At 38.9% G+C, this 254,813-nt stretch overlaps 4 protein-coding genes across 8 annotated transcripts; 2 read left to right on the top strand and 2 right to left on the bottom strand.

Moving 5' to 3' along the window:
• The first annotated feature begins 23,067 nt into the window (after positions 1–23,067).
• On the top strand, positions 23,068–81,283 carry TMC1 (transmembrane channel like 1). Its single transcript, XM_087954225.1, has 20 exons — positions 23,068–23,088; positions 31,692–31,776; positions 32,857–33,172; positions 34,820–34,957; positions 36,272–36,362; positions 38,986–39,067; positions 39,967–40,073; positions 42,393–42,491; positions 53,071–53,213; positions 54,345–54,489; positions 55,568–55,762; positions 64,578–64,757; positions 66,664–66,816; positions 67,470–67,598; positions 71,138–71,205; positions 76,101–76,340; positions 78,440–78,565; positions 79,357–79,435; positions 79,527–79,629; positions 81,072–81,283. The coding sequence occupies exons 1-20, from the start codon at positions 23,068–23,070 to the stop codon at positions 81,281–81,283; spliced, it is 2,712 nt and encodes a 903-aa protein (XP_087810351.1).
• A 21,200-nt stretch (positions 81,284–102,483) lies between these two features.
• On the bottom strand, positions 102,484–190,751 carry ALDH1A1 (aldehyde dehydrogenase 1 family member A1). 4 transcript variants are annotated; one of them, XM_087957815.1, is made up of 14 exons: positions 190,724–190,751; positions 146,275–146,348; positions 129,762–129,866; positions 125,903–126,043; positions 124,134–124,263; positions 121,350–121,411; positions 118,969–119,097; positions 115,050–115,163; positions 113,615–113,717; positions 113,347–113,531; positions 109,578–109,742; positions 105,087–105,244; positions 103,750–103,824; positions 102,484–102,958 (listed from the first exon to the last, which is right to left on the bottom strand). In XM_087957815.1, exons 2-14 carry the CDS (start codon positions 146,332–146,334, stop codon positions 102,886–102,888), a joined length of 1,500 nt encoding a protein of 499 aa, XP_087813941.1. In that variant the 5' UTR covers positions 146,335–146,348; positions 190,724–190,751; the 3' UTR covers positions 102,484–102,885. The 4 variants fall into 4 exon arrangements, with proteins under 4 accessions (XP_087813941.1, XP_087813939.1, XP_026531025.1 ...); XM_087957813.1 differs by lacking the exon at positions 190,724–190,751 and adding an exon at positions 158,823–158,856; XM_026675240.2 differs by lacking the exon at positions 190,724–190,751 and adding an exon at positions 158,476–158,547.
• A 1,413-nt stretch (positions 190,752–192,164) lies between these two features.
• LOC148132471 (cytochrome P450 1A1-like) lies at positions 192,165–222,179 on the top strand. 2 transcript variants are annotated; one of them, XM_087957817.1, is made up of 4 exons: positions 194,330–195,073; positions 197,143–197,266; positions 202,038–202,127; positions 202,475–202,740. In XM_087957817.1, the coding sequence occupies exons 1-4, from the start codon at positions 194,342–194,344 to the stop codon at positions 202,597–202,599; spliced, it is 1,071 nt and encodes a 356-aa protein (XP_087813943.1). In that variant the 5' UTR covers positions 194,330–194,341; the 3' UTR covers positions 202,600–202,740. The 2 variants fall into 2 exon arrangements, 1 of the variants encoding a protein (XP_087813943.1); XR_015748041.1 differs by lacking the exons at positions 194,330–195,073; positions 197,143–197,266; positions 202,475–202,740 and adding exons at positions 192,165–192,578; positions 222,159–222,179.
• Positions 222,180–223,731: 1,552 nt separating this feature from the next.
• LOC113414342 (uncharacterized) lies at positions 223,732–247,859 on the bottom strand. The gene is made up of 12 exons (XM_087954226.1): positions 247,769–247,859; positions 246,848–246,949; positions 240,204–240,422; positions 238,880–238,981; positions 237,721–237,833; positions 236,595–236,675; positions 231,029–231,151; positions 228,516–228,608; positions 228,110–228,170; positions 227,077–227,129; positions 226,442–226,525; positions 223,732–226,030 (listed from the first exon to the last, which is right to left on the bottom strand). The coding sequence occupies exons 1-12, from the start codon at positions 247,857–247,859 to the stop codon at positions 225,854–225,856; spliced, it is 1,299 nt and encodes a 432-aa protein (XP_087810352.1). The 3' UTR covers positions 223,732–225,853.
• Positions 247,860–254,813: the final 6,954 nt, after the last annotated feature.

Genomic DNA, 254,813 nt, shown 5'->3' on the forward strand with positions numbered 1-254,813 from the left:
TTTCATAGATGAGATTAGAGTTGAGCAGCAACAGGATGATTATGCCAGGTCCTCCATGGATGGATTATTCACCTTTTACTTTGGAGGTAGGTCAAATGTCCCCACCTCCTTTACAGGAAGAAGTGTTACAACTCTGCCTTGGAAAGAGTGTTTTAAAACCTGTATTGGGTTGATAGACAGCTCTGGTGACCAAAGCTGAGGGAAGATGTCAGGGACTAAATTTCATCCTGTCATTTTGTTGCCAAGCAGAGGCTATGCCCAGAAAGCCAGCTGGCTTGCTCTAGCTTCTGAATCCCCCATCTCTGGGACTGTGTATCAATGGATCTTATTACTATTCTCCTCCCTGTATTAGCATTCTAGTAATTGTGGATTAGTTTACAAAGATGGCTTGTTTCATTCCTTGCAAGGGCCTCCTATAAGCTCAGGAAACAGCATAACTTTTGTAGATCATATTTTTAGGTACATAAACCTAGGGAACCATCTCTGTGATCACTGTTGTCAATTTATTTCCAAGGATTGGGAGGCTCTCTTACACTTATTAAACACCGAAGTCTATCTGTCATATTCTCAACATGTGGCTCTTAATGTCAGAATGAACATGTAAGCCAGATTCTGTGATGACATCCATGGTGTTCTGTTAATTATTAACAAGACATTGGACTGAACTGTTGCCTCATGCAAAATTTGCTTACAAGAACTCATCAGCATGTCTCCTTTTTAGGCAACATGGTTTCTCCTCCCACATTTTGCATTCCTCCATCTGCAATTTCTTATGCCCGAGACTTCCTGCAGGAGAGGCAGGCTAGTCAGCACTTGTAAAAGTTTTGGCCAAAAGCGGTACATAAGTGACCGCAAGAATGTGGCCAAAGTTGAAGAAATTTAGTGCGACCTTCAAGAAATAATAGACTTTCAACAAAGTTTTGGACTTCTCACTAATCCTCTAAAAAGCTGGACTCAAAGTTCACTACAGTAAACACCATTCCAGTGGTTGAGCAAATAAATCCAGTGGCCTTTCATCTGCAGCTGCCTGCACCAATGAAGTTTCGTCCTGTTTTCCATCAATCATTATTTGTGTGGAGGACATCTCCCCCACCAACCTAGCATAGGCTTTAAGACAGCTTCACCTTGCCCTCTGCTGGCTGGAGAAGAAGAATATAGACTGGAAACTCTTCTGGATTCTAGTCTCAAGGAGGAATTACTGGAGTATCTGAGTCACTGGAAAAGGCCATATAGCATCAGAGAAATCATGGGAAAATGTAACAGATTTGCGCACTCCATCCACGTACAACAATTCTACAATTTTGAGGCAAATTCCATGTATGTAATCTGCTACAAGTTGACTGTGGTTCCAAGATGAAGATGTCAGTCCCACTTGGTAGGGGAGACCAATAAATCTTCTCCCTAGTAAGGCTGAAACTATTTTTTGAGACTTTTTTTTTGTAATAACAGAATCTTGCAGTTCTGATTATGTTATACTTCTTCTTTGCTTCTTATAATTCATTGAACTAGGGAGGTGTCTGTCTGAGCTACTTCCAAACATTATCTGGACATTCTGGACTCAGAAAATGTTTGACTTCTTATTGCCTTGGCAATGTGGAGCTGGTTTATCTCCATCAGATGCCGTCTTCCTTACTCTTTACAGAAGATGAGTCTATGTTTCCCAGCATGATTGGTTCCCATGAGCAGACAAGGGTACAGGCTGGGTAGAAGGAAGGGTCCCCAACTCCATCTACTTCTGGAATGCAGGACTTGCCAGGTATGATGGAGGGAATGAGGAGCTGTGGAACATGTAGCTGTGTCTTTTGCCTCTGCAACCCAGGACTTGTCTAGCGATCTTGTCTAGGAACAGCTAACTGGGGAGGAAAGGAGTGGATTTGCAGTCCATGACTCTGACCTAGGTTTTTCTTTGCACAGAGGAGGAAGCACTGGGTCAAAGTTGGTACAGAGCACTGGTGGGATTCACCATTTTTTTACCACCGGTTCTGTGGGCGTGGCTTCGTGGGCATGCTTTGCACGTACACGTGTGCAGAAGGTTTGACACTGACCTCCTGCAATCCTGCACACTCCCTATATGTTCTGATCAAGGCTTCCTGAGACAGTAACAATCACACGCTGTTCTCCAAAACCTTGTTTTTATTTCGAGGGCTGTGAATTATATGCAAATATATGCCAATATATTTTTTTAAGCAAAACTTTTGTTGCAAGTCATGATTGTTATAATTGCTAGCATTATTACAGCTTAAAAATTGGTTTCCGGGCTCCGTGTTCTTTAAAAGAACAGAATAAAGCTGTCTAGTTTAATAAACCAAGGGCCAACAGCTATGTATAGTGGTGTCAATTTTTCCGGTGAGTTGGGAAAACTTTTGAGCAAACTACAAGCCACACAGGTAGTCCTTGACTTGTGACCACAATTGAGCCCAAAATTTCTGTTGTTAAGTGAGATGCTTGTTAAGTGAATTTTGCCCCATTTATTACCTTTCTTGCCACAGTTGTTAAGTGAATCACAGCAGTTGATAAGTTAGTGACCTGGTTGTTAAGTGAATATGGCGTCCTCATTGATTTTACTTGTCAGAAGGTCACAAAAAGTGATCTAGATCCCATGATCCCATGACACTGCAACGGTCATAAATATGAGTCAGTTGCCAAGCACCTGAATTTTGATCAAGCAACCATGGAGATGTTGCAACAGTCATAAGTGTGAAAAACGTTCATAAGTCGCTTTTTTTCAGTGCCGTTGTAACTTAAAACAGTCAGCAAATAAACTGTTGTAAGTCGAGGATTTTCCCACACTCTTCATTGAGCAAGGATTTGCTTATCAACTTAATATCAGTCCTGCTTCAACTTTGCCATGTTAAGGTTCTTGGGCGAGTGGCCTTGAAGCTTGCATCTAACACACAGATATGGTCCTTCTCCCAGAAACGTTTGATAGATTTGTTTTGTGAAAAAATTACTGGTTTTAACTCCAATTGTAAGAATTATAGACTTTTGGGCCTTGTTTTCAGGGATTCCTGTTGCAGGTAAAAAGGAGCTTCTTGTTTCACAGCAGATCCATTGACAGCTGCGTTATGAAAGGTGTGTCTCAGATTGAGACAGAAACTTTGGTGAGGCATGAAAATGACTTATCAACATTTGGCTTGATGAGGTCCTTCCCGAAAGGGGTGTGGCTATGTTAGCTGATGATGTAAAAGAACAAGCCAAACCAATAGGAGGCAAAGACTCTTCTCTTTGAAACCGACGCTTATTTGAATATTCTAAACTTTTTTCTAATCATCAGTAGGCCTATTGAATTTGATTCTTCCTTGTCCCAAAGAAGGGTGCATAACACCAGGTCTTTCTGCGAAGCAGGCTTTAAGCAACTGTTATTTGAAAGACTGCTTCACCTTGAGTGGGATATGTAAATCAAGAGCAAACCCCACTCCCAACTAGCACTGATGATGTTACCTAGTTTGGGTAATGAAACTTCTGCAAGAAAACCAGAGGTGGTATTCAGCAGGTTCTGAACAGTTCTGGAGAACTGGTAGTGGAAATTTTGAGTCATTTGGAGAACCGGCAAATGCCACCTCTGACTGGAGAGTTTACAGTATCCTTCCCCTGCCACGCCCACCAAGCCATGCCCACAGAACTGGCAGTAATTTTTTTTTTGAATCCCACCACTGAAGAAAACCACCAAGATCAGAGACCACCCTTGCTTCATCTTTCTCTGTGAAGATCTGATGGTGTTTGTCTACAACCCGGGTGTCAAACTCCCCGCGTCACCTTGATGTCACGTGATGTATCACAACGTTTTTCCCTTCGTGGAGGTGGGGTGCGCGTGGCCTGCGCGTGATGCATCCAGCCTGCAGGCCGCCATTGTAGACCCCTGGTCTACAATGAACAACTATTAGGGTGTTGAAGTCCCTAGTGTTGCGTGGAGGGAAAGGCGAGGTTCTAATTATGGAGGGAATATCGTGAGCTGCAGTCCTGACACAGCAGAAAGCCAATCAGTTGTGGAGGGGAAAAAAGTAGCCCTACCAGGTCAGCTAAGGTCGCTCCTCTGGCTTTTTTTAAAATCAGAGAGGAGGTGTTTTGGGAAGCCCCAGGGTCAGGTGCATTTAGAAATAGGAGTATCAACCACTATCCGGTTGCTTCCTTTACTCCCCCTCCCTCTTCTGCTGCAAACCTGGCTGTTCCTAATTGCTACCTTCATTAGGTAATCCCCTTTGATTCATGGCTTTTTAGAAAAGGAGAGCTTGTTCCTGGATTTGCTGCCACGCAGTGAATCATGTGCACCTCAGCTCAAGGCTATATTTATCAAAAAACTGGAGAGACAGTTGTGAGTCAGTGTGTGTAAACACTTTCGAGTTGCCTTCTCCTTGGATGGGTGTCATGTTGCAATGAATAAAGTTCCCACCATTTTTCATAGCGCTCATAGGAACCACCCCATTCACCTCTCATAAACCCTGAAGAAGGATTACACAGTAAACTTCTATTAATGGCACCTCTTCTCTTCTCCCTAACGCTTCCTGCAAGCGAGGAGCAAGTGATTTTGAAGTTTCTGAAACTTTTACAAGTGAGATTTTGTTTATTTTTTAATATTAAATAGATGGCGGCAGATAATCCATTTAACATGCAGATTAAAAGGGTGAGATACTTTTAAATTGCAAAAAAAAAAAAAAAAAGCCAAAGCAACATGTGTGTGTGTGTGTGTGTGTGTGTGTGCAATTAAAAGTTTCTCACCCTTTTAATCTGCATGTTAAATGGATTATCTGCTGCCATCTATGTAATATTTAAATATATATTCAATATATCTATTAAATATTAAGATTAAAAATAAATAAAATCTCTCTCTCTCTCACACACACACAGAGTCTAACATACATATGTTCCAGTTAAACACCTGTCTGTTGAAATCTGGGATATTGTATTTCTAGCTACAGAGTTCTATAAAATTAGGACTGCAATTGATAAGGTTGTGTCTCATGGATATTATCACAAATGTTGAATATTAATCTTGCGGTCTGATAAGTTACTTGCAGAAAAGATATCCACCACTTTCTTCACATATTCCCTATATGAAGGATCAGGCAGACTGGGCACACTTTAGGTCCTGCTGATTAGACAGTGGCCTTTTGTGGCATCCAGAAAACTTGCTTTCTGGAATACAGGTCATTTAACAGTTACTTATTTAGTAACTGAAGTTACAACAGTGCTGAATGAAAAGCACCTATATATCTATGGAGATTCTCAGTCACCCAGTAGACTTTTGTCCCAAAGGTGCTTTTTCAAAAGGCAACTGGACTTTCTTTGTTTTTCCTCTCTCAATAGAGGAGGAAGGATACAACACCCATCTACCTCCTGTTTACAACACAGTCCTTTCGGCACTTCCAAGATGGTTCCACACCCATCGTGGAATTGCATTATTCAGGTGACTCCGAGAGTACAGATCAACCTCCAAGTGGCCTCAATGACTCTCAGAGAGAGAAGTAAAGACCAGGTTTATCTGTACCTGAAGGAATATTAATTGTAGTTACAGACGTTGCAGTGTTCTCAAAAATCACATTATCGCTATTAGAATGCCAAACAACTGGCTAACAATTATGATGTTGCAGAGTCCCATGGTCACATGATTGCCATTTACAGCCTTCATTGCTAGCTTTTGTCAAGTAAAGCCAGTGGAGACATCAGCAACAGATCACAAGTGGCGATTATGTGACCGCGGGACGCTGCAGTTGTGCAGGATCTGGAAGTGCCATTGTAAGTCAGTGCTATTCTGTGGTGTTGAACTTTACAACCACATCACTTAGCAACAGAATTCCCAATCCAAAATTACCATCAGTATGCAAGGACTACCTGTAATGATGTCCGGGAAACTATTAAAGACAATTATGATTATTAAAGATAAGCAGGATGTATGGATTGAATGGGTGATTTCTTTTTGGTTGTATCATGTGTATCATCACCCTTCTTTGGATTTTGTGATTTTAAAAACCCTTAATTGTAAGCTGCCCAGAATGATGGAGAGTTAGAAATAATATAAATAAATATAAGCAGACGAGCTGCTCTTAAATAGTTAAGCAGTGGACATGCCTTTCAGGAAAACCCAATTTAACTAGCAAATGGAAGGTCTGGATCTTTTTAATTCAGCTATGAAAAGGGTGTACACCAATACCACCCAGATGTTTCATTCCCTACCATTTCTCAATTTTTTTTCCAGCTGAATCCTCTCATGCAGATAAGAGTACGGGAAAATAGAATTCAGAGCCAAAGTTGTTCTTATTTAGGAATGAAAAAGAATATGGATGCCATGTCAGAGGAATGCCATGGAGAAAGCAGAGCAAAAAGTGGAATTTGTCTTCTTTTCCCACAAAGACTAGAAGGCCTAAACAGGTATACAACTATGTATACTCTTATACTTATTATCTTGTAAACAATTGGCAAATCAAATAAATAAAATAAATAAAATAAAAATAAATAAATAAATATACTCACCAGATGAGAGGTTTCTCTTAGTTTCTAGATGTTCAACCCTAGGACATAGAAACAAACTATCTGAGGAGATACTAAAACAAAAAAAGTATGGATGCATGATTACATTCCAATTCATAGGAAAAAAGTTTGATTTTTTTCCCTTCTCCTTGTAAAATGTCAACATTTCTTATGCAAAAAAGGCCCACCTCCCCCGCACAAATCAGAGAAAAGCACAGTGTGGTTTCACTCAATGCCCTTTCAGTTTCTCCATGCTTCAGCGTCTGACTTCTCTGGAGGGGCAACCAGAAAGGGTCAGTTTTAATAGAGTATTCATGACAAATTGATTTTTAATTAGGAATGTGGGAAGGCCACCCTTGGCTACTTGGAAACTGATCTGGTAACATTATGGGGACCGGCCAGCAGAGACAACAACAATTGACCTTAATAAGGGGACTCACGAAAGCAGGAATGGGCATTTATGGCCCCTTTTTGACCTGACAGGCTGGCTCAGGAATTCTGGGAGTTAAAACTCCACAGGTTGTAAAGAGACCATAGTTGCCCACCCCTGTGCTAAAGGTATACCTGTCAACCTTTAACAATTCTTTTCAATTAAAAAGAAGTTCTGACTCAGGGCCCAAAGTTTCCACCCTTTCATTCATGCCAAAATCAAAGCCAAGAAAGTTAGATTATGTGTCGTAATGTATAGACAGTTTCTAGCCCTGAAGGTATCTTAAAAGCAAGTACTGTACATTAGTATTTCTTAAGGTAAGGGTTAAAGGTAAACTGTGACAAATCCTAATTTTGGATTTGTCTACACTACAGTTCCTAGGGGGATCCGCAGAGGTGGGCTATAAACAACCAGGACAGCAGTTATGGCCATGTGATTGAAAGTCCTCTCTTTTTATATATATATTAATAATACTAATATCAACAGAGTGGGAAGGCAGGAAATGTTACAGGTCCCCGCTCCTAAGGAAGTTCATCTGGCAGAACCAAGAAGAAGGGCCTTCTTCATAGTGCCTCCCTCCCTATGGAGCATCAAACCCAGGGGTGGGATTCAAATTTTTAACAACCAGTTCTGTGGGCGTGGCTTAGGTGGTGGGTATGGCTTGATGGTCATGTGACTGGGTGGACATGGCTTGGTGGTCATGTTATTGGCTGGGCGTGACCAACTCAAATCACTCACATCGAGGCTCGCATCTCTTCGCTTGGCCTCTCATGACTGTGGGGATGCTGCAACAGTCGTAAGTGTGAAAAATGGTCATGTCATTTTTTTCAGTGCCATTGTAACTTTGAATGGTCACTCCACACAAGCAAAGTAGCAGCAAAGAAGGGGAAAAAAACTCCAGAGAAGTTCCTGAGACAGGAAGTCTAGTCCTGCCACGAATGTAATAAGGGTTAACAGAGAGGCAGTTTCTGTAAGCAACACCAGAATGTTTCCTTCCTGCCTTCCTTACAGAAGGAAGCCAGTAGTTTTTTCTAACAACCGGTTCTCCGAACTGCTAAGAATGTTAATAACCGGTTCTAACGAATAGGTGCAAACTGGTAGAATCCCACCCCTGATCAAACCCACGATTAAGACACAGTTTCGTAAGGCCCTGAAGACATAGTTTTGCCAAGGGGCCTGGAGACCCCAAGAATCAATGGCTCATTTCATTGTTGTCACCAGGGGCCTGGAGAGTTATTGCTTTTAAAATTGTTTTTACAATGGATTCTTATCCTTGTAAGCCTCCAGGAGTCATCGAGAGTAAGTTAGAAAGCCATATAAATTTTCTTAAATATTTTTTTTAAATAAATCTTGCACCCATGTATAAGAATTGTGGCTTTGACTGCACGGTTTTGATCACCATCTTAATTTCTTTTGACCTTCACTCCATTGATACTCCTGATAGGATTCCTAAGCTATGCTGAGAGGTCCAGTTTTGTTTCCTCCCAAGTCCTTCCCTGCCTATCTCATTTACATGAAGGGAGAACTAGTAAAAGCTAGCCTGGGCCGCCTGATTCCATCATGAATAATCAAGAAGATGGGCTTAGCTCCTAATTAATTTCCAGTTTGCTGAGTTAGATCTCATACTCCATAAATGGAACATTGGTCTTCATTGGGCCAAGTTACAGTCACTTCCCCCCACCCCAGAGAAAAAGATTGGCTTTCATTTATTATCAGTGTACTCTAAATCAGTGATCCCAAACGCCGCGGCCCGGTATCCCCAACCTTTTTAATGGGTGTTCAACCATCTTTGGGCCATCAACGGACAGCCGTGGTTACGTACATGCCTGCCAAAAACTTTGGAGAAGTTCTCAGAATGAGGAAGAAAAACAGTGGCAATTCTCCAGTCTGACCTGTGACTTTGGAATTCTCTGAAGCTTTCTCATCTAAGTACTAATGACACCTGAACTGCATATAGCTTTTAAATTCAGATAGGAGGACTGCATGTTGCCACAAATTATTCTATTATTTGATTCTGTGTATGGTGGTAGGTTTTATCCCACTTGTCTCAGCTTAATGTAATGATTGGCTCTTATGTCTTTCAGACACCTTTCAGTGTCATCCATTCTTCCCATACATCAGAAAGAAGTAACTGGAGATGTTGGCCTTCTTACTTATTGAAAGCTGTCCAAGCTGTGAAAGAAGAGACTCTCGCTTTAAGAATGCTGATCCTAATCTCCAATTTAACTACCTTATGGCCCAGATGGATTCTCCTCAAGGGGTTTTCTTTTTTAATTCTTTTGAATAGTCAGGAACATTAAATAAACACTGTGGAGCCACACTGGAGTTTTAGATCAGCTGCAAATATCTGTTTGTCATGACACAGCATAAGTATGCATTTTATTTGTCTTGTTTTGAAGGTAAGATGCCAGAAGCACATTTGAGAAGTACTGGCTGAAACCTGATCTCTGACAGATTAAATATAAACAAGGTCACTTTCTCTAAAATCCAGTGAACAGAGGAGACTGTTCCAAAGTTGCCTTGACACAGAGAGATATTGGCGATGTTTTTCACTAGAACCTTGTTTTGAAGTGGTTAAAGTTCAGGGATCTCTCCGAATTGTGTAGCAAGAAGATATGTGTACTTCATCTCTGGGAACAGTATTCCTTTTTTTCAAGTTGGACAGTTCAGTGTCTAATGAATCACCCTTGTCCACAATGCTTATCTAACAATTTTGACTAAATGACCAGAGCAGGACAAAATAGTAATAATGAAAAACCCTACCATGTATATATACTGTTAATCTCAGTCCTTCGAGGTAAATCAGGTCAGGAAACAGCTCCACAGGAAGTACAGGTTGACTTACGAACACAACTGAACCCCAAGGTTCTGTTGCTAAGCAAGACAGTTGTTAAGTGAGTTTTGCCCCATTTCTTGCCACGGTTGTAAGTGAATCACTGCAAAGTTGTCAAGTTGGAAAGTTAGTAATATGGTTGTTGAATGAATCTGGCTTCCTCATTGACTTGACTTGTCAAAAGGTCTCAAAAAAAAAAAAAAGGGATCACATCACACGATCCCAATTTTGATCGGGAATGCTGCATGGTCGTAAGTGTGAGAAAGGCTCATAAGTCACCTGTTTTTAGTGTCATAACTTCAAATGGTCACTAAACAAAGTCAAGGACTACCTGTATTTTATGGATAGAGGCAATGGTAGGATTCAAATTTTATACTACCGGTTCTGTGGGCGTGGCTTGGTGGGCATGGCATGGCTTGGTGGGTGTGGCAGGGGAAAGATACTGCAAAATCCCATTCCCTCCCCACCCCACTAACCTGATTTCCAGCTCCGTTCTCCTGTGCAGGGCAACAAAAGAAGACCCAGCCGATCAGCTGGGACTCAGGAGGCAGAGAATAGATGGGGGCGGGGCCAGTCAGAGGTGGTATCTACCGGTTCTCTGAACTACTCAAAATGTCCACTACCGGTTCTCCACAACTGGTCAGAACCTGCTGAATACCATCTCTGGATAGAGGCTATAATAACAGATTCTTGCATGTCTGTCTGTGTCTTCCCTCCTCTCTCTCTCTCTCTCTCTTTTGGAGATGGGGGAGTAGACTAACAACACTTTCCCATCTCTCACATGTTTCTTTTGCACCTGATGTTTCCCTAACAGTTTCTGGATTCCTTCTCAAAGGTCATCTCCCTGGCTCTCTGCAGTTGACAACTTCAAATGGAACCAAAAGAGCCTTGGAGTTCAAAATAGAAGCCTTGACAGTGTCCCAAATAGATATGGACCAGAGCGTGACCCATCACTTTCTGTTCTTCCAGAATGTTGAAATACACCTTACGTCTTTCCGAGTCACCACAGTTGCAGGATTATTTCACGGCCACAGCACCAATTAGTGCCACCGTCTGGTTTTCGGATTGCTGCCAAATTTCTTTCCAAGTCCATACATTCAATAGCTGTGTGAGGTTAGAAACGAAGTTCAGGCAGAGAAGAAGTGAATCAGCAAAGTGTGTGAAAGCGATACTACAAAAATACTCAGCGTTAACAGAAATGCTAAAGATTTCTACGTTGCCATGCTTCCTTACAGAGGGCCAAATTAGAGTACAAGAGAGGCTTGTTATATAGCATGGGTGGGGTAAAGGATAATTCTATTCCAGAAGTCCTTTATTACAAAACAATGGCACAGTTCACAAAATAACTATTGTTATATGAAGTGGTTATTTCTAAATTAGTGAAGGAGAAGGAGCTTTAGAATACCACAGCAATAGAAAGCAATACTTTCTAAAATATAAAACAGCCATTCCTTGTTGGAATTGTAAACGAAAACCATTTTATTCTTTTTGTAAACTGCTTCTTATAATATTTATATATGGATTTTATGTTTTTATGTCTATTTGTATGCTGCCCAGAATTGCTCTATAGAGATAGGGAGTTTCTAATTATGATATATAAACAATAAAGAAGGAAAGAAATAGAGTAAACCTTTGAAATGGTACTAATTAGATTTCTGTAATAAGCACCAGAAGCAAAACTGATTTCTATTGAAGTGTATTTTATTATTCTAGTCCTTCTCCTTGAGATTAATGAGATTTTTCTACCTATATAAACAGAGATTAAAGATATCTGGAACTCAACAAGGATCTAGTCCTCAACTTACAACTGATCACTTAATGACTATTGGTAGTTCTGTTAGACCCACAAAAAGATACGCATGACTCGTATTTGAAGTTCCCACTGTTGCAGTGATATGATTACATTTTGGACACTTGCAACTGGTCTGCATTGGTGACCATTTGCAGTTTCCTGCAATCATGTGACTGCAAGTTGCAACGATTTTGCTGGAAAATGACATTTATTTCTGGTGTCTGGCAAAAAAGGCAATGGATTCACTTAACAAAACGTGCTTGCTTTATGAATATCACGTTTGCTTAATGATTGCCACAAAAATATGTCATAAAATCCAAGAGTATTCCAAAAGGCACATCAATATTAGATCCTTTCAACAAATTGATAAATTATTGATATTAATTATCATGGAACGGTAAATCTCCAAGGCTTTTCCTTTAAAATGGTAAATCTCCAGGGCTTTTCCTTTAAAATGGTAAATCTCCAGGGCTTTTCCTTTAAAATGGTAAATCTCCAGGGCTTTTCATATAAGATACATGTTTTATTTTTCCGGATTTTTAATTATTAGATGAGCTTATCTGCTAACTTCTGCATTGTTTTGAAACTAAAATTATATTGATGATCACCATGGAAGGCCCAATTGGAAAGTTATTGTTTTGCAATAAGAATTTAAAATTTGGGCAAGAATTGGATAGGAATTTAAACTTTTAATCCTGTTCTTATGAAAAACTGACTTTTTAAAAATAATCTATAAGTTTTCTATGATGGGTAATTTTTTGTTTTGGCTTGGAAAGTATGAATTGAAGGAAAAAAACTACATTGAGTCAGCTCATTCTTAAAGCTACCATTACAATTTTTGAAAAATTAGAAAAAGTAGAATGACACCAGATCCATTAAAACATTGGTTCTGCTGTCTGTTTGGACCAAACAAGCTGGTTGCCTTGGAAACCACTCTGATTTTGAACATATTAAAGAAAATTTTTTTTTTTAAAGGAACTAAACCAACCATTCTCTTTTAATGACATATTAATTTATTTTAAGAAAATACTTTTTAAAAATTTATAGCCTCCTCAATAGATGTCTAAAATGTTGGTCATTGATCTTATTGTGGAAATGGAATAAATTTCAAGGTGCAGACTTTGGTTTTGTTTTTGGCAGATTCTTCTGTTGTTGTTGTTTGGTACCTTCAATTCGGTGTTGACTCCTGGCGACTCTTGGATTAGTCCCTTCAGTATTTTGGTAACAGTCTTGGAAGTGGCTTGTCCTTGCATCCTTTCTACGGCTGAGGGAAAGGGATTGACCCAAGACCACCCAGCTGGTGTTGTATTTAAAGTGGGTCTTTGACACGGGTGGGCTTCAAAAATTTTAGCAATGGTTCTTTGGCCGGTTGCTGGGTTGATGTGGCCACGGTGGGCATGTCCTAGTCAGCCTCCTGCACCATGGCAAGGGAGGAGTGTTTTGCTCTCCCTGGGCTCCGGAGGCTCTCTGGAAGCTGGAAACGGGCCCATTTCCAGCCTTCCCGAATTTCCAGGAGGCCCGTTTTTTGCCCTCCCTGAGCCTTTGTGTGCACTCTGCACTTACCTGCATCCAAAATGGGCCGTGTGGGGACTCCTGGGAGGGGTGAGGCGGGGAGGATGGATGGGGCAAGCCAGGAGTGGGATTTGGGAGTTCTCCAAAGTGCGCAGAATCTTAGTTAGAGGTTCTCCCAAATCCCTGCGAACTTCCAGCAGCCCACCCCTGGTTTTTGACCGCTACAACTGATTGGTTCTCCTGGTAGATTCTTATTGACTGGATATTCTTACTATCTTGAAACGGGATCTTAGAATGAAATAATGATTTAAATATGTCAGTGAGTTGTTGAATTATATTCCACAAATTTGGAATTTAGGTATTTATGAAGAACCAGTCCAGCAAGCCTGGACTGTTGCCAAAACTTTCATTATGTGTTCTGAAAAAGACAATTGTGGATCATATATCAAAGCTTGGTTTGATGAAATGTGACCCTTGCTCAGTGGTTGAACTGAATCTTTATCAGTTCCTGCAGTCAGGACTCAGTTTGTTATTTAAAAAGTGAGCTGTAGCAAATTCTATATAGACCGATGGAATAATTATCGTATCTGGAGTGTGTACTTGATTTAGTCTTTTGCTTTGTTAGTTCTAATGGCTTTTAAATATACCCTTTGTTTTATTTGTATTAATATTTAATTAATATTAAAATTAAAAATTAATATTAATTTTTAGCCACAAATAAAATAACTTGCCATAAAATGTGCTCTTTAACAGTGGGTATGTGTGGGAAATGTTTAAAAAATACTCAGATCAAAAATACTCCTCTCTTTTTAATTATTATTCTTTTAATTTTAATTAACATATTTCAGGCACCAGTTCCATTGTACTGACAGTGGGGCTCAACCTTGGTAAGTCAAGGTAATTCCTGAGTTTGCTTATTATCTTAATGATTACTAATTGTCAAAGGACAGTGTGTTCTGCTTTCCTTATCTTTTTATCCTGTTGGCCTTGGTTATAACTGTAACAGCTGCTGGACACATGTTCAGAAAATGACTTTTTTTTTTTTGCTTGCCCTTCTCTCTCTTTCTCAATCTCCTCTTCTCCCAACCTAGAAGGAGGAAATCAGAGCTAGGCCTTCTTTGATTCTTATTACAGCTAGTCCTCGACTTATAACCTCAATTGAGTCCCAAATTTCTGCTGCTAAGAGAAACATTTGTTAAGTGGATTTTGTCCCGTTTTACAGCTTTTCTTCTTTTTTTGGCCACAGTTATTAAGTGAATGATAACACTTGTTAATTTAGTAACAGGGTGGTTAAGTGAATCTGGCTTCCCCATTGACTTTGCTTGCCAGAAAGTCACAAAAGGGGATCTCATGAACCTGGGACCCTGCAACCGTCATAAATACGAGTCAATTGCCAAGCGTCTGAATTTTGATCACGTGACCATGGGGATATGGCAATGGTTGTAAGTGTGAAAAATGGTCAGAAGCCACTTTTTACAGCGCTTTTGTAATTTTGAACAATCACCAAGAACTGTTGTAAGTCAAGGACTATCACTACTAGACTGCCTCTTTCCATATGATTCTATCTGTCTGTCTGTCTGTCTGTCTGTCTGTCTGTCTGTCTGTCTGTCTGTCTATCTATCTATCTATCTATCTATCTATCTATCTATCCATCCATCCATCCATCCATCCATCCATCCATCCATCCATCCATCCATCCATCCATCCATCATCTATCTATCTATCTATCTATCTATCATCCATCCATCCATCCATCCATCCATCCATCCATCCATCCATCCATCCATCCATCCATCCATCCATCCATCCATCCATCTATCTATCTATCTATCTATCTATCGATCGATCTATCTATCTATCTATCACCTGGGGTCTTCACTGAAGGCTTTCTCTAAATAACTCCACTTGCCAAAGATAGGCTGATCCTACTGCAGCCAGAAATATTTTGTAAACATCACCATATGTGTGAAATTCTCTCCCATGGTGTAGCATCCTATTTGCTTTCCTTTGAATGTTGGATTAAAGTGTGGCTTGTTGTCTAGACAAGGGGTCTCCAACTGTGGCAACTTTAAGACCAGTGGTGGGATTCAAATATTTTTACTACCAGTTCTGTGAGCATGGCTTGGTGACCATGGCAGGGGAAAGTTACTGCAAAATGTCACTCCCTCCTCACCCCACTAACCTGCTTTCCAGCTCCTTTCTCCTGTGCAGGGCAACAAAAGAAGACCCAGCCAATCAGCTGGGACTCAGGAAGCAGAGAATAGATGGGAGCGGGACCAGCCAGAGGTGGTATTTGCTGGTTCTCTGAATTACTCAAAATTTCCACTACCGGTTCTCCAGAACTGGTCAGAACCTGCTGAATACCACCTCTGGATAGAGACTTGTGGACTTCAACTCCCAGAATTCCTCAGCCAGCAACTTTAAGACCTGTGGACTCCCAGAATTCCTCAGCCAACCATGCTGAGACACCTATGCTGGCTGGGGAATTCTGGGAGTTGAAGTCCACAAGTCTTAAAGTTGCCAAGGTTGGAGACCCCTGGTCTAGACCACTGAACTGCAGTTTTTTTTGTTCTCTCCAGCTGTTATTGACCCTTATAGGTTAAGACTGCATGATCTGTTTTTAGCTGGCTCATACTTTTGAATTTGAAAAAAAAGAGATGCTTTTCTATATTTTATCAGACTGTCAGACGTCATTTTAGTTTTGTACTATTATATTTCCCCTAGAAACATTCTGGCAGAAAGGTAGAACCTAATCTAGAAGTGGTGTTGGATACTTTGAGGTGAAAGAAAGATATGAGGAACCTTGGAACTTTTGTACTTCACAAGTGACTGTCACTGGATCATTAGGTAGTAATATGCTGTACTTTTTTTTAAAAAAAAATAGGACTTAGATTTCAGTTATAAGTCAGCTATCAAAAATATGCATCAGCATGAAATAAAGATGATTGACACTGTATTTTGCCTCCTATCAAATTGTAAGGAAATTGGATCTTACTTTGGTTTTGAGAGGAACGGGCGTTGTTGTTTTTGCTAATATATACTATTTTACTTTTTAAGATGTTTGCATTCATAATATATTTTCCTTAATAGATTGATCTTTTAATTTTGCTTAATTAATAATTAATTAATTAATTATATCCTGCCTTTATTACTGTTTGCTATTTTTTAAGGATTTTTTTTTCTTTCCAGCGGGGAGAAAAAAAGTTTATTTTGGCAAAATCAAATGAATCAAATGAAATTCCGATCCTACTTGGCTTTTTTTGCCGTTTCAATATGCTTGTGTAGGTTACTTAGGAATCTTCAATGTGTTGTCCTAGTTAAATCATGAATACACTGGCTTTGCTCTGAATCTCTCTGAAAGAATACAAACCTGCCAACCTGCTCTGTGGGGAATGAAACTCAGTCAACTGTTTTACATTGAGTCAAGCTGTTGTCTCTGAGTACTGCTGGATTGGGAATATGTAATCCTCTAGATGTTGGTAGCAGATGACTCCAAACAGCTTGTCCGGTATGGCTGAGAGATCTGAGAGTTGTAGTGTAGCCACACATTTGTGCATCTCTGCCATATTGCCTACCTTGGCCGGTGGCATTCCCAAAGCAGCCTTTCAGAACCCAACAGATGTGCTACCAGCTGAGAACTCTGGATTGCAATGTCAGTATCTTTGGAGAGCACCAAATTAAGATAGCATTACTGGGTCTTAGGAAAATAATTCCATTGATAGCTCTTTTTAACTCATTATCTTTGTATGTAGAATGTCTGCTCTTTCACTGGCCTGGAATCCTGTTTTGATCTTTATGCACATGCAGAACAACTGCATTTATGACATTATGCTGGACTAGATATATAATGAATGATCATCTAGCTCAGTGATTCTCAACATTTTCTTCACCAGGGACCCCCTTTAAATACCTTTTGCGGCCACCAACCATGGTCACCGACTACCATGACTTAACTCAAGATTAAATCGTAATATTTCTTCAAGCCTCCACGGATCCCCTTTGATGACATTGTGCCCCACCCTGCAGGAATCTGCAGATCACAAGTTGAAAAACACTGTTCTAATTTATTTTGTGTCATTCTTGTGCAATGTCATCACTAGTGACTTACAATGTCTTTATAGTATCACCCAGCTATTGTTGAAATGATATGAAGCCTGTCTAATTACTGGACTCTTATTTTGGCACAACAATGACTGGAAAGCTCCAGAAGACACTGTAAGATGTTAGCGAGGAAATGCCTTCAGAGTTCCTCTGATTCTTCCTTTGTGTGAATTCTTAGTAGTATCTTCTGCTATGCCTTTCCAACTTTTTTTCTTCTTCTAGAAATTTTCCTACCGTAGCAGAAGTACTATCCTCATTCTGTTCGAGGGGAGTGGGAAAGAAACAAAGTGAGAGAAGCCCTTCAACTCTCTTGACCCTTTTATGCTGCCCTTAAATGATAAACTAAACTTTCATGAAAAATGGATGACCAGGGAAATTAGTCCCTTCTTCAATTTCAGAGAATGAAATTGCAGTAGGACCCTTTCACTGGCAGACAAAACTATGTTGATATGCGAGACACTTTATCTTGAGCTACTTATCCTGATCATTGCCAATGCAGGCAGCAGCTCAACCACTCCTGTGAAATACAGTCACCATGCCTAGACGTGAGAAGCCAACGGCCTCCCCAAGTAATGGTAATGGCAATTTTAATTATATATCTTATTCCTGTAGTCTTTAGGTGCGTAATCCTGGTGTGATGGAGATTATATGGAGAACTCCTTTTTGACCCCAAATCTCTTTGAGCGAATGCGCTTTGCCTCTGAAACCTACTTTGGTCCTATGGCTTCTGGCTTTCTCTTTTCATTTTGGTGGTCTCATTCCTTGCTTATGAAAACTTGGCTGTTTCTTGTTTTGCATCTGCAGCTGTTCCATCTAAGAGAGGAGGAGAAAGCAAAAAAACACAGTTTGGGCTCAGCTTAAAGTCTCAGTACAAGCATGACTTTGTATATATTATATTACAACAAAGCAATTTGGCAGTCGTGAGATGGGGAGAAATGTTAGTTTTTCAAGCATGCTAACATCAGCAGGGTATTTTTTACTCTGAAAGTCATCTGGTTTTATGGTGTTACAAGTTGGTTTTCTAGGAAATTGTTCATGCAAATTAATTATGCTAGTTGGGATCAAGATTTTGCTTACTATGGAAAAGAAGATGTGCTCTTTCTGGGAAAAAAAATACATGTGAAACTGGATCACAGATTTTAATCGCAGCATTTTTCACCCTGTGTCTGGTTAATATAAACCGCATCTGCTGTAACATTAAACAGTATTGGAAAATAATTTAATGTAGAATGGAGCAAATTTTGAAAATTGTAATCCCATTGCAACCAAAGATTCTTTGACTAAATTTCACCAAACTGTATAGCCCTTCAAACTACACTAAATTAAATTGTATATGTTAATGGCTGTCAGATTTTCTATATCTTTTATTGGAAAAGTTCTTTGATTCCCCCTTTCATAGTCTAGATAACTAAATTGTGGGACTTTCCTCAATGTTTAGAATAACTTTGTATTAAAAAAAATAGACACATCATAGAATTTAATTCTCATTGGGAACCATTCTTAGATTATAATCCTATATAGAGAATTGTGCCACATCCAAAATTTAGGTTTTAGAATTTGATGTAGAATTTACCGAACTGGTTTAATGTATTGTGTAAAACCTACAGTTTCTTTTAAGGATTTTGACTGTGTTAACCAAGCATTTTTAGGTCAACATTCAACAGAAAATGGATATGAAATGTTTTACAATTTTTTTTTCTTTTTTAGATTTGTTGTTTATCCAGTCGTATTCCATCAATTGTACTTGATTCTTTCAATTGTGTTATCCACCTTTTATATTTTTTCAAAAATACAAAGCAATAAATAATAAAAAAAAATAATTCAAATTAACATTGATTCATACTACATTAGAGAACAATTATTTCTTTGAAGGAAAACATATACTTTTTTCATGTAAATGTTACGTAAGTAATTTCAAAAATAGATTGAGGGGAGATGTGGTTGTGATTTTTTTTGTTTCAGTACTAGATTCTCTTCTTTCTGAAGCATCAGCTCATTTTATACAAATGCCAGTGATTTTTAGGATCAGAAAAACTTTAAAACTTGTGCCAAAACTCAATTTAATGAAAATGTCTAGAGTAACATTCACATTCTTCAGATGAATTTCTCTTCTCTCTTTCTAATTTTTAGCTTTTATTTTTTTGGTAAACAACACACTGGACTTGTCTTCATTAACTGAAATTCAGAAAGTTTATTGCAATTATGAAATATCTGAGACTAATTGACTGTAACACCAAGCATACTTATTATGACTGCATACTTACTGGGTTCAGTGGAATTTACTTTCCTGTATGTCTTACTTACCAAGTTAAAAGAGAAAGATAGACGATAATCTTGTCCTTGCAACAGCACTTCATCTGCCTTAGCTTTTGCCTTGTTTCCTTGACAGCTGGCTCAGAATTAGCTCCATGTTTCAACTGGATCTTGGCAAATTGTCTCCAGTGCGCTGTATCCTGTATCTAAAACCCTTAATAAATTTAGCAGCAGAAGTAATAAAAATAACAGTAGCAAGGTTGGAACTACAATTAGTCTTTCCCCAAGGATACTGATATGGTGTTTCTTAACCAAGACGACTCCCCTCAGTCCAATGGTAGATATTAAAAGGTTAATGGAAACATTCATACCAATTCGGTTTCTTGTGTGTACAACATTTGGGATCCAGTTTCTTCTTCAGAACTTTGAGCATCCTTAATTAGTATATTTGAGAGGAATGGGCTAGAGCAGGGGTGCCCAAATTTGGCAACTTTAAGACTTATGGACTTCAACTCCCAGAATTCCTCAGCCACCCATTCTGGCTGGGGAATTCTGGGAGTTGAAGTCCACAAGTCCTTTTCTTTCCTTCTCCCCTTCACTTTTGGGAGGAGAGAAATGTCAGTAATCTCTACTCATCACTGACTATCACAGCTGCTGTGGTGGTGTCATGCCCCTGGTGGAGACTGACTCTGAGGGAGAGGAGGAACAGCCGACAGGGAGTGGAAGTGTGGCTCTGGAGGTTGTGGAGGAGGCTGGGGAAGGGCAGAAGCTGGCTGGGCAGTCAGAGGAGGACCCAGGCCCATCCCCTCTCCATCCTGGGGCACGCAGGGAGGAGAGGATAAGGGAGAGACATGGTTTACTGGGGAGGAGAGGGCCTTGATCCTCTTCAGGGGCTGCAGCTGTGACAATTGGATAAGAGGACAGAGATGTGTACGGGCGAGTGCAGGAAACAAAGCATGGAAATATCTCTAGTTTATTGTTCCTCTCTGAGTTTGGCATCCTTCCCAGTGTGTGTTCTGATATTTGTGGACATCTTCAAGCCCTTATCTCACCTGGTTTGTGTTGTTTTTTACTCTTTATAATTTATAGGCATTTTTAGTTTAAACGGCATTTCCTCCTTCTTGTAACTGCTCGTGTGGGAGTTTTTTGTCTCCAGTCAAGGATATTTGGAGCTTGGAAGCAAAGTGAAGGAATAAAAGGGGCTTTACCTGTTTTTTGTGACTGTGTTTATTTTGTATTCCACCCTGGGTCATCACAGGTGCCTTATGAGATCATTAGAGCCTTCAGCTGTCTTCTTCAGCCATTGGAAAACAAGTCTCTCTGTCATTTGCTCTTTTATTTGTTTTTTTATATGATAGGAAAAGGAGTGGTTTGGAAATATGTTTTTTTAAATGGTAGGAATTGGAAACGATGAATGATATTCTAATCGAAAAACTATCAAGGAGAAAACCACCTCCCACCAAAACCGAGAGGGCAAGCTATTATACATAAATAGGGAACAAATTTGTATTGATGATGTTACCTAGATGGGTAATGCAACGTCTGCAAGCAAACAATCAAGCTCAGAGAGCACCAAGGACTGTACACGGATATGTAGGTCAGGCGTGTCAAACTCAATTGCATCATGTGACGTGGCCTATCACAATGTTTTTTGCTTTTGCGGAGCCAGGCTGGCCGTGGCCTGCATGTAATACATCCATCCCACGGGCTGCTAGTGTGACAGGCCTGATGAAGGTGAACCCACTGCTTTAGTGTATGTGGTGATACATATCATAAACCTCAAGCTTGAACTCATTCAAATCCATTGTGCAGCCATTCCATTAGTTTTAGAACACAGTACTTCCAAGAGAATTGTCCTTCTGGAACTACCAGTGAAGGAATTACTGCTAATAACAGATAATGCCTTATTCCAACAGAGAAAATATTTCTTGAAAGATGTTTGTCCTCATCCCTCTAAAGTAGCATGCTACCTGGGGAATCCTGGGGGTTGAAGTCCACACATCGTAAAGTTGACAAGGTTGAGAAACACTTGAAAGATTGCAAAGGGAGACCAATGACTGCTTCCCACAGAAAGTGTATATAGACAAATTCCCCCCATGGCCAATATATTACTGACTTTCTAGAAAGAAGTTCTGCTTTGTATGCACACAATATATGTATGCATGTATTTCTCTCTCTCTCTTTGTGTGTGTGTGTGTGTGCGTGTGTGTGTGTGTGTGCGCGCGCCTGTATGTGTATGTTATTCAGCTGTCAAATTTAGAAACAAGATGAAATGTGGCTCTGTTTTTCACAGCGGCATGATTTGTAACATTCCTTCCACTCTTTGTTTAATGAAGCAGCAAGGATGCTGTTAAATCAAATCTTTGTTTTAACCGATGAAAATGCACACCGTTGCATTTTTCAGGTGGGCTAGGCTTCTTTCAGAGGATGAGAAAAGGGAAAGCAATAGAACGTGGTATGATTGAAAGAATGTAAACATCTTAAATTTTATTAGAAAAAGATGAATCTGCACATGTGCAACTAAAACAATTTTGAGTGCCAAAGTCAATGCCACTTGGAATGTTTGGGGTCTACAGTTATTTTTTAACAGCAGCCATGGGTTGCTGCTGGAATTGGATATGGATTGCAGCTTCGAGGAAGCTCTGTACTTTTTTTTTGATCCAATTTAAATTTAATTTCTTATGTTTTTTCCAGTCAGATGGAGAGTCTGATGGGACACTCGGTACCTGGATACACCATTGCCACCCACTCAAAATCACAAAGGAAGATTCAATTTCTTTCTCCTTTGCAACTGGGGAATCTTAACTGTGGTCAGGAATTTCCCTAAGAGCAGAACTGGCACCTGAGAATTGGTCTGCTTCTTTCTCTTTCCTTCTCTGAGCCTTACAGTTCTCACCGATTCCTGAAACATCTCCCTGCAGTCCATTCTTTCATTCTCCACTGACCTTGGACCTATGGGCCTTTTTGCATTCTGTCTCCTTGAATCTTCTTTCGTCCCGAGCCAGAAAATTGTGTTTCTTCTTGGTGTGACTTTAGCATTTCTTGGACATTTTGAACCTATCGGAGGCCTTCTCGAGCTTCTTCTTTCCGCATCTCCTGTGGAAAATGTTTTTTGTTAGCCTTGGATCGTTCCCTCTCCTCAACCAAATATTCCCTTGTTATCTATCTATTAGCAGGGAACATTCTATCAGTCTTGGAGTTCACTCTTCCCTCACTGGTTGTGAAGAGGGTCTGATCAATTCTGCTTTGATTATTAGCTTATTAGTAAACTTCTGTGTGCCTTTATGCTTGGTTCAGGACTTGCAAATTCCTCTGGATCTCAGAAGGGCTTTTGGTCCAAACTCTCTTTGTTAAGCTTTTTCACAGAAGTTGTTATTTGCTCAGTCTCACCACTGAACACACCTTGACATTAATTCTTAAGATCCAATCAGATAAAATACAGCATGTAACATTCTTGGTGTGAACCATTCTTTTTTATGACAGGAAGGATAATTTAAAAAATCAGCTCAAAAACAACATTCCTAAAAATGCCTACAAACCAACCTAGAGTTCAATTCTTAATACTTTTGACCTCACCCCTCCAGCATTGGTCTTCCAAGGACCTTATAAGGGAGGGAAAACACTACTTTAACTCAATCAAGTAGACCACAAAGATTGGAGGGTGGAGCTGGTGTCGCGACGATGCGGCATGTGATCTTGGAGGTCTGAGATCGGTGCTGATATCTTTGCTCCTGGACGGTCCATGTGGATCTAAACCAGTGATGGCTAACTTGTGACACGCTGAGGCACTTTGACTGACACGCCTGTTGGTGTGGGGAAAACCTGCACATTTAGAGGCTGCCTGTGCTCTGCTCCAATCCCTGCTCCCTGCTTGTTGCGTGGAGGCGTGGTGTCACCACTGCCACAAGATCTTTGCAGCAGAGAACCAATTTTAACCGCCATAAACTGAGGTTTGTCAGTTTCATTACCTCAGGAACGCTACAGGAGGAAAGGAGATCCATGAGGTTCACAGCCCTGTAAGGTGGCCTTCCGATCCCCACATCCTGCATCTGCAGCCCTGAGACCAGGGAGACAAGTTTCACAGCCCTGTGTGATCACCCCAGCCCAGTCCGTCATAAACCAAATTATTGATATTACTTGAAGTGACACACGACCCGAGGAAGGCTACACTTTTTCCCGATTTTCAACACACCAAGCTGAAAAGGTTAGCCATCACTGATCTAAACCATTCCGAAGAGACAGTGAATGTAAAGAGTGCATCCTGTCGATCCCAGGGATATCGCAAAGTCCCTGGTAGATCCAGGAGAAGCTCTTTTTGCCAGCGGCAAAGAGGCAGCCATTAAAGCTGCTGAAGTTGGGACAGCTCCAAAATGAAAGAGAACGAAAGAGAAAGGGTGCCGGTTTGGTGAGAACTTTTCTTTATTTAAAGATTTGAGAGGACACCCTAAGGGAAAGAAAGAATCTGTAAAAGTTTTTTGACAGAAGTGAATAAGCAGCGATTTTAAACAGGAATGTCAAAATAATTTTTTTTTTTTCCTTATTGCTGATGATCCTATATTTCGAAACTGGACTGGTTTTTTCCTTTTTTTTTTAATCTACTCTTTCCTTTCCCCTTTTTGATTTTATAATATATTAAGCCAGAGACTCCCTTTTAGTCTTTTTTTTTTAAAAAATATTTTCTTCCTTTTTAAACTAATTCTTATTATACTCTGCCAGAAAAGGAGGGGGAACGTGAAAGCTAAAGAAACTTTGTAACACTGCCAACTAGAGGCTTGGAAATACTCTACTTTTCCTTTGACCAGACAAAGCTGAGAAAGAATTGAGACTTTTTTTCAAGGACACTGCTTGTTTGATAAGATAGAGGGAAGAGCATGGGAGAGTATTATTGCAGGTGCTCTTCTGGGTTTCTATCAACAGCTGGAGTCTGGTGTTGAAACCTAGGGGTTATGATATGTTTTTGGAGAAGAGAGTTATAATAAGAGCCTTGGATAATTAAACAAAGTGCAGTGTGCTCTTTTTAATTTTTCTAAGTTGTGCTATCCCTCCTCACTAGCTTTATTTTATTTCATTTTATCTTTTTTTTTTGCAATAGCTATTTGGATCTTTGGCTTTGTTGGAGCTTGTCTTTATTTTTCTTTTCTTTTCTTTTCTTTTCTTTTCTTTTCTTTTCTTTTCTTTTCTTTTCTTTTCTTTTCTTTTCTTTTCTTTTCTTTGGAAGTCCAATCTCTATGCTTGCTTTTTATTTTAAAGGGAAAGCTTTAGTATTAATGTTTCCTTTTTTTTAAGGGAATAGCCTTTTTTTCTCCTTTCCTGGTATTTTTGTTTTTTCATCTACCTTTCTGGTTTATTTTTATGTACTCTTTTCTATTTGAGACCTCTCAAGTGGATTAAGGTGTTGAAGAACCTGAAGAATTTTTCCTTTCCTTTTTTTTTTTCAAGCCTTTTTCTTCATCTAACCACCGATTGGATTAAGGTATACAAGAACCTGAAGAAATTTTGCTCTCTCTCTCTCTCTCTCTCTCTCTCTCTCTCTCTCTCTCTCTCTCTCTCTCTCTCTCTCTCTCTCTCTCTCTCTCTCTCTTTCTTTCTTTCTTTCTCTCTTTCTTTCTTTCTTTCTTTCTTTCTTTCTTTTTTCTTCTTTTTTATCATTACTATTTGGCTTCTTTTTTCTACTATTTTTACTTCAAACTACAATTGGTTGTTTCACAATTGGATTAAGGTTTAGAAGAACCTCAAGATTTTGAATTGCTTAAAATGAGTAGGAAACTAACAGTTCCTGGTTCTTCAACTTCTACTTCCTCCTCTCCACCACCTGGAGGACAACGTTCAATACAGACAATGTTAAAGCAAGAAAAAGAACAAGAAAAAGTGACTCTGCAGATGATTATGCAAGGAATTCAAAATATTCAAGCAAGATCAGAGAATATGGAAAAAAGAATAGAGAACACTGAACAAAGAACAGAGAACATTGAACAAAGAACAGAGAACATTGAACAAAGAACAGGGAAAACTGATGAAAAAGTGGAGAACATCCAACAAATGATGTTGAAGTATGATGAGAGATTCCAAAAAATTGAAGAAGAAGATAAACAAAGAGACAAGAAGATTGGAGATATTGATAATAGATTAATGGTGGTTGAACAGGATAAAAGTGGTATGTTGAGATGGGAGATGGATAGATCAGAATTCTATCTTAGATTCCAAAACGTAGAGGAAGAAAAAGGACAAAACTTAGCTGAGATAATGATAGAAATACTGGCTGAAGCTTTGGAAATAACTCAAGAGAAGATGATGGATGGAATAGATGAGGTTTATCGAGTTTTCACAAGATATGTGATGAGAAATAGCTTACCAAGAGAAATTCACATTAGATTTACAAAGTAAGCCATTAAAACACAAATATTGCAAGTGGCAAAAGAGAAAACATTGAAATATAAAGACAAGGAGATTGTGGTTTTGAAAAAAATACCCAGAAGAGTGAGAGAGATGAGAAGAGAATACCGATTTCTGACTAAAATGCTACTTTAAAAAGAGGTGAATTATAGATGGCTGATTCCAGAAGGTTTAATGTTCACATGGCAAGAACAGAGACATAGAATTGACTCAATTGAGAAAGCGGAATTATTTTATACAGAATTTTTTGGAGGGAAAGAGGAAGAGGCAGAAAAAGAAATCTCACTAATTGAATTCCAAGAGGACTGCCAAATGGCGATTGAAAAAGAAGAAGGTGCAGTAGGTGGAAAGGTGGAAGCCAAAGAACAACGTGAACCAAGATCTACGAGAGCTGCTAAACCTAACTACAAAATATAACCATGGAAGAGAAAAAAACTAATTACAATTAATATAAATGGACTTAACTCAGCCATTAAAAGAAGGAAAACCTTTCATAAATTAGAGAAATTAAAATTTGATATAATTTGTCTACAAGAAGTACATATTAAAAAACAATATGAACAATTGTTGATACAGCCAAAACTAGGGAAAATATTTACTTCCTTGACACAACGTAAGAAAAGAGGAGTGGTTTTATATATTAAAGAGACCATCCCAGAAAAATTGATTTATACCGATGATGACGGAAGAATATTAATGGTGGAAATAATGGACAATAATACGAAAACACACCTAATTGCAATCTATGCCCCGAATGACAAACAAGAAGAATTCTACAAAAAATTACATATGAAAATAATTGAACTGGACTATGCTAATATAGTTATGATGGGAGATTTTAATGGAATTGTAGACAATAAATTGGACTATACAGCACAGAAAACAATAAAGCAAAACAGAAAGACTCTCCCTAAATCTTTTTTTTAAATGGTAGATGAAATAAGCTTAAAAGATACATGGAGAGAAAGAAATGCCAAAACTAAACAATACACCTTCTATTCAAATAGACACTTATCATGGTCCAGAATAGATATGATATGGATGTCAACAGAATTAATAACGAATATTCAATAAATAAATATTGAAACAAGTACTTGGGCAGATCACAATCCAATGACAATTAAATGGAAAGGACAAAAAAGAAGATCTAGATGGACGTTAAATAATACTATTTTAAAGGAAAAAGACTTCACACAGTGGATGGAGAAAGAATTGCCTTTTTTCTTTAGAGAAAACAAAAAAGAAGATACATTAATTCAGAATGTATGGGATACAATGAAGGCATATGTTAGAGGCTTGATAATAGACTATACAAGGAAAAGAAATACTATGAAAAGATTAGCCTCTAAGGCCTTAGAGGATGAGTATAAAAGACTTGAAAAAGAGCTACAGAAAATGCCACAGAAAAAGGACATCAAGCTAAAAATGGATATAGTTAAACATAAAATGGGTCAAATAGAAAAAGAAGAATTAGCACAGAAAATTAGAGGTGCTAAACAGAACTACTTTGAAGACGCAAACAAACCAGGTAGATGGTTAGCATACAAATTGACAAAGGAGAAAGAATCAAGGAAAATATTGCAATTAACAGATGACCAAGGCCAAGTTTGCTATGGTAGTAAAGAGAAGAAGGAAATCATTCGAGACTTCTATGGGAAACTATATATGCAAGAGAATATTGATGAGGAAAGAGTTAAACAGTACTTACAGAATGCTAATTTACCTCAGATACCTAAAGAGATTGAAACAATGTTAGAAAGCAATATAACGATGATGGAGTTAACTGAAGCACTCAAGAAGCAAAATAATGGAAAGGCACCAGGCCCAGATGGACTTCCAGCAGAATTTTACAAAACATTACAAGAATCGTTGAATCTTCCATTGCTAGAAGTTATGAATGAAGTTATGTTAAAGAAGAAGATACCTAAATCATGGTCAGAAGCCTATATTACACTTATTCCAAAAGAGGAGGCCGATCCATTACAAATTAAGAACTATAGACCTATTTCTTTACTAAATGCAGATTATAAAATCTTTGCTTCAATATTGGCAAAAAGACTTAAAAAATATCTAAATCATTTTATTCATCCTGATCAAAATGGATTTCTGCCAAAGAGACAAATTAAAGATAATATGAGAGTAATCTTGGACACCTTGGAATACTACGAGGCATATCCTGAAAAACAAATGGCTCAGATATTTCTAGATGCACAGACGGCATTTGATAATGTGAATTGGCGATTCATGTTATTACTGCTGGAACAGATGGGCTTTGCTAAAAAATTTATTCAAGCAATAGAAGCTATATACTATAAGCAAACGGCAAAGGTAATGATAGAGGGAGAACTGACAGACTCTATCAATATAAGAAAAGGAACAAGACAAGGGTGCTCACTATCACCTTTGTTGTTTGTGTTAACCTTGGAAGTGCTAAACAGAAATATTAGAGATGAAAAGAATATGAAAGGAATGAAAATCAAAAAGGAAGAATTTAAGCTGCAAGCATTTGCAGATGATCTAGTTTTCATCTTAGAAGACCCTCTAGAAACAGTATCAAAATTGATAGAAAAGATAGAGACATATGGAAAGGTGGCTGGTTTGAAAATAAATAAAGATAAGACAAAGATCTTGACAAAGAATATGCTATTAAGACAAAAGGAAGAACTGGCAGACCTATTGAAAATTCAGGTCACGAATAAGATCAAGTACTTGGGGATATATTTGACAGCAAGGTGTAGTACACTAAAACAGAATAATTATATCAAACTTAAACAGCAGATAGTGCTAGATCTGGCGAAATGGGAAAATTTACAACTGTCACTAATAGGGAGAATTTCAACAATCAAGATGAATATATTACCCAGTATTTTATATTTGTTTCAAACAATTCCAATTAGGCTTGGAAAAGATTACTTTGAAGATTTAAATAAAATTGTGTTGAAATATATATGGCAAGGTAAGAAAGCGAGAATAAAGTTAAAACTTTTCCAGGATGCTAGAATTAGAGGAGGATTTGGTTTGCCCAATTGGGAGTTGTATTATCAAGCTACAAAGCTGATGTGGGTTAAAGAATGGATAACACTAAGAAATACTAGATTGTTGACATTAGAAGGACATGATTTGTTGTTGGGGTGGCATGCTTTTTTATGGTATAAAGGAACTAAAACACAGGGGTATTTTAGAAGACATTATATATGGGAGTCTCTGTGGTTAAACTGGGAGAAGATTAAAAGACAATGTTATTTGAAAATTCCAGTCTGGCTATTGACTATTGAAGCATTTTCTTATCCTATAATATACAAAAAGGAACAAACAGTTAGATATGGTGAAATATTGAATAAAAAGGGTGAACTCAAATCTATACTAAAACTAGAGGAACAAGGTATAAAGATAAATTGGTTTTCATATGCGCAAATACATTCAAGGTATGATAAAGATTCTAAAACGGAAGGTTTCTATGATAAATTGACTGACTTAGACAAGATTTTGACAGGTACTGATGAAAAGGTGATTAAAAAATTGTATGGATATTTATTAGAAATTAAATTAGAAGAAGAACAAGTTAAAGAAACTATGATTGCTTGGGGAAGAATTTTGGATATGGGATTGATTTAGAGAAATGGCAAAAATTGTGGTCTCAAAATTATAAAATGACAATGTCAACAGCATATAAAGAAAATTTGTATAAGATGTTTTACAGGTGACATTTTCCACTGACAAGAATAGCAAGAATGTTCAAGAATAAATCCGAAAAATGTTGGAAATGTCATCAGACACCTGGCTCATATTACCATATGTGGTGGACTTGTGTGGATGCTAAAAAATACTGGACTAAAATCCACATGTGGTTGGAAAAAATGACAAAAAAACATATAGACTTGAAACCAGAGATATTTTTATTGGGAATTTTACCTGAAATATATAGTAAAGACTTGAAATATCTGATTGTAAATGTATTAACAGCGGCTAGGATTGTATTTGCCAAAAACTGGAAAAATGAGAAAACACCATCACAGGAGGAAATCACAGGTGGAAATCATATTAAGAAAATATTGGAATGTGCTGAAATGAGTAGATTGACATTTGAAATTAGAGAACAAGAGGATAAACAATTTTATAAAATCTGGGATCTATTCTATCAATGGTTAGACAATGAAACATGGTAATGAAATATGTAGACTCTTAGAAAATAATAAATATATAAAGATGTATTTCTTTCTTATTATATCTACAAAATGATTTTAGGATAGATTTGGGATGATAATATGAACTGTTATAAAACAAACTAAGTAAATTATGATTATCTTGTAAAACATGAATGAATAAAAGTATAGTCAAATGATTGATTAATAATGATACTAAGGTATTTAATTTTTGATTGAAAATACGAGATTACATGCAATGTAATTGTAATTGAAGACTACGAAATGGAAGCACAAAACAATTTGTAAACCAACGGGCACACTGTATGTATACATATGGAAGATGGCTTGATGTTTTTATGTTTTGTTTGTTTATGTTTGTTTTTAAAAATCAATAAAAACTTAAATAAAAAAAAAGTAGACCACAAAGATTTAGTCAGAAACTGTGCTTTCCCTCTTCTTCTGGCAAAAGCTTTGCGGTACACCTGATCTACAACACTTTGACAGTAATGTGCTCATGACATCATCAGGGGCCTAGTTCCCATTGGCTGCTTTAGATTGCTGGAGGCAGGGAGCCTCCCTGCTAGTTCCTGGGCATTGTTTCCCAGGATTTTTTGTTCTTGACCCTGGAAGGTTCACTTCTTTACATTGGGCTTTCCACTACACCAATTACTTTCCAATCCCCAGCTGATTCACGAGTCAGAGATCTAACGGGCAAACAGCCTTCTCGCCCCACTTCTGTCATCACTACTTAGAGTGATGATGAGGGTAGTAAGAGAGGAGTCCACTTCACTGGGCATTGGGCTTCCCTTTAGACTGGGGTGATCAACCTTGGCAACTTTAAGACCTGTGGGACTTCAGGAGTCAGAATTCGCCAGCCTGCTGTGCGGGCTGGGGAATTCTGGGAGTGTAAGTCCACGAGTCTTAAAGTTGCCAAGTTTTGGACACTTCTGCTCTAGGCTAAACCATGTCATTAGTGGGAAGAATTCAGGTCACCCAGTGAAACAGGGTGTCTTTCCTGCTTTACTCTAGTCCTGACCCAGCCCTACGGAACAGCTGTAGTCCCTGATCTATGGGTTGGCTATGGCTTTTTGGTCAAAAAAGAGAGGAGAGCCTTCTGTGATTGACTGGGCAACTTGTATCTGTTGGTGGTGGTTTGTTCTCTGAACGTGCTGTTTAGCTTCTGAACATTTTAATACCAGGCTATGTGACATCCTCAGTAGGACTTCAGTTTTGAAGCATCTTGTTTCAGCTCTTCACCGCTTTTATTGATCTCTGATCCATGGAATAGGTGGGGCATTCCCAGTAAAAGTGAACATGGCCTATTGTACTGATCCCATCTTCTGCTCACAATTAAACCACTTCTAAACTCATAGGTGTACATCAGTGGTGGGATTCAATTTTTTTTACTACCAGTTCTGTGGGCATGGCTTGGTGGGTGTGGCAAGGGAAGGATACTGCAAAATCCCCATTCCCTCCCCATTCCTGGGGGAAGGTTACTGCAAAATCCAATTCCCTCCCCACCCATTTACTTGCTTTCCAGCTCCATTCTCCTGTGCAGGGCAACAAAAGAAGACCCAGCCAATCAGCTGGGACTCAGGAGGCAGAGAATAGATGGGGGCGGGGCCAATCAGAGGTGGTATTTGCCGGTTCTCCAAACTACTCAAAATTTCCGCTATTGGTTCTCCAGAACTGGTCAGAACCTGCTGAATACCACCTTGGTGTACATAACAATTAATATGTGTGAAATTTATCCTCTTCTTTCAAAAGATCACAGTGTATGATATCTGCTGTTTCTCCACAGTGGATATTGAAGGGCAAAATGAGGAAGACAATGCTACTGAAAGTGAAGAAGGTAACTACTCTAAAACTTACGTTGTGGACAGTGGTGGGATTCAATTTTTTTTACTACCGGTTCTGTGGGTGTGGCTTGATGGGCGTGGCAGGGGAAGGATACTGTAAAATCTCCAGTCAGAGGTGGGATTTGCTGGTTCTCCGAACTACTCAAAATTTCCGCTATTGGTTCTCCAAAACTGGTCAGAATCTGCTGAATACCACCTCTGGTTGTGGAGAACAACTTCAGCTCTAGACACAACTTTCTCTGAACCTCCCATATGTATTGATGCTAAAGGTGTGATGAACTCCAGTAATTCTAGCTGGGGAATATTAGGATTTGTAATGCAACATATTTGGAGAATTTCTTGGTTGGACAAGGCTGAAATAGTATTTAAGTTTATAAGCATGTTGGAAGATAGCTAAAACTTGTTTATACTGTGATTTCTGCTGCTGTATCTGCTACTTAGTTTTACTTTACTTTTTTATTTATTTATTTACAAGACATATTGAGCATAAACATGGGTTGGGTTCTCACAACTCCCTAGCTAAAATGCAGTTGGGTAGCTTGTGAGTCATGTATTGTGGGAAGCAGGCAGAGAATGAAGCGAATGATTTCTAAACATTATCAACGCTTTCAGCATTGATAGAACTGACCATGTTTTGAGTAAATTCACAATGTACTGCTTAATTTGGCAACAAAGTCATCAGAGTCGTACTTTAGATGTCCTTTAGGTCACCAGTACTTTGCACTGTTTGATGCACTGTTGAGCACTGAATTCATGAAAACCCTTCTAGAGAAAAATATTAGCTTAGTCATCCTATCACAATTGGCTATTTTGGCAATAATATCTAATTTCAGACTGAAATGCTGTAGTTTAAAATATGTGACAATAAAGTTAAATTCTCAGAAAATGATCACCTTTGAAATTGTGGGAGCTATATCTCAACCATTGTATTATGAATGCCTACCAAACAATGCATTCATGGAATGAGATTGTACTGTGAAAATAACAATTATATCTGGGATAAAGGACAGAAGGGAGACCAGGTTCCTTTTGTGCTGACTAAACTGAGGGTTTCGCTCTTCTTTTCTATGAAGAGGAACAGTCTGAACAAAAGAAAGGAGCATCAAAAAGAAAGAAAAATGAAACCGAGGAAGAGGATGAGGATGAAGAAGAGACGGCTGCAGAACGCAGGAGAAGATACAGGAGACGTTGGAGGAAAGATGGTGGGAATGAAGGCAGTGAATCCGAGGGGGAAGCCCACAAGACCAGGAAGAACAGAGAAAATCAGAAGATTAGGGATGAGTCCAAGGAAGATGGTGACGATGAAGAGGATGAGGACAAAATAAGCAAGGAGAAGAAGAAGGAGAAGAAGAAAAAGAAAAACCAAGATAAAAAGAAAAAAGGATCAAGGTACTCTTTTCTTATTCATAGTGCTTGCCTTGGTGATATTATTATCTGAGTCAACAGACTAACCGATATATGTTTACTGAGGGTGGTAAATACATAACTCTTACTGTATAGTATTTTGTCCCTACTAGCAGCCTTACTCCTACGCTTGTTTCTGCTTCTGGTTTTTTTGGGGTTCTTCTTCCTCATACAAAGTTTTGTCCTCTCCTGTTGCCATTTAGGATCACCATTTGCAATAGTGGAGAATATGTGTAGTTCAGTACAGAATTGTTGATGTTCTGCAGATGTTTCATTACCAAGCTAGGAACATCATGAGTAGATGGGGAACTTAAATTTGCTTGCAGTTTATACAGTATATGGTAGTTTATCGTACCAACCTTGATTTGTTTATTGATTTATTGTTACTGGTTCCTGCTTATCTGGTGTTGCTTAATAGGCATAACGTGGTAAGGAAGAATAGTAATAGCATAACCATTATCATTAATTATCATTATCAAGATTTTAGTAAGTTTCTGTTTATAAGAAGAAGGATACCATTTTGTCCTGATATATTTTGGACTTTTTCCCTCTAGCTTCAGTTTTTAGGCTCTACTTGCAGGTAGACTCATGGACTACTGATGCATACATAAAGGGTAGGGAATATGTGCCATCCAGATATGATGAATTACAATTTCCAATGTTCCCAACCAACACCTTCAGTGATGAGGGCTGCTGGGAGCTATAGTTCAACTATATGAGGAAAGATATAATTTTTTCATCATAGTATTGATATTGGATGCAGGTTCTTATTAGGAGTGTCTCTGCTTTTTAAAAAAATTTTAGTAGCTCATCTCTCTTTCTACATTTGTGTATGTTGGAAATACATTTTACCTGGAATATTTTAGTAGAACATTTCTTACTGTGACTCTGAGATGTTAAGTCTGCTTTTTCCAATCTAAATCCTTCTATATGCCTGAGATTTCAGTTTCTCAAATTTCTAGCCATAAAATAGGATGAAGAAAAGGATGCATATGCCCTCATGAAGTCCCTTTTTTCCTGGTATCCCTCAGATAAGCAACATTGCTTGTAGATAACAAGCGACTGAGGTGCGTCTATTAAAATTCAGCCAAATTGAATTTTAGCAGGTATTGGAAAATTGGCTTTCTCATTAATTTTTCAGGATGTTGCTTCAATTTCTTCAAGATTGCTTGGTTTCTGTTTTGTTGCAAGGGAAGTTGCAAATATTGCAAGTGCAATGTATTTTTAAGAAAAGCAATATGTGATTTTATTCTCCCCAGTCTTGAGGTTGGTTTCATTATCATTGTTCATTATCAATATTCAAGATGTGTATCTGCTGACTCAGAATTTACTTATTTGGCCAATGGAAGTTCTTTTACCTCGTAACATAGAAAGCTAGTAATGTTAAGCATTATATAGCTACTTCTAGACCAGGGGTGTCAAACTCCCAACCTGCGGGCCGGATGCATCATGTGCTGGCCACGCCCACCCCCGGTTTAGCGAATGGGAAAAAAGTTGTGATACGTCGTGTGATGATGACATGATGACGTGAGTTTGATACCCCTGTTCTAGACCTTCTCATAATTGTTCAGGAAAGGTCTCATCCTTTTTATACCCTTCTGGTTGGTGACTCTCTTAGTCTGTCCCCCAAAGCTCAGATTCTACTTCTGAAGAGGAAATGACAGAGGAGGAAGTGGCCAAGTTGAAAGAAGCTGTGGAAGAGAAGAAGAAGCTGATTTCCACTTTGCGAAACAAGCCTTGGAGTATGAAAAAGAAACTGAAAATCTTGAAGTAAGGTCTTGATTTATGTAATAATTAACCTAGAGTCTGAGCTGTGAATTCCAATTGCTTTTAAATTCTTCCTCCCATAGATCCATGTTCACTACACACTGAGGGCGGTAGAAATTGTAAAATATAAGAAGTAGACATTCTTTTGAACCAAGCCTCCTTGTGACTCTATGGGCATGCGGTTTCTCTTGACAACAGTCTAGACAGCTCGGCTATTCCTTGGAGGCCTTCCAAATCAACATTAACCAGGCCTGACTCTGCTTAGTATCCAAATCTAAACACGTTAAGATAGTTGCTACCATTTGCTAAGACCCAATCAGGCTGGTGAAAAGGTGAACTTATATCTACCTTAAATTATGTTCCAGTCATACTCTTCAGGCTGCTACAACTGAGGCATTGTGAAAATCCAATATTTGTAAAAAAGATGACCTGAAAAGTTAAAACTGATCAGTATCAGTAGAACATTTCTCACTTGTGGGATTTCAGCTGATGCCTGAATCCTTCTTGACCTGTTCATGAAAAGTTGGCCCGTCTATTCAAATCTTCAGCAGTGACCTCTTAAGTTCAGTAATTCATTCTCATTGTGGCAACATTGAAACAGCCTCAAGTACTGGACACCACATGCTTAGGGAGTTGTAACCCTACACTTGCAATTAATTATTAAGCCAAGCCATTTAAGGACAATTATGCATGGGCTAATGAAACTTTGATGTAGTGTGTGTTGGTAATTAGATTAAAGTTCCTTTAATTTAATAAAGCTTTCATGGGCTAACTCAGGGTGTATATTTGAGTCCATCCTGGGTTATTTAGAATTTATCCAGAATGCTGATTTATGGAAAACCCACTTCCGTATTTCCTCTGTTTTTGTCACTACCTCATTTCTGTCTAAGGTTGCCTGTTTTTTGTTTTTTCTTAAATGCTTTTGCAAGTGGCTGAAGTGACACTTGGCATTATTTAACAGTTTAGTTCAATGGCTTGTTCACAGAACTTCAATTTCAAATGTTACAAGGTGTTCAGGGAGCTTTATATGCCTACAGTTCTAAGTACAGACATGTCATAACATGCCTGTCAGGAATTCTGTGTCAAGTACGTTTAACTGTGGAATCCTCGGTGCTCTCTGAGCTTGGTTATTTGTGGAGACATCTCATTACCCAGTTAGGTAACATCATCAGTGCTAGTGAGTGTGGGTTTTGCTCCTTGATTATATACAGTAGCTTGCCCTGATTTCTACTGGTTTCAGCATGTTAACAAATAGAACAATGTTTTTTATTTCTGATATATCAATGTATCTCTTTCTTTAAAAAAACTTGTTTATAGAGATGCCCAGCGTTTTGTGGAAAAATTCGAAGGGGCTCTCGGGAAAGGCAAAGGAAAGAAGTTTTATGCATATAAAGTGATGATGATGAAAGTAAGCCTAATTTTCTCTTTATTCAAACTGTGAAGTAGTTCAGTGGAAATAGCTTATTACTCCCTTCTCCCTAGATGCCTCTTCCAGACTGAATAGTTCCATTTTCACTAAGATTGCATTTAGCCTTTTTTTTTTAAAGAACAGGATCAGGCAAATACTGCAAAATACCATCCTGGTTCTTCAATTAAACTTGGAAGAGATAGGTGTTCTCAATCTAGAATATTTATGAAAAAGAAGGAATAAAGTAAAATAAAAATGATAAGATATTTTTTAATAAAGTAAATAAAAATAAAGTAAAATAAACTAGATCAGCAAGTGCTTCTTGCAGATGGTAGGGCTTGAATATTAGTGTATTAAATTCTGATGATGTTTGAGTGAAATCACACTGCAAACAGTCCAAAGAAGAAGTGTGCAAAGTATTGATGAAGGTTACTAACATTAAGTACTTCATGTGTATTTAGAGCTGCAGTTTTAAGTCCATTCATCCAGAGTAAATTATCTAGGAATAAGAAAAGAAATGTTTACAGAATAAAGTGGATTAAGCTGCATAGGTCAGTTCGAATGTTTTGATAGAGGCACAGCTCTACCTGGCTTCAGGAGGTGAAAGCTATTGGTACTGAAAGGGCACAGAAACTTTCTGCTTTAAGGGTCTTTCATAATAGCTGAGAAATAGAACTTTTAGATAATAGGTAACTGATTGTTTAGTGACCGTTCAAATTACAACGGTACTGAAAAATGTGACTTATCGTCGTTTTTCACAGGCACAACCTTTACAGCATCATCATGATCATGTGATCAAAATTCACACGCTTGGCAGGCTGGTTCATGTTTGTGACTTGTGCTGTGTCCCAGCAAAGGTCATTGTGATCACCTTTTGCCACCTTCTCACCAGCAAAGTCAATGGGGAAGCTAGGTTCCCTTAGCAACTGGGTTACGAACTTATCAACTGCAGTGATTCACTGAACAACGGTGGCAAGAAAGGTTGTGAAATGGGGCCAAACTCACTTAATGAACGTCTTGCTTAACAACAGAATTAGAATTTAGAACTTACCTTTATTGTCATTGCATTCCACGAATACAATGAAATTTGAAAGCTACTCCAGCACAGTGCCCCAAACATCACATCACAATCACACTACAAGTATTTAAAAATTAAAATAATAATAATAATAATTAAAAACCTAGTCTAAAACCTATCTGAAACTTTTAGTAAGTTAAATAGTTTAAAATGCCGCTATATACATAGGACTAAATCACAAATGCACTGTTTGATTCAAGACAATTATTGCCTTGGAAAAAAACCTGTTTCTCAGTCTATTAGTCCTCATTTTAAGACACCTATAACGTCTCCCTGATGGTATCAGATCGAAGTATAAATGTCCAGGATGAGAACGGTCTGTGGAGATTTTTAGTGCTCTAGAGAGGAGTCTGGTCTTCGCAATCTCTTCCAAAGAAGAAAGAGAGCAACTGATGATTTTTTGTGCTGTGTTTATAGCAATAGCAATAGCACTTAGACTTGTATACTGCTTTATAGCCCTCTCAAAGCGGTTTACAGGGTCAGCATATAGCCCCCAACAATCTGGGTCCTCATTTTACCCACCTCAGAAGGATGGAAAGCTGAGCCAACCTTGAGCCTGATGGGATTCAATCTGCCAAATTGCAGTAGGAGTAGCTTGCAGTACTGCACTCTAACCACTGCACCACCGAGGCATTATAACTCTCTGGAGCATCTTATCCACTACAGAGCATCCAGTGTACCATACCATTACACAGTATGCCAAAATGCTCTCCATGGTAGAATGGTAAAAAGTAAACAGCAACTTCTCACCCAGACCATTCTTTTTCAGCAGCCTCAGAAAGTGCAGGCGCTGTTGGGCCTTCTTTGCAGTGGCCATAGTGTGGACCGATGAAGTAAGGTTGTCAGAAATTTAAATTTAAATTTCCTAGAAATTTAAAACTATGAACTCTTTCCACACAATCTCCATTGATAGATAGTGGGAGAGGCTCTGCTTTGCATCGTCTGAAGTCTATAATCAATTCTTTGGTCTTTTTGATGCTCAGGGTGAGGTTATTATAGAAATTTTGGGCTCAATTGTGGTCATAAGTCGAGGACATATCTGTATACAGATAGGTGAAACTATTTGTATAACATCTCTAATTAATACAGCAGCTTGCTTTGGTGAGGTATCCAGGCTTCATTCTGAAAGAAACCAAATTGTACAGAGATATTAAGCTGCATAGGTCAGTTCGAATATTTTGATAGAGGCACAACTCTACCTGGCTTCAGGGGGTGAAAGCAGTGGTGGGATTCAATTTTTTTTACTACCGGTTCTGGGTGTGGCTTGGTGGGCATCGCAGGGGAAGGATACTGTAAAATCTCCAGTCAGAGGTGGGAGTTGCTGGTTTTCCGAACTACTCAAAATTTCCGCTACTGGTTCTCCAGAACTGGTCAGAACCTGCTGAATACCACAGAGACATCACTGCCAAAGCTATTGCGACAAATGGATTGTGTATGCATTACGGAAATAGGAAGGGAGGTGTATATCTATCATTGCTCCTCTCATTTCCTTTATTTTCCATTGTTATCCAAATGGGCTACTGAGCAGTGTGATCTTTCTTTCAGAAATGGATGAAATTTCAGCGTGATTTTGAGAATTTTAAAACAGCCTGCATACCGTGGGAAATGAAAATAAAAGAAATTGAAAGTAAGTGACTGATGCTCTTCCTCTCCTTGTCCCTTTGGTAAAAATAAGTGGCATGCTGCTGTGAATCATACACAATGAAAGAAAGAATTAAGTTTTCCCGAAAGCATTTGCAATCTATTCTCCTCCAATATATTTAAGGCAATGTCCTGTAAGAAAAAGTCAGCCTGATCTCTATCTAGGTCAGTATTGCCTGTGCTAATTGTCTCTACTCATAAAAATATGCTCTTCTTCCATTGCTGATTCCTACCTGTATTACTTTCTTCAGCTCTTGTTGCAGTTTTTTTCTCTTTTCTTTTTGGTGTGGCAGAGGAACCGCACGCCAGCCCTTTGATATTTCTAGGCTGGCCTGTGAGCCAGATATAAGCATCCTGTGGACCAGATCTGGCTTGCAGGACTTGAGTTTGACACTCCTGCTATACAGGATGCTGAAAACTATTTCCCCCCAAATCCTGCCCAATTTTTACCATATAAGCCTACATTTGTACTCTTCTGTGGGTTTTGTCATATCAATAGCAATAGCACTTAGACTTATATACCGCTTTATAGTGCTTTTACAGCCCTCTCTAAGCGATTTACAGAGTCAGCATATTGTCCCCCAACAATCTGGGTCCTCATTTTATCCACCTCGGAAGGATGGAAGGCTGGAAGGCTGAGTCAACCTTCCTGGTGGGATTCAATCTGCCAAATTGCAGCAGCCAGTAGTCAGCAGAAGTAGCCTGCAGTACTGCATTCTAACCACTGCACCACCAAGGCTCTTTCAAATCGTTATGTTCATGGAAAAGTGTTATTAGCTGATATATCAATTTGTTAAACCTACTTAAACATTTTATCAGGTTTTTCTCTTGTAAAGGACAAGGAAAGTTTGTCATTTTATCTGCTTTTATCCGAATATTTCACAGGTCATTTTGGCTCTTCGGTTGCATCTTACTTCATATTTTTGCGATGGATGTATGGAATAAATATAGTTCTGTTTGGGCTGACCTTTGGTCTTGTCTTGGTGCCTGAGGTGAGAACACAATTTCATTTCCATCTGCACCTTGTTCTCTGGTTTGAGTTATGTTAAAGACCTCTGCTGGTTTTGTTTTAATTTTAGCACAGTAATTTTTTTTATAGCAGTTTTAACAGTGAGGTGCCTATGAACCAGCGAGGCGCAGTGGATAAAGGAGCTGGACCAGGAGGGGAAAACCCAAACTCTTATCCTCCATTAGGCATGGACATTTCTTGGTGACCTTGGGTCCAGTTATTCCCTCTTAGCCCAAATCAGCATCTGTTATACAATAAACTGGCTGGAAAACAAAGCCCCGCATCACTCCATGCATTAATGCCAGGCAATGCCTGACAGTGACAACTGGGCAAATACAGTGCAATTAAGCCAGACAAAATGCCAAGAAAAACAACACATGGACCTTATAAAAAGGTAAAGGTTCCTCTCGCATATACGTGCTAGTCGTTTCCAGCTGTAGGGGGTGGTGTTCATCTCCGTTACAAAGCCAAAGAGCCAGAGCTGTCCGAAGATTTCTCTGTTGTCATGTGGCCGGCATGATTAAATGCCGAAGGTGCACGGAACGCTGTTACCTTCCCAACAAAGTGGTCCCTATTTTTCTACTTGCATTTTTACATACTTTTGAACTGCTAGGTTGGCAGAAGCTGGGACAAGTAACGGGAGCCCCCTCAATTACATGGCACTAGGGATTCGAACCGCTGAACTGCGGACCTTTCAATCGACAAGTTCAGCATCTTAGCCACTGAGCCACCGCATCCTTTATAATGGACCTTATAGTTATCTAGGAAACATTGACCTACAATTTCTATAAATCCCTGGTCTTTGGCTATGTTGACTGAGACTGATGTTGTATTTGGAGAGCATACCAGATTTAAAATGAGAAGTTCCCTCCATCTTTATTTTTTGGGTTTGTTTGCACATATAGCAGGGCTAAAATAATTCCTAGTTAATTAAGATTTTCTGATATACATCTCCTATGAATAAACTTTATAGATTTGTCCATGTGTTTGTTTTGCAGGCCATGCTTTAACAACCTCATTTTATTTATTTATTATTTATTTATTGAACCTATATGTCGCCTACCTCTAGGCAGTTCACTGTTAATAAAACACCAATGTGAAACATTAAAACAATAAATAGTAACACTAAGTGTGGTTTAAAAAAGATATGGAGGAAGGGAGCAAGATGCGCACAGGGAAGAGGAAGGTGTTAGGCATCCAGAAATTGTCCATTGTAATCAATAACTCCGAGACAGGCATAATCTCCAATTGATTCCAAAACTGAAATTCATTCCCAGAGCATCTCACAAATTCCACCCTATCTCCTCCCACCTACTACACTTCATTAATCACGAGAACCAATTACTTGTAGTTGAAATTTCTAATGAGACGTACTAAATAACCTTGAATTTTTCAACCCCCCCCCCCTTCATTTTCACACAACATTCCTTTGGCAGCTGTGGAATCCCAGAGCTGACAGAGAGTTTTTTTAAATCTTAGCCCATTAACCACCTCCAGAATGACATGCCCCCCCCCCTTGCCAACTCCCAGGCCAGTTAGCCAAAATTTCAAGCCCTTTTGGAAGGTCAAAAGGGTACGTGAAGATCTAACCTTGGGGGTGGGGGATGATGTTCCAAAGGCCAGGAGCCATGGTAGAAAAGTTTCTTCTCCGGGATCCCATCAGCCAGAATTCCTTGATTGTCATAGATTGTCCGCAGTAACCGGGGAATGGGCCAATCCGATTGGGGGGTGGTGGTGGTCAGATGGTTTCTAAGATAACCTGGACCCAGGCCATGAAGGGCTTTCAAGATAAGAACCAACACCTTAAATTGGAGCCTGGAAGCAAACTGGCAACATGTGCAGTTTGCTTAACAGTGGTGTAATAGGGGCTACCCCAGTGGCCCCAAGAACTATCCTGCGATCTGCATATTCCTAATGCTTGTAAAGGGTAGCCCCGTGTAGAGTGCATTATAATAGTCCAACAGTGAGATGATCAAGGCTTGGGTTCTTGGTAGACCTGTGATCCTTTAAGGCTTGGATCTCCTGCCTCCTAAAATGTCTTGACTAAAAAGATGACTTCTTGACTAAAAAAAGCAATCTTCTCCTTCCCTAATACGAAATTAGCAGTTCTGAGGTTCATGAATATTTGAGATCACATCGATGTAACAGATCAATGATTTTGCATGTTGAATTTCATATTACAGTTCCAACATGTAATGTTCGACTTCCAACATATTGGAACAATTAAAAAAAAATACCCTCAGTCACTATTGGATTATTGATGTGAATACAGTGAAAACCATTCTCCTGTTTTTGCATGCAGGCATTGATGGGAAAGGCATATGGGTCTTTGCCTAGAAAAACTGTGCCAAGAGCAGAGGAAACAAGTGCTATGAACTTTGCCACTTTGTGGGACTTCAGTGTAAGTAGACAATTTTACAATCATGTATTACATTACGGCAATCATCTCATTCTCATTATTTGGGACGACACTCAGAATGCTCTTCTGGCCTATTGGCAAACTGACTAGTAATTTGGGAATTGTGCCCCAACGTTTGGAGAATATTTGACTGGGAAAGACTAGGCAGTGTTGGTTTTATTGCCTTATGGAAAATGTAAAACTGAAACATTGGCAGATTTCTAAGGGTTGTTAATTCCATATATGATATTTAATTGAATTTAGCAAAAATGTTCAAAATCACTTGGGGAACAAGAATAAAAATGGTCCCCAATGGGATTCAGAGGAATGTTTCCATAACCCGAAAGAAAAAAATAACCCACCCAGGATTGATTTGATTGATTATTCATTATATATGAATAATGAAAATGGAAGATCTCTCACCTCGTTTTATATTTATCCTGGAGACCTCTTTGTGAATTCCTCCAGGACCAATCCACGATGTTCAAAACCTCTTTAGGGAGATTTGCTTCAGGAGCAGGATGACTCTGTTGGATTAATTTATTTGGTCCTTTCTGCAAGCTAACTGTCACAAGGAAAGTAAGTGAGGGGAGGAAAAAAAAAAAGGCTTAGCTTCTAATCATGTATTGCACTCCTGTCTTATCACTTTTAGCGAGTAACTCCTTGGGATTAACAGTAAGCTACTTATGACAGTTTCCAAATTACTCTGATGAAACGGGGTTGGAGGAAGCAATTGCGTGTGGGTGATGTACCATTCTTGTACATTCTGTAGTAAATATTTGCTACATACAGCCTGTCCTTTTTTGAAAACCAGCATGTGGTCAGTAGCTGCGCTGAGTCTCTGGCTCTGTAGGCAGCTTCCTCCTGTGTTTTGCCATCAGAATTTTTAAAAATTGCAACACCTCCCAAGCAATGAAGCATTTGCAAGGCTTGAAAGTGAGTCCACCAACTCAGATGGGATGCTCCACAATTTGTCTTTCTGAGGGATCATTTGGATGATTGGGATCTTCCAAGCTCTGGTTCGCTTATGTTACTTGAGTTTCTGGACTTCATCTTCCTCAGTTATCTATGATTCTTTCTGACACTGCTAGGAGGCACGGTCAAGGCCAAGAGTGTAAGTAACTGGATGCAACAAGGGTGATTGGTTCATGCATGCCACTGCTTCCCTATCAGTAGTAGGGGTGAAAACTAATATAGTCAGGCCCAGAGAATTAAGTTGCCTGTCCTCCCCCTCCCCCATACTGCAGTTTAGGAAACAGCAGCTTTCCACATTCAATTCCAGCTTTATTTTTTCACCCACGTGTTATCAAGAGCAGGACCAGTGGTGGGATTCAATTTTTTTTGCTACCGGTTCTGTGGGCATGGCTTGGTGGGCGTGGCATGGCTTGGTGGGCATGGCTTGATGGACATGGCAGGGGAAGGATACTGCAAAATCCCTGTTCCTTCCCTGGGAGAAGGTTAGTGCAAAATCCCATTCCCTCCCCACCCCACTAACCTGCTTCCCAGCTCCATTCAGGGTAACAAAAGAAGACCCAACCGATCAGCTGGGATTTGGGAGGCAGAGAATAGATGGGGCGGGGCCAGTCAGAGGTGGTATTTGCTGGTTCTCCGAACTACTCAAAATTTCCGCTACCGGTTCTCCAGAACTGGTCAGAACCTGCTGAATACCCTCTCTGGGCAGGACCTTCCTTCATGCTCCCTAATTAGTATTCTAGGCTACAGGAGAAGATAAAAGGTCCCTGGATTATAATTCACAGAGATTCTCAAATTTTGGCAGTTTCTATTTTCTCATAAGGTTTATTTTCTTCCTTCCCTCCTCCCCTCCCTTCCCCTCCCCTCCCTCCTTCTTTCCTTCCTCCGTTCTTCCTTCCTTCCTTCCCTCCCTCCCTCCTTTTTCCCTCCCTCCATCCCTCGTTTCTTTCTTTTTTTCTTCCTTTCCTCCCTCCCTCCTCTCCCTCCCTCCTCCTTTCTTCCCTCCCTCCTCATTTCTTCCTTCCTTTCTTCCCTCCCTCCTTCTTCCCTCCTCCCTCCCTCCCTCCCTCCCTCCCTTTCCTTCCTTCCTTCCTTCCTTCCTTCCTTCCTTCCTTCCTTCCTTCCTTCCTTCCTTCCTTCCTTCCTTCCTTCCTTCCTTCCTTCCTTCCTTCCTTATATTTATGAATAGAATCTCAAAAAGGGGAAACATCCCAGGCCTCCCTCAGGTCTTACATCCTTCTAGTCAAGACCCAAAGATGCCTGGATACAGTGGTCCTTGACTTACAAACTCAATCTTTTAGTGACAGTTCAAATTACAATGGCATTGAAAAAAGTGACTCACGACCAGTTCTAACAACCATTGCAGCATCCCCATTGTCATGGGATCTGAATTCAGGCGCTCGGCAATTGACATGCATTTATGATGGTTGTGGCCACCCGGGGTCATGTGATTGCCGTTTGTGGCCTTCCCAACCAGCTTCTGACAAACAAAGTCATTGGGAAAGCCAGATTTGCTTAACAACACTATGATTCATTTAATAACTATGATTCTTTGCTCAATAACAGTGGCAAAACAGGTCATTATATTGGGTCAATCATTTAACAACCCACCTTGCTTAGCAAAGGAATTTCGGATCATAAGTCAAGGATTACCTGTAGTATGTCTTCATGATGTAGCCTTCAAATCAATCCCAGTCCCTTTGGAGGGCAGTTTATATCTTTCTTTAGTTCTTCTAGTTTAAAAGTAGCATTTTCTGTCTTCTTTCAGCTGGAGCTTTGCCTTATGAATGATCCTAACTGATAATGTTCATGACACACAATCGTCGTGCAAAATAGATTGGCAAGCTTTTCTGTCACCTCAGAAACACCTCAGAAGGAACTCAGGGGGACCTGAAAAGGAGAATCCACAAGTCATATCTGCAAGCCAGGAAATATAAAACTCCTCACCCTGACCAATTATTATCTCCCTGTATGCGATATAGAGAGAGATGGTACTTGTGTCTTTTCTGTGACCAAAAAGAATCAGCACTGGTCTTTCTTTTAGAGATTTTCTCCAAATTCTTCGGTAGTTACTAAATACACTAAACAACAGTACAATCCCAGGAGAATCAGCCTTACATGCTCTTCACACCATTACTAATACGTTGTTTTCTGTAAAACAGAGACACTGATTTCAATAAGTTTAAAAGTCATATAGTACAATGTAGAGCTTGAGGGATTCCTCCAGGCTAAATTCAGAAATTCTGGTGTTAACTTTCAGAGGGAAATATTCATCCAACAAACACACAACGTTGTTATTAAAAAAAAGAGAGCATCTTTTAAAAAATGCTGATTCATGAATCAAGTAGAAAGGCACTTAGAGAGAGATTATAAATTTTTTGTCATGTTTAATTTGTTTGTTTTTAAATTCCCTTTTCCTTTTATATCAGTTTATATTTTAATGATTGATGTTGGAAATTAATAGTTATTATATATTTAAAAAGAAAACCGATGGACAGAAAGAAAGTATAATCAGAAGGAGCTTCTCACAAGAATGAAATAGCCATAGGAACTTTATACTAAATGCATGTAGTATCTCAGCGAAGTTGTGAGAGCCTGTTAGTGTATGTTCTGACCAAGGCTTCCTGTGACAGTAACAATCACACACTGTTCCCAAAAACCTTTTTTTTTAAATTTCAACGGCTGTGAATTATGTGCATTCACAGCCCATAATGAGTCCCAAACAGTTTATGAATAGTCCAACAGTAGTCTGCCACAGTCTCTTGGGATAAGGCTGATAAGCACCCATCTTTATCTCCCTTGAAATGCTGCCAATGACTAAATTTCCCATTAGCTGTACAAGGCCAAATGGAGCACAAAGTCAACACAGAGCTTCAGATTTTAACTGACCAGAATGAACAAAGTTGCTTCCTGCAAAGGCTCATGTCCCTTTGTTCCTCCTTTATGTCTTATGGAAGGAGCCAATCATCTCCAAGCCTTACTCCTGAGTTGCCCCTTTTGTCTTAACTGTTCTTGCCTTCTGGCAGCTCTGTGCAAGTGTACACTGGGAACAGGCTCCCCCTGTTCTTCTGCCTCACTGATGTCAGATTCTGGAGGCTCTGGAGTCAGCACATAACTCCCAGATGTCCCTGTCCACAGAGATGTCCCCCATCTCTGTGTCTGATGCAGATCCCTCGTCCAACCCCTCCCCAGACTCCAGGACTGCCCCATGTTCCTCCCCACTGTCCGACTCTGCTTCTAGCTCCACAGGCCGCCGGCAGACCTTACAACAGTGTAGTGATGAAAGTGCTGGTCTAGAAACCAGAAGACTATGAGTTCTAATCCTGCCTTAGACATGAAAGCCGGTTGACTTTGGGCCAATCTCTCTCAGCCTGACCCACCACACAGGTTGTTGTCGTGTGGAAAAATAGGAGGAGGAAGGGATATCACACATATTTGTCACATTGAGTTGATGAAAATATATTAAAAATATGGGATAAAAACGGATACAAATAATGAAGAATATATCAGGAAAAAAGTGTCAAGGCTACTAGATCTGGGCTAAAACAATCCAGATGACCAATAGTAAAGAGATGAGTTTTCTCTCTCTTTGCTGCCATCTAGGAGTCATTTGGGTTTTGTAGGCCAGATATGATGGAGAAGGTGCAGAGAGATGCCCACTGTGAAATATATCCATGATACTATTGTTGCATTTATACAATATGCTACACCAGACTGCAATCAGATTATTCAGTGGTTCAGGGTACTATGACAAATCTGCCACTGTTTTATCATGCTGTGTGAGTAGTCCATCACCTTCTGATAATCTGATTTATAACTTGTGTACAGCATGCTATGTGAATGACCATGACTAGGTGAACCATGGTTGTAGGTAATTTGTGTACCCTTGCATACTCTATTTTATGTTCCTGGCCAAGACAGAACAAGGACTTAAATGAGCCCACAATGATTTGACTTTTTAAGGGCATAGCTTAGAGGTGACATATCTCGGCTACAAAAATCTGGATGGCCACTAGAGATCTCTTAGAGTTTGTCTGATGTTTTGCAACAAAATCTACTAATCGTAGCTTACCTGCTAAAAAGTTGTGTGGCTCGTCCGCCAGACACAAATGGAAGAGTGGAAATGTTGGTGGTTGCTGCCACCCAGTGTCATATATTTCTGCTTTCCTCCTGTCCCTCAAACAGTTTTTTTTGGGGGGGAAAAACACGTAGGGAATCAGAGAGAAAGCAGAACAAAATTGTGCTGCTTGTTGAAAAATCCACAAGGAAATTGTATTTGTCTCCATTGCTGAGTCAGAATTGTTGCCTATATAAACAATGGTGACTGGGCTCACACATTATTCTAAGCCAGACCATACATATTCTACATGATAGCTTTAGAACAGCTATGCCATAATTTATCAATGTTAATTAGTTAGCTCATTAGGCTGCCCAGCTCTGCAACAACTCTGAGTGACATACAGTAAAATAATTATATAAGGAAAATTTACAGTAGCATTACATTTATATTTTACTGCAACCTAGTAGAACTAATGTTTTTTTTTTGTTTATGTTTAATATTTTAAAACACAGTACATGCATAGTTTAACATTGCTATTAGATCATTTTTATTTGTCAGGATTTCTCACCTTCAAATTTACTAACATGTAAATTTGTTCAAACTGAAAAAAACAAAAAACAGTTTTTGCAATAGCATCCGTCTTCCTTTTTCCAGGAAAGGGAGACGGATGCTATTGTATTATTGCTTATAATCTCAGATGCATTTTTATTGGCGTGCACCAGATGTGCTTCCATAGAATAGAGATGAATGAAAAGGAGAGACAAAATATGGAAACTCTGGAATTACAATGCAACATTTTAGTTCATCTGGGAACTGGAAGAAGAGAGTACTGGAGCAGAGAAAAGTAGAGGAACAGAACATTTCTTAGTGCATAAAAATGCAGAGCCCATGTAATGCTCAAGATACCATGTTCTTCAGGCAAGTCTGTCATTGATTGATTGATTGATTATGTCTTCATATTGGTGTTGACTCTTAACAACAACATGGGTACATTTTTTCCACGATGATCTGTCCCTAACCTGCCCTTTCTTACAATGGTGCATCCATCACCACTGCAGCTGAGTTCCTCCACCTTCCTGCTCTTTTTTTCCCATCATTCCCAGCCTTCTCCAGAGAGCTCGGTTTTATCTATGCAGCCAAAAAAGAGCACCGGAATATTGCAGGCAGGAGCTGTCAGCAATATTGTAATTTGTTTACATAATTTTTTTTCATGTAAAACTCACAGTCCATTGCAACTCTGCCACATCTGTTCCCTGAGGAGGAAAAGATCTGCATCAAAATTAACTCCTAATTTCATAATGAGCAGAGATTAATTGGAGACAAACACCAACAGGGTTATTGGCATGGAATCATGACTTAAAATAGAAGTTATGATCCGCAGAAGCAGAATGAGAAGCTCTTTGCGTATGTTCTTTTATCTATATTGTGGCATCAACAATTGCTTGCCGTATACAGTTGCTGCCATGTCTCAATATCAGTAGAAATTAAAAAACACTGTGTCACATGGTGTGAGCAGGATTGTTTCATATTGGAAAAGTATATGAAAGTAGGAAACTACGTAGGGATGAAAACTTTACATGGAAGTCATTTAAATGGTTTTCAATAAAGGAACAGAAGATGCTGTTGTCAGAAACACAGTTCAATGTTTTTTAGACACCTTCAAAACAGAGGTAGTATTCAGCAGGTTCTGACCAGTTCTGGAGAACTGGTAGCGGAAAATTTGAGTAGTTTGGAGAACCGGCAAATACCATCTCTGACTGGCCCCTTCCCCTCTATTCTCTGCCTCCCAAGTCCCAGCTGATTGGCTGGGTCTTCTTTTGTTGCCCTGCACAGGAGAACAGAGGTGGAAAGCAGGTTTGTGGGTGAGGAGCAGAGGTGGTATTCAGCAGGTTCTGACCAGTTCTGGAGAACCAGTAGCGGAAATTTTGAGTAGTTTGGAGAACTGGGAAATGCCACCTCTGACTGGAGATTTTACAAGATCCTTTCCCTGCCATGCCCACCAAGCCATGCCCACAGAACCGGTAGTAAAAGGGGCGTGCTAGTACTAGGGGCGTGCATAAGCGCACCAACGTGCCTACCGTCCCTGTCCTATTGTTTCTCTTATTCTTTTATTTTTCTTATATGTACCCATTTCATGTATTCACAACTATGTATACGCTTATACTTATTATCTTGTAAACAATTGGCAAATCAAATAAATAAATAAATAAATAAATAAATAAATAAATAAATAAATAAAAAAATAAAAAAAAAATCGAATCCCACCACTGGTGGGGAGGGAATGGAGATTTTGCAGTATCCTCCCCCAGGGGTGGGGTGGGAATGGAGAGTTTACTGTATCCTTCCCCTGCCATACCCACCAAGCCACACCCACAGAACCAATAATAAAAATTTTTGAGTCCCACCACTGCTTCAAAAAAGTCAGAGACACAAAGATCTGACTGGTGACATATTTCATTCATTCATTTATCAAACTTGTATGAAAATAAAAAAGGGATCTCACTTGACCTTAACAACACCTGGTGAACAGCTTTTCTAAATAACAGCAGAATCAGGCCCATCCTAATCTCCAGGGGAACCTCACTCCAGAGGGTAGACATGCTATAGAGAAGGCACACTTCTGGGCAGGATCCTGATAGATGACATTGTTTAATTAGGAATAACAATAGCACTTAACACTTAAAACTTATATACTGCTTCACAGTGCTTTACAGCGTCAACATATTGCCCCCAACAATCTGAGTCCTCATTTTATAGACTTCAGAAGGATGAAAGGCTGAGTCAACCTTGAGCTGGTCATAATCAAACTGCTGGCAGTGGGCAGAATCAGCCTGCAATACTGCGTTCTAACCACTGTGCCATGAGGGCCGATCCTTAATTAAAGGAACCGGGAGCAAGTTAAGTCTGCAAGATTGAATTGGCTGGGCAGATACTGTGGGAAGTAGTCCATGTCATGTAGGTTTAATGACTTATAAATTGAATTGAACTTTACCTGGAAAGACACTAACAATCAGTTTTGTCTCAGCAGAAGTGTTTTATTTTTATTTATTTATTTATTTATTTGATTTGCCAATTGTTTACAAGATAATAAGTATAAGTGTATACATAGTTGTGAATACATGAAATGGGTACATATAAGAAAAGTAAAAGAATAAGAGAAACAATAGGACAGGGACGGTAGGCACGATGGTGCGCTTATGCACGCCCCCTATTACATGGACATGCTGAGGTATGCCTATCACTCCCCATATCACTGTATCCTGGACCAGTTGAAGGTTCCAAATGATTTTCAAAAGCAATCCCATATAGAGTAGGTTATATTAATCAAGCTGCAAGATTACCAGGGCACGTGTGAATGTTGAAAGAACCTCCTGATCTAGGAACAGGCACAGAAAGACAACCTTGAAAGAGGAAGCGCAACAACCCCATCCAAAGTCAAAGAAAAAGTATCTTGAGATCTCCTAGAAGCCTTTAAGTACCAACACAATCAAAAGCCCAGAGACACTTGTTTTGGTAGAATTGAATTGGAGATGGTTCTTCCCCATCCAAATCCACCTTGTTTCCTGGCATTGGGACAGAACTTTGATGGTCTCACTTGACTGGCCCGAAGTTAAAAAATATAACTGTTAAAAAAACCAGTTGATTAATTGTGGCATAAGATATTGAGCCCTGCCATCTCTGAAACCATATTTTATGATAAAGCTGTTTATCTTTAAAATGCCACCAAAGGGGACCAAAAATTATCAGACCATATCAGGTCAGGAAAGAGAATGTAGCTTGCCCTCCTGATGTAATCTTCTGAAACTGGCATTTGCATAGGAAAAGATCACTCATCGGGGCTAATGCCGAACAATAGAAGAGGATTGATTCTTCCTTTCTGCCAGTTATTCACTATTGGTGGCATTTGCATTTTTAAACATTCTGCAGGCTTCATGGAAACACATCTTTAGCTTCATTTTTATTTTGTTTTATTCACTTCCTGCATCTTAGTCATGAGAATTTACAGACAACAACTGATGGCTGTCTTTTTGAAAACAGAACACCTAGGAAGTAATAACTGAGAGAATCTGTGCTAAATATGTATGGCATATATGACCCATGTAGCAGGAATTCTCATACTGTCAACTTTCGGCAACCAAACTGATAATGCTCATCTCTTGGTCCTGTAACTCACCAATGAAAGCCATGCTTCTGTCTCTGCATTTGGTAAAAGAGGTTGACAAACCCCACTAAAAATCAATCAATATGGACTTGATGGGAATTAATAGTTCATTTTTATCTTGGGAATTATTGCAAATGAGGCTTAGCAGGTTCAGGGCATAACTCGTCTTAAGTAGCCCAGCTTCAATATATCAAATGCATAGTTAACTAAGTGAAAGTGAAGGATTTTGACAGATTAATCTACTTTAAAAAAAAAAAAAAGAATAGGAGAAGAAATAATAAAGGACAAGAAAAGAGCATTGATGGAGCTCACTTGCAAAGTCCTTGATCCTCTCTTTATTACTGCATCCCAGTGAAGTCCTAGACGGGGGTATCCAACCTTGGCAACTTTAATTCCCTAGCATGGCTGGGGAATTCTGGGAGTTGAAGTCCACAGGTCTTAAAATTGCCAAGGTTAGACATCCCTATCCTAGACAGAAGCAGCCTAGGATGAACTCTGTTCTATTTATTAAGGTTGCATCCAAGCTCAGCGGCAGTTTGACTTTTATCCAAGAATGATCACACACTGCAACCAATATAAGATGTAATGAAAACATTTGGCAGAAAATTGCCCAACCCTGGTCTAATATGTCAGGGATTGGAACCCTTGATTGGACACTTACCCTTTTATTTTGCAAAACATTTTCAATCTCACTGCAGAAAGTTACTTCCTTATTTCCATGATGACTTTGCTTTAATATGCCTGATTTTTAATTGCTTTCCTAGTTGCATTCCAAGATGCCGGGTTTGATTTATAGAGCCAAATAATATGCCTGTTTCGTCACTTTTGGTATTACAGAAAGTGACAAAATGGACCTATTCGCCCTGAAAAGCCTTGCAGAGGCTTTTTCCAAACCTCTGGGAGGTCAAAAAAGGCCTCAAACCAGCAGAAAAATCAGCTGTGAGGTGTTTGCATGCACAGTGAGGTAAGTTTGCCTGTAGCTCCCGTGCTGGCACAAATGGCTCTAGGTTCGTCATCACGGCCCTATACCATTCCAGACAAATGGTTGTCCAGTCACTTCTTGAAAACCTCCAGTGATGGAGTGCTTACAACTTCTGAAGGCAAGTCGTTGCACTCATTCTCACTGTCATGAAAGGTCTTCTTATTTCTAGGTTGGTTCTCTCTCCTTGATTAGTTTCCATCCATTGCTTCTTGTCTTGCCTTCAGGTTCTTTTAGAACTGCATCTCCCAAAGTATTCCAAAACTTAGAAGCTTTGGAAATTGTAGTCCTGACACTTTTGGATGCTGCCAGACTGGGACGTGGTGATTTAAAACAAATCAAATCATGCTAGTCTAAAATCTCCCCTGATGAAATATACTTTTCTGACCTCTTGCCATTAATTTTTCAGGGCTTTGCACAATATTCTGTGCTTTTCTATGGCTATTTCAATAACCAGAGAACAATTGGGTGGCTGAAATTCCGGATGCCTCTTTCATATTTTTTGGTTGGTGTTGGGACCATCGCTTATAGTTTCATGGTGGTCATCCGCACGTAAGTTTCTACGTAGTAATTCAAAAAGATTAGAAACAGGTAATTAATGATTCATCGGATTATTATATGTTACATTTATATCCTGTTTTTGGCTCCCAGGCAGCAAATGCTTTTTTAAAACCCCATTCTGTTGTGGCTTCATAACAATCTTAGGAAGCTAGGTGGACTGAGACATGGCTATTTCCAAACTCATAAAGTCAGATAAGTAGGAATGGGACATCCTAAGATTTCCTCATCTAACTTGCAGTGTCTTCCTATGGTTTTGTTCCAACTGAATGTTATCTAAATTTATTTCCCCATAAACTCTAGTCCCTGTTAAGATAATCTATAAAAATCTGTTTGTAGTTATCACTGGTTTGTTGAATATTGACTTGAGACTGAGTGTTTGAATTCAAAGTTTCAAGTGTCCTGCCTGCTGAATTTCTTTGCATAAGATCATAGAGTATTTCAGCCTAGAGCTGTAGAATTCCAAGAAAAATTGAATCTCCCAGTGCCAAGTTTTAGGGTTATGTACCTCATTCTGTTCCACATCCATTGCTTGCTTGATTAAAGTATAAAAAGCAATTTCACACACAAATCATACTTTTAAAAACCCTGTTATAAACATTAACCACATTTCTTTGTGTGCCTGAGAAGTCCCCACTCGCCACACACACCATAAATTCCTCACCGGAAAGGATTGCTAAGTAGCTGCTACTTGGTAATTTTTATTAAGAAAGAAGACCTTACAGCACAATCTCTAGGGCACAACAAGAAGAAATACCCCCAAATTAGCATGTAACATGTAGTCTGTACCTTGTAGTCAGGCCACAAGGTAATCTTGATCTATATTTACAGAAACTTGAGAGTAAATCGCCGTACATTCTTCAGCTTGTTGATAAGTTCATGAAAGACAGTAAAACAATGAAAAAATTTGTGCACTTCATGTTTGCTTATTTTTCTGTTTTTGCATGAGCACACCAGAAAACAAAGTCACAAAAGAAGCTGAGGTGACACCTACCTAAATCTCTCTACAGTGGAAATCATTTATCATGGAATCACAGTTTTGGAAAGAGAGGTTTAGACCATTTTTTTTTCCTTGGGGGGGAAAAAAAATCATTTAAGCCACACTTCTGTTTTTTATCTTTTCAGAATGGCAAAGAATGCGCATAATGATGGTGGGGGAGATGATACAAGTTTTAACTTTAGCTGGAAAATGTTCACCAGCTGGGATTATTTGATTGGCAATCCTGAAACAGCAGATAATAAATTTGCATCAATAACTACTAGCTTTAAGGTAATCTTTGCTCACAGTTTGTTCAGAGTAATCAAGTGAGAATAATGGAATTTTACTGACAAGAGTGATATTACCCTATTATTGTATGTGTATGTATGTATATATAAATTCAGCAGGCACAATATAAGGATCATCCTGTTTATTTGGTACTTCCCGTCATCAGGACCATATAACTACTTCGTGAATGAATAACTAGAAGGCTTATGCACTAATTATTAACCTGCTGAGCAGGTATGGAAACACATTTATGCAAATATAAATCTTTTCACCTTATGGTTTTATTTTATCTGAAATGCAAAATTCATTTCCCCAGTAACATTAAGCATGTAATTTTACAAACAGAGAATGCTACATGGGTCTACCAGAAACGTTCAGATTCCCCACTTTCTTGTCTATGAAATCCAGAAAAAAACAAAACCCCAAACCAACTCACTTATTGCCATTCAATATTGACCCAAATCCAAACTGACCCAAATCCAATTCAATAATAGCATGAAATGGCAACAAGGGTTTGGGTTTTTCTAGATTTCATAGACAAAGAAAGTGGTAATTTTGACTATTTCTAGGAGACATATGTAGCATTCCTTGTTTGTAATATTACATGTTACTGTGGAAATGAGTCTCTGACCTAAATCTCAGACAGCCAAACCTCTCAGATAAAATGATAAGGTGTAGAGTTGTAGTTGTAGTTAACATCTACATAGAGGTGCCTCCATACATGCTCAGCAGGTGAATAATTATTGCATAAGCCTTCTAATTATTCATTCCCAATGTAGTTAGTTATACAGTCCTGCCAATTAATTTTAATGTTTGGATTCCCTTGTATATTGTTATCTTTATTCGTGGTATTGTAGTGAATATTTACTTTCATAGATGTTTGAAAATGTCCGTGCTTTTTAATTTGTACGTGGTAGCATCTTTTAATAATTGTGCAATATGCAAGGCCTTAATAAAGATAAATATACAGAGGCTCTAATGAAGAGCAAATGGCATATTCTGGTTGTAGCTGGTATCCTGATTTTTCACAGTTTGCTTACTTGTGCTATTTTTTTTTTTTTAATGTGTCAAATAAGCACAGGAAGCCATTGTGGAAGAACAAGAGAGTCGGAAAGAAGAGAACATCCACTTGACTCGATTCCTGAGGGTTCTCGCCAATTTCTTTGCTTTGTGCACCCTGGCTGGGAGTGGCTACCTTATTTACTTCGTCGTGAGACGATCCCAGAAGTTTGCTCTAGAAGGCCTTGAAAACTATGGCTGGTGGGAGAGGAACGAAGTGCGTTCCAGCACGCATTGTTTTCTAAAACAAATGTGATTAGAAGAGCTAAATGTATGCAGGTTGTCCTTGACTTAGAACAGTTCATTTAGTGCAGGGGTGTCAAACTTGATTTTATTGAGGGCTGCATCAGGGTGTGTTTGACCTCAGGGGGCAGGGGTAGGCATAGCCAGGGTGGGCATGGCCAGCTTGACATCACTTGATATCAGGGGCACCTGTGGTGGCCCAAGCGCTCTGCCAGAGAAAACAGATCTTAGATCAGCCGTGCATTTTCACTGGCAGAGGGCTGTTGTGGCTAAAAACAGGGCCTGGAAGGGCCGCATGTAGCCTCCCAAACTCTGTTTTTGCTGGCAGAGGCACCACAGGCCAGTTCTTTGCTGTTTCCAGGGTGGCCCCATCGGCCAGATGTAAGCACCCCATGGGCTGGATCTGGCCCCCAGGTCTTGAGTTTGAGACCCCTGATTTAGTGACTGTTCAAAGTTATAACAGCACTGAAGAAAGTGACTTATGGCTATTTTTCTCACTTATGACCATGGCAGTTCCCTGTGATTAGGTGATCAAAGTTCAGATGCTTGGCAACTGACTCACCTTTATGACGGTTGCAGTTTCCTGGGGGTCAGATGGCTACTTTCTGTGACCTTAAATCAATGGGGAAGCCAGATTCACTTAACAATTGTGTTACTACCTTAACAACTGCAGTGATTCCCTCAACAACTATGGCAAGAAAGTTTGTAAAATGGGCAAAACTCAACTGAACAAACATCTCATTTAGCAACAGAAATGTTGGGCTCAACTGTGGTCATAAGTCAAGGACTACCTGTACTTCGAAGAGGACAACATTTACTATTATTAGTCTAATTAAATCAGAGGAATAGAGTGTACTGATAAATAAATTATATCAGGTTATATTTGGCGAAGAGAAGATGCTTGTTATATCATAATTTGGTTCTTATTTATACTTAGCTGTTTCAAGACGTATTCACATAGATTGCCACATTTTCATTTTCAGAATGGACATAAAGGAGTTATAATGTTATTGAAATGTTTTTTTTTCCATAAGAGGTTTTGGATTGCATCTACGATACTCTCACATTTAATTTTCACAGAAATGAACAGGATAATTCAGTGCTATGAAGGCCCCATAAATTTCAGTGAGAATTATGTATGACTTAAATTAGGATAGATGGACTCTATCATCTTGGTGAATAGCTTGGTGAAAATTGCACTTAAATGCTCACTGTTTCTATGTAATGCTGTCACATCAGTTGTGCTGAAGTAATGCAATTGCAAAATTTATTGGGCTTTCAGACAACATTTCAGTCAAATGTGAAATCCACCGGTATTACAGATCTGCTGCTACAAGTGATGAACACATGTTCTTGTCAGATTTGGAATGCAATATTTGGTGATTACACCGCACCAGATTTTCACAATCTATATATACTGTGCTTGATATTATTAGGGCTGTGAAATGCTTTTCAGAATCCAGGAAGAGTTACACAATAAAGCTCTAATATTCAGAGTAACTCAATGTTATAACAATAGTTTCTCTGAGGTGTCCTTGGTGCTCTCTGATCTTGGTTGTTTTCTTGCAGACGTTTCATTACCCAAACTAGCTAACATTATCAGTGCTAGTTCAGACTGCAAGAAAACAACCAAGCCTGGAAAGTACCAAGGAACCCGCATTTCAAGCCTGAGCCACAAATATTTTCCTTTACTAGATTGTTTTCTCCTCCTCCTCCTAATCTAGGTTCTGAATCCAGAATATGTAAAATAGATCATCTTGGGTCAGTGCAAGACTAGAGTTGGCTCACCTTATTTGGGAGAGATCTGTTCTAGCTAACGACTGCAGAATTATGACACTACTGATAATGAGATCTTGAGTCTGTGGGAATTGAGCAATCTGGTTCCAGAGTTCCAGAAAATAGCCAAGAATTCTCTGCAATGAACAGTGTCATGTTGCAAGAATACAGGGTATGGGCTGATTGGAAGGAGGGAAAGAAGTATTTATTTATTTTATTTTATTTTGTCAAGCGATTATAAGATAATAGGTATAAGTATAAACCTAGTTATGAATACACGAAATGGATACATATAAGAAAACTAAAAAGAAACAATAGGACAGGGATGGTAGGCACGTTTATGCGCTTATGCATGCCCCCTACAGACCTCTTAGGAAAGGGGTGAGGTCAATAGTAGACTGTCTAAGGTTAAAGTTTTTGGGGTTTGGGGAAGAAACCACAGAGTCAGGTGGAGTATTCCAGACATTTACCACTCTGTTACTGAAGTTGTACTATGAAAATCTGTGGTTGAGCTGGGCTAGCTGAAAGGAAAATCAGCAGCAGACTGCTGAGAAGGTGAGGTAGTTTGATTGGTACTTTTATGAGTGAGTAAAATCAGCATAAGATCAGAACAAGATCAACTATGAAAATAACTGAAAATCTTGGCAAAATGGGTTTTAATACAAACGCTGAACATTTGTACTGCATTAGGGACTGAAGAGATTACTTTCAAGTGAAGTGGTTTAACCAGCAGAATATCATTTGTCATCCCATGCAGAAACACATAAATAATGAATTCTGCTAGCATCTATTTCAAGATATTTATTAGCTCAAAAATTGAATCCAAAGTATTAAAAGTCCCACTGCTGCTATTATTCATAAAAGCAAAGTTCCATAATGTGTTTCTATAGACAGAAAAAAATATATGAAATGTTGATTTGGGGATTCAGTGATCAGAATTATACAGGGCTATAAAAACAATGTAGATAAAAAAATTGATTCCAGAATTAAAATATGGGGAAATTTGTGGACTAAAATTTGACAAAGTTGCTCTGGAAAAAAAGGATATTAGGGAAAAGTTTGGTGAAAGAATGTGCTAAGAAAACTTTTATCTAACATTAGTTAATGTAAGATACTAATGCACGTTACACAGATCACTAATCCACACATCTCTCTTAAGGCTGTAACTGAGGCATATAACTTGTAAGTTACAAGCAGACAGAAATTGCTTTTGTAAGATATATGTGTTTTGTGTATACCTCTAAAACAGAGGTGTCAAACTTGATTTCATTGAGAGCCACATCAGGATTGTTTTTTTACCTGGGGGTGTGTGGGGGTGTGGTCAGGATGGGCATGGCCAGCTTGATGTCATTCATGTTGGGGGTGCCTCTGGCAGCCCAAGCACTCTGCCAGCGAAAACGGGCTCCTGAGCTCCATTTTTGGCTGGGATGGCCTCCTGCAACCCTCTGTAGGAGTTTGGGAGGGCCCCTCATGCAGCCCTCGCAAGCTCCATTTTTGGCTGGGATGGCCTCCTGCAACCCACTGCCAGTAAAAATGGAGCTCAGGAGGACTGCTCATGGGGCGGTCCTTCGCTGTTTCCAAGGCAGCCCTGTGGGCCGGATCTAATCACCCCGTGGGCTAGATCCAGCCCTCAGGTCTTGAGTTTGACATCCCTGCTCTAAAATGTTATATGTAAAGTGACCCTTATATTCTATTGAAGATCAGGTATTTGAAAGAATGGTTAGAAATTTAAAAAAACTCTACGTTTTTATAGGAGAGTTTAAAATGGTCTTGCTTATTTAGCACTCCTATACCTGAGAGCAAGAAAGGGTTTACACAGAAAAACTGTGTGTAAAAATGAAAAAATAATACTTTGGGGTTCACCTAAGGTAAATCTTTTCATTTTGACCAGGATCAAATGCTCATCAGATTGCCTTGATTCATGACAACTGAGAAATAAGTATGCCAGTTAAGTGTTGTATTCTCAGCTAAAACAAATAATTGTTTTTGATTGTTGTTGATTGGATATTTCCAATTCATACAGAACTGCTTAGGCTGTCTGAGGCAAATTTTTAAATGCACAAGTTTCAGGTATCATCTTGTTTTCTCTTTTATTTTCAATTTCATTCCTTATTTGTCATTGTTAGATTTTTTTTAATTACTTTTTATATCCATCAGACATAAGCTGTCACATTTAGGCTGTTTGACAGGATTTTTTAAAAGGAAAAACATAGAAACCAAATTGAACTAGTGTTACAGGAAGGAGCAATAGACTAGCAAACATGTGAGTTGAAAACTTGAATTACGGTGGTGCAGTGGTTAGAGTGCAATACTGCAGGCTACTTCCGCTTGACTGACTGCCATTCAAATCTCATCAGGCTCAAGGTAAGCTCAGCCTTCCATCCTTCCGAGGTGGGTAAAATGAGGACCCAGATTGTTGGGGGCAATATGCTGACAATATGCTTAGAGAGAGCTGTAGAGCACTGTAAAGCGGTATATAAGTCTAAGTGCTATTGCTATTATCCTGCCATTCCTTATATTAAATTTTTCAGCAAATATATAACTATAATAAACACATAATTCTTAATTATTACACTAATTATGCAGAAAAAAATATGTTTACTCAAAAAGGTAGTTTTTTAAAAAATATTCTCTGTTGCGGCTGGGATGTCTGAGGTTTTTATTACTGCACACAGTATGAGTTTGAGTGCATGATTTATAATATAAAGCTGTTAATTCTTAATTAAGATACATTATAATGGCAACCAGACAAAAAGTTTTTTGGGACTTGGAATATTGAAGAATGCTAGAATGTAGCTGTTAATCTCAGCCGTGTATATAAATTCATAATGATACTTAGATATGCAAAATCTCAGTATCACTTATAGATAGTCCTTAATTTGCATCTATTTATTTAGTGACTGAAGTTACTACAGCACTGAAAACTTACAAACAGTCCTCACACTTACAATGGTCGTAGCATCCTCACAGTCACATGATCAAACTTTGAGTATTTGGCAATTGGCATTAATTAACGTCGGTTGAAGCATCCTTGGCTCATATGATGGCCATTAGCAACCTTCCCAGTTGGCTTCCAACAAGCAAAGTCAATAGAGAAAGTGGCATTTGCTTAATGATCCTGTGGTTCACTTAACAACTGCACTGATTCTCTTAGTAACCCTAACACGAAAGGTCATAAAATTGGGCATGGCTCACTTACAACTGCTTTGCTTAGCAAGAGAAAATCCGGTCCCAGTTGTAGTTGTAAATCAAGGATTACCTGTATTGTTCAAGCTTTAGGTTTGAAGAAGGATTACATTCATAAAATCAAAGCATTGAAATAGGCCATGTAGGCCATTACATTAATCCTCTACTAACTATGGGAATCCAAATTAAAAATCCCCAACTGGAGTTGTCAAACCTCAGGGGAGGGAAGTCCACCCTCTTTCTGGAAATTGTTTCTGATCTTTCTGTTAGGAAGTTTTTTTTTCTAATTACTTCATGTTACTCATGACAATTAATTTAGAATGATAAACAACCAGCCTTGAATTGCCATCTTTTTAAGTATTTAAAGAGCTTTCATCTCTTCTAATAGTCCTTTGATCTCTGTTCATCAAACTTAATTTCTAGATGCCTGATCATCAACCTTTTCTGAACCTATTCCGGTTTGTTTGACTCCTTCAGTGGGAGAAAAATACTATCAGCTGTAAAGAACAGAAATCTATTTACGATTGTTACCTTACTGCCAATAATAATTAGATCTATTGATTAGCGGTATATGTTTATTAATTTATTTCTCAAAATAAACATGTAGATTTTTATTAAGGAATCCCCAAAAGAAAAACATTCAATATTGGTGTTCTGTCTTAAACTTCATAGCTAAAAATTTTAATGTTACCTTTGCCTATTTTTAAAAAATAATTATGCAATCCTACAGACAGGCTTTTAAAGACAGGTGGGTAATGCTATGAAGGTTCCATAAGTTACTGGTGTGGAAATGACTTCCCCAGTATATAAAATCTGTAAATTAAAAGAACCCAGATGAGAACTTTGTGAATTTTGCATATATGTGTGTTTTTTGTAATATGAATACTCAAGTCAATAGATTCAAGGCTAGGAGAATTTGTTGACTTATTCTCCTGTTTCTTAATACTATTTTTTTGGAAGCTAATGGCCCCACAGTTATAGTTTATGGGTAGATACTCCATTACCTGCCTGATGTTCTCTGATCACTGTATGGTATTTGTCTGAGTGATTCAGTTGATTACTGATGAGATCAGATATGTACATTTATTTAGTTAGTTATTTCCTCTGATGATTTAAGGGTGCCTCATTGTCTTACCGTCTGTTCTATAGTAAAAAGAAAAACTTGTTTTTTTAGTATCAGCACTGGTACTCTTAACACTTTTTTTTTTTTGAAAATTTTAAAAACAAACATAAACAAACAAAACATAAAACATAGAAACATAAAACATCTTTTTTGAAAGCAGCCTGATCCTGGGTTACATCTCTTCGTGCAGACACAAATTTAAGTTCATGCTCATTTTTATATTCCATTCCATATCTTATTACCATTCTACATTTTCTATATAACTTCTCCCCTCTTTCAACTTTCTTAATTTTATTTTATTTATTTCATCTCAATTCAAATCATCTTACTTATATTCTTTGTCTGTCCTATTTCATCTGTCTATTTTCTTTTCTCATTAAGCAAAATTTCTCCTGTGATCACTGATTGGAGTATGACGCCTTTTTATCTTTCCCCTAAAATTATAACACTTAATATAATACATAACTTCCATTCGGATACTGCTTGGTACATTCTAAAACTACACAATGTATTTTAAAACAAAAAAAAAATTATAAATATATAACATAATTAAAACAACAATCCATACCAATTCAATTCTATCATTAATATTAATATTCATTTAAATCTTAAACATTTTACACATTACTTTTCAAATAAGTATCATACTTCTATGGGAACACTTATAAACTTTCCATAATTACTTCCCCCCCCACCACTTCATTTATATTTTATAAAACATTGAGTAGTTAAAATGTTCCCATTCCTTCCTAGTTCAATTCTCTCATTTATTTCATTTCATTTATTTTGTTCACAAAAGTCTGACTAAATTACACTGACTATTTTGTTCCACTTTTTAATCATATGTTGTTTCCAATTTTCTAACATTATTTCTATTACAAATATAACAATACAATCTTATGTACCTTTACAGAATCCCTTTTTCAGTTATAATTTTCACCCATTATCTCTGAATAAGTCCTGTTTCTTTACATCTTGCTCCAGACCTTTGTAACTTCTCTTCCCTTCCTTCTTCCCTTTCTTCTTCTCTCTCTCCTTTTTACCCCCTCTCTCTCCACCTCCATTTCCCTCTTCTGTATTCCCCTTTTCTGTTGCTTTCCAACATTATATCCACTTTTCACATTATTTTTCCCTTTTTTGGCTGTTTTTTTAGATCTTAAATTCTCCATTCTCTTTCCCCCCCTTTTCTTCCCTAGATAGAGTTACTTGTTCATTAAAAATGGCTTCTTCTTTGTCCCAATCTTCTTGTTGCGCAGTCTTTTCTTGTTGTTTCTTGTAGACACCAATCGCCATTTCTAAGAATTGAAAAATGGAGCCAAAGGAGCCCTTCCCTTCTTGTTCCTCTTCTTTATATTTTTTAAATTCGATTTTCAGTTCATCCAGAAGTGATGCCATTGTAGAGGTTTTTTTTTTAAACAACCACCCAATTGTTTTTAGTCATTCAAATATAATTTCCAAAAATCCCAAAGTCACCAAACAATCCAAATACACACAAGCTGTTTCTTTTGACTTCTTCTTTTTTTCACTTTCTCTTCTTGGGGTTACTGTTTAGTTGCAAAGTTCCAGTTAAAATGTATCTTTTAGAAGTCTTGTTAAGATTTAACTTTAAATTCTTTTGAATTCCAAGCAGTCTCCTCCTTCCAAGTCCTGCTCTTATTCTTTTCCTCTCCCTTCCCATTTATAGCAAAAAAAGAGGATTTTTTAGTATTCAGAAATCTTTATTGTCCCTTTGGCATTTAATTATATTTCCAGTTTAATTACCTATTGGCGCCAAAGCAGATTTTTCCGATTTCTTTATTCAGCTCTTCTCGTTGTCAGCATGAAGAAGGAGAGTGAAGAAAAAAAAAACCTTTCCCTTTTCACTTTCGTTCGCTGCTTCCGACTCTTGTTTGGGAGCGGTGTTATCTTTTGTAAAATTTAAATTGCAGGATACCTTAGTTGTTGCTTTTTGTCCCGGTCAGCCAAAAACTTTCACTTCTTAACTTCCTCCTGCACTTTCTTTTCTGACTGAGTGCTTCTTTGAGGCAGCCATTTCTGACCACCACTCTTACCGCCTTCGGGAAAGGGAGTTTAGCCAGCTGAGGAAGAGAGATGCGGCTCCCCTCGACCCTGCTGGGTCTCCCTGTCTTCACCACCTCTATGGGGTGGCTTAGCCCCAAAGCCAGCTGTCTTGGGGCGCTCCAGCGGCGAGCCCAGGCAGAAACTGCGCACAATCGCGGATTCCTGCCTGCCGCCGAAGCCCTGCAAACCGGAACTCCCTCAGATATATATATATGCAGGTCTTGGTGTATTCAGGTCTTTTCCCATGTAAGATTGAGAGTATCTTGGCAACATTTCGACGAGGTCCCACTCGCCATCTTCAGGCTGGTGCTTTCAGCTTCATGTTTGTGAGAGCAAAGCGTGATGGGAGCTGCCGTCTCCCTATATATACTGATAGGGAGGTTGGCTGTGTTGTCATTTCTTGATTGGTTGATTTTTCCATGGCACACCAGTGGGCCGTGGCCCACCGGTTGGTGACTGCTGGTCTAGGAAGCCAATGGTGAAGAAAACAGGAGTAGAAGACAATACGGTAAACAACAATACTGACCAATACTGTTACTATTTTTGCTATATCTTATTCTTTAAAAAGTTAAAAATCTATGGTTGCAAAAATAGGATGTGAACATTATATTAAATGTCTTAACTTTTATTCCCCCACCCCCAGGTGAATATGGTCATGTCACTTCTAGGAATGTTCTGTCCAACTTTATTTGATGTCATCAGCAGCCTTGAAAATTATCATCCCCGAATTGCTTTGCGGTGGCAGCTGGGACGCATCTTCGCTCTTTTTCTGGGAAACTTGTACACCTTCATTATTGCTCTCATGGATGAAATCAATCTCAAAGCAAGTATTTTACTTTCTATACTTTCATCTTTCTAGAAAGAGGTTCAAGTCTGACATTTTGAATTTCAGAAATTAGAAAGATGCATTTATTGATGTCACAGCGAGACCAATGGAATGCTAGTTAAGGCTTATTTGCATTAATTACAACTCATCCAGACCAAATTGAGCTGGAATACAAATATGGTATCTTGGATTTTGAGTTTCTAAAGAGGAAATAATTCTTATTGTTGGAGGGGGCATATATATTTGCTTTTAAATTGAAATATTTGTAGAAGAAGTTTAAGCATACATTATACTTCTAGACGGCTGATCTTAATCATAGCAAAAATAGCAGTCTTCTGATGCCTTATCATGTGCTTTCTGGAACCGAACTGTGTTTGTAAAACATTATTCTCACCAACAGTGTAATATATGCATTATTTCCTGGATGTGGTGAGATGTAATTTTGCAATTCATTTTCCCTGCATTTATGATTCCCATGTTTCCACCAAACAATATATCTATACTGGCTTAATTCAAAACAGTCTAGTCAGACACCACACTTAGTTTTCTTGTCAGAGCAGTCACAATGTGATCTCAAGGGGGAACTATCTTTGTTCCCTGTCATGCTCAGATCACATCCTGGTGAGTTTCTCTTATGTTATCCTCCTCTGTAGGGAGGCAGGACCGAGTTGATTGGTGACTGATGGACTCAAAGGATTCCAAAGGAAACTGGGAATTTCATTTGAAGTTCTGCTGCACGGTCCTTCCAAGGCTCTGGATAGAATCATGCCTGTATCACTTCTCTTGGCCCATCCCTCCCTGCATTCCCTGTAGCCGAGGGAGCGGTTGAGGGAGCTGAAAACAGTCAAGAGAGATCTAGAATGCTACTGGAGGAAGACAAGGAATGAATCAGCAATTAGAGCCACTAATACCTTGTGGCATTTAAAGCAGTGAAATATCAATATTTCTCTGCTCTTATGGCATCCACAGAAAATCTTCCAGTGGCCTTATTTAGGGTTACCCAGACCCTCCGGGTTAAGGAGGGGATTTTTAGAGGTTTACCTTCAGGCCTTCACTGAAGAATTTTCAGCTTACCTAGTGGATTAAATCACTCAGGTCCATTCTCAGACAAAGAATGCTGCAGGTCCTTGGAGAAGCTGGTTCCTTAACCTGACTCTCAGTTTACTATTATTATTACCAACTGATAAATAACAAACTGAGAGGTGATTTAAGGTATCAGTGGGCATTATTGATGTTCCATACTAGCAGGCTTGTAGGCCTGCATTCTGATTGGTCTGGAAAAGCCAGGCCGTGATTGGACAATATATGGCATTCTGATTGGTTCGTATATGGGTTGCCGCGATTGGGTAAAACCAAGCGCGGCAAACTCAAAAGCCTGTCATAGGCTGCCTAGCCGCAGCCAGCTCTATAAAAAGAGCTGCCGCGGCTAGGGTTTTCGTCTCAGTATCTGGTTTCCTAATAAAGAGCTGTTGTTACTGCTTCGAGTCTCGTCTCTCCTTTGGGACCCACCGCCCAGACTTAACAATTGAGGTTTTTTTTTTAAAACTGAAATAATCTGAAAATGAATCTTTCATGTTTTTCTTTTGTTCAATCATGTCTGATTCTGGGAGACTGCCTGATAAAGTCCCTGCAGTTTCCTTGGCAAGGTTTTTCAGAAATGGTTTGCCATTGCTTCCTTCCTAGAATTGTGAGAAAGTGACCATTTCAAAGTCACCCAGCTGGCGTCATATCCAAGGCAAGATTAAAACTCACAGTCTTCTAGTTTCTAGCCTGATGCCTTAACCATCACACCAGACTGCCTCTCCTTTCTATGTTATAGTCAGTTTTTCCACATTGTCTCTGAATTATAGTGATTAATATGATTTGTGATCCTGGGGGAAAAAAATGAGTCTTCTTTTTTTAGCTGGAAGAAGAGAAGATTGTAAAGCAGAACATGACAATCTGGCTAGCTAGTTTGTTCAATGGAACCCTGCCAGAAAACATCACAACAATCCCTGCTCAGGTCAACCCTGCAGATGTTCCCAGAGGCCCTTGTTGGGAAACCATGGTTGGTCAGGTAAAGCAGGTTTCATACTGAAATCATGTTTGTTTGCTTATCATTAGTAGCTTCTGCTGTTGTAAGTTCTTATCACAACTCTTCATAATGTCCCTGGTGGAATCACTTGTTGATTCCAGCAGGGAACAGCAAGAGAAGGAAAATACAATTGGGGAGCATATCAACGTATTAATGTATCCTAGGAAAATTAATCTGAAACCATTTTTGAGAGTATAGAGTCATAAGGAAACTGTATTCCTGAACATTTCTGAATGAGTCTGCTTACTGCAAGTCATATAACAATTTTAGCATTATTTATTTATTTTGTATTTAATTAATCCAATTTGATCTTGCAATGCTACATGACTGTATGTAAATTTTAGTGGAAACTCAGGAAGTACACCTGATAAATAAGAAATAAATTGTAGGCACTAACAACTAAACCCACATGTAAGATTCAAGCTAACTTCTTTACTTAAATCAGGAATGTCCAGCCTTGGCAACATGCTTGGCTGGTGAATTTTGGGAGTTGAAATCCACAAATCTTGCCAAGGTGGGATATCCCTGACTTAAATTGAAAATGTGGGATGGGGACAAAAGCAAATTAGTGCAGTGAAAAAAGTAATGCATACTTCTTTTCCTAAATAAAGACCGAAAATATTTTTTCCTTGCAGGAATTTGTGCGATTAACAGTCTCTGACACTGTGACAACTTATATCACAATTCTAATTGGGGATTTCCTAAAAGCCGTTTTTGTCAGGGTATTCAATCACTGCTGGTGTTGGGACTTGGAATATGGCTTTGTAAGTACTTACACCTTAGCTTTATTTTATTTATTTTATTTACATAGCTGTTCATCTTGCAAGCAAGTGACTGGGTGGCCGAAAACAAATTTTGTTGGGGCTGTGAAGGAGAAATCCTTCTGAAAGAGTTATTATGAGAACATTAGGAAAAACGTTATTATACCTTACAGACTGAGATAAGAGTTTTTTTATTGTACCATTGACTTAAAGGTGCCAGATTCATCCCTACGCTCAACAAATCCAACTAAAGTGCATTCCTTTGGTGGAAAAGGATGTGAGAAAGCAAAACATTTGCATTAATGTCAGTTGAAGCTCCCCTCCCCCAATCTTACATTTTTGCTAGAAAAGTCAAACTGCATATGGAGATATAAATCTCATCTCAATATTTTTAAGTATTTATTTATTTATTTATATCCATCTTTATTATTTTACAAATAACTCAAGGTGGCGAACATATCAAACATACCTTCCTACTCCTATTTTCCCCACAACAACAACCCTGTGAGGTTGTTGGGTTGTACTGAGAGTGACTGGCCCAAGGTAACCCTATTGGCTTTCATGCCAAAGGACTAGAACTCAGAATCTCCTAGTGACTTAACCGCTAGACCAGTGGTGGCGAACCTATAGCACACGTGCCACAGGTGGCACGCAGAGCCCTCTCTGTGGGCATACGCACCGTTGTCTCAGCTCAGCTCTGCCGCGCATGTGTGCATGCTTCCTGCCAGCCAACTGGTCTTCAGGTGTCTGCCGTGCATACGCAGGGGGCATGCGTGGGAGGCGTGCACAAGCAAGGGAACGTGCAAGTGTGGGTGCATTCATGCGGGTGTATGCGCAGGTGTGTGTGTTGCATTTTGGGTATATGCATGCATTTGCGTGCGCACTTTGGGCACTCAGTGCCAAAAAGATTTGCCAACACTGCACTAGACCAAACTAGCTCTGGACAGTATTTCTGGAAAAAATGACCTTCCATGTGAGCAATTAAGTAAAATAGAGAAAATAGATGATATTTCTGTAGGAGTAGTAACTTGACATAGAGCTTACCTGCGGGATCTCTTTGGAAGCTTTCAGAATGGCATAGTGAGATCACTTTTCTTTTTATGTTTTAATTTTCAAACACCCCAATGCAGAACGCTTTGTCCTGCAAGATAGTTAAAATGTGAATAAAATAAAGAGGAAGAAGAGAGGGAAAAATGGTTGACATTCACGTGGTGGAATATATATTTAATCACAAACTAATATGAGGGGAAAATACAGGGTTTTATCATAATTTTATGTTCTGCCTAGGATTCTCCTAAGGCAGGGGTGTCAATCTCAATTTCCACATCAGGGTTGTGTTTGACCTCGGGGGGCTGGGGTGGGCATGGCCAGCTCGATGTCACTCATGTTGGGAGTACCTGTGGTGGCCCCAGCGCTCTGCCAGCAAAAATGGGCTCCTGAGCTCCATTTTTCGCTGTGACGGCTTCCTGCAACCTTATGCCAGCAAAAACAGAGCTCGGGAGGGCTGTGTGCTCCATTTTCGCTGGCAGAGACACCACAGGTGGGTCCTTCACTGTTTCCAGGATGGCCACATGGGCCAGATCTAAGCATCCTTCAGGCCAGCTCAGGCTCCCGGACCTTAAGTTTGACACCCCTCTCTAAGGGCTCCTAGATCATTGAGTTACTAGCAAATGGTAGTCATCTTCCGTTTCTGGAAACTGAAATCTGTATTTCAGATGTTAGGCACTCTGTTCGTTTCACTCTTCTTTGAAACACATATTGCATAAAATTATTGGTGCTTTTCCTCTTTAATGATGCCAAATGAATCAAGGATAATCAGCTTAATTCCTTACTTGAGATGTAACATCAGTACATTTTGCTCAGTTTTTGGCAGGGCATTTAAGGGATTAGCAATTTAGCATGTGCTTTTCTGATCTACCAACAAAAAACATTTGAGTTTAGGCAAAGATGTTATGTTTAATATAGGCAGGTGTTTGTCAACCTTGATAAGTTTAAGATTCAAGGACATTGGCTCCCAAAATTCCCCAACCAGAATGCAGAATCCTGGAATTTAAAGTCCATATGTTTTAAACTTTCCAACGTTGAGAAACAATGATATATTTGTATTTGGATTCTGTGTTTTTAAAAGCTGTGTGACAAGCAGATATAGCAGGCGGAAGATTCCCCCACCCCCTCTCCAACACTTCAACTGCAGGCTGACAAAAACTTCCATTTGTTGATTTTTTTTATCCTGCCTTTATTATTTTTATACATAACTAGGGGTGGCAAACATATCTGATATCCTTTCTTCCTCCTACTTTCCAGACAAAAACAAACCTGTGAGGTGAGTTGAGGTAAGATAGGTGACTGTTAGAAAGTTACCCAGCAACTTTCATGTCTAAGGTGGGACTAGATGTCACCATCTCCTGGTTTCTAACATAGTGCCTTTGTCATTATTTCTTTCTATTTATTTATTTTTCATCATGCAGTTGTGAAAGATAAAGAAGCCTCTTCTAGAAAATTGTGATTACTAGTCAGGATTATTTACACATTGTTCTTATCTGCCAAAACCTACTTTTAATAAAACCTGAAATGCTAGATCAGGGGTCTCCAACCTTAGCAACTTTAAGACTTGTGGACTTCAACACTCAGAATTCTTCAGCCAGCTGTTTAAATATACAGCCTTCTTTAAGATTCTAGTTTTTTTAAAAAAAACAACTACGGACATGCTATAAATATATAATTTATAATTTATACAGAGGCTGTCAAGCAAGTCAATCAAATATTACAATTCCAAAGCAGTCTTGACCAGTGTTGCTGGCTGAGGAATTCTGAGAGTTGAAGTCCACAAATCTTACAGTTGCCAAGGTTGGAGACCCCTGATGGGTTCTTCCCCTATTTCTGGATTGAACATAATAAGTCCTTTTTAAGGAGCAATCTTAAAAGGGAAGCTATTACTAGTTTTTAGAGAAATTCAGGAAAAACAATGCACTGAGGAAAAATGCATCGGCCCTCAATTTTGTACATTGTTACATGGTAGATGTGTGGGGAATGTCACCACCTTCCTATCCACATCATTTAATAACAGAGATGTCCATAAAGTATCACAAAGATAATGGCCACAACATGAAATACTACCACGTCCACAAAAACAGCCTCCATTGTACTATTGTGGCTGCCATTTGTCTCCCCCCCACCTCTTCAAATCCTTCACGAAATCCTGGTCAAGACTGCTTTGAAATTGTAATATTTGATTGACTTGCTTGACAGCCTCTGTATAAACTATAAATAATATATTTATAGCATGTCCGTAGTTTTTTTTTTTTAAAAAAACTAGAATCTTAAAGAAGGCTTTATACTTAAACAGTTCTATCAACACAATGCAAAATCCTTCTTTTTTTAAAAAAATCTACCTTTGGGTGACAAACTATTTTTCAACAATATGTGTTGGCAACAGGAAACCCTAACGTGAAAGAATTTCAGTGGAATAATTTTGCTTTTCACACCATCCTAAGTGGTGTTACTGTACAAATCTACGAAAATCTTCTGTTCTTTCCTCTTAGCCTTCGTATTCAGAATTTGACATTAGTGGAAATGTGCTTGGTCTGATCTTCAATCAAGGCATGATCTGGTGAGTGCAACTTGGGAAATGCAAAAGACCACAAAAAAAGATTTTGTAGAGGATACAACAAGGGAACAGGGTTGTAACGTGAGGCTGAATTGTTTGCTCAGTCTCTAGATCTGGGCACACAATCACAGCTGTAATCTGGCTTTGGAGTCTCCATTTCATGATGTCAATTTGACTTTTGTGAGACCTGAAATTCCCTGCTGGGTGCGATGAAATAACCTAGTATAAACTGGGCACAAGATCTGGTTCTGTCTCTGAAGTTAGAAAGATATTTGTTGGCATCCTTCGAACAAAAGCCATCCCCCCCTTCCTGGCAAGTAATTTAACACCATTCTTTTTATTCATTAACCACTTGAAGTTGGAAAATGGACCATTAATTCTGTTCCAAAGATCTCACACAGAGGTCACAGCATTTCTCTAGAAATGCACTTTCTTCCTTCTGTGATTTATTTTTGTGTGCTTCCATTGCCTTATGAATTTGATTGGCAAAGCTACTATTTGAAAACTAGAAGCAATACGTTCATGGCAATGATTAATAAATAGTGTCTAATCAGTGCTGTTGCTGGCATTGCTTGGCTCTTGAGGGTACAACCTTAGGAACTCAGTAGAGACAATGATGTGATATAATTGCATGTGCTGTTTTCATTTTTCAAGATGGTTCCCCGACTTCAAAGTCCACCATAGCAACCACCAAGGGAAGGAGCCCAATGACAACAGTTTTGAGGCCTGCCTGGGTTACAAGAACTCTAATCTTTCCCTAACTCTCCCAGATTGGCAGGATCCTGCAGTGGTTACTCTACCCATCCTTTGCTCTAGATTTTACAGGGTCATTTCACCACACGATTCTTTTCTGTTTGTTTCAGTAGAAGGGTCATGAGAATGAATAGAACAGGCCTACTTTGTTGGGTCCCTGGTTCTCTCTGAGCTTGGTTGGGTTCCCCCACCAGACATTTCATTACCAAACCAGCTAACATCATCAGTGCTAGAAGAAAGTGGGATTTGCTCTCTTATTATTTACTAGTGGCCTGTCCTGTCACTATGGGTAGGAGGGTTCTTGGTGGTTCCTTGATTAGGTTGTTGTTTTTCAAGGAGTATATATCAAGAACCTCCCAAACTCTCCCCTCCCCCCCAACACACACACAGTTACAGAGCAAGCCACTAATACAGTGGAACCTTTGGTCGCAAATGTTTCTGTTTGCGACCAAATTGGGTGACAACCAGAATTTTTGCTTGCTTTGCTTCTGGTTGCGAACAGATCTTTGGGTGGCGACCAAGCAAACCCGAAAATTGCCGTGATAATTTCCCCTGCCATGGCGATTTCCCCTTCAGCACCTTTCTTTTTTGGTCTGCGCATGCGAAGATGGTCATGCTTCCAGTTACGACTAAATCGACCTGGAACGGATTACGGTCGTGACCCGAGGTTCCACTGTATATAGAAAGAGAGCAAACACCACTCTTTTCTAGTACTGATGATGTGCCCTAGTTGGGTGATGAAATGTCTGCAAGTAAACCACCAAACCCAGAGAGCACCAAGGACCCCATAGTTCAATTCTGAACTACAGACATTCTCTTCTATTGGCAGATCTCCTCTCCCTCTGTTCCTTTTCACAGGGAAAGGGATTGGCTATCGCACAAAGTCTCTTTTGTCAAGACAGGCTTCACTAGAACAGGGACTTCAAAACAGGGACAGCAAAGCTGGCTGAGGAATTCTGGGAGTTGAAGTCCACAAATCTTAAAGTTGCCAAGGTTGGAGACCCCTGCACTAGAACGTTAGTAGGCTCTGTTATTTCAGGGAGAACCTCAAAGGAAAGTGGACCATCTCCTCTGATTGTTGTGTAAAGATTGGCAAAAGATGTAAGAAAGTAAACTGAGCTTGGGTTTTTATCCCCACTCTCCCTCATGGCAAGTAGGCTTGCCCAAGGGAGCTTTCACAGGACTGAATAGGGCTAATGATACTTTGACATATTGATTGGATGACAGCTATTAGTCCACATGCCTTCTGGGTAATATTTTTTCTGCAAGGCTGATTTATTGTGGGCATGCTACATGCTAATGGTAAGCAGGTCTAAAACAAGCAGACATCAGATTACAGGTAGCCCTCGACGTACAGCCACAATTGAGCCAACATTTCCAGTGTTAAGCAAGATAGTTGTTAAGTGAGTTTTGCTCCATGTTACAACTTTTTTTTTATTCAGTTGTTAAGTGAATCACCGCAGTTGTTAAGTTGAAAACATGGTTCTTAAGTGAACTGGCTTCCGCATTGACCTTGCTTGTCAGAAGATTGCAAAAGGCGACCACATGACCCCAGGGTAGGCAACCACTATAAATAAGGTGTCCCAAATTTCGATCACATGACTATGAAGATGCTGTAATGGTCATAGTTTTGAAAAACGGACATAAGTCACTTTTTGCAGTGCCGCTGTAACTTTGAACAGTCATTAAATGAATGGTTGTAAACTGAGCACTATCTATAAATACAACCACCTTGTCCCCTGATCCTTTCATTTTTTTTCTGGCCATCCCCCTTTTTCTCACATTCTGACATCCTCTTTTCTTTCTCCTCCTGCAGCCAATTCAGGCCTCTTATTTAGAGGCCTGAATGGCTCACTTCCAAAGATCTTCCAAAACCACGAAGTTAAATTAAGGGCAGTACGTGCCTTAGGACTCAGGCTGTCTTCGCTTGCTTTAACCTCACTTAAACTCAAAATGTTCATCTCCTGGATGGTGAACTACTAAATTCCCTGAGCAACTGAACAATTATATGCTAATTTTGTAATAGGTCAGCCAGAATTAGCAATCCCATCAACCACCAATTTGGCACAGGCCTTATATTGTAATGAACATCGATGTTGTTGTGAATCCATTGAGATGCCTCACCTATGCGGTTCAGGTAATGCCTTCAGAAGGAAGTAGTGAGGTATATTATTGTCTCTCCTTTTAGTGCTCAACATATTGATATAAGGGACCCCAATATTCTGACATCAAGCTTATGATGACGTGTGAGGCTACATATTCGTGACAAGAAATTTTATATCTGTTTTCCAAAATTAGGCATTGACTATTGACACAAGGTGATTATTTTTTTGAACTTTACTAAACGTTTAGCAAAAGATTAGTCATACAGGAGAATATTTGTAGCTCAGGGTTGAAATGAGGGATGCTTGGTGATCTCTGAGCTTGGTTGTTTTCTTGCAGATGGTTCATTACCAAACCAAGTAACATCATCCGGGCCAAGGTCAGAGAGCACCAAGTTCAGAAAGCAGCAAGGACCCCCTCAAAATTTATGTCAAAATCTAGTGTCCTTCCTCGCCCTCCCCTGTTGTGCGGAGGAATTGTATTTTAGCTCTGTTAGATCTCAGTCTGCTTTGCACAATTTCATTACCACACAGGAGAGAAAAAGAGCAAACGCCACTTAGTTTAATCTAACCATGTTACAAATATCAACATGTACCTGCAGTGATTGACTAAAATATATGTCTTCTCAAGAAACAATACCAGTTCTTTGTGTCAGCTGTCATAAATAGAAGTGAAATGTATTGCTCTTGTTACACCTTTCTATTTTTATCAGAGACCATATTCATTCCTAATTTCAGTCAGGTGTTACATATTGGTACTTAATGAGACAGGAGGAGCTATTCTCAAACTACTGGTGGTCCAAATGGCAGTCACAGTTATACATTGAAACTCTGGGTTTATTATTTTTTTTAAAATTCTTCTCCTATAGAGAAACTACAAGTAGACCACTCAGAGCTGAAAGTAACTGTGGTACATGAATTCTTTCTCTCTGTCTTTTTTTTGGCCAGTTTTTTTTAACTTACCTCTTTTCCCTCTTCTTCATTTTCTTCTCATCTTCCTTTCCTTTATTTTGCCCCCTATTCTCTTTCTCCTGATTTTAGTGGGTTGCCAAAAGAAACAATTCCAAGATATTTTTGAAATGAAGCTTCAGGTCCTTGCCCCTTCAAAAAATGAACAACTATTAATTTGTCCACCTTATTGATTGGTATGATCCTTGGAAATCTCCATTTTCAGAAATGGATAGTGGTCTCTGAGAACAGTTTAAAAATGTCTTTGTTTAACAAAAAGCTGACACCACCAGTTTTGTCAACACAGTTTTTATTTATTTGCTTAAACTTTCCATTCATTTATTTCAATCACAACATCTAAAATATCTTCGAACATAATAAAAGGACTTCATCTTGTTCCATATTAGTCAACTGAACTTAAGAATAAAAACATGATCTTACATGTGAGATAATACTGTAAGTATAGAGTGTATTAATCAATCACCTTACATCACAACACTGGAAACAGCTTCTGCTTAAAGCATCTCTGGGAAAATAAAATAATGTAGATTAGTAGACTATATTGAGGATTTATTTTTTTATTAAGAAAATTTATATGGATGCCCAACTCATTTTCAGTGATTCTGGCCAGCTTACAAAGATAAGAAACCAATATTTAAAAAAACAATAAAAAGCAATAACAACCCCCCCGCCGCCAAGCAGCAACAGTAAGTCAATCAAATAAGCCACTTGATCCATCCCACTCTGGATTCTCCAGTCCTGTTGGCAAAACCAGATCTTCAGGGCCTTGCAATAGAGTGTTCAAATGGGGTATCAATCTTTTCTCTGCAGGGATGATGTTCTATAGGGAGAGAGCCACCACGGAGAAGGCCCTTCTTCTTGGTCCTCTTAGATATGTCTTCTCAGTAGAGGGGACTTGTAGCATTCTCTGCTTCCCCACTTTGGTGGATTAAGTACATGTTATCCAGAGGGGGGGAAAACCCCACACTTATAAGTTTTGGAACCAAGTCAGTAAGCAGAGAAAGGGTCAAGGGTCATAAAAGCTCAATTGGGACCAACATGTAACCTTTTGATTTCCCTTATCGTTGTTTCTAGGATGGGTTCTTTTTATGCACCATGTCTTCCTGCTATCAATGTACTCCGCCTCCATACGTCTATGTACCTCCAGTGTTGGGCTGTGATGTGCTGCAATGTTCCCCATGCAAGAGTCTTCAAAGCTTCAAGATCCAACAACTTCTACATGGCGATGCTCTTGTTCATTCTATTTCTCTCGACTCTGCCCGTTGTCTATACCATCGTATCCATTCCACCATCATTTGATTGTGGTCCATTCAGGTCTATTGCTTTGAGTATCCTTTTCCTCATTAACTGATATGGGACCAATGAATAGATAACTAATAACATTGGGTAGATTGCTACAAGATGAATAGTTCTCATGACATTATTAGAATCCAGGAGTAAAGTTCATTGAACTTTGTAACGTACATGTCTGAGTTACCATGTTACGCTTGATTTTCAACAGGAAATTTATGGGGGCCTACATGCTCAGCAAAAATTCTCTTGATGCCTTCCAGCCTCAAGGGGCTATCAACATGTTTACAATATAAGATTCATGTATTTGTTGGAAAGGATACCTACAAGCCAACAAACAAAAATCAGAGGTAGTAGAGACAATATTATAGTTAGGAGACTCTGCTAGATTTGCTTTCAGGGTGTTTGTGAGTATCTATGTCCATATTTCATAGTTTTTATGAGAGTGGATGTAATTTTATTAAAATTACAACCGGTCTAAAAAGCTGAGGGTTTATGGCTGTTGACCACAAGGCCAGTTGAAGGATTTCCAAACACATTTAAAAGAGTCTCGGTTACACACCAGTTCTATTCTGGCTGCAGTATTTGTTAACTTGCTAGCGTAACCTTTTAAAAAAAAATTAATAATAGTTTGTATAATTGGTTTTAACAAGCTACAGAAAAAAAATCATTACAGGAGGGGAAAGGTTTGTCAAGCTGATTCCAAAAGTCATTGTGGCTTTTTCTTATGTACAATTTTCAGTGTGATACATGATTGCACAAAACAGACTTTCCCCCCCTCAGTTTTAGACATAGAAAAGATTTAGCTTGAGAAAACAGATTATAAATTCATATATCTTAGAATTGATAGGAGAAAAGAAACTGATATTGATATAGTTAGAGATACTGTGTCAGAGAGTTAGAGATACCTGCCTTTAGGAATACAAACCTCTTGACGAATGTATCTTTTCTTTAAGTACACTGAAAGCATTTGCACCAAGACAAATTCCTTGTGGGTCCAATCACACTTGGCCAATAAAGAATTATTGCTATGCTATGCTATGCTATGCTATGCTATGCCATGCCATACCATGCCATGCCATGCCATGCCATGCTATGCTATGCTATGCTATTCCATTCCATTCTCTTAAAAAGGATAGGTAGCTGTATTTAAGGATTTTGACAATGTTTGAAGACTAGAGGGATGACAGACATGGAGGAGGGTATGATGATCCTATCTGTGAGAATTTGTAATACTCTTCTGAGCTGTGGTATCACTGGTGAACTACAGAAATGTTCCATGCATTTTTCACAGTTTATGGGCACACACCTTTGAGTCAGTGTTGATTCCTGGCAACTGTCTGGACAAATCCTTAAAGGGCTTTTTGGGCAAGTTTTTGGAAGTGATTTGCCACTGCCTGTTTTCTAGGTTTAGGAGACAGTGACCAATGGATGGGAACTTTACAGAGAGAAATCCAAACTGAAAATAATAGCAGCAGCACTTAAACTTATATATTGCTTCATAGTGCTTTACAGCACCCTCTAAATGGCTTACAGTGTCAGCATATTACCCCCAATAGTCTAGGTTCTCATTTTACCAACCTTGGAAGGCTGGGAGGCTGAGTTAACTTTGAGTCCTGCCAGGATAAAACTCCAGGCTGTGGGCAGAGTTTGCCTGCAATATTGCATTCTAACCACTGAGCTGTCCCGCCTTTCACCTGATAAGGAGCAATTATTTTGATCATGAGAACTATTAAATAATGGAATAGCTTGCTTCCTAAAATTATGAGGTGTCCATAACTGGAAGTCTTTCAAACAAACACTGCATAGTCATTTGGAATGGTCTGTAGTTTCCTCATTTTTTTTGAAATTTGGAGTCTAAGATTCATACAAACCAGTAGCAGCTAAAATGCCATTTTATGCAGAATTTGTGCTAAAACGATTACCCTTTTTAACAAATTTCTATGTAAGAAGAAAGTCTCCATGATAGGATTCTTCCTTAATACCCTCTGGTATCCAACAGCCATCCAGACCGATGTAATAATATTCTTGATATTGTTATAAATGCCATTTCTTTTTATTTGGTATTAATTTGAAGTCAAACAGTTTTCATCTGGTTTTTATTTACATCTTTCTATTAATAGTGGCAAAACCAGAATGTTTGAAGTCATTGGAGAAACTCTGGAACATGATTTCCCTTCCTGGTTTCGGAAGGTTTTCAGTCTGGTCTCCAACCCTGGTGTGATCCTTCCTTTCATTCTTCTGATGGTGTATGTACAACTTTTTTCCCCCCTGTCAGAATGTTTATTTTATTTATTATATTACTTTCTTCCCTTTCCCCACAGGAAGCTCAGTGAGCCTTCCCAAGGGTGGGATTCAGCTGGTTCAGGCTGGTTTGCACGAACCAGATGTTAAATTTACATCTGATTCGCTGAACCAGTAGTTGAACCAGCCAGCTGGCTCCTCCCACCCTACCACGCCCCTCCCAGGAGTCTCCACACAGCTTGTTTTGGATGCAGGTAAGTGCAGGGTCCACACAGAGGCTCTGGGAGGGCGAAAAACGGCCCTCCCAGAAGTTCTGGAAGTCCAGAAATGGGCCTATTTCCAGCTTCCGAAGGGCCTCTGGAGTCCAAGGGACTCTCACTCTCCCAGAGGCCAGAGGGAAGCCTCCAGACTCTGGGGAATGTGAAAAACGGCCCTCCCAGAAGTTCCGATAGGCCACACCCACCATGGCCAAGCCCACCCAGCAACCGGGAGAGAACCAGTTGTTGGCATTTTTGAATCCCATCCCTGAGCCTTCCTTTCTTATTTATCTGCAGAACAGCCCTGTAAAGTGGGCAATTTTAGCGACAGAGAGAAGCAGAAAGGATTGTCATTTCGGTGGGAACTACCTGTGGTTTGTGAACTCGTATATCCATTCCATTCCACCCAGCCTGCTTTTCTCTCTCTCTTCATTTTACAAGTCATTAAACTTTATCTTTTCAACTTGAAGACGGTTGTTATACCAGTGTCATTGCCATCATCATCGACTGCCATAAAATATGTGCTTTCCCCGCTTTAGGCTGAGCATCTACTATCTCAATGCTACATCGAAAGGATATCAGGCTATGAATTTGGAGCTCAAGAAGAAACTGCAAAATGTAAGAAGGCCGAAGACATGGGGCTGACCTTCTTTTTTCTGATTCTATTAGATTTAACTGTGATATTTTTCTTCTTGTTCTTCTTTCTCAGCTAGCTGAAGAAAACAAAAAGAGGAACAAGCAAAAAGCTCAGCAACCACAGGAACAGGAAGAAGCCTCTGCTGAGACTCAGAACAATCCCAAGGGAGCCCAAGGTGAGGGATGCTTTGAAATCTATTTATTCCAGAGTCCTTGCCCTTATTCTGAGTACTTGTCTATAGAATTATTCCTTCTGTATCATTATTCCCCACTGGTCCATCTCGCCCTAAAGCAAAAATTCCAGGAGCCAACCTGTAAGGGTAGCATCATCATTCTAGACAAAAACTTTGTCAAGATAGTGTCACCTTTCAATTCCTTAGAATTGAAAGCTGAGTGAATTGGCAGCTGAATGTTTGGACACTGAAAGTATGACCACAACCCCCTATTATAGCTCAGACTGGCTTAGGAGATGCAGGGCAACCTGTGTAGCATGCAATTTTCACTCCTACATTTGGCTGTCCGCTCTTCTCATCTGCTGCCCTTGGTGATGGGGTCACTTTGCCTAGTAGCAGGGCCAGGCCTGACCTTTCTGCATCTATAGTTCAACACCTGATGAGGGAAGATCCTGTTGAATGCCTGCCTTCTCTGCATCTGTGGAATTTGGAACCACAGTAGAGCTTTTGAACTGTTCAAACCCAGTAATCCTTCGTTATCTTGTGTGCAAAGGAATGCTATGTGGCCACATGTGATCCATGCATCATGAGTTCCTACCTTGTCCTTGATAAATGGATGTTGAGGTCCAATTTCTTCTAACCTGCCTCAGAACTGGGGGAAGAGTTACTTATTTTCTTCTTGGTTTAAACATTTTTATTGAGTTATAAGGTAAAATAAGATACAAAATACAAAAGTAAATAGGAGAGTTAATTATTTTCTTGATTGCATTTTTCTGATTCATGTAGGATATGGTTACCCAAACAGTACTTCTCCCCAAATCTTGGCTTCTGGAGCCCTGTCAAAACTCACAACCAATTGATCTATTCTGTTCTGTTCTGTTCTGTTCTGTTCTGTTCTGTTCTACTCTACTCTACTCTACTCTACTCTACTCTACTCTACTCTACTCTACTCTACTCTACTCTACTCTACTCTACTCTATTCTATTCTACTCCACTCTATTCTATCCTATTCCATCCCATCCCATCCCATTCTTTATTTAAGTACTTCCCATCTTACTGACTCCAATTAGCACACGCACACACACACACGTGTGTGTATGATAGATAGATAAATATACATATTATGTCAGAATGGAAATTTATTAAGTATAGTGCACAAATTTATTATACAGTACACATGAGGTGGGCAATTGTATTGAATATATTTAATTCATTTCATTTCAATTATATATACTTTTCATTCTGTCCTTACAGTGTCTATTATTTATCCCAGACATGACACTAAAAGGGCAAAACAGATTCTGCACTTGTGGTTTAGGCTGGTGGTGGATTCTAGTTTTCATGAACTTCTACCACAAGAGTATTTAAGAAGGGCTTCGGTTAGAAATTCACATTTGTATACTGGGTTTTAAAAACCAGCAATTCTCTTCCCAAAACCATTTCAGATAAAAACAAAGGAGAGAAGGAGTCCAAGAAGAAGTCACCTCAAGAGCAGAAAGAAAGATCTGGTGTGGCCAATGGAAACCTTCCCCCTTCCTGCAAAGGACGAGGGGGTGGCCCCACACCTCCTCCCCACATAGCTGTGACCCGAGCCCCAGAACCTCGAGGCAAAGGCATGAATGGGCACTCTGGAACTCCACCCGGTGGAGCTGTTTAACCAAGGATACCAGGACCGCCTCTAAATTACCGATAAGAAAAACTTTCCAGCAATATGTTTCAATATATGCAATGCTGCAGTTCAAAAATGAGTAAGAGTAATCGCCTAGTAATAACCAGCAGGAAGAACCAGAAGGAATACCTGAGGTGACACAGCTAAGATTGCTAAGTGAAGCATCATAGAATATATCAGAAGAAACTGGCTGGATCGAGCCAGTGATCTAGTCCAGCTTTTCGAGAAAATAGTCTGGATTCATTTGGGAAGCTCACAAGCCTGTTTTGGAGAGTGATAATGTCCACCGATTGCTGCTTCTCAGCAACTGGTATTTAAGCAATAACTGGTTTTTCAGATGTGGTATCTGTAAGATGGGGCTTCCACTCCCAGCCAGAATGGGGACCAAATGCATATTGGGAACACGATTCTTCAGTTGGACTGGAGTTTCCCTATTTTTGGCTTCCAGGGATCTTTGTGCTCCAACGCTAGAAGTAAAAAACAAACAAACCATAATGCACACCACTATATCTATGTCATGCCTAGTTTTATCCAGCTTTATTGTGTGTCCCTTCTTTATTGTAAATGTATTCATAGAAAAAGCCTATACTCATTTTGTTGGTTCCCTTTTTGCACATTTTCTAGATCTGTGATTTGCCTCTCCGTGTGCACTGAACAGAAGGAGACATTCCCAAAATGTTGCCTCCCCCACAGATTTGCATAAGGGCAATAGTCTGTGAATAGTTCTGTTTCCAGTTCCCTTCCTAATAGCAATAGCAATAGCACTTAGACTTATATACCGCTTTATAGTGCTTTACAGCCCTCTCTAAGTGGTTTACAGAGTCAGCCTATTGCCCCCAACAATCTGGGTCCTCATTTTACCCACCTCGGAAGGATGGAAGGCTGAGTCAACCTTGAGACTGGTGGGATTTGATCTGCCAAATTATAGGCAGCTGGCTGCAGAGTAGCTTGCAGTATTGCACGCTGACCACTACGCCACAGAGGCTCCTATGTTCTCAAGGATGGAATTTACCATTGGTAGAGTAGTTCCCTATTTCTGGAATTCACTGTGTCTGCAAGATCCCTTTCTCCCTCAGTCACTGCCAGTTTGGATTCCGCAATGTACAGGTAGTCCTCAACTTATGGCCATTTGTTTAATGACTGTTCAAAGTTATGATGGCACTGAAAAAAAGTGACTTATGACTGGTTCTTGTACTTGTGACTGCTGTAGCATACCCCCAAACCAAACTCTGGTTGCTTGACAACTGACATGTATATTTATGACGGTTGCAGCATCCCAGGGTCCTGGGATGGCCATTTGCGACCTTCCAAGCTGGCTTCTGACAAGCAAAGTCAATGGGGGAAAGCTGGATTTGCTTAACAACTGCAGTGATTCACTTAGCAACCATGGGGGGAAAAGGTCATAAAATCAGGTGTGACTCACTCTACAGCCACCTTGCTTAACATCTGGAATTCTGAACCCAATGGTGGTTGTAAGTTGAGGTCCAACTGCATAGGTAAAGTTTGGGTTACCGTGGATCAGTTTATAAACCACTGATCTGCATTTGCCATTTTGAAGGCCAATCACACAGTTTAGAGCAAGGGTCTTCAAACTTGGCAAGTTTAAGACTTGTGGACTTCAGCTCCCAGAATTCCTGAGCTAACATGACTGGAGGAGGAATTCTGGGAGTTGAAGTCCACAAGTCTTAAAGCTGTCAAGTTTGAAGATTCCTGGTTAGAGAGATTCTTCCAACACTCTTCATAAGCCCTTTTGATTATTATAGCCCTGAACAGCTTGGTCCCCAGAAGCCTGATTACCTCATTGCCCACCCCAATATAAGTTAATTTACACACACACACACACACACACACACACACACCCCAGTTGTGCAGAGTTGGTGGTCCTACTGGAAGACTAATGAAAAGGAATTGGACGGTATCGTTCTTTTCCCCTTAGTGCATGGTGCATAGAACTCTCTATCCGTTTATATAAGAAAACAACTCTCTATCCGTTTATATTTTCAAGTAATGACTCAGTATAGAGCACAGAATTAAGCAAGCATTCATTTCACTCACTAAAGGGTTATACTTGGTTCCTGCTTGTTTCTGCCCTGCACCTGTACAGAGTAGGACAATCTTTTCCTTCTTCATTTCAATTGTATCTCAAGATACTCCTTACCTGTCTCATCACCACTTGGTACAAGCAAAGAGACATCATGGTCTTAATCTCGGCATGAATCTTCAACCTTGGACCTTGATCATCTCATTCTAGCAGGAGGGCAAAGCATCCCAAGATAAGATGGTTTGTCCTCTCCTCCAGTGTAAACTTCAGTGAGATGAGAAGCTGGTACGCTTGCAAAGCTGGTACACTTAATTATGGTTCAGAACCTATGCAGACATTACTTGGCTGGTGAGCTGTTGAGTTGTAAGCTTTCATCCATACGAACAAAACCTGTCTGAACCTGGAAGTTGGAAGAAGGTGGAAAAGAGTTAGTTTCTGGTGTGTAGTGCATGGGCAATTAACCCTTTCCCACCTTCTCCTGACTTCTGCGACCTTCAAGGTTGGAGTTATGGGCACCATCAGGTTTTACCGAGATGTTGCCATGTCTCTAAGGTATATATGTAAGGCACATCTTTTTTTTACGCTTGCAGGACTGTCAAACAAAACAGACTTATGAACAACCTCTCCAAACATAACCTATTTATAAGGAGAGCATATTTATAAGCTAGTCAAAAACCTCCATGTGATGAAATTGTGTGATAATAACTGGGAGGGTGCTGAATGTTTGCTGGCTTTTAAAGTGTCCACTTGCCATCACCTCTTTAGGTTTCCTTGACTAGCAGAAGTTTTCTTGTATTTTTAAATATTGTTCGTGAAGCAAAAAACAACAACAGCTGTCTACATTTTTAGAAATGATCTGGATAGTGCATGCTTACTTGAGTCTGAAATATGATACATTCAAATCAAGTCTATCAAAAAAATGGAAAAAGGCATTTTATTGTGCTTTTCAGAGAATTGGCTCCAAAACTCTGTTGATCAATAGAGAGGATTTTTAACTCCAGGTGTTCCCTTCTTCTAAGTATCATCTCCTGCATTATACTGAATCCAGAAAATCCTCCAAAGTTTTGAAAGGGGAAAAAAAAAGGGAAAGCTCAATAAAAAAAGAAAAAGAAAAATTAGAACCCATATCAATTTCACCAAAACACTGCAAAAACATTAACTGTTAGCCTTTCAAGATAGATCAGGCTAGGAAACCACATGGGACAGTAGTACTTTTATTGTAGAGCTATTATAACATAATTTTGCAAGACTGAATGTTTCCTCTTCGTCCCTTTATCTCCATGTGAAGTGAGAGTCTGTCGCTTTACTCACATTACTTTCTTAGCCTGAGCTTAGGCCAATTTATCTGGCATTTGTCCTGATGGTGGCTTTTCCTTCTGTTCTTCAAGGACATTCCTTCTTTCCCTCACAGCTCCTATTCATTCCTCTTCAGCTCCTTCTTACAATATCTTTGCGTGCAAGCAATAGGAGCTAACTCTATCTGTTCTCCATAGAGTATTCTGCCTGTAGACAAACTGTAACTTGATAAACTGCCCAAGAAATACAATTAGTGAATGGAAGAAAGCTGCCATTATCTTGGACATGAATTATCTAATAAATTAAAAATGAATGGGTTACATGAGAGAACTTTTCATGTAATCAGGGGCATTCTATACAGCTAAGAACTCTTGTCAATGAGACTCTCTCTCTTTTGCATTGTCATCTTCTACAATATCAGATGGGATATCAATATGTGATACCCCCAAATGGTATCCATGGATCCCCTATTTTTTTAAAGCTTTTCTCTTTTAAAACAACCTGTAAGTGCATGCTCAGGAAATGGGCTTTTCAATATAGGGGGAATCACACCATCAAAGTGGATTACTGCAATGTGCAATGTGGAGGGGCGGGCCTTGAAGATGGTCCTAATGGAGTAACCAGGGGTGGGATGCTACAGGTTCTCACCTATTCACTAGAACCGATTGTTAACTTTCTAAGCAGTTCAGAGAACCTGTTGTTGGAAGAAATCTCCTTTTGTTTTTTTCCACCCTTCTTACATTCTTGGCAGTATGCCTAGACTTACTGTCTCAGAAGGAGGTTTTTTTCCTTTGCTGGTACTTTCTTAAAGGGAAGGGTTGTTTTAAGCATTTTACATTGCTGTTGGGAGGAAATACTCCTGAGAGTTAGCACTTTGAAGAAATAATTGAATAATGAAGCAGAGCTGCAAGAAAGAAGCTTTTAATGATAAGGAACTAAGATGAGTGACATTCAGCATGGCTTCTTGGCTAGCTAGAAAGATTGACATTCGAACGTGAGTTTACATACCCTTTTTGAGTTTTGGTCTAAAACTGGTGACCATTCAAAGTTACAATGAAACTGAAAAAAGTGACTTATGGCCATTTTTCACACTTACGACCGTTGCAGCATCTCCACTGTCATGAGAGGCCAGGAGAGGAGAAGCGCCCCTTGATGTGAGTGACATCAAGTTGGCTACACCCACCCAGTCACATGACCAGCAAGCCATGCCCACCAACTAAGCCACACCCACAGAACCGGTTATTAAAAAAATTGGATCCCACCCCTTTAAGGAAGCATCACATACCCTGGTTCTGAGTCAGCTGTAGTGGTTACCAGTTATTTTCTTGGTCCAGTTCAAGATGCTTAAGTGGGTTGGGCATAGATTAATTGTAAGCGGCTTTTAGGAATATTCATTGTATGAAAATTAGCAAGCAACTAACAGCCAGAAATAGGAGTGAATAGCATACAGGTTTTTTTTTAATTAATAGCAAATGAACACATAAAAATAAAGCTTCGTTTGTTTTGGTCTGAAAAATTATTTTTCTTCCTTATCATTTTGATTTAGTTCAGAAATAAAAAAAAAATGACACATATAAAAGTATTCTTACAAATTAAGAAGAAATGAGGGGATTCGTGTTTTATTGAGACTTTGTTCTGTATATAATAGAAGCATGATACCAGCAGAGGGCAGAGCTTAACTTCTCTTGCTGCAGCTCAAGAAAACTTCAGCCTTTTAATAAAACGTGTTGGTTTAAAAAAAGCTGCTTACAGTCCTTCTGATTTTATGCCAACCTAGACCAACACAACTGTCACTAACACAACTATATTGTTTTGACTAAATGGTAACTCTTGCTATCTTGTTGATGTGCCTGCAGGTCAACACAGGAGGGATAGGTTCAATTTTTTTTAAAAAAAAAATGCCATTGACACTGTAGTGGGATTCTAATTTTTTTCCTACAGGTTATGTGGGCGTGGCTTGCTGGGCATGGCTTGCTGGGCATGGCAGGGGAAGGATACTGTGAAATCTCCATTCCTACCCAACTCCAGGGGAAGGATACTGCAAAATTCCATTCCCTCCCCACCCCACAAACCTGCTTTCCAGCTCCATTCTCCTGTGCAGGGCAACAAAAGAAGACCCAGCCAATCAGCTGGGACTCAGGAGGCAGAGAATAGATGGGGGCAGGGGCGGTCAAGAAGTGATATTTGCCGGTTCTCCAAACTACTCAAAATTTCTGCTACCAGTTCTCCAGAACTGATCAGAACCTGCTGAACACCATCTCTGACATTGAGCCATTCCTCTTCATCCTGCCACCAATGTCTCTTAAACCAGTATTTGTTAACATAGCAACTTTAACAAGTGAGGACTTTGACTTTACTAACATCTGCTAGAAGAAGAAATGCCTATACATAAATGCTTCTCAATTGTTGCAAGAGTGGCTCATGTAATACAGATTGAGGCATTTATTAATTTCTTTATTTCTTTATTATTTATTTAAAATGGGTACAATATTTTACAGACAGTTAAAACTATTGTTTTAATTCCAATAGATACACAGGTATATTTTTATTAGGGAGAAAGAAATTTCCAAGGCTGGTTCCATGTGAATTTGACTGGGTTTAGCTAGGATTGGCAACTTTAGACTGAAAAGTTGGAATATGATTCCAAATTGCATAGAATTTTTGTCTGTGTTTAAAAAACAAAGTGTATGTCTTGAGCGTGGGGGGATATTCTTAAATTCATAATTCATAATAGCAAGTGAATGCCTATCACTATGTAACGAATTAAAATTAAACAGATGTTTTCTGTTTATGGACACAATGCCTTAGTTAAACAATGGAGATTTTTAGTTTTAAATATTTAACTTGTTCCTGGATTTTTTTTCAGTTCACAGGTTCTTATCTCTGCAAAATCTCACAGTTTGGCCTCCTATTTGTAATACGCTTGCCAGGTGTCTGGTTCAGTGTTGTGATTAAATGTCTCACCTTCAAAATAAATAATTTTAGGTCCATCCAAACTTTACTGTTTTAAGAAGTGTGTGGCTGATGAGTTTAAAGCAAGAGATTTTTCTTGTCTGCTATTTATTTTTCTCGGACCAGTTTAACCTATGCAGTGCCAAATAATTTTAGGGAATTCTTGTAAAGAGAAAGTTAAAATCTGTGTTTATTGCCATAGTGTAGCATCTGTAGGATGGGTTCTTTAGATATCAGCCGTTAAAGATGCTGAGCTTGTTAGCTGGAGAGCTGACAGCCCAGGTTTGAGAACCAGCCTCCATGCAACAGGGTGAGCTCCCGTTACTTGCCCCAGTTCCTGCCCACCTGGCAGTTCAAAAGCATGCAAATGCAAGTACATCAATAGGTACCACTTTGGTGGGAAGATAACAGCATTCCATGTGCCTTTGGCATATAGCCATGCTGGCCACATGACTACAGAAGGGTTTTCAGACAATGCTGACTCCCTTGGCCAAGAAATGGCGATGTGCCCTAGAGTCAGACACAACTGACAGGGAAACCTACTTTTTTATATACATTCAAATCTCCAAAAACCTGAATTCAAGAGAAGCTGAGAAATCTAGGTTGACCATCTGGTCAAAGGGTCTTTCCTCATTGCTGAATTAAAGTGTTTCCATTCATAATCAGCAGAAAATGACCTGTGTAAAACTTGTTAGATCATGTCTCATGTTTAGCCTGCCTATATTGCTTCTTTCTTGTCAGAGATAGATTAGTCGAGTCAGGTGGAGGAGTCAAATGGGGAATTAATCTGGAATCATTATGTACAAGAGGGCAAGGTTTGACCGCTCTTTGAATGCTCTTCAATCTTATCTAGTCTGGCCCAGGTGCAGCCTGCCAATCTGAGACGTTTCCAGTGAAATAGGCATGAGCTAATCAGACTCTTCATGTGTGGATCTGGTTGTTCACACCTGACATGTCTCCACTCCTGACATGTCACCAGAGATCAGCTTGACCTCGGAAGGCCGCACGTGGCCTTACGGTCCTGCTTGCTCACCACCAGAGGCCTCGTTAAGCCCTTTGCTGACAAGAAAGGAGGGTGCAGGCAAAGAAACAGGCTGGAGAAGAGACAGATCTTCATAAGTCAACTGGTGCAGCAGGATGTGGGAGGGGGAAGCAATTGTGATTATTGAAAATGAGGTATCTGTGTGTCGAGGGAGGCCTTGGGTGGTCTAAAGTAGGTGGCCTGTTCCCTCACTAGGCCCCTCCATGGCCTTCCCCACCCTAAGATTCCTCATGTGCACTTAAGGATTCACACATTTATACACGCGTTTAATTAGCTAATGCATGGGCGAAAGCAGGGAGTGATCTTGTTCAAGATATGAGATTCACTCCCAAGAATTCTCAAGTTATGGATGAAATGGGCAGGCTCCATTACATTCATAACTCAAGGATTACATGTATATAACTCCCCATCTCATCAAGGGTGACTCTGAGTGGTGCAGAACAATAGATAAAGCAGCCAATACAACAGCAGGTAAAACCCAAAAAGTCACAGTAATGCATATCATAAAATCAAAAATACTAACTGTAGGTGAAAGGAGGATAAAAACGACCCCCTCAGCAACGGAGACATCGAGATAAATCTCTAGTTCCTTGGGAGCCCCAGGCATGATAGCATAACCAGATCTTGAGGCCCTTTCAGAAAATCCATAGGGATAGGCTAATCTAATTCCAGGGGGAAGAAGGTTCCATAAAGCAGCACCTTAGGCACCAAAGAAAGCACATCTCCTGGGACCCACCAATATAGGTTCCAAGTCGATGGTACCCACAGTGTGCCTTTTCTGCGAGATCTAATTAAACGAGTCAATGTGACAGAGGAGAGATGGTCTGTCAGATAGCCTGGTTCCATGCTAGGAAGGGTTTTAAAGATTGAAAACAGTACTGTGAATTGGACCTGGAAGCAAAGTGGCAATGCAGCTCATGGGACAGAAATGTAACATGTGCTGCTCTAAGAGCAGACATAGCCAACTGCCCGTGCCTCAGTATTTTGTACAAGCTGAAGCTTCAGAATACTCTTCAAGGTTGGGCCTAGGTAGAGAACATTGCATTAATCCAATCTGGAGGTGGTGAGGGCATGAATTGCTGTAAGGAGGGCCTGCAGATTTAGGAATGGGTGCAACTGGATCACAAGGCAAAGTTCTACAAAGGCCCTCTTGGACACAATTACCATCTACTCATCCAGCACAAGCCATAACTTCATGAAGAGTCCAGATAGTGCAGTGGGTCTGTCTGGGAGGGCAACTCCACCCAGAACCAAAGGCAGCATGGTCTTGGAATCATTGGGCCCCCAAAACCAGACACTCCGTATTACCAGGCTTTAGCTGAAGCCTGGTGTGCCCCATCCAGATCCTCATAGCTTCCAGGCACCAGAATAAAATATTTGTGGTGTTGCCTCAAACTCAGGCTTGAATTTGGCATGGAGCGGATATAAACTTTATCCCTGAATTTAAGTGAGATACTTTTATCTTTGCAATGAGGCTTCTTTCCTCAGCTGAAAATGTGAATCACCAATTCAGGCAAAGTTAAAAAAAAAAAAAAGCATTTATTTAGGGATGGAGGTCAAATCTTTTTTATAGGATACAGAAAGAACACTTGGTATATGTGATACTTCAGAAAGCAAGTGATCAAACAATAAAAAACAGTGATTATACGTGAGATTTGAACAATAGAAAACATTGATTCGAGACAACATTCCACAAGTGCCCAGTGCATGGATTGTACTACTCTCTCCCAGTTGGGTTTGTATCTTTGTTAAAACTTACAAGTGTATTCAAGGACTTTTCAGAAGACGCTCTCTATTGCTGAAAAGACAAGTTCTCACATATCAATAGAAACGGCCTTGGTTAAGAAGAGAAAAAACATGTTTTCCTGAAGTTTTCTTTTTAAGCAACTTGTCTAACTTACCACATTAAAAGCCCTAACGTCATTTCTAAATGCTGATAAAGAAGCTGAAAATTCCAGGTAACAATGTCATCACTTAGTTTGCCAGAGATAATATAATTGGGTATCATCAGCATACTGAGGATACCTCACCCAAGGTGACAGATAAGCTCACTCAGTGGCCTCATGTAGATGTTGAAAAGGAGAGGAGAAAATATACCCTATGGCATCCTTCCTAGCAAGGGATGAGGGCGATCCCCCTCTTCTGTGATAATCACCAACTGGAATTGACTCTGAAGGATGGAGCAGAACAATGCCATCTACTCCCAACTCTTGAACTGATCTAGAAAGATACCATGGTATCAAAACCACAGAGAGGTCAAATAGGGCCAGGATATATAGCCCATCCCTCCCACACCAGACGTGCTTCATAAGTACATCCAATGCCATTTCCATCCCATACTGAGTCTGAATCGTGGCTGAAAAAGATCCATATAACCCACTTCCAAAGCCTTCTGAAATGGTGCCCAACAGGGGCAAAACATGTCCTCTTTAAGAAGTAAAGAAGCAATTCCCAGGAAAGATTGAAGTCAACATAAATTGTTCCTTAAGCTTCAGTTCAGTTCAGTGATGCCCAACAGGGCGGCGGATCTTCAGCCTTCCTAAAATGCTGAACTACAATTCCCAGCAGCCCTCAGCATTGTTCATTTTGAATTTCATTCACCTTGCTGATCCCTGAAACTTTGCTTCCAAATTCAGGAAGGGAACTCAAAGGAAACAATTTCCAAGGAGCTCTTAACATCCACTAATCAATCTTAATCCTAACTTATATAATTGTGTCAGACATTTGAATATAGGTATGTTAAGGAAGTATTCGTCTCATATTATCAACATTTTGATGTATTTTCGTCTTGCTGGAGATACTGTTGTTGAGATGTGCCACAATCAATTTTTCACAATTACAGAGGCTTTGATAATGTCACACCAACAATAAGCTAAGAGTTTTACAACTAAGACTTGAAAAAACAAGCAGTAGTGATCTATTGATACTTTATACTAAGAGTGATGGGTGGGTTCATATGTTACAATCAATCAAAACAAAACAAAGCATCTTTAATTGATGATTTAGTACTTATAATCTCTTCCTAAGTGAAAATTAGCCAGCAGGGATGAGTATGCTTGGAAAATTTTCTCTCAAAATACCTAAAAGATATGCACAAATTGAAAATTATCAACAGATATCATATGGTTACAATATATTTATTTATGTCATCCAAAATTCTTTGGAAATAATATGTTTTCAGCTTTGCAATTTTTTTTTCTCAGATGGTTAGGCACTGCATAGATTGCTGAGATACTTTATATCTTTGCAATGAGGCTTCTTTCCTCAGCTGAAAATGTGAATCACCAATTCAGGCAAAGTTAAAAAAAAAAAAGCATTTATTTAGGGATGGAGGTCAAATCTTTTTTATAGGATACAGAAAGAACACTTGGTATATGTGATACTTCAGAAAGCAAGTGATCAAACAATAAAAACAGTGATTATACGTGAGATTTGAACAATAGAAAACATTGATTCGAGACAACATTCCACAAGTGCCCAGTGCATGGATTGTACTACTCTCTCCCAGTTGGGTTTGTATCTTTGTTAAAACTTACAAGTGTATTCAAGGACTTTTCAGAAGACGCTCTCTATTGCTGAAAAGACAAGTTCTCACATATCAATAGAAACGGCCTTGGTTAAGAAGAGAAAAAACATGTTTTCCTGAAGTTTTCTTTTTAAGCAACTTGTCTAACTTACCACATTAAAAGCCCTAACATCATTTTTAAATGCTGATAAAGAAGCTGAAAATTTCAGGTAACAATGTCATCACTTAGTTTGCCAGAGATAATATAATTGGGTATCATCAGCATACTGAGGATACCTCACCCAAGGTGACAGATAAGCTCACTCAGTGGCCTCATGTAGATGTTGAAAAGGAGAGGAGAAAATATACCCTATGGCATCCTTCCTAGCAAGGGATGAGGGCGATCCCCCTCTTCTGTGATAATCACCAACTGGAATTGACTCTGAAGGATGGAGCAGAACAATGCCATCTACTCCCAACTCTTGAACTGATCTAGAAAGATACCATGGTATCAAAACCACAGAGAGGTCAAATAGGGCCAGGATATATAGCCCATCCCTCCCACACCAGACGTGCTTCACAAGTACATCCAATGCCATTTCCATCCCATACTGAGTCTGAATCGTGGCTAAAAAAGATCCATATAACCCACTTCCAAAGCCTTCTGAAATGGTGCCCAACAGGGGCAAAACATGTCCTCTTTAAGAAGTAAAGAAGCAATTCCCAGGAAAGATTGAAGTCAACATAAATTGTTCCTTAAGCTTCAGTTCAGTTCAGTGATGCCCAACAGGGCGGCGGATCTTCAGCCTTCCTAAAATGCTGAACTACAATTCCCAGCAGCCCTCAGCATTGTTCATTTTGAATTTCATTCACCTTGCTGATCCCTGAAACTTTGCTTCCAAATTCAGGAAGGGAACTCAAAGGAAACAATTTCAAGGAGCTCTTAACATCCACTAATCAATCTTAATCCTAACTTATATAATTGTGTCAGACATTTGAATATAGGTATGTTAAGGAAGTATTCGTCTCATATTATCAACATTTTGATGTATTTTCGTCTTGCTGGAGATACTGTTGTTGAGATGTGCCACAATCAATTTTTCACAATTACAGAGGCTTTGATAATGTCACACCAACAATAAGCTAAGAGTTTTACAACTAAGACTTGAAAAAACAAGCAGTAGTGATCTATTGATACTTTATACTAAGAGTGATGGGTGGGTTCATATGTTACAATCAATCAAAACAAAACAAAGCATCTTTAATTGATGATTTAGTACTTATAATCTCTTCCTAAGTGAAAATTAGCCAGCAGGGATGAGTATGCTTGGAAAATTTTCTCTCAAAATACCTAAAAGATATGCACAAATTGAAAATTATCAACAGATATCATATGGTTACAATATATTTACTATGTCATCCAAAATTCTTTGGAAATAATATGTTTTCAGCTTTGCAATTTTTTTTCTCAGATGGTTAGGCACTGCATAGATTGCTAGTCATGTTGGCTTTCAGAATATTTTTGTGTTAGCAAAATTCTATTTGCATCTCATGCTAATGTTTGAGTAATCTTGTAGTACCTGCCAGGTTGCTCATTTTCTGAATTCAAGTGCATTGCAAATGGTCTTGAGCAATGGTAAACATGATTAATCTTAGGTTGCTCTGGAATCAGAGTTTACAAAAGGTGTATCTCTTTGTTTTGGCAAGATTTGTAGGCAAATTCAGCAGTTTGGATTGACACAGAGCTGGGTTTGGCTTCAATGAAAAAAAAGTATGCTTAAATGGCATTTACGTGGATGTATTAGTGTGGTATTTGTTTGTAGATATTAATGGCCAATGTCAAATTACCTCTTTTAATGCTTGAGATATTTCATGGTATTTGATTTCCTTGGATTCAGACCAACTATCATATTGCATAATAAGCTATGGTAGATACCTGCCTTTTAACAGTTTTGAACTCTTCAATGTTCTCTACCTTTTCATAGCTTCATTTTTATTTTATTTTATTTATTTATTTATTTATTTATTTATTTGATTTGCCAATTGTTTACAAGATAATAAGTATAAGTGTATACATAGTTGTGAATACATGAAATGGGTACATATAAGAAAAATAAAAGAATAAGAGAAACAATAGGACAGGGACGGTAGGCACGTTGGTGCGCTTTATGCACGCCCCTACAGACCTCTTAGGAAAGGGGTGAGGTCAATAGTAGACAGTCTAAGGTTAAAGTTTTTGGGGTTTGGGGAAGAAACTACAGAGTCGGGTAGAGTATTCCAGACATTGACCACTCTATTGCTGAAGTCGTATTTCCTGCAATCAAGTTTGGTGCGGTTTACTTTGAGTTTGTATCTATTGTGTGCTCTTGTGTTGTTATGGTTGAAGCTGAAGTATTCACTGACAGGTAGGACATTGCAATGTATGATTTTATATACCATGCTTAAGTCAGACCGAAGACGGCGTAATTCAAGGTTTTCAGTTCTAGAATTTCAAGTCTGGTGGCATAAGGTATTCTACAACGAGTAGAGGAGTGGAGAACTCTTCTTGTGAAATATTTCTGGACTTTCTCATTTGTGCTAATATCAGATACATAATGTGGGTTCCAGACTGATGAACTGTTTTCGAGTATTGGTCTAGCAAATGTTTTGTATGCTCTGGTTAGTAGTGTGATATTACCAGAGAAAAAGCTACGTAGGATTAGGTTAACAACTCTTAATGCCTTTTTGGCTATGTAGTTGCAGTGGGCTCTAGCACTTAGATCATTAGAGGTGAGTATTCCAAGGTCCTTTACAGAGCTTGGGTCATCAACAAGTTCTTGACTATTCAGCTTGTATTTTATTTTCTGATTTTTTTTGCCAATATGTAAGACAGAGCATTTATTTGTTGAGATTTGAAGTTGCCATTTGTTTGACCATTCAGATACATAGTCAAGATCTTTTTGTAGGGTAGCAGTATTGTCTGTGGTATTGAACAGCTTTACATCATCAGCGAAGAGAACGCAATTGCTCTTAATATGATCACAGAGGTCGTTTATGTAGAGTATGAAGAGAGTTGGTCCTAGAACACTGCCTTGGGGGACACCACTATTGACAGGTACTGGATTTGATAGGACGCTCCCGATTTTGACCATTTGTTGCCTGTTTGCCAGGAATGCTTCTATCCAGTTATGCAGTTGTCCAGAGATACCATAGGATTTTGTTTTTAGGAGTAGTTTGTCGTGTACCACTGAATCAAAGGCTTTACAGAAGTCTATGTAGATTGCGTCTATTGCTTTGCCCTGGTCGAGTTATGTCGTCCATATGTTTTTGCAGTGTAAGAGTTGTAGATTACAGGATAGTTTTTAAGTCAGTGTGTATTATAGTGGATAAGGTAATGGCCCAGCATTGGAAAGACGTGAACATCAGTCTACCATAGAGTTAGTTTCTCAACCTTGGCAACTTTAAGATGCGTTGGATTGGCTAGGGAATTCTGGGAGTTGAAGTCCACACATCTTAAAATTGCCAAAGATGAGAACTGTTCTACTTTTAGTCAAGGAAGCCCAGTCTCAGGATCACTTGGTCCACATACTTTTTCAGCCCAGTCTCCCCGATTTCTTGCTGTAGGGGAAAATACCAGAGGATACCTTAAGATCCTGAATGGAGACATGTTATAAATCAAATACAGTATTTTCAGCTTTATTCTATCATATATTGTTGAATCCTTACTTTGCTCCTTGCCTTGTCTATATAGAAACGGAAGTATTATTCTACAATATCTCAGCGGGGGTAAAAACCATTTCAGGTTATGGCTGTTAACAATGTAAGAGTCTTGCTTAAAATAGGCATAGGATTTTTTCCACATAGCCTGAGTTATTTTCACAGATTCAGATTCCTTCATATATAATATGGTAATTTAATACACTGCTCAAAAAAAATAAAGGGAACACAAAAATAAAACATCCTAGATCTGAATGAATGAAATATTCTTATTAAATACTTTGTTCATTACATAGTTGAATGTGCTGACAACAAAATCACACAAAAATTATCAATGGAAATCAAATTTAGCAACCCATGGAGGTCTGGATTTGGAGTTACACTCAAAATTAAAGTGGAAAAAAACACTACAGGCTGATCCAATTTTGATGTAATGTCCTTAAAACAAGTCAAAATGAGGCTCAGTAGTGTGTGTGGCCTCCACGTGCCTGTATGACTTCCCTATAATTCCTGGACATGCTCCTGATGAGGTGGTGGATGGTCTCCTGAGGGATCTCCTCCCACACCTGGACTAAACATCCCCCAACTCCTGGACAATCTGTGGTGCAATGTGGCGTTGGTGGATGGAGCGAGACATGATGTCCCAGATGTGCTCAATTGGATTCAGGTCTGGGGAATGGGCGGGCCAGTCCATAGCATCAATGCCTTCATCTTGCAGGAAGTGCTGACACACTCCAGCCACATGAGGTCTAGCATTGTCATGCATTAGGAGGAACCCAGGGCCAACCGCACCAGCATATGGTCTCACAAGGGGTCTGAGGATCTCATCTCGGTACCTAATGGCAGTCAGGCTACCTCTGGCGAGCACATGGAGGGCTGTGTGGCCCCCTAAAGAAATGCCACCCCACACCATTACTGACCCACTGCCAAACCAGTCATGCTGGAGGATGTTGCAGGCAGCAGAACGTTCTCCACGGCGTCTCTAGACCCTGTCATGTCTGTCACATGTGCTCAGTGTGAACCTGCTTTCATCTGTGAAGAGCACAGGGTGCCAGTGGTAAATTTGCCAATCTTGGTGTTCTCTGGAAAATGCCAAATGTCCTGCATGGTGTTGGGCTGTAAGCACAGCCCCCACCTGTGGACGTCCGGCCCTCCTACCACCCTCATGGAGTCTGTTTCTGACCGTTTGAGCAGCCACATGCACATTTGTGGCCCGCTGGAGGTCATTTTGCAGGGCTCTGGCAGTGCTCCTCCTGTCCCTCCTTGTACAAAGGTGGACGTAGCGGTCCTGATGCTGGGTTGTTGCCCTCCTACAGCCTCCTCCACGTCTCCTGATGTACTGGCCTGTCTCCTGGTAGTGCCACCATGCTCTGGACACTACGCTGACAGACTACGCAGCAAACCTTCTTGCCACAGCTCACATTTATGTGCCATCCTGGATGAGCTGCACTACCTGAGCCACTTGTGTGGGTTGTAGACTCCGTCTCATGCTACCACTAGAGTGACAGCACCACCAGCATTCAAAAGTGACCAAACCATCAGCCAGAAAGCATAGGAACTGAGAAGTGGTCTGTGGTCACCACCTGCAGAACCACTCCTTTATTGGGGATGTCTTGCTAACTGCCTATGCTTTCCACTTGTTGTCTATTCCATTTGCACAACAGTATGTGAAATTGATTGCCAATCAGTGTTGCTACCTAAGTGGAAAGTTTGATTTCACAGAAGTGTGATTGACTTGGAGTTACATTGTGTTGTTTAAGTGTTCCCTTTATTTTTTTGAGCAGTGTATATTAAACAAAGTAACTAATCTATAGTGTCAGCCTGATAAATCTGAGGGCTGTTCCTCTTGTGGAACTAGAAGTAAAGTAGACGGGGTACCAAGCAATCTTCCATTTGGAAAACAATGGCCCAGAAATGAATGTTTCATCCATCCCCAAAACAAGGGAAATAAAATCGATTTTCTAGAATGAGGAGCGGGAGATTTAGGAAATGAATATGACATTAGGGCTGATTTATAAACAATATTTGTATGGAAGTGCATAGAGAATCTGAAGTGGAGAAAAAGATCCAGAGGTACTGCATGCTTTTCATGATGTAATGTTTTTATATGTAATGATAAAAAATACTGTGCTAATAAAACAGAATGTCAGGCTCCTTTCAAAAGTACTGTTTTTTTTAAAAGACGTAATGATTTCCATCAAACAAAACCTCTGTGTATTTTGATTGTGTCACTGGGCCACCAAGGTTGTAGTCCATAAAGACTTTTAAAAAAAGAATTAAAAATGGAGGCATTCTCTTTTGCGCATTGTATTGCAAGCTCCCAGAACTGACTTACATTCTTCTAATTTACATGACACTCTGCCCCTGGACCCTCCATTTGCAATTTGATTATATTTACCAAATTATACTGTTGCTTTTAAGCACCTGTGTTGGCCCTCCAAGGTTTCTTTAGATCTGGAATCCAAAATCATGCAGATCAGTACTACTTTTATGGTAAAGCTCTAGTAACAGAATCTTGCAAGTCTGAATGTGCTTTCCCTCCCTCCCTCCATTTTCATGAGAATTAGGGAAGGGCTTGTCTGAGATGTTGACTACATTCCTGCCATAGACTCAGTTCTTTAATCCCACTGTTGTCTGAGTTGCACCTCTTCCTCCTGTGCATCAAGGCCATTCCCTTTTTTCTCTATGTCCTGAGGATCTGTAAGAAGACATGTCTGCTTTCAAGACATTCTGTTATCTCAGGGAAATCTGTAGCCACCTTGTTTTTGTTGACTTATCACAATAGAATCCAATTATTTATTTTTTACTTATTATTTTTATGAATAACTCAAGGCAACATACCTATCCAACACACCTTCCTTCTATTTTCTCCACAACCACCACCCTGTGAGGCGAGTTGGGCTGAGAGAGAAAGATTGATCCAAAATTACTCAGCTGGCTTTCATGGCTAAAGCAGTACTTGAATTCATGTTCTCCAACTTTCTAGTCTGGTGGCTTAACCAGGCTTAACCAGTGGTTTGTTATTAAAATCAGAGTTAAAGAACATGAGTGCCACGTGTTTTCCTTCATTTCCAATAGATTCTTATTCTCCGTATCAGATGGTTATCTAAACTGAAGATTTGTGGTGATGGTTAGGATGAGTAGTAAGGGACTCTCAACTGTAATTATACATCCTGCCTTTCTTTCATGCAGCTCAAAATGGTAAGGCCACCCGAATTCAGCAAAACTGGCATCTGTTTTGCTTTAGGATTCAGTAAAAGACAAATGTAGCCTGAGATAGTACCAAAATCCTTCAGCAACATTATACGGATTTGGAATTATTTTAAAAATTAAACCACTGTGTGCTGTTTGCATTTGCTGGTATGTGTCAATTGCACTTGGAAAAAAAGAGAGAAAGGTTTATATAATTGTTCTGTAATATGAGCGCCCTGACCTAACCATACAGCAACGTGCCCGCTCCTGTGTACTCCGCACTGAACTCAAAAAACGTCTAGACAATTGAGAGAAGGACCTGTACATTGACTACCATGCTGACTGTATCAAAAGTAAGCCACACAACCCGCAACTCAGCTTTAACCCTCAACCACAACCCTACCTCAACCGATCCACCATCACCCAAGACTAGGCATGCACGCCCCTAACTACCTCAATTCCAACTACTACTGGCCTTAAATGCAAACTACTCAATGCAAGAAGCCTCGTGAATAAAATACCTGAATTTTTCCTCCTACTAAATATGGCTAAATTCAACATTATATTTGTCTGTGAAACATGGCTCAATGCATCTCTCCCTGACTCCATTACCACAGTAAGGGACTATCATGTTTACCGATCAGACCGTGAAATTCGTAGAGGAGGTGGTGTTGCTATCTTCTATAAAAAGTCCTTACATCTAAAAATATCCAAGTTACCCAGGAGCTTGCTCTTCCTGAGACCATCATCTGTGAACTATCCTTAAATATCACAATTCGATTCTTACTATGTTACAGAGCACCTGATTATGACATCGAACATGTAAACAAGCTAAATACATTACTAACATGGGCTGCATCCTGCCCATACCCTTTTATCTTTCTTGGTGATTTCAATCTACCTCATATTGACTGGACCCCAAATGAATGTACAACTGAAATCATACACACAACCTTCTACAATGCTATTACAAATCTGGGACTGGAACAACTAGTAACCAACAACACTAGACTAAACAACTGCCTCGATCTCATCTTCTGCAATAGTTTGAATTTAATTTACGGAATACAAACTAAAGAACCCTTTTCCAGCAGTGACCACAATATGATTAACTTTTGTCTCAACATACGCCCACACAAAAATCACCACAATGATGTAATCCCCAATTGTAACTTCAAAAAAGGCAACTATGATCTTATAGACAACGATCTCTCATCCCTTGATTGGCAATCTCTATTCACTGGATGCAATACTGTTGAAGACCATTACAACATATTTTTACTTGAAGTCAAAAGAGTCATCAAACTATATGTACCAACAACAACTCCCAAAACAAAACAAAAAGCAGATTACCCATAACAATAAGGAAACTTCAATCCAAAAGAGATCACTCTGGCGGAAAAACAAATCTGGTCACGTTGCCAATTTCAAAAGCCGATACAAAAATTTATGCCACCAGATAAAGACCGAATGCACCAATTATCACATTAAACAAGAGGAAAACCTTCTAAGCACCAATTCCACCCGTGCTTTTTACAATTTTGTAAACAACAAACTAAAAGACTCAAGGTCCATCCCACCCTTGATAGGACCTGATGGTAAAGACTGCAACGACGACACCATTAAAGCCAACCTCTTTAACACATTCTTCGGCTCAGTATTTGTAAACAGCAATGGATCATGCCCAGTATTTCCTAGCCGTACCACAGATAACAACAATGATCTAATACATATCGATTTTACAGAAGACAATGTTGAAAAAGCACTACGCAATCTAAAACCATCTCTATCTATTGGACCGGATGGAATATGTGCCTACTTCTTAAAAAAGCTATCCACTGCCATAGCCAAACCTCTAAGCATAATCTTTGAAAAATCTTTCAGGACCAGCTCCTTGCCTAATCTATGGTCCCAAGCCACAGTCATCCCCATCTTCAAAAAGGGAGACCCAAGCCTAGTTGAAAATTACAGACCAATCTCCTTATGTTGCGTCACCTGTAAAGTCATGGAATCAATTATTAACCAATCCATCATCCTCCACTTAGAGACAAACAACCTACTCTCCAATAAACAATTTGGTTTCAGAAAAAAACTATCCTGTAATCTGCAACTCTTACACTGCAAAAACATATGGACGACACAACTCGACCAGGGCAAAGCAATAGACGCAATCTACATAGACTTCTGTAAAGCCTTTGATTCAGTGGTACACGACAAACTACTCCTAAAAATAAAATCCTATGGTATCTCTGGACAACTGAATAACTGGATAGAAGCATTCCTGGCAAACAGACAACAAATGGTCAAAATTGGGAGCGTCCTATCAAATTCTGTACCTGTCAATAGTGGTGTCCCCCAAGGCAGTGTTCTAGGACCAACTCTCTTCATACTCTACATAAATGACCTCTGTGATCATATTAAGAGCAATTTGCGTTCTTTTCGCTGATGATGTAAAGCTGTTCAATACCACAGACAATACTGCTACCCTACAAAAAGATCTTGACTATGTATCAGAATGGTCAAACAAATGGCAACTTCAAATCTCAACAAATAAATGCTCTGTCTTACATATTGGCAAAAAAATCAGAAAATAAAATACAAGCTGAATAGTCAAGATCTTGTTGATGACCCAAGCTCTGTAAAGGACCTTGGAATACTCACCTCTAATGATCTAAGTGCTAGAGCCCACTGCAACTACATAGCCAAAAAGGCATTAAGAGTTGTTAACCTAATCCTACGTAGCTTTTTCTCTGGTAATATCACACTACTAACCAGAGCATACAAAACATTTGTTAGACCAATACTCGAATACAGTTCATCAGTTTGGAACCCACATTACATATCTGATATTAGCACAATTGAGAAAGTCCAGAAATATTTCACAAGAAGAGTTCTCCACTCCTCTACTCGTTGTAGAATACCTTATGCCACCAGACTTGAAATTCTAGAACTGGAAAACCTTGAATTACGCCGTCTTCGGTCTGATTTAAGCATGGTATATAAAATCATACATTGCAATGTCCTACCTGTCAATGAATACTTCAGCTTCAACCATAACAACACAAGAGCACACAATAGATACAAACTCAAAGTTAACCGCACCAAACTTGATTGCAGGAAATACGACTTCAGCAATAGAGTGGTCAATGTCTGGAATACTCTACCCGACTCTGTAGTTTCTTCCCCAAACCCCAAAAACTTTAACCTTAGACTGTCTACTATTGACCTCACCCCTTTCCTAAGAGGTCTGTAGGGGGCGTGCATAAGCGCACCAACGTGCCTACCGTCCCTGTCCTATTGTTTCTCTTATTCTTCTTTTATTTTTCTTATATGTACCCATTTCATGTTTTCACAACTATGTATACACTTATACTTATTATCTTGTAAACAATTGGCAAATCAAATAAATAAATAAATAAAATAAATAAAAATACAGCAAGAAAATTGATTTCAAGAGGTAACCATTAGCAAAAGCAAACTGTTTATTTGATAGTCATATATATATAAGTGCTTTTGCCAAGCTCATACAAAAGAACAGGAAATCAACACCTCTAGAATACAAGTGAACAATTTTTATAAATTTATATTTTTAATCATTTATTTTGCACAGCACTACAAATCTACTTAAAGGGGCAAACTTTGAATAAGGTTCATAAATTGTTAATTTGATTCAGGCATTATGGGCCCTCCCTTTTTTTCCCCTAACTGAAACTATTTCAAATTTTTTAAATTTCTGTTCATAACTGTTAAAGGTAGCTAAAAATGAAATCAAAATTAAACAGCGAATATAGTGTGCTACAAAGTGTTTCACAACACAACTGGCTTTTGCAGTTTGGCCTAGTAACCGACATGGCTCTGTGGCGCCATTATGAATTTTTCTGTGGAATTTTGATTGTGACTGTCTTGATTTCTGTATATTCATGAAGGCCGTATTCACCCCTTCAAAAAAAAAGAGAAGAGAAATGACATTAGAATAGTTCTTGAAATAATGTTTGTATCCAGACTGTCCTGTATTTTTTTCCTCTAAGGGCTGCAAATACTGCAAGATGGTAAAATTGTCTGATGATGTATTTGATCCTGATGCTATTTTGGGAGGGCAGCTGCTATTAGATAAAAATGAAACCAAGCTTTCCTGGGAGCATGTAGACAAGTTGTTTGATTCTTGGATGCTGAATTGACCAAGGGTGTCAAACTTGCGTTGTCATGGCTTTGTCATGTGATGTATCGCAACTTTCCCCCCTTTACTAAATGGGGCATTGGGTGTGGCCAGTGCCTGACGCATCTGGCTTGTGGGCCTTGAGTTTGACAGCCCTGGAATAACCATCAGAACGACTAACTTGTTACTAGTCTACCAGCGCAGACAATGAACCTGAATACCAGAGGAAGAAGAGTAAAAATACCATTTATTTTTCTCCCCAGCAACTTCTGAATAAAAAAATGAAATCATTTCTACTAAAAAATGGCTCATGGATATCATAGAATGAAAGGATGTGATGGATCATCACACAAGATCACGCTTCCTTGTACTTCCTCGTAAACACAATGGAACAGTTAAAAAACTATATAGTGTGAAGATAAGTCTCCCACAAACAAGAATGTACAGTAACAATCCCATTGTTTTAATACAAAAAATCATACAACTGATGTATGAATGCTAACATTTCTCTGTGTGTCACAGAGTTGCAAACCGATCCCTTCAATCGGAAGCAAAGCCTGGTGGCTATACTTACAGCTCACGTCCATTTCCTGACATTTTGAATCCCCCAAAAGGACTTTGAGCAGACACTGCACTGTAGCAGTTAACCCTGAAGAAAAAAAAAAGAAAAGATAAAGGCAACTTATACAAAGGATAGAATTATAAGTAGAATAAGCAGCTTAATTTAGTCATAAGAGCTTACCCTAAGTATAGAATTTTTACATTTGGAAAGAAACTCTGGTCTCACTTTCCCTAAGCTAGCATTTGTAACTGTTGGTTTGGTTTTCTCCTCCAAACAATCTACTAGATCATCTTGAGATCTATCAATAGATTACTGATGTTCTAATCACCTTTGCCATGATGCAAAGTATTTAATTAGGAAAGATAGAAGGCACTTATTATTTTATTGGTTTATTTTATTTATTGTATCCCACCTGTTTTCTCCAATTTTCTAGATCAGTGATGGTAAACCTTTTGGGCACTGAGTATGTGCCCATACCCCAAATGCAAAGTGCGCCGCCCCGGCATACATGCGCCTCCCCCCCACGCTTGCACCCCGCCCCCTGCACATCCACGGCAGAGACCTGAAGACCAGCTGGCCAGCGGGAGACGCATGTACATGTGTGCTGGAACTGAGCTGGGCGACCTACGTGCCATAGGTTTGCCACCACTGTTCTAGATGGTTCACAATAGAAAAAATATTGAAAACCATGGAACTCTCACATAAGAAGCAACAACACAGAAGCATAAAATGCCTAGAGTTAGTTACTTAGGACAGGGGTCTCCAACCACCGCTTGCTGGGCACCGCCATCTTTTTTTGATGAAAAAGTGCTTCTGGTGAGCTTTTTAGAAAGCTCACCGAAGCACTTTTCATCAAAAAGGCCGCGCGCTTGTGATTTTCCGGAGAAAGCCATTTCTACCCGAAAAGCTCACAGGAAGCTCCATCTTGATGAAAGGCTTCCGGTGAGGTCACCGGAAGCACTTTTCATCAAAAAGATGGCGGCGCCCAGCTAATGCCGGTACCGGGCCGCGCCATAAAAAAGGTTGGGGATACCGGGCCGCGGCGTAAAAAAGGTTGGGGATCACTGACTTAGGGGACTGTGTTAGCTTAGACCGGTATTGGCAACTTTAAAAAGTATGGACTTCAATTCCCAGAATTCCCCAGCAAGCATGCTGGCTGAGGAATTCAGGGAGTTGAACTCCAGACACCTTATTTGCTAAGCACTGGCCTAGAGTAAAAGATAAATTGCAATGGATTCCCACTGCATGACATATGGCACTGGCGATATGAGAAAGGACCAACTTTGCAGGGGAACTAAAACTACGGAATTCCCTTCCAAGTACAATTTGGCTCAAAGAAGAATACATACCAGACAGTTCCAGCCTGAAGTGCAGCTGCAAACGTCATGGCTTTATCAATGTCTTTGGTAAAAACTGCAGCTGCTAGACCATAGCGAGTATTGTTCGCTCTCTTGATAACTTCTTCAATCGTTTTGAATTTCATGATTTGCTGGACAGGCCCAAATATCTGTGTCCATGTAAAGATAACAATAATTATGGAGATCAAAATCAGGAGGAAAAAAAATGAGAAGTTCAGTACATTATTTAGGATTTTAAATTTGCTCCAACATATTTTTTCTTAGCCTATACTTAGTAAAATCTTTGTATATTGGTTTGGCTGATGGCATCTTGTTTATTGTTACTGTTACTTGTTACCTTTTGGCTTTGATGTTTTGAGCCACCCAGGATTGTGTTGCACCTGTACAGTGCCTAAATCTAATTAAAAAAAATAGGAAGCACTCACAATGGTGATAACATGGTAATTTTAAAAAAAACTTTGGTCAAAAAAATGATAGAGAAGTTTCGATTGCTATTACCATCCAGTTTACAGCCAAAGTACATAATTTCTACAGGTTTTAATTTCCTGCTTCAAGTATAGAGTTAATTTAAATAACATATGGTTCTTTCCAACTCCATAATTCATATACCTGAATCCCCTCTACCTGAAAGTCAACATAAGAGAGAACATCGGATGGAGCACAAGGATTGTCTCAGTGAAAAAATAATGACACAACCTATTTTTACACATGTAACTTTCTCATGGGGTCGCAATGGGTAGGACATGACTTCACAACTAACAAAAACAACTTTTTCTTAAGCTCTGTGTTCACTCTGTTCCATGGTTTCTTCTGCACATTTGTAAGGACTAGATTTTAAAACACATTTTAAATGTGCATATATACATTTACATGTGCAGTACATATCTTGTACTTTGCTTAGATGTAAATACACACAAAATAAAAACAGCAAATCCTGTATTTACTACTAACATGATGCAATTAAAACAATTACCAGTAGTACCTGGCTGTGAACTAAGAATTACATTAGAATATTGAAGAAATGCAAAACCTGAAGTCATGTCATAGATTTTGAAGGTAAAGACAATTCACCTCCGAACTCAGGTCAGATCAGAAGTCTCAAAATGTCCCAATTTAAGCTGGACTTTTGTGAAATACTGTATGTATTTTGCAATATATTAAGAAACACAAGGAAGAAAAATTGAAAGAAATATATGCTCATTGCTTTACCTGAGGAAAAAAAGACAATTCTTGGGATGCTTATGGCCAGATATAATTACACCTGGGTGGCTTCCAGAGCTCTTTTTCTGCCTGACAAACTAGAACGATCTTGGGGATGTTTGCTTGTTTTGGTCTCATTTTCCTTCCAGTTTAGATTTCTGGAATTTGTTCACAAACTTTTTACACTTGTGGTGGCTTTGTTTTCCTCTGAACAGTAGACCAGGTATGTGAGTGGGGTACGAGTAAGAATGAAAGGCAAGTTGGGTCAATGTAGATTGTCTAAGTCTGTCCTAATGATGAATATGGCTATAATGGAAGAAAAGTAAAACAGATCTACTGATTTTAATTTTTTTTTTCATTAAAAAAACCCCCCTATAATCTTGATCATTTCTCACACATGTCTACAGGTATTTGGGGATTTTAAAATCTCCACAGCTTACTGCACAATGCAAAATGTGTTTTTCAATCACTCTGCTTGCTTGGGTGTTGCTAGAAGAAATGACTTCCATCACAGTCAGATTTTGGGTTCTTACGAAGGCATCAGCTAAGAATATTGTCCCCCAGTCGAAAAAAATCTTTGACCAGAATTTGGAAATTGAGGGCAGAGATATATGTAAATATGTGGATTAAGTGGATGAGCCTCAGCGATAGTTAAAAAGACAAGGTGACTAAATGAAGCTCCACTCTTTTTTTCTAACAACGGTGAAAAGAGGTGAGAGGTCTGATTAAGTGACGCAGCTGCCATTTTGACCTTTTTTTAATCTCCCCAACCCGCAGGGACATCTCTGAGCCCCCTCCCCAAAAAAGGGAACAATGATGCCATCGGTTTCTCTAAACCAGGGCTGTCAAATTTGCGGCCTGCGGGCCATATGTGTCAAGTGCTGGCCATGCCCACGCCCAGTTTAGCGAAGGGGAAAAAAGTTGCGATAAGTGACGTGATGGCATTGTAACGATGCGAGTTTGACGCTACTACTCTAAACTTTACCTCTTTAAGGGGCAAGGGAACCAGCTGTAGGGGTTCAAAGCTACTAGCAAATAATACAAGTTAAGTTAAAAGTGATTTCTTTTGCCAAATTCTAAAGTGGCAGTTTCATAACTCGGACCTTATGTTTTCAAGACACTTCGCGTGCTCACCTAAGCCCGTCCTCCTTTGGACAACATTTCTCGCTAAATGTGACTATTGCAACTGAGTATATCTAAGTCTCTATTGAGCTAGATACCTATTCTCTTTCCTTTAGAGAAAGGAATGTGGTGTAGGGAAATCTGGTGCAATGTAGATCGTCCTCGACTTACGACCAAAAACTTTCTTTTACTTTGCAAGATAGTTGTGAAGTGAGTTTTGCCCCGTTTTATGACTTTTCTTGCCACAGTTGTTAAGTGACTCACCGGAGCTGTTAAGTTAGTAACATGGGTGTTAAATGAATCTGGCTTCCCCATCGACTTTGCTTGTCAGAAGGTCAAAAGAGGGGATCACAGGACCTTGGGACACTGCAACCGTCATAAATATGAACCAGTTGCCAAGTATCTGAATTTTGATCATGTGACTATGGGGATGCTGCAATGGTCGTGTGTGTGAAAAATGGTCATAAGTCACTTTTTTCAGTGCCGTGGTAATTTGGAACGGTTGTTAAATGAATGATTGTGCATTGAGGACTACTTGCACAGTGAAATATTTCTACACTGATCCACAATTGGCCATCTAATTCCATAGTGAAAATGGGAGAGCCCGTGGTCAGCTTGCAGGGACTCAGCAGAGCAATTGTTTTCTGCTCTCAAGAGGTTTTGGTGTTACTATTTCTCACAGAAATGTTCTGCACCATTGACTCTGTGAAATAACATCTGTAACTCCAGCCTCGGAGAAGAATCTTAGGCTTCTCCTGGCTGGATCACATTTCTTTGAAATAAATTAATTCGATACAGTGGTTATAGCATTGAAGTGGAATGGGAAGGTCAGGATTGAACTCTCACTCAGTTACACATCTCTCTTGATGATCTTTAGCTATTCATTGTATCTCTATCTCTATCACTCCCACATGGGATGTGATCAGGGGTGGGATTCTACCGGTTTGGACTGGTTCTATAGAACCGGTTGTTATGATTCTGCGCAGTTTGGAGAACCGGCAAATCGTGCCCCTGGCTGGCCCCGCCCCTCTCCATCTGCCCCTCCCCTCCCCACCCAGTCAGTCCTTATTGTGCATGCACAACATTGTGCGCATGCCCGACATCGCTGATTGTGTTTTTTCCGCCCAGTCACTCCTTAAGGTATTTTTTCCCCCCTCCCGACCATCAGCTGTTCCTATGATCAGCTGTTCCTATGATCAGCTGTGCGGGGATTCCCCTCACTTACTTACTGCTTCACCCAGGAGGCTTCCCTGAGGCCCAGGAAGGCAAAAAATGGAGGGTGTGTGTGCCCCCTCTGTTTTATACCTTCCTGGGCCCCAGGGAAGCCTGGGAGCAAAAATGCCCCCCCCCCGGAGGCTCCCCTGAGGCACAGAAGGCCCCAAAATGGAGCACAGGGTTTGCTGCATGCCCCCATGCTCAGTTTTTCCTTCCTGAGCCCCAAGGGCGGGGCAAAAATGCTCCTCCCAGGAGGCTTCTCTGAGGCCCAGAAGGCCCCCAAAATGGGGGGAGGGTGTGCTGCAAAAAAAAAAGAAGCCACACCCACCGTCACATGGCCACCCCTACCTAGCCACATCCACCTAGCCACACCCACAGAACCGGTTGTTACAAAATTCGAATCCCACCCCTGGATGTGATGAGGTTAACACGGGGATGAGGAGACTCATGCACCCGGCTTCCTTGGAGTTAACCGTGAGATCAAAAAAAAGCTGTATGCCATTTTGAAGCTACTTCTGCCCAAATCAGCTGGGATTCTCAGTTTCTCGAAAGAAATTCAGAGAAAAGAATTCGAAGGCATCCCCCTTTTCTTCTTTGGAACCACTAGTCTAAGACAGGGGTGGGCAACTATGGCCCCTTTACGTCATGTAGACTTCAACTCCCAGAATTCCTGAGCCAGCATGGCTGACTCAGGAATTCAGGGAGTTGAAGTCCCCAGATTGTAGACGGGTCACAGTTGCCCATCCTGACTTCATGATTGCTGACACTGGATAACTCTGAAGAACTAATTAGTAATTCAGAGTAATTCAACTCTGGCTGAAAAAAAAAAAACCTGTTGGCATACTCTCTAATCCTGAAGGTTTGTTTATTAAAAAAAGCATGTTGTGTTTCAGCTACTGAAACATTTGGGCCCGAATGCCCAGCCGGCAGGCTGCATCAACTCACCTCCTCTTTGGCGATGCGCATGTCATCGGTAACATCAGAGAAAACCGTCGGCTGAATGAAGAATCCTTTGTCTCCTCCGGGGCCTCCTCCACATTCCAGCTTGGCACCTTCTTTTTTCCCACTCTCAATTAGTGAGAGTATTTTATCATACTGCTCCTTATCAATCTAGACGGAAATATTGCACTGATAAGTCACTTCTCGGCCACTTCGGGGCTTTAGGATTATAAAGCAGGAACAAATGCTTATAGGGGGGATTTGAGTGCGGGGGGAGGGGGGGAGATGAAGCAACCATTTTCTATCGAGATGTTGGCTTTGGGCCAGCACTTTTCATGAAGTTCAGTAATTAGAATTTAAAGAATAGAAGGGTTTTTTGGGGGGATGGAAACTCCTATTACCCTTCAAATGTTCTCATGGACGGGGTCTTTCTTAGGCTCTTTTTATATTAATTCCTCTCAAATTATTTTAATTTGGTAGGCTGTTTTCTGAAGCACGACGTCCCGTGTTTGCATGGCTGTCATTCTCCAGTTTGTTATTTTGTAGAAGTCATGGTAACTTAAAACCTAATCCACAACTATAGCTACACGAAAGATTTAACAAGACACCTCCATAAGAAGTTAACAAGGTTCCAAGAGAACAATTGCAGTCCTTTTGCACATACTTTAACAGGAAGCATTAGGTATTTCCCACAGTAAAAAAAAAAAAAAGATTCCTGAAAATGCTTAGCTCATTAATCAAAGTTTTTTGCAAAGCTATGCAGTTGCAGAACCTAGGAATTCTGCAGTGCTCTGGGTGTGTGGCTGTATACAACTGCCGAGTCTTTTAGCTTTATATGTCAGAGAGGATAGTTTTTGTTCCTTCCTTACAGGACGCTTGTTGGAATCATTGTCAGAGATTTGTTTGCCAGGGGAATCGGTTTAGAAGAGGTGACATGATTTTAAACATTATTTAGTTATTTATAAAATTTATTGGCCGCCCATCTTACCATAGGATAACTCTGGGTAACTTACAGTTACACTTAAGCTAAAACATAAAAAGTTAAAAACAAACATTAAAACCAAGGACAAATGGACAGTAGGGGAGGATTGGGAAGGGGAGGAAGGATTTGTTATTAATCACATCCATTGAGCTGATCCATTGTATCAATCGACTACATCAGAGGTGGTATTCAGCAGGTTCTGACCAATTCTGGAGAACTGGTAGCGGAAATTTTGAGTAGTTCAGAGAACCGGCAAATACCACCTCTGACTGGCTCCACCCCCATCTATTCTCTGCCTCCTGCTGATCAGCTGGGTCTTCTTTTGTTGCCCTGCACAGCAGTGGTGGGATTCAAATTTTTTTTACTACCGGTTCTGTGGGCGTGGCTTGGGAAGGATACTGTAAAAACTCCACTCAGAAGTGGCATTTGCTGGTTCTCTGAACTACTCAAAATTTCCGCTACCGGTTCTCCAGAACTGGTTAGAACCTGCTGAATACCACCTCTGCTGCACAGGAGAACGGAGCTGGAACGCAGGTTAGTGGGGTGGGGAGGGGAGGGGAGGGGAGGATTACAGTAATCTAGTGGTGAAATGTCTAGGGACTGAACGACTTGAGCGTCGTATGAAGGGCAACTTCAACTCATCATGAATGCCAGATAGAAACTGCTTGATAAAACATTTGGAAACTGTTTTGACACATGAATAACTGGAAAGAAGGTTCACACCAATGTCACACATTTTTATAATCCATTCTTTCCGGGAGTTTCAATCTGAGGAGTTATCTGTAAATAACTCTCCATGAAGCCTCCTGGATGTAAACCAGTGGTGGGATTCAATTTTTTTTACTACTGGTGTTCTGTGGGCGTGGCAGGGGAAGGATACTGTAAAAAGTCCAGTCAGAGGGTGGGATTTGCCGGTTTTCCAGAACTGGTCAAAACCTGCTGAATGCTACCTCTGATGAAACCATACTTAACTACAGGTAGTCCTTGACTTATGAGCACAGTTGGGACTGGAACTTCTCTGGCTAAGGGATGCAGTGCTTAAATGGTTTTACGACCTTTTTGCCATAGTTGATAAGCAAATCACATGGCCATTGGGCAAATCCAGCTTCTCCCATTGACTTTGGAAGCCCCCTGGGAAGGCCACAAATGGGCACCATGTGACCCTGAGATACTGCAACTGTCATTAATACATGCTGGTTGCCAAGCACTTGGATTTTGATCATGTGACCATGGGGATGCTGTGAAGGTCATAAGAGTGAGGTTGTAAGTCACTTTTAGCATAACCTTAACTTCAAACGGTCATCAAATGACGGGTTATACGTCAAGAACTGCCTTTATAGACTCATTTGTTACAGTGGATTCCCCACCAGTGAATTAAATTCCCAGAGTTCTCAGACTGAATTGGAAGTCGATGTTCCAAGGGTCTAGAGGGTGCCAGGTTGAGGAAGACTGCAAAAGTAGCATGAAATTTGCAGTTCTCAATGCTGGTCCCAGTCCTGCCTCAACTGCTTCTTTTATAAGGCACTGTGAGCCCCATAACTCACTTATAAGGGAGAGTGACAAAGCCCAACAGATTATATACACTTTCAGCTATTCTGGCTGTTAGATTGACAGCAGGTTCCACCTCCCCTCGTATCCGCTCTCTGCTCCCCACTCACCATCTATTTTTAACTAAAGTTGATGTATTTTCTCTGTTTTCCTTTTTGTGGTTTATTTTATTGTTTTATTATTTTACTTCTTATTTCTTCATTTTTTATTATTATAAGCCATTTAGACTATCCCTATGTGTGAAGAATGGCAAATAAAATTTAATAATAATAATAACTTGTTCTTGGACAATTATGGGGGAAATTAAGGGGGAAATGCTACTTTAATATTCATAGGTTAAGGGCAACTTGACGTGTATGTATCTCATTTGTGGGTTGGAGGTTAAATGAAGGCAACGTAATGGCATATAAATATTATTGCCAGGGCGTGTTTATGCAAAAGCTGGATTATAAGTGGGGAAAGGCCCATTGATTTATTTCAGGGAGGACAGGCCAAATATTACTGTTTTCCACATTCCTAATGTTTTCAGCTCCCCAATCACTGAAAAATATACATTCTGCACAAAATATCCAGCATTTTCAATATGGACTGACTGTGTATTTGTGAAGTTATGTCCTTGCATCTTTTCAAAGAGTTGTCGCAGTTTCTAAAAATCCTGGTTAAACGACAGAAATAACCAAGCTTCTGTCATGCTGTCAGAAACAGAGTAATAGATAATGGCATTGCTACTATCCTACTTTTAATAAGCAGACTGGTTCAGAACAACCATCTGTCAGGAAAATGTTCTTTGTGAAGACAATCTGTGCCTGCTTGTCAAAGAATCACACATAGGGTGGGACTCTGTGCTCGGTAGGGTTAGGTTGAGCAATTGGTTCTCAAATCTAGCTAAGTTCAGTTGCCTGAAGGCAGCTAGAGCAAGTTCAGCAGGTGTGCAATAGAAAACAGGAAGCCGGAACTTCAGAGAACCAGGAAATTGGGGCAGCCTCAAAGAGGCAGGTAAGCTTTATGTGAAAATCAACTGAGGAATTGAATTCCATTTGGCAATGTTTTCATGTACAAAGACTATTCAAAAGAAAGGAACTAATCATGGAGAGCCGTATTAAACTTTTATAAAAGTACTTTGGCAAACAATAAGACTTCAAATCAAGCTGCCAGGAATCTTGCATTTGGGTTGATTCTTGACTCTGGCAACTCTGATTAAAACAAAAACAACAACCAACGACATTGTGATTAATTAAAACTTACCTGAGGACCTTGATTTACTCCAGGAGACAGAGGATTTCCAAGGATGCTTTTCTTGGCTCTTTCCACACTCCTACGCACAAATTCGTCATAGATCTTCTCTTCCACGAAAATCCTAGATCCAGCTATGCAGCACTGTCCCTGATGGTAGAACACACCAATGTGTGCAAATTCCACAGCGCTATCCACTGCAAAGAAAAGTATTCCTTATTATATCGCGATTCAAGTTCATTTTTAAAGAAAGCAAATCCTGAATAAATTACCCACTCACAGTCAGCATCTGCAAAAATGATATTGGGGCTTTTCCCTCCAAGTTCCAGAGTGACTCTTTTCAGATTACTCTTTCCAGCAGCTTCTTTGATCATTTGACCCACCTGAAGGGAATACAAATGATACATTTGAGACAGGAAACAGGATGGAAATTGAAATGTCATTGCCTTCCAAAAAGATTGTGAGGTGACCACTGCTCTTTTTTGGCACTAGTTGTACCTGTTTTGAGCACTTCCCTTCAGATCCCTAGCCCCATAATTTGGCCATGAGCTTTTGTACTGTGGCCGTGGTCATTTTTGGTTCTGGCAGTGGTCATGGTTGGCACATGGCTCCTAACATAATGTCCCTAAAGCAGGAATGAACAACTGTGGCAACTGCATGACCTGTGGACTTCAACTCCCAGAATTCCTGAGTCAGCACAGGAGTTGAAGTCCACAGGTCATAAAGTGATCTTAGTTGCTTACCCCTGCCCTAAAGTGACCAAGCCACTGATGGAAAGAAGAGTTTCTCATTCCTCATTGACATCCTTTGGATCACTGTCAACTATCCCCGGAAGGAAAGGAAAGACACTAAACAGAGCTGAACTCTTTCAAGAGAAAGTGCCAAATTCAATCTTGGTTGATTTGACAGAAGTAGGAGATTGCAAATCACAATGCTGCCTTGAATAGATAATTTGGGGCAAATATTCTGACTTATAATAAGGCATCTTTCTATGAGCTATACCAGGAGTTCCCAACCTTTTCTATATCCTGCACCCCTAAAACACTTCTGATATATTCTCGCATCCCTTAGAAAAATAATATGTATATGATGTGCATATAACGATGCATATAGACTATAATTTTGAAATTTCTAAACCCAAGTTTTCACACTCCCTGGAATATCATCCCGCACCCTGGTTGGGAACCCCTGAGCTATACTTTTTTTAAAAATGTGGAATGTGTCCAACAAGCCAGAATTAAGAACATATATTCTTTGGATGCCTAAATATGTTTTTCCAGATAAAATGAATGAAAATGCAGAATGTGATTTTTGTGCGTGATCCCAACAACTGACTATCCTTTGCAAATAAACCTGCTTTGTTCAGATTGATTATCATCTTCCAAAACTCTTGGTTTTTATTTTTATTTTGGAGGAGATACATTTTATTTGCATTTATTTATAAAATTTGTCATTGTTTTTCCACAATTCAAAATAATTTGGGGAACCAAAAAAAAGTTACAACGTAGAATTCCAGCCAATTCAAAATAAGATTTAAACAGTGCCTAGAAAAGAAGCATTTGAGATGACTGTGATCAAGAAATAATTACAGATACATTGTTTAACTCAGTTAAAGATGAAAAAGTCAACAAAATTACACAGAAACAAATTAGGATTTGTCAGAATTGGAATTTAAATTTTTCTGTTTCGGTTCTTTACAATATTAGGGAAGCTACCTCAGTTGAGCCTGTGAAGGACACTTTATCTATATCCATGTGATTGGAAATGGCTGCTCCAGCAGTAGGACCATATCCTGGCACAATATTCACCACTCCTGGTGGAAATCCTGCCTGGAAGGAAAGAGTAAAATGTTGTCACCAACATTCAGTAGGGCTGTCCCAATTTCTTATATTTTTATTCTTTCTCAAGACCAGATTCATACATCATTTCAATCCATGGTATATTTTGGCTAAAGTATTGTGTGATCTCAACAAATTGTGGTTGGCAAACTTTGCTTCTATAGGTAGTCCTCAACTTATGACAATAATTGATTCTGAAATTTCTGTTAAGTGAGTCTTGCCCCATCTTATGACTTTTCTTGCCACAGTTAAGTGAATCACTGCAATTGGTAAGTTAGTCACCTGGTTGTAAAATGAACCTGGCTTTTCCATTGACATTGTCAAAAGGTTGCAAAAAAGGGATTGCATGACCTTGAAACCCAGTAATAGTCATAAATATGAACCAGGTGCCAAGCATCTGAATTTTGATCATGTGATCAATGGGGATGCTGCAAAGGTTATAACTGTGAAAAACAGCCGTAAGTCACATTTTTCAGTGCTGTTGCAACTTTGAACAAACTGTTGTAAGTAGAGGACTACCTGTATGGCTTTGAATGCATGAATCCAGATAATTGTGGCATTTGCAACACTCGAGGCTTAGCACAAAGGGTGAGTTCAGTTAAAGAAGCTTAGGATACTAAATAAGGTTCCTTCATGTTATGTTTTAGAATAATATTTCATATTGCCTTCTGATATTTGACAATTGATCTGCAGTATCAGAGCAAATACACTGAGTATGATAACGGTACTGTTAAGAATTAACAATTGCCTTTTTCAGGTGCTCTTCTTTTTTCAATATCATGATATTCTTGGCTTTTAATTCTGCTCAGGAATCAAAGAAAGCCATTCTGTAGCTTGCTATTCTGCTTAAGAAATACTATTCTGCTTAAGAAAATGAGATACTAGAATGACCGGATCTCCTACTACTATATAATGAGCCAAATCATATTTGCTCAAAAATAAGATTTGGAACACATATGGGCATTTGTCTGAAGTGGGATAGGTTTTCCTGCCTGAATAGGAGATTGGATTAGAAGACTCCAAGATCCTTTCCTACTCTACTCAACTCGACTCTATTGTGTAACGTGTACTGTCTTAACAGGATGGATATATCTTCTACTTTGAATAGCACGGGGCATATCAATACAGGTAATCCTTGATTTATGACAACAATTGAACCCAAAATTTCTGTTGCTAAGTGAGACAGTTGTAAAGTGAATTTTGCAACCTTTGCCCCATTTTGCAACCTTTCTTGCCACAGTTGTTAAGTGAATCACTGCAACTATTAAGTAATAGGTTTGTAAAATGAATCTGGCTTTCCAGATTAATTTTGCTCGTCAGAATGTGGCAGAAGGTTGATCACATGATCCTGGGAGACTGCAACCATCATAAATACATGCCAGTTGCCAACCGTCCAAAATTTGATCATGTGACCAGAGATGCTGCAACAGTTGTAAGTGTGAAAAATGGTCATAAGTCACTTTTTTCAGTGCCATTGTAACTTTGGATAGTCACTAAATGAAACAAAATTAAACAAACTAAATGAAAGTTTGTTTGTAATCTGCATATTAATTGTTCTCCCACAAGTTCCCCCACCCCAGGAATGGTATTTACTAATGATTTATTGTCACCAATTTCCATCACTTATCTTTTATCAACCATTCTCTATAATTCTGAATTCACCTCTGCTCCATATTGGCTATTCAACCAGCAAATTAACTGCTGACATGGCATTAAAAGGTGACACTTCTCAACATTAACCAAATTGGTACTCTGCTCTAGTCTCGATAACAATAGCTTTCTCAAATTACTTATGATACATGGCAACAATGCCAAGAAATTAATGGCATGTGGGGCAATCTAAGATGGCGGCTGCCCAACATGGAGCCAAGAGAAAACTAAGTCCATGCAGAAGCACTCATACAGAGAGAACCAGGCTGTCAGACATTTGAGGTGTGCCTAGTCAAGAAGCCGACACTATTCAGGAATGCTACTTTATTGTTTGTAAGACCGTGTTTTTCAAAGTTGGCAACATTAAGAGGTGTGGACTGGCTGGGAAATTCTGGAAACTGAAATCCACACCTCTTAAAAGTTGCCAAGTTTGAAAAACACTGTTGCAGGGTACACCAACAGAATATTAAAAGCTTGCCCAAATGTCTTCATCCTGTATTGAAGAAACTTACTCCAAAGGGTTTTTTCCCCCCTCATGCTTCCTTCTGTCTCTGGGGTGTTGTAACTCTTGACTAAATCCCTCTTTAGGGATTCACTCCTTAGCGGATCTTTTACCCTTTCTCCAAGGTAAGCTTTAAATTCTGTTAGACAGGCAGTTCTTTGACTATGCCCAGTCCTAAGGATGACCCTAATTTCTCCACTACAAAACTAAATCTAAAGCTTAGGGGGCTTCCAAAAAAAAAAAAAAAGTATATTAATGGACCAAGAAATGATAAGAGTATTCGATACATGGGCTAACTCACCTTCCAAACAGCACAAATCACTTTACAGAAAGTCTTTGACTTATGATCACAATTGGGACTGTAATTTCATTGCTAAGAAATAAGGTCATTAAATGAAGGGCACCTGATTTTATTCCTCCCCCCCAACAGCTGTTAAATGCAACTAGTCCCCCCCCCCTCCAGTGACTTTGCTTGTTGGAAGCAGGCTGGGAAGTGATCACAAATGGGGACCTCAGGACACTGCAACAATCACAAATACCTATGGGTTGCCAATCCCAATGATAGATGTTGGGTATGTTGCAACCATCGCAAGCGTGAGTGAGTACTGGTTCCAAATCATTTCTCGAAACTTAGAATGACAAATAGTTATACATTATGGACCTCCTGTATTTTTTTCAAAATTGTATAGGAGCTTATGGGCAATAAGCTGAGTAATACTTTTGACCATGGATCGTTGCAGAATCTTAGCTGCCCTTTGCCATGTTACTTGAGGGGTGGCTGCATTTGTGCGTCTGGTTCAGGGCCCGTAATGCAGGACTCCCTCCTCCCAGTATTCAACTTGCTTTAAAAAATAACCTCTGCTTGCAGAAAAGAATACAATCAGATTTCTTTCGGTTTGTGTCACTCTTGACATGAGATCTGGGAAGAAACAGCAAGCCTGTAGAATTGGACATTCTTGGCAGATTTCTTGCAATTACTTTGTCTGCCAGGACCTAATGCAAGACTTTGAACTGAAGGCCAAAGCTTGAAATGTTGCCTATCCCGATGTAAGCTCAGTCCTATTCGTTTCAACCAAACGGCATCTAAGTGAGGAAGTTTCGAATTCTGACTTTATAACAGGTGTATTTTATCCTGGGCACACCTAGCTTGACACTTGACAGTTTCATATAGCTCATGTTCACTTATTGGGTAAGGCAAATACAACAGCGAGAAACTTAAATGAAAACATCAAGTCGAGTTACCATGTTTCATCATCGAAATGCTCCTGTGAAACATCAAAACCACCCTTCCCACCCCGCTCTTTGCCCCTCCCTTTGTCTTTTCCGAGCCTGCTCTTGTTTGTTTTTGCCTCCCCAACCTGCAGTGAGGTTTACCAAGATGTTCGGTTTACTAAGCTGCTAATGATTTGTTTTCTGAGCAATTTAGGCTGGAAAAGCATGTGAGCCTCTAGCCCTTGATGTGCTTCAGTGGTTTGCAATACAACACAATAGCCCAAGACAAGGCCAGGCATGCTGTGCACTCCTCTGATACAAAGCAGATTAGCCCTTTACCATTTAGATGCACCGTCATGTAAGGATCCCATTTACATCCATTTTCTCCTTTCTTCGGGACCTGCGCCCAATCATTTTGCTATGGCAACTCACCTCTTTAATTAAAGCGCCCATGTGAAGAGCAGTCAGTGGAGTTTGCTCGGCTGGCTTGACGACTACCGTGTTTCCGCAACAAAGGGCCGGGGCAATCTTCCAAATGAACATAACCAGTGGGAAGTTCCACTACAAAGGCACCGAAAGAAGCCATGACCAACAAATCATTAGAACAAGTTTATATTTCCTACTTGTACTTTGTAAATGTCCACCACCCACCAGAAAACAGCCACAGGTTTAAGACTGAGATTTGATTAATATGCTTCCATTGACCCTAAGAAAAGACAGCCAACCAACCAACTTGGGGCTCTTTTCAGGGACTGGCACTAGGAACAAGGCTACTGGTGTGTTGCCAAAGGGCAGAGCTTCTTTTGAAGAGATTCAGAAACAGCGAGCACTGTAATTAGTGAAGGTTATAAACTTTTATTAGACTAGATTGCATCAAAGGCTAAACTATCAGAAGCAAGATGTACGGCTTTTGTTTACTTTCTTTCCTCAGCATATACTGGTGAGCAACCAGAGTGACCCCTGTCAGGGGTCAACCAGAATTACTTTCCAATAGTCCAGATGTTCAAAGGGCACTTATCTAGTCTAAAGCTATAGCTATAGCTATGGGCTATTCAAGTTATATTCTCATCTATCTATTCAAGGTATGCACTCCTCCTATTCTTTTTCAAAGCAGGAGATAAAATTTTATCAAATGGTTAATAGAGATAATTAGATGATCAGCCCTAAATTCCCAAACCATTCCATGGTACTCAGATTTATGTTTGGAGGTGACACAGCAGGTACGAAGGTTCCAGTGCAAAGTTTCAGACACTGGCAGAAATTCTTTACATGAAAGGTAGAAGGACTGTACAGTATGCTACTAACATTCTCCTTGACCTCCTTGATATCTTCTGACTCTTTCCGCTATATTTAATCTGTGAATCTAACCTGAACTAGAGGTTTTATGAAGACAATGTTCTGGTTTTGAAACGTATTTTCTTAACTCTACTTTGTACAATTTTCTCAACATTAAATGCATACAAAGACACACACAATAACTCAAATATAGCTATTTCAGGGAAATTGTAGAGCAAGCCACATGGTGGCCAATATTGCTAACACAGTTTCACTCACCATCTGTAGTAATGAAAGCCTAAACATATGAAGATTAACAATGATCGGGTGGAGAAAAGGCAGAGCAACATCCATGCTAATGGTGAATCTCATTCATTGAAACTTTTTCCTTTGCCCTGGGAAAGCTTGATGAAATAAAATCATCAACCAGGTTCCAGAGCACAACACATTTGTATACAGTTCTACTAATGAGTTGTATATTGTAGACATGGAGAACCAGGGAGAAGATACCTCAATTTCCCAGTAGTCTTGTTATTTTGTTGTTGACTGATGTTATCAGTTTTACTTAGCCTGGTGCTTTCTGGATTTTTTGGGACTGAAGCTCCCAGAACTTCTATTGGTCAAATTAACTGGGAATATTCTGTTAATCTCTTTTAGCCAGGCAGATAATCCTTATACACTATAAATTTGTTACATTGTTCCTTTTAAGTTGTTTGTTGGCTTAAGCATAAAAGTACCTACTTGAGACACTTTTGTTTAGATACTATAACACTCTTGGTTGTATATTCTTTTCTTAGATCTTAGAAAAGCTGAGTTCTGCTAATGTGCAATCAGTTTGAAATGCTTTCGTGGTCATCAGCAATCCCATCAAGATGATGAATTGGTTTCTGTTGTTTTCCCAGTTTTATAAATGCTCTTAACTGTTTGTTTAGAAAATGGTAATTTGGGGAGAATTGTATGCCACTTAAAATTAGCTGATAGGAGCAGTCTATATAGTCAGAAAATAAACAAACAACAAGCCAGTTGGTCTCAGCAGGTGGCTTCAGGAATGTGAAAACATGCACTAATTCTCAAACAAATTAATTTAAATGGAGAAACATCTAACTAAAAGTATGAATATACACTCAGTCTTCAATCTAGAGAAACTGCCAGCATAACTTAAGTTCGATTCATAGAACAAAGCAGATTATTGGGAGTTAAAGTAGGTATGCATATATGCATTTTTGTACATAAACACATAATTCAAGGGTACCCAACTGGGTGGGCCTGGATATATAGTCCTCGGAGCCCAAAATTGTAAGCAAATGACACTTTTTAATGAGATAAAAGATAAAAGCTATTAAATATTCAGGAGCTCAGTTTATATATTTATTGACAAAAGTTTAATTCAAGTTAAATTAAAATTAAATTAAATCTATTAAACTGTTCCATGTGTTGTTAGTTACAGCCCTTGGGACATGAAAAACGTAGCCATGAATGGCAATTTATGTGAAATGAAAGACATAACTCATTGTGTTTATTATATACATGATACTTACAGGAATGATTTGACCACAGACTCCAACAGGTTCATGTCTAGTAAACGTGAAATAGTTTCCATCTAGGTAAAATAATAAGAAAACACAGAAAATATAGCAAGAGTAAAAGCAAATCTGCCTTGCTAATCTGCAATTTCTATAGGCTGTTGCAGTTGTGGCCTGTTGCTACAGTATAATACAAGCAAATAACATGCAAATGTGCCGAGATTCAATAATAATAAAATATAAAACTTAAGACAGTGGAGATGGTGAGCCAGTCAGCATTCCTTTAACTGCTACACATACTTTCAGCAACTCTACTTTTCCATTAGACAAGCCTGCACAACTGGTGTAGCAACAAGATTGAATCAATAGGGTAAAAAGTTGGAAACTTTAAACCAGGGATCTTCAAACTTGACAGCTTTAAGACTTGTGCACTTCAACTCCCAAAATTCCTCCTCCAGTCATGTTAGCTGAGGAATTCTGGGACTTGAAGTCCACAAGCCTTAAACTTGCCAAGTTTGAAGACCCCTGTTCTAGGGGATGCTTTGCCTGGTTTTATCCTCCATTCTAATTCTGCTAGGTGAGAGAAATAGGACTCTCAGCATTTAATTGCCTAAAAGATCAGAAAAAATGGCCTCAGATTCTGTCATGAAACTCCTGATGCTGTGGAATTAAGTTGTGGGACCAGGATAATCAGTTTTTCTTTCCCAACTGATCATAATTCACAAGGGATAAATTAAATCAAATTAAAAAAATAAAATAAAATAAAAAAAGAATACAAAAACATTGTCCGTTTTCACAGATTGCAATTTAAAATGATCTCACTCAAAAAAAAACCATAGAAAATATAAACTGATAATGAAAAGTCTGCTGCAGAGAGAGATTCTCATTGTATAAAATAAACAACTTCTCAGCTTGTTCAGAGAACATAAATACCCAGGAAGCTTAAACAGCAATATATATAGGAACATTAAGATTAAAATTCTAAACATAGTTTATATGTCAGTTTTTATCTACCTACTCATTTGAGTCAATCAGAAGCAAAATCCTTTGATTGCTTCCCTGGACTTTTTCCAGCTTCTTTAATCAGGGGCTCAAAAGCACTTTGATATTCCTTTATTTCATTGTGGTACCCAGATTCTTCCTTTGTTCTTAAAAAGCATAAACTTGCTAGCCAGCAGTAATGGAGGCACTTCAGAATAAACTCTGTATATTTGTCCTATGTTTGCATCTATACAGGTAATCTTCACTTACTGACTGCAATTAGGACTTGCTAAGTGATGAAATCATGAAATCGCAAAATCACATGACGGCTCCCGACTTTATAATGCCAGTTCGTCAATTTCGGCTGTAGCCATTAAACAAGTCACATGACACAATGACATGTGAGAACAAACATGTGACTCCTGCTGCCTTCTCCCATTGACTTTGCTTGTTGGAAGCCGGCTGTGAAGGTTGTAACTGGTGATCACATGACTGCAGGGTGTAGTGACTGTTGTAACACCAGTGGCCAAGTGTTGAATCACAACCATGTGACTACAGGCATGCTCCAACAGCCACAACTTTGAAGACCATTTGTAAATTTACTTGTTCAGCATTTCTTTAAGTTAAATTGATGAACAAGTGTTCCCTAAGTGAGGATAACCTGTAATGCCTAAATAAATGCTGGCAAGTTCTTATTGGTATAACTATAGTGTATATGTAGGGGGCGTGCATAAGCACACCAATCGTACCTACCATCCCTGTCCTATTGTTTCTTTTTCTTTTTCTTTTTAAGTGTCTATCTTGTGTATTCATAACTATGTTTATACTTATACCTGTTATCTTATAATAGCTTGATAAATAAATAAATAAATAAAAATTAAATAAAATACATGTACAAATGAAAATTTAGGCATGTAAGAAAAAATCAAAATGGACAAATTTTCTATTCATTTCTTTCTTTTGTTCTTTAGTTTATTTAGTTGTTTGAGAAATTTAGTCTCAAGACCAGCAATTAACATCCTTTGAAATGTACCTGGACTAGATAATATCTTGTCTACTGCAAATGACTTCAAAAATTAAAAGGAGTAAATCATTGGAAGGTAAGTCTTACAATGTATATAAGATGATAGGAGAACCAGTTTAGCTAATTCTTTTTTAGGACAAGTAACAAAAAAATCAGTTTGGATTTCAAGAAGCTAAGTCAACTTGGAGGAAGGTTGTAACCTTTCTAGTCTTCTGGGCGGCTCTGAAGATCTGGCCTTTTCTCAGGATGGTAAGATAAATTCCATATGGGTGTCATTTATATGGCTGAGTCTGTTATACTCTGTGTGTGTGTGTGTGTGTGTGTGTGTGTGTGTTGTTTTAAAGTCAAAAAACAACGTGTTTCCTGCATCCTTAGATATTGTTCTTTTTAAGAGCTGGGGTCTTGAGGTAAAAAAAAAAACAAAGATTGCTCAATTTGTATGGTTATACAATCTGTCAGACTGCAACAAGACTTGGTAAAGAAAATATAATTGTATTCTTACACACAGAGAATACAAAAGCATTCACAATAAAAACCTGCTAATCCTTGCAACTGAAGGAACTTTAGTTGGGATGGAAAGTTACATGAATGAATTGTACAAGATGTACCAAACATTGAAAAAACAAAACCAAACCAAAAACAATCCTTACCAATAAAGCTTTCACCAATATACTTTTATGTAACAGATTTCTAAAGCTGCATTTTTCTCAGATAAAAAAGACTTTTGCTCGAGGCTTCTTTTAATTCGCGTTAAATCAACTTTATCTCACGGACCCTTGTCCAGACTGACTCACCCATGGGGATGGTACGTCCTTGGATTTTATCAGCCCAGCCAGCAAAGTAGCGCAAAGTGGTGATACAACCACCCAAGTCCATTAGGTAGGCGTTTGAAAAAACCTTTCCCCCATTAAGACTCTCCATTGTCTGAAACAAAGAACGGCTTAAAAAAATTAGTCATTGTAGATAAATGAAAGAATGTAACAGTCTTTAACACTGGTTTATTAAGAATTAAACTAACTAGGTCATGACGACTGAAGAATGGCATTGGGAAAGTAAGATTATCTTCAGCAGAGGACAGAATAACAGGCTTTAAAACAGGGATCCCCAAACTTGGCAACTTTAAGACTTGTGGATTTCAACTCCCAGAATTCCTCAGTCAGCTTTGCTTTCCTGGCTGAGGAATTCTGGGAGTTGAAATCCACAAGTCTTAAAGTTGCCAAGTTTGGAGACCTCTGCTTTAAAATCCTACAAATTAAAAAAAAAGCAACTGAGCATTGTGATCATGGTGAACAAATGTAGGTAATGAACTGAATCTGTAGCTTTGAGGCATTTCCTAAGGAGTAATTCTAGAGTGGCTGTTTTGAGGGTAGTTATCTAAGTGATACAGGATCTCAAAGGATAGTGGCCATCAGCATGTATTAGCTCTAGAATGAAGTTGTTTAATCTCAGAGAAGACTGCAGCTCGACTTTTGCTATATCATTTTGCTGGAAGATGTTGCCAGTACTATTTCTAGAATGAAATTCACTCCATGGAAAAAGGAAAAGACTTTGCATTTTGAACTGAGCCCCAGAACATAATCCTCTATTACTTTTTTTAGACTACTACGGGTACATTAGGTATTCATTCACTTTAGTTAGATATAATAGTTTAGTTGTTAATGACACGCTTTTCAAATGACCACTTCCAAAATTTAGGTAACTAGCTATTTTTTTAAAACCACACAGATATTCAATAATAGCACAAAAGAGATCCCTCCATTAAATATTGTGTGAAATTGCTGTACCGTTCAGAAAATGTTACTTTGCAGCCCCTTCTGAATGAAGATATTTATTTTATATTCGTAAATTTGGTTATGTGGGCTGAGCAAAGAATGGGGAAAAAATGGTTAAACCCATTAGGATGGGTTCCACAATCATTTTCATTCTTTCATCTGAAATACACCCACATTCTTTGAAATTAATCAGTGAATTCATTCAATTTTTCCTCCTTGTTTGAGAGATTAAAATCTCTGCATCAAACTTATAGTTGATGTTAAAAAAAAAAGATTAAGGCTTTGAACATTGTACTTTTCATTCTCAGATGCTGGGGTGACCAGTGTCAAACTAGATGGGATTGTGCAGTAAAGCAACAAAACAAATCCAACATTCCTGTACTTTAAACATTCAAAATTGTGGTTGACCTAAAAGGCTACTTGGAGAAATTTGGAGACTCTCCTCAGTACAACTTGGTTTTCAAATTAATACTGGGAGCATTACCTGGTGCCCTCTTCACTTCATTATTTTTCTTCAGTGGCAGTGATGAAATGTTACCTTATCACATTAGATTACTTTTCTGTCTTGCTTAAGAAAGACAAGGGAGATGTTAATCTTCCTTGTGTAACTGACTGAATACAACAGGGCCAGTTTTTCTGACAAGGAAACAATGTGGGTTTTTCTAATAAACTATGACTTTGGGTTGGTTAAATTCTCTTAATATATCATTACAGTGGAGTACTCGAAGGCATCAAAAGAATCCCATCTTTAAAAGATAGGTTTGCTTAAGAGTCAGCATTTTTAGACTTACAGCTAAGAGAAGACGGTCTCTTTCAATTAAATCCGCCAATTTGTTCAACAGCCTGCCTCTTTCTGAAGCATCTGCTGTCCTCCAGGAGGATCCAAACTCAAATGCTTTCCTTGCTGCTTTAACAGCTTTGTCAACGTCTTCCTATTAAAACAAAAAAACAAAACTTCACACATGTCATATCAATACTTTTCAGATCAGGATTATTAGCAATTGATCACTAGAGTAACAATTCTGCAAACCCCCACTTCAGTACCATTCCAGGCATTTTCTTTTCTTAATGCTATCGTTAGTACGCATTAATGTTTTCTTCATTCTCCAGAAGATATAAATAAGAGTAACATTTTCTTCCATTCAATCATCTCCAATTTTCAGAGACTTCCCTGCAGTTTTCTTGGCACAGTTTTTCATAAGTAGTTTAACTTTGCCTCCTTCTTAAGATTCAGAGAAAGTAACTGGCTAAAGGCTACCCAGTTGGCTTCATGCCAAGGTAAAACTAGAATTCACAATATCCTGATTTCTTGCCTGATGCTTTAATCACTACCCCAAACTGGCTTTCAAGTGTAACAGACCTGGTAACAATTCTGATAAAGCACACAAGTGTTATCTCATGGAATAATATTGGAAAACTGTGTTCCTACTGAAAACTGTAATAAACAAAAACATTCTTTTCCCTTTTAGCAAACATCTTAGCAAATCCCTAGCATGCTGTTCGTGAATTAATTTCATGGTAGAAAATTAAAATTAAATCTAATTGGTGAAAGAATGATTATTAAGCTTCATGGTGATAAATAACAGAAGTCCATACAAGTATAAACAAACAAATTATTATAGTTGTATTCACTTTTTAATGAGACTTGTCAACAATAACATTATGATAGTTTACAGTACTCATAAATCAGCAGGTATGGGATTGACATCTAAACATCTATGGAGATTTTCAATCATCCAGGTCATAGTTGTCTCAAAGGTGCTTTTTCAAACAGGCAACTAGACTTTCTTGGGGGTTTTTTCCTTTGAAAAAAACCCATTTCGCTTCTCATCTAAGAACTGAACCAAAGAAGCTTCTTGGATGAGATGTAAAACATTTTTCAAAGGGGGAAAAAAAACCAAGAAAGTTCAGTTGCCTTTTGGGAAAAAACACCTTTGGGATTGACACCTAAGGCTTAATAGGACATGTTAAGATTGTATTTTTTTCATTTAAAAATATAATTATGTTTAAGTCTTTTCTAGTCATTGTAGCTTGAATGAACAAACTGAGTGAAAGGATTTAGTTCACAATCTCATGTATTTCTTTGCCTTATAATTTGATTTTCGGAGCAAGGAAAAAGAGTTTTCTGAAATGAATAATCCTTTGTGGTGTCCATTGTAAGTGCAGATCAAAGTCCTAAATATTATTATTTCATCTGCTAAATGCTAGAATCTGGAGTTTACATTTATTTGTATGATTTGTAGATTTGTGCGCTTTAGAAAATGATTTAGTTATTAGCAATCATTGACACTATATGGCTTAGGACATGACTGCTTCCCTCGAATGGTTTCTACCTTTTGGGTATGTTCTGGCAGTGGATGTAGGAGAAGAACAGGTAGAACTGGGGGAGGTGGAGTTAAACACATCATCAGCTGAGAGTCATTGCATTCCCAAAAGCGGTCTAAGTCCAACCCTTCCTGAATTAGTTGACCCTTTCTGGCACCACATTAGTGTTGATCTTTAATAGACCAGATTCTTCAGTATAGGCTTGAATAAATCTTCTTTGCTATAACCCAACCAGTAGTCCTGATTCTTTGCACCTCACAATGGATGTGCTTTAGGTGCCCTCTATTAAATGTTGTTATCTTGCAGGATCAATGTAGTGTGCCTTCTCTTTCCCCCACTTTCCCAAAAGAGCATTCCTCCCTCTCTGAGAAAAGGGCAGAGCATTCTCTCCTAGGTTTTGAAAAGCTTTGGTCTCGAGCCTTGGGTTAATGTATTATTATATTTGGGGGGAGGACATTTTGTTTGTTTTCTATTGCTTTTGAGATCATTTTAGTTTGGGCTCCCTATGTGTTTTTATATTTTGTCTATTTTTATTTTGTTTTCTATACTAGCCAGAGTCCATCAGAGTTGGGCGGCTATAACAAATTTGAATAAATTAACACAGATATTTGAAAAAAAAAACCCCACACTTAATAGAAATTAACCTCACTTTCTCAGATTGTTCAGCCTTTTATGAAACAACAAAAATATCTAAATTTTTGTAACAAATTGCATTACTTAACTGGAGGCAGATGAAATAGCAACTGATTTCATTTGTAATACTATTTTTTTTCAATTTAAGAGGAGATAATAAAATGAACTGCATAATTAACCATCTCTTTACCCTCTTTAAAAAGTACTCTGGATATGGGCACACGATTCAGCTGACATTACAAGGAGAGGTCAGTCAGTACTAAGCAAATATGCAGTTTTAAAAATACTTCTAAAAGGAATCTTTGGACTGAATACAAAGAGCATACTTTATAAATGACTTTCACTACCCAAAAAATTAATGTAAGGCTTCCATCTGTCACAGAGCTTTGTCCTCTGTATGGTTCAGGACAGACAGGAGACCGATTGCTGAAACTTCAATCGCTTTTGCAATCAAACCAAGACTTCTCACTTAGATGCATATAAATCGGATTTTCCAACTTTGGCCGAGTACCTTCCTACATTATCAGGGATTCCTTCTTTCATCTAACCTTAAGGGTTAGAAACAAGGTTAAAACCAAAGATAAGTTAAACATACATTCTTTATTTGTTAGCACAAACCTTATTTTGGGGTTGTCCTGGGCACTAAACATCACCTCTCAAAAGAAGAAAATGTCCATTTCCAGCTATCTGCCCAATCCATCCAGCAATTACAAGGAAACAACCTTTGTGTTTGCTGCTCTTAATTACAGCATGCGAGCACTTGAGAAAGGCTACCCTATATGAGCTGCAAAAAATTGGATCATCACTAAATGACAACAAAAAACTTCTCAGAAAAGTCTTTTTATTGCTTCTCATGGTCTTCCAGATTTTTGTAGCCCAGATCTGGTGGTCCTGAGTCTTCAGATATCGTGGGAAGTACAGAAAACTATAGTCATGATAATGGCCTTAGCCTTTCTTGGCTGTGCTTGGGTTTTCTTTACTCATCAAATTTAGCAGTCCTGTTTGGTGGCAGTTTGAGATAGGGAGGGAAGTTCACTTCTTGAGTGAAGGGAGCAATTGCTTGTTAGTAATCTATTAACAATAGTTAGTATTAATTTATTTAATTGATAAGGCTATCAGATCAGAAATGATTCTAAAGCAGCTTAAAATAGACCTGTGTTTTTCAACCTGGCAACTTCAAGATGTGTGGACTTCAACTCCCATGCTGGTTGGGAAATTCTGGAAGTTAAAGTCCCCACATCTTAGCTGCCAACTTAAAAAAAAAAACATCATGAGACACAAAATGCCACATGTAGAGATGCACAGAAGAAGAAAATCCCAGCAACCACTCAAGCAGGGTCACAAATCAATTTGGTCCAGAACCTGCTTGAAAAGCCAAGTCAACCATTGGTTTGATTACTAGGAAATCATTGATTACTAGGAAAGCATCCAACATAATTATGGAAGGTACTGTTTATGTTTATATTATATTTGGTGCTGTTGAAAGCTTATTTATGACTGAGAAACCCAAGTTATTAACTCTCTCTCTCTGCATGTGTCTTTGCTATATTTAGTTCAGAAACCTGAGGAAATGAATTATGGGTGAACTTAAATATGGAAATGCACATAAATAGGTGTTCCAGTTTTAGTCTTGACTGTTGTTCAGGCTGGCTGTAAAAGAAATCCATGACACAGCAAAGGTTAAAAGCGTACCTTATCTCCTTCTTCCACCTCACAAATTTTCTCTCCTGTTGCAGGATTATGGACAGGAAATTTTTTGCCACTGGCTGAATTGTGCCATTCATTGTTTATAAATATCTGTAAGAAAATACAACACAAAAGTTGACACTGTTGTTATTAAATGCCATATCGCATTTCTCTAATTTGTCTGTCTGTCTGTCTGACACACACACATACACAATTTGCAGAAAGTAGGCCATTTAGAAATAAAAGATGATGCTGAACAATCACCTCTTCTGGAATATCACAATTGCTTCCACAGAGAGATAGGCAGCCTATGAATATAGTAAGTCAGTATGTGAGTGAGTGAGGAAGGATAAGCCTGTCAATTGAAGGGACAAGGCAGGCATTAAAAATTGTTCTGCTCAGATAAACATTTCACTCAAAATGGTAATTGGAAGCCAATCTACAATCATAAATGTGTTCATGTATCCTCTGTGGAGAGGACAGGAGGGAGGAAGAGTCCTTTAGTCCAAATTTGGCAACTTTAAGACTTGTGGGCTTCAACTCCCAGAATTCCTCAGCCAGCTTTGTTTTGCTGGCTGAGGAATTCTGGGAGTTGAAGTCCACAAGTCTTAAAAGTTGCCAAGGTTGGAGACCCCTGCTTTAGACAAAGCTTAATGCTTGCTTAAGCTTGCCTTAAGACTGACTGAGGCTGAAGAGAACTCTTGATTGCAGCCAAGAGATGGGAGTTTAAAAAAAAATATTTTCCTTGCTCTTCATTTTTTAACAGCTCACTGGCCACTAAAATGACCAGTGATCGCCTTCTAATCTTTCCTCTCTATACATCTTATTTTATTCAAGCCTCTCAGATATTCCATAAACCCAGTTTTCTTTGCATGGGAGGTGCCAAGACAGACACAATCTACTTCCAGGGTGTGTACATAGGTAGCTAGATTTGTATGTTTTTAATCAATCCTTATGCTACCTCCATCACAAAAGTAATTTGTGGTGGCTTACATAATAATAGTGTTAAAAACAACATTACAATCATAAAAATAAATTGCAATCTCACGGTATGTGCACATGGCATGGCATGTTGTTTTTGGCTCCTATCTGTAGTATTTGTAAGTTACAGGTGGTAACCTAGGTGGATTAAAAATAAACCGATGCTTTCTTAACCTTTTGTTGTTGTTGTTGAAATTTTTAATGTCCTTCTACCACAAAAATATTCATTTCTAGGGCTGGTCTAACTATTCCTTGCGGTAATGGATGGGGTGGAGATCAGGTGAACAGCAAAATAAAAACAATTCAGCTGAATTATCATTTATTGGGACTCACTAACTCTGCAGTCATTTACCATTTCTTCAGATTTATTTACACTGAAATGTAAGAAATTGTATCAAATGTAGTAATTCTAATTTTAATTCTAGTAATTCTAATTTTATTATGACCAGTAATGGAAGGATCTCTCCTAATTTTAGTATAGCAATGGGGGGCATATTTTCTCCAGTTAATTTCTAATATACTTATAGAACATATAATTCCCACCCCCTCTCTCCTTCCCCCTCCCTCCCTCTCTCTCTCTCTCTCACACACACACACATATATCTACGCACTTACCTACATATTATATTTTAATCCTCCTTTTATAAGTCATTCAAGATTGCAAACATACACAATATTCCTTCTTCCTCCTATTTTCTCACAACCACAATCTTGTCAGGTGGGTTGGGTTGACAGAGGGGGAGTGGTCCAAGGTCCCCCAACTAGCTTACATGCCTAAGGCAGGACTAGAACTCATACAACTTAACACACACAGGCTACACAACAAAGCTCTTCCCTGCAATGAAATATTACACCACCAAGGAAGTCAGAGGTGATGATTCAGTGTATCCATTTTATACATATGGGATGGACAGTAGATGAGATAATCTGATCCAGCCAAATTGATCATTTCATCCTATTGGCTTAGTTTTTTTTAATTAACATTTTTAACATTTTTTTTACAAAGGTTTTTTTACAAACTAAAAACAATACCAATTTAAAGAAAAAAGAAAGTAAACAAAAGTAAAAGAAAAGTGATTATTAAACAGAAAATAAATAAATAAGGAATAAAAAGTGACTTCTGATCTTCTTTATAGTAATTACAAATACATTTATAATTTATCCTCTCTTTCCAAGGTGATCCTTAATTTTTAGACTACAAATAAATCATGAAATTGGCTTCTCATCTTCCCACACCATGAATCCATCTCTTAAGAATAATAATGGTAATAATGTTGCTACTTTAATACAGAGATCTCCAAACTTGGCAACTTTAAGCTATGCTGGCTGGAGAATTCTGGGAGTGGAAGTCCACATGTCTTAAAGTTGCCAAGTTTGGAGACCCCTGCTTTAATCTTATTCAGACTATGGTTTAAACAACTGGGAAATCATAGTCATTTCTTAAAAGTTAGATACACAATAACCAATCGAGTTTTAAATGAAATTTTAATTTTGGGCAAGCAGTGGAAACAAACTTGGTTTCAAAATCTCTGTTATACATAAAGTTGGTACAAATTGACCAATTAAAGAATCTAATCGGGAACCTGGTAACTAGGCCCAGAAGCAGATATTGAATAAATGAATAAAGCCAAGAGTGATAGACTCACAATTAAAACTAAATCAAGCATGAATAAGTAACAAGCAGAATGTTATGTTAAAAAAAAAGAGGTTACTTGGCAACTCGTTCAGTTCCCAAAGACAGAGAGTAAGGTAAATATTAATACAATAGTGCCGTGTCTATGAAATGACAGTATGTCAAATTCAGGTATGTTTGTGAAAATGAAGAGGCATGCCTTTCTTTGGAAGTTCTCGTAGCATGAGTTTATCAGCACCTTTAGCTCACTGGCTCAAAGACTTGCAGGAGGTACTTTTCATTATATCCTCATGTCATTATTTTCAGTCACAACTTGGTTATAGCAGAACCAATATGGCTTGCAGAACTAAATCTTTCATTTAAGTTTACAGAGAAGAAGCTTGATGGCAAATAGAGAGCCTTACATTTATTTATTGAAAAATCTGTACTTGGTGTGCCCCTAAATTTTATTTTTTAAAATGTTTTCATGGAACTGAAATCTTAGATTAAAATAACATCAGTTCCCATGAGGTAATCCTAGATCATATACAGATAGTCTTCGACATACAACCACAATTGAGAATTGAGCCCAAAATTTCTGTTGCTAAATGAGACATGTGTTAAGTAAGTTTTGCCCCGTTTTATGACCTTGCTTGTCATGGTTGTTAAGTGAATCACTGCAATTGTTAAGTGGGTAATGTGGCTGTTAAATGAATCTGACTTCTCTTTGCTTGTCAGCTCACAAAAGGTAATCAATCACATGATTCCAGGACACTATGACCGTTATGAGTTAGTTGCCAAGCATGTGAATTTTGATAACATGACACCATGGGAATACTGCAACGGTCATAAGTGTGAATAATGGGCATAAGTTACTTTTTTCCGTGCCAATGTAACTTTGAACAGTCCTAAATGAACTGTTGTATGTCAGGGGAGTAGCTGTACTGTATTCAGGGAACAAATTCTGGATAGAACTTCTCCCCATATAACTTTCATTGTCTACCCAGATGTTTTCATGAGCTTCAGACCAGTGGTGGTGTGCTAGTTAGACAGTATATAGTGTGCTGGTTAGACAGCATAGTTAGTTGGGAATGGGAGCTGTCCCCTTAAGGGAATGCCTCATGGGAAATGTAGTTAATGCCTCATAGGAGATGTAGTTCATGTCATGTGGTCACACCTATAATCCTGATTGGTCACTGAATTGACCTCTGGCTGGGTTGGGGGGGGAGGTACAGTCATTCTTGCCTGGACCCAGCATCTTGCTGGAGTCTTCCCTTGCTGTATCATTATGGGATGGAGATAACTATCTTTTCACACTATGAAGACAACAATGCAAAGATTGGACATTAGATGAATCTCAACATAACTGTGAGTTATACCTTGAGGATGCCTGATATAATCCAATAAAATAACTTTGTATGGAAGCCTTTGTAGTGTTTAGCTGCTTATCTCAGGAATTTTGGGAATATAAGATTACCTGGGAGAAGAAAGGTGGGATTCAAATTTTTTTTACTACAGATTCTGTGGGCGTGGCGTGGCTTGGTGGACATGGCTTGGTGGGCAGGGGAAGGATGCTGTAAAATCTCCATTCCCTCCCCATTCTAGGGGGAAGGTTACTGCAAAATCCCCATTCCTTCCCCACCCCACTAACCTGCTTCCCAGCTACATTCTCCTGTGCAGGGCAACAAAAGAAGACCCAGCTAATCAGCTGGGACTCGGGAGGCAGAGAATAGATGGGGGCAGGGCCAGTCAGAGATGGTATTTGCCAGTTCTCCAAACTACTCAAATTTCCGCTACCATTTCTCCAGAACTGGTCAGAACCTGCTGAAAACCATCTCTGCTTCTGACCCCCTGTCAAGTTCTTGGCACCTATGAAACTAACCACAAGGAACAAGAAAGGGGAAATACTTGTGGCACAGTCAGGAGTCTGTTTCTGTCTCCATTGGGTTATAAAGAGCCAGGATGGTAGAGAAGAACATTGCTATATTTTAGCTTCCAGTGATGGATTCAACATATTCTATACAGGTGGTCCTCGACGTACAACAGTTCACTTCATAACCATTCCAAGTTACAACGGCACCGAAAAAAGTGACTTAAAACCATTTTTCACACTTATGACCATTGCAGCATCCCTACGTGATTTACATCTGGATGTTTAACAACTGACTCACAGTTATGATGGTTGCACTGTCCCATGATCCCCGTTTTGCAACCTTCTGACAAGCAAAGCCAATGGGGAAGCCAGATTCACGTAACAACCATGTGACTAATTTAACAACTTGCAGCGATGTCCTTGGCAAACGTGGCAAGAAAAGTCGTAAAATGGGGGCAAAACTCACTTCACAACAGAAATTTTGGGCTCAATTGTGGCTGTAAATTGAAGTCTACCTGTATTGAACTACTCAGTTTTCAGTTACCTTGATCTGGTCTACCATATTTACATTTCACGAGCAGTAATAGCTTTTATCCAGAAACCAGCCAGAAACCCCTGAAATTCTTCAAACGCAGTTGTAGTGGGTGCTCTCTGCAAGATTCATTTATCAAGATCACCTCTGCATTCTGGATTATCTTCCATTTTAGAAGACTTTCCAGGGGATTCTCATTCATAATGTTTTGGAAATGGCTGTGGGGTCAAAATCTTCCTTTCTCAAGAAAGGTCAGAGCTGGAACCGCAACCCAAGTTAATGAAGAGCCCATCTGAAGGTATTGTGTTCTAACCTGTGAGGAATAGTATCACCTGGAATAATCCAACTATTCCATCATCTTCTCTTGGCCAAGATATTAATCAAAGCACTGGAGGCAATATCATTTCAACACAGTGAAGGTGAGGTTGAAATGGATCTAGATAAAGACTATTACCCATTAAAGACTATTACCCAATAAAGACTATTACCATTAACATTTGGAGCTGTATTTGGTGTCTCATCATAAACTATATTTCATCCATAAAAAGAAATCTAGGTAAATAATGTAAAAAAACAAAAACCCTCAGATCTAGAGAGATCTATCACTTGTCGAGCCCCACATTACATGGCACAATCAAAGAATCACACAGACATCAATAAGGAACTTTAATGCAAGAATTGGAAGGAAACTAGAATCTTGAAAACTGCAGTAGAAACTTCTAGGTTTCATTTATTACCAATTTAAGCAAATGTCTCTTAAAATGTTTTTAATCAATTCTTCCTGAGCTTTTGCAGCTTGGATTAAGTTTCTGTTTATGAGATAAACTTTTAACAAATTTCACCAATGACAGAGATCATGAATCTGGTCGCCAACTAAGACTAGGGAAAATCCTGGGAAAAGACCCAATTCCTCCAGAAATGATTGAAAATAATTTGAGATTTGGGCTCCCATCCATGCCAGCAAAAACAGAGCTTGGGGGCGTGCGCAGCCCCTCCAGGTCCTATTTTTGACCACAAGATCCTCCTGCAGCCCTCTGCCAGGGAAAATGGAGCATGGGGGGCCCACAAGCGTCCCCCGCTCCGTTTTCATTGGCAGAGGCACTACGGGCCATTCCTTTGCTGTTTCCCGGCCAGCCCTGTGGGCCGGATGTGGCCCGCAGGCCTTGAGTTTAAGACCCCTGATCTAGCTCATTATTATCTGCACTGATTTGCTTTGGCTCTTTAAAGTTATACATTTTGCTTTTCTAACTCTAGGACAAGGCGCTGGGATTATTTAAAATGAGAAATGTTATGCACAAAAGAAGATGATCCTACAACTGTCTTTTCCAACAACCAAAAGGGCAAACCATGTGAGACTTATTAGAGTAAGTAAAAGATAAAATCATACGCAAAATGGTTTGTAAACAAATCACAGATTCCTCAGCAATTGGATAAAGACCAAATAGATGTTCCAGGTTTTTAAAATGGATCAGGTAATAGAAAATGATAAAAGCTCCTGTAAGAGTGGAATAATACTTTACTATTGAAAAGAGAGGACTGCTTGGGAAGGAAACAGTTCCTATGTTCCCACAAGCTCTCATTTCCTGTCGTGATTTGTCATGGGTGATTGGCAGCAGCCAATAATTTATGGTTTCCATTAATGCAAACAGTGGCTCCTACTAATACAATGGAGGATGGATGGATCAAGGATTGTTGGAATCAAGCATTTTGCCTCTGACAGTGGCCAACCAAATGGTCACAAGCAAAGGATTGAACCCCATCCCCTTGGTATTTATTTATCAAATCTTTACAGTTGCCCATCTCACGAAAAGCAGCTCTGGGGCCGTGTACAGCAATTAAGCAAAATAACTAATATAAGAGATACATTCCTAACAGGTTAGGAGACAACACTATCTGTCCTTAAGTTATAGGCAACACTGAACCATCAAAATTAATACTGAGATTTGGAGAGAACTGACATTAAAAAAACTGGTGTCCAACTGTCTCTTCTTCACCAGGTCCTTGGGACTAACATGATTTGAGGGAGAAGTTCTAAATTGTTGCTCAATCAGCAAGTGAAGAATTCTCTCTGATATAAGAGATACAATCATAGAGCTGGAAGAGACTTTGGGAGTTTTCTAGTCCAACTCTCTGTTCAAGGCAGTAGCCTTATACCATCCCAGTCAAATGGTTCTCTCGTCTATTTTTGAAAATCTCCGGTGAAGGAGCATACACAACCCTGGAACAAGCTATTCCACTGATTAATTTGTTCTTATCCTCCTTACTTCTAGATTGGATCTCTCTTCTACACATTATTTTTTGTCCTGTCCTCCAGTGCTTTGGAGATCTCTTCTCCCTGACAGGCCCTCAAATTCTGGAAGACTGCTATCTTGCCTCCTCAATCCTTATCATCTTCGATAAGCTAGACCTAGCTAACTCCTTCAACTGAGCCTCCAGTTCTTTAATGATATTTTCTTCTTCTTCTTCTCTGCACACTTTCAAGGTCTCAATATCTTTTTTCTATTGGGATGATCAGAATTGAACTCAGTATTCCAAGTGTGGTCTGATTGGTGTGGTATAAAGTGGCACAAGCACTTCTCGTGATCTTGAAACTATTCATCTTTTGTTGCTGCCAAAGATACCATAATGGCTCAGTGACTTATTACCGTATAATCTCTCCAGATGTTCTAGAGCCATCAGGGCGAACCTGTGGCACCCAGAACCATTTGGGCCGGCATGCGAGCCGCAGGCAAACTTACTGCGCATGCACGGGCCTCACAGCTGATTTTTCTGCTGATTTCAGGCCTTTTGGGGCCTCGCAGAGGCTTGGAAAAAGCCCCTGCAAGGCTTTTCGGGATGATTAGGTGTGTTTTGTCACTTCCTGTAATACTGGAAGTGACGAAACGGGCCTATTATTTGGCCTGAAAAGCCTTGCAGAGGCTTTTTCCAAGCCTCTGGGAGGCCGAAAAAACAGCTGTGAGGCGCGGTGCAGGTAAGGGGTGGCTTGGGGGGATTGCGCGTGCATGTGCAGGGGGCATGGGGGAGCACATTGCATTCTGGGTGCTGGCACGCAAGTGCGTGCGCGCTAATGTGTGCGCAATTTTTGGCACAGGAGCCCAAAAAAGTTAGCCATACTGTTCTAGAGTATCTTCTCTTGCTATCTGAGTTTGTATTAGTCATTCCAATTTGCTGTCCATTGAGTTCAGCTCAGATTATATGTATTCAGTCCATTTTATATCTTCTGTAGCAAAGATGTAGGCAAATAAATCATTCAGCTGCTTTTTTTTTCCAATCTCAATATTGTCCTTGAATATCCCCTTGGTATCTTTGTGATTTGCAGCCCAATAACTTCCCAGACTGTTTTCCTGCTTTGAGTTAAAGAAATGTGCATTGTTTTTTTTAAAAAAACTGTTTTTCCCTGTGTTCCTCAAATTCTTTTTTCCAAAGGCAATTGGGCTTTCTAATTTTTCTTTAAGACATTTTGCTGCTCATCCAAGAAAATTTTACTTGAAAGGAAGTGAAATGTCCTAAAGAAAATCAGAAAATCCAACTGCCTTTAAAATAAAAAGCACCTTTGGGACAACCATGATCTGGAAGAATGAGAATCTGCGGAGATGCTCTGTTTCATCTACTTTTCCTGATTAGGGCTGAATTCCTATTTCCCAAAAGAAACTTCCCTCACTTTTATAACTTCTGAGTCAATCAGAGACCATGGCTAGTCTGAATATCCTTAATTTAAACAGCTGTATTCACTTCTAGCAAGGCACAACTGCATATCCCTTCTTTTGAAAGGTGGAAGACAGAACAAATAAGGTAGCAACAATATTAACAGCTGTACTACACCTGTCTGAACTGGCCTTCTTTGCTCTGAATAAGCAAGAACAAGTCCTGGAAAGTATATGATGAGGTGTCCTCTACAGTGTTTTCTTTGCTAATTGTGGTTTTGGTTTCTCTCTGCAGCCCATGAAACGTGGATATTCTCTTATGCAGTCTGTGAGTCATTGACTCTGGATTTGGGGAAAATGTTTAAGAAGAACTTGTAGTCTAAAATATTTAGGTATGTAAATGTTTCAATCCATGATAGGTGGCTTTAAAAATATTCAATATGACTTATACCAACGTGTTTCATTTTTTTGATGGTTTCTTTACCTGATCCTTTCTTGAGGCCACAGATACATACACAAAACACCACATCTCTTCTCGCTTTCATTGATTGAGCTAATGTGATGTCACAGAAAGAAATCCTAGTAGACATTTCCCTTTGGAAAAGTGTTTAGTATGTATGTATGGATGTTTGTTTGTTTGTTTGTTTGTATGCAGGGAGATAGAGATTCCTTTTTGGGGCCTTGATGGCAGTTGGTTTTTACAAAGCAGAGCTGGAGCCACCCTTCAAAAACCAAAGGAAAGTATATGATGATTTAATAATATATCAATATTAAATATCTTCAAATGAATCAAACATATTTGAACTGTGATTAATTTGCCAATAAATGTATTATTAAGCAAACAATCATGTAACATTACTTTTGTTTCCCAGTTTGTCTGTCATTAATGACTTCATCAGTCCAAGCATAGGGATGTACATATGTGTGAACGCACATTCTCTTTTTATTCTGAAATTTGACTACTCAAAAAGAGGTCAAATAGGATGATGATGATGATGATAAAGGCAGTGTTAGTATTTATGGTTAGTGCTCCTTGCCTGGCCTTACTAGGTAGACAACATAGGAAGCATAACCAGATGAGCTAATTCTACTTTATTGTAAAGCTGTATTAAGGGAATCTTGCAAGTCTTAAAGTACAATTCTATCATTGTCCCCTTTATAGCCCAAAACTAGGGAGGGTGTTTTCTGAACCTCTTCCTTTGCCCCAATTCCTGCTGTAGGCTCATCTGACTTTTATTTGACCATTCCCTTGGCTAGTTTCTTTGCCCTGCCTCCCAAGGTCATTGGTGATACAGCAAAGTGCATAGCTTCTATATAGCTTAGATGCATGTTGCCTCAGTAAGGGTAGAACTTTCCATTACCATACTCTGTCAGAATATGTGTGTACATGAAAAATCACACTGATTTGGTGTCACTCAAAAAGAATCTTCTCCAAAAAAGCCATGTTATGTACAAAAATGCAGATTATGGAAGAGATTCATGCAAATTTAAATTACTATGAAAATACAGCATAAATGAATATAAAGAAGAAAACATGAGAACTGAGTAGAAGGGGAAGTGACAGGTTTGCTATTGTTTATTGCTTAAGAAATAAAGATTGGACAATATTTAAGCTAAAGCCCATGGGTTTTTGATGCTTTTCAACAGCTAATTAAACAGCTAACACTTCTATATGTGTTGTGCTTTCCATGCTTATCTAATTAATATGTTTTTGTTATTTTCAATTTAGCTTCACAAAGGGTGACAAAGAAGTACATTTTTTTTTCTGTGCATAGTTAAAAACTGTGCAGTGTGCCATGTGAATGTGTTTGCAGAAGCTCTGAAACCTAAACACTAAGTAATGATACCGAAGATTGGAGGCATTTCTTAAAATGAAAATTTGAAAAAGCTTTAACAGAATGGATGAGGTTAAATAATCATTGCTAAAGTTCAAGCCACAACTGAGTAAAATATTTACTAGGGAGAGATATCTTATCAGCTCTTTGCATATCTGTGCATCAAAAGGCATTACAGTTCTTGAGGTTTTTGATTGAGCTTTGGTATAAATTTGAGGCATGGAAGGAATGCAGGACAAAATCATTTTTATTAGTTACATGTCCTGGTGAATTCAATGGAAATGATTGATTGGGATTTAAATTAAATTCAATTGATTTCATCAAGCCTAGATCTAATGTCATTTAGGTTAGATTGAGGAGGTATTATCTGATGGTTGTTAAAATGTGAAGGTACAGTGTGGGTTTCTTTTAGAAGAGTCATTTTCTTTTCATGAAAACATCAGGCATCTGACTTCTGGTTTGAAGGGCTTTGGCAACAGACAGGAATCTGCGATCATGCGCGGTTTCTGCCTGGGCTCGCCGCTAGAGCGCCCTGAGCCGGCTGGTTTTGGGGCTAAGCCACCCCGTAGAGGTGGTGAAGAAGGGGGAGACTGCCAGCAGGGTCAAGGAGAGCTGCATCTCTCCTCCTCAGCTGGTCAAACTCCCTTTCCCGAAGGCGGTAGGAGCGGTGGTCAGAAATGGCCACCTCAAATAAGTACTCAACTGGAAAAGAACGTGCAGGAGGAAGATAAGAAGTGAAAGTTTGGCTGACCGGGCTAAGTTGAAAAAGCAACAACTAAGGTACCCTGGAATTTAAATTTTACAAGAAATAACATTGCTCCCAAAGAAGAGTCGGAAGCAGCGAAAGAAAGTGAAAAGGGAAAGGTTTGGCTTTTTTTTCTTCTCTCTCCTTCCTTATATTGACAATTAAGAATAAGAAATTGGAAAAATCCGCTTTGGCATTAATAGGCAATTAAGCTGAAAATATAACTAAATGCCAAAGGGACAATAAATATTTCTGGACATTAAAAACTTTTTCTTCTATAAGTAGGAAGGGAGAGAAAAAGAATAGGGCAGGATCTGGAAGAGGGAGGAGACTGCCTGGACTTTAAAAGAATCTAAAGTAAAATTTCAATAAGACTTCTAAAAGATACATTTTAACTGAAACTTTGCAACTAAATAGTAACCCCAGGAAGAGAAACTGGGGGGAAAAAAAGAAAGAGCAAAAAGAAACAGTTTGTGTGTATTTGGATTACTTGGTGACTTTTGGATTTTTGGCTATTATATTTGAATGACTAAAATCAATCAGGTGGTTGTTTAAAAATTTCTACAATGGCATTACTTTTGGATGAACTGAAAATGGAACTTAAAAAGCACAAAGAAGATGCACAAGAAGGGAAGGGTTCTTTTGGCTTCATTTTTCAATTCTTAGAAATGGAGATTTGGAACTATGAGAAACAACAAGAAAAGACTGCAAAACAAGAAGACTGGGACAAAGAAGAAGCCATCTTTAATGAACAAGTAACCCTATGTGGGGAAGAAAAAGGAAAGGGGGGAAAGAGGATGGAGAATTTAAGACTTAAAAAAAACAACCCAAGAAAAGAAAAATAATTCGAAAAATAAGTATAATACTGGAAAGCAACAGAAAAGGGGAATACAGAAGAAGGAAGTAGAGGTAGAGAGACAAAGGGGTAAAAAGGGGAGGGAGAAGAAGAGAGGGAAGAAGGAAAGGAAAATAAGTTACAAAGGTCCGGAGCAAGATATAAAGAAACAGGATCTATTTAGAGATAATGGGTGAAAATTTAACTGCAAGGGGGATTCTGTAAAGGTACATGAGATTGTGTTGTTATATTTGAAATAGAAATAACTTTAGAAAATTGGAAACAACATATGATTAGAATGAGGGATAGAATGGTTAGTATAACTTAGTGAAATGTTTGGGAATAAAGTAAATGAAATAAAATAAATGAGAAAATTGAATTAGGAAGGAATGGGAACACTTTAATTAGTCAATGTTTTATAAAATATAAGTGAAGGGGGGGAATTGATTATGGAAAGTTAACAATTGTTCCCATAGAAGTATGATATATAATTGAAAAGTAACATGAAAAATCTTAAGATTTTAATGAATATTAATATTAATGATAGAATTGAATTGGAATGGAATGTTGTTTTAATTATATACATTTATAACTTTTTTTTGTTTAAGAATATTGTGTGTAGTTTAAGAATGTACCAAACAGAATCCGAATGGAAGCTATGTATTATATTGAGTGTTATAACTTTAGGGGAAAGATATAAAGGCGTCATACTCCAATCAGTAACTACAGGAGAAATTTTGTTTAATGAGAAAAGATAATAGACAATTGAAACAGGACAGACAAAAAATATAAATATAATGATTTGAATTGAGATGAAATAAATACAATAAAATTGAGGAAATTAAAAGAGGGGAGAAGCTATGTAGAAAATGTAAAATTGTAATAAGATATGGAATAGAAAATAAAAATGAGCATGAACCAGAAATTGTGTCTGCACGAAGAAATTTAACCCGGGATTATGCTGCTTTCAAAAAAGATGTTTTAATTGTGTTTCTTTTCTTTTTGTGAAAACTCAAATAAAATTTACAAAAAAAAAATCAGGTATCTATCGCGGGTGCACTGAAGATTCACTTCCTACATCTATCCAACCAGTACTTCAAAATTCAACTGAAAAAGGGATGAATAAAGAATCAAAATGATTGGCCATTCCACACATTTGTTCAATTGCTCTCCACCTATATTCAGGCCTCAAAAACCTGAAACTGATCTCACAAAGATAGACTAGATAAAGGTGGTTTTTCAGGAGGCAACTAGACTTTCTGGAAATCCTGTTTTGCTAAATAAAGTGGATGAACACCTCATTTCTAAGAACATCAATTTCTGACATAGTTTTAGGCTGTGATCCTTGAAACATTGCTCTTCAATGTACTTTTTGAGTAAACACGAACATAGACTCAGTAACATGGCTTCTGGGCATGCATTATTTTTTTCAGCTATAAAATAATATTATTGAGGAAAGTGATTGTTTTAGACTCTGGTATCATAGAGAACATTCTTTCAGATTGCATAGGTATGCAGATGGCAACTCCAATCATAATCATCCAGCTCATGGTTGTGCTGAGTGATGATGGGAGTTATAATCCAGCACATCTGGACAATAACTGATGACATATGCTACACAACTATAACACTATGCAGACTGTCCTTTTGGGAGACTTTTTTGCCTTATCAGTGCCAGTGCAAATAAAAAGTACAGCTGAAGTCTTGGGTTCATCATATATTATTTATATATAATATTATCTATAATCTATTATATTTTTATAGCTGTCAAATTATATCAGGGCAAACAATTACTTTAAAATTCCTTGCACTGAAAAAAGTGAAATAATATTAGCATACTCTAGGAAATCCTATGGAGTTCAATCATCAGTGGAGACTTCAAAATGTTCTTATATTCAAAAAATAAAACCCTCCTCTTCTATTTAATCAATTGTAGTATTCAACTGTATTTTCCCGCAAGTTATGCACATTATTTAGTCAAAGAAAAATCTTGTGAAATATTACCAAAGTAGTAAAATATTTCACAAAGAAGTAAAATAACTAAGATGGGCTAGGACTGGCTTTAAGGTAAGGAAGGTGCCATAATTTAACAAATAGGTCAATTCCATTTCCCCGCCAGTTGCTTCAAAGTGCCTTGATTTGATTCTTAAACTGGCCTTGTGAATGATTATATAATTGAGACACATTCCAGCCAAAGTTAAAGCATCTTCTTTATTTTTGTGGGAGTGTTAAGTCTGGATTTAATTTTCTACCACTAAAATCAACTGGACTTTAGAGTGCTTAACTTTGGCTTAAATATACATTCCTGACTTGAGTTAGTCAGGAAATGCATCAAATGCACAGTTGTCCACTCCTTGCTTTAAAAGCAGCTTAACATTCAGTAAAAATATCTCTTAACCTTTTCTCCAGATGAAGTTAAACAATCAAGCCTTATTTATACTATGTGCACATGCCTGTAATATTGGAAATCCTGATATATCGAGATGAGAGCATTGGTTTCTTTCCAAGATCCTTCTATACTCATGCTCAATAAAAATACAAAGAGACAACTAAGGAACCTCTTGATGACCCCATGCAAGAATCCAAAATGTACATCAGAGAGTACACCTGCCAGAAATTTTCTGAATCACTTTTAGCCCTTCAAATCTGGATTCCTGTAGAGCCCTCCTTCTGGATAAGGGAGCTGTTTTTCACCATTTCCTCCCACCCCTCCAGACTCACCTAAAAGCCTTTGAAAATTCAGGGGGTTCTGTTAGCTACCGGCTAAAGTTCAGAGGTATTTTGCAGCAATTGGTCTTGTGCAAGAAAAACAGGGGGGAAAGAGAGAACTGGTTGAAAAGTTAACCAGAATAATATGTCATGTTTCCTCTTATCTATTTCTGCATGAACAGAGAAAGAATTTACTAGACACTTGTGCTTGCGAGGCAGATTTCTTTATAGAAAGGTGCTTGACTGGATACGCAAGCTTGTCTTCAAAGACATACGAAAAATCTAAAGCAGTATTAATTTCTTCAAGAATGTCTTCCCTTTCGTAGGGCATTGAGATTACATTGTTTTTCAAAATCTACTTTGTTCTTAAATCCCATGAATATTGAAAGTCCTTTCTTCTGACTGGACATAGAAAAGTTTGCACTGCACTATAATATAAATCCAATTCACCTCCATCCAAGTCCACCTGTATTTTATGCATTCAAATGTTAGTAGACTGGGAAGCACACTGCAAATCACATTGCAACTAACAATACAGATAGGATGAGTGCAAAACTTTATCATAAACCTGCACTACAAATCGGAATACACCATAGTTGTCCTAGTCATTGGGGAAGAAGTTTCTGAGCATTAAAATACTTCTGCTGGAATGAAGCAACTACATAATGTGTTCTGGTGCATGCAGCGTAAGTCAAATCCTTTTGTAATATTATTATAAATCCATCTCCTATCCAGAGGAATGCCATTGAATTATTCCCCTGGTTTAAATTCAGACTTCATCGCTCAACTGGTTTGTGGATCATGTTGCCAACTGTCACAGATAAGTTTCTTCAGCTTGATTGCAGTGGACTTAGCCAAACTTCATGTTTTCAGGCCCAATTAGCTCCAGTTGAAGTAACATTCTGAATCTGAGCTTATTTGAGAAGAGTGAATTGTTTTCCACTTCATGTAACACTAGAGTACAAATTTGCCCACCTCTACGTTTTCCAGTTTAACTGGGTGAAGAATAATTGATTACTTATTTGAATGTCATGGCATTGTAATTCTGTGGGCAGAGGCTGCTTTCTGCTTCTAATCATTTATTGTCCAGCTATATCTATATTCTTTTGACGAAAAGTATCTCAAATATGTATTTCTATATTCAAACTGCAAAATCACAGTTCATCAAAGTTTCACTGATTGTTCATATATTCTATTCCCCCTCCCCTTCGCTGATCTGAGAAACCAAATCTTCTAAGTTTTAGCATGTTCTCACAACCCTCAGCTTAATGGACAGCTGTGGGATCATGGATATAATTTCTGCACCATTTATTGTCAAACAACCACAGCATTACGGAATTTTTACAGTTCCACTTAATAAGCTATGCTTATTCCATTTCACAACTCCCACTTAAGTTCTAGTGAGACCTAGTGAGATTTATTAATGTAAACACACAGAAGTTCAGTCCAGCAGGGCACAGTTCCAAGAACACACATGTAGTTTTGCGCCTGCATTTAACATCAAACCTAAAACGCCTTTTTTGATAATTTAAATGCAGTTTCAAACCTTGTTTCGCTTCTCTGCTATACCTTCTGGGGTTAGAGTTAGAAAAATGATTCCAGAGCTCTATCACCAGGCCAATAGATGACGGAGGAGAGCACGAGAATAAATCCACAACTCACTTTCAGAATCTGAAGCAGAAGCAAGAACGAGAATATGCACAGTTTGAGGATCGTGGTTTGAGTAAAGTTAGCCAGAATAAATAGAACTAACCTTAGTATATTGAATCTTCAAATCACTGAGGGGTGCAGGCAACGTCTTTGCAGCTGACATGGTTTGAGCGGTTCCTGCAACACAGGTGAAAGCTGGCTTTAGAAAAAGATCACTGATATTTCCCTTCACTGAGCACTTAGGTTTAATTGTGCCTTTTTTTATCTGAGGAGGCTATAGTATATTTGCATGGAAGACTATGATTGGAGGATCCACCACACAGCAACGTGTATGTGTGTGTGTGTGTAAAGGGGAAGTACAAAGAAAGTGTAACAGTTAAGAAAGAGCTCAGGGGCAAAAGTCTGTATGAATTACGGCGAGTAATCCGAATCTTTCCCACCCCAGAAAGTAGTTTATATTCTAATCCAAAGCGTTCGGTTGCGAAGGTCTGAAGTTATTTCAAAATACACGTGTTTTTATTTAAATCTTCCGTGTTTTCTTCTAACCGCGGCATGACAAAAAAAATGTAGTTCCTTTTTTCTTTTTTAGAAGCTGCAGAGAAGAGAACTCTGGTCCATTAAAAATAGATATCCCGTAAGAGAAAAACAAAAACTCTCTTTAAGAGCTAACTCCCTCCATTTGGGGAAATAAAACCTACCTTTTTGCGGCACCTCGAAAATAATTGGTATTTTTCTAGCTTCAACAACTTTTAAGGTTGAAAGACTTCAACTCTCAGAAGTCCCCAGACAGCATACTTGGCTGGGGGATTCTGGGAGTTGAAGTCCACTCCTCTTAAAAGTTGAGATTAAGAAAAACTGTACTATGGCATGAAATTTTCTGGATCAAAGCCTATTTCAGGTTCAAGAAATTTGGCTTCTATATGTATGTGTGTTGTTTTTACAGCAGCTCTGTGCGTTATTTTAGAGGTAGGACTGATAAATTCAGAGGATTTAATTTCTGCTGAGTAAAAACCATTAAGGTTATCTGAATTGTACTTGTTTGTGGGTGACAGTTCCACACAATTTTCTGGCATGAAAGAAGTGGTTGACCCACTTTCTCCACTTTCTCTCAACTGCCTGCAACCCTAGACTTCCAGATGTCCTCACTTAAATCCTAAGTAGGGTGGGCCAACTCTGAATTTCTAGATCAGCCAGAATCAATTTGGGGGGTGGCCAGCTGGCTGGAGAATTCTGGGAGTTGAAGTCTACACATCTTAAAACTCTGAGAAAACTTAACAGCAAATCCTATCTCCTGATAAGAGGGTCCATATTTATGTGTTAAATAAAAATACAATAAATGAAGTATTCCCTCTCCTAACAAAGAAGATTAATGTAGAAAGGGATGTTCTGAGAGCAAACTTCTGCCTGGGAAAAAGGTAATAGCCCCAGTAAATTGTATATGGGAAATTTTCTCTCCTCTCCTCTCCCCTCCCCTCTCCCTGCTCCCCTCCACACTCCATGCAGGGTGTGGCAACTTGACAGATTATCAAGGCTTTATACTGTATATTTAGCTTTGTCCTTAGCTCTGCACATTTCAACACAAGGATGCCTGGCCCAAAGTTGTTTGCCTTATGATACATCTGGCCCACAGCCTCTTAATCATTTGGTCTTCACGCTACGCATTGTGTTAAAACAGACAGCCCCAATATTAACTGATCAGGAATCATTCCAACTTCTAGTAGGGTTGTTGTGGTTGTGGTTGTGGTTGTTGTTGTTGTTACTTTTAAGAGGTTAAGCCAAGGGTTTTCAAACTTGGAAAGTTTAAGACTTATGGATTCCAACTCCCAGAATTCCTGAGCTAACATGACTGGAGGAGGAATTCTGGGAGCTGAAGTCCACAAGTCTTAAAGCTCTCAAGTTTGATGACCCCTGGGTTAAGCAAAGACCGAAATAATGGGAAACCTCCCTTCCTTATGCAAACTTTCATAGGTGTTTTGGAATCCAATTCACCTAATGTGGGCAAGAAACCTCAATTTTACCTGAATAGATGAATTATACAGAGCAGATATTAACACAGAACAGTTACTTTCAACTTTAAGTAGCTTTATGGGGAATTAATATCTATGTAAAGGCTGCTTAATTAGTAACGCCTTGCTGTGTATTCAATTTTTTCCAATTAATGTTTGCTTCAAAGTTAATATATAGAATAGTGGTGTCTACTTTATGAATTGACTATAAAATATAAAGAGCACTAGATTTCATTGTGCCAGCAACTTTATTGTGCAAGAAATGTCATAATCACTTTCCCAAACAAATGAAAAGACAATTTTAGAAAGGTGGATATGTCTACATGTGCTTGAAATGAATGGAATGTGGAAAAATTATTGTGGACTCAAATCCTATTGATTTTAAAGTCACTTAGATGCCTCTTTCCTTGATTTGTGCCCAATGGATACAATCCAAAGCATACAAAATATTGTTAAAACATGTTATGGGAAAGGCTTTATGTCTAATTGCATACATGGTGTTCACACACATTCTTTTGCTTGCAGAAAAGAACAGAAAAGAACTGCAAAACCAGACAGATGCAACTCTACTGAAATAATCAGATCACTGTGAATATGGTTATTTCAGATTGCTGGGTGTTAGAAGTAGATAGAAATTCCGATGATTGGCATCTGGTTTTTTAATCCTCAAAAACGTCAAGGTTTTTTAATCCTTAGCTTTTTATGTCTCTGCAATATTTTACAGATATTCCTCGACTTATGACCACAATTGAACCCAAAATTTTGTTGCTAAGAAGACAGTGAGTGGTTAAGTGAGTTTTGCCCCATTTTACAATCTGTCCTGACCTGGTTGTTAAATTAATCACCGTAGTTGTTAACTTAGTACCCCGTGTTGTTAAGTGAATCTGGCTTCCCCATTGTCTTTGCTTGTCAGAATTTCGCAAAAGGGAATCCCTGGGGCACCGCAACCATCATAAATCCATGCCAGTTTTTCCAAGTCGTAAGTGTGAAAAACGATCCTAAGTCACTTTTTTCAGGGCTGTTGTAACTTTGAATGGTCTCTAAAGTAAACAATTGTAAGTCAAGAATTACCTGTGTTTCCATTGGTGGTGTGAGACATAGGCAAATAATTCATCTGAGAACATTATTTTCAATACGAGTGAAAGTCATATTATTGCAGGGCCTCAGATAGAAAGTCCATACAGAGAGTGGTAAGGATAGCTGAGAAGATTATAGGAAGCTAGCTTATAAGCGCTACGTGCTTAGAGCTAAAAGCATTGTTATAGATCCCACACACCCACTTTACAGTCTGTTTCTGTTGCTTCCCTCTGGGAGGAGGTTTCAAAGTATTTCTAGCAGGACTTTCAGGTTCTGTAACAGTTTTGTTCCCTAGGCCATCTGTCTGGTAAACTCTCAAGGTTCGTTTTTTTCACATATACCTGTATACATCTGGACTAAACTGTGTTTTTTGACTGTACCGTTCCCCACACCTGCTGCATGTTATTTATCCATTCTTCTAACCCCACCTCTTCTGGCACTTCCTGAGGGCACACTGGTATCGGAACAAAGTCTTGGGGAATATCCAGTACTAGTGTGTATAGCATTGTTGTAAGCCAGCTCAGTGTAAGGTAATAAATCCGCCATATCTGTCTATTGATATTTATTTATCATATTTATGCATATTTATTCATCATATTTATGTAGCGTATATTGGAGGAGGTGAGAGAGGTATGCAATGAAATTTCATTTTAATGTATGCCGATTGGTATACTTTTAAAGTGACAATAAAGTTATCCTAGGGTCTAAGTCATAAGTGCCCCAGGAGGTTGGTTAAAAACAAGGCGACCAACATGATAATGCAGATGTGACAAATGGTACAAGGTTTGGAAATAGGTATGGCTACTGCATATATTTACTTTTTATTTATATATAAATATCCTATCTTTCTCTTGATGACAGCGTATACTTTTGTTTATGCAAGTCTTTCTGTCTTGTCTTGTAATGCTGAACACTCAAGAACTGATGAAGCTTCCTGGATGAAAAGCGAAATGTTTCCTTCTTCTTCCTCAAGGAAAAAAAGCACACAGTTGCCTTTTGAAGGGGAAAAAAAAGCACCTTTAAGACAACTATAACCTGGATGACTGAGAATCTCCATAGACGCCTGCTTCTGATACATTGCTAAGCTATGACTTAGCTCTCTGGAAGCGACTCTAATGATGGGAAAGGAGGAAGGAAAAAGAAGCTGACTAACATGAAGGTAGATGGATTCAGTTATTGTGGAAATCCTGAATCACCATGTTAGGGACAGATCATCTTGGAGAAAATTGATCTATATTATGTGGTCACTAAGTCTGGATATAAACCTGATGCCACCTAATCAAATCATGGTTAATTATGTGTTTATACATGCAACCCTCCACCCTGGTTCATCACATGAGATTCCATTTATGAGAACAATTAAAAACTATTGTACAACGGATATAATAAAATTGATCTCAGGAAACAATCCAAATTATACAAATAAGATGTTATGCAAATTAATATGGCCAAGGTAAAAGAAACATTTTAACACCACAACAGTCTAAATTAGGTGTCAGGTCAACTACTTAAATTAAGAAGTAAATAATGTATTTACTTTAATTTATTTTAATTTATTTAATGTAAATAATGTATAAATAATGTATTCATAATTATGTTTATACTTATACCTATTATCTTGTAAGCGATTGACAAATCAAATAAAGAAATAAGATGATGCAGAATGGGCTTTCTCATTGGTATCATTATAAAAAAAACCACACATTTTCAATAAGGAATTCTTATACGGTAATAAGTGTCTAGTAGAAGATCTTAAGATATAGGCAAACTAGTATGAGAAAAGGTGTTTTTTCAAATATTTGTGTCCCAAATTTAGACTATTAAATCAGTGGTTCTGGTTGGTTTGTTGGTTGGTTTATAAACTGGAATGACATGAACTAATCTAGTAAAACAGTTAAAAATATAGCCATTAGATTCTCTATGTGCTGAAGCTTCTGAATTGACTTTAAGGACAACATTAGTTTGCAATTAATAGTGCATGAATTATCAGACCCAGAATATAGCTATCTAAAAATATAGCCATTAGATTCTCTATGTGCTGAAGCTTCTGAATTGACTTTAAGGACAACATTAGTTTGCAATTAATAGTGCATGAATTATCAGACCCAGAATATAGCTATCTAAAAATATACATTAGATTCTCTATGTGCTGAAGCTTCTGAATTGACTTTAAGGACAACATTAATTTGCAATTAATAGTGCTGAATTATCAGACCCAGAATATAGCTATCTAGAAATAATGGCAGGTGGTTCAGCAATCAAAATTAAAAGCGACTTCAGGCTATTGAGTACACCTGGAGTCATAGCAACAATGAAGAGTTGAAGATAATTTCCAGGTTATTAATCTGTGGCTCATCAACTGTTTACATCTAAATGTTCTGCATCAGAAAAACTTTCATTTTCTTCAGATTCCATTTCAGTTCTTTGGCTTTCATTTCAGTGCTTCCATAACCTCTCTAAATTACTCCCTAATTTAGGATAGGAGTTAATAGCAGGAGTAAACCACTTAGTGATAATCCATGCTTTAGAGTAAAAGAAGGTGAACTTCAAAATACCACTACATAAATCCCACAAGTGCAAGTTATTTACTTTTTTTTTCAGTTGTTTAACAATGTTTCGGTTGTAGGGTTCTTGATGCTCTTTGAAATTGGTGATTTTATTGCAGACGTATCAGCACTGATGATAATACCTAGTTTGATAATGAAACATCTGCAAGAAAACCAAAAAGCCCAGGGAGCATTAAGGATCCCTCATTTTAACCCTGAGCTACAAATATTCTCTTCTAATGTTTTTTTTTTTGGGGGGGGGGAGAATAGGATTGTCAGGACATTTGACAAGTGTTTGTCAAAGGCATGGGTGGCCCTTCCACCAAAAATGCTGGCCTGAACACTGAATGCTGCATGATCATATGAGGACAAGGTATTGGAAGACAGAGAGAATCGTTACATTAATTCATTCTTCCTGTGATCTAAGTGAGACAATAACAACACATGCTTGTGACATCATAATACCTCTCAGGTACTTGCATAAGATGCAGCCACTAAATCGCATCTTTTATACAACTTCATTGTACCTTGTTAAATACTGATAGCCTTATATAACTATGAGTGATGGGTATTGACTAAGTATAATGCAAACAGCTGGTCAACATACCTAAGAGATAAGAACGATAACACAAGTAGTCCTTGATTTACAACCATTCCTTTAGTGACCATTTGAAGTTACAACGGCACTAAAAAAAAAGTGATTTATCACTGGTCCTTCCACTTATCATCACAGCATCCTCAGGCTTACATCAGCGTCCCCCAATCTGTCTGGCAGACTGGCAGAGAAGGCAGCATCGGTGGCAGGAGAGGGAAGTGAGGATGGTTTTGCATGCTTGTGCTGCTTTCACAAATGCAGCTGCGCATGTGGGCATATGTGCACCCACACTCTCCCACCAATTCTGTGGCCCAGTTCCGAATGCGCTGTGGCTTGTCACTGGGCCACAGACCGGGGGTTGGGCACCCCTGGGTTACATGATCCAAAATTAGGTGCTTGGCAATTGGTGTGTTTTTACAATAGTTGCCAGCATCCCAGAGTCACGTGATTGCCATTTCCCAGCCAGCTTCCGGCAATCAAAATCAATGCGGGAAATCAGATTAACTTAATGACCCCATGACTTACTGAAACACTGCAGTGATTTGCTTAACCACTGTGGCAAAAAAAAAGCTCATGAAATCGAGCAGGACTCACTTGCCAATCGCCTTGCTTGGCAGTGGAAATTCTGGTCCCAGTTGGGATCGTATGTTGTGCAGGCAAATGACTTTATTTTTGTAAAATAGAAGAATAGAATCCTTTTGTATTTCAGATTCCAGCAAAAAAAAAAAAAGTCCACTTAGTGTCAGTATTAATCATCATCAACACATTACACCTGAAGAATCTGTGGACTGGCTATCCACAGACCTTTGGTCCCCCCCAAAAAAAGTGCTGTTTTGACTTACATATAAAACCATATATGGTTTGGCACCAAAGAACCTGCAGGACTTTTTTTCTTTAACCATAATTGACATGCCCAGATAGCCATCTTCCAATACTTCAGGAGCTGTCACAAGGAAAAGGGGACTGACTTATTCTCCAAAGTGCATGAAAGCAGGACAAGAAACAGTAGGTGGAAGCTCATTAAAGAGACATGCAACCTGGAAATAAGGAGAAATTTTCTGACTGTGAGAACAATTTGCCAGTGGAATAGTGGGCATTTTTATGAAAAGATTGGGCAACCATTTGTCTGGGATGGAATAAGGACACCTGCCTTGGGCAGGGGATTGGAGTAGAAGACCTCCAATTTTTCTTCCAGCCTTACTATTCTCTGATTTATGCAGCATTTTAGTGAGATCAAAGAGGCTCAGAGAAGGAGGTAATGGTTTCTGTAAGGAATCAACATTATGGAAGACCTTGCTTTGGGATGTTAGATGTATGTTAGATGTATGTTGGGGCTTCCAGAGACCAGGAAGGACAGAATTTGGTGATTGATGCTCATTCTTTATGTATTAGCAATACACGAGTCCTTGGCTACTTTTGAGTTTAGGTGGAAGTTTGAAGAATTAATTTTAAAGATATTATAGAAGTTACGGCTCTAATGGTTATTGAAACTGTTTATATTTGTCATGATTTATTGTGGGTGTTTTATCTATGGTTACTGCTATCAGTGGTTTATGTTTTATGTAGATTGTTTAGCAACCTTGAGTCTATGCAAGTTCTGTAAATCTTTTTTTATACATATATTTTAGTAAATATTTTTAAAAGAAAGATAAAACTAATACACATGGATATAAACTAAGAAAAAGAAATGAAATAGCAACTTCCAATCTCAACAAATAAATGCTCTGTCTTAAATATTGGCAAAAAAAATCAGAAAATAAAATACAAGCTGAATAGTCAAGACCTTGTTGATGATTCAAACTCTGTCAAGGACCTTGGAATACTCATCTTTAATGATCTAAGTGCTAGAGCCCACTGTAACTACATAGCCAAAAAGGCATTAAGAGTTGTTAACCTAATCCTGCATAGCTTTTTCTCTGGTAATATCACACGACTAACTAGAGCATGCAAAACATTTGCGAGACTTGAATACAGCTCATCAGTCTGGAACCCGCATTTCATATCTAATATTAATACAGTTGAGAAAGTCCAGAAATATTTCACAAGAAGAGTTCTCCACTCCTCTACTTGTTGCAGAATACCTTATGCCACCAGACTTGAAACTCTAGATCTAGAAAATCTAGAACTATGCCACCTTCGGTCCAATCTAAGTGTAGTACATAAAATTATATATTGCAATGTGCTACCTGTCAATGAATACTTCAGCTTCAACCATAACAACACAAGAGCACACAATAGATACAAACTCAAGGTAAACCGCACCAAACTTGATTGCAGGAAATACAACTTCAGCAACAGAGTGGTCAATGTCTGGAATACTCTACCTGACTCTGTGGTTTCTTCCCCAAACCCCAAAAACTTTAACCTTAGACTGTCTACTATTGACCTCACCCTTTTCCTAAGAAGTCTGTAGGGGGCGTGCATAAGCGCACCAACGTGCCTACCGTCCCTGTCCTATTGTTTCTTTTTATTTTTCTTATATGTATCCATTTCATGTACTCATAACTATGTTTATACTTATACAGTTATCTTATAATTGCTTGACAAATAAATAAGTAAATAAATATTTTTATATTATTCCATCAGTTTATCATAACTAACATTTTAGTCTACTTTATCATTTCTTTCACTTGTTCTTCTTTTGTTTCAAATTTCAATTAGTTTAGACATTTTAGCAATTACATCTTTTGTACACAATTCTATTTCAAACTCAGAACCACTTTTTTTTGTTTACTTTAAATATTTCTAGTAATTATCCATTATTGAACCATTGGCAATCATACCTCTCTGCTACCAGTTCTTCTCTTGATTTTATTTTACATTTTCCTTGACAAAATTCTAGTATCTTGTGATATATTAGCCATTTGTGTTTGCCTATGATTTCTCATCTATAAAATGCTTATTTTATAAATTGTAGTCTTTCTAGAATAGCACAGTGGAAGCAATAGACACCCTGGCCAAAGGATAATAGAAGCCTACTAAAACTGGAATCTCTATTCTCTAATTCAGGTAAGGATGATATAGTTAAATATGTAATAATTGTACTTTATTCTGCATTGGTCATAACTCATCTTGATTATTATGTCCATAGTGCAGCATCATAGTTTAAGAATGATCCCAACTTTAAGAGATTCAAAGAGAGGGAATGAGGATGATCTGGGAATAGACATTGTTGAAGAGAAACTTATGGAACTGGGAATATTTGACCTTGAAAAGAGAAGATTGAAGGGGGGAGGATATGCAACAGTAGCTCTTTTTTCAAGCACCTGAAAGGACATCACACAGAAGGTAGCCAAGACGTGGGCAATGAGGACAAATTTTAGCAGAGCGTTAGTTCAAATATGAATCTTCTAATATGAAGAACATTTGGATAAAAGAACCAGTCTTTTACTGGGTGGATTCAAGTAGAAGCTGACCATTCCTGACCAGAGAGAGACTGGATACGTGAATAACAATCCTATATCAATGTACACGCCTGAATTCAACAGTCTTGGGACAACCATTGATTTTGCATTCAGAAAATCCTGATTCAATCTATGACATTTCCAGAGACACTCACTGACCTGGGTCAGTAATCACCTTTGGAACAAGACTGTCCCAAATACTTCTGGGCAAATGGGTTTTGATTTAAAAGGTATTTGGGTATTTACTAATACTAGAAGACCTACTACAGCTGCCTATAAAAATGAAGATGCATATGCATAGGTAACTCTGAAATTATATAATTTAGGCAATGGAAATCCAAACTGGAAATGCAAACTCTATGGACTAAGAAGGATTTATTTCTGAGTAAAATAAAATACTAGGTTTATGCCATGAATGAACTATGGGTACCAACAATGCTAAACATAGATTTATGAGTGGAGGATCCACAAAATCTGCCTGCATGACTCTTGCATTAGAACTTAGAGCCTCTTTATCTTTAGCCAAGTCTATTAGAAAGATCAATCACTTGAATAATTGCTGGTGAAAAGGTTAAAATAGTACATTTTTTTTACTATTTTTTTTTTTTTTGCCTTTCAGCAAATTGCTTGAACAAAATACCTACAACAAATATCAATAAACTGTTGAAATGTTTGTTAAATTTGGTGATGTGTATTTCAAACTGATTTAAAATCCAAACTATTCAAAAAGTATGAAATGGCAGCAAGCCTTTAAAAGTGGAAACATTACAGTATAAGATTCAACTGATGGCTTGATTCCAGTATTGCAGATTGCTGTGTATATTTAGCATGGGATATGTATGTTATGAAACTACATGCAGGAGACGCAAAAAATAGTGTATGGTTTAAAAACAGAAGTTTCTGTACTGCCGACATTAAGAAAATATTTACAGTAATCATACTAATTGAAAGTGGACAGGAAGATTAATTTTGGATAACATAATGCAGCCCTCTGAAGGTAAAAAGGAAGCATAGAATCTTTCATTTTAGATGAAATTGTATACGGGTGTCCATGAACAAAATCTAAGCATGTATTCTGTTTTATATTTGGTCAAAATGGAAATGTAAAATACTGAAATTATGAAAGGAAAATAGGTAAATGTTGTTTGTCTTACTTAAAATTCAAATGGTAATAATCACAGGCAAATGACAATAAACACACATATGCATGCTGCAGTTGGACATAAAGTTATTTGGGAATAATTCAGTGACACTTATTTCTGAAAATGCATATAGAATTGCACTGTTAAAGATTTTGATATGGAATTAAAAGTTATCAAAATGTATGGTACTCTTTTTTTCCTTTGAAACCGCAAAGTATTATATATTTTAGTGCCTGCAATATTCAAAGGATATTCTTAATGTTTTACTTAATGCGTTAAAGTAGCTAAATACAACTGTATTATGCCTTGTGAGGTTCATTCATTAATTAGATGTCATTAATCTGTTAGGACAGGCATGTAAATGTTATTTTTCACCTAACACTAACAAATCGCCAGTTTTACAGCTTTTGAATAATATTTATATCTTGATTAATGGGAAGCAATTGCTCTTGTATCGTGGTGGAATTTGAAGAATCTTAAGGATAAGCATTCCAGTAGTTAGAATTAATATAATAAACTTCCCATTATTTTAGCAAATGACCAATTTTATTAGTTTTACTTATCAATACTTATTTCTAAATAGTATAGTAGCATAGAGTTAGAAATGTATCAGACTGCTTTATATATTTTTTAATATTGGCACAATAGTTCACATATTGAAAACTATTCTATTTCAATCTATTTATTTCTATTAATAGAACAATTACCACATGTTTATCTCAAAATAAGTCCTGCTGTTTTTACTGGGATATATTCTATATGTTTCTATTTTATTCAACTAATAATTAGCATTCTTCAGACTGAGGTGCATGCCTGAATCTAATGTTTTCTTAAATCAAAGCACCAGTCTGTGAAAACTAAAAATGAAACAAAGAAACAAACTACTTAAAGGCTAACTGCAGCATCCTCTTATGTAAAATGCCTACAACTTTTAAAAAGTATAATCAAGAGTTTTCTAACTATGTCTAACATGTTTCTTTTAAGTAAAGATGTTCATCAATTTCTTCATCTGGTTTAATAATGATTTCTATGTGTTCGGATTTCATCACACACGCACACAAATCCCATTATTTTCAATTTAGTCATTACAGATTTGGAAAAGCAACAAGCAGAAAATCCTAGTTTCATTACGTTTCAAGAGAAAGATTCTTTATAAGAATTTGCTGCCTCTTTTATAAGCTAAGGACTGTTGTCTTCTTCCTTGTGTCAAGCATAGAATATCTCTTGCTGCATTTTGGCCCTCTGTACTTTCTATTAAAGAGGCAAAGCCGAACAAGCTTTTTTCACTATCAATCACATACTCAATATAACTTAAGTGGATTTTGAATATAAAATGACACCCCGCAATGTCTTAGCATTGCTCTTTGCAGCAAAAAGACATTCTTAAAACTTTCCCATAGACAATAAAGAGCTCTTTTGAGATTGCTAAAAAAAATTGAAAAAAGAATATGATTATCACTTTTTCTCATATCCCAAAACAATACACACACACACACACACACACACACACAAAACCATAGTAAATAAGTTTTACCTTTCTACTTCAAAGTTAGTCTGTATATCTGATGCACGTCCTCATTAATAGCAGACCAGCACACTGTGTCCCGGAGTCTACAGTCAACACGACAAAATAACATTCATGACATATATAGATATATATATATATAGATATATAGACACCCACTCCTATGCCTACAGACACACAAGTGATTATCAAGAGTTCTATTCGAGCTCAGTTTACCAAGACTGATCCTTGAAAATGATCATTTAAGCAAGCACTAAGTGGAAAGAAACTAAAATACATTTAGATGGCAAAAAAAAACTCCCCCACAAAAAACAAAAACCTTATTTATGACATAGAGGATGAAAATACCCACATACCATTTATTCTGTTAACCATGTAATATACATTGTCATTTTGACATTCAGACCATTTCTCTCTTTCCATCACCTCCATGTCAGTCCAATTCACTCATTCTGACCAGCGATGAAACTGGGCAAGGGAGCTGGGGGGGGGGGCGGGAAAGGAAACATGGAAAGATTGTTTTCCTAGATGATATATTTGCAGGACATTTTTAAACTCATCAGATTAAGTATTGGAAAGATGGTGGCCTTGATAAAGGAAGGCCTGCTGGTTTTCTGTCTCCTTGAGACAATAAGACCACATAGCTGTGTCTGCGTCTTTCTGTTTCTGGGATTGTTCTGCTTTAACACATAAGAGACTGAAGTTCAGTTACTATTCTTAATTAACTCAAATTAAACTAATGAGGGTGGGTTGGCCGGGAAGGAGAGGGATGGAAAATTGGGGGGGGGAGGAGGAGGGAGATGATTTTTAAAAAGCAACTGAGCTTCGGTTTAATGGAAGGATTTGTTACAATGCATTTTTGCTATAGAAAAACAATGCTGGTCTGTGACTAATAAAAATATTATTATTATTATTATTATTATTATTATTATTATTATTATTATTATTATTATTATTATTGAAAAGTTTACAGAGTTGCATTCTTTGCTAAAAGTATTGCGGGCCAAGAGTAGCCTAGAATAAAAGGTGTGCTTCCATTCATCAAAGTATCTAGAAGTTGAGTTGTGGCATCAGAACTTCTTTTCTTGTTGGTTCGAAAGGTTTCACTGCTTATCCAAGTGACTTTTTCATTTCAGACAAACAAGAAAAGTCTAAAAGAAGTCTTGAGTCAATTTTCAGACAACTCTACCCAAACGACTGAGAATCCTCATTGACATAGTCATCAAAGTCTATATTCTGAATTCCATTTAAAGGAGGATATTTGAAGCTCAGGGTTGAAATGATTCTGAAATGGTTCTTGATGTTCTTTGAGCTTGCTTATTTTCTTGAAGATCTCTCATTACCCAAACTAGGTAACATCTAACAGTGCTAGTTTCGCTCAAGTTGTGTGGCATTTTACAGACCGAGAAATGAGGGCAGTGTTCCAGCCCTATAACGGAAGAAGCTGTATCCAAAAAAATTGGATAGGATTAAGCCTTTTCATTCAACTCATCTATTAAAATATTTCCACAGCCCTTATATGCCTCCTGTTTGCTGGGCACTGACTCCAGCGAACCAAGGCAATAAAGATAGTATTTATTGACCTTGGGTGCAATGTGAAGAAAGTACAGGAAGATGGTGGAAATGAAATCTGCCCCTCAAGTTTCTCTGAAGTTAAAGGTCAATACCTCTTTATAATACAAATTCACCCAGGATTATCTCTGTGATAACATGGGCGGCCAATAAATTTAATAAATTAAATAATAAATAAATAGTAGTTTTGGTTCCAGCTGTAGCCAGCACTTTAGCATTATTTCCTGAAATTAGTCAAATTATGGCCAATTTGATTTTTGATGGGCTAAGGAGGGTTGGTTTTGCTTAACTTTTAAGTGCCACTCTACACTTTAATCAGTCATTTTTTGTTGGGTTTAGTTCACTTTTGCTACTACAAAAGGCCTGTACCCAGGAGGGCAGGAAGAATCTTGTGAGTCCCTTCCAGAAAATGTCTCCTTTTAGTATCAGGCAGCTGACAAATTGGTGTCCAACCTGTGATTGGGCTCATCCATTCTGATGTTCTTACCACATACCCCAAGATCAGCCAATAGAAAGCAATTAGAATTAGCCCCTGTGAGAGGATATAAGAAGTCAGCATTGGGTCTATAACTAGCAACTTTAATACTTGTGGACTTTAATACTTGTGACTCCCAGAATTCATGAGTCAGCATGACTGACTGGAAATTCTGGGAATTTAAGTCCACAGATCTAAAGTTGCCAAGGTTGGACACCCAAGCACTAGGGTGTGGCTTCAATTCCACAGTTCTGGATGTCATCTTGATTTTTTTAGAGCTCCCTCCATGAATGGTCTTGATGGGCTTTAACTATTATTATGTCACAGCATAGATGTGGAACACCAATTTAACATGGATAAATTGCCCATTATTATTAAGTCAAGCATTATTTTTTTCTGAGCTATTCAATAGTCAACAGCCAAACAGCAAATAAAATTAATCCCCAGTTACCACCTACTTTTTGCATGGCTCACAGACAGGGTTGCCATCTGGCCGTTTTTCTGGCCAAATTCGAGAAATCTGGCCATATTTCTATCTGTTTGGCCGTGAAAAAAATGATGTCTCCAGCCAAATATATTTGGCTGGAAATTTGGCCGTACGAAAGTTGCCTGGCCGTGAAATCGGAATTTTGGCCGAATACCGGTTTTCATTCAGTTCTGCCCCCCACCAGCCCCAATTTGGGGCTAAATGGCGGGTCTGACCTCGTCCCCGGAGGGTGGGGGGAAATCTCACAGCAGCCTATGGACAAGGGAAGTCCTCAGCAGCGCCAGTCAGCGGCCTGAGGGAGAAAGGAACGTGGGATGGGGAGAAAGCTCGCCTCAGCGGCTCCGCCACAAAGTGCCTCTTTCTGCCTGGGGAAAGGGAGCGAGAGCGAGAGCGAGAGAGAGACGTGTGAGCCGAAAGCTGGAGTGGGGTGGAATGAAGAGGCTCAGTTCCCGATCCAGACCCCTCATGGGAGCCCCCGAAAGCAGCCCTGCGCTTGTCCAGGGTGCCGGAGGGGTGCCGGGGCCATGGCGGCAGAGCTGTCAGCCGGGGGAGGACAAGGTGCGCGATGAAAGGCGCCGGGCGGAGGCGAAGGCAGTCACCGCCTGAAACAACCGGGAGAGGAGAAGAGAAGAGAGCGAAAGAGATGAGAATCCTAAAACACACAGGGCAGAATGTTGCTTTAGCCAAGCTACACAGTGAATATCTACTAAAAATTTGACTGGTTTAATATGGATTTATTCCCAGGTAATTGAAAGTCTTATTTCAGCTGGAATAGCACCATTTGGTACCAAATATAAATTGAAATGCAAATAAAGTCCCTTCATACAAATTAAAACTCTTGATAAACTCAAGATAAGCAAAACGCTATACCCTAAAGTCTTATTTCATGGCTTGTATCAGGTAGTACCACTAAAATAAAGTAACAAATAAAAATACAATATTTTGTGTATACCCACATTTATAGATTATATGACACAGGGAAACAACACAGTGTATTTTTTGCTTTTGTGAAGGTGCTTGGCAAGCAGAGCATTGTCTAGAATTCTTCCAGTTCTCGGTTGTTTCGGGTGGCGACTGCCTTCGCCTCCGTCTGGCGCCTTTCGTCGCGCACCCTTGTCCTCCCCCGGCTGACAGCTCCGCCGCCGCTGCCGCCAAGCCATGGCCCCGGAGCCCCTCCGGCATCCCGGACAAGCGCAGGGCTGCTTTTGGAGACTCCCGTGAGGGGTCTGGATCGGGATCTGAGCCCCTTCATTCCACCCCACTCCAGCTTTTGGCTCACACGCCTCTCTCTCGCTCTCGCTCCCGCTCCCTTTCCCCTCTGTCCGGAGCTGCGCCTCGGACGCGCCCCGCGAGAACCCCCCCAACCTTTGTGCAAGGGGCGCTGCTTGGGGAATGAGAGAGAACGAGCCAGCGAGGAGGAGGAGGAGGAGAGGCAGGCGTGAAGCAGAGCGCGGGCGGGAGGTGCCGGAGGATATGGGTGAGTGCTGCACGCGATCCTGAGCCCCCTGGTTGACTATTTTTTATGATTTGATTATTTAAAAACAGTTAAAAAAACAAAAAACAATATATCCTCATTTTATATTGCATAAAAAAAATTGGCCCGAAAATTTGGCCATGAGAGAAAATAATTGGCCGTATTTTGACTTGAGTTTGGCTGCAGAGCCAAGCTGCGATCTGGCAACCCTGCTCACAGATATCCAGCAGTCTGCATTCTGTTGTTTCTCCAAAGGGGAGGCAGAGAGGATCCAATGATTCATTCAGCAGCAGACTCTCCCCCCCTACTCCCTCCCCTTGACATAAATAGTGAAACAGGCCATCACAGAAACACAGCGAGAGGCTGTGTGTGCGCACACAAAATGGTAAAATTGTGGATTCTGTTTTCTTTGTTTGTTTATTTACTAATTTTTTATGCCACTCCTCTCTCCTACAAGGTGATTCTGGGTGGCTTACAAGTGATAAAACAAGTTAAAAAAATTAAAATATTAAAACATTACAAATTACGCAGAGTACAATATTTATTAAAAACTGTACTAAAACCTAATAAAACAAGAGAATTAAGAGATGGATGGGATGGGAGATGAGCCAGCCCTCTCCAGTGGTGAGGGATCCTTTCAGGCCCCAGGCCAGCCGGCAAAGCTAGATTTAATATCCTTCCAGAAGGTCAAAAGGTCTCACCTCTGGTGGTAGAATGTTTCAGGAGAATGGGGCCACAGCAGAAAAAGCTATTTTCCTGTTGCCTTCTTCAATTCCTTAGCAGGCCTCTTCCACTGACGTGAGTGGGGCAGGTTTGTCCCATTGGATAGAGATGACTCCTCAGCAGGGGTGGGCTGCTGGGAGTTCGCAGGGGTTCGGGAGATCGTCTGGCTAAGATTCTGCACAGTTTGGAGAACCCCCAAATCCCACTCCTGGCTCACCCACCCCTCCCCTCCCAGGAGTCCCCACGCGGCCTGCTTTGGTATGCAGGTAAGTGCAGGGTGCGCGCTGAGGCTCAGGGAGGGTGAAAAATGGACCCTCTGGAAGGCCAGAAATGGGTTGATTTTAAGGTTTCCAGAGAGTCTCCAGAGCCCAGGGAGGGCAAGAATGCCCTGCCCCGCCATGGTGCAGGAAGCCGACTAGGTCACACCCACCATGGCCACGCCCACCCTGCAACGGGGGCAGAGAACCCATTGCTAAAAATTTTGAAGTCCACACCTGGCCCAGTGATATTAAACCATGCAAGGAATATGGTTTTTCCTAAATTCTGTATTTTCTGCTTCTCTCTTTCTACATACAGATAGACACACGTACACACACAATTACATTATAATGGACCTGAGGTAGATGATATAGGAATTATTGTAGACATTCTGAGACATGAGTATTATAGTAAAGAAGTTGTCAGAATGTCAGCATTCTAGGATGGAAGGAACAGGATGTATTTGCTGATTCTGTTACAAAACAGAAGTGCCATGTTTGGTAAAGACTTTAAGAGTTTAAGAGAATGCCCTCTACTGCCTTCCAAAACTTGAAAGGGAAAGAATAGGCAACACGGTTCATTGTCATTATTTAATGCCTAACAAGGCCAGCCAGTCAGCAACCTCTTTGAAGTTGAAATGAAGTGATGGGTTGGAGAAAAGGAGGCACTGTGTCCTGACAGGCTGAGGTGTGACCTGATATATCCTAACCACCTCGGACGATGTCAGAAGACCAAGCAAAAGGAAGGTAGAAAAGATCAGAAATGAGATACCAGGAGAAGGAGATTGAAAGAAGAAAGAATGAGATTAGAAAGTAGCCTTTCATATCTGGCCTCACACTCTTGAGATACATTCCATCATCCTCAGCCAGAGTAGCTAAAGATGAGCGTTGGTGTGAATTGTAGCTCAATGTTAATAAAGGGCACAAGCCTTGGGAAAGACAAAGACACTTCAAAGGCTGAATAGGCATTGGAAAGGAACAGATGAAACAAGATTAGGTAACTTTAATTGTTATTTTTTATGTGCGGGTAATCTACAGTTAGATTTCCAGACTAAGACTGGTGGAAATTTAATAATTCAAGGCCTTAGTAAGGAGCTAAGAATTATTAAGATAGCATCTAAAAATATAGGTAATTCCAAGCAGGGTGCTTTTTGGTTAAAATTAGAGTGTTCAAGTCTGATAAATTCAATATTTCTGGATATTGAAGAAATCCTTTAGGTATTGTTGCAAGACTTGAATCACAATTAGTATAAATAGTATAGATTCCCCCCGTAAGTATTCAACTTTGAATTTCATATTTTATTTCCAATTGTTTTTCAGAAACAATAAAAGAAAAACTATTTTTCAGAAACAAACTATCTCCAGATGTATTCCATCATTCTCAGCCAGGGTAGCTTACAGTATAATGGGAATTGATGTGAATTGTAGTCCAATCCTAATGAAGGGTACCAGCCTGGAGAAAGAGTCTCATATAGATCTTTCAGAGATTGAACAGGAGGTTGAAAAAAAATAATTGTAACAAGATTAGGTAAACCTTTCCTTACCTTGTAGACAACAAACTATGGTTAGTTTGGTATAACCCAAACTAACCATAATTATCCAGAGGTAATTGCTATTAGCTAAAATTCACATTTAAATAAATAGTGAACCAATAGACAGCCTTCGAAAACCTGGCTAACTTTATCCTAGATAAGCAAGTTGAAGATTCTATTTTTACAAATGTAAGGACTTAAATTATCCTTGGAATATAAGAATCCTGAGATCACAGGAAAGATGCAGTCCCATTGCGTCTTTATTTAATTGCGTATGTAATGTAGGACAATATTTTCACATTATTCACTTCATTTATTCACTTTGTTTTATTTAGTACTCCCCTCCCCCACCTCCAGGACCTAGAGGTGGTTTAAGTGAGGATCTCAGTTTTATTCCTACTACAACTCAGTGAAGTAGATTAAGCCCAAAAGTCATCCAATGCATTGCCATGCCTGCGAGTTCACAAATTGCCGTTCACAAGCAGGTAACGTAAGGAACATTTTGCCCCTTTATAGTTCAATCGGCCATTTGTTTGCCTGGATTGTCTTCTACAAGCATTGCAACTCTGTCCCTTTTTAAAAAGAAAATGTTGCTCTGATTTCAATAACATAGATAATATAATACGAGGCATTTCTGGAAACATGTTCATATGGTGTGGCAAAGAGAGAGGGGCAGGAAGGCGAAGAAGGAGAGAGACAGAGAATTCTTTACAAACTGTGCTCATTCCAAGCACATGTAATTCTGGAAAGCTATCAAATACCCCCAGATTAGATCCTTGTGAACTGTGAGAGAAAACAACAAGTTTGGGAAATTCTTTGGCAATTCTTTCTTCTCTCTAAAATAGAGCTTTGCACATTCTTGATATAAATAAATATGTGTCTGAGTACATTTTCAGTCATTGCCAATTTTATTAGGGAAAAAGAAATGAAATAGATAATTCATATGCTTGAGACTAATTGGTTATTAAATGGTTGGATACACCATTAGAAAATGAAATGAGTCAATCCCGTTCAAAGGGAAAAAAACAGATAAGAGAAATGTACATCGAAGCCATCTCCGTCGTGATATTAAGGGAACAAAGAGTTTCATTTCCTTAAATAGGCACAGAATTGTTAATCCAAAATACAAAGGGGCAAAGTTCTTTTGGGAACTTTTTCTGAGTCAAAGGAAGCCAAAATAGATTTCCAGTCTTAACAAAGGATACATTACTGATTAGAAAGGAAATTCTGTAAAAGCTTTTTTTGCTTTTGAAGAACATGTTTGCAGTTGAAGGCTGAGAAAGCTAAATTCTCCAAAATACATGATCTTGGGAAACATTTGCTGTTTAAAGAATCCACGTACTCCAACTCTGTACTGCAAAACATAATTAATGAAGCATTTTGCTTTTGAAATATCTAAAGATACAAAGACACCCTGCTAAGTCTGCCAAATAACCGTGATACATATTTTTCCCTACTGTTCAATCATGTCTGATTCTCAGAGACCCCCTGAACGAAGTCCCTGTAGTTTTCTTGGCAAGGTTTTTCAGAGGTGACTTGCCATTGCCTCTTTCCTAAGGTTAAGAAAATGTGACTGGCAACAAAGTCACCCAGCTGGCTTTCTGCCCAAGACAGGCTAGAAGCCATGATCTTCCCAGTTTCTTAAGCACTACACCAAACTGGCTTTCAGTGACCTTGAATATGGGTTATGAAAACAGCTTTGAACAATGTCTGTGGAGATTCTCAGTCATCCAGGTCATGGTTATTCCAAAGGTGCTTTTTCAGGAGGCAAAAGTCAGAGCTGAAGAAGCTTCTTGGATGAGAAGTGAAACATCTTCAAAGAAAAACAAGAAAGTCCAGTTGCTTCATGAAAAAAAGCACTTTCGGGACAGCTTTGAATAATAGTTGTGAATTCAATATTAGCAAAATTTGCTCCTTTTCCTCGTTCCTTGAAGTTCTCTCAGGCATTTAAGAAAAGTTCAGATCATCAAGAAAAACAGCATTTTGTAGTAGAATATTCTCATTTGATAATATTGAGGAACTATGTTTCGCCAAACTGGAATCTTTCTATTCTGGAAAATGTTTTGAATTAAGCTTCACTGTTATATGCTGTAATTTTTAAATAACAGGAAGAAGCGCATCTATTTCTATACATTGAATAGAATTAGAAGCCATAAGTAATGTTTAATCTACTTTAACTGCAATATGCCTAGATATACCTAAACACAACAACCTCCAGGCTTCATTTTATTATGAATACATCATGTTTCCACATTGACCAAATGCCTTTAAAGAAGGACATAGACTGGTGATCTTTAGTCCCTTACTCCCTGCTCAGTTGTTGCCTTTGGGATGGCTTGGCTCAATTTGAGTATTCAGAATTTTATAATAAACCAGGTTTTTGCTGGTCCAGCAACTTCAGCATTGCTGAGTTCATTCAATACACTGTGAAAATGCCACATTTTGACATTCCCTCCTTTCTTCTATACCATGGTTCACTTCATTCATTTCAATAACACTCGCCTTTCAAGTTCTATATTTATGATGGCTTCTTGGGTTTTCAGGCAAGTCAGACTCTAAGGAAAACATTACTAATATATTAATATCAGGAGCTTGTTTATCATTGGGAATGTGGTAGGAGCAAACTTCAGAGACAAATCCTTTGATCAGCATCCCAGTCTAGAGGTTCACATGACAGGGGAAGGGAAAGCTGTAATAAATAGAAAGAAAGGTAGGTAAGACTGAAGCTTAGAACAAGGATTAGCAGCCATTCTGCTCATTTTTTAAAGGTATTGCCTGCTCCCAATGTGTTTGATGGGTATGTACGTAGCTAGATATTTCAAGGTAAAACCATTCTTCCAACATGTTTCCTCAGAAAGGCACCTAGACAGGAACATAGACAAGATGTTGTTTGATGAGCTCAAAAAGTCCAACTTTGATCTTCTCTTTGAAGAAGGTGCCTAGGATAGTGTCCATTAATCAGGTTAGCAGCAGAAATGAAATGAAATCAACAACATAGGATAACTTCAGTTCAGAACACAACAAAACAACCTGAAGCAGGATGTAGAAGTTATCCCACAAGTATTATCCAGGAATACTTTGAGGTTGATTTATCTCTCCTGTACTTAAGAGAAAGGCACAATATGCTGAATTTAAGACCCAGGAGAACTGGGGGAATTACTGGATGTGGTCTTCTTCTGTGTCCCAAATATTTCATTACAATTAATTAAAAAAAATACTGAAGTCAGCTGTGAGCAGGTCTTACCAACATTTATAAAGACTGAAAGGAAGAAACAAAATAAGGAAGGAGGTAAGGAAATTAGATTAAAAAGAAAAATCTCAACTCTAGAAGCAACCGAAAATATCCCCAAAACTATCTTGGTAAGATGCCAGGTATTGGTTTGAGAAATAGATGAAATAAAGACTGGAACTCCATCACTGGCTTAAAAAACAAGAACAAATTAATCTGATGCTCTCTAGGAGAGACTTCGTTAGAAAACTACTAAATATGTTGCCAAGCAACCATCTGTATTTCTAAAGCCTGTAATAATTAGAGATGAAAAAGCTTTAAATGTTTTTTTTTTCTTTAACAAAAGAGAACTAGTGAGTCATTTTCAGATGTCGGAAAATGAAACTCTAGCAGAGAAGATGTCTGTGTTTCTGAAATTCTATTTAGGGAAATTTGGCACAAGTAAATGATTTCCAAATATCGGAGTAAATAAAAAACAAAAAGGGTCATAAATTTGGTTGTGCTAAAAGCATCCAATGTAAAACTGTGAGAAAGCACCTTATCTCAAATAATCAGGATGAATGGAGTAAAGCTGTTTCCTTTTTAAGGCTCACCACCACCACCAGACAAACTAGAAAGAGATGGTGAAGTCAAAATTCTGGGGTGCTGAGGCCAGGAGATATTCTACTTAAATACTGAATAGTATTTATTCAGCAGGTTAAAGCATAGAATATAAAATAGGAAACATCAAATAAGTTTGATAAAGTATTTGTGAAGAAAATAGGTAGGTGGGTAGGAAGGAAGGAAGGAAGGTTGCACACCAAAACACAGTTCACCTACATAAATGTTCTAAATAAGCATTAAAATGAATGGTGGCCATATTTTATTATAATCATTTACAACTATTCTGCATTGATAGATTGACAAGTGATACATTTAGGTTTTTAGTATCAAATCTGGGCATCACTGAGTAATTGGACCCACTTTAAAAAAAAAAACGGTAACAAGTAGGGTTCTTTTAGTTAAAAGAAATGCCCAGAGATTCTGCTTTTTTTCCATGTTGCTTTCCATGAAATATGAATATAATTCAAACAAATATGAATTTCTAGAAATATTCATTTGTAACTTGAATTTGATTACTTTTTCCAAATTCTTCGCCTAAATGGAACTATGATAGGACACTACTCAATTCTGTTAGAAACAGTACTTTCATGACATCTTCGTGATTGGATCCAGCACTTTCTATAAAAACATAGTCTAACAAATACAAAATGTTAATTTTTTTTGTTGTTGAATAAAATATCATCTAATATTTAAGTTTTTAATATTGTTAAAACAATCCCTAATTCTTTATTCCATTCAACCATTACAACTTGCACCTCAAATTAATGGATTCATTATCATTCGTTTAGGAAGATTAATTATAAGATTCTATGTATCATAGGGCTGTGCTCATCATTTCTCATGACTTTGTGACCTCCTGACTGGATTATAGCAATGGGTTTACATGGGGCTGCTCTTGAAGAGTATTTGGAAGTTTCATCTGGTGCAGAATGCTACAGCATGGGAAGTTACTGGTGTTATGTATGCCGATTGGAAGGAGGCTCGGGAGTCAGTGACTAGATTTTCAGCTCTTTATTAGTCCCGAGATCGACTCGGGGTTCAGAGGATTTGCGGCGGCTTATATTGTCTGGCCGCACCGGCCACGGCCAATGGCACCGCTTTGAATCTCCCACGATTAGTTTCCACCAATTGCGGGGATTCGCGGCGGGCTAATCAGTGCGCCCTGACCAATCAGGTCGCGGTATTTACAAGTATGTTAATGGACAATACAGAACAACTGGTGCTGGTTAATCGATGTACGGGGCACCACTGTTTCTTGAGCTTCATTGGTTTCCACTGTGCTTCAAGACACAATTCAAGGTGCTAGTTGTCACCTTTAAAGCCCTTCATAGCTTGGGACTAGGCTACTTATCTCTTCTAATTGTTTGTACCTGTCCTACTTGATCAGTGAGGAGGACCATGCTCCAAGCATCGTCAGCAGAGGAGTCTTGATGGTGAGACCTAGAAGAGCCTTTTCTGCCATGGCCTCAGCCCCTTGGTGCATAGTCCTCTCGATTAGATTAGATTGGCACTGTGCCTGTTGATCAAATATAAGGCCTTGAAAATTTGGTTTTGTGCCAAGCCTGGGGCCCAAGGTATGGAATAGAGCCCATCTCCTGGTTGTACTGTATTTAAACCACTTAGACCAGGGGTGTCAAACTTGAAACCTGTAGGCCGGATGCTGGCCCTGCCCCCACCCAGTTTAGCGAAGGGGAAAAAAGTCCCAATACGCCATGTGATCCTGCCTTGATGCCGTGAGTTTGACACCTCTGACCTAAAGTAATGTAAAAAGTAAGATGAAAGGCTATATAAATAGATTTTAATAATCATTTGTAGCAGATTAGATATTTTGAAGTTGAACATTCTGGTCCGAAATTGGGAAATCAATAGTAGGATGATAAATATGGCCAGTGAGTCTCCTTGGCCATTATTTAAAGCAAATAATAATAATTCTTTTTTTTTTTCATCTATTGATTGATACAAAGAATAAATCCTGGTTTCCATCCACATTTTCTATAAAATAATTCTGATGTCTGGATCACTGGATAGCACCAACAATTTAGCATTAGATAAAGTATCAAAACATCATTTCTAGAAAAAATGTAATACAATTTTCAAGTTGATATAATTGTAACAGGAACTGTAATGAAAAATATACTGATTTAAACAGTGACTAACTAAAAGTGTCATATATGAATAGAGGACCCTAATCCAACTAACTAATAATATCCTATATTAATGCACACAGTGGAGACAAGAAGAATATCTACTAAGGAGATTTACCTAAAATTTTACACTAGTCAATGGATACAACGGAAACAAATAATTCTCTTTAATAGACATATGTACTTTTCAAAAGATATCTTACAACAATTACCTCTATCTTTTCATGAAAAACTTTTTCAGATTGACTGTACAGATATTAGTAGAATTTTAAAACTGAAAATTTCCAGTTCAGAGGAATTACATAATTTATCTTCTTTACCTTTAACCATTACAACAATTATCTTTTTTTCTTCTTTAAATTGTTTGCTAAGATTTGACTGGATCTTCCATTTTTCCAATACATTTGACACAAACATATTAATGGCAATTAATTTGCTAATATTTAATTTTACCTCTTTATATAAAATATTGATGGGAGCCAGCTATGTCCAAAACCAAAAGCTTTTAAGTTTATTTTTCAATTAACTCTCATGATTTTTTTGTAACTATTTGATGCACATAAGAGCAGTATGATCACAAATGTAAGCATTTTATACTTTCCAATTAAAAGTCAAGGAACTAGCCATAATAATTCAAAATATTGTGATATCTCAAAATTAATCTTTTTGATAAAGCTAACATTGATAAAGAAGAATGGCAGTAACCAAGATTCAGAGGGTACACTATTTTATTAGAATTATATTTATAAATTAACTGGACTATGATCTTATGTATCTTATGAGTTCGAATATACTGAAATAGAGTTGAAGACACATAAATTAAAAATAATAATCCGATCTAAAAACGTTTTGATTCAATAGAATCAAATTGACTAGAAAATGTATCCACATTTGAGGTGAAAGTAAAAGGAAGTAGTCTCCTCCAGTCATTATCATTAAAAAAATGCTAAATATAAAATCTTATGTATGAACTATATATTTGCTGGATGAACAGATAACACTGATTCATGTTATTCATAATAACGATGACAATACGTCATCATAAGATATCTTTACTAAAGAAGAGAGCAGTGAAATATGACTTTTAGCATAAATCTGTGATCCATTTTGCATTAAGATTTATTTTCCCTATGTAAACAGTGGTGCTATTTACACAGAATTGCTTAACTATTAATTAAGCCATTTCTTTCAAACTCAATGAATATCTTAGCAAATAGAGACTTATGTCTTATCTAGGAAAGCTTTTTCAAAATGATTCATTAATATTAATCAGTGTTAATATTGCTGTCTCTATTTGATTTAGCTATTTGGCAAAGTCTGCTGAACTATGACATACCAGCAACTTCAACTTTTATTTTGTTTTTCCTTGTATATTCTTTCTTGGTAAACAGTTGCTTAAAGATTATAGTGAATTGTGTGCTAGTAGGTTTGATTCCTCACATAATATCTATAATTTGATTGTCTCAAGCATTTAATTATTTAATGCATTATCTAAACATGCTGGGTAAATGTTGATGAAACGTTTAGTTTGTCCCTAAACTAACAGCTCTCCTTGCAATGCCCAGAACAGATATGAAAGGCCTGTAGAGTATATACACTATTCAAAAAAATAAAGGGAACACAAAAATAAGACATCCTAGATCTGAATAAATGAAATATTCTTATTAAATACTTTGTTCATTACATAATTGAATGTGCTGACAACAAACTCACACAAAAATTATCAATGAAAATCAAATTTAGCAACCCATGGAGGTCTGGATTTGGAGTTACACTCAAAATTAAAGTGGAAAAAAACACTACAGGCTGATCCAACTTTGATGTAATGTCCTTAAAACAAGTCAAAATGAGGCTCAGTAGTGTGTGTGGCCTCCACATGCCTGTATGACCTCCCTACAACGCCTGGGCATGCTCCTGATGAGGTGGTGGATGGTCTCCTAAGGGATCTCCTCTCACACCTGGACTAAAGCATCCCCCAACTCCTGGACAGTCTGTGGTGCAATGTGGCGTTGGTGGATGGAGCGAGACATGATGTCCCAGATGTGCTCAATTGGATTCAGGTCTGGGGAATGGGCGGGCCAGTCCATAGCATCAATGCCTTCGTCTTGCAGGAAGTGCTGACACACTCCAGCCACATGAGGTCTAGCATTGTCATGCATTAGGAGGAACCCAAGGGCAACCTCACCAGCATATGGTCTCACAAGGATCTCATCTCGGTACCTAATGGCAGTCAGGCTACCTCTGGCGAGCACATGGAGGGCTGTGCGGTCCCTAAAGAAATGCCACCCCACACCATTACTGACTCACTGCCAAACCGGTTATGCTGGAGGATGTTGCAGGCAGCAGAACATTCTCCATGGCGTCTCCAGACCCGGTCACGTCTGTCACATGTGCTCAGTGTGAACCTGCTTTCATCTGTGAAGAGCACAGGGCATCAGTGGCGAATTTGCCAATCTTGGCGTTCTCTGGCAAATGCCAAACGTCCTGCACGGTGTTGGGCTGTAAGCACAACCCCCACCTGTGGACATCAGGCCCTCATACCACCCTCATGGAGTCTGTTTCTGACCATTTGAGCAGCCACATGCACATTTGTGGCCTGCTGGAGGTCATTTTGCAGGACTCCGGCAGTGCTCCTCCTGTCCCTCCTTGCACAAAGGCGGAGGTAGCGGTCCTGACGCTGGGTTGTTGCCCTCCTACGGCCTTCTCCATGTCTCCTGATGTACTGGCCTGTCTCCTGGTAGTGCCTCCATGCTCTGGGCACTACACTGACAGACACAGCAAACCTTCTTGCCACAGCTCGCATTGATGTGCCATCCTGGATGAGCTGCACTACCTGAGCCACTTGTGTGGGTTGTAGACTCCGTCTCATGCTACCACTAGTGAAAGCACTGCCAGCATTCAAAAGTGACCAAACCATCAGCCAGAAAGTATAGGAACTGAGAAGTGGTCTGTGGTCACCACCTGCAGAACCGCTCCTTTATTGGAGATGTCTTGCTAACTGCCTATGCTTTCCACCTGTTGTCTATTCCATTTGCACAACAGCATGTGAAATTGATTGTCAATCAGTGTTGCTACCGGGGAGGGCGGAGCTGGCATTGCGACGATACGGCATGCGATCTTGAAGGTCTGAGATTGCCGCCGATATCTTTGCTCCTAGACGGTCCAAATGGATCTAAACCATCCCAAAAAGACGGTGAATGTAAAGAGCGCATCCTGTCAATCCCAGGGATATCGCAAAGTCCCTGGTAGATCCAGGAGAAGCTCTTTTTGCCAGCAGCAAAGAGGCAGCCATTAAAGCTGCTGAAGTTGGGACAGCTCTGAAACAGAAGAGAACGGAAAGAGAAAGTGTGCCGGTTGGTGAGAATTTTTTCTTTACTTTAAGATTTGAAAGGACACCCTAAGGAAAAGAAAGAATCTGTAAAATTTTAGACAGAAGTGATTAAACAGTGATTTTAAATGGGAAGTCAAATTAATTTTTTCTTTTTTTTTGCTGGACTCTTCATAGATGATTTTTTACTTTGAACTGGACTGGTCTTTTGTTTTCTACCTTAGTTTTTCTTTTTTGTCTCTTCTCCTTTTTGTCTTTATAATATTTTAGGCTAGAGATTCCCTTTTAGCTTTTTTTTCTAAATCCTTTTTCCTTTTTAATTATTTTTTATTATATTTTGTTTGGAAAAGGAGGGGGAAAGTGAAAGCAGAGGAAACTTTGTAACACTGCCAACTAGAGGCTTAGAAATATTGTTTCTCTTTCTTGTTTTCTCTTTCTCTACCAGACAAAGCTGAGAAAGAATTCAGACTTCTTTTCAAGGACTTTGAGCCTGTCTGATAAGATAGAGGGAAGAGAATGGGAGAGTATTATTGCAGGTGCTCTTCTGGGTTTCTATCAGTATCTGAAGTCTGGTGTTGAAGTTTACAGAGAAAAGATGATAAGACTTTAGAGAAGAGAGCTATAAAACTTAACAAAAGTCTTGGATAACTAAATAGGTGCAGTGTGTTCTTTTTATCTTTTTCAAGCTGGGCTATTCCTTACTTTAACAAACCCCCTCCTTATCAGTTTATTATTTGTAATAGTCATTTGAATCTTTGGCCTTTTGGAACTTGCTTTTGTCTTTCTTTTTGCTTTTGGAGCCTAATTTTTACTTTTGCATTTTATTTTAAAGGACAAGTCTTAGTATTAATGTTTTCTTTCTTTCTTTCTTTCTTTCTTTTTAAGGGAGTAGTCTTTTTTCTTTTTTCTCTCTCCCTCTCCTGAATTTTTTATTTACTTTCCATATTGGTTTTCTTTTTGTGGCTTCCTTTTTTATACCTTTTCATACCTGAGACTTTTAAATTGGATTAAGGTGTTGAAGAACCTGAAGAATTTATTTTTTTTCCTTCTTTAGTTTTTTACTTTTTATTTTTCTGCCTCCTACAAGATTCAACAATTTTTTCCCTTTTCTGTTTATGGTTTTTCTCCTTTTTTGAGTTTTTACTGCTATTTAACTAATCGATTGGATTAAGGTATACAAGAACCTGAATAATTTTTTTTTAATCTTGCTTCTTTTTTTCTACTATTTTTACTTGGAATTACAATGGTTATTTCATGAGTGGATTAAGGTCTAGAAGAACCTGAAGATTTTGAATTGTCTGAAATGAGCAGGAAACTAACAGTGGCTGGTTCTTCAATTCCTACTTCTTCCTCTTCACCATCTGGAGGACAATGCTCAATACAGATGATGTTACAACAAGAAAAAGAACAGGAAAAGGTGACGTTGCAGATGATAATGCAAGGAATTCAAAGCATACAAGCAAGAACAGAGAATATTGAAAAGAGAATAGAAAAAACTGATGAAAAGGTGGAGAACATTCAACAAATGATGATGAAGTAAGATGAGAGATTCCAAAAAATTGAAGAAGATAAACAAAGAGATAAGAAGATTGGAGATATTGATGGCAGATTAACTGTGGTTGAACAAGATAAAAGTGGGATGCTGAGGTGGGAGATGGACAGATCAGAATTTTATCTCAGATTCCAAAACATAAGAGGAAGAAAAGGGACAAAATTTAGCTGAGATAATGATAGAAATCTTGGCTGAAGCTCTGGAAATAACCAAAGAGAAGATGGTGGATGGAATAGATGATGTTTTTTGAGTCTTCACAAGATATGCAATGAGAAATAGCCTACCAAGAGAAGTCCACATCAGATTTACAAAGAAAGCCATTAAAACGCAAATATTGCAGGTGGCAAGACAGAAAACATTGACATATAAAGATAAGGAGATTGTAGTCCTGAAACAAGTACCCAGAAGTGTGAGAGAGATGAGAAGAGAATACCAATTCCTGACTAAAATTTTACTTAAAAAAGAGGTGAATTATAGATTCCAGAAGGTTTAATGTTCACATGGCAAGAACAGAGACACATAATTGACTCAATTGAGAAAGCTGAATTATTTTATACAGAATACTTTGGAGGGAAAGAGGAGGAGACAGAAAAAGAAATGTCACTAATTGAATTCCAAGAGGACTGCCAAATAGCGACTGAAAAAGAAGAAGGTGCAGTAGGCGGAAAGGAGGAAGCTAAAGAACAATGTGAACCAAGATCTACGAGAGCTGCCAAACCTACCTATAAAGTATAACCATAGAAGAGAAAAAAACTGATTACAATTAACATAAATGGACTTAATTCAGCTGATAAAAGAAGGAAAACTTTCCATAAATTAGAGAAATTAAAATTTGATATAATCTGCCTACAAGAAGTACATATTTAAAAACAACATGAACAACTGTTGATACAGCCAAAATTAGGGAAAATATTTACTTCTTTGACAAAATGCAAGAAAAGAGGTTTTATACATTAAAGATATTATCCCAGCAAAATTGATCCATACAGATGACGATGGAAGATTATTAATGGTGGAAATAATGGACAATATTATGAAAACACTCCTGATTGCAATCTATGCCCCGAATGACAATCAAGAAGAATTTTATAGAAAATTACATATGAAAATAATTGAACTGGACTAGGTTAATATCGTTATGATGGGAGACTTTAATGGAATTGTAGACAATAAATTGGACTATACAACACAGAAAACAACAAAGCAAAACAGAAAGACTCTCCCTACATCCTTTTTAAAAATGACAGATGAAATAAATTTAAAAGATGCATGGAGAGAAAGAAATGCTAAGACTAAACAATACACCTTCTATTCAAATAGACATTTATCATGGTCCAGAATAGATATGATATGATGTCAACAGAATTAATAACTAATATTCAAGAAATAAATATTGAAACAAGTACTTGGGCAGATCACAACCCAATGACAATTAAATGGAAAGGACAAAAAAGAAGATCTAGATGGACGTTAAATAATACTATTTTAAAGGAAAAAGACTTCACACAGTGGATGGAGAAAGAATTGGCTTTTTTTCTTTAGAGAAAACAAAAAAGAAGATACATCAATTCAGAATGTATGTGATACAATAAAGGCATATGTTAGAGCAGGGGTGGGCAAACTTTTTGGCTCGGGGGGCCGCATTCACTTTTAAAATTTGACAGACGGGCCGGGTCAGCACAAGATTTTTTGGGAATTAAAAAATCATTAAAGATTTTTTGGGAATTAAAAAACCATTAAAGCCAACATCTTTAACACATTCTTCGGCTCAGTATTTGTAAACAGCAATGGATCATGCCCAGTATTTCCTAGCCGTACCACAGATAACAACAATGATCTAATACATATCGATTTCACAGAAGACAATGTCGAAAAATCACTACGCAATCTAAAACCATCTCTATCTATTGGACCGGATGGAATATGTGCCTACTTCTTAAGAAAGCTATCCACTGCCATAGCCAAACCTCTAAGCATAGTCTTTGAAAAATCTTTCAGGACCAGCTCCTTGCCTAACCTATGGTCACAAGCCACAGTCATCCCCATCTTCAAAAAGGGAAACCCAAGCCTAGTTGAAAATTACAGGCCAATCTCCTTATGCTGCATCACCTGTAAAGTCATGGAATCAATTATTAACCAATTCGTCATCCTCCACTTAGAGACAAACAACCTACTCTCCAATAAACAATTTGGTTTCAGAAAAAACTATCCTGTAATCTGCAACTCTTACACTGCAAAAACATATGGACGACACAACTCGACCAGGGCAAAGCAATAGACGCAATCTACATAGACTTCTGTAAAGCCTTTGATTCAGTGGTACATGACAAACTACTCCTAAAAATAAAATCCTATGGTATCTCTGGACAACTGAATAACTGGATAGAAGCATTCCTGTCAAACAGACAACAAATGGTCAAAATCGGGAGCGTCCTATCAAATCCAGTACCTGTCAATAGTGGTGTCCCCAGGGCAGTGTTCTAGGACCAACTCTCTTCATACTCTACATAAACGACCTCTGTGATCATATTAAGAGCAATTGCGTTCTCTTCGCTGATGATGTAAAGCTGTTCAATACCACAGACAATACTGCTACCCTACAAAAGATCTTGACTATGTATCTGAATGGTCAAACAAATGGCAACTTCAAATCTCAACAAATAAATGCTCTGTCTTAAATATTGGCAAAAAAAAATCAGAAAATAAAATACAAGCTGAATAGTCAAGATCTTGTTGATGACCCAAGCTCTGTAAAGGACCTTGGAATACTCACCTCTAATGATCTAAGTGCTAGAGCCCACTGCAACTACATAGCCAAAAAGGCATTAAGAGTTGTTAACCTAATCCTACGTAGCTTTTTCTCTGGTAATATCACACTACTAACCAGAGCATACAAAACATTTGCTAGACCAATACTCGAATACAGTTCATCAGTCTGGAACCCTCATTACGTATCTGATATTAGCACAATTGAGAAAGTCCAGAAATATTTCACAAGAAGAGTTCTCCACTCTTCTACTCGTTGTAGAATACCTTATGCCACCAGACTTGAAATTCTAGAACTAGAAAACCTTGAATTACGCCGCCTTCGGTCTGACTTAAGCATGGTATATAAAATCATACATTGCAATGTCCTACCTGTCAATGAATACTTCAGCTTCAACCATAACAACACAAGAGCACACAATAGATACAAACTCAAAGTAAACCGCACCAAACTTGATTGCAGGAAATACGACTTCAGTAATAGAGTGGTCAATGTCTGGAATACTCTACCCGACTCTGTAGTCTCTTCCCCAAACCCCAAAAACTTTAACTTAGACTGTCTACTATTGACCTCACCCCTTTCCTAAGAGATCTGTAGGGGCGTGCATAAGCGCACCAACGTGCCTACCGTCCTGTCCTATTGTTTCTCTTATTCTTTTATTTTTCTTATATGTACCCATTTCATGTATTCACAACTATGTATACACTTATACTTATTATCTTGTAAACAATTGGCAAATCAAATAAATAAATAAAAATAAATAAAATAAATAAATCGCCCCTTCCCCCCTTCTCCTCCTCCTTCCCCTCCCCTCGGAGGCCCCTGAGTCAGGAGTTGCTACTGCTGGCACGGCTCCATGCGGCTTCAGTCCCACGTTGCCTCGGGAAGGGAAAGGCAAAAGGAAGAGCCGCGGCGGTGCTTTGCAACGACAGCAGCGGCACCGGAGGTTCAGGCTCAGCGGCTCCTGGTTTTGCCTTTCCCTTCCCAAGGCACGGGACTGGAGCCGCGCAGAGCTGCGCCGGCGGTAGCAACTCCTGACAGCCCCAGCCGAACACCTGAGCAGAGCCCGGGCAGAACTGCCTGTTGCTGCTGCGGGCGCTGCTGCGGGCGCCTGGCTGCCCAAGTAAAGAACCGCACCAGTTCAGGGCAACTGTGAGGAGCAAGAGGGGAGAGGCAGAGAAGGAGGCAGAGAAGGAGGAGAGCACCTGGTCAGTTGGGGAGGCTTCTAGTGCTGCGAAGAGGCGGCTAATGATCTCGGCTCCGCTCTGCTTCTCCAACATCCGGCACCGCCCTGTTCTGTGCGCCGGCTGCTCGGACTTGCTGGGCCTGACACAGAACAGGGTGGCGCCAGATGTTGGAGAAGCAGAGCGAGCCGAGATCATTAGCGCCTCTTCGCAGCACAAGAAGAACAGGGTGGTGCCGGACCATTGGAGAAGCGGAGCAAAGCCGGAGATTAGTAGCTGCCTCTTTCGGCGCAGAAAGCTTCCCCAACCAGCCGGCTGGTCTCCTCCTTCTCTGCCTGTTTGTTCTGTATGGCCGAGGAGGAGGAGACCAGCTGAGAAGCACGCTGCCAGGCGGGGCCACGCGGTGCAGGGCAATACGCCACCGCCCAGCCCTGGCTTGGGAAAGCAGTGGGTGTTCCCGGCGGTGGCCTTGGCCCGCTAGCAGGGAAGCAGCTGCCCAGCTCCATGTTGTGTGTGCATTTTTGTGGCGCGGGTCTCTTTGGCCGGCCCCAATTTTTTTCAGAGGGGAATATTTTTTTTCAGAGGCGGGCTGTATTAAAATGACCAACGGGCCGGATGTGTCCCGCGGGCCGTAGTTTGCCCACCCCTGTGTTAGAGGCTTGATAATAGACTATACAAGGAAAAGAAATACTATGAAAAGATTAGCCTCTAAGGCCTTAGAGGATGAGTATAAAAGACTTGAAAAACAGTTACAGAAAATGCCACAGAAAAAGGACATTTAAGTTAAAAATGGATATAATTAAACATAAAATGGGATTAATGGAAAAAGAAGACTTAGCACAGAAAATCCGAGGTGCAAAACAGAACTATTTTGAAGATGAAAATAAACCAGGCAGATGGTTAGCATATAAACTGAGAAAGGAGAAAGAATCAAGGAAAATATTGCAACTAATAGATGATCAAGGCCAAGTTTGTTATGGAAGTAAAGAGAAGAAGAAAATTATATGAGATTATTATGGGAAACTATACACACAAGAGAATATTGATGATGAAAGAGTCAAACAGTACTTACAGAATGCTAATCTACCTCAGATACCTAAAGAGATTGAAATAATGTTAGAAAGCAACATAACGATGATGGACTTAACTGAAGCACTTAAGAAGCAAAAAAATGGAAAAGCACCAGGCCCAGATGGACTTCTGGTGGAATTTTACAAAACACTACAAGAATCGTTGAATCTTCCATTGCTAGAAGTTATGAATGAAGTTATGTTAAAGAAGAAGATACTTAAATCATGGTCAGAAGCTTATATTACACTTGTCCCAAAAGAGGACGCCGACCCATTACAAATCAAGAACTATAGACCTATTTCCCTACTAAACGCAGATTATAAAATTTTTGCTTCAATATTGGCAGAAAGACAAAAAATACCTAAATAATTTTATTCACCCTGATCAAAATGGATTTCTGCCAAAGAGACAAATTAAAGACAATATGAGAGTAATCTTGGACACTTTGGAATACTACGAGGCATACCCTGAAAAACAAATGGCTTTGATATTCTTAGATGCACAGAAGGCATTTGACAATGTGAATTGGCGATTTATGTTATTATAGCTGGAACAGATGGGCTTTGGTAAAAAATTTATCCAAGCAATAGAAGCTATATATCATAAGCAAATGGCAAAGGATAGGGGGAGATTTGACAGACTCTATTGATATAAGAAAAGGATCAAGACAAGGGTGCCCACTGTCACCTTTGTTGTTTGTGTTAACCTTGGAAGTGCCAAACAGAAATATTAGAGAAGAAAAGGATATAAAAGGGATGAAAATTAAAAAGGAAGAATTTAAATTGCAAGCATTCGCAGATAATCTGCTTTTCATTTTAGAAGAGCCACTAGAAATAGCATTAAAATTGATAGAAAAGATAGAGGTATATGGGAAGGTGGCTGGTTTGAAAATAAAGACAAAACAAAGATTTTGAAAAAGAATATGTTATTAAGACAAAAGGAAGAATTGGCGTATGTTTTGAAAATCCAGGTCACAAATAAGATCAAGTACTTGGGGATACACTTGGCAGCAAGATGTAGCACATTCAAAGAGAATAACTATATTAAACTCAAGCAGCAGATAGTGCTAGATTTGGCAAAATGGGAAAATTTACAACTGTCATTAATAGGAAGAATATCAACAATCAAGATGAATATATTACCCAGAATTTTATATTTGTTCCAAACAATTCCAATTAGGCTTGGAAAAGATTATTTTGAAGATTTAAATAAAATTGTGTTGAAATATATATGGCAAGGTAAGAAAGTGAGAATAAAATTAAAACTTTTGCAAGATGCAAAAATAAGAGGAGGATTTGGTTTGCCCAATTGGGAGTTGTACTGCCAAGCTACAAATTTGATGTGGGTTAAGGAATGGATTAAGAAATGCTAGATTGTTGACATTAGAAGGACATGATCTGTTGTTGGGGTAACATGCTTTTTTATGGTATAAAGGAACTAAAACACAGGGGTATTTTAGAAGACATTATATACGGGAGTCTCTGTGGTTAAACTGGGAGAAGGCTAAAAGGCAATGTTATTCGAAAATTCCAGTCTGGCTATCAACTATTGAAACATTTTCTTATCCTATCATATACAAAAAGGAACAAACAGTTATATACAAAAAGGAACAAACAATATGGTGAAATATTGAATGAAAAGGGTGAACTTAAATCTATGCAAAATCTAGAGGAACAAGGTATAAAGATGAATTGGTTTTCATATGTGCAAATACATTCTAGGTATGATAAAGATTCTAAAACAGAAGGTTTCTATGATAAATTGACTGATTTAGATAAGATTTTGACAGGTACTGATGAAAAGGTGATTAAAAATTGTATGGATATTTATTAGAAATTAAATTAGAAGAACAAGTCAAAGAAACAATGATTGCTTGGGGGAAGAATTTTGGATATGGGATTGATCTAGAGAAATGGCAAAAATTGTGGTCTCAAAATTATAAAATGACAATGTCAACAGCATATAAAGAAAATTGGTATAAGATGTTTTACAGGTGGCATTTCCCCCCAACAAGAATAGCAAGAATGTTCAAGAACAAATCTGAAAAATGTTGGAAATGTCATCAGATACCTAGCTCATATTACCATATGTGGTGGACACGTGCTGATGCCAAAAAATATTGGACTAAAATCCACACATGGTTGGAAAAAATGACAAAAAAGCACATAGACTTGAAGCCAGAGATATTTTTATTGGGAATTTTACCTGAAATATACAGTAAAGAATTGTAATATTTGCTTGTAAAATGTATTAATAGCGGCTAGAATCGTATTTGCTAAAAACTGGAAAAATGAGAAAATACCAACACAGGAGGAAATCATTAAGAAAATATTGGAATGTGCTGAAATGGGTAGATTGACATTTGAAATTAGAGAACAAGAAGATAAACAATTTTATAAAATTTGGGATCCATTCTATCAATGGTTAGACAATAAAACATGGTAATGAAATATGTAGATTTTTAGAACATAATGAATATATAAAGATGGTTTTTTATTATATCTACAAAATGATTATAGAATAGATTTGAGATGATAATATGAACTGTCATAAAACAAATTAAGTAAAATATGGATTATCTTGTAAAACATGAATGAATAATAGGATAGTTAAATGATTGATTAACAATGATATTAATGCATTTAGGAATATTTGATTGACAATACGAGAACATATACAATATAATTGTAAGTGAAGACTATGAAGTGGAAGCACAAAACAATTTGTAAACCAACCGACACACTGTATGTATATATACATCTGGAAGATGGCCTGATGTTTTTATGTTGTGTTTGTCTAAGTTTGTCTTAAAAACAATAAAACTGTGGTGTTTTTTTTTAAAAAAAATCAGTGTTGCTACCTAAGTGGACAGTTTGATTTCACAGAAGTGTGATTGCCTTGGAGTTACATTGTGTTGTTTAAGTGTTCCCTTTATTTTTTTGAGCAGGGTATTTTATGGCATTCCCAGTGGAATTATACCACTGAATGGTTTTATGATTTCTAGGCACAATCTGAAGGTTAGTTTGGACACTAAATTTAAATAAATCAAACTTTTGTCCATTGAAATCAGGAAATCTTCTTTCTCTCTGAACCTAAAATTCCATATTGCATCAACTATTTATTTAATGCAGTGGGATTTACTTTAGATAGTTGTACGATTAAATGTAATGCTGAAATCATCAACCCCTTTAAAATTGGCAGCTTATTATTATTTCAAAGAAATCAATCAAGATAACGTACATTTTTTGTGTCATCCCTTCTGACCTTATCTGCGGAAATCTTGACTTTATCCATGGTTTCTTCCAAACACTCAGTCTTTGTAATCCATACTGTGGCAGAGAACAAGGTACCGTATATGCCGGCGTATAAGACGACCCGGCGTATAAGACGACCCCCCAACATTTCCACTCAAAATATAGTTTGTTATATACTCGCCCCCTCTTCCGCACGCCTTCCACTTTTGCACTTTTTTTTTTTTTTGAGGCACTTTTGTGCACCGTGGAAGCAGATCCCGTGAAGCCGAAAGGAGCAGCCAGCCTTCTCCCAGCTCCCAAGGAAGAGGCTCGCACCGCCCGGGCTCCGCTGAGGTATCCGGCTGGGGCTGTCAGGGAGTTGTTACTGCTGGCGCGGCTCGCGCAGCTCCAGTCCGCGTTGCCTCGGGAAGGAAAGGCAAAAAGGAAGAGCGCGGCGGCGCTTTGCAATGGCAGCAGCGGCTCCTGGTTTTGCCTTTCCCTTCCCGAGGCAACGTGGGACTGGAGCTGCGCGGAGCCGCGCCAGCGGTAACAACTCCTGACAGCCCCAGCCGGATACCTCAGCGGAGCTCTGGCGGTGCGAGCCTCGCTTCCTTGGGAGCTGGGAGAAGGCTGGCTGCTCCTTTCGGCTTCACGGGATTCGCTTTCCACGGTGCGCAAAGTGCCTCAGCCGCGGGCAGCCGCAGTGCTTCCCAATTACTATTTGCCGGCGTATAAGACGACCCGGCATATAAGACGACCGCCCCAATTGGAGGCATGTTTTTCAGGGCAAAAAAGTCATCTTATACGCCGGCAAATACGGTATCTCTAATTTGGTTCCTAGCTAAGAAAGAGCTTATAAAGAGATTATAGAAGTTAGAAAGAAATTATAGAAATGCATCTAACACTACAGAAAATCTATTCCCCCGGTTCTCTAGTTTTGGTGTGAATCAGAGTGTTGGTTGGCCAGAAACATGTTATATATTTGTTTGTATGTATGTATGTATGTATGTATGTATGTATGTATGTATGTGTGTATGTATGTATGTATGCATTTTTTATTCATCTTTGCCTTTTTATTAGTTTATAATATAAAATACAAACATACAAAAGCAAAACTAATAGGAAATGTTAGGAGGAAAAAGGGAAGAGAAAAGTGTAAAGAAGAAGGAGAAAAGAAAAAAAGGCATTGATGTGTGACTTCCTTTGGTGCAGTAGAAGAAAACGTAACATCGAACTTCAACTTTTTACTTTTACATAATAGTATAAACTAGCCATTTCTAAAACAGGTCTATCTAATCAGTAAAACCCAAAATCAAAGTTTCATTTTTTTCCACCTCAAGCACAAAGTCCAGAAGCTGTTTTCAAGTAGAAACAAAAGCACTAGTGATTTTTCAAAGCAGTCAGTTTAGCCTCTCTTCTAAGTCCATCAGCTTTTGCAACCATTTATCCATTGTGGGGATTAAAGTGTCCTTCCATTTTTTATGCATAAACCATCAATATTTATAACATCAAAGTTCCCCCAAAAAAAATTCAAGTTTTTTTTCATTAAACCCAAGAGAAAACTTTCTGGTTTTATCTCTACATTCACTGGACAATCTTCTGAATGGCCAAAAGTGTTCTGAAACATGTTATATATTTGTGATCCGATCTCACGAATTATTGATTCTCTCTCTCATACACAGACACATACACACCCCTTTTTATATTTTTTATTTTCTAATTATTTTTCCTTTTTTCCCCTTTTATATAAATAACAATAACAGAAGGGCACCTTCAAACCCAAGCTTTCTTTGTTTTTTGTTTTTTAGTTTATTTTTAGATAAGGCAGCATGCTCTGTATTGTGACACATTATTTCCCCTGGTATGTTTTTAAAAATATTACGGCCAGAGGTGGAGAATGTCTGTGTGCTTCCAGATGTTAATGAAATAGAGCTGGAAGTACATTGACAGTGCTGGCTGGGGCTGTATTCATCAGATATTGAGAGCTCCATCAATATCATTAGTAACATTTCCATTGAACTCCAAGAAGAGCAGATTGAAAGGGATATTAACGTGACAGTTAAAAATATAAAATATTTCTGGTGGTATATTTTTGTTTTCCCCTCATTTGATGTGTGATAAGGGTGTTGGTATTGCTTCCACTTTTTATGGTGAGTTTCTTGTGCATATTTTTATTTTCTTGTTACACTTTCCCATCTGTTTTCGAAGGGTCCTGAGCCCTAAACATAGGGCCTGCTAATGGTGAATATGGGCAGAGAAAACTTCCCTCAGTGCTAACCAGACCCAATACTTACTTGATTTCTTTTACATTTTCTTAAAATTTAGGAATAGGAATTAAACATGACATTGATGTGCTTTAAATCACTATTTATAGTTCTGCCATCTTACAAAACAAAAACAAGGAACTTTTTGACTTGACAAATGACACTTTGGACCCACTGCATTCAGAATTCCTGATTCCTCTAATAGCCAGAAAACTCTAAAAGGCATACTATCTTTAGAACTGGCATATTTTCTCTTAAAATAAGATTTTTTTTGAAAAGGCTGAATTGAAGCCAGAAAAAAACAACACCCACCCGTTTTCTAGCAGGGATAAATAACTGGTGGTTTCTCCATGTGGAATTGGTCATGAATAAATTGCTATTGATAAATGAGCAAACTAACATTGGTAAATTAAACCAATGATTAAGCAGTAAAAAGTGTTTAACTCATTTGACACCTCAGATATTGCCTCACAGAAAGTGAGTACCAACATTCTAGACAGATGGATAAGCACCTCAAAATCTTGAATATGGCACAATCAAGCATTGTTCTAAGCAGATTTCCCTAAGTATATATTTGCATTTGATCTAGTATACTTATTCATTATGGTTCTCACTGTTTCAAACCCAGCATCTTAATCATTAACTATATTGCTGTAGCAGTTGTAGATAACAGATAATCTTTCATAAATGATCAAATATAATACCAGTACAAGTAGAAGTTTTAGCATGATTTTGTTTTTTTTATTATCTAGCTAATTCTAGTTTTACTCTAATTTCAGAGTATCAGCATTAACTTCTGCCAACACATTTTTTATTTGCATTCACAAGAAAGATGAAAATAACTTTCAAAAGCTCCCCATTAGAGGTATATGACTATGTTCTAACTGACTACTTCTTTTATTTATTAGCTATAACTAGTTAAACATAACTATAGACCAAAGGAACATCAATGTCAGAAAAAACTATATAATAATTGGGAGAAAGAAAACACGTAAACAACTGCATTTCAGAGGAGATATACATATGGGGACCAAACATCAATGAGTGAGTCAATCCTAACAGAGACTAATATCATGGCTGGTAAATTTCTGAACAGATATTGATAGAAGAAACAGAGATAAATCAGTTGAGGAATATAACAATAAATAGAAAAACAGAGTCCCAGATATATCTAACCTATATGGCAAATCCACCAGCTTGATTTGCAACCTTCTTGTACGTTTCAGTATATTAGTCTTGCAACAGCTGTAATATATACTATGATCGGTAGTCACTGGCTGTAGTAAGTGGGCAAGCTTGCTAACCTATGGTTAGTTGGTTGGTTGTTTTATATTTTTATTGATATAATATCCATCTTATTGTTATGATTTTTGATATGCACTTTACTGATACTTTATTCTATTTATGGCATTTTTGATGCAAGCTAATTTGAACATTATCTGATGAAAAGATATATATATTCAGCTAATAAGTAACCGATTTAGGAATTTCTCTTAAAAGATATAGAAATAACTGAGCTAAACACTAAAAATGGGTCAGATAACGGGCAAGGAGCACATTAGACATTTCCTAATTTGCAGGAACCATGCAGGTCATCCTTGCTTAACAACTGTCCCATTTAGAGACCATTCAAATTTACAACAACTCTGAAAAAAAGTAACTTTAAGGTCAGTCTCACACTTATGACCATTGCATTCCAGGGGGTAATGTGATTGAGATTCAGACCCTTTGCAACCACAAGGCATTTATGAATGTCTCACAGCCACATGATTGTCATTTGTGTGACAAACAAAGTCTATGGAGAAGCCAGCAGAAAAATTATACATCACAGTCACGTGATGTCTCACTTAACAACTATGTCGCTAAACAACTGAGTTGCCAGTCCCAATTGTGGTTGTTAAATGAGGACTATCCATACATTGTATTTCATCCTACAGGGTGGTTATTTCTTTATTTCTTTATTAAAGACAAGTGTTGTGTGTAATAAGTGAAATCCACACTCCACAGGTAATAGATGAGAATAAAAATGGACTAACAAAAGAAAAAAAAAGAACTAAAGAGGCAGAATGGCAGGAAAAATGATTGTTCCCCAACACCCAAAATGGAATAAAAATGCAACTAGTTTTTTAACTTCAAAGTCAATGAAAATATAACAAAACAAACCTGATAAAATTGCTATTCTGAAAAAAAAGGCTATTCAACACTAAAGTGCATCTCAATTGTACCTCCTGGTGGTGAAAAAGTGTTACAACTTTCAGGTTGAGAATTTTTTGTGGGCTGTAAGCAAGACTTGCAGGTTTCCAGATGTTGTTCACTTATAGTTCCCAGCAATATCTGGGACCAACAGGTGAACATGGGCATAGTAGAGCCATATATCAGTGATTTAAAATGTAAAATTACTATAACTAGTCCCAGTCACAAAAAACCGAAGGCAAATTTGTCAGGGGCTTCAAACTCTGTGGTCCCATAATTTATAAAATGAGTGCTTATCCTCTAATAATAAAATGGGCCAAAATAAAGGACTATTTTGGGATGATTTTTTGTGTAGTAAAGCAAGTTAAGAAAACACAACAGAGCAAATCTGATAAAAATTACTAGTATTCTAAATATTCTCTAGTAAAATATGTATCAATAGGATTAAACAAGAAATAGATTGTTTACTTTTGATAATTAATTGCTCATTTGTTTTATCAGGTGAAGTAATGATGCAACCTCTGTAAAATATAAAATATCACAATTTCACTGAAAATAAACAATGAAATAATTAGATTTAAAATCATTTTTCCCCCAATGGGAAGGATGTGTTTGTTTTGTGCATCATTCCTGGAATCTGATTTTTATTTTTCACACAGCCACTCATTTCTTACCTACACTTACTTTTGATCAAGATTTCCTCTTTCTAGGCTGTATTCTAGAAAATTCTGTATTTGGTGATAGTTTGTCTGGGCAGAAGAGGAAGAAATACTGACCCTGAGTCAGCTTTGGGCATGTAGGCCATGAGAGCTCTGCATGAAATACTGGAGCCCCATTAGAACCCTTTTTGGACTTTGGTTAGACAAGACAGCTGTTGATTTATCTTTCTAGACGGAGCAGAACAAAGTAATGCCAGCAATCCATCTGTGCCTATGTAAGCCATTACATAGCCAGTTGTGTTTCGATCATTAATCTCCCAAACTCTTAATTGCTTAGATAAGAACTCTGGCCCAACACCTTGATAAAGTTTGGAAAGGCTGATGTAGGTCATCATATTGAAAGTGTGGCTCTGTCGTCTAGCTGGTATTTCATTTTATTTATTTGTTCTACTTTATTTATTAATTTCCTAATTGATTCTGGGCAGTTTACAACAACATAATAAAGCCACACATGCATGAATCAAAGCACAGCTTAAAACAGGATTAAACACGAGAAAAAACTTACAGGTAAAAATAAATCAGGTTAAAATCCAAGGCTAGGAGTTTAACAGGGCAGTGGGAATAGCCTTAGGCTAACCCTAACCCTAACCTTAACCAGAAGTGGTATTCAGCAGGTTCTGACTAGTTTTTGGAGAACTGGTAGCGGAAATTTTGAGTTTGGAGAACAGGCAAATACCACCTCTGACTGGAGATTTTACAGTATCCTTCCCCTGCCATGCCCACCAAGCCATGCCCATAGAACCGGTAGTAAAAAAAAATTGAATCCCACCACTGACCCTAACCCTAACCCTAACTCTAATTGTAACCCTAACCCTAACTCTAATCCTAACCCATGCTGGAAGTGCCACCAGATATCTGGAACTATATGTGGTAGTCTTGTATAGAAGCTAAAAGATACTAAAAGCTAAAACAAAAATATACACATGGTTGGGAAAAAAAAGATAAAACAACACATGGATTTGAAACCTGAAATATTGTTATTAGGAATGGCACCTGAAGGTTACAGTAAAAACATATTTAATTATACATGTATTAACAGCAGCCAGAATTGTATGCTGACTCTGCTGTAAAGCACTAGGAAGAGTAAGTGCTATTACTATTGCTATCTTGACTGTGCAAATCTTCACAAGTTCAGCACTCCATTCAAAATACTTTTTGGTTGTTTATTGATTCATTTCATTGGGTATGTGCTGTTTAGCTGCTATCAATTCTTAGCAACCACAGAGATAGATGTTCTTCATGATGATGTGCCCTAACATGGCCTATGAGGTTGTTCTGTCTCACTTTTCTTCTTTCCCAAAAGATGAAAGAATACAAACTCACACAAACACAGGCAGGCAAGCTGGCTCGGACTTCACAGAGTTAATTCTTTGGAACTGATAACATCCTTGGCATTCCAACACCCTCTGCCTGCCAAGTCCGAACTGATAACAAATAAAAATCTACTCACAGAAAATTACAAGGCAGTCCACAAAAATCATTCACGAAGAAAATCTGAAGTAAGATTAAACCTTGTCCCGTGCAAAGTTCCAGCCGAAAACACACCCACTTTTATCCCCTGTGGGGTGTGGCTCAATGACTCAGCTCACTCTCTGACCCTCCCATGCCTCCTACGTTGTTGCTCACGTTTCTCCCTACGACACTGCTTAGGATCAAGCCAACATTCTTCCTCTTTACTCCCTGTCAGGGGCTGCTCCGATATGCCTTCCTCCTGATTAATCTCAGGCTGTTCCTCTTGGTTGTCTGATGGAACCTGAGGCATTATCAGTGAGGAAGGTCCTGGAGAGGAAGGCATTCCCAGTTCCTCCTCCTCATCTTCCAGGTCTTCTTCCTCTGACAGCATAGGCTTGGGAATCGGGGCCACAACAGAGGTCTTGCACTCATCACCAATGTGATTCAATCCATTTTGCTGCTAGTCATCTTCTTTTTCCTTCCATCTTTTCCAGCCTTCTCCCCAGTTAGGCCTTCCAAACATGGGTATGAAGCCTGATCATCATTATTATTATAGTCTGTTGCACAATCAGCCAGCTGTTCAGGCTGGATTTGGTTCTTCCTCCTCCTCCTCCCCTCGTTATAGCATAGTTATAACCAGGCTGGTTATAACCAGCCCGTTAACATCTGTCTTACTAAATTCTCGCTACTCTGCTTCCCAGATCACAGCTGGGCTAGCAAGTGTTTCAAGGGGAAAGATGCTTTGACAATTTTTTCATTTCCTCCCGCATAAGGGTGTTTCCCCCCCCCCTTTTACTGCCAGCCCAACAAATTAATGTCGTGTGAAGTAAAAGATGTGCATATAATGTGTCTGCGCACAAGTAATTTGAATTTCCTTTAATGTGGAATGAACAAAAAAGATTTTTTTTTTTTGTTACTGCAGGGTTACAGCTAGTCAGAGGGAGACTGACATTTTTGATCCTGGTTCTCCATGGAGAAGACCAGAAGCCTTCAAAAAAACATTTGAAGGATCTGGAAGTCATGGGAGAGCAGAAAAACCTCTAACCTGCAAAGATTTGACAAAAGAGGGGAAGCAATTTTCTTGGAAACTAGTCTTCACGCTTTTTTGGTCATAAAATATTCTAGACTCCGTTCTGTATTGCCCATCTATTTATATTTGTTGCTGGAAGGATGGGAGTTGTGATGCACTGTCTTTTTTTTTTTTCAAGTCTAGAGATTCTCAGGTCATGGTTGTCTCAAAGCTGCTCTTCAAAAGGCAACTAGACTTTCTTTGTTTTAAACTTTAAACTCTGTGATTAATTCAAGAATTTGCTTCGTTAGTGGCACGAACTGGGCTATCATTGTTATTTTTTCTTGCAGAAGGACATCCTGGGATGGCATAATATTTTTTTTATGACCATGAAACAGAAAATTGGGGGGAAGGACGACGACTCCGGGACCCTCGCATTCTTTCCTCGACATCCGCACGTCATTTCAGGATGTTTCTTGGATTACCAGACCTAGCCATCACCCACAGAGAAATAAATCCCTCTTCCCATGCTCAAGAGTACGATCGCCCACCCCGGCAACCAATTCCAGCCTCATCTCTTCGGCTGTCACACAAGGATGGACTTTTGCCGAGTCGGGCTGGGTCCACCCAGCAACCACGCTAACGGGGATTTGGGGGCAAGGCGACATTCGACGGGGCGCCGAGATTCACGCCGGCGGGTCGTTCTGCGGCGGCGCCAGCAAAGTCCCACGCGGGAAGCGTCGCGCAAGGACCGCTGAGCCTTCGCCAGCGCAAAAGAAGCGGGGCGATCGCGCCACCCCGAGAGCGGCAGCGTTCGCAACTGCCCCGCTGCATCTTGAGACACGTGAGTTGGGGAAATGGAGTCCTCGGGCAGGGCGAGCTCGAGGCTCCTCGGTGGCCGCGTGGGGGTTTTCCTGGCCGGGCGCTTCTGCTCGGTGTCCCGCCAGGCTTTTGACCCCGGGCTGAACCGCCTGTCGGTAGGAAAGGCAATAAAAATGGGGACGGAGAAGGATTTCTTTCGATAAATCCGATCAAAAGAGCTTTGGACAGGAAAAGGAGATTTCTTTCAAGCCTTCAGCTTTGCAGGTTGCCCAGATCTCCCTTTGCAGGCGCGCCAATCTCCCTTCTTCCAAGCTTCAAACGTCCAGTTTTTGGCAGAGGGGAGAGTTGGGCTTCATTTGCGGGTTGATTCGTCTCTCAGATGCAGAAGGAGTTTTCTTTTTATTACCTGAGAAAGAGCGAGCGAGCAGGAACCTGTGAAGGGGCAGGACAGGCGAGAGAGAGACTTCTGAATGAGGACAAGCTACACGCATTCTGGGTCCTAATACTGTTTTAATTTTAAAATCGTATTTGGGAAAATATATTGAACTTAAAGATAATTGGAAGTTGAGTAACTGGATTTCTTTTCTCTTTGGTTTAAAATCAAACTTATCCAAGTAGCCTCTTTAGTTCTTAGACATATGTTGTGCCTGCATATAAATAGTAATAAAAATAATGAAGTTTGGTTTTGCAACAATAAAAAACATTGGAAGGAAAGCAAAATTCCTGTCCCGTTCTCATGTGCAATCTCAGCCAGGCTGGCACCAGAGACGTTTGTAATGGCAATTGTCCAAGTCATGCTTAAAAATGCACCTTTTTCTCTCTTGAATTTAATCTTGCAAATGTTGGTAGCACAAAGCTAATGCAAAGTCATTTGAAAATAATGTATTTGTTTCACTTTCAAACCTTCCCTCCCTCAAAATTTAACATAAAGACTGTTTATGAAAATGACCAACTTTCTTTCCATTCTTTCATATTCGCACAACATTTAAAAGATTGTTTATGTTGTGAAGTTTTTTTTTGCATGCAGGACGTTGTCCAGAATCCTTCTGCCTGAAAATCACTCCTAATCCTTCCCCAGTTTCCCAGGAAAAAAGCCAAAAATGTCTTTCAGGAATTTTGTATCAGAGGAAAGGAATGATGCCAATAAATAGTTCTAGTTTTAGAGACACAAACATCTAAACTTTTGAAGTATGCTATTTGTGCAAGCGGTTCGTTCTTGTAATGCCTTTATATGCACATCTTCATAGTCTTCAAGACATGTTGAAAATGCAGATTAAACTGAAATCCAATTGCAAATTGTGTTTTAGTTGCAAAAAAAAAAAAACCTTAGTGTTTTCATCCAAATAGTTGTTATATGTTCTATTTCTATTTTTGGACACATTCTTAGATTAATTCTTCTTGATGCTAATGCCCTTCTACCCTGTTTGCCATTCCTGGTTGAAATTTTCTTTTGCAAGGAGTTGACCTTGCTTGCCCTCTAATGTCAAAGTTGCCATATTGGAGTTGCCACATTGGACTAAGTGTCTTTTGTTGATTTTGGATTTAATACAAGCTATAAACCCATCCACTGTGGTTTTCAACATTGCTTGCGACTCAACATGATACATCAATCAAAACATCATAACTTGTACAAAACCGTGGTAGAATTAAGCAATGGCTTATTCAGTTCCCAGCATTTTCATTTGCAGATCCTTTCTGAAAATGAGTTTTGCAATGGACGAAGATTCCTTTTCAGGGGTCATCATTGCTTTAAGCACTGTGGTATCACTATTCATTTATGTATGAATGCTAACAAAGAACAAACAACCATACCCACCAGGACCTTGGTCACTTCCTATTTTGGGGAATCTTCTCCAGCTTGGAGATCATCCTTATGTTTTCTTCGATCAGATGAGGAAGAAATATGGAGATGTGTTTCAGATACAGCTTGGAATGGTTCCTGTTGTGGTTGTTAATGGCCTGCATGCTGCCAGACATGTCCTGCTGAAGGACGGAGAAAGTTTTGCTGGCCGACCCGATATGCATACCTTTTCTTTTTTTGCCAATGGTGAGAGCTTATCATTTTCGGTGAAGTTTGGAGAGAGCTGGAATCTACAGAAAAGGGTTGCTGCCAAGGCATTGAAGTCACTGGCCAAATCTGAAGCCAGGTCCTCCACCTGTTCTTGTCTTCTGGAAGAGCATGTTTGCGCTGAGGCATCCAAACGGATGAAAACCTTTTTAGAACTCTCCAAGAAAGGGAGTTTTGATCCCGTTACGGTGACAACCTGCACTGTGGCTAATGTGGTCAGTGCCCTCTGCTTTGGCAAGAGGTACAGCCAGAGTGATGAAGAATTTCTGAGTGTCATCCAAATGAGTCACGGTCTTATAAAAGCCTCAAGCATCTTCAATCCCACTGACTTCATCCCATGCCTTCATTATCTTCCACTACCTGCTGCGAAGGTTGCCCGTGCGTTTTATGGAAAGTTCAACAACTTTGTGGCACAACCTGTGAAAGACCATTATGTCACGTATGGTAAGGTAAGCACGTATGATAAGATAAGGTTAACAGTGGGAATTGAAAAATGTTTCTCTATTGCTTATTGTTAAGATATTTAATTTAATAGCTCAAAGAGTAAAGTGTATAATGGGCCAGAACACACATTTGTAGTTGATTGATTGGAAAGTGCGGGCTCCTGCATGAGGCAATCTACGTTATGATTGGTTGCTGAGTGAGAAGGGGAAGTTTCCCTTTTTTCTTCGGTGTGCTCTGTATGCTGTTCTGAGATTTACCTCATGATGTTCCTGACTATCTTGTCTACTGTGAACAGAGATGTTAAAATATATTTATTTATATAAAACTACAAGTTTGTTTCAGTGTCTCTGGCTTCATTTGGACACCTGCTGAGCAATTCTTTGACATTTATACTTCCACCCTAAGCTTAGAGGAGGGTGTCAACCTTGCAGCTCGCAGGCTAGATGTGCCACACGCTGGCCACACCCACCCCAGTTTAGCAAAGGGGAAAAAGTTGTAATATGTCACGTGATGACCGTGTGACACTGTGAGTTTGACACTCACGGTTAGAGGTTCTACAGGTGATCCACGCATAGCAAGAATAATTGGGACTGGCAACTCTGTTGCTAAGCGATGCAGTCATAAAGTGCAATGTCATGTGACTGCAGTGACTTATGATGGCAATAGTGGCAGTTCTGGTTGCCATCATTAAGCCAGTCCTCTATGGCAGTGGTCCCCAACCTTTTTTGTACCAGGGACCAGTTTCAAGCACAAACACTTTTTCAAGGAGGTGGGGGGGAGGTAACAACATCTGATGTTGTTACCTAGTCAGGTAATAAAACGTCTGCCAGCAAACCACCAAGTTCAGGGAGCGCCTGCCCTGCCTCCTCAGCCCCATCCCTCAGGTGTCTCCCTCCCTCCCTCAGGTGTCTGCCTCGTTCCTCTCTCAGTCGCTCTCTCGCTGCTCCACCAGCCCAGGAAGAAACTGCTTCAAAGAAGCGGGGTGTGTGTGGCTTTTCCTGTCGCCGCAGCTCCTCCAGCGCCCGTTCCCCCACCCGCCAGCCGCACGCGGTTCAACCCAGTGCTCCGTTCTGCCTGCCTGCCTGCCTGCCTTCGTTTCGGAGCAGCTTCGCTGATAAAAAGAGGCGAATAGTTATTATTTTCAGCCGAAGCTGCTCCCAAACAACCAGACAGGCAGGCAGGCAGAACAGAGCACTGAATTGAAGATGCGCGGGCGGCGGGGGGGGGTAAACGGGCACTTCGGAGGAGCTGCGGCGACAGGAAAAGCCACCCCTCGGCTTCTTTGAAGCAGTTTCTTCCTGGGCTGGTGGAGCAGCGAGAGAGCGACTGAGAGAGGAACGAGGCGGGAGGAAACCGAAGCTGCTGAGCCAGAGAGCAGGACAGGCTTCGGTTGCTTCCTCCCTCCCTTCTTTCATTTGTGTCCTTGATCCCGATCCCAGCAGCATTCACCGAAGGCGAAGAAAGCCGCCATTTTTTTATTTTTTTTCTTTGCGGCCCGGTACAGAGTGCTCCACGGACCGGTACTGGTCCGCGGCCCGGTGGTTGAGGACCCCTGCTCTATGGTCATTAAGCATGTCATCTGATCACCTTTTGTGATCTCCTGATGGCTTCCCTATTGACTTTGCTTGTCAGAAACTGGTAGTGAAGGTTGCAAGTGATGATCATATGATCACAGGATGCAAGCTAGTTGTCCAGTGCCCAGATAGCAATCATGTTACTATGGGGACACAGTGATGGCTGCAACTACATCATAAATTATAAATCTCCCTGTTGTCAACTAGAATGAACAAGGAATGAGTCATAAGTAAACAAGGATGTTTACTTATGTTCTTAGCTTGCTTTTTCTTAGTCTGCAACTCTTCATGGCTATTGATTAATTTATTTTTGTATTATATTTGTTCCCCCCACCCCAAAGAACTTATCTTAGTACATTCTAAAGGCCTACACTTGGCTTATAGGAAAAATAACGTAAATTCTCTCAATATAGAATTAAACAAATTACAGATTACAGAGTGTATAGTGTGAGATCTTTAGATGAAAATAGCATCTTATATATTTTGTCTGCTTCTTTTAGAATGTCCTCAGAGACATCACTGATGCCTTAATTAATGTTAGCAATGAAAGAAAAGCAGATGATAAAATTATAACCTTATCAAATGAAAAAATAATAATTACTGTCAATGACATCTTTGGAGCTGGTAAGTATTATTTCCCCCCTCAATATTGTCTTTTAGTGTGATCCTTTTTTCAACAGAGAAGATATGAAATAATCTTTTTGCTGGGTTTAGCAAGCAACAATTTCTTTTTTAAAAAAACAAAACAAATTTTATTGATTTTTTAAAGACAAACAAAACATAGGACATAAAGGCATAAAACCTCCTTTCTAAAAATTACTTATAAGTTTTAACAAGGCAAATAAACATTATTTTTTAAGGCATAGTTCCAGATTATCACATTTCCATTTAAGCATATATATATCTTTTCCAAATTTCTCATTATTTCTCCCTTCACTTTTATTCAATTATATTTCTTTCTATCAAGGTTTTATTAATTCTCAATCAAGTATAAACATTTATACAGCATAGTTCCAAATTATCACATTTCCATTTAAACACCTATGTATCTTTTCTGAATTTCTCATTGTTTCTCCCTTCACTTTTATTCAATTATATTTCTTTCTATCAAGGTTTTATTAATTCTCAATCAAACATAAACACACAAAATACAAAACATAAAACAAGACATAAAAACATAAAACCTCCTTAATTATCATTTGTACATGTCTTTTCCAAATTTCTCATTGTTTCTCCCTTTAGTTTTATTCCTCCAAGGTTTTATTAATTCTCAATCAAACATAGCTAACCAAAACACAAAACATAAAACATAAAACATCTTTTGAAAAGTGGCTTAGCCCCGGGTTACATCTTTTTTTACAGACCTAAATCAAATTCATGCTCACCTTGTATACCATTCTTATCTTATTTACCATTCTATATTTTCTATATAACTTCTCCCTTCTTTTCACTCTCTTAATTATATTTTGTTTATTTCATCTTATTTTAAAGTCATTATACTTGTATCTTTTGTCCGTTCTTTTCCAATTATCTATTTATCACTTCTCTTTAATAGAAAATTTCCCCTGTAATCACTTTTAAAGTGTAACGCCTTTCTATCTTTCCCCTAAATTAACACTTAAAATAATACATAATTTCCATTCTGATTCTGCTTAGTACATTCTACATGTTGCATTTTAAAATAAAGGAATAATAAGTTTATAATATAGTTAAATATATAATTTCCATTCTAATTCTAATTCTACTTAATACATTATTTTAAAATAAGAAAATGAAATAGTAAATTTATAATAACATTAAGACAATAACAAATTAAACTATAACTAAACAATCATTTTACACATTCTCTTTGATATTTTATTGAATATTGAGATCTATCATTATTAAACATTTTTATATTTTAATATTTTGTTAAATCTTATAATATTCCAATGGACTATTTCAAATGCAAATACTACAATACTATCTTATGTACTCTTTCAGAATCTTTCTTTAATTATACTCTATCCTTTATCTCTGAAAAAGATCTGCTTTTTTACATCTTGTTTCAGACCTTTGTGGCTTTCCCTCCCTTTTTCCCTCCCTTTCTTCTCCAGTCTGGTCTTTTTGCCCCCCCCTCTCCTAACCCCCACCTTTTTAACTTCCCCTCTCTGTTGTATTTCTCTTTTCTGTTGCTTTCTAACATTGTACCTTTTTTTCACCTTATTTTTCTTTTTCTTGGTTGTTTTATTAAATCTTAAATTCTCATTTTTCCTTCCTCTCTTCCTATTTTCTTTCTTAATTGAACTTTTTTGTCCATTAAAAATGGCAACAATTTCAAAGTGGGGAAATTCAAACGAAGAATGACTGACACCAGTCTGTCTCTGTAACAACCTATAGTCTGATTGGTGTGTCTGAACTTTTAAGTTATAATGAATGGACGTAATACAGGTAGTCCTCGATTTACAACAGTTCATTTAGTGACCGTTCAAAGTTACAACAGCACTGAAAAAAGTGACATACCATTTTCCACAACTATGACCCCTTGTAGCATCCTCATGGTCACATGATCAAAATTCAGATGCTTAGCAACTGGTTCATATTTATGATGGTTGTAGGGTCCTGGGGTCCCTTCTGACAAGCAAAGGGAAGCCAGATTCACTTAGCAGTCATGTTACTAAATGAACAACTGCAATAATTCACTTAACAACTGTAGCTAGAAGTGTTGTGAAATGGGGCAAAACTCACTTAACAGATGTCTCACTTAACAACATAAATTTTGGGCTCAATTGTTGTACGTCAAGGACTACTTGTTCTGTGATTGCAACTGAACATAGCCTAACTCACTTCATCATTCAGCATGAATGTTACAGCATGGCGATAAGAGCTTGAGGCCGGTGAAACATAGTTATTTCCAGTCTTCTATTGCATTTGCTGTTAGCTGACCAGGGTGACTTGCTCCTTGCTGGTCAGGGATGAGTCTGTGGACCATCCTTTGAGCCACTGTGAAGAATAATTTAAGCATCTGATTCAGATTTAGCTAAACTTAAACCCCTACTGTGTTGGTCCAGTCAAGGTGTCTGACACACAGCCATGCTTGGTTATCTGGGAAGAACGTGACCCTGTAATTCCTGAGAAAGTAAACAGGACCCTTGGTATTGTGTATCTGACCGCCTTAGAAGAACCTGGTCCCTTCCAGTTTGTGAAGGCTGCTGGGAAGTGACATGTGTTTGGGTCAGTAGCCTTTTAGGTGGTTTCTCCATTGGACTTTAAAAAGGAAGCGATATGCTCCCTCCTCAAAAGACCATTAACAACCTGGACAATATTCAACCTTTTTGGAAGGTTGTTGAAAATGTGATTGGTTTGTGGTTTACAAATGGTCCTGGAGGAAGTGGATTATCTGGATTCTTTTTGTTAGGCTTCAACTGGGACCCAGAATACAGACAGCATTAGTTACACTTGATATGCTACCATCCTTATTCTTCTTGATGTCACAATGGCTTTTAAAACCATCAACCATGGTATCATTCTGGTCAGGTTGCATTGGGAATAGAGGGCATGGTGTTCTCCTTTTTCCATGGTTGATTCCAGTTAGCATTGGTTGGAGGGAAGCCAGAGGCTCCTAATTTTCAAGGGGGTCTAACAATTTGACACCCTGTCAGCTGCCATCTTTACGCTTGTTTGTTCTTCACTGCTATGAAGTGACAGATTGCCATGAACTATGAGGAGAGGGAATGAAGGGGGGAAGTCTTGGGGAAAATGAAAGTAAGTTCAGCATCTCCTGGAGATGCAGCCTCAAGGTCACCCAGCTGGAGGGAGCCACACACCAAACCTGAGTTTGACTTATGAAAACATCTTGCCTGCACCTGATTGGTTACAATGGGGTGGACAATGAGAGACAGTTAAGGGAGAAAAAAAATAGAACTTAGGGGTTTTAGAGAACTATTCTCAATTCTTGTTTTGCAATATTGCAATACACTTGACCTCTACTAAACTATGCTATTCTCAACAAGTGGAGCCAAGGATCATTTTTGTTTAGAGATTTAAGTTGTGGCACACCCTCCTCTTTTGTTCAACATCTGTATGAGAGCATTAAGAAGGTCAACAATCAGTTTGGGGTCAGGAATCATCAATAATGCTGATGACTCTTGGTTACATCTCAAATCTGGGGCAGATAAGGAGTGCTGTCCAGGCCTTCTCCAATTGTGGAGGTTGTAAGAGTCTGGTTAGGGACCTGTAGAGGAATGCAGCAGTATTCTTATCAGGGGAATGAAAGAGTTGTTATGTTCTGGTGCTGATCATTACCTGTAAAGCAGTGGTGGGATTCAAATTTTTTTTTTGCTACTGGTTCTGTGGGCGTGGCTTGGTAGGTGTGGCTTGGTGGGTGTGGCACTGGGTGGGAAAGGTACTGTAAAATCTCCATTCCCACCCCACTCCTGGGGGAAGGTTACTGCAAAATCCCATTCCCTCCCCCTCCCACTAACCTGCTTTCCAGCTCCTTTGTCCTGTGCAGGGCAACAAAAGAAGACTCAGCCAATCAGCTGGGACTTGGGAGGCGAGAATAGATGGGGGCAGGACCAGTCAGAGGTGGTATTTGCTGGTTCTCCGAACTACTCAAAATTTCCACTACTGGTTCTCCAGAACTGGTCAGAACCTGCTGAATACCACCTGAATACTAAGCCCAGAGTCCTGTCTACGTAGCATATGAACTAGGTGTCTGAAGACCACTCTGCCCCTCTAATGTCTTCCTGCAATGTTTATTCCAATTGTGTGGACTAGCAGGCAGGTCCAGTCAATTAAGCCACATTACCTAGTGGATCGCAGATGACAGACCTTGCCAGTAGGACCTAACCTTTGAAACAATTTCCTCTGCAAAGATCCCAATGGCTCCCACCTTGTTCATCTTTAACTGCTCTTTTTTTAAAAATGGCCTTTCTTGCAGGCTTTATCTAAGGATGGGATGCTACAAGTTGTGAACAACGTAGATTTTGCTACTTGAATGATCAATACTTTTATTTCTGTGGTGGTTTTGTATCACCTTGTTTTAGTTTTGCTGTAGCAGCCAAGGTCATGGACAGACGTGGGAATTCAAGAATGAATGAATGATACTATTCATGTATTTGTATGATTTCTAAGCAATTTTTATTAATACAGACTACACTGTCCCATGTTGAAATATTGACTGTTAGCTAAAATTCAAAAGTGAGCTATCAAAAATAATAGATTTCTGATTTGGGAAAATCCGTTTCATATGGAATCTGTCCTCCAGGTTTTTAGATACTTATTTAATTAATGATTTATATATTCGTATCTGCTTTATTATTTTTACAAATAACTCAAGTAAGTGAAGATATCCAACACAATTAATAAGTTCTAATGTTGCTGCAATTCTAATGTTGCTTCATTTCTTTTCCAGGTTTTGGTACACTCTCATCATGTTTGCAATGGATATTTCTGTACCTGACAAACAACCCAGAAATTCAGATGAAAATTCAAGAAGAAATTGGTAATGCTTTTGTGTTATTTAAAATAAATAGAAAATAACATGTTGTGAAACTTTAGTTTACTAGACTTCCACTAAATGAATTTCAACTCCAATAGAGCAAGTTTTTGGAGCAATTTCAGTTTGCATAACAATGCAAATAATAGTTTCATTTGGGTAATGATCTCAACTTGCAAATGACATAATTTGCAACATACAACTTGTATCAATAACCATAATTACATAATCAGACTTAATAATTGGGAATAATTCACCCCATACATCAAACTGAGTTCCATTATAATATAAAGATTAAAGATTGCAGTTATGAAATAGTTTGTGTTCAATAAGTTCTGTTTTATTCTTTGAAGATGGCAAGATTGGGCAAAGGCCTCCAAAGTTTGAAGACCGAAAGGACTTGCATTATACAGAAGCTTTCATCAATGAAGTCTTTAGGCACAGCTCTTTTATTCCATTCACTATACCTCACTGGTGAGAAGGAGAATTGAGGAATGGGTTTGTTTATGTTGAAGGTAGCTTCTGCTAGTACTGTAATTTGCCCATCTACGTGACATTGACACAAAAATCCCCTATAATGTGAGATTTTATATTGCCAAAAATATAAAATATATATTGGGAAAATGCTTTTCTTTTTGTCAGATAATGGTCAAGTGATGTGGATGGCTGGTGGATTTAATTTTTGAAATGAATTTATTTATTTATTTGATTTGTCAATTGCTTATAAGATAATAGGTATAAGTATATACATAGTTATGAATACATGAAATGGGTACATATAAGAAAAATAAAAGAAACAATAGGACAGGGACGGTAGGCACGTTGGTGCGCTTATGCACACCCCCTACAGACCTCTTAGGAAAGGGGTGAGGTCAATAGTAGACAGTCTAAGGTTAAAGTTTTTGGGGTTTGGGGAAGAAACTACCGAGTCAGGTAGAGTATTCCAGACATTGACCACTCTGTTGCTAAAATCGTATTTCCTGCAATCAAGTTTGGTACGGTTAACCTTGAGTTTGTATCTATTGTGTGCTCTTGTGTTGTTATGGTTGAAGCTGAAGTATTCATTGACAGGTAGGACATTACAATGTATGATTTTATATACCATACTTAGATCAGACCGAAGACGGCGTAATTCAAGGTTTTCTAGGTCTAGAATTTCAAGTCTGGTGGCATATGGTATTCTACAATGAATAGAGGAGTGGAGTGGAAATATTTCTGGACTTTCTCAACTGTGCTAATATCAGATATGTAATGCGGGTTCCAGACTGATGAGCTGTATTCGAGTATTGGTCTAGCAAATGTTTTGTACGCTCTTATGGTGGTTTGACATTGAAATGAGACACAGGGAACTGTCTCTGAGAAAAATGCCAACCCTGAGAGAACTCAGGTAGCAGTATTTATTGAGAAAAAACACAAGCAAAATACAGTCTGCATATTCAGAAAACAATGACCTCAACAGGAGATTACTTCACCAGCTTGAGAACACACAATCTTGGAAAATCCCAGATGTTACCTTGCTAGGATGAGATCATACAGCCACGGAAAGTCTCATGGGAAAGTTTGGAAAGTCCCATGAGAAAGCACAACTGTGTATCTTGTACCTTGAACTTTCACCCATTTTCCTATTCCTTCTAAACTGGCAGAATCAAAACAGAATGAGGCACTCTGAGCAAAGATACTCCTACCCCCACCAAGAATGCCCACATCTTCCTAGACTTACTGCTAGTTATACAAAGGCCTTACAGAAAATGATAAAATGATTAATAAAATATATTACCACATTCCCTCCTTTTTTATTTATTCAAAGATAGGGGGTGTTTTAGTGGCATAGTACACAGTTCCCTCATGACCTGATCCCACACGCCGGAAAACTGAGGTACACATTTGTAATAGATTAGGAATACATTGAATAAAACAACATAATAAGATACATATAGCAATAATAATAACAACCCCTTGCAATAAGGAGCGAAACCATGATCCATCAGGAAGCCAGGACCACAGACTGTCCCAGAATGATGCATTAAACCCATCGGCTCCAGATTGATGCTGAGCAATACGATCTTCCATGTCCTGAACAGTTTTGTAATGTTTGGCTCATAATTATGTATAAAAACACAACAATGTGAATGAATTAAAGCACAAACTCCTCCTTGAGCAGCTAACATAATATCTAAAGCATATCGATTTTGCAAAGTAACTGTACGAATTTCAGACATTTCTACATTAATCATCTTAATATTCTTTATAGTATCATTAAACATAGCAACAGTAAAATTATTTAAAATATGAATATCCCTATAGTTCATAGCAATTCCCAAAGGCGGGATGAGACCTCGAGAAATTTGTGTCCATAGATTACCTCCCATGGTTAGACCTGATTCCAGCTCACGCTTGTTGCGGATTCTGCCTTCCGGCAACTGATCCAGTTTATAAATTACAGGTATTACATACCCCAATGTGCATATCCCCAGACCAATTCCCGGGAACCTCCCGATACCCATACTCCCCACATAGGAACCACACATCATTCCCCATAGCCCAAGGCTCCCCCCGGGCTACCTCAGAACCATTCTTCATCTTCTCAAGATATTGACACATATAGCACTGAGGAGAATTGAACTGAGGGAGACAGGTATAGTTCTGCACACTGCTATTATAACAGATGGTTGGCATTTGAAAAGTGACATTACACCTGGACCAATTCCCTAGGAAAGTTCCTCCAAAGTCATTTCGGATGAAGCATACATACGCCCTTCCCTTTAAAGACACCTTGACCTTAGCCGTCACATTCCGATTATAATGTGTGCATTTTTTCTTTCTGAACATCTGGAATTGCTCTGTTGTAGCACAAGACAACTGTTTTCTCCAGGTTGCATTCTTTATTAAATCTTTTTCCTCAAAAGGCACTCCATGCAATGTTAGTCCTTCTCCCACTCTCCCAGGAAGGTGCATACACAACCAACAATTGGTGATGTTCAAGTTTTTGGCAGTTGTGCGCAAATCTTTAATGTAATTATTATCGGTCCACAAATCATCGCCCAAATCTCCGGCACGCTGAACATGCTGTCGCTGCTCTCTCCGCACCCGAGCAGCCCAGGACAGATTAGGCAGAATCAACAGGATCAGGAACCACAGATGCGCCATCCTGCTCCTCCGAAACTTCCTTCACAGGTGCCTGCGAATGATCAGGCCGAACACACCGACCAGGAACCCAACGAATTTGACCAAGATGTTCAACTGCTGCATAACCACGTCCCCACGTTATCAGCTCAGCAGGAACCCATGCCGGATCTGGAAGGAACCGCACCAACACCCGAGGTCTCACCGCATCTGTAGAAGGAGAAGAAAAATGCCTGCTGGCGCGCCGCAGGGGGTTACCAGACAAATTTAAAAATTTAAAGTATACAAAGCTAGATTTAATTGATCTTGAATCGCCGGAAGCCCCAGGAGCTTCCCTCCTTTTTTATTTAATTTAGTTAACATGGTCTTGAGCGTGGCATTTGAGCAACAAAACACACATTCACACGCTGCTCCAAACATCCTTGTAACAGCAAAAGCAATCTTAAAATATCAGGTGATATTCCAGGAGACAAATAAGAACCTGCTACAAAGGGTAACAAATTATACACATACAATGAATCCACTATTAAATTAAAATCCTGATTGTGAAAATTTTGAAAAGCCAAAACTACAGCAGCAAGTTCTGCCTGCTGGGCAGACTTCTGCTCTGAAGTCACTTTTGTATGCCAAATTCCAGATTTATCTTTCCAAACACAAGCACCAAAAACTTTCCCTCCATCAGTAAAAACTGTAGGAGCATCTGATATGCCCAATGGTATCCTTTCTTACATTTTGGGCACACTGATTTAGGACGAACACCCTGTCCCATTGATCTCTTATTCTGCTGACTTTGACCTCCTCCAGGAGCCCGACATTGCGCTTGAAAATGTCCAGGCTTCCCACAATTGAAACAATTCCCCTTTTGAGCATGGCCTGTTTGTAAAGCCAGAGCTAAAGTCTCCATGTTAAAAGACTGACTCCCAACCTTCCTACATGCATTAATCAAATCTGCGATTTTCTCTCTCCACTTGCTACCAGTGGATTTAAAATCTTTTGCAATCTGTGTTAGCTTGTTCCACTGCTAACTTAAAAGCAACTCTTTCTGGGCGAATTGATTATCAATTTGTCTTTCTATAGCCAATTTCAGTCTGCTAATGAAATTTTCATAGGGTTCATTGTTCCCTTGTTTGATGTTAGTAAAGGTCTTCTCACCACCTTCGCCGTCAGGGAGAGACCCTATGGCTTGAAAAATTATTTGTGGGAGAAGAATGAACCCTTCCTCAGGCATACCATCTCTCTGTTGTTCCACTGTTGTAAAATTACCAGCTCCGTAAAGCTGATCTGGGGTAACATTTGCTGTTCCCCTCTGGACTGCCAGCTGTCTCCATTTCTGATCTAACACCAAATATTGAGCTGGAGTTAAAATCATATTCAACAGAGCTTTCCAGTCAGCTGGAATCATTTTATTTCCATAACCAACTGCTTCTAACAATGCCTGAGTATATGGCGTTCTAACACCATATTCTTTTGCTGCTTGCTTAACTTCCCTCAAAATTCTGAGCTGTAAAGGCTTCCACTCCCGCTGCGGATTTAATGCAGCATCCATGACAATTTCCACTGGATTAAGTTGAACTTCTACTCCAAACTCCACCAAATCATCTCCTGATAATTCCCCTCTATTCTTTGCTTCTTGAATAGCTGCAGTAACTGCATCCACCTGAACCCTTAAAGGTAAACTCTTATCTTCTGACAAAGTATTGCTAGCGCCGGACAGTCCCCCAGATTTATCTGGAGGTGCCGTCGGCGGCAACAAACGTACCGCATGGTAAAGCGGCAAACCTTCTTCGGGGGTGATAGGAGCGGTTGTTCATAAGTAGCTAATGCATCCATTATCACCCTCCAGGTTAACAAAATTGAAGAAGGGGCACGAGGTTCCTCGTGCAAAAATTTCCCTATCTTTTTCCAGGACTCTACTTTAATACTACCTCCCTCCGGATATGACTTAATATTTTTCCAAACATACTGTAGTAAGTCCTCAATTTCTTTCTTTCCTACAGCACAACCCCTACTGCCAATTCCAAACCCAAAACTATTCCCAATGATCCCTCTCAATTCCCTGATGTGCTCTTTCTGAGCCTTCGAGAGATCTCCCCCATACTCACGAAAGAATCTATCTTCGTCCAGCGAAGAAGATGAGGGCCCAGTCGACGTCCGCGACGATGAGTATAGGATGCGGGAAACGTATAGCCTTCCAAGCTATCACGTCGGGGTCACCATTTATGGTGGTTTGACATTGAAATGAGACACAGGGAACTGTCTCTGAGAAAATGCCAACCCTGAGAGAACTCAGGTAGCAGTATTTATTGAGAAAAACACAAGCAAAATACAGTCTGCATATTCAGAAAACAATGACCTCAACAGGAGATTACTTCACCAGCTTGAGAACACACAATCTTGGAAAATCCCAGATGTTACCTTGCTAGGATGAGATCATACAGCCACGGAAAGTCTCATGGGAAAGTTTGGAAAGTCCCATGAGAAAGCACAACTGTGTATCTTGTACCTTGAACTTTCACCCATTTTCCTATTCCTTCTAAACTGGCAGAATCAAAACAGAATGAGGCACTCTGAGCAAAGATACTCCTACCCCCACCAAGAATGCCCACATCTTCCTAGACTTACTGCTAGTTATACAAAGGCCTTACAGAAAATGATAAAATGATTAATAAAATATATTACCACACGCTCTAGTTAGTAGTGTGATATTACCAGAGAAAAAGCTAGGTAGGATTAGGTTAACAATTCTTAATGCCTTTTTGGTTATGTAGTTACAGTGGGCTCTAGCACTTAGATCAGGGGTGGGCAAACTACGGCCCGCGGGACACATCCGGCCCGTTGGTCTGTCCAATCCGGCCCGCCCCTGAAAAAAAATTGCTGGGCGTGGTGTATTGCCCTGTGCCGCGTGGCCCCCAAAGCTGCAAAACAGTGCGGAGCGATAGGAGTAGGAAAGAAAAGAAATTTGCAAAGGCATCGGCTGGGAGTTCAAAATCACCTTCGAGTGCGACCTCTCCGAAGGTGAGTCCCCGCCGATCCCCCCTTCCAGGGCTTCCAGTGCGGCTCGGGGGGGAGGCGCGAGCGCTCGTGAATGAAAACGAAGCCGAAAGTTGCTGGGAATTGCTCAGGTTTCCCCCGAGGGCTTTGTAAAGGCAAAGCTTGCAGGCTGGAGTTTCTTCCCGTGGAGGAGCGGGAGGGGTTCTGCCCGGTGGGCGGGGCGGGCTGCTTGGAGCAGGCTGCCGTGCGGCTGGGGAGGCGCGAGCGCTCGTGAATGAAAACGAAGCCGAAAGTTGCTGGGAATTGTTCAGGTTTCCCGAGGGCTTTGCAAAGGCAAAGCTTGCAGGCTGCCAAGGAGGGCGAAGGGTTCTGCCTGGCGGGTGGGGCGGGCTGCTTGGAGCAGGCTGCCGTGCGGCTCGGGGGCGCGAGCGCTCGTGAATGAAAACGAAGCCGAAAGTTGCTGGGAATTGCTCAGGTTTCCCGAGGGCTTTGCAAAGGCAAAGCTTGCAGGCTGCCAAGGAGGGCGAAGGGTTCTGCCCGGCGGGTGGGGCGGGCTGCTTGGAGCAGGCTGCCGTGCGGCTCGGGGAGGCGCGAGCGCCGTGAATGAAAAGCCGAAAGTTGCTGGGAATTGCTCAGGTTTCCCGAGGGCTTTGCAAAGGCAAAGCTTGCAGGCTGCCAAGGAGGGCGAAGGGTTCTGCCCGGCGGGTGGGCGGGCTGCTTGGAGCAGGCTGCCGTGTGGCTCGGGGAGCGCGAGCGCTCGTGAATGAAAACGAAGCCGAAAGTTGCTGGGAATTGCTCAGGTTTCCCGAGGGCTTTGCAAAGGCAAAGCTTGCAGGCTGCCAAGGAGGGCGAAGGGTTCTGCCCGGCGGGTGGGCGGGCTGCTTGGAGCAGGCTGCCGTGCGGCTCGGGGGAGGCGCGAGCGCTCGTGAATGAAAAGCCGAAAGTTGCTGGGAATTGCTCAGGTTTCCCCGAGGGCTTTGCAAAGGCAAAGCTTGCAGGCTGGAGTTTCTTCCCGAGGAGGAGCGGGAGGGGTTCTGCCCGGCGGGCGGGGTGGGCTGCTTGGAGCAGGCTGCCGTGCGGCTCGGGGGAGCGCGAGCGCTCGTGAATGAAAAACGAAGCCGAAAGTTGCTGGGAATTGCTCAGGTTTCCCGAGGGCTTTGCAAAGGCAAAGCTTGCAGGCTGCCAAGGAGGCGAAGGGTTCTGCCCGGCGGGTGGGGCGGGCTGCTTGGAGCAGGCTGCCGTGCGGCTCGGGGTGGAGGCGCGGCGCTCGTGAATGAAAACAAAGCCGAAAGTTGCTGGGAATTGCTCAGGTTTCCCGAGGGCTTTGCAAAGGCAAAGCTTGCAGGCTGCCAAGGAGGGTGAAGGGTTCTGCCCGGCGGGTGGGGTGGGCTGCTTGGAGCAGGCTGCTGTGCGGCTCGGGGAGGCGCGAGCGCCGCAGCCCGTCCCACCCTCCGGGCAGAACCCTTCGCCTCCTTGGCAGCCTGCAAGCTTTGCCTTTGCAAAGCCCTGGAAGCCTTGAACCTGAGCAATTCCCAGCAACTTCGGCTTGCTTAACTCAAGAGCACTCGCGCCTCGCCCTAAGCCGCTAGGCGGAGGGGAAACCCGACGGGCGGGCGGGCGGGCTGCTTGGAGGAGGCTCTGGGCTTCCCTTCCGCCGTGTGGCTCGGGGCGCGGCGTGAGCGCCCGCAAGTTAATAGGAAGGCGAAAGTTGCTGGGAAATTGCTCGGGTGCTGGGAGCAGGCTTTTAAGAGCTGCACCCCAAGGAGCAACTGGCGGCCAGAGGGGGGAAAGGCAGGCAAAGCCCCCCACACCCCTCCGCAAGCGGTTTGCAGGGTTAGCCAGCAGTTTCTCACAAGAGACTGAAGGCTGGTCTGCTCTTCCCAATTAGATGTTGGTTCAAGAGGGAGGGTCAGCCCTGCTACTAATTGGTGGTTCACAGTTTAACCGTGGGCACCGGAGGAGTTATGTTTTGGGGGGTGGGCGTTTATTCATTTCTTAGCTTATAAGTGGCCAACTTGTGTAAGCTGAGGGGGTACATTCATACATACACACACACACACACACACACACAGTCGTTTATTCGTAGGGGAAGAATCTGCCTATCTATCTATCTATCTATCTATCTATCTATCTATCTATCTATCTGTCTGTCTATCTTTGTTGTGTTTTTAATAGGGAGAATATCCTGTCTGCACATTAGGCACAGTGACTTGATTTTGTGGAGCCCGAGCCATTTTCAATTATCGCTCTTCTTCTACTGGTCAGATCAGAACCCATCTGCAGCAATGTCAAAGAAAAGAAAAGTCGACAGTGAGTGCCGGGTGTTTAATAAAGAATGGACACCTAAATACTTTTTTACTGAAGTCCGGTCAAAGGCTGTATGTCTTATTTGCCAAGAAACCATTGCAGTTTTCAAAGAATACAACATCAGCCGTCACTTTTCCACCAAGCATGCTAATTACGCCAGCAACCTTTCAACGCAAGAACGTACGGCTACCGCTCATAGGTTGGTAGCTAGGTTGCAGGCTCAGCAAAGCACCTTTAACCGAGCAACTTCCATCCAAGAAGCAAGCACGAAGACAAGTTATTTACTGGCATTCAAACTAGCAAAAGCCAGCAAGCCTTTCTCCGAAGGGGAATTTCTTAAAGAGTGTATGGTAGAGACAGCAAGTATTTTATGTCCTGAGAGCAAGAACAAATTTGAAACAATTAGCTTATCACGCAGGACAGTGACTCGCCGTGTTGAAGTAATTGACGAACACTTAACTAGCAAGCTAAACAAAAAGCGGAGTCATTTACATTATATTCTTTGGCACTGGACGAAAGCAATGACATAAAGGACACCGCTCAGCTTTTAATTTTTATCAGAGGGATTAATGAAAATTTCGAGATAACGGAGGAGTTTTTGGCTATGGAATCCCTGAAAGGAAAAACACGGGGAGTCGATTTATTTAACAGTGTGTCAGCGGTCATACAGAGGCACAAGTTACCTTGGAGTAGGCTCGCCAACGTTACCACAGATGGATCACCAAATCTGACAGGAAAAAACGTTGGGATGCTCAAAAGAATCCAGGACAGGGTGAAAGAGGACAACCCTGAGCAGGAGGTAATTTTCCTACACTGCATAATTCACCAGGAAGCACTGTGTAAATCCGTGTTGCAGCTTGACCATGTAGTGAAGCCAGTTGTGAAACTCGTTAACTTTATTCGAGCGAGGGGACTTCATCATCGTCAGTTTATTCATTTTCTTGAAGAAACTGACGCTGATCACATGGACTTGCTTTACCATTCTAATGTCCGCTGGTTAAGTTTGGGAAAAGTATGTCAACGTGTGTGGGAGCTCAAACAGGAGATTATTTCATTTTTGGAGCTACTTGAGAACACTGACAATTTTCCTGAGCTGAATGACACAGATTGGCTTTGTGATTTAGCTTTTACTGTGGACATACTGACACACATGAACAAGCTGAATGTGAAGCTACAAGGGAAAAACCAGTTTGTGCATGAAATGCAAGCAAACATCAGAGCCTTCAAAAGCAGGCTAGCTTTATTTTCGAAGCACATGTCAGACAAGTCATTTGCTCATTTCCCCACACTGGCTACGTTAATCCGTTGGTAGGGAAGCCTCGGATAGTGGGTTTTGGCTCTACAGAATGTTGTTCAGAGCTATTGGCTTTAGTGAAAAACATTAAGCCATCTCAGCCCAAGTTGAATTTTCTTATAGAAGGGAAATTGTTTTCCAGTGTTGTAGATTCTGGAGCAGATGTTTCAGTAATTTGGCAAGAAGAATGGCCCAAAGAGTGGCCTACGGAAGATTCTCTGGCTGTAAGGGGGGTAGGAGGTATGCAATTTGCTAAAAGTAATGTTAAATGGCTTGTGGTTATCCATGAATACAGGAGGCCAGGGGCAATTCAGGCTGTAATTCAGCCACTGGTAATGCCTTTGCATGTCAATTTATGGGGCCGTGATTTGCTTTCTCAATTTGGAGCTACCATAACCTTGCAGGATTGAGATGCTAAAATTAACTTTATTGTCTGAGGTTCCTGTGTGGGTGGACCAATGGCCTTTAACCACTGAGAAATTGCCTGCATTCTCCACCATCAGTGATCGTAACTGTTGAATTTATTTGGTTTTCACTGTTTTGGCAATGTCTCCTAATATAAATACCACATTTATGTCAGCTGATATTTCTTCAGTTGTTGCTGAACTATTGTTCAGATGCTTTCTTTTAAACATTTCTATTCCTTCTAAACTCCCAAACCAGTTGCATTTTCAGTTACATTGTTTGTATTACTGGAGTCTTAAGCACTCCTGTGTCAAGCACAGCTCAAAAGCTTAACCATGGCAACCTTAACACCATGGGAAAGTCATAGTTACTTTCATCAGAATAAAAAGGCCGTTATCAAACAGTTTCGCCTTCCTGCGGAGGAGGCTGCAGCTATTATACAACAATGTCCTACGTGCAGCTTACAAGCAGCTGCTCTCCCTCAGGGTGTCAACCCTAGAGGGACGCAGTGCTGCCAGCTGTGGCAAATGGATGTCACCCAGTATCCTGGCTTTTCCCCCTGGAAATATTTACATGTCTCAATTGACACTTATTCAGGTTTCATAATGGCTACCCCTCAAAGGGGCGAAGCCACAAAGCATGTTATTAATCATTGTTTGCGTACCTTTACTATTTTGGGCTCCCCTCAGGAGCTGAAGACTGATAATGGGTCTGCATACACTAGTTCGGCTTTTGCCACCTTTTGTTCCACCTGGAACATAGTGCATAAATTTGGCATTCCTTACAATTCCACAGGTCAAGCTATTGTGGAGCGCGCTAATCAGACTCTCAAGCGCGCATTGGACAATCAAAAAACAAAAATAGGGGACATGGGGCACGGATTGCCAGGATTACAAAATACCTTAAATATTGCATTATATACTTTAAATTTTCTCAACTTGACTGGTACACCAGCCACTACGGCGGCCAGCAGGCATTTTTCTTCTTTCCCTTCTGCAGGAGGTGCGAGGCCACTGGTGTTATACAGAAAACTACCTGACCCCACTTGGAGGGGGCCAGCTTCCTTGATAACGTGGGGTCGTGGCTATGCAGCAGTTGAAGACAAGAATGAAGTCGTTTGGGTTCCTGGTCGTCATGTCCGCCCTTATCACAAGCCAGAAGTGTAAAGGGGAGAACCATGGAATGTGGGAAAAAAACTCTTACGTTAAGGATGTGTCTCGAATTGCTCAATTGGAGAACAAAACTGATTGCTGGGTATGTATGCATATGCCTACACATAAAACCGCAGGATTGCCATTGGTAGCTGTTGCTTTGAACGAGTCGCAATGGAAGAACATTGATTTTTCTAGTTATCAGGTGTTACAAGCTGCGGATGAGAACATGACCATGATTCCATTGGGCAGCCGTATACAAGAAACTGCTGGGGTATGTTGGACTCATAACATCAGCCATGGAAATTTAACAGATCTTGGTCATTATGCCCATTGTAATTACACATTGACAATACAGAATACAACGCGCAATAACACATTTTTAAATAACACTCTTAATGTATTTGCGCACAACTTTACTGGACATGACTGTGTTGCGCTAATCACTGGGAATTGCCCTCGGATACAGAAAGACTGTCCAACAAGTGTAACCACGGGAGGCAACCCGTTTCTTTGCAATATGATTTCGGGACTTGCTCAGCTTATTTTCTCCCAGGACAACAAGACTGTAAATATCATCGGTCAGGATTTGTGGCTGTTGTGCACAAGGAGGGGTTTGTGCTGTGATACATGCACACTGCTGCATGTATATTACTGATTCATCCCCTAACATCACGGCCACTATACAACACATGGAGGAATCCATTAGAGAGAATCCTTTACTGAATTATGGGGTCCCTTCTGATTTTTGGTCATTCTTATGGTCCTGGCTTCCTAACTCTGCTTGGCTTCGATCTATGATTATAGGCATTATAATTGTTGCTGTATATTTCATTTTCCTTTGTTGCTGTATTCTATGTCTCCCTGGACTGCTAACGACATGTAGAGACGTGACAAAGCCCTCAAGGGATCAGTTCCTATTGTCTGCAAAAACCTACCGAGGACTACGTCAGCATGAAAAAACAAAAACAGGGGAGATGTGGGAACTATGATTCTTTGTTCTTTGTGTACGTGCTAGGACAACGGAGTCTTCTGGTGGTTGGCTGCAACACGAAGCAAGGAGCAAGGACAAATTGTTGCCATTTCTTACCCAGAACTGTAGCAAACTTAAACTTTGCAGCTTTGTGTGCTTATGTGAATGATCAGTGCATTTTGGGTGATGTAATACATTTGTGATAGGACGCTAACAAAAATTGCTACGTTAACAAAGATTGCTTCTAATAAAAGAGGGTTTCGGAGTTTGCTCTGTGCTCTCATCCCGGGACAACCTTGCGTTGTGTCTTTTTTCCATGAGAGACCACCACAGATTGGTTAATAATTGATTCCATGACTTTACAGGTGATGCAGCATAAGGAGATTGGTCTGTAATTTTCAACTAGGCTGGGCTCTCCCTTTTTGAAGATGGGGATGACCGTGGCTTGTGACCATAGGTTAGGCAAGGAGCTGATCCTGAAACATTTTTCAAAGGTTATGCTTAGAGGTTTGGCTATGGCAGTGGATAGCTTTTTTAAGAAGTAGGCACATATTCCATCCGGTCCAATAGATAGAGATGGTTTTAGATTGCGCAGTGCTTTTTCAACATTGTCTTCTGTAAAATCAATATGTATTAGATCATTGTAGTTGTCTGTGGTTCGGCTAGGAAATACTAGGCATGATCCATTGCTGTTTACAAATACTGAGCCGAAGAATGTGTTAAAGATGTTGGCTTTAATAGTGTCGTCGTTGCAGTCTTTACCATTAGGTCCTATCAGGGGTGGGATGGACCTTGAGTCTTTTAGTTTGTTGTTTACAAAATTGTAAAAAGCACGGGTGGAATTGGTGCGTAGAAGGTTTTCCTCTTGTTTAATGTGATAATTGGTGCATTCAGTCTTTATCTGGTGGCATAAATTTTTGTATCGGCTTTTGAAATTGGCAACATGACCAGTTTTGTTTTTCCGCCAGAGTGATCTCTTTTTGGATTGAAGTTTCCTTATTGTTATGGGTAATCTGTTTTTTTGTTTTGTTTTGGGAGTTGTTGTTGGTACATATAGTTTGATGACTCTTTTGACTTCAAGTAAAAATATGTTGTAATGGTCTTCAACAGTATTGCATCCAGTGAATAGAGATTGCCAATCAAGGGATGAGAGATCATTGTCTATAAGTTCATAGTTGCCTTTTTTGAAGTTATAATTGGGGATTATGTCATTGTGATGATTTTTGTGTGAGCGTATGTTGAGACAAAAGTCAATCATATTGTGGTCACCTGAGGCTTGGAGGGCGTGTCGGTGGTCTGCACCCGGGGGGGAGGAGAGCACCAAGAAAGATAAACGTTTGGGCGGGAGAGCCCAAAACCATGAGTGTTGCTTGTTTGCAGAACAGGGCTGTAAAAAAAGGAAGGAGACCGGGAGTTTCTTTTTAGACCCACACCACCTATCATCTCCTAAATACCCTCTTAGTGGGGGGGGGATCAAGTTACCAGAGGGGAGGGCCGGGGCACGTAGGGGAGGCGCAGCAGCGGAGGTCGCGGGCGGCGGTGACGGCAATCCCTGAACTCTTTTTTTTTTTGATTTTTTTCCTCTTTTTTTCTTTTTTAAAATGAAGACCGACAAAACCAAATTTCTTACAGAGAGGCTGATCTTTAAAGGGCCAAGCAGACTTACCTTACAGCTGAATGGAAACCACTTAAGCCCTATAGAATGTTTGTGTCACAGCGTGCTTGACTTGAAGAAGAATATGAGGAAGAAGCAGCTTTCTTTCTTTTCTTTTTTTAAGCAAATTTTATTAATTTCAAAAACAAACAAATCATCATCAACCATTACATATTTGAACCTTTTCCATTATAAATTTTACAAGTCAGATAAGACCTTATCTTATACAATACAATTCTATTTTAAGCCATTTCCATATGAGCATAAAAATACCTCTTATCCAATTTCTCTTTACTTCTCTTTACTCTTATTCAATTTCACTATTATTATTTCTTCTATTTCTTTCTGACTTGATTACCATTATTCTCATTCTGTATTTCTACAAGGTTTTATTAATACTCTCAAAAACATAGACACACAACAAACAAACATATAAAAAATCTTTTAGGAAAGTAACTTGGCCCCAGGTACCTCTCTTTATATGGGCTTTAATTATATTCATGCTCATCTTACATATCATTACCTATTTTGTTTACCATTCTATATCTTCTATATGAACTTCTCCACACATCACTCTTCATAATTCTATCTTATTTAATCCATCTTAGTTTAAATCATTATATTTGTATCTTTTGCCCATTCTTTATTATCCCTCTATCTCATTCCTTATAATGAAAAAAAAAAGAATTTCTCCTGAAATCACTAATCAGAGTATGATGCCTTTCTATCCTCCCCCTAAATTAATTAGATTAACATTTAAACTAACATCAAATACCCAATCTGATTCTGCTTGGTACATTCTATCTACTAATTTTTTCTTTTAATAACAATAAAAACAGAGTAATAAATCGAAAATGTTTAAATACATAGTGCCCTCCTAAATACATAGTTGAATAATAAATCTAAATATTAAATCTTATAGCATTCCCATTGCCTTTCCCTTTAATATTTTATTACATTTTAAAATCAATCATTATTAAACATTTCAACATTTTGATTTCTTATTAACTCTTAAGCCATTCTAATTTTCTATTTCTAATACAAATGTTACAATACCATCTTATGTACCTTGCAAAATCTTTTTAAGGAAATTGTACTTTACCCTTTGTCCCTAAAAAAATTCCTCTTTTCCCATCTAATTTCAAAACTTTGTAGCTTTTCTCCGCCTTTCCCCTTTCTTTCTTCCCCCACCAAATCTTCCTACCCCCTTCTTCTAGCCTCTGCCTTGCTGGCATCCCTTCTCTGTTGTGTTCCCTTTTTCTTTTGTTTACTATCATAATATTTATTTTGCATCATATTTTTCTCTTTCTTAAATGTTTTTTAGATCTTAAGTCCTTCATTTTCCTCGCTTTCTTCCTTCCTTCTTTCTTAGATAAATTTTGGGATTCATTAAAGATGGCGTCTTCTTCTTCTTCTTGTTGTTGTTCTTCTGCTTCCATCTGTTGTATTGTTTGCTGATAGTTAACCAGCGCCATTTCTAAAAATAGGAAGGCTTTTTCCATACCATCTTTACAGGCAGCTTTTGTTTGCTCATATTCTTCCCTCAGTTCCTCAGAAGAAAAAGCCATTATAGATCTTTTCTTTTCTTTTTTCCCTCTTTCTTCTTACACCAACCAAGATATTTCAAAAAAAAGTAAAACAATCCCAAAATCCACAATCCTCAATCAATCCAAGCCAAGACAAATTTCTCCCTTTCTCTTCCAAGGGTAGAATCAGACAAAAGAAAAAAGAAAGTCCAAATCTATATTTTAAAGCCTTATTAAAGTTATATTTCTGTCTTCAAATCCTTAAGGCATCTCCTCCAACAAAATCAAACCAGATGAATATATTTTTTGTCCTCTCCCTTCCGACTTATCCCATAAAGCTAGTTTTACCTGAAAAAAACAGGTTTCTCAATATCCACTTATTAATTCCGTCGGGAGGGAGAATAAACTTTCCTTTCAGCACCTCAGAATTGCCGCTTATTTTCTCTTGTGGAAAGAATCATCCAAAAAGCCATCATTTCCCGGAATTAAATTAAATGTATCTTAGAGTCCTCGATCAACCAAGAAGACTTTCACTTTTAAAAACTTTCTCCTCTTCCTCCAGCGCATACTTGCCCAGCTGCCGGCTTCTTTGTGGCGGCCATTGCGGACCGCCGCTGCACCGTCTTGGGAAAAGGGGGTTCTGCCGGCCGGGGAGGGGGTCTGCAACACCCCCAAACCCCTCTCCGGATCCCCCTATCTTCAGCTACCCCTGCAGGGTAGCCTAGCTCCGAACCCGTCCGGATCGGAGCACCAAAAGCGGCTAGCGCGACAGGGATCGCGCGGAATCGCAAATCCCTGCCGCTCCCGAAGCCGACAAACCGGAAGTCCCGAAGCAGCTTTCTTTCATCACCAAATAATTTTCTGAAATAATGTAATGCAAAGCTGCTGTTTCCAAGTTATATTTTTTCCCAAATGTGTTGGATGCCAACTTACATCTCTCTAATAGAAATAAGTGCCCAAGTGCTGAAGGAAATCAACTTCAAAAAGGCTTATGGTTTTATAGAATATTTGTATGACATATGGGGTTATTTAAGAGTAATTTCCTTTATTCTTCACCTATTGACAGAATCTTGCCAGAGTATAACTACATATTTACTCTGGGAATAGCTAGGGCGTAGCTTTTTAATCTTTTTTTTTTTTTTTTGCCAACCAATTTTCCAAGCTCCATTGCCTCTTTGCCTTCTGGAAATCCAGATTGTTCCAGCTCAGTAAAGGACTGGGTGAGGACCAACATACTGAGACTTGGTACAGACAAGATGAAGATATTGATTGTCAGTGGTAGAATTGAGTGGTTCCCTGCCATCCTGGGGAGGTGTACACTTGCTTAAAATGAACAAGTTCGTAGTTTAGGTCTGCTCCTAGGTGCATCAGTATCATTAGAAGTCCAAGTGCTCTTCGTGGCTCAGAGTGCTTTTTATTATCTTTGGCTGGTTTACCAATTGTGACTTTACATCAACAAGTTCTGGCCTTGATCTTTAAAGCTCTTCACAGCTGAGGACCAGATTACCAAAGAAGAACCTTTCCAGACTTTGAGCTTATCTAATGAAAGCCTCTTCCAGATTTCCTTCCCAAAAGAAGTGAGGTAATTTCTGCAAGAGGAAGAGCTTTTTCTATAGTGTTGCTCTATTAATGCAATTTCTCTAATGTGTGACTTGCTCCCACATTAGCATCATTCGGCACTTGACAAAGACTTGTTAATTGGTTTTTACTTACAATTTAGTTCATACGGTTTTAATTTTCAAATGGCTGCCTGCAGCTTCCTACATTTTAGTCTACATTTTATTTTATTGTATGTATTTTTATTCAAATAATATTGTAGCGTACTCTATTGTAAATTGCCCAGAAAGCTTCAGCTAGTGGGGTGGTTTAAAAAGTTAAATAAATAAATAAAAATACATGCCATGCTGCAAACTGTTTCCATTGAAAAAAAACCTTTTTTTTAAAAAAAAAAAAAATGTCCATTCTGTATTAGATATACTTAACCTTGAAATAAACTATTTTCAAGCATGCTTCTCTGTTCTTCTTAGTCAATCCATTTAGCACTGCAAGATGCTCTGTGCTACCTATGTACACACAGCTATTTTTATTGTTTGTTTGACCCTTTTAGAGCTATAGGTGTGAGTGCGTTGTTATATTGCTGAAGTCAGAGGCTCCCACAGGATCTGATGCTTTCAATATTGGCACAATCCTTTCTGCAAATGTTTCTGCTTGCAACCACTTGAAAAGCTTGGTTTTGGAATCAGGAGCTTGAGGCTTTTGTTCATTACAGAGCATATGAAATATGTGGAGAAGCTGAGCAGCTGCCTTTATACCGTGGAGGAGAATTCAGAAGTAGTAGAAAAGGAAGCCCTTAATAGCATCCATTTAAAATAGGTCGATATTTTTTTTTTTGAGAAAGTTTAACCAGACTAACAAATACAGGTAGTCCTCAACTTAACAACCATGATTGAGCCCCAAATTTCTGTTGCTAAGTGAGACATTTGTTAAGTGAGTTTTGCCCCATTTTACAACCTTTCTTACCGCACTTGTTAAGTGAATCAATACAGTTGTTAAGTTCCGTCTGCCTTCCCCGTTGGCTTTGCTTGTCAGAAAGTTGCACCAAGTGTGTCAGCATTCCAGGAAACCTCCACTCCAAACAATAACGCCGAGACAAACATCGTCTCAAAAGTTCTGTTTTATTTGGGTAGTAAACTGGCACATCTGAGGAATCCCGAATCTGAAAGTTCCGGGCTTCCTTGCAATAAGTAAAAAATTTACAAATCCACCCCCTGCACCCTTCATCGCATCACATGCCCCAATCGCCATCCGTCCCAACTTGAGATGTCCCCTCACACAGGTGCAAAATAACATGACCTTGAGTTAGCAGAAGAATGCTATTATGTCTAACCACATTCACCAAGAAATTACCCCTCCCCATTTTCCCAGGCTCAAGAATGTGGCAGTGTGGAAGTGTCCGGTCTCAATATGGCTGACAAGGTGATCAAGTGATCCCAAGACGTCTCAGCGGACAGAAACACGAGTTGGTTGTCAAGCATCTGAATTGTGATAATGTGGTCCTAAAGATATTGCAATGGTCATGTGAAAAACGTTCCTAAGTCACTTTTTTTTAGGACCATTGTAACTTTGAATGGTCACTAAACGAACTATTGTAAGTCAAGCAATAAGTGAATCTTTTCCATATTTTGCAATGGCTCATCTTCCTTGCAAATCAAAATGAACTCCAGTGTAACTCTTGCAAGGCAGGGCATCTTGTGACATAATATAGTTTTAAGATCACGCCTGTCTCTAAAACAATTAAAGTGAAGGGGATTTCCATGTAGCAGATCTGCAGAATAGTCCTATGTACATTGACTTGAAAGTTCATCAAATCCAATGAACTTTTACTTCCCAGTCAGGTTTGCGGTTGAGATTTGTCAAGGAGATAAGCACTAAAAGACATTATCCTATAAAGTCTTAAGAAAAATCAAAGTGTAAACTTGAAAACCAGATGTTTTCTTAGTTTGCAGGTCTTATGCTGAAGCAAAGGAGAACCTGGCAAAATGGCCAATTTCATCACTGGCTATCAAGAAGCCAGACAAAGCTGATGAAACTAAAGCACTTACCTAAATGTTACCTTAGGAGTTAGCAGGAATGAAATTGGCCATTTTATCAGGTTCTCCTTTGCTTCCACATAAAGTAACATTTGCTGAAAAAAAACCATCTGAAGCTCAGGAGCCGGTAGGTAAGTTGACAAATGAAGTGTCTCCCCAATGGGAAAATAAAGCTGCAATGGCTTAAAAGTAGTTTGAACTTAGCTCTTCAAGTGGATATTTATTAACTCAGTTCCCAATACTGTTGCAGAGCTGGGATCACAGGTCCAAAGGTTTCCAAACTAACACAACTGAAGTATCCAAAGCCATGGATTGATGAATTGGTCAATTTTGCATTCAGGTTTCTTATTATTCCTCATGCCTCATGCCATTTTTCAAATCAGATTTTTTTTCATCTTAGGTTTGCATGACAATACATTTTTGGCCTACTTTCCTAATGCAAATTTTAAGTATATTTAGACAGATGGGTTAGTATTTTTTCTTAATTTATGTGTTTAGTGTACTATTTGCTCAAAGCTTTACATTTTGGAGTGGTCGCTTTCTTGAATATGCACCTTTAAAATGTTAAAACGGCACTGCCAGATCTAGAGCACTGTGTATATAAAAGTAAAGTTCTGTTCCAGCTTACAGGTTGCTCTGAGCAGTATGAAATAAGTAAAATATAAAGCAAACAAACTGAAGTGGGTAAGCACACAAACATTTTCCAGAGCAAAAGCCAATTTGAAGATGAGGAATGGTTCACAGTTGTTAGCAGCCCAGATTGAATCCAGATCAAATAAAAAATCCCAAATGATAGATGTTGGAGAAGGGATGAATGGGTCAAACCAATTTAACTGTAAAGTGGTGGATAGTGATTGCTCCTGGGAATATATGAGCTTTATGTAGGATATACAGAACTGCAGAGACATGGGAAGATTAAATTCCAATGGAAGCATGCAAAATCAGGGACATTGGAAAAACCTTCTTGACATAAATATCCCTCCAATTATTATTAATATCTACTTCCATCCATTGTATGCATAGATTCCACTGGTCTAATACAGCTACAAAAGAAAGGAAAAATAAAATGTGTGGAAACAAACAATATTCACTGCCACCTCCAGCATTCAAGAACGTGCACAGGGAAACGGTGCCAACTACCCCCCTCAAAAAAAATGAAGATTGAAGGGAAAAATTATTGTAGAAAAACATCACTTTATTTGAGGATACCATTTATTGTTTAAATATTTTCTCCCTATAATGCATGCATCTTCTTTTACGGGTTTTCTATGCGTTTAGCTTTATGTTATCGTATTTTTATAGGCTTCTACAGATTTATTTACATCAACTTTCTTTTCAATATGTATCTTATTCAATGTACTTCTTATGATGTCTGTATCATAATCCCTGCAATTTTTCCTAAACTCATTTTCTCCTGTTCCTCCCCCCCCCCTAAATTCTCTCTTTTTTTTTTACAGGCAGCCTTGAATTATACATAACAACTTGAATTACCAGGGTTTAACCCTCCCCACCCCCGCTAAGGAGTGCGGAGAACTAAGGTCCTTTTTGCCTTAGCTTGAGTTCCAGCCATCTTTCGCCACTCTTCAGCATTCCAGACTTGGCTGCTTTGGTTAATATCTGGCATTTTCTAAACTTTTTAACCAGAGACTGGTAGCTTTTGACTTGAAACCCTGCGGGGATTTTAGTATCTTTTAGGGTGGTTATACTGTAACGGAAGCTACTTGTCTCCCATGTTGTTTCCAGCTGTTTCTTAAGCTACCATTATAAATTCCACTCTGGATTCCAGTAGTTGATAAAGGGCTCGTGCTCAATCTGGACTTTGGCCGTCACAAGATTTGGTTGGGTTCACCACCTCCCCCCCCACCCCCCATGATTCTTGCCCTTCCAATCCATGCAGCATCACTGTTTGACTTCTTCATGGATCAGTGTACCATGCCTTTCCTTTTTTCCTGTTCTGTTCTCAGTAGTTCTCATGACTTTCTGTTGCTTTCCCAGATATTTGCACACATGGATATGCCCTCAGCTCTCCCCTTTCCGTATGTTCTCCTTGGCACTGCAAAGACCTTTCGTGTTTCCATCATAGCTCTGATAATTATTGCAAAGCCAGAGGCATCAGCCTTGTTCTTTCACTCCTACATTCCTCCTTAGAAGCCCATGGGAACTTTGTAGCAAGGAACAACTAGCTTCATAGAAATAAAGAGGCAATGCCCTTCTTTTTCAAAACTTTAAAAAGTGTGCATGTGAGAGCGAACACTGTAGGCAAAGGATAGGAAAGCAAGGGGACATAGGCAAAAACTGAAAGGTGCCCACTAGGAGATGTTTTGAGTGGATTACGAGCTTCCAGTTGTGAGAATTGATTATTGATTAAATGGGCTATTGTTGGCTCAATTTCAAAATTATCAAAAGTGAAATAAGAAGTAAAGTAAATAAAATAAATTGTGTTATTATTTGGCTGACTATGAACTGTTTTAAGTAATTGATGTAGAGATATACATTCATGTTAAATGTAAGATAAAACAAGAATATTCATTAATTTTTCTTGTTATTTAATTGAACATTGGGCATTCTAAAGTTTATTATATTTGTTCATGTCAAGGCAAGGCAATCATCCAACTGATTACTTAATATCTAGGGTTGCTATGAGTTAGAAGGCCTATAAATTTTATTTAAAACAAGCAAGCAAATAGATAAATGCATCCATATAAATTATGAAGCCTGCCCCAACAAATCAGACTTAGACACAGTATAAAATGTTTTATAATTCAAAACATATTTTGGAGAATTTTCATTCATTTCTGTTTCTCTATTTTCAGTTAGGTGAAAGAAATTAAGCAACTGTCATAGAAGCCCTCTTTTTATATTTACTTTTAATGTTCTTGTGATAGGTTGAATACAGATTTTATTATTTTTTTACTTATTAATCAAATTTATAGAGCTGCCTGTCTGATGAGGGAGAGGCATGTATCTTAGTTAATTTGTTCACAGCTGGAAATCTAGAACTGATTTCAGCCATGCAAAAATGAAAGAATAGAAATGATTAAATCATATACTTAGAAACAAATCTGATGTTTGCCACCAAATGTTTGCCACAAAATGGTACAAATTAGAAGAAGCAAAGGAAAAGAGATGACTGCATTAACTTCAAAGAGAAGCTCCTTCTCCAAAATCAACCCTTTTCTGTGCATATTAAAAAAAAGAAACAAGGAAAATGAAAAAAGCATCCACAAGACTTTTTCAGGATGAGTTTACGCTATCATGATAAACACGAGGAAGAATTGTGAAGATGGATTAGCCTTCTCTGTGACTCCTGAAAGATTCATAATGATGAAAGTTAATCTTTTTGTATTCTGAATTGTATTTTGTAAATTGAGGATTACCTGTATTTGCAACCACAATTGAGTCCAAAATTTATGTTGCTAAGTGAGAAATTTGTTAAGTGAGTTTTGCTCCATTTTACTATTTTTCTTGCCACATTTGTTAAGTGAACCACTGCAGTTATTAAATTAATAATTAGAATCTGGTTTCCCCATTGACTTTGCTTGTCAGGAGGTTGTAAAAGGAGATCGCATGATCCAAGGAAACTGCAACTATCATAAATATGAATCAGTTGTCAAGCATCTGAATGTAAATCACATGACGATGAGGATGCTGCAATGGTCATAAGTCTGAAAAATGGTCATAAGTCACTTTTTTCCAGTGCTGTCGTAATTTTGAACAGTCACTAAGTTAACTATTGTAAGTCGAGGACTACTTGTATATATGTGCTGCTTTAATGAGTGAAAGACAGATATTATGAGCTCCAAAAATTCTGCTCCAAAATAATTGGAACCTTACATACCGGTAGTCTTAATATTTATAAAGGCAGTCCTTGTTTACTGACCACAATTAATATTAAAAGCAGTGGAGAAGGGAGACCACTTAAAACCCTCTGGCAGGTACGCCTACATGGGGTGTGGACCAGCGGTGGGATTCAAATATTTCATCCAGTTCACCAGAATCAGGTTAGCTGTTATGGGAGGCATGGCCCAACCTGACCCTGAGTAAACCAGTTGTTAAATTACCACCCAGCTATCAAAGTGGATCCTGGGCACTACTGTGTGCTACAATGGAGAAATGGGCAATGGAGTGGCCAGCACGGGGAAAGGGGGAGGAGCAGAGACAAGAGAAAGGGAAAGTGGCCTTCTGTTTTCATTGCGTTGGCCACTCTGTTGCCTGCTTCTCCATTGCAGCGCAGTGCCCAGGATCCACTTTGATAACCTGGGGGGGGCGAGGGGGGGAGGAGTGTAATTTAATAACCAGTTCATTTGAACCAGTGCAAACCAGCTGAATCCCACCACTGGTGTGGGCCTATGATTACTTGGTTATAGTCTAGCTAGTGACATTTACAAATATCTAGCAAAACTGAACCCTACTGTACTCACATCCTAGGACCAGATTGCTATGGTACTTTTGTATATTTCAATTTTCTATATTGAGGTACATATACATTAATACATTAATGTAATTAATTAATGTAATTAATTAATACAGCAAACTACTATGACATCATCCAAAGGGCACTGATGTGTTGAGGTTATCATGTATGGTGCAGTAAAGCGCTTGTGTCCTCAGAATGGAAGAAAAGACAATGCATGATGACATCTTCATGCTTGTTTTGTCATTTCCATCTCTGAGACCAGCCTCCTCCCAGGTGCCCATTCATACTGACTTTTCTCCACTCATTGCATCATTTCTGTTTCTGTAATTTGAAGGTTGCACCAATGTTCAGTTTGTAGAAGATCCTTGAGTTCTGTTTCTCGTTTCTGCAGTGATGATCTGACCTGTTCCAGATTGGTTTTAACTTCCAACAGAAATTTCTTTTCTGGTAAGTAATCTTGTATTTCTTCTATATCCACCTGAGTGATACCAAGAAGTCTTGATATATTGCCTCAAAAATAGTAAGACAACTATGCCCAGATTAGCAAGATGTAAAATGTATTAGCCTGTAGTTCTATTTAAAGAACAACAATGCGTGTTTAAAGTATTTGATTAAAAATGCTACAAAACAGCAAGGCTTAAAAGTTAAGCTAGTAATGCCTAATGACGCTCCTACATAAAATTAAGGTCTTGCTATCTTAAATTTAAATGTGGTTCCTTTTCTAAAATATCACAAACCCTAGTACCAAAATTAACAGCAATTATGAAATTAAAATGTTTTTTTGAAATAAAAACTCATATGATATCAGCTGCAAAGCACCCCTGATTTGTTACAGATTGGGGAAAAATCCAGATGTTGGCCTCTACTGAAAGATGAAGGTGATACTTACCACAAAGCAACCTTGTCCATTCTGTGTTATGGTGTCAGATTTAATTTCTCTTGCATTCATTTCTGTTTCTCTATTTTCAGTTACCTGAAAGAAATTAAACTTTATTCAATTCATTTTAATTTATTTAGTTATTTATTTTTGCTACTTAAAGTATTTTCATTTCTATAATAACACCTTTTGGCCATGGACTATGGGATTCTGAAACCAACAAATCGCTCATCAAAATATTACTAGTGCTTAACTCTAAATCAGCTTAGCGATTAAAATTACGTGTTAGCTGAGCAAAGCAGCTGAGCAAAGTAGGAAAATGAATCTGACAAAGTTTTCAGTCCAATTTTCCAAAGATTAATTAAAACACTTAAAATATATAAAGTTAAAAAACAGATCTCATAACATTCTAAAATAAAATGGTGTTCTAGACAGTCTAACTCAAAAATTTTAAGACTATTTCAGTTACATTAGAAAGAACTACTAGAAAATATTATACTTTTTTTTCCTTCAAGTTGAACTATTCTTTCTCATTCTTTATAAGCAACTTAACATGACTACTTATTCTTCATCTGAAGTGCAATATTTATTTCATCTAAACTTGATGCATTTTGCTGACCACAATGTAATTTTACCTGGATACTTACCATTTTCTGCACATTTTCAAGGTCCAGCCTACTTTTATGAAGTTCTTTGATAGCTGAACAGCACAAGAAAATGTATTAAAAACTGATCATTAAATAAATATTATTGGCATTCATCAATATATTTTTTTTGTGTGTAAAAAAATTATTAGGAAGAATAGGTTATAGAAAGAAGGCAATTAGGATGAAAACTTGAAGACAGAGGTTTGATTAGAATTATATGTATAATTGCTGAGATATCAAAACATATATAAGTAAAATAAAGAAAAACAGAAAGCACACACACACACATATACACACAAACACACCTGTTTAGTTACTGCAAGAAGATTGCATTGGACGATCTGCAAGATATACCTTAGCCAACAAACAAGAACTGGTGGGACCATAAAATAATAGAGAAAGTAATAGAAAATGAAGAAATTGAAGTGCACTGGGACTTTTGAATTCAAACAGACAGGCACATGGTGCATAAGATGCCAAACTTAATAATTGTTCATAAGAAAGACAAAAAAGTCTATATAGTGAGTGTGGAAGTAGCTGAAGACAGCATAATAGAAGAGAAAGAAATGGAGAAGATAATCAAATACAAAGATCTGCAAATAGAAATAAAATGATAAAAGCAAGTAAAGGTGATCCCTATAGTCACAAACTGGAGCACCATGTGAACATCATCGTCTGACATTCACCATCAATCAACCACAAAAGGCAGCTTTACTCAGAACAGCTTCCATCCTGTAACGGCACATCTAATGGCATCAAACATTCAGATCTGCCCAAACCAGGTCCTTGGGGAGGACTCGATTAGGTGGATAAAAATCCAAAGTCTGGTAGGTAGGATTATAATTCTTGGGAAGGTCAAAGTGGGAATCCCTTCATCTCTTTTTTTTCTAAAATGTCAGGTTTTAGAAACTGGTAGAGTAACATACTATGGTATAAAATGCTTTAATATTAGAGTACAAATATTACATAAGGGATAACAGCTGCAATATCTATAATACACGAAGAAGCAAGGTTTTTCAGGCAAAACACTTACTTAAATTATGCTGGGTATACAGACAGTATAGCTTCTGCATAATGCTTTTTAGGAGCCAAGACTGCAAAAAAATAAAAATAAATAACAGCGAAACCAGAAATAACTGTCTTCCATTATTTCATAAACCAATAATAGAAGAGAAAGATCATGCGTGGTGCAGCTTAACTGCTTAAATGCATAGGATGCATTTAAGTGCAATAGGATGCAGTAAGTGCAATATAAATCATAAAATATAAATATGAAAAATATAAAACAACACAGATAACAAAAGTGCTTCAAATGAGAAACTTATTAAAATAATCTACATGGACACACAAGGAAGATAAAAATACAATTTTAGTTTTTGTTTTTTTTAAAAAACTGGTATGCTTCCAAGAATGTTTAACAAACCTAATTCTGGAACTACCTTTTCTTTGTCTGCATTCACATCTTGCTCTCGTATCTGGTTCATGAGCTCCTCCTTTTCTTGTCTTAGCTTCCTGTTTTCTTCTTCCAATCTCTGGATGTGTAATAAATGATACAATGGAAATGAGGCCCTGCTGGTTGATCTTGGAGTATCAATGATGGTATTTCTGCTGTAATGAAAAGCTAAGAAGGGAGCATGTTTTCAAACATGAAAGACGATTCATTATTGCTTCATTTCGTATATGAGAAAAATGGATTCAGTCATCTCACCTAGCAGTTATCAAAGTAACACTGACCCATGGTTGCATTGGAAGGGATTGGTATTTCTGGATCTATGGATTTAGAATGAGGTCAGCTCTTGTGTGGCTATTCTACCCTACCAAAACTTGAACATATACAGTAGAAAGCTAGACATTTTATTTCCTTAACAAGGAGGAAAACCTTCTAAGCACCAATTCCACCCGTGCTTTTTACAATTTTGTAAACAACAAACTAAAAGACTCAAGGTCCATCCCACCCTTGATAGGACCTGATGGTAAAGACTGCAACGACGACACCATTAAAGCCAACCTCTTTAACACATTCTTCGGCTCAGTATTTGTAAACAGCAATGGATCATGCCCAGTATTTCCTAGCCGTACCACAGATAACAACAATGATCTAATACATATCGATTTTACAGAAGACAATGTTGAAAAAGCACTACTTAATCTAAAACCATCTCTATCTATTGGACCGGATGGAATATGTACCTACTTCTTAAAAAGCTATCCACTGCCATAGCCAAACCTCTAAGCATAATCTTTGAAAAATCTTTCAGGACCAGCTCCTTGCCTAACCTATGGTCACAAGCCACAGTCATCCCCATCTTCAAAAAGGAGACCCAAGCCTAGTTGAAAATTACAGACCAATCTCCTTATGCTGCGTCACCTGTAAAGTCATGGAATCAATTATTAACCAATCCATCATCCTCCACTTAGAGACAAACAACCTACTCTCCAATAAAAATTTGGTTTCAGAAAAAAACTATCCTGTAATCTGCAACTCTTACACTGCAAAAACATATGGACGACACAACTCGACCAGGGCAAAGCAATAGACGCAATCTACATAGACTTCTGTAAAGCCTTCGATTCAGTGGTACACGACAAACTACTCCTAAAAATAAAATCCTATGGTATCTCTGGACAACTGAATAACTGGATAGAAGCATTCCTGGCAAACAGACAACAAATGGTCAAAATTGGAAGCGTCCTATCAAATTTTGTACCTGTCAATAGTGGTGTCCCCAAGGCAGTGTTCTAGGACCAACTCTCTTCATACTCTACATAAATGACCTCTGTGATCATATTAAGAGCAATTGTGTTCTTTTCGCTGATGATGTAAAGCTGTTCAATACCACAGACAATACTGCTACCCTACAAAAAGATCTTGACTATGTATCAGAATGGTCAAACAAATGGCAACTTCAAATCTCAACAAATAAATGCTCTGTCTTACATATTGGCAAAAAAAATCAGAAAATAAAATACAAGCTGAATAGTCAAGATCTTGTTGATGACCCAAGCTCTGTAAAGGACCTTGGAATACTCACCTCTAATGATCTAAGTGCTAGAGCCCACTGCAACTACATAGCCAAAAAGGCATTAAGAGTTGTTAACCTAATCCTACGTAGCTTTTTCTCTGGTAATATCACACTACTAACCAGAGCATACAAAACATTTGCTAGACCAATACTCGAATACAGTTCATCAGTCTGGAACCCACATTACATATCTGATATTAGCACAATTGAGAAAGTCCAGAAATATTTCACAATAAGAGTTCTCCACTCCTCTACTCGTTGTAGAATACCTTATGCCACCAGACTTGAAATTCTAGAACTAGAAAACCTTGAATTACGCTGTCTTCGGTCTGATTTAAGCATGGTATATAAAATCATACATTGCAATGTCCTACCTGTCAATGAATACTTCAGCTTCAACCATAACAACACAAGAGCACACAATAGATACAAACTCAATGTTAACCGCACCAAACTTGATTGCAGGAAATATGACTTCAGCAATAGAGTGGTCAATGTCTGGAATACTCTACCCGACTCTGTAGTTTCTTCCCCAAACCCCAAAAACTTTAACCTTAGACTGTCTACTATTGACCTCACCCCTTTCCTAAGAGGTCTGTAGGGGCGTGCATAAGCGCACCAACGTGCCTACCGTCCCTGTCCTATTGTTTCTCTTATTCTTCTTTTATTTTTCTTATATGTACCCATTTCATGTATTCACAACTATGTATACACTTATACTTATTATCTTGTAAACAATTGGCAAATCAAATAAATAAATAAATAAAATAAAAGGAGACTTTGAAGAAATAAAGAGCAAAAGTACAGTGGTACAGCACTGCCAATCATTAAGAATGCAGAAGAAGACAAGAAGCAATTCATAAATCATGCATGTGATATGTAGGTAGTTGCTTACCTTTCATTCAAGATGACTACATTTTGCTTCTTACCTTTCTTGTGTCTTGCCAGCTTTTCTTTTCTTTTCCTGCCATTTCTTGATAAGCTTCCAGAGAAGATCTCAGTTGCTTAATTTTGTTGCTGTATTGGTTTTTCACTGCCCTTACAGCTTGCTCCTATCGACAGATAATGTTGAGGAAAATAATCTTTAATGACAACTATCAGGGGAGAAAATAATCCTCTGAATTTAAACATTTGGATCGTGCATCTTTTTTTTAATAATATACAGTTGATAACAACTTGACTTTCTATAGTAGTTTACTTGGTTGGGGACACACCAGGAAATCAGGGATTCATAACCTTGGCCTTTATGTTGTTGTCTATATTATCAAAAGATTTTAATGAGTATCAGAGCACCAAGAATGGGCAAACCATTTAAATAAATCAATAAAATGGCCCAAGTCACATGACATTGCTAGTCTCCTGGAATATTTGGTGCTTCCATCTCCAAAGATTTTGAAATTACAAAATTACAAAATATTTTACTTGGATGCCCACCAATGCTTGGGTTAATAGAGATAGTACCTCCAAGGAATTAACCTTAGCTTAACATGCATGGTGCTTTCAAACAAAGTCTGAATGCTTTTTTCTCCACATTCTTTTTTGTCTGCTGTTATTTCAGCAGTCCCCAGACTTTCAGACTCTGTGGACTGATAGCGGTGGGTGGTGGCAAGGGTGGGTGGGAAGGGGATGGTTTTGTGCATGCAACTTAATCTTGTGCATGCACAAATGGAGCCTTGCGAGCTTGCCCAACGCTTGTGTGGCCCAGCTGGTTCCCAACAGTCTGTGGACCAATATCATTTCGTGGACCGAGGTTGGGGATCCCTGTGTTATTCCTTTCCATTTTGGAAAAGAACTGCAGCCAGCAGAAAGAATAGTAGAGGCATTTGTAGAAAGTTATGTTGTGGGAATTATTATTTGTTTACTTGTGAGAAAATGGAAAATGTCAGAAAATTCTTTTGGGGGCAAATATAACTCAATTCTGGTCACAATTGAGTTATTATACTCGAAGAATATTTTTGGTCCAAATCAGTACTGTCTATAAGTCCAAATACTTTAAATATAGGGTCACCATCCCATCTCAAACCCTCTTCAGGATTACACATTCTAGAGTGAGTTGTCTCATCCTTTTTCTTGGGTAGCAAAACATTTTCTTTGCAGTCAGGTGAAACAATCCATCCAGAGAACTGGGGTTTCTTTTATTTCATTTATCCCATAGCTGAGAGGGATAATGAGTTTTGTAATTCTGATTATTTCCATCTTCCTAACAAAGAATCAATGGCCAGGGAAGTAAGGACGGAATTATAATAGGCTGCAACAATTGGACTAACATAGACATATTTGGGCCCAACAAGGCTAACATTTCTTGTTAGTCAGTCCTTCCAGATTATAATCAGGGATTGGCAGGTAGAAAATGAAACATGGAACATAGAATAGAGTTGGAAGGGACCTTGGAGGTCTTCTAGTCCAACCCCTTTCCCGAGCAGGAGACCCATACCATATCAGACAAATGGCTATCCAGTCTCTGTTTGAAAGAGTCCAGGGATGCCTCATGTGCAAGTTAAGAAAATAAAGGAATAGCATGAACAAAGAGGAAAGGAAAATGTTGTTTGTCTTTGCTGTTAAACAAAGCCTGCTGTCAGGAGTGGGATTCTACTGGTTCGGACTGGTTTGGGCGAACCCCTTGCTCCTGTCTCCAAACCGGTTTGCTGTGACAAACATGTGGGCCCACTGGTCTGCCCCTGCTCTTTCCTGTCTTTTACTTCCTTTGTTTAGAGCACAGCTGATTCGCACATCAAAGCGGTTAGCCTCCTCTCAGCTGTTTTCTTTACAAGGACTGCTGTAGAAGGTAAGTATTAAAACTTTTTGAAATGTGGAGCGTGCACGCGGAGCAAAGGGCCCGATCACTGAAACGGTTGTTATACCAGTGGAATCCAACCCCTGCCTGCTGTTGTATCCAAATATCCAAATACAAATAGAATTTTTAAAATTTTACGAGATTTCCCCACCTCACGCACAGTGTATTATACCAAGTTCTAGAGTTTTAGGTTTTCCAAAGTCCTGCTGATACACTTTATCAAAGAATTACATTTTCATCAGAAATGACTAAGACAGCTCACAGACCTCCAACATTTCAAATGAAATTGAATCATTCGGAGGGTTAGTTATTCTTAATTATGCAGTTTTAATAACAACATTAAAAATGGATTGGCTGTGATGCAGAGAGAAGATAGTGAAATAATTATGTTCTAAGACAACAGATCCACAGGGCAACTATGTCAAACACAAGGGTGCCTAATTCAACATGAATTAAAAGATCACAGTTTCCCGCTTCAGATAGTAATGGACATCTGCATAAACCTGCAGTAAAACTGCTCGTGTTTGTGCTTTCAGGTGAGATCGAAATTAACCACCATCACCTCGACTGATGAGGAAGGGTGTTTTTTTTCCCTTAGGGAAAGACACATAATAAGCCCAGTTACAACAAACCTAATACAACATTCAACTATATTACTGGAAGGAAAAGAAGATTATTGATTGCATCTGCTCTTCCCGCCAACAAAATGGAGAGTGTTTTGGCGGTTGATGAGAAGAAGAACAAAGAAGTATTGAGGTCCCTCGTGGCCTTTCCTTTCCTCCTCCAAAAAGAGGACATAATTAATGGGAGTTCATTTTGCAGATGGGAGCTTTTGGATGCATACCCATCGATGTTTGTGCGTCTGCCTCTGTGCACGATTGGTGACTGCAGTAGTAGTCCCTTAAAAGATCTTCCATCCCTGGAGTAGGAACTCAGACGCAGAAGAATATATGGAAATATTTCCAGATATTTGAATGGACAATATCTTCTTCTTAAAGCACACATTGTGTCTTTCTTTCCCTTCCATCTTTTTCCAATTTTTGTACAATTTTTTTTACTCCGTTAAACGAATGGACAGAGACACAAAATCATATGTATGGGTATAGGCAATGGGTGGACTGCTGGGGGTTCACAGGGGTTCGGGAGAACCTCTAGCTAAGATTTTGGAGAACCTCCAAATCCCACTCCCACCCCTCCCCTCCCAAGTATCTCCATGCAGCCCGTTTTGGATACACGTAAGTGCAGAGTGCGTGCAGAGTGCGTGCAGAGGCTCGGGGAGGGCAAAAAACGGGCCTCCCAGAAATTGGGGAAGGCTGGAAACGGGCCCATTCCCAGCTTCCAGAGAGCCTCCGGAGCCAGGGAGGCTGTTTTCGCCCTCCCGGAGACTCGAGGAAAGCCTCTGGTGCAGGAGGCTGACTAGGCCCCACCTACGACGGCCACACCCACGCAGCAACCAGGCAGAGAACCTGTTGCTAAAAATTTTGAAGCCCACTCCTGGGTATAGGTATATGTATCAGTATATGTGTGCATGTTACATATACTCTCTCTCTCTCTCTCTCTCTCTCTCTCTCTCTCTCTCTCTCTCTCTCTCTCACACACACACACACACACACACACACACACACACACTCTTTCCAGAAGGTTATTCTCAGATTTAGATTAATCTAAACAAACAAACAAACAAACAATCCCCCCAAATTGTGAGAGTCAAGTATCTGTTTAGTATTTGGATGATAGGCTCCAAGGATGTTGAAATATATCCCAAAGAATGGCAAATTATTTCCTCACTATTGACAAGAAAACTACGTGGTACAGTTTGCAGATTAAAGTCACTGCAGGCTCCATTCAAGGAGACAGTACCTTTTTATGATCAGATAATTGGATCTTTACTTTAAATGCTTTCACCCATAGATATCCAGAGAACCACTAGAGGGAGCTATCTTCTAATATGAAAAACGGAGTTTATGTTTTCAATAGTCACCATCATATTCAGAAAGAGGTAAAAGACAGAGAACAGAATATACAACACAGGTTTCTGAAGCCTGCAATTTTAGAGATGTGTGGACTTCAACTGCCAAGCTGCATCTTAAAGTGGCCTGGTTTGAAAAAACACAGATGCAAATGAATTAGACCATAAGACCATTTTCGGGAGAATTGTCTCTCCTGAACATTTCTTTATTGTGGCCTAATCCTAAACAAGGTTTGTTGCATTTGAATCTCATTAGTTTCAACAGGTTGCGGACTCAGTGGTGGGATTCAAAATTTTTCACTACCGGTTCTGTGGGCATGGCTTGATGGGTGTGGCTTAGTGGGCATGGCAGGGGAAGGATACTGTAAAATCTCCATTCCGCACAAATGTGCGGATGCTAAATGTGCGGATGCTAAAAAATACTGGACTAAAATCCAGATGTGGTTGGAAAAAAATCACAAAAAACATATAGACTTAAAACCAGAGATATTTTTATTGGGAATTTTACCTGAAATATATAGTAAAGACTTGAAATATCTGATTGTAAATGTATTAACAGCAGCTAGGATTGTATTTGCCAAAAAGTGGAAAAATGAGAAAACACCATCACAGGAGGAAATCATTAAGAAAATATTGGAATGTGCTGAAATGAGTAGATTGACATTTGAAATTAGAGAACAAGAGGATAAACAATTTTATAAAATTTGGGATCTATTCTATCAATGGTTAGACAATAAAATACAGTAATGAAATATGTAGACTTTTAGAAAATAATAAATATATAAAGATGTACTTCTTTCTTATTATATCTACAAAATGATTTTAGGATAGATTTGGGATGATAATATGAACTGTTATAAAACAAACTAAGTAAATTATGATTATCTTGTAAAACATGAATGAATAAAAGTATAGTCAAATGACTGATTAATAATGATACTAAGGTATTTAATTTTTGATTGAAAATACGAGATTATATGCAATGTAATTGTAATTGAAGACTACGAAATGGAAGCACAAAACAATTTGTAAACCAACCGGCACACTGTATGTATACATATGGAAGATGGCTTGATGTTTTTATGTTCTGTTTGTTTATGTTTGTTTTTAAAAAACCAATAAAAACTTAAAAAATAAAATAAAATCTCCATTCCCTCCCCACCTTTGGGGGAAGGTTACTGCAAAATCCCATTCCCTAATCTGCTTTCCAGCTCCGTTCTCCTGTACAGAGCAACAAAAGCAGACCCAGACGATCAGCTGGGACTCAGGAGGCAGAGAGTAGATGGGGGCGGGGCCAGTATTTGCCGGTTCTCCAAACTACTCAAAATTTCCGCTACCGGTTCTCCAGAACTGGTCAGAACCTGCTGAATACCACCTCTGGTCTGGTTGCGGCAGGCTTTTTTTTTTTTTTTCATCTGGTGCTTTCCAAATGTATTAAAAATCTGGCAAATTCTAATACATTCGATAAACAAGAGATAGTAGAGAGTGATTTCTCTGCATTACATTTGGAATCTTTTCCCCCTAACAATGCCATCTTACAAATGCACAAGGCTTAATCCTACCTATCTATGTAGACAATTGCAGTCAAAATAAGTATCTGACATCCTTTATCAGATGCAACTCAAATAGAAAGGGTTTGGTTGACTCATGTTTGTTCTCACAGTGAAATGAAAAGCAATTGGGCACTTGGATTGTTTCTGTCATAACAGGAAATAAACAAAAAACAAATCACCTGGCTTTCTTTTCCAACATGCTCCAGCTCTTTGATAACTTTCACGTATCTGATTTTCATCTGGTGCATGTCTTTTACAATCTGCACAGAAAGGCAAACAGAAAAAATAAATCCATATCATTATTGAACACAGATCCTTAACAGTGTGTCGGGGTGAACATTCAGTCAACATTTGGCTGTACTGTACTATAAGAGAAACAATATAGATGGTTAAACTAGCACAGGCAGACAGCAAGACCAAAATGCACCTTAACCGCATTTCATTTTAGGAGGCTCAATCAATTCACGCCCATTACATGGGAAATCCTTGACTTACAACCATCCTTAAAGGTTGTAAAATCAGACAAGACTTACTTAACAACTGCCTTAACAACAGAAATTCCAAAGTCCTAATTGTGGTCTGTTGAGGACTAGCTGTAATACTGTTCTGACTTAGCAACTGTAATTTTTAAAATCTGAGACAGGTTTAGAAGTAAAGTGATAAAAATGTTTAAAGGAACAAATTGTACATACACAGTATGGCATATGGCTTGGTGGACATACAACTAACATTTAAGGCACACATATTCTATTTATGGTACTCTATTGCTCATTGGATGAATATTTGTAGGTTTGTGAAATGTTTTTAATCTCCTTCATTCAGTGGGACCTTTCTGTGAGCCAAGGGAAAGGAACCGCAAAGGAAGATCTCATTCTAACCTTACCTTGTTGAGCACTTGAGTAAAAATATCTATCTCTTGAACCAGGTGTAAACCATAGTTGTATTGTATCTCAGGACAGAATGTTTGTAAAAACCCGATTTGATATTTATTATTTATTAAATAGATGACCATGAAAAGTACTTTCTTAAGAGACAACTATTGAAATAGGAAAAGGAGGAAATAACTGATTTGTGTTTAGTAAAATTTAAGTGAGAATGAATGTGAAAATGAACCACTGATATATTACTGACAAATAATATCCCACTTTCTCAGGAGAACTGTCTCTTTATATTGTTTCCTTGGTACTTTTGGTGATGTTTTGCGAGGGGCTGTACAGTGGTGGTATTTTTTCTGTTTCCCATTTTGTTATCATGTTCCTTACTGCATAAAGTCAATGTATGTCAGAAATAATCATCACTCTTTACCTTGGTAATGTATAATTTAGCTGATTTATAGGGAATATAAAATAGTTCTTCTTTGGATTGATATCCATCCAGCTGAGTGTCAGGAAACAACTGTCCAGGAGAACTTGGATAACCTGCAATATATAAAAAATATGAAGAAAAAAAAAAAAAAAGAATAGGGCTGTGCAATGCTACAGATTTGATTCTGAAACATTGCTTTGAAAAATCCTAGTGCCTGAATGCAGCCTTGTCAGCAACTCATTGAAGCCACTGCATTTTTTTCCTGAAGAACTTTCCTCACAAATAGAGTTGAGTTCCTGGACTGCTTTAATGAATTATGAACAGATGCTGTACTTTTACTATAACACATTCTGAAGCACCATTTTGTTATCAACGTAAAATATTGCATAGCCAAAGACAAACACTTGGGCCTTTAAGATAGCCTTTTGCAACCTGGTCCCCTCCATCTAAGTTTCAGAATTTCCAGATAATCAAATAGTTGATCTAATTTATTATCTCATCCCAGGCCACATATGGGTATTGTTGAACTACAGCTTTCCAAGATCTCCTATTCCTGGCTAAGGATGCTGGTAAGTGTAGTCCAGCAACCTCCGAACTGCCATTTGCTTATCCTAGCCTTGTTTTTTTTTAAATACAGATTTGAACCGGTGATGCAAAGAAGCAAGGCAATGCGACTATTCACACTTTGAAGGGCAGGCCAAAAAGAGAACACTGATACTCTCACACATTTGTCATTAACAAAATAGTAAAATGAGTTTAAAACAAGATGCCCTCAAGTGATACAAAACAGCAGGTCTCTATGTGATGGTTTCAGTAAGATGTTTCATGCCACTGAGGCAGCATAATTCACCTCACTGAGGGAGGAGGTGAGACGATGCACTTCCAAAGTATTTTGTGTGGTTTTGGTCTTTTCCAATAACTCATTAGCCTCCTGGAAAAGTTGGAAGACACCATGTTGCCTTACAATCCGGGCACATTCTCCTATCCCGAAGTTTCCCAGGGATTGTATAAGTTCAATGCAGCCATTAAAAAGAAATTATATTTATTATGCAAATAAGACATGGCAAAGGAAAGACCCAACTGTTGCCATGAGAATTATATCATGAAATGGCAGGCGGGCTACAATGGTATTAGTTTCTGCTTATATTGTGAAAAGTACCTTTCTCTGCTTCCTTTTGGTTTTCTTCATTTTCATTGAGACATTTTGCAAGGGAAGTCTTACTGTGGTCAAAACTCTTGTTCTCATTTGAGAAAGTTTGCCCTGCAAAACAAATCAAGCTGAAAACCAGGCTGGCTTTATAATATGTACTTCTACCCTTGTCTTTTCCAATGTGTGCTGCAGATTACTCCTTTTATGCACTTGCATAATGTTTGTTACCTCATACCTTCTCTCACACGATGGGTGCATATATATGCATATCTATGCAGTTCTTATGACTGGTCATGTAACAACCACTGAAACTTGTTACCTCCCTGAAAAAGGGACCTTGCGGTCCAGATCCAAAGTTTGGACAGTCATCTTTCTCCAGGGGTGGGCTGCTGGGGGCTCGCAGGGGCTCAGGAGAGCCCCCAATAACCTCAGAAAGACAAGCATCAAAAGGAAAGGTCTTAATAGGCTTATCATTGAACTTCTGGGCATTCAGCCAAGAACATTTCACACCTCGTAAAAGTGTTGCAAGCTAGATAAACAATCCACTCAGCGCTTGAGGGAGAGCCATTGAGAAAATCAGATAACATAGCCACTAACCTCTGAGGGGATTAATGCCCAAATAATAAGAATCACGTAACTCACCAGAAACTCCACTAAGACTCCAAGATCCCGCTCACAGTCACTGCTATTAAACCTGGTTTCACCCAGTCTTTTATTAAAATATTAAATGCAAGAAATAATAAACAACTTTTTGGTACATATCTTTATTTAGATAATTAGGGCAAAGAAGCGACGTCGAGTTGGCCACACTCACCCAGTCACATGACCACCCAGCCAGTCATTAGGGCAGAGAGCCCCTTGCTAAAAAAATTGATGCCCACCCCTGCCTCGCTCCCTGAAGTCACAGGTCCACACTTTGGGGGCTCAGCAACCCAACCATGCGTATAACCCTTTGTAGTGTCTCATACACATATGACTATGTTTTATGATGGTTTTGTTGAAAACTGGTACTTGCTTGCCACAGTAAAAAAAAAATCAACCAACCGTGTGGTAAATTATGCCCTTATGACTTACAACTGTGGGCATCTCCATTGCAGTCACACAATTCGAGGACTACCTGTATATATACTGTACATGCAATCATTAGTGTAATTTCTTATCTTGAACATTCAGCATTGGTGCCTTGTCAGGACAGCAGCACTGAAATTCAGATAGAGATCTATGGCTTCTTCAAAGTTATCCTTGTCAGATAAATTTAAATTATTAATTCCCTGCAAGCATAATTCTAGAAATTGTAGTCCTAATAACATGGGCAATGATTGGCCTTTCTTACCATGTCCAGTTTCTTCCTCCATGGCTATATTTTTTGTTTGTGTTTTGTTTGTTTTGTTTATTTTTGTTTGAGCTTGTATCTCCTCTATAACATCAGTAACACTTCCGGGCAAGGAAATCCATGAGATGATATTTAATCGTGATTTGGACTCCTCGTTATTTCTCAGGCCCTCTTCAGATATTTGGGAACTTGACGGGAAATCCGTTTGTATCCAGGCTCCTGGAAGAGAAATAAAATGTATTTCATTCATATAGTTAAACCTGGAAAAATCAAACCTAAAGAAAAAATTATTCTGTATCAGAGAAACTGCAGTGAATGTAAGGGGGTTCAGTGCTGTACATCCCTTCACTTCTTTTTGAAGTCCAAAAGGTAGTTGAGCTGACAAGAGAACTTCATGTCTGAGACGTCAACATGCTTGTGATGGTGACTATTTTAGCAATAGGAATAGCACTTAGACTTATATTTTTATTTATTTATTTATTTATTTGATTTGCCAATTGTTTACAAGATAATAAGTATAAGTGTATACATATTGTGAATACATGAAATGGGTCCTCATATACTGAAAAATAAAAGGGAAGGAAACAATAGACAGGCTGAGTCAACCTTGAGCGCTATGCACGCCCTATAGGATTCATAGTGCTTTACAGCCCCTAAGTCAGCAGAGTCAGCCTTGCAACTATCTGCATTCTAACCATTTTGAACCTGGAAGGATAGAAGGCTGAGTGCTTGAGCCCCCAGGATTGACCTTGGCAGTCAGCAGAATTCTTTCAATACTTCATTCTAACCATTGCACCACCTTTCTTTCTTTCTTTCTTTCTTTCTTTCTTTCTTTCTTTCTTTCTTTCTTTCTTTCTTTCTTTCTTTCTTTCTTTCTTTCTTTCTTTCTTTCTTTCTTTCTTTCTTCCTTCCTTCCTTCCTTCCTTCCTTCCTTCCTTCCTTCCTTCCTTCCTTCCTTCCTTTCTTCTGTCTGTCTTTCCTTCCTTCCTTCTTTTTTTCCTCCCCCCCCTCTTCCATCCATCCCTCCCTCCCTCCCTTTTCAAATAACTCAAGATGGCAAATATATCCAACATGCTTTCCTCCTATTTTCAGAGGTGGGCGTCACATAATTTAACAACCAGTTTGCTTAGTGCAGAACCAAAAATGTGAGCGCGCGTTCCAACCTGTTTCTACTTGCTCTTTGAGTTTAGACAACGAGGAAATAATTTGAGGAAGGAAAATCCAGACGTGTTTTTATTTCCTTCCCCTAATCCAGGGGGTCAAACTTGCAGCCTGCAGGCCAGATGCATCACATGCTGGCCAGCTCACCTCTGTTTTAGCGAAGGGGGAAAACGTCGCGATACATCATGATGTGATGACAACGTGACACCACGAGTTTGACACCCCTGCCCTAATCCTATTTTTCTCTCAATAACTTCAGAGTGTTTCAGTTTACCATTCTTGCACCACTGCATTGATAAACATGCAGTTTTCTAGGCGACACATTCTTCTGCCACACTACATTTCTGTTTGTGTCATGAACTCCGCACAGAGGCAAAAGCAACTAGAAATGACCACCTCCTTTCCCATTTCTTTTCTGCTTACAATATTGTGCTGAGTACATGTAATCATTACAGGTCGTTCTTTGGCTTACTACCATTCATTTAGTGAGCATTTGAAGGTACAGCAGCACTGGAAAAAAAAGATATACAACCATTTTTCATACTTACGACTGTTGCAGCATTCCCCATGGTCATGTGGTCCAAATTCAGTTGCTTGGCAACTGGCATGTATTTATGATGGTTGCAGTGTCTTGGGATCATGTGGTCCCCTTTTGTGACCTTCTGGCAAGCGAAGTCAATGGGGAAGCTAGATTCACTCAACAACCTTGTTACTAACTTAACAACTGCAGTGATTCACTTATCAAGTGTGGCACGAAAGGTCATAAAAGAGGGCAAAATTCACTTAACAACTATCTTGCTCGGCAGCAAAAATTTTGGGCCCAAAATTGTGGTGGAAAGTCGAGGACTATTTTTATAATTCAGAGGACAAAACATTTGTGCTTCTCCAGATTTTATCTACTCGGTGTCCTAATTGTAACAATATGTCTTTCTGGGTGGGGCTGGAGCAAGTTACACGAGGCATAGTGAACTGTATTCTTGGACATGTTTATAGGATTTTGTAAATAAAACTGGCACAGAAAAAGTGTGGATCTTGCCATAAGCAGTTCCTAATGCAAATCTCCCTGTATTGTTCACAGTCCCCTGGGAAAAACAGTTTGGGGCTATTTGTTCAAAAAACATGTAATTCACCACAGTCTCACAGGATATGCCTTTTGTACACACATGAAACTATTATAATCAGATTTTTTATGTAGCAATAGTGTTTCAATGTTTGTTAAAAACAGACAATGTCACAGACTTCAAATTTTGCCGAATTCTCTTTCTTCTCTATTACAACAGAGATGGAAGAATGTATACGGATGTTCTACAGTATAATATCTTACCTTGAAAATTCTTTATTCAATAATTTGGGGGAAATGCTTATATCCAAAAAGAGTAATTGACAAACTCAAGCCTAGAGGGTTCGAAATAACAATTGCATATTACATTACGTTTATATATACAATTGTGAAACATGTTTCCAGGCCGGTGGGAAGCAGGTAGAAAAACTAACACAGGAGAAAATATGTGAGTGTGTGAGAGGGAAGCAGGGAGAGAGGCTTTGGAATACATGCAGGATCTACATTTTGCAGATTTTACAGCATGGATATAAAAGTAGCAGTTTTTCTTCTTTTTTAAGGCGCTACAAAGAGAATTTTTGGAATATCTTTTCAAAAAAATACTTAAACACACACATACATGTTGTGGCTCCGGGTTTGGAATCTGCTCCTGTGGCAGATATAAGTTCAAGTGATGAGGATATGGCAGTAAAATATGAGCCGGCTTTGATTAGTGACTTGGATAGTAGCCAGAATGAGGAGATGGATGTAACAAGGGGAGATAAACCTGATTTAATAGAGTTGTCAGGACCTTCGACCCCCTCTGGTTCCTTATCTGAGCAGCAGCCGGGAATGGCTGACAGGGAAGGCATGAGAGAGTTTTCCAGTGGAGAAGACAATTTGGAAAACTTATGGCTTGACGCGTCAGAAACAGAAGGAGGCTCAGACGTCAATCTCAATTAGGGAGAAGGCGTCAAGCCAGTAATTAATTAGGGAAATTAACACGATCCATAAGTGGATAAAAGGACATGACTGGGCTGGTGGAACTCGCCAGAAGCAAAGTGTCTAAATGGAGTGAAGATATGCAATAAACTCTCTGAGGCTTGTGAATTACTGCTAAGCCAGGATTGCCGGACAGAGTGTGGATTTATTGCTGTGTTTTGGAATTACTCTAGCCGTTCTTTTGTGGGGGTTTGTTTTTGATTTGAATTAATTCTGAAACGGCTGCTTTTTGCTTTGCTCGCCTGCAATTAAACACATACATATCTATATCCATGTCCTGTTATAAGTGTGTGCATGTGTGTTTGTACACACACACACACACACACACACACACACACAGTTTTTCTCTTTAACGACCCTAAATCCCTTGCATTGGGGTGAAGTCAGGGTGACTGAACAGAGTTCAAGTATTTACTGGCTGGATGCCCTTCCTAACGCCTATGTGGAGTTTGCAGCAGACAATTACTCAATGCGCCCAGAGAGAGAAATATCTGCCACTACCTAGGACATGAGAAAACCCTTTATTGTTTCTTTTAGGGAGTAAGTAAACTAAATGTTAATTCTGAAACGAATACCTGTGCACTCTTATTCAGACTATATTTGACTGTAACAAAATTGAGAGGCCTGAGTGCATATATCTAGGATTAGGGTAACCATGGTTTGAGGAATAAATGCCAGTTGGTTCACCACTCATTGCCCCTTTGCTGAAAGGTGTCCAAGCTCACCCAGAAGAGCAATGCAGTTTATGTTGAGGTATTTTTCCTAGGATACACATTAACAAGGAAATGTGTAAATAGAGAAATACACAAGGAAATGCTAGACACATGTTTTGAATTAGCTTGGAGCATGTAGCATGCTAAACCTTTCCACATGATTTGTACGGTATCTGGATAATACACTAGCACACATGAGAAAAGCCTCATTCTGGCACTGAACAAATCTTGAACCTGGTCATCAAAATGGCTGCAAGAATGCGAGGCATAAACTGACAGGAAGAAAGAAACATGATGAGAAGATACTTTCCCGTTGTTCACTGATTCCAGCAAAATGAAAAGTTGGTTGGAAAGTTACAAAGCTCTAGAGTTTTTCAGCTAAATTCCTAGAGAAGGGGTTTTGGCCAAGAGGGAGTATTCATAAGATTATGCATGTGCCTCTGGGCAGATTCAGACAACAGTTAAACATCCTTACAGTATTCACTTTTTTATGAGGCTCTCCGTGTCTTGTGAGAGTCATTTGGGAAAACCTCAGACGAAGAAAATTACAGCCATAATGTCAACTATTAGAACATGTAATTACTCTTAATACTGGCAGACTCATAGAAGCAGCATTATAACTTTGCATTCACCTAATATGCAGTACCGTAATGACTTTCATTGTAACTATGTGAATGTAAGAGATTTATAGCTTCTCTTGACTGTATATCTGAAATCTGAAAACAAAGTACATTTGTCACATAATGTCTAGACTCCAATTTATGAATCATGAATTAAATTTGAATTATGATTATGCTAATGTCATCAGGTAGCTTCATATTCTGACCATAATTTCCTAGTTTTGGATGATCCAAATTCAGATGCTTGGCAACTGGTTTATATTTAGGATGGTTGCAATATCCCAGGGTCACGTAATGCTCTTTTGCAACCTTCTGAACAGCAAAGTCAATGGGGAAGATAGATCAACTTAACAACCACATTACTAACTTGACAATTGCAATGATTCCCTTACCAATTGTGGCAAGAAAAATCATAAAAATGAGACAAAACTCATTTAACAAATGTCTCACTTAACAACATAAATTTTGGGTTCGATTGTGGTCATAAGTTGAGGACTACCTGTATCAGAAATTCTTCTTTCTCTTTAGCCACTAGCCACATTTGCATTCTGAAAAGGGTTGTGGCGTCCTTGGAAAAACAAACAAACTGGGTCAATTAATGCTCTGAGACAGGAGTGTCAAACTCAAGGCCCATGGTTGGATTTGGCCCATGGGGGGATTAAATATGGCCCGTGGGGCTGGCCTGGCAATAGCAAAGGACCAGCCTGTGGTGCCTCTGACAGCCAAAATGGAGTTCAGGGGGTGGGGGCATGCTCCATTTTGGCTGGCAGAGGGCTGCAGAAACCATTGCACCTGGAAACAGGGCACGGGGGTGGGGGGGCTGTAGGGCCTCCTGCGTGGCCTCTGTGGGCCAAAACAGGGCATGGGGGACGTGCAAGCCCCCATGTCCCAATTTAGCCAGCAAAGTGCTACAGGAAACCATCCAGGCTGAAAATGGGGTGCAGGAGTGCCCACCCATGGCCCGTTTTGGCCGGCAGGGTGCTGCAGGAGGCATTCATCCATCTCTCCCCCTTCAGCCAGCCCGTGGAGGAGAACTACAATGCTTATCTGGCCCTCAAAGAAATCCAGTTTGACACCCCTGCTCTGAGGGTTACTTTTAGCTCTAAATAGCCAGAGGTTTTTTGAAGTTAGAGTAATTCCCTCCAGTTAACTACATTATTGAGATAACTCACAGATGTGTTTAATGACTTTGTCTTTTAGGGCAGAGATAAAATTATTGAAAAGTTCTGCATAACTATGCCAGGTTTTGTCCTCCCAAAGCTACATGTTGGTGGGAAGTCAAAATAGGGCCTTTGAATAAAATAAAATAAAAACGAGTCTATGTGGTGTCATCCTCATGGAGAAAATCTATTTGTGTGATTGGAAGGAGTTGAAAACGACTTCATGGTACATCATCAATCCATGGCTTTGCACCATAGCCCTGATGGTGGCGGCACCTATTTTTATTCCACCACTGGGATGGTGAAGAGGAATGCCAAAAAGAATGAGAAGAGAAGGAGAACAGAAGAGGAGAGGGAGATGGGGAAGCAGGGAAAATTTGGGAGGATTTGAAAATTCAATTTAAGGCATCCCAGCCTGTGCAGTGCAGGTGCATGGAAACTGGTCATATGGCTGAAGGAGGGCATGACTTCATCTGCCATGCAACATGAACATGGCCTTTGTCTTTCCTCTGGGTCTTGTACCCCAGAAGGAAGTACATCTTTTATGTGACCCATACCTTCTTCTGTGCTGTCTTTATACACACATGAGTGTATCACCCTTAATGAAGATTGACCCCATTTTTCTAGTTCTTTAATGAGTCAGATCATTAATACAAACTATATCTTGAATACAAATCATAAATGCAACTTCTTATATCAGACTTCGTATATCAGACTAAAGAAGAACCCTAACCAAAGACACACTCTATTATGCTCCTCCATGTTCCAAACTAGTTCTTCCAAATTGTTTTGAAAGTGCACAATCCTATGCCTAAGCATTTCTACCTAGAGGTAAAATTGGTTTTTGACATAGACAGGTGGGACAAACTGGCAATTAGATTGTGCTATTTTGAAATTGCTCAATTTTCTTACAATTATTAGACGTACAAAAAATTTGGATCAATTATACCTGTTTTGCTTTCACTTTTGCTTTCAACTGTAGGAAAGATGGCATTTCTTTTTTTCTTCCACAGCCAAGAGTGTGATGACATAGGAATATTTTCATCATCTACTAGGTAGGTAGGAACAAAGAAACAAACATATCTTTACTATTTTAAAATCTGATCATATAAACTTATAAAGAATCATCTTTTTATTATGAGGAGTCTGCTAGTAAGAAATAATGTTGCAAACTTCACTTATTAAATCAATTGATATATAAAAACTTCATATATTCACAAGTTGTTCAGCATAACCCAATCAATATAATGTCTGAAATTTTAACCTAAATGTTTTATTCAGCCTAGTAATTTCAGTACAGGACTTTTGACTTTAAGCAAATGTTGTGTTATCAGGAACATTCCTTATAATCCTCATTCACATTCTTCAGAGAGCCTTACATTTGAATTTAATTGCACTTAGTACACTTCTTAGTTGCCCAGTGTTGTTTGTGCTGGTGGAAGTGGAAATAAGGGGAAAAAAACAAAACAAAACCCCAAACTGATGTGGTGTATGCCAGTGGCCCCCAACCTTTTGGGAAGCAGGGACTGATTCTGTGGAGAGAGTTTTTTCTGTGGACCAGAGAGCGTGTGGTTTCACATGCTGCCTGCATCCTGTGGATGGGGCTTCATTTGTTGGCATGGCCCGGTTGTAGAGTATGAAGAGAGTTGGTCCTAGAACACTGCCTTGGGGGACACCACTATTGACAGGTACTGGATTTGATAGGACGCTTCCGATTTTGACCATTTGTTGTCTGTTTGACAGGAATGCTTCTATCCAGTTATTCAGTTGTCCAGAGATACCATAGGATTTTATTTTAGGAGTAGTTTGTCGTGTACCACTGAATCGAAGGCTTTACAGAAGTCTATGTAGATTGCGTCTATTGCTTTGCCCTGGTCGAGTTGTGTATCCTGTGTATCCTGGTCGAGTTGTGTATCTTGTGTATCTGACATCCTGTGGCCCGGGTGCTGGTCCATCGGCATTGGGACCCCTGGTGTATGTCATAAAGCCAATGAAAACTTGGGTCTCTGTTTGAATAAAGATTGTTATAACTAGAATGCATGGGTTTGATCAGTGGAGTACACCTGATTTGTAAAATGTTTTGATAAGAGAAACAGCCAAATCTGCTCCTACATTAATCTTTGGTTAGATTGCAAGGGTGTCCAGTCTTGGCAACTTTAAGATCTGTGGACTTCAACTCCCAAAATTCCACAGCCAGCAGGGTTAAAGTATACCAGGGAAGGACTATACTGGATAGTTCATTCTGGCTTTGTAAAATCAGTCTCAATGATTGTGCCCTGAAAATCTGGAGGGACCCACGTTACTAGTATATTCAATCCTTAATCTCTCAGGGTTCATTAAATTTAGCTGGAAAGAACGGGTTTGTTCTGGAGATGACAAAATGCTTTTGTGCAGGATAGGGCAAGTCTGACCATTTAAAAATAAATTTTTAAGCAACATTCCCTTGACCCAGAAGATTGCAATAGTTGCCATCATCTGCAGATGTCCCCTTTTGGAACATTTTTGCAAATTGGAATAACCACAATCATCAATAAGAGACACTAAGTATAGGTAGTTCTCAGCTTTCGACTTTAATGGAGCTTGCCCATTATGGTCATAAGTCACGATGGTCATAAAACAAGTCAAATACTTTTAAGGCATTTAACCCCTAATGACCGTTCACAGCTGTGATGATGATGAAAATGTAATTTTGTGACTAATCCTTGCATTTATGAGCTTTGAAGGTCTGTAAAGCATAGGAGAGCTGAAGTAAGAATATAAAATTGTTGTGGGTTTTACTTAGTGACCGTTAATGACTGAGCTGCCAGTCCCAATTGTAGTCAATAAAAGAGGACTACCTATAACCTAAACTCAAACTTCAATATTATTATCCCCCCTGTAAGGACAGGCTTTTAGCTGGACCAAGGTCTCTCCAGGTCCCAGCACAATAGAACCTGTTATTTTTTTCCATCATACTCCATCGTACAAAGACAAAGTTTTTGCCTTTGTATGCAATAAAATATAACCTAACATTTAATAAAATAAAAATAACCTGTTATTCTTTCCATCATGCTCCATCATACAAAATGCATCCTCCTCTCTCTCTTTTTTGAAAATGTCATTTTTTCCTCTCTTTCTGTCTCTGAATTAGTTCATTTGTCTGTTTTCCTGTTGACCTACCTATATTTCTATGCGTTATGCTATAAATGTTTTCCCCAAGTTTCTCTTTTTCTTACCACACCCTCAGTGGTTACCCCATTATTTTGCTTGTTTTGTTTTTCATTCTTTTGCATACTTTTCTGAGGCCCTGCCTTGCTTCACCCAGCAGATTTTTTTCACCTTGTGTAATAAAGTTGCTTAACACCATATTCCTTTTTCTCTTCCTTTTGAAAAATTGTAAATTCTTCATTAGATGTTTAAAAATAAACTTAAATTTAAAAAAAAGATGCACACCCAAAACACCATCTGCCTTTAGGGCCCACTGCCTTCTTACTTCTTTGACAGCAAAAATAATTGAAGTCAAATTTATATACAAGGAATGATATATGAATATAATTAGCGGATAAAACAAGAGAACAAGAGCATAGCAATTAATACCTCCCATTATTACTCTGTATAATTTATTATGCTTATGTTATTTCTGGGCCCTTTAGCAGGCCTGTACTTTGTTCCAGCTGATTAAATTAAAATAACACATGTTGAGGGAATAAATTGCAAAACTATTCTAGCTGTCCAAATCACCCTAACAATTATGTATGGTATATTGAGAGGAGGTAAAAACTACTCATTTCACTAATTGGAATTATCATTCAAATTATGTTAAAAATCCTTAGCACACGTAAAGGCAATTAATGTTTTATTTTGTTTTGTTTTAATATATGATTTTTATTGACACTTTTAAACAAGAAGTTAAAAAAAACTAATGCAGTCTAATATAGGATACAGTAGAAAAAAAGAAAAAGAAAGAAATCATATAAGAAAAGAAAAATTTGAAAAAAATAGAAGAAAAAAAAAGACATGATTTCTGATATTCACAGGAGTTAAAATACAAATATATTTTAACCTCTCTTTCTATAATGTTACTTCATACTACTACTCTTTAGGTAATCTATCCTGTCTAATCATCAAAACCATCATATTCCTTTTTTCCCATTTTTACATAAAACATCCTTAAGAAGCTTCCATAAATGTAGATAATATTTTTTCACCAATCAAATAAGCCACTTTAGCCATTTAAGCAAACTCTGTCAGTTTAAACAACCATTTCTCCATCATCGGTAATATTGAATCTTTCAATCTCTGTGCATATAGTAATATTGCTGCAATAATCATATATTAAAATATTCTGCTGTAGCTTTTTTCTAACTTTACATCCATTACGCCTAAATGGAAAAATTCCAGTTTCAAATAAATATTGATGTTTAAAATCCTGTTGTTCACATTTCCAATATACATTCTTAATAATTTATTATTATGCACTAACAATACGTAATTTAATAAAAATTCTCATTGAGTTCATATCCCAGTGTAAATCTCAGCATCTTTAATTACATATTTTTCCATTGATCCACCTGTATATTACAGCCAAAATTCTAAGTCTACTTTATTCTTTAACCTGCTTTTCCTCTGTTTCAAATTTCAACAAAAACTTATACACTTTAGCAATTACATGTCGTCATCAGTACACAATTGTATTTCAAATTCCGTCTTGCTTTGCTCTACACTCTTACTCTTTTTATCTATTTTAAATCTTTCATATAACCATAAATGAGAAAATCATTGACAACAATATCCTTCTGCAATCCACTGAATTATTTTTATTTGATTTTAAGTTCTTCTTGATAGTTTTCTGATAACTCCTGCTATGTCAATCTTTTATCGATCTACCAGTTTTCTGCTTTGACATGTTTCTTGAGTTAAGATCTAACGAAGTGTTTTCAGGTACAACCTGGTTCATATCTATTTCATAATCTCAGTATTGTCTAATAAAACGATTTTAAAGTCCATATTAATTTTAACTTTATCATATCCAAAATATCCATGCCATTCAAATCTTGGGTTGTGAGCTGATTACAAAAATCTCTTATTCTTTCATCCAGACCAAACAACAACTGTTTAAATATATTCTTAATTCTGTTAAACTGAATCCTTTTTCTTTTGCATCTTATAACACTATATATGTCATTTTTTTTCTTGCCATATAAATTTAGATATATGTTTTTACCACTGTTTAATGGTGCATCTGTTGTCAAAACACTTATTTATAGAATGCTGCCTATAAGTCACACAGATAAGAATTCTCTTTTGTGATAATTCCATTAAGTCAATTTCAGACAATCTGCTCTCGGTGAACACCATTTATATGGAATGCAACTGTTAAAAAGGTAGAGAAACAGAATTGCCATTTACCTGAAAACCGAAATTGCCAATACAACCATTAAAAGAAATATTCCCAGGGTTCTAAATTTATATCTAAGCATCTCCAGTTTATCAACTTTTGTAAGTTGTCAATTCTCCCACTCAAAGACTCAGTACATTAGAAGAACAGCATTTAAAACCTCTCTCCTATAAATACCTTGGTGAAACACAGGCCAAGAGTGCATTTAAATATTCTTTTCTCAGTTATTGAAATAATTTTGCATGGTTGACATGATACAACGTAGAAGCAAACAAACAATAGCAAGTAAAATTACATGTATAATAATAGGAAGGAATTGCTCTCTGTATCTGGTGTCGCCATCCTGGCGGTGAAAAATAAACTTTAATGGGAGGAACCAGGAAACAAGCCCAAGAAAGCTTAAGCTTCAAATTGAGAGGGTAAGATTTGTGTCAGAGGACCTGGAAGATGAAAATAATCAGACAATTTAATTCTTCAAAAGTCTCTTATGCCTTCAAATCTCTTTGGCCCATTCTGGCCTTGACTGTTTTGTATAGGACTCCCACCATTTAATCCAGTATTTATTTATTTGTTTATTTCCCACTTTTATTAGTTTTACAAACAACTCAAGGCAGAGACATATCCAACACACCTTTTCCTCCTCTTGTCTTTCCCTATGAGGTGAGTTGGGCTGAGGGACCCAAGGTTTCATGGCTAAGGCCTTGAACTCATGGTCTTTTGCTTTGTAGCCTGGTGCCTTACCCATTAGACCAACTAGAATGAATCCAACTTTGGGATCTTTAAGGGTCAATGCCTTCTCATCTCAATTGACTAGTGGTAGTGGTATATGTGAATGAAGGAGGATAAGCTGAAAATGGAACAACCAGCACATAAAAGGCATTCCATCCCACAGAAGGAAAGTAGGGATAGAACTCTCCCTAGTTCCCTAGAGAGTAAAAATAGACCTTAAATAGAAATTAAAAATATACTTTTAATTTCAAAATATCTATAAGTCAGGGATCTCCATACTCCACTCCATGGACCAGTACAGTCTGCAGCCTATTGGGAACTGGACTGCACAAGCAGCAGACAAGCATGCAAAGCTTTGTTTGTGCATGCACGAGATCTAGATTGCACATCCAAAACCATCCCCCACCCCACTGCCACCACTGCTGCTGCCAGTTTGTGCTACCAGAAAGGTTGGGGACCATTGTTGTAAGTGTAACCTTAAATACAGGTAGTCTTCAACTTATAACAGTTCATTTAGTGACTGTTCAAAGTTACAACAGCATTGAAATAATTGACTTGCGGCCATTTTTTACAGTTATAACCTTTGTAGCATCCTTATGGTCACATGATCGAAATTCAGATGCTTGACAGCTGGTTCATACTTATGACTGTTGCTCTGTCCCAAAGTCATGTGATCTGCTTTTGCAACCTTCTGACAAGCAAAGTCAATGGGGAAGCCAGGTTCACTTAATAACCAGGATAGTAACCTATCAACTGCAGTGATTCACTTAACTGTGGCAAGAAAGGTCGTAAATTGGGGCGAAACTCACTTAACAAACATCTCACTTAACAACGGAATTTTTTGGCTCAATTTAGTCATAAGCCGAGGACTACTCGTAAAGATATGGTTAGTATTCAGAGTTGTTACTGGGTTACCTTGAAGGGGTACCACTAGTCTCATTACTGACATTATCCATTAAGTTCCTAATTCTTGTTGTTCTTTATTATCAACGTATTGTCAGGGTTCTGGTAGTCACCCCCCATTTAAATCATGAGTCTCTAGCCATAACTTTCAGAGCTTAAATAAGGTTTATTAGGAATGGACATGCCAGTCTACCTGGGTGTAGCTGACTCTGAGACACATCATTCATTTCACCCTTGATCCTGGTCTTCCCCCACCCCCTGGGTGTATGATAATTATCATAATTCATATTCTCCAATGGGACATATCCATAGCCAAGAGTCATCAATCATGCTCTCCAGTTATAATAAATTACCTATGAAAACATTTAAGGAATGCACTACTTCCCCCCTTCCCTTTCTGCTGGCAACTCTAAAGACCAGAAAAATATTTTATGAGTTGACACGTATTATGAAAGAGTACAGAGATAACACATTAGCTGTATTTAGAGTTTGTTTCTCACTATAATACTGCAGTGATGAGAGTCAGTCAAGGTTGCATATCATAATTTGATGTTCAACAGAGATAACACAACTAATCAAGCTAAGTCGCTTCCAGTCACAAGCAAGAACAGGAAGGAAGACAGCAATATCCTCAAGTATCATTTAAATACAATGACTATGGACCTAAAGCAATATTACAGGAAGAACAAAGAAATATCTCCCTCCGTTTATAAATAAGTAACTTTATAGACCTAATACAATTTAGTAAAGCAGCACTTATTTGATACAATCAGGCCAATCAGCCAAACATTTTTCATTCATCCTGGTATTATTCAAGAAAGCTTGCATAACAAAATAATTCAGTAATCTGGCTAGACTCCATTCAGAAACAGACTTAGAAAAACGAGAAGTTTTCTTGTTTTTTCTTAGCAATACATGCACAGAAGTAACTTGCCAATTCCTGACTTGAAGAAAAAAAATGATTAAGAAATTATGAAATCCTTCAGCCAAGAAGTAGATAGTGTGCTTTTTGGGTAAAATTCAAATTACCATCCAAATAAACCTTGTGATTTCTGAAAAAAACACCATTTTCTTCTGATGTCTCATTTAACAGATCCAGTGCTTTTAAACAAGGAAGAGTTTGTCAACATGTGAACAAAAGCTCTATTCAACTCTCAAAGGAAGGCTGTTTTTGTCTACCGTATTTTTGTCATCAATATTTGGGCAGGAATAGGGGCTGCACACATTTCATAAACTAGATGTGCATACACCACAACTCATCCCAATCCAAACTCCATATTGTTCAAATAGAGATTGAAAATAACCCCACCACCTGACCACAGTTCAACGTATTTATTCTATTTCTGAATTGTTTTTCATGATGCAGTTTCCTGGGGGATGTTGACATGATTTAAAGAATTGATCCAGCTTCAAAATTAAGTCAGTATAAAGTGGGGTTCAGATTGCACAGCTCATCCATAACAACTATAAAATAAAATTTCACTATGCCCTCTTTGTACCAGGGCCCCATTGATGTGGTATAAAAAAAGGAATTCATTTGTGGCACTGGCAACTACATCCTTAGTAGAGGTTGTGGAAACCTTGTAATAACAATGCTACAAGTACTGAGACCCCATGCATCTTCAATATTTCCAGCTGTCTTTTGGTGGGTTTTATAGAGAATGGCCTTGTTTCTTCAGCATAAAAGAACCACTTATGCAATGTGATAGATGTTGAAGGAACAATGTTTCTGGACATAGAGCAGGTTGAGGAAAAATTCGAGTCAGGAACCTCAATCCACATTCCTAGACAGACCTAGAAGAACAAGGAGACATTCAACCTGGAAATAAGGAGAAATTTTCTGATAGTGTGAACAATCAACCAATGGAACAGCTTGCCTTCAGAAGTTGTGGGAGCTTCATCACTG

Source organism: Notechis scutatus, chromosome 2 (genome assembly GCF_049901735.1).
Source record: "Notechis scutatus isolate UNSWTSFEM ecotype Mainland chromosome 2, rNotScu1.2, whole genome shotgun sequence".
Lineage (NCBI taxonomy): Eukaryota > Metazoa > Chordata > Lepidosauria > Squamata > Elapidae > Notechis > Notechis scutatus.

What these genes read in the sequence shown, in the direction of transcription:
- LOC148132471 (XM_087957817.1), top strand. Translation starts at nt 194,342, where the DNA reads ATGCTAACAAAGAACAAACAACCATACCCACCAGGACCTTGGTCACTT. An exon ending in ATTATGTCACGTATGGTAAG is followed by an intron (nt 195,074 to 197,142) that starts GTAAGCACGTAT and finishes TGCTTCTTTTAG; the next exon opens with AATGTCCTCAGAGACATCAC. An exon ending in CAATGACATCTTTGGAGCTG is followed by an intron (nt 197,267 to 202,037) that starts GTAAGTATTATT and finishes TTTCTTTTCCAG; the next exon opens with GTTTTGGTACACTCTCATCA.
- TMC1 (XM_087954225.1), top strand. Translation starts at nt 23,068, where the DNA reads ATGCGGCATGTGATCTTGGAG. An exon ending in CCACTTTGTGGGACTTCAGT is followed by an intron (nt 42,492 to 53,070) that starts GTAAGTAGACAA and finishes TTAATTTTTCAG; the next exon opens with GGCTTTGCACAATATTCTGT. An exon ending in TGGATGAAATCAATCTCAAA is followed by an intron (nt 64,758 to 66,663) that starts GCAAGTATTTTA and finishes TTCTTTTTTTAG; the next exon opens with CTGGAAGAAGAGAAGATTGT.
- LOC113414342 (XM_087954226.1), bottom strand. Translation starts at nt 247,859, where the DNA reads ATGCCGATGGACCAGCACCCGGGCCACAGGATGTCAGATACACAAGAT. An exon ending in CTAAATTATACATTACCAAG is followed by an intron (nt 236,676 to 237,720) that starts GTAAAGAGTGAT and finishes CTTTCTGTGCAG; the next exon opens with ATTGTAAAAGACATGCACCA. An exon ending in GCTGGCAAGACACAAGAAAG is followed by an intron (nt 228,609 to 231,028) that starts GTAAGAAGCAAA and finishes TTACACATCCAG; the next exon opens with AGATTGGAAGAAGAAAACAG.
- ALDH1A1 (XM_087957813.1), bottom strand. An exon ending in GAGACCGTCTTCTCTTAGCT is followed by an intron (nt 124,264 to 125,902) that starts GTAAGTCTAAAA and finishes TCTTTGTTTCAG; the next exon opens with ACAATGGAGAGTCTTAATGG. An exon ending in TGGGCGCTTTAATTAAAGAG is followed by an intron (nt 115,164 to 118,968) that starts GTGAGTTGCCAT and finishes CTTTCCTTCCAG; the next exon opens with GCAGGATTTCCACCAGGAGT.